The following is a 288,358-nucleotide window of genomic DNA, read 5'->3' as shown; positions in this document are numbered from 1 at the left end:
GTAGTCACCTCACCTTCCTTCTAGAAGCCAAGTCTCTCTCTCCTGTATCTTTTAATGGCTGTCAGCATAATCTGTTTAGATCTTGCTATGAAGTCAAGCCCTAAATTGTTTTATTTATGAAGACCAATGGACCTCATCACTTGCTCTCACTGTCTGACTAACAATCTTAGAGAAGGAATTCTAAGTCTTTCAGCAAGCATGCTCAAAAGCTTCACTGAATTCAGTGGGAGTAACTCCACAGACTTTTGACTTCACATTAGGCCAAGAGCAAACACTGCTGACTGCACTGAATTTGTACATTTTTCTTCAGTGAATAAAGCGCTGCACTTCCTACCTCTTGGACCTTATCATTGGGAAGACAGAACTGCTACAACAGGTTAGAGTGCCAGTACATTGAAATCCTTTCTTAAAAAACAGCTACTTTCTTTGAAAGAGATTTCATTTGCCAGTCTCCGCAAGAAACATACTAGTTTCCAGGACAAAAGTCAGATGCTCAGCTACTTAAAAAAAAAAAGAAGAGAAAAGAAAAACAAAACAAAAAAAAAAGGGAAGGAAGAAAGGATAAAAGACAAAATTCAATTTCTTTATTTTACAGAAGACAGCTTTTAGATTTAACCATATAAGCCTAATCAAGCAAAAATATATCAGACCAGTAAAATGTCAGAATCTCAATGCTAAAATGGTACATTACTCCAGTGATGCTTCAACACTATTTCAGTAACCAAGTTTAAGTTCTAGCAGACACCAGAATGTCTTACCTCAGTTTTCTTGACTGAGGACTAAGAACTCTCAACAGACAAAGATGGCAGAAATGGTCCGACTTTTACTATAGTGATTTTAACTCATTTGAAACCACTGCTTTGCAAAATGGTGCTCTTAACTGGATATTTGGGTAGTGAGTTCAGTAACTTATTTGAAGGAAAGGTCTAGTTGCTCCACAAAAGAGAATAATTCCAACATAAAAGTGAGATAATACAGAGTTTGTAAAGGACTAGGAAAGGGGAAAGAAGCTTTTTAACTCAAGACAATGGATTCCACATGAATTCACATCTAGAAAACACATCAATAACTTGATTTTTTTTTCTCCAACCTCATCTCAGATAAGAGATTTTAAGATATTTACAAGGTCTTACAACTCTTAGAAATGTGTTTATTTTAAGAAAGCCTATCACATACTAAGAAATTTACTCAAAAAAAAATTGGAGGGAAATAAAACCTTTCCAGAACAATTAACATTTTATGCTGCTGGGTTTGGTATTGAACAAAACTCAGTAACAGTTTATTTTGATATTTATAAGTTACAATGTTAATATTTGATGGTTCTTGACTTGCACATACTGCTTTATTATCAACGTCCCATGTTTATGCATGTCAAGTATCAAAACTATGCCTTTAAGGAAAAAAGGCAAGTCTTATTTGTCTATCAAACCGAAGAATTTATCAAACGACTCTGAGTTGGTATGACAAAAACCACACTTGTGTGACCTGCAAATCTCAAGTACTTAAACAAGAAGAAATGGATAGTAAAGGCAAAAGTTTTATACTATCTCCGTAATAAACACATTTGCCACAAGTAGAAACCATAATGCCACTAATTGGCTTTATGCACTTTTAATATTTGACCTAATTAAAAAGTCATATGCATCTGAAAAGTTATGTCACTGTTCTGCATGTGTCTAATTTAATGTAAGAAAAAAGTTCTGGCTCTTTTTGAATAGAAGAGCTGTTTTTATGTTGAGACCGTAAAGACCCTGGTAAAACATCAGTCTATTGAATATTTAAATAATGCCTATATAACCTTAAAACTTTTTTTCTAACTTTATGAAAGTATCACTCTCATAAGATGCAAGCATTCTTATGCTTACAGTTATTTCCATTATCTAAGTAAAATTCCTGGCAGAATAGTATCACCTGATACAGCATTGTCTTTTTAGTAGACGACTGTCTTTTCACACTCAAACCCTAGGTATGAATCAGATAGCTACCTTCTGGTAGATGTGCAAATCTCACCATTCATGCAAACATCTTCCATCAAGTTTAATGTTATGATTAAGTGGTATCCCACTTCGATAAAAAACATGCATTTAACACAAAATTACCACAGGATGGACTCTTAACTCCTGATTTATTCAGTAAATCTCTAGTCAGGTCTGAAAATCTATGGGCAATGTCAAAAGTGTCCAAGAAAGATAAGAAAAAAAGAAACCCATCATCAATAAATTTGAATTCACTACAGAACAGCTGGTACTTGAAATAGCAAAGCCCTGCAAATGGAAAAAGTGAAAACCAGTGGCAGATACATCAGACAAGTGGGAAATAAACCCCATCTTTCCTCTAGTCAGACAGAAGTTTCTTTTGGGACAAGTGTTAAAAGGTGTTTTAACAGATCTTCTTACCTAACATTTCAACAGGATTTGCTTTGATTAAAACAGACTATTATAGGCATAATCTGGAGAAGTATTTACCATTGCTACTTGACTGTATTTCTGCCCTAGAGGAAGATAAAAATTCAAGTTTTCAAGTATGCAGCAAATAGCCAAAACCTCAATTCTCCGTATCACTCAAGTATATATCCAACTTTCTACCTGCACTTACAGACAAGTCCTTTGGTAAAGCTCAACAGAAGCATGCACTTAAAATACTTTGAATGATAATGATTTAAGATAGAGATACCTTTATTTACAGTATCTATATTACATGTGCTGAAATTGCAAATTAAAGGGATATTGCTCATCTACTTTATGCACTGACTGCAACAGGATTATTTGCATTAAAAGGAATGAAGAATTGCCTTTTGATGCCTAATACTGTAAATTGACAAATGTTGCCTGTTGCATACCTCCCACTGTCAATAACTATCAGAGAATATTACTAGAAGATAAAGAACCTGTATCCACTGGAAGCCATGCAGCTGTGTCTGTCCCTCATTTCATATAAGCATATTCCACTTGAGTAACACCTTTTTACATGAGCATCCCATAAACAAATGAACTAGCACAGTAACCTGAGCTTTTGCAGTACTCCAAACATGCTGAGGACCTACTTCCCGTTTGTGTAATATACTATGTAAGCAGTGTCTCAAACCACTCTTGGAAAGAAAAACTAGAGCAGAGGATGTGGTATAAATTCCAGAAACCCATGGTGCAAAGATACTGTTTGAGACCAAATTCTGACCTCATTTTTGTGCATGCAGCAATCAAAGTTAATAAATGGCATGTCAGAAGTTAGTCTCATGTTGAATATATTACAGTACCCATGCACAAAGCCCGAATATTCTAAGGAAAGAATGAGGAAGAAGGGAAATTAGGATACAAGCACGCAGAAGCCAGAATTTCATAATTTCACTGCCAGACAAACCTCAGACTGCAGAAACAGTTAGGGGGCTCAGCTTTGGTCCATTTTTTTTTTTTTCCAAAGCAAGAAAATCCCCTTCTATTCCACTTCCTGGACCACTGCGTATTCTTTTAAATTCCCAACAGATTCCCCATTCATACTGATTTATACCAGATAGCATAGAGCTTCCTTAAGCCACAAGTTTTTCTTATATGCTGAGACAAACTGCAAAGCACCAAAACTTTACTTGTCATTTAACTATGTGTTCCAGAAACAGCAGAACTATCAAAGCTTTTTTTTATGCACTCGTGTCCTTTGTTCTTAACTCTTCTATTGAAGTAATTCCAGCCCTTCCTACCCACTGCATCCTCTGTGAACCAGACCAGGACAGAGACAGCACATGCTGGCTCCAGTACACAGAGCCAACACATACTGGATTTTCAGCCTATTGCTCTCAAACATGTTTTGCAAAGACTGAATTCTCCCCAACTTTCCTTCAGTAGGGGCATTCATTTCAGTCATCCTAACCCATTCATTGAGCAGTTTTCCCAGTACTCCCAGATTATTTGCTCTGCAACTCCTACTCTTCATTTAAAGCAGTCAATAGGGACACCGGAACACTGACAGGTAGACAGACTGCAAACAAAAGCAGCTTCCACAGAAAAAGAGCACAAGAGAAAAAGGTGTTTTAAACTGTAACAGTAATTTTGAATTCTTTATATACCCTATTCTTTTCAGCAATGAGAAAACCAGAAATAAGATCATATATCCTGTTATTTTAGTAGCTTCTCTGCACAGCTGACAGAAAAAGAACATGGATTTATTTTTCATGCTGAAAAGCTTTTATTCTCACTTTCATACAACTCAGTAAATTGCCCAGAGAGTACTTTATTCTCCCCTATGCTCTCCTGAATATCCATACACACACAAAAGATGGATGCTGGCAGGCAGAGCTGTCAGTAGGAATTTCAGCAGAAGTAAATTGTTTAGTACTTATAATGGAGCATAATAGCTGTAATTTCACTTGAACTGTTGCCACTAATAAGCTAATAAAACTATGAGTCAAGACCTAGCCATTCATCACTTTGTAGCCGCTGGGAATTTCTCTGTGCATGCTTCACCAGAGACAGGTAGCTCAGTCCTTTAAGTGTTACTATACCTGAAAGAATGATGAGCCAGGCCTGGCACTTTCTCTCAACAGTGAAAGACACAGCTGCATATCAACTGCAAAGGAGTCTCGTATCAGGATTTAAGAGGTGTTTTCACAGCTATTCCAATCCTCTGTCAAAATGCAAACTAGCAATTTGAATGCATATGCAGCTGAAAAAATGTTTAAAAGGATACCAAATATAAAATATAATACTACACAGATATGCAAATACGTATATATGCACACCGCACATTATTTGAGCAGAAAGCATGTTTTCCTGAAGATCACTGTAAGTACCATGAAATACTACAGTTGCTACATATGAACAGACAGAAATTCACATATATAAGAAACTTGGCAAAAGATGTTATTGTCACATCACCAGTTATTCTCCACCTAGAATGTTGGTGAAGCATCTATCAAAATTCTTTAAATAGTATGATTAAAACAAACTATAATATATTTTCTTGGTCTGAAAATACATACAACCAGAATTATATTCTGTGTTGTTTGTGTGCACTGTGAGTGAAAGCATGGGATTAGCATGCAAGCTATAAAGGCAATGAAACACAGTCAATTCCAGAAAAAGAAGTGCTTTGATTGTAATAAAGATTACTTTGCAGTGGTACCCTTTCTACTTGGAAGCTGCAGAGATAGTTGCCTCTGATAGATAAAACTACTTAACCACTCTGCAAGCAGCCACAAAGGCCTATACAGGAACTCAGAGGGACTGAAGTGGCGAATAAGCCATTAGTTCTCACCAGAGGAATTAATTTTGATATGCGTGTCTTTCACCACTGCTAATCAACCATGATACATATTCCTCCTGCCAGACTCCCTAAGATACATGAGTAGACTTCTGCAGAGTCATGAAAAAACACTGTGCACTCCACCTCCCTGACCAACAGAGTAGCCAGCAAAAGTGAGCAGCAGACTGCACGGTACAGGCACGCAGGACAGGCAGCTGGCTTACAACTGATGCAGTATATGAAAACGGCGAGGGCTGATGCAGGGGATGGAGAGTAGATGTGGTAAGAGCAGAATGTAAAAAGAAAAGGTCTTTCCTTTTACAATGACAGCACAGCAAGCAAGAACTTGTAAATAATAATAGAAGAATGGAGAAATGAGGCTTCACAGAGAACAGGACAAACATGAAGGCTAACAAAGGCCCCTCAAAATACCATATTTCATGCCTACATCGGGTGATATTTGTAAAGACTGAATCAGACAGGTTTACTGAATCTGCTTACATATTGCAAGAGCCACATGACAAAGATTAGAAGCAGAGCAATCACTCTACCATTAAAGATCATAGTGTGCCATGGAAGATTTATCTTCATCTTCTTGAAAGTAAGGATGGGTTGGTGCTTTATTTTAATTGGAAAAACCACATTATATATACCATAGGAAGTTCCTATAACCAAAAGACAGCCCACTTCATTATTTTGGTAATTGTGTGTATCTGAACTCTGGCTAAGATATGGACTAATTTTCATGCTCTCCCAGAAGGCTCCTGTAGCATTTGGGATGAAGATGAAAGCCTGTACACTACCTTAATATACTAGCTTTAATTAACTGGGGACAGTGGCATCATGAACACACTGTATAAGGATTTCTGGGCAGAAGTACCAGCATCACCTTTGGTTACGACAAATAACTCTCACTACAATGTTAATAATGTCTGTAAACCCTCGTGGGCAAGCTAATCTCTCATGTGGAGAAGGAGAGGGGGGAAAAAAAAAAAAAAAAAGAGGAGGGAATATAGGCAACAAGAAGATAAGAGCACTGATTTTTTTTTTTTTTTTATTCTACTGATAGTGATTATTCACTTTCTCAAAAATAATTACTAAAATGGAAACTTTCATTCTAAACACTTCTTAGATGGATCCTTACTACCTTCATCAGGTATCATTAATCATAACAGAGTGTGCTCTGTGTGTGTAAGCAAATCTTATCAAGGTGCAAGTAACTAGATTTTCAGGGCATAGGCATTAAATTGTTCCACACTTTTGTGGGCAATTTTTTTCAATTATCCACTTCATATGAGGAAAGCAGACCAGTTGTGTTTTTTCTTATGTTTATATATTTAGCAGGTCCTACCCAGTATTTCTTTAGCACAGTACCTAATAGGGAACAGAAGTGACAAAGTTTCATTAGCCCTTCTAATTAAAAGTTTTAGTGTCAGCATGGACCAAAACTGCTGAAAATTGGATTAAGAAAGTCTGCTTGCATGAACTGAAATGAACAGTTGTATGCAAAAGCTAGAGGGTTTTTTTTCCCTTAATAGTTTTGCTTCATTAGCAGAGGCATTGTGAAAGTTTCCACTAAGATTATAGCCTTAGGGCACGGTCACAGATTAAAATCTAGACAACATTCTGTGACTATACCCCAAAAACCTCAAACTAGGAGAACAAGCATTTGCTTGGGGAAATTCCAAAGTGAACACCTGAACATTTGTAGCTGGCCCCAGGCACAGAAAGTTGCACTCCCAACAAAAAGAGTCCCACACTAGCAAACGTTTACTTGGTGTCTTTATTATCTACCTTTACTACTGCTCCTCCAGACACTCAAGCGAAGTATCTTTCTGAGTATGTGACAGACAGATCTGGACATTCATAGTGTGATTTCTAATACATATAGTTAGCATGTTAAATTATTTTAATTTTTTTTTCAGAAAAATCAAACTACTAGTTTATGCACCTAGCTTTAAGTGCTTATTCGGGCATCCCTTTTTACCCTTTTTCATCAAACACAGCCTGAAGTTTCATGAGAAAGTATTGTAAGTTCTTATACCCAACTTATTCTGTGGTTCTTCTAAGCAGGTATTTGGAATCAGTTATCTGCAGGAGGGGGCCTGGAAATCAGGACCATAAGTAACAATCAGTTAGCTGAAAGGAATGTGCTCGAGCTTGTAGGCCACAAACCCTGGGAGAACAAGGAATGTGAACAGATAACAATCAACAGGATGAGTCATGCCGAGATAAGATAAGGGAATGAGGAACAGATGGCACCAAGGATAAGTAACACGTTGCTGTTAATTGATGACTGTAAAAACTTATTTAAAGTGTCCTTTGTTTGTAGTTCACCACCAATCAGGGATTGCCTAGTATGCAATGCTTAGCTTAAAGAACCAATCTGTTTAAAGTGCGCAGCTTCTGAAAACATATATAAACTCGTGATTGTGTACAATAAATCGACATTTGCTTGCATCAAGCTACGTCCTGTCTCTTCATTCACACAGTTATCTTGATGGCTGTGCAAACAGATTAAATGTTGAGATTTCCTAGATGATGCATGCTACAGGAAAGGGATAACCGTAAGTGATAAACAAACATACAAGACAGCATGCAATGTGTCCTTGTCGCAAAGGCAGCCAACAGCATCCTGGGCTGTGTTTAGAAAAAGCTTTACCAGCAAGCAGTTCAAGGGAGGTGGTGCTTCCCCTCTACTCATGTGGCATCACCAGTGCTGTAGTGCCACATCCGGTGCTGCGCTTTCCACTACAAGGGACATGGACATACTGGAACAAGCCCAGTGACAAGCTGGCAATGCAATTAAACAGGAGCATCTGTTATACAAGGAGACATTGGAAGCTGGGACTGTTTAGCCTAGAGAAGAGAAAGCTCATGGGGCCTAATCAATGTATATGAACACCTGATGAGGTAAGTAAGGATGACAGAGCTCAACTATTCTCAGTGGTGTCCAGCAACAGGACATGAAGCAATGGGGACAAGCTGAAATACAGGGAAGTGTTTAACCATCAATAAAGCACCTTTCTTCCTGTGAGGGTGATGGAGCACTGGAACAGGCTAATCAAAAGCCCAGCTAGACATGTTCCTGAGCAACCTACCCCAGCTGACCCTGTTTTGAGCAGATGGGTTGGTCCGGAGGCATCTTCCGGCCTCAGCCACTCCATGGTTCCAAATTGCTCAGTTTTACACTCCTGGGAGCACAGGCAGGAATTCCCAGAGGAACTGCAGTTCCAAAGATTTGGAAGTGACCACTAGCTCTACTGTAAATGGATTAGAAATGCTGCCTATATTAATCAGCTGCTAAACACAAGAACGCATTGCTGAAATGCACTTCTAATGTCACATTCCCAAGACAGCAATTATGATCAGATGGCTTTTCTGATAAGCATTTTTCAAAGCATACTGCACAGCACCATCTTCTGGTCACCAAAAGCTGGATTATGTATTTTCTTCAGTCTTTCAGAAAAAAGCTTTAACCATATCAAAGATATTTTTTCATACAAGAAAGAGTAATGTTAAGCTTAAACCCCAGCAACTTAAACATTGTCTATGACAGACAGAAATCACTGAGAATTTTTCATTAACTCCCGTTATCCCTAAAAACACACAAAGTGGAAAAAATACCCTTTAAAACATCTTACCCTCCTCATCGGGAAGACCAGGCATCAACCTTGTCCCAGTTTCTGCAAGAAAAAAATACATGTTGTTCACATAATAAAAAAAAATCTCAAAGTATGTAACACAACACACGAATCTTCTGAGCTCTTATCTTGACCCTCAATGACAAGGTGCAGGTCTGCTTTCTGGAAGAGCCTTTGTATAAGCTTTAGAATAGGGAAGTAACAACTGTTGTGCTTGCTCTGGCTCGAGCCCAAAGACAGACCCATGAAAAATACAAGTGTGCTAAGCAGACTGTGAACACATCATTGCTCAAATAATCTCCATAAGCAGGCTGCACAGGCACACACAGGTTAGAATTTGTACTTAGAAGATAAGCCACTCTACTCCGCGTGTTACTAGCTTGCTACACTGCTAATCTTAAAATGACCATATTGCCTTTTCATTGGTTGCATTGACCAACAAGAATCCATTCAATGCTTTGACACACATGACTGGATTACACAATCCCTGTTCAGTTAACTCTGCTTTCTTGCACAACCGACTCAACTAGCGAGAATCAGATTTGATATCTGGCAATTTTCCAAGTTTGCATACAAGCATTTTGTACTGGACTATGAAAATAGAACAAAGGGATGAATAAATGAAAAGTTTTCAACAAACCCACCAGGAACACTTAAGAATGAAGGAAAGGCTCTGCTTCCTCACTTTGCTTGCCATGCAGTTTCTCACAATGGCACAGGTGAAAGCTTTCCTTCAAGTGCAGTAGCACTAGTAGAACCAAAGCGGAAAAAGTATATCTAACTTTTTTTAAAATACACCCAACACCTCCAGGAAATAAATGAACCCACAGAACTCTTCCATCTGAGATTGCAAGGCAGCCCACGGCACTGCGATTGTGCTCCAGCTGAAGGCGGCGGGGCTGTGCCCCGCGGTGGGAGGCCCCCTGCGGCCACCGCCGAGCTCAGAGGCACCTACCCCGGCGCCGGCTTCGCCTCCTTCGGGGCGGGTCGGCCCAGCATTGCTCTCCCGGCGGGGCAGGACACCGGCCGGGCACCGGCCACCCCAGCTTTATCCCGGCAGGGTAGGCCGGGGGGGCAGGGCGGGCGGCGGCGCGGGCTCACCGAGGCACCACACGGCCTGAGGGGAGCAGGGCCCACCGGCACCAGGAGCCGCCCAGCACCGGCCGGCAGGACGCCGGTACCCGAGCAGGGGGTGGGAGGCAACGACAGGGGCTCCAGGGGCGTCAAGGAAAGCGACGACAGAGGCTCCGGAGGGGTGTAAGCGGTCCCGCCCGCCTAAGCCCAGCGCCCCGAGAACCGCCTCACAGCTCTGCGCTTCCCGCCACGCTCCTTTTGAAGGCTTCGGTGACGTCACCGCCGCGTTCGGCGCGTGTGGCCCCGCCCGCGAGAGCCCGGCGGCGGCGGCGGGGGCGGGGTGGGGGCGCGCAGGCGCGGTGCCGCGGCCGGGCCGGGCGGGAGGCCGGGCTGAGGCGGCCGCCGGGGCTGCGGACACGGCGCTCCCATGAGCGGGCGCTGCTCGCCGGCCGCCGCCTTGCTGCTGCGGGGGCTCGCCGGCCCTGCCGCGCGCTGCCTGGGCAGGAGCATGAGCCTCTGCGGGGCGCCGGCCGCCTGCGCCGCGGGGCCTGCGGGCGGTGGCGGCGCGGGCTTCTCCTCAGCGCGGCTGAGCCCGCCGTGGCTGCGGCTGCCGGAGGTACCGGGCGCGGAGCCGCACCGCGCCAACGAGCTCCTGCTGCTGCTGCCGCCGGCCCTGCACGACGCGGCCCCGCCGCAGCATCACGTCGTCTACTTCCCGGGGGACGTGCAGGTGCGGCGGCGGGCGGCCGAGGGCGACGAGCAATGGCGGGTGGGAGCGGCTGAGGGAGCGGGCTGGCCGCGGGCCGAGCCGCAGCCCCCTGCCCGGGGGAGGCATCGCCGGCCGCCCGGGGCTGCCGAGCGGTCGCGGCGGGAGCGGGGCAGCCCACTGCCGGGGCCGAGGTGCCGGGCGGCGGCGGGACTCGAACCGGGGGCGAGCGGCCGCTCCTGGGGCCCGTCGGCGCGGCCGGGCGGGTGGGAGGCGGCTCCGGAGCGCGGGCCCGGGTTTTGCGGTGGGGCGCGGGGCACCGTGCGCTGTCACCGGGGGCGCCGGGGCGGGCCGAGCAGCCCCTGAGTGCCCGTCCCGGGCGCGGCTCGGTCCAGCCGTAGCCGGGTGGCGGGGCTGCGGCGGTCTCGGCCGCTCTGGATCCGGGGTGCGGGTCGGCCCGGCTTGCGGTACCTCCCCCATCTGCGCTCCCTGGGGGCCCGAACAAGGGGCGCGAAGGCTCCCGGCGGCCGAGTGGGAGGGAATGCGGGTTTTTTCTGCATAAAAGACAGAAAACTTATTACAGAGTTTTCAGTTTGTTGTTGGTTTGTAATAATAAGTAAAAATAAAATTTAAAAATCAGTATCTGCAGTAAAATTAAGCGTTCTTTGCCATACTAAGTTGAACAATACTTTTGGAGTGAGAAGCCAACAAAAATCATGAATACTTCTGTGTGTTTACTTTTATTGTGTTAATTTTGGAGGTATTAAAAGTGTGTGATAAAAATATTAACGTAGGATAAGTAAATAAAAATATGCCAGTTTCTTCAATGTCTTGTTCTGGAAGCCTCTTAGTTACAGCCCATCCTTATAAGTACAGTAGACAGAGCTGAAGCCTTTTCACAATGTAGTAATGCACCTTTTCTATGTTGTGTTTTTTTTTTAATTATTATTTTTCAGAACTATCACGACATCATGTCTTGCCACCCAGAAAACTTTCAGTGGGAGCACTGGAGTTTTGAAAATGTTGCTACCATACTTGCTCGCAGGTTCCCTAATAGCTTTATTTGGGTTGTAAAGTGTTCTCGAATGCACCTGCACAAATTCAGTTGTTACGACAACTTTGTGGCGAGCAACATGTTTGGAGCGCCAGAGCACAGCACTCACTTTGGAGCTTTCAAGCATCTCCATGCATTGCTAGTTAATGCATTCAGACTCTCTCAGAATATTCTGCTGTCCCAGAAAAGCGTGCATGGTGTCAGCAAGGATGCAAAAATAGCTGCTTGTAAATCACAGCCACGTTCTGTTCCTACAACAAATGGCTGCTCATCCACAGAGAGAGAGAGTGATTGTGAATGCTCTAATAATTCTGCTATGAACTTCATTATACCGTCTGCTGTAGCTGCAGTGTCGTTTACTTTGATCGGCTTCAGTAAAGGTTGTGTGGTTTTGAACCAGCTGCTTTATGAGCTGAAGGAAGCTAAAAAAGACAAGAATACAGATGCCTTCTTAAAAACCATAAAAGCGATTTACTGGCTGGATGGTGGTCACTCAGGAGGAAGCAATACTTGGGTTACTTACCCTGAAGTGCTGAAAGAACTTGCAGAGACAGGAATTGAAGTTCACGCTCATGTCACCCCGTACCAAGTGTTTGACACAATGAGGTCCTGGATTGGGAGAGAGCATGAGAAATTTGTACAGATACTTGAAGAATTTGGTGTGGAAATAAATGATCAACTACATTTTGCTGATGACGTTCCCTCCTTAGATAACCATTTCAGAGTTCATGAAGTATTTTGAGACTGTATGCATCCGAACAGTATATTCACTGTAAAAGCACTTATAATACTGTAAATGTTGTCTTCTAGATTTACAGCTTTGAGCAGCTGCTTTCTGAAGAGAATACTAAGTCAGTCCTGCATTGCTAATAGATACTATATATACATTTCCATAGCCTAAAATGGGAGGATTGTGGACCCCATACCTACAAGAGATGTTGCCATTTTATTCCTGGAAAAAAAGTGTTACGAAGAACTATCCTATACGTGATTCTTTGTTAAATGTGAACATTTGTTCTCAAGTGGTTGGCAAAATTTTTAGTCCTGGATGTCTGATGTCATATACTACCTTTAACGGGAGTTCAGAGTACTCAGGACTTTTAGATGTCTGGATACTTCAATTTAGTAGCTTCCAGGGCTAAAAGCTTTGGAATTTGTCAGTAACAGACATAAGGTTAGGAGGTTATTTTGGCTTATGGAAACTGATGATTGTTAGAACAATCTTAGTTATCTATTTTGGTGAAAACTGTTTTAGTTAGTTAGTTGAATCTTCCAGTTTTGTAACATGTCTCCTAATTGAAACAAAGTCACAAATATTTACCTTTGGTATAATAGTGCCAATCCATTTTTCTTCCTTATGTGCACCTTGCCTTTTTTGTTGCTATAGGGTTTCATTGATTCATTATGTAGTATCTGCTAGTGAATACTATTTCACCTGTGGGCTTGAAAACTTTGACATAGCTATCTTAAGTGACCAAGAATGTTGATGAGGGTGTAGCTTATTGCTGTTTCAACATATTTTGCTATTGCTTTGATAAACTTCTATAAGGAGGACCAGCGGTAATACCTGGATTTTCCAGTTAAGAAGTGTCTTTTATCCCTGCCTTGGACTGGTGAGGTTTTTCTAGCTAATTGCTGCATTGATGTTGATCTAAGTCAAGCCATAAGTATGTAATGTATTGCAAGTTGCGTAAAAAACTTTAGACTGTGTTGACTGTAGCTGTTTCAAAATGCTTCTGTTTTAATTTAAAACTATTGTTTCCTTTAAATGTATTGCAGTAGTTGCTTCTAGAGCCACCCAAAAATCTATTTTCCGAGGCTAATGTTTCATACAGACATACACCCCCCCAATTAAATGCGAAAGATGTAATCAACTTCAGGCCCCAAACCTGAATGTTCTTTAGAATTACTGAAAAGTGGACAGATAAGGGTATTAGTGGAACTTTTCTACTGTTGTAAGTAACTTTTCATTTATCTACAAATACACCTTAGAATAACTCTTAAAAAGACAACTGCAGCTATTAACAGTGAACCAGTAGCTTACAATGGTTCTGGATTTCCTGGAAGTATAGGCATACAAAAACAAGCTAGCAAAACGCTGCAAAGATTACATATGGCTCAGTTCTGAAAAAAGGCATTTTATTCAACTTTGTTCCTATGTTTGATGTCTTAGCAACATCTTCCCCCTGCTTCTTGCTTCCTGTGACACTTACACTGTGGAAGGGAAGTCCTAGATCATCTTTCTTCCATTGGCATCATTAAAACCTAGAAGTTTCACTGGAGATGGTGTTTTCACAACTCTTGCAGAGGTTGCGCACATGGTGGTGATCACTGAAGAATGAGAAAAGTGTGTTGAACTGTTAAAATTTTCCTAATACTCAGAATGTTAAGGGTAGTAGAAAGGATTATGCATACCGTGTGTACCTTACAATGTGAAGGTGAACTCTTATCACTAATAACAATTAATGTACCTAGTTAAGCAAAAGGGGGAAGTAACTTATTTTAATAGATGGAGAAAAGTGCAACATGCAAGCCAACTCTTTATCATTTTATAAAATAATCTAGTTCCATCTGCTTTTATTTTTTCTTTAAGGTCTTTCTTGGAGATGTTGTTTAACCCTATTTATTGATTGCCTTTTTAATGGGCTTATAACAGCTTGTGTGTGTGTTCCAAGAAGGCTATTTCCCTTTTTTGGTCCTTTCGATATGTGAGGACTTTTTTTCTGTAAAGGAAATATGGGTCACCTAACAAAGTGGCTTTAATAGAAAGCCTGCATATTGCTTGAAGTATCTTTAATTATCCACTTACAAAGTAATTAAAAAACCCCAAACAAAACACCAACAAAAAACCCAGAACACACCACTGGTCTTGCTCCCTCTCAGTTTCAGACTGACTGGGCTAACTTGGGTATGCTGAAACTCCCCAATAACTGCGCAGATCATAGACCCAGTTTCTAAACAATTTTGTGCCAGCCAAAACAGCAGCAGTAGGTTGTTGTAAGCTTTTGGAAACAGCTATTAAAATATTGACATTGTCTTCAGAAGTTTCTGGGTGGCTACCATATGAAAATAATATTAATCTGTTTGATGGAGGCTGCTTACAATAACTGTTAAATTAAATAGGCTCAGGTGTTGCTATATAAGCACTTTGTTGCAAAACTAATCTTGTGAGACCTCGTGTCGTGGAGGGAAAACTGACTGGTTGTTTTTCAGTCTCTAAACAGTTGTAGTAGTCTGGTGGAATGTGCCTCTGTTATTCGCTGCAATGCATGCTAAAAATAACTTGCAAACAATGTAGAAAATAAACCATTTCTAATGGGTGAAACCATTCCAATGTGAATGTAAAACCATTAAATTAGGAATGTGCAGTTAAGTTTTATGGATTAAGCTTTATCAGGTGTTTGTGGAGGCCTAGTTTAAAAAAAAACCAACAGATTTATTTGAAAGCTTTTCTTCAATGAGGCTTTGTATTTGTGTCAGCATCAGTTTACTGCCATCTCGCATGCCTGGGAGAGCTGGCGTGAAGTACCCACAGGTGTGAATGTTTCTATATTAGGATTAAATGGGTCACAGTTTGTATACACCTGTTTTTCAACTGTAAAGGCAGCTTTTAATAAGCTTGGATGTAAATGCCTAAAAGTTAAGTGATTCTCATGCTTACGGTGGTTTAGTTCAAGACGTGTCTGGTTTTGGAGAGAGCAACATTGCAGAGTCCTTAGCACGACCTAGTACGTAATAGCTGGTATTCTTTATATCACATGCTTGTTCCTTGTACAGTAGGCAAGGCGTTCATCAGATTTGAGAAGCTGTGCCTGTTAAATTCCTTTAAGACAAGGCTGGATTCTGTGAAATTGTCCAGATTCCGTGTGACTTAAATGATTTTATTTTGTGTGCATCTGAAATGTTAGAAACTTTGGCAGCCTTCTCCCTCTAGATCTAATTTATTTGCATCTCTGTAAATGCCACTGCATAAATCCTCGTTGGCCCTTAATTTTGAAAGGTGATTAAGGATCCAAGTCTTAACATGTTGCAGGAAGGAGCAATCTCTTCTGTCCTCCCGTCGATAACATCCTGCCACCTGCCTTATGTTAGCATGAACGCTTTGTGGTGAGCTGATCTGTCTTTCTAAATTAACATTATTGCTGATAGAGATAGCTCATGGGAGTACTGTGTATTTAAATAGTCATAGAAATTATTTTAATGACTGTTAAATCAGTTCAGGAGTTAGGATGTCACAACTGTGGATATTCATGGGTAAAAGTGATTGTGAACAATGATGCGTTCACGTTTTCCCAACAGGTTCTTTTTGAGCTATTTGCAGAAAGAAAAGGTCACCTGTTTTTTCTTACCTCTTACAACGCTGTCTTTCCTAAGCCAACAATGACTTCATCGCTGCAGGTAAACAGTGTTTGTTGTTCTCAAGTTGAAGCACTGAGGTCAAAGTATACCCATCCATTTACCCTGAATGCTTATTTTAAATGACACAGGGTCTTAATCAGTTAATGTAAGAGAGAAGTTAAAGAAAAGTAAAAATTTTGGGATGTGTGTGCTCTGTTGTCAGCCACATTTTTAGGTATATCCCTGCCTACTAGAATCCACAAAGAGGAATTGCGTGTCTGTATTCCTGTGCAATACAGAAGCAAAGGCAGATGTCTCGGACTGCAATCTCAGGAGACAGCCCCATCAAATCACCTTTGGAGTTACTTCTTCACAATCTTTTCAGTCTTGTATTGAAATCTCATTTCATTTTTGTGAGGATGGTAAAGAACAAAACGTGTACTTACATTCATAACCTGATGAAAATTTAGACGTGTTTAAATATTGCTGATGGAGACCCTAAGACCAAAGCTGGCACTCTGTTGGTCTTACTGATCTCTTTACTCTGTTCAGATGCAAGGTGACTGTTTTTAACTCCAATAAAATAACATGAAGTCATAAAGCCAGTAATGCAAGGTCGTAAAACACCTATGTGTCAGAGACTGCTTCTCCCAGTGCCAGACATACTCTTCCTGACTAAATTCATTTCGTCAATATTAACAGCATAATTCACTCCTCTTGCTGACAAAAAACACTTGCATGGGATTAACTGTTCCACATCACTGTGGAAACCATGGAAAACTGATTCAAGGAGTCATTTTGCATATAGTGTAGTGTGGATTGTAAGGTAGTGATGGTTTTGTCATCGTTTCCTGTCTTTAGGGCTTCATTGCATGTTTCCAAGTGACTTGAGAAGTGCCAAATTCTACTCAAGCAAATGACCAGGAAAGCATCTGGTAGAACAAAAGGGCGAAAATAAATTATCTGGGTTTTCTTCATGTGTATAAACATCTCATGTACTTGAAAAGGGGCAGAATGCCACTACTTCAGGGTTCAGAATAAATTTTCCTTCTCTCAGTGAGCTTTCAGAGAGCGCTTTCAGTCATAGATGTTAATTTCCTTTGTTGTACTTGGCACTGACGGAGCTGAGCTGTTTCTAAAGAAAGCACTGCTGCAAGACAGAAGAAAGGGAAGACGCAGCTGTGCTGAAGTGCGAAACAGGGCTCCGCGCATCTCCCACGACAGTTTACCCCTCGGCAATGCTCTGCGCCTGGGTGCTGGATGAAGCCGTTGCGTCCCTTGCAGGCTTGCTGCGTGGCCCTGCTTCCCTGTTCCCCAGTGTAAGGAATACATTGATCTGTGTGATGGAAGTTAAGCGATTAATGTACTGCTTGACAGCTGAAGTATAAGCGTTTTCACAGCAAAAATCATCGGTTACTGTGATCTGCATTATTATTGCAAGCAATTGCTTCGGAGCTTTTGTGTGTGAACATAGCCTCGCACGCGGCACTGCGCCTTTTACATGGTTGAGCAGTTCTTTTAATGTTTTCAATCTGCTCTTAAAAATGTTGACTAGGAACAGATCTGAACAATTGGAAAGGAAGTAATCTGCTTCTGTTGCTCTTGGGAATCGCCACTTAAAAGGGACCATTGCTCTCAGCAGTTACCACATGCAGAGTCAGAATCTATCCCCACTCCCAGGGTCTGACCCAAAGCAAAATGGGAAATCTTACTGTGCCGCCTTTACTGCACACTTGGCTAACTGTCCAAAAAAATAAAATTTCATCTGCCCTTCTTTGGCCATCTTTGGTTGTTGAGTCATACTAACTTACGAAAAATCCTTTGTAAAACTCGGTGTCTCAGAACATGTATCTTCAACACCTGCCTTGTCTACATGGAAACATCTACATTTCTCAGGTTTGGGAAGATATATTTTGGCTAGAGGAAAGAAGAATGAAACCTGTACAGCGATTTTTTTTGAAGCCGTGAACTCATGCATGCTGGGACCACATCGTATGTACTATAACCTCTGCCATGGTAAAATCATCCTCATCTTAAGTCAGTAGTGCTGTTGTGGGACTAACAGCCTGAACAAGACAAGTAAGTTTCTCCCTACAGATTTAAAAAGGATCACAGACATGTTTCTGATCCTTCATGATCAAGCCAAACCCTTTTGTATTAGGCACTGAACTTGACACTTGTATTAGGAACCCAGACCCCATGTAGCTCCTGGAGAGAAACATGTTCCCAAGTTGGCTACATCACATCTTGAGCACATACATGCTAGGCAAAGTTTTTAATGACCTGTTTAAGAGCTTGACAAGGCAATATTTCGGCATCAGTTTTTTCATTTGATTCTTTCCACAGCAACCACATTAAGAAAAATGTATAAAACATTTGTCTTCCAAAATTATTTGTTGTCCTTTATATTTCATATGACCAAGAAGAAATAATTCTTTCCAGGTGTTGATGTGCAATGGACTTATATTTTAAAAGCCTCAGTCACCAAATTTTTAGTGCAATTCAAATTTTGGTGTAGGCCAGGTTTAAACTGCTGATTTCAGTACTGCCTGTATTTAAGTAGCTTAAGTCATCTTTCAGTCCTGGGCAGTCTGCATCACCTAACTCCTCTGTTGAATGTGCTGTTTGAACAGGCTGTTTTGAATGCTTAAGATGGTCAGTGTTTATTTTTCTAATATCTGTTACCACAACTTCATCTGTTCATTGTGGCATGATCCCATTTGGCTTTAGGTCTCCAAAGGCCAAAGTTCCACCAATTGTCAGTGGCTCTAATTCTTTGCATTAGGTCAGTAATAGGTTTTTAAATGTGGCTACATGTATTCTTGTGCTATGTTAGCTGGAACTTCTTTAATGCTTTCACCAGTCACTCATCACTTTATTGCATGTAGCATAGTGGTTAGAAAGCACCGAGTTAGTTTAGTTGGTTGTTTTTGTTGGTTTGTGGTTTTTTTTTTTTAATGCAGTAGCATCAAGATTTTTATCACTAGTCACATTATGCTCACATTAAGAAAAGACATTTTTAAACTGCTCGGTTCCTTCTTTTATTGCATTTCAGAACAGCTGTTTTATAGAAGCTATTAAATAAGAAATTGAAGAAACTGGTTCAAAGTGAAAACAGGGTGGCGCAGACAGAACAGCTACTGTGCTGGTCTTCCCACTGATCCACACAAGAGTAGTTTTTGTTGATCTTCCTTGGATGTGCACTTATGTTGCAGCTGGTGGGGTCTGCTGACAGTCTGAGAAGGGGAAAACCAGAGGGGTCATGGGGAGGGGAGAACCCCAACCGCTCTCGATCCAGAGATTTCTCACAGAGCACTGGGAGGGAAGCACGAGCAGGGCTGGGTTATCCACCAGCGGACCAGGGTGAGATACAGCTCATTTGCTGGCACATAAAAAATAAAATAAAGGCTTCAATTTAAAGTTGGTAGAGTGAAGAGGAAATAGCTACACTTGCTGTAGCACTTGGCTCAGGTTTAGCTCGGCATGACTCTTCCCAACCAGGTACATGCTTCCCAGCCAGCCTTCATGCCAGCCTAAACCAGTGAACGGCTGCAGCTTTCCTGCTGGGCTGCCTCAGCACCAGTGACTGCACCAGAGGGATGCAAGGGTCTCCTTTGCCCTAAGGTCTTTAGGTTAATAGTTTAAAAGCCTCCCTTACAAAATATTCAAAATGGCATTCTGAATACTCATGGCTTGACAGATCTTGTTTATGCTTTTCACACACATACTGTGAAACAAGTACTATTGAAAATCTTAGTAGCACCATTGGGTGGCACAGCAGTGCACGTCTTTGGCCCACAGGATTTTCCTCCTTTTACTTTGCCCTCCCTCTGAAGCACAGCAGGCAGCACAGCAGGCACCTCTTACTGGCTGAGGCACAGCTGGGTCACTCAGACACCAACTGTGCTCCACCGAGTTTCCCATGCATAGTGTGGAGAGGGCCTGAGAGCACCAAGCTGGCACTTCTCCTGGGGACAGAGCATCGAGAAACAGCAGAATGAGGGATGAGCACAGCACTGCTCTGCACTAGCGTGCTGGGAAGCTGCTGGTGGCTGGTTAAAAGCGACAGCCGTGCAGGCACAACGCTGGAGGCAGCTCTGGCTAACCCTGCAGGCGCCCCAAGCCTCTCCATTCAGTCCCCGCTCCCACAGCGCACAACTGTGCGCCTCCAAGTTCAGTTGGGGCCTCAGTGTGGCCAGGCCAACAAAGCCAAGAGGCTTCCCCAGCCGAACAGAGACCGGGAGCCTGCCTCAGGAGCATGCACAAGCAATCCTTGTTCGTTTTTGAACAAAAATTTTGGGAGACCTATTTGTGATCCCAAATTTAAATTCTGCCCTCGGAACGTACAATGATGCCCATCAGAATCGCTTGGCTGGCTCCATTCATCCCTATTCACTGAGGTGGCCGGGTGCCCACTCACATGGTAGCAGACTATTTTTACTGCGATGAACTGCCAAGAAGAACAGGTTTAGAAGAATAATCTGCACAGTATTGCAATCGTCTGCTCTTCTGGAGAAGGATTTTCCAGCACTCTAATAACACCACATATCTATTTAGTCTAAGAACTTTCAACAAGTTACAGGCCTCAAAAGATACCACTAGAAGTAACAGACTGACCTAAGTCAGATAAACACTGCATTCCCCAAGCAGCACAAGTAGTAACATTGGAGGGATTTCCAAGGGACAGGGACCACCTGTCTTTCCTGCAAGGTGCCCGTCTTTATTTCACAAGGCCTCTGTAAGCACTGCAACCTGCTGAAAGGTGACCACCTACAACACCTGTACAAAAGGCTCCAGCCCAAAAGGCACAATGCAACCCCCTTTCACGCAGTAGCATTAGCACTCAAAATCATAAAGCCTCAAACACTGCTCCAAACAGAGCCTACATCTACTCCCGAAGGATGAACTTCAGCATCTGGGACTGTAGCTGGATGGATTTGTGGGCACGAGTTGCAAGCATTTCACAGCTGCAGGAACAGCAGCGCTGCCCTGGCACAAGGTTTGCTTTTGCTGCCTCACATGTTACGCAGCCCAGGCAGGGGTACATCTGCTGCATGGCTCTAAGCTCCGCCTTGCCCACCCTCCGTGTCACCACCACAGGGAGCAGACACACCCCACCCCCCCATTACCAGGCTATTACTTACTCCAGGAGAAACCACCACCACCATAGTGGCTTTCTGGGGCCTCCTCAGAGACTGCTGTGGCTTCCTGAAACTTCAGTAAACGAGGCAGTGTTCAGGAAGATGTGCAGTAAGCGTACATGTTGTCAGCCCAGCCCAGATACCGAAACTTCTGTTCGGAACAGTGAAGTAGAACACTCCAAAGAGGAGAGTTGTATGTACAGGCACTGCAAATGCACACCTTGGCGTGGGAGAGACCATCCCTGCATCAACGCAGATGGCACACTCACTGCACAGGAAGAACAACAAGAACAAAACCTACAAGATAAAAGCTATATTGATAAACATTGATCTGTAACAAAGTTTACAAGTCTTACAGAAAGCATATGTATGTACATATGGACAGTTTCCATATTCACATACAACTTTCTACTTTCACAGGAGCCTGCCGAATTACAATGTGTTACTTTATCCGCAGTCACTCCTGTAGGCTTTTTCTTGGATGCGTAACACCATTCTCCGAGCATAAAAATCCCTATATTCTTCAGGTAGCTCTTCAAGCGTTTTCAAGGCCCTGTCCAAGATCTGTAAAGCTCTAGAGGCTGCCATGGGATCTTTATTTCCGTAAGCGTCACTCTTATCATAGGACTCAGCAGGAAGGTGCTTCCAAAAGACATTCACTGCCACTCCAAATTCTTCAGAAATTACACTGTGGAACCACAGAGCTGTAGAAATAAGTAATTTTCATTTTAGACATTCTATCTGAAACGTCCACGTGACTCCTAACAAGTGTCAGAATCGCCCAAACCAAATCTAGTTGAGGAAGAGCCACAACTACTGTATGTTTTGTTTAGTTATAAATATTCTCCCCCAAACATATTGCACTGTGCCAGACTTCAGAAGTTCTTCAAGATGTTTACGTCAATCCGTAACTTCACAGAAAAGTAACAACTGCTGAAGTTTAAAGAGATACTGAAACATAAGCAAACGATAGGCACATGCAGACATCCTCCCCATTCACCTCACTCATCTCTACTCTGAACACAGAGATCTGTTTTCACAGATTTAGTCCCTAACCTTGCACGCATTGTCCAAGCGTTGATGTAAATCACCAGCAACAGACAATCCAAGTTGCCAATCTTTTCATAGTGAAGTCATGAGGCTTTTCAATTGAATCATCATAGTTGTGGTAAGGGAGCAAAGACATTTCTGCCTCCTCAAGTACATGTAAAAAGTAAGTTTAATATGGTGTATTTACCCTATTTCAATTTTAAGCTAAAAGACCAAATGCCGTGTTTATAGCAGCTTATTTGCTTGTATGTGCTGAAGATATAGAAAAGCTTTTTCTAAGAAACAAACAAGATGTTTCCTTCAGGTTAGGAAAAGGGGCTGCTTCTACCTTCTCCAGAATAACCACACACATTTCTCAAAGAACATCTCCTTTTTTCAGTGTTATGCATTCCAGAAGGCTGACAAAGCTAGCACATTCTCTACTCTCAAAAATCCCTACACTCCCCAGTCATTCTTAAGAAGAGAGTGCTGAGTCTGGACCAGCACACCTACTGGCAAAGGCAAACTAGTACCTGTACTGCACAGAACAAACCAGAAATTAGGTGTGCTGCCATTAGCAAGTGTGACACGCCTTTCACTAACTGTGACCAAAAGGCTGTTCTATAGAAAACAACACAAATGGCAAGTGCAAAATTAAGTAATGCATCCAAGGCTAAGAATCTATTTCAAAACTTCCTAAAAACCAACTGCCCTCTTGTTCACTGGCCTATTTATACTGCCCAGGTAATATGAAAAGCTGCAGAATAAGTATCTGCCACAAGCTCATGACAACTTAAAATAAAAAATTAGTAACAAGTAGGATTAGTTAAAAACAGGAGTAATTCACATGCCTTTCCCTGATCACCAAAATTTTGTCATCTCAGCCTAGGAAGCAGCTTTAATATTTTCTGCTTGTGCAAAAAAATTATTAGGATTTGTCTTTCCATTCCCCAAAGGCAATTATAAAGTTCTAGAAGGTCCAATAACTCCACCATCCATAACTCTCATCAAATCTCATGCCTCAGTTCTTAAGTGCCAGAGCTACAGAAGAACAGAAACAGTGCTTCGCTCAAATTCTGTCATTAGGAAACTCAGGTCACTGAAGTAATTTCAGATTTCATGAGATGAGTTTAAAATGCTGATCTATTAAGACACAAATTCAGAAGCACAAGGTATAATCTTGAGGGAAGTAAAGATTTGTAGACATAACACCTTTTATTAGGCTAATTAGTACAGTTGGAAGAAGCACACAAGTTTTGCCAATGTCTTTAGATGCTCCTACTTTTAACACAGAAATGCTTTAGTCACCTCTTACCATCCCCGGAAATGATAAATTTGCAAAGAAAACTTTAAAAACACAAGGTGGTCAGGAACTGTTACTTACCTGGAATAAACAACACGTCTCCTGCTTCCAGAACACATTCATAGCGCCTGGCCTTCACAAAAAGTGGGTATTTCTGTAAGTCTGGGTTATCCACATCCAGCACCTCTGACTTAGTACCTAGGAAGGTTTTCAATAGTAATGAATAAAACGTCCCTACGCTTCCAACAGTAACAAAGCATTATCACATTGCTGGAAATGGCAGTTACCGAATCAAATTTAATACTGGTTTATTGTTCTGTAATTCTTCTAAAAGCTGGCACTCCTCACTTACTGAAAAGACATGCTCTCTCCTGTTGCCTGTACTGCTTCTGTAACCACAGCCTTAATAACATTAAAAGACACTTCCCCTGACATCGAAAACACCATTCTGAGTCCAGAGAGAATGCTACTCCTACACAGTTAGGTGCTGCAAACAGAACCAGGCAAAGCTGCTGTGCTCCTTGGCACACCTCCTAACCTGCCCCGCTAAAATGATTAGCTGTGGCTAAGGCAAAACAGAACCAGTTAAGGGACCAAATGACTTCTCTTACATCAAGCTGTCTGTCAAGTGATTTTGTGAGCTGGGAAGGCAACCACGATCATCCAGCTCTGAACTACACATATATGACATGCATACCTGATAAATATAAATAGGGTGCATCTCGAGGACTATACAAAACAACTCGTTTTTTCCCTGTTACTTGGATTAAGAAGTTATCCATTACCTGGAATAAGCACAGTGAGAGAAGTGTCAGCCAAGAGTTAAGAATTAATACATAGGCTGCAACCAATCTAAAATATCATCAGATTAAAGAGGGCATTATTAAAACCTTCACATGTTAAGAATTAGCTAAAAGAGCTTCCACACCTAGTTAATCTATAAAACTCAAGAACATGAGCTACTTTACCCCCTTAGCTGCACATTCTTGACAAACAGTATAGCTGGAAATATAGCACATACTGCTTTCCAACAACTTTATTGTTTTCCTGAAAAAGGAATCAAGTTCTTCCATGTTAAAACACAAAGACATACCACACTTCAGACACATAAACCAGCAAAATATAATACAAAATACATTTGGCATTACTTTTCTTTTTCAGTGTTACCCTGGCCTCATTTTGCTGACTTTCTATTCATGAAGGATTCTTTTTCCTCATTATAATGCAAAAACCTATTTTTCTTAAAAATAAATTTATTCAGAATTACACCATACAATGTTAGAAGACAATCTTATTTGGAATCTACCACACTGCAGCAACAGACCATCATGATCATTGTACAATTACCAAAAATACGGCCATCAGAATAAAAAAATGCAAGTAATGTTGAAGATGAAAGTGTTGAAAGTTACCGTATTTCAGATTTTTAACTGGAACGCAAATCAGTAAAAAAAACCAAAAGGGGTTTGTGTGAGAGAATCAAACATCATTTAATCTTACAAGCATGGAACTAGACACAAAACCAGTAAGATATTATGCCCACACAACACATCTATTTAACATTCACTGTACCAGCAAATGTGATTCATTTCACTATTCCAAAGTATATGAAGTCTGTCATTAACTGATCTTTGTCAGATATTGGCATCTTAATATCTCAATAATAAGCAACATTTTATGCTAAACATGTTACCTACATCGTAATGTGTCCATAACTGTAATCCAGCTGAGCTGATGCGGAAGATGCTAGAGAAAAATTGTTCCTTCTCAAAATACTCTGGAATGTGAATATCTTCTGCCAAAACAGGAAACTGCTTTCTGATATCTGCAATATCCTGAAACAAAAAGGATGTAACTCTCAGAGAGAACCATATATGCACATTCAATAAAGGGAGTACTTCACTATCATTTCCCACCACTCATGGTGGGAATTTCACAGGGCCAGAATTTCAGCATTGGTGAACAGCTGAAAATAGCAATGCTTTTTGGTCATTACCCTTTCAGCACTGACTTTGTCAACGATATTAATAAGAACAGCCAGAGCTGCTTTGAAGCAGAGCAGCTACATATCCCACTGAAGGAGCAAGAGATCATCATCATTAGTTTACAATGAAAGCTAAAGAATGGGAGCTGAGTAATGTACTCTTCAGTGATCAGCCAAGCCCTCGTGTAACAGCAACTACTTTAGACACTTAGTTTTAAATATGCTGACCTAAATCTAGTCAGATGCACAGGCTAAATGACCATAAACAAGTTGTATGCCTGTAGTACACCGCCAGCAGATGATGACAGGCTTTTAAAAATATTCCTGAACTGCAACTTGACAATGTTAGAACATTTGCAATCTCAAGTAACTCACCTTCCTAGCATCTTCACCCACTGATCGCAAGTAGTACTTCTCATCCTGAGGGCGGCACAAAACGAGAACTGTTTTGATTGGTTTGTTTGGGTTTTTTTAAGAAGAATTAAAAACACACTTAAACAAAGAGCCTGTATTTTCTCCTTCATCTAATGCAGGGCTTCATTAAAATACATACGAATAGATGGCATTTACAGAATCAGCTGCTGTTACACTGCCTTTACTCTACTGCTCCCTGCTGTTCATCTCCAGAACCGAGAGAAGTATGTTAAACTAACACTACGGAGCGAGGCTTGTCAGCTGCTTCACCGTTGCTGTTACGGAACAGATTGAAAGCAAATGCGGATTGTCATTTAAGTTCTTCACAAAACTGATGCAGGAAGCTATTTCAATTGTCTTCAAAACTTACAGCACCCTACGTAGCATTAAAGGTAAAAAGCAGGTCTGCATTCAAAACCATTTACTTCCTAATCATGATAACCTGAAAAATCCCTGGTTTGAACACTGATTCATAAAGATAGCCACATGTTTGCTACTCACAAATTGTATCACAATAAATCTGTGTTGTATTTCGATAGCAGGTGTAACCAAACCCTGAAATAGCTTCATGACACTTTCTTGCAAAACACATTAATGATCACAGATAAAACCGTCGAGCCATTTGGGTCAGAAGGGACCTTGAAGACCACCTAGTCCCACCCCCCTGCCCTGGGCAGGGAGACCTTCCACTAGAGCAGGGTGCTCCCAGCCCCGTCCAGCCTGGCCTTGAACCCTCCCAGGGACGGGGCACCCACAGCTGCTCCTGGCAGCCTGTGCCAGCGCCTCGCCGCCCTCACCGTGAATAATTTCTTCCTTATGTCTAACCTAAATCTACCCACTTTTAGTTTAAAACCACTACCTCTTGTCCTATTGCTACAGGCCCTACTAAAAAGTCCATCCCCATCTTTCTTATAACCCCCTTTAAGTATTCTAAAGCAAGGTTTGATTTCTAAATTTTATGCTGAAATTTTTGCTCATGTAGGCAGTTTTGGTTAACAGAAACAGGATGACTAAAGTGAACCACACCATGCACACAAAAAACCAACTTCCAAGAACAATTACTTCTCCCCACTTTTTTCCCCTCAGCTCCAAAGCTACACAAAACAGCTAAGCCTCAGATCAAGTGCTTTACCAGAGCAAAATTTTAAATTACAAATCATCATCTTCCCCTCCATATACTGGCAAAATAACCAACAGAAGAAACCTTAACACTAAGGAAGCTACCTCAGAAAGGAAGTACTCCTTGTGTTTGACTTCAGCTGCTCTTCGTACAAATACATCAAAAGGCAGAGTTCTGAAATACAAATATTTAAATTTATAGAGTGAATCAATGTAACGACACATGGTCTAAACGGCAGGTTTAAAATCATAAGCTCCCTTACTATGCTAGTATAACTGAAGATGCAATACACTGCTCTATTATTTTTTTTTTAATATTCATTTAACATGGTGACTAATCAGTGTTTGCGGTAGATGTTTGAAGAGTTCTACAGAGATAGAAATCCTACACTTACAAACCTCTCTGCTTTCATAAATTGTTCCAGTGTATACCCAAACAGAATCATATAATTGCTGAGGCTGGTAGGCACCTTTGGAGATCCTCCAGTCCAACCCCCTTGCCAAGAGCAGCGTCAACTAGGACAGCATCCAGCTGGGCTTTGTATGGATGGAGACTCCATCCTCTCTGGGCAACCTGTTCCATTGTTTGACCACCCTCACGGTAGAGGTGTGTGTGTGGATTAAACAGTTAGAATTTCCTGTATTTAAGCTTGTGCCCGTTGCTTCTTGTCCTGTCACTGTGAACCACCAAATAGAGTGTGGCTCCATCTTCTTTACCCCTCTGTTAGCTCTTCATGCACTTTGATAAGATTCCTTCTTGAGCTTAAGAGGTCTGAATGGTTTGAGTCACAGTGCGAGAAATTACTTCACGGTCAAGTTAAGACTCAAACTGCAGCCAATGCCCAACAATACTTGCTTAGACTATTTCTCTAACAGTGTGTCATTTTTAGGCTTGTTTACAGTACATATTTATAAATGTGCAGAAAGCTCAGCAGCCAGAAAATTATTGCAGGTGATATACGTATGTTTACGCCTATGCATTTTTTGCTATAAATTTGTGCATGAACACAGATACCTATCTTCATTTGTAGATCTGTAAAATTTATTTGTTACCTGATTTTATATCTTTTAAAATATATTCTACCTCAGCTGAGAAAAACACGGGAATCTTGGTGTTTTCAAGTGTTATTTTATAGTTTTCCTTGAATTTGTTAAACAACTTCAGAAGATTCAAAAAGAATCACTGGGCATTATAGCCTGGACCTCTGAAGTCAATGAAAGTGTGGCACATTTATTTAAGTAATGGGAGCTTTCTGTAAAGATTACAGATTTTGGCATCAGTTGATGGCTGAATGGAAAACCAAGCACAAGTGTAACAGGACATGTATTCGTTGTTAAAAATATTATGTTATGGAGTCAATGTCATGTTCATTCAATTCACCATCTCAAATGAAGTATCACCAGATAACAAATATATTGCAAGTAAACATCAAATTTCAGAGCAACCACCACATATCCAGGGTTAAGAAGAAGCTATCCTCAAGCAAGATTTTTCATGATCCTGTTATCCCTTATACCAGAACGTGACCTACATCTGACAGTACTTAGACCACTTCTCTAAACATTTTAGGCTTGCTTGTAACAGTCAAACACCACCACCTGTGAAGCCAATCTAAAACCAACGAAGCAAAACCCAGCCCTTTAATTGAGTCCAACTTCAATAAGATGAACTGTTGTATCATGCTTATTTACATTTGCTACTGAGGAGAAAGTGAGGGCACAGCTCCTCGAGAGCTTAAACTGACACATGCTGGCGCTGCCACAGCTCTGCCCCTGCTGCCTACCCTAATCATCCCATCTCCTCCCTTATGCTAGCACTGGCGCTCATCTGACCTCACGGTGAACCTGCTTGCAAAGCTAAAACAGCAGAAAAACATTCAGATTTCTGCAGCACATCACCACACAGCTGAATGAGTTCCAGAACCAACATAAAGGCAAGGGTAGGAGCATGCAACTTACAACAGGACTGCAGTACTACTCAGAGGCACCAGTTGAAACTCATGGGACTTCTTGTCAAGTCCTCAGTGTTTCTATTTTTTCAGTTCTACTTATTCTCCCTTCATGTTAGAATAAGGGGCTTGCTGTGGAGAGGGTCAAAGCTTCCTGAATTTCAAGCAAAGTAGGTGAACGTCCTAACACCTGCTCTAATGAAGTGCCACCAGAGCACCTCCACATGACTGTCTACAAACCTGCTAAAACTAGCACGCTGGATCAGCTCTATGGGAACTCACATATTAAAGAGATATTATGAAAAGAAACAAAATAGAGCAGGAAAAAGAAAACATGGAGATAAGACAAAGTCATTCAAGTATGACCTCAAAAGTTCATTATGCAACAAGTGGAATATAATATGATTATAAGGTGGATTTTCCCATGAACAACAGGCTCCACTTAGAGACTTGTAGCTTGTTTACACATAAGAGCATATGCTTCTGCCTGCTTAGAAGTTTAACAGACTGAACACATCATGCTTCCACTTAGGGAAAGCAAACTGTAACTAAAATAAAGGCATTTACCTTTGAAGAACACTACGACTGAGATTAGATGAACTCTCAAGAAACATTCTGGCAGCTACACGAAAGGAACTTCAGAAAGAGATCAAGAGTTTATGTGACCCACATCAAGATTAAAGACCTGGTGAAACGTGCAGTATCCAGTAGTTTGAACATTTTGAGAACTGCACATGCTAACTTAGGAAGGAGCCTTGTTTTAATTAGTAACATCCCTCCTAGAGAGGAGTAGCATGCTGGCCACAGGCCATCATACAGAGGTTCACACACATGGTCAGAAATTAGCATTGTTCAATAACATGGAACAGAACAGCACTAGAACAAAACAACGTATCAACTAGTATAAAGGGGGTTTGGACTGCTTTTTTTAATTAATGCCAGCAAATGCCACGCTCCGGATTCCTACAAGAGTGCTCGGTGAAAATATCTCTGTAACGCTTCTTCACGCTGTCTCACTTTTGAGGCCCTGTTTGGCCCCTCCTTTCACCCTTGGAGTGTTTATTCAGGGTGTTGAGATATTTGTGGAATGCAAAGAGGGGGAAATCAAGCACAGTGCTTTGCTACGTAATCTACATTTTTCACATAGCATCTTCATATTCCCACCCTCAGCTTCAAACAGATGCACTGTACGTCTGAAAGTTATAAGCAGGTGCCTTTAAAATAGAATAAGCCTTGGCATGAAGTACCTATACACAAAGTTCTTACTGAGGAAATCCATCTGGGGCACTGCAGAAACATGAATCTTTACTTGTTTAGATCCTTCGGCTTGGCTCAAGTAATCTACTGTCCATTTCGTTGTGCAAGCACCCAGGTCCACGCCTTTCAGCACTGTCGGCTTTCTCTAGGCAGAAAAAAAACCAACCCCAAAATATGTAATTAAACTGTGAAATGATCACAGCATCCAGTGGAAGAAAACCCCATAGTTAGTTTTTCAGACCAAGTACATGCAAACAAGTCAGCAGAGTGCCGGGGCCCGCTACACAGTCACACCGGCTGCGCCGGCCACCAACCGCAGTGCGAACCGCAAGTCCGGCCCGTGGGACGGCGGCCGGCGGCGCCCGTGGGCGGTGGCCGGGGGACGGCGGGGCCCGTGGGGAGCAGGCTCCGGGCCGGGGCCGAGGGCGGGGTGCGGGCATGCGGCGGGGGGTGCGGGCATGCGGCCCGGCCCCGCCGCCAGCCGGCCCGGGGGCAGTCGGCGCCCCACGGCAGGACCTCCCTGCGCCTGCACTGAGGCCGCTCCACGTACGCGGCCGCCATCGGGTCGGACCCAGCGCCCGCCCGCCCAGAGCAGCGTAAAGGCGCTTCTGCTCCGGACCGGAGCCGCGAATGAAAAGGGGAGCCGCGGCGGCAGCCACAGCCAGGCCCCTCAGCCCAGCCGCGGGCCAGGGCCTGCCGGCAGCGCGGGGCGCGTTCGCGGGCAGCTGGCACTCGCTCCCGCGCGCAGGGGAGGCCCGAGCCCGCCCGGCACGGCCCGGGGGCCCGGCCTTCCCCTGCAGCCCCGCTCCAGCCGGGACCCGCTCGCACCGCCGCCCCCCCGGCCCTACCCGGGGATAGAGGTCCCGCAGGAACTGCTCCCGCGCCGCCTCGGCCAGCCGCGCCACCGGCACCGCCACGGCCGCCCCCCGCGCCTCCATGGCCGCCACGGCGCCCCCGCCCGCCGGAAAGCGCAGCTGGTGCAGCAGCGTTCCCGCTCCCCCTGCCGAGCGCGGCCCCGGGCTGGCGGCTCCCCCCACCGCCAGGACGCTGCCCCCGCGCTCCTCTGGGCCGGCGCGCCCGCCGCCGCAGGCCGCCGAGCTCCCGCGCCCGCCCCGCCGTGAGGGAACGAGCGGCGTAGGCCCCGTTTCCCGCGGGACCGTAGCCGCGGCGGGACGGGGCGGGCGCCAGTGGCCGCCATGGCGCTACGCGCGGCTCTGGGCTGCGGCCGCTGGCTCGCCCGCGCTCTGGCAGCGCCGGGGGCGGCCCGGGTCCCGCCGCCGCTGCCCGCCGCCGCCTCGGTGCTGCTGCCGGTCGGGCCCCGCCCGCTCCGACCCGCCGCCCGCTTCGCCAGCACCGCCGGGCCGGGCCCGGGGCCCGAGGGCCCAGCGCGGCGGGTGGTGGTGGTGAGGATCACCAGCCCCTTCGCCTGGCTCCGCACCCGCTTCTACTACCTGCTCATCCGCCTGTACTTCGACCAGGAGTTCAGCATCGAGGAGTTCACGCGGGGGGCCAAGCAGGTGAGAGCCGAGCGGCCGGCGGCGCTTGACCCGCCGGGCCTTGGGGCGCGAGGGGGGTCGGCGCGGCGGGCGAGCTGGCTGCGGAACGGCTCCCCGCGCCCTGAGGGGTCCGCGCTTCCCGCCCCCAGCCCCGCGGCGGGCCAGCCACCTGCCCTGCGCCGACCGGGGGAGGACCGCGGGCTCCGGCCCCCTGCCGAGCGGGCCGGGAGAGCAGCCAGGGGTGCGCGTTCCTCGGCTGCTTTTCCCCGGTTCCCGAGTTAAGGTGGGCTGGTGCCGCCATCCCCGCCGGGGCGGGGGAGGTGCCCCAAGTGCGTTGGCGGGAAAACGCGCCTCCCCGCAGCTGGTTTTCCTGAGGTGAAAGCTGGGCGGGCGGGGGGCTGGCGCGTACGATCTATGAATCCCGACAGGCCGGAGTGTGTCAAAGAAGGGGTGAGCTCACAGCTGATCGCAGAAAAATTACAGGGTTACCTGCTCTGAAACTGCAGTTACCGAATTTAACGTTAAAAACCAAACAAGTCTGAAGGACGCACCAGGTGGTAGCGGGCAGAATGTTAAACCGCTTCAGATCAGCTCAAGAGATAAAACCCCTACACCGAGTGGGTCGCCATGCGTGCAGAACCGTCCGTTTTGCTTTGCCGTGTTATTTTGGTTCGCTGTCGAGCCCTGAACACTCCCCATTTCACAGGCACGCTATTTGAACACCTAGAGGCATTATTATATAAATGCACTTGCAAAATTGAGGGGAGAAGGGGAGCCGAGTTTCCTGAAGTTTAGAAACTAAGCCAGATTTAGAAAGAAATTTTGTAAAACTAGAGCTTCTGCTTTGCCTGAAAACAGGAGATGAGCTGGGAAAAGGAGCAGTAGAACAAAATATTTATGTGGAAAAATATAAACTGAATTATCAAAAACAGTAAAAGAAACAGCTCGTATAGCAGTAATTTTTTTTTTTTAGGTAAGCTATGCATTCAATTGCTTGTTATCAAAAGGTTTGATGCTTTAAATGAGAGACTGAAAAGAAACCTTACATTCTTATCAGTGCATGGATGTTTTTAATGCTGGAGAGTTTCCATTCCAATGGTGATACACTCTGAAAACATTGAAATCTTAAATCATGGAATATTTCAGTAGCTTGTCACACCATGATGGATTCGTCTGAAAAAAAAAAAAGCTGATTTAGTGTTATTTGTTCATGTATTTCTCTCTCTCTTTTTTTTTTAGGCCTTTTCTGTTGTTTCAAAACTGTTGTCTCAGCGTAAACTTGACCTGCTGGATGAACTTGTATCAGCAGAGGTAAATGGTTTCCATCCTTATTCTAGCAATTGATTTTCCATTATGATGTAAAATACATTCATCCTGTCATTATCTACATATACTGCCAGTTTGGCTTAGTGGGAAAAACAGCATAACACCGAACAGGGCAGCTGCTCATCCTGCAGCTTTTTTGTTTTTCATTTCAAAGCATGAAACTTAATTTAAAGTTCCTGTATTAAAAAAAAAACATAAAATCATATTCTTGCCATTGGGCATAAGGACCAGTTGCTAAAAAGGTAGCTGGTGTACCAGAAATGATCGAAAGGCAGTGGGTTCTGGATGGCAGGCAGAATTGCATGCCTCTCTTGGTGTGGGCACTAGCTGACACATTTTGATCTGTGCACCAGAATTCAGATGAAAAAAGGAACTGGTTTGTGCTCATCCCTGATGCTCTAATACATTCCCACCCCTGAGCAGATCATACAGCCAGTTACTGGTTTCAGCTGGAAGGTCTCAGTCCTGTGTCATGGTCTCAGGGATATGGCTGACCTGGCTAGTTAAACATCGGTGCTGTGTGTTCTGGTTTTTATGAATTTTTAATTGCTGAAGTTGTATTGGCATTCCCAGGGGATGGAGGTAGCAGGTCCATCAGAGTCAAGATGAGGAGATACTTCAGGTCTATGTCTGCATTGTTACTGGATGTCAGCTTGGCCAGCTCTATTGCCACCCATGCCTTTGCAGCAAAAATTTTGCTGCTGTTCTAGTGCATCCCCACTGGACAATCTTGGCTTCTCTCTCTGAGTGGAGATAGCAATAAAATGTGAGTTTGTTTCTTGTAGTTGTTTTGAAAGAGCGTCTCCTCCTCCTCTGCTCATCTTAAAATTCTTCAGGTGATGGGGTTAACATTGGTCCAGAGACCTCATGTAGCCAGAGCATGTATTGGATGAGGCTGTGATACCACATGGCTTTCTTGTTGCTTTGGCTAGTGAATTTTATACCTGCAAGATGTACTAGAAACCAGTGTGTTCTAGTGAAGATTGCCTCTTGCTTCCATGTGACCTCTGGGTCTGTTTGTTACTTAAAAATGGCAATCCAAGTTAGGCTAAAAACTGAGTGTGTCCTAAAAATCAGTGCTGCACAGCTTCATCCTTGCTTGTGATGTGTCTTTTCTCATGTGGTGTTGAGGTGGCGCTTCCTGTTCAGTTCACGCACCATACCCTTCTTGACAGAGCTGTGTATGTCTTAGGATGCTCAAATGCTATGGATGTGGATGCAGTACAGAACCTAAGTCCCAGAGCAATGATTTTTTCGGTCTTTTCTGATTTGCAAATGTTTAAACTTTTTCAAATGGGAATGTGGATCACAAAATGGCAAAGATAAACTTAGTGGTAATGGAACTGATTTTCAAGAAATGTGTGAAAGGTAACTAAGAAACAGTTGAATCAAAAGCTAAGGAATATACAGGTAGCAAGACATCAGCAGTGAGAAGGCAGGGTAAGTACGACTGTAGAAGCAAGCTTAACTTGTGCTTTCTGGGCTTACATGCCTTGCTTTGTAACTATTGTTTTGACAGTACCTTTTCTAAACATTTTTTAAAATACTTGGTTTTCATTGGTTTGAACAGTAAATGGATCTTCTTTAATATTGCTGAATTGAGGTTTGGGAGTGCCCAAGCTTCCCAATGCTTTTTCACTCCTGCTGTTGTATATGTTATACAAATGTTTTAGCTATATAGCTGATTTTGTTAATGCAGTAGAAAAGATTGTTACTTCAGTTTCCTAATGAGAAACTAAGTGACTGTTTCTGAATTTAGGTACTTCAGGTGCTGAAGGAAAAGATTTCTTTGCTCCCAGACAACCACAGGGATGCTTTAGCAGCTGACATTGATGCAATCATGTACACAACAGAAGGAGATGTTCGCATTTACTATGATGATGATGGTATGTTTAGAATCCTAAAACGTTTCAGCAATGGGCAGTCTTATTTCCTGATTTTGCTACTAAACAGGCATTCTCCATACAGATGTGTTTTTGAGTACTGTTTCTCATTCCTTGTTTTTCTGCTAATAGTTCATCTATATGTAATTCCTTGACTTCCTTTTAAACCAGAAATTGAGATATTATTGTTAATAAGTCAAGGTACAGTTTTGACTTTTGTTTAGGTTTTGCTCAGTCCTTCTCTTCTGTAGTTTCGGATTTTTACGTTGTTAGTCCTTAGCAATCTCAGACCACTCAACAACAATTATTTGACTGTACGGAGAAAGCTGTTTGCTTCAGCAATGAAAATACATCTTCTGAGATGAATAACAAAGGCTGGATAATGAAATCAGTTTTACTATCTTCACTTCTATTCTGTTTTCATGGAGTATACTTTGTTACTTGATTATTATTTTTTTAAGCTGGTGGTGAGCTTAAACAGGTTTTTCTTTTGGTTGAATACCAGCATTACATGCTCAGTTCACTGTCATACACAGTTGAGATGGTTTGTAGTCTAATCATGGGTCTTCTAGTGAGCATTTCAAATTGTTAGACCCGGTGAGCTTTTTTGCTGTTTTGGGAGATAGGGATTTATTATTTTTTTCTCTTAGATTGCTCCTGAGTTTCAGCTACTCTGCATACTTTTGTAGTATCAGTAGTTGGCTTTGGACCTTGTGGTAACCAGCTTTTTTTCATACGGTTTGACTACATACAGTGTCACGCAACACTCACGATAAAATACATAGCTTTCTACAGAGTGTATTTTTATTGTCGCTAAACAGCATGGATATGGCTTTAAATAGCTTTATCACTCATTATTCTATCATGCATTCTTTATGGTTGAAGTCAGCTGCTCTTCCAGGGTCTCACTAGAAGACACACTAGGTAGCAAATAGGAGTATTTGACCAATGAGAAAAATGAGATCTGCCTTAAGCTTTGATTTATTTCCAACAGGAAGAAAGTTCGTCAGCATCCTGATGTGTTTCTGGTATCTGAATGGTGCTAACCTACCTGAGCAATTACCGGGTGAAGCAAAAGTTTTCCAGATTGTGTTTGGAGATGAAAGCACAAAAGAAAAAAGACATCTTCTAACAGCAAACTATGAGTGAGTTTCTTGTCCCTTTTATTTTTCCTGCACATACGTGGGCTAGCTGTGTGGAAAGCGATTTGGGGAACTGAAAGTTTTCACACTGTGACAGTGCAGAACTGTGTATGTTTTAATTTACCTTATTCTAAATTAGTTCTCTTCTAGCTTTCCAGTTTTGATACTAGGGCCACATTTTTTTAAATACCCCTTAAAGACATTATGTTATTGCCTTGCTTCTGTGTTGACATTAATGGGAATTCTTTCTCTATCAGGAAGAGCAATAGTTGGAGCACTGAATGAGGTTTCTGACCCCTCCCTATACTGCTCCTGCAGCTTTAAGGAAAAAGGCCAATATCAGTTCTTGTTTCCCATTTTTTTGTAGGACAGCTGGCAGCAATGCAGTGAAGCCAAGCAGTTAAGTGTGGTGATGTCACTGCCTGCACAAAAGCCAGTTAGCTGAAAAAGTAGCTCATGAAAGAGGAAATCATTTAGCCAAATGCTTTCTGCAGAAGGGCAGAACAAAGCAAGCATCACCTGGTGTTTGGATAATTTGCGCCACTCTGATCCAAGCCCTCAAAGCATATGTTAGGTAGATAGATTTCCATAGGGATTCTTGTAAATAATGTCTGTGTTAGTGTATGGATGTCAGAGCAGTGCAGAAATACCTGCACATTTGACAAAATGTACTGAAAATAACATTCTCAGAAGTTAGGAGAAGTGAGGATTTTTGTGTGAGAAATACAATATAATCAATGATTTCTACATCCACATTTGAAATGGAGAAGTTATGGGGTCTAGTTGAAGAGGAGCTCTGAAACAAAGGAAGAACTCTGAGGACACGAGTGCTTTTTGCCTGGATGAATTTTTGTGGATCCGTCCATTAGCTGAATTCAGCATTTTCCTTAGAGTTGGAGGCTTCTGAGGCTCCGTTAACTTCAGGAGCCTCCCTTTAAAGCCCTAAGTATCTTCCTAATCCCCAGCAGAGAGATCTTTGCAAGTATACATCCCTTCTGCTATTTACTGTGCTAACCTAAATGCAAATGGGCAGAGATACTATGGGCCTTGGAAGCCTCATCACAAGTATTTGGGTATCTGGAGAAGACAGTTTCCAGGAGTGGATCTGCATGTAATTCCAAAGCCATGAGATTATACTGGTCTTGTCCGCAACATGCAGGTTACTTGTGAGCATGAATATCCAGCCTGAAGCTTAAACTTACCTTTGGATGACAAGCAATCAAAACTGACTTGCTCAGGGAGGAAGGCATTAATGACTACAAAAGGAAGAGGAAGACCCTTTGAAATTGAGGGTGGATGTTTTCATTTTCTTACCAACAACTGTAGAATTTTCTTTCAGGGAGGTTCAGTACTACTGTTAGCTTTATGTTTGATGTATTTCTGAAGATATGTTCAGTTTGAAAGTATAGTTCAGTAAAACTGAAAATGTTCCGGTAGAATGCATAGCATGTGATTTCCCTTTACAATGCAGTTACCGTGCCATTAAATGAAACCCTTTATTTAGAGATGAAGATCTGCCACAAAGCTATATTCATAGTTAATGCTATGAAAACCGAGTGCAGTGAGGGTCTTCACTGTTGCTGCTTGATCCTGTCTGTGGGATCTGAACCGGAAGAGTGTGAAGTCAGTGCACTGTGTTTCTCACTACACTATAGAATTAATTTTGATCCTCCATTTGGGGGCATAAGCATCAGAGTATAAGGAGCCTTTACAGGAATAGCTTTGAACTGAAAAAATTTCTCCATGATTTCTTGTTGGTATTAGTAGCTCTTTAAAGATCAAGTAAATTTTAACAACTCTTCACTTGCTTTCTTTTTTCAGGTTCCAAAGGGAATTTACAGAAGGAGCAAAACCAGACTGGACAATTACACGGATTGAACATCCAAGGCTATTAGAATAAATACCTTTTACAGTCTTTTTATGTGTCATTGTAAATGTTCCGATGTAACAAATACCAGGTGCTTTTTTGGTCTTCCCCTGCCCCCCCCCCTTCTGCCTTCTCCAAAAGAGGGATGAATTTTATATATTTGATTTCCCAAAATTGTTTTTGAAACTTACAGTATGCTGCAGCATTACAATAAAGCCTTTCCCCTGGAACAGGCTAGTACAAGTTTAATTGTTACTAATGCTCATCCAAGGCATTTACACAGCACAGTTTCATGCAGGCCAGTATTATGGGTATGTTGACTTCTTAAATTCTGAGAAGGAATGGTACTACTTGAGGATAAACAACACTTTCATGGCTGGTGGCCCTTCTGAGGTATTTTCCTGTGTTTCTTTTTTCCCTGGGGACTATACAATGTATAACTGAATAATATGCAAGATGAAATAGAGGTAGATGGACTTCTTAGATTGTCTAGCCTCAGCAGTTCATTTTGAGGTAATCTTGCTTTCGAATATATTTGAGATTAAGAAAGTTAGAGCCATTATCAGTGTTTGGTACAGAATTGGAGTAAGAAAAAACTTTTAGCATTGCACTGGGAAAATGGATCAAAGATATAGATATATTTTGAAAAATAAACCCAACATTCCTTTAAATTTAATAACATACAGGCAATTCCAAGTTTAGAGGTTTGTGAAAGAAAGATCGGTCAAAAACATAAATTTAAAAGAGGACCTGACAGTGAAGCTAAATCAAGTCCTCTGTTTGGAATGCTTGCTGAAGAAATGAGTAAGCCATTAAAATTAGATCTTGCAACTGACCAATTTCCCAATTTTCAGGTTACCTCTGTTTCTGGAACATGGGAGTCCTGGTGTAAGTAGCTTAAGGTTTTTTATATGCAGATCTGCAGGAAGTTGGTTTTTTTATCCCCTATCTCAACTTTAAAGATAAAGCTAACTTCCTATGTGGGCATGTTACAGAGATCTGTGCAGTGTTTTGAAAGTGTATAGTATAATTACTGTGGTTCACAGTAGTTGTTATTGAAAGGTATAAATTAAATTTTCTGTAGTTCAGCTCTTTTGATGCAGTGATTTAATGAGACGAATGTTTAAAGTTTATCAAGTTTTTTATGACAAAAATTGTCAGAATAATTACGGGGGTTTTTTCTGCCTTAACAGCAGCAGCAACCTGGCCTTATAATGGGGAGTTTGTCCAGACGACAAATCACAAAGTTTAGCGATGACAGAGCACCTTGTCTTCAAAAGAGAAACAAAATTCTGTATTTAAAATTATATGTAGCCATTTTGTGTACAGTCAATCTGGAAAACTTTGAGGCAAAGCAAAAAAATGTTTATTATTCTGTGGGCCATTTGCTGGAGCGATGCTAAATGGTAGCATGTCCGGTTTGGCCACTGAATGATGTGCTGCAAGAAACTGCAGTCAGATGTATTTGACATAGTAACAGGAGAAACAAGCAGAACACTAGTGAAGTGTGCAGATGCATACTTCTAAAAGAAGGCATTATTATGGAGCAAAAGAAGACAAAAGCCAGTGAAGCCATCTTTATATTCAGGAGTGTCTGCTTTCACATTTAAGTAACAGAGGTCTGTCTAGAAATGCTGGTATATCTTAATCTTTAATTTGGGTTACTTTATTAGTGTCTTTTTACATTTGATTTGATATATCAAAATGGGAGTCTGTCACGACTGGTGAGGGATTACCTTTTTACTAGTTAGTGCTCCACTTCTGGAAGCAAAGGCAGAGTAGACCCTTATGACTAGTAATGAATAAAAAAAAATTTTTTTTGTTCACTGTAAAATTATGATCTGATATGAACCTGCTCCAAATTGATAACAGTTTTGCTGGGGAAAAAGATGTAATTGGAAATTTACATCCACTATTCTATTCTTTCAAAGTTGTGTTTGACTTGTGGTTGAAGGGAGGGCAGCTGTTGGATGTTTGGGGTTTTTACCCCTCTGTTCTTCATCTTTAAAATGATCCTGGAGACTACAAGTCTCCATCAGATGCAAAACTACCCATTGCCTTATTGCACCATAAATAAATTGGAAAAGCACATAAATTACTAAGCTTACTGTACTGGAATGTGGTTTGCTTCCGCAGTGAATAAAACTGGTGTAATTGAACTGGATTTACAGTCTAATATTAGCTTCAGAAAAAAACCACCACCACCACCAAAAAAAAAGACCCACAAAACAACCCCAAACCCAACATGGAAGGAAAATGGACAAATGTACATCTTAAAGAAGAGGATGCTGAAGTTTACAGGATGCTTTGACTCCTTTTTACCTACCATCCATAAATTTTGTGTCACAATTCTGTTCATCATAGCAATTAATCAGGCTGAAGTGAGTGTCGGTGAAGGACATTTGCCATCTTACGGCGTCCAAGTTTTCTGTTGTGGAAATGCTTTTCTTCATGTCACTTGTTCAGGCAAAACAGGAACTTCTGGTTTCTACGTTGCCAGCCAGAAGTATGTACCCAAACCTCTTATTACCTAAGATAAATGTATTTAGTGTCTTCAGGCCAGCTCCTAGGGAATAAATTTCTATATACTGTCAAGGTTGTCCCAAATTCTCGTGGCAAAAAGGATGAATAAAGGGTTACAGTTGCTTCATCTTGATCTAAGACAAAGATGGAGGAGAATATCGTCTTGCAATTCAGGGATTTCCAGTGCTGCCGTTGACACACCTTACCCTAAAAATCATAATACTAACTTGAGTGTTACAGAATGTTAAAAAAGAACTAAAAGTGTTTCATTAGAAACATCTTCATGATTTTGGAATAATGATGCTGAACAGGGAACAGTGGAATGATGCGAGGAACTCTGTGTCACAGCATGCTGGTGCTCCCAAATTCTCTTGCTGGTTTGTCTCGACCACCTTAGAAATCACAGTGTCTAAGGATTTAGGTGTTCTTTATTTCCCTTCCATCTCCTTGCCTGGTTTTCATTTCTGTTGCTTTAAGCTAGGGGGGCAAGTACAATAGTAATCATGGTGTACAGCCTGCAAATCACCATGCGTACCCATCTGAAATATTTGCAGTTTTAGCCTGCAGACTTCTTAATTCAGGCCCTGGTAATTCTTGAAAACAATGTTAGCAAGTTTGGTAGTGGTTTTTAGGGTAAAACTCATACCTCTATTAGCAACGCCGACATTTCTGATTCATTTTACACAGAACACTGAGATCACAGAGTGTCCGGACTATGTGTGAACAGGGGGTGGAGATTCAAAGTACCGCATCCTTCTCGCATGAAATCATGTTTCTGTAGGTTCATGTGGAGTTTGGGAAGCCTTATTTGTTCATCCGAAGCTGTGGTCATGTTTACGCATTACTGACAGCTGCTTGGCACAATGTCAATGCCCGCGTCTAAATCTTGACAAGCACTAATTAAAGCTGGCCAACAAAAACTCCATTAATTTGCACACCCCACTCACCAGTAGATGGCCTCGGTCACAAAGCTATTGTGGCTGTCAATAAGAGCGTATGAGGGATAAAGAATAACATGGTAGAAGCATTGATTCTCGTTCAAGTGCTCTTCAAGTCGTTTAGACTTGTCTTACTAAAAAGTCTTGATATTCTTACTGTCTTTCATCCTGAGTCAATGATGGTGTCTTGTGTTCTCTTTTTGGTGCCTACCCATGTTAAAGTGGCAATTTAACAGCATTCTTAATATGGGAAAGGTGAGTTGTACAAGTGAATTCACACAGGCACCTTCATGTCTGACAGTAGCAAACCTTAGTTTTATATCACATTTTTGAAGTATGTTTATCATGTTGATGGTGGTTCCTTTCCCTCCTGTCCCAGCATTGTCTGATTAATTCGGGAGCCGAGTTCAACTTTCTCCAGTTTTTAAGGCATGTTCAAGCTTGACCTTACCTTTACTTCAGGTTATATTTAGTTAACTATTTTCAGATCTTACGGCTGGAAAGCTGTTTAGTAGTAAAAGTCATATTGTTTGTCACAGTAACGATTGTACTTCTTCAAAACTTCACAGTTGTGGTTAAAGCTTATTTTCTGCCCCATGTGCTTCATTGGCTGCAGGTGGGGAGCCTTTGAGATGCCTTGCTGGCTGTAGTCACATGATGGCTCCTAGCTTATATGAGATGGAATGCAAGTGTGTGTAGTGGGAAGTTTTTCAGTTTCATTTCTCCCTCATACATGGATGTGATTGTTGATCTCTAAGCATTGGAGCATGTGTGGGCATAGGAAGAGGTACTTAGCTGTTAAAAAAAGCAGGCACTGCCCGCACAGCTGGGAAAGGCAGCTGGGCCAAATGGAGTTGCACAGTGAATACTGACAGCAGTAAGTCACAAGGGTTTCCTTCCTTGTCTTTTACCTTTTCCGCCCCCCCCCCCCCCCCCCCATTTCTGATGTGCTGTTCTTTTGGGTTTTTACAGTCCTGCCAAATAGGATGGAGGTTAAGGAAATCGCTATGTACATGTACAGCACTGTTGAAAACACCCCTTTGTCACAGCTTTGTCTCTTACATGTATTTTGTCTGAATTCAGTGATGTGTGCTTTTCCTAATACAAGGTACCTGCTATTAAAGTTGATGGGGAAACTTTAATGGGAGCAGACTGCAACTTTTTTGCTGCCTTTGAAGTTATTCTGTCAGGAATAGAGGCAAGCTAAAATTAGACATGCTGAAGTTTCTCTTGTGTGCCATTTTCTCCCTCTGCTGTCAGAGAACAAGGCTTTTGATAGTGAGCTCAGTACTGTAGTGCTCAGGATCTATGAGGGAAAGGAGCAGGACAGGCCAAGTAAAGTGCATGTGTAGGCAAGGTCAGATCACTGCAGTGTCAGGCTGTCAGGACGAGATTGTCCACATGGACAAACCTGCCTTTTTCGCACTGGAAATCTATCCCCAGTTTGCTACTGTCACACCTGGCAGAGGAGATGGCATCTCACCAATGATGCAGCCCTTTGCCTTAAGGACATGGGAGATTTGGCATGCTTAGGGAAACAAGCGGTGACTTGAATGTTCCTCTAAATTATGTTTAGCGTTGACAGTAACCTTTTACATAGCAAGCTGTACTTTGACTGATTCATGTATGAGGGAAGGATCTGAGTTTCCAAGGTTAGAGCTGAAGTCCAGCCTTAAGTTTGCAGAGGTTTCACTGTCTGATTGGGGCAGTATGGAAGAGGCTGCCCAGATAAAGCTGTGGAAAATCAGAGCACCTACAGGCTATATCTGCCTTACACTAATTAGCAGCTGGCACATCCCTAGAAATCTAGAATGAAAAAAGGGGAGAAGAAGAAATGCCTTGATAATCTCTCTCTTCTGAACTTTCTGGAACCACTTGGCAAGTGCAGCATCCATAACTCGAGTACCAGCTGCCACGTCTGGAAACTGAAGTTTCAGTGGCGCAATTAGATTAAGTGAGTGGCCTTGTGAAAGTTCAGGGGTCTGTCAGAACATTGGTTCTGTGCTTGGTGGCGTTACACTGAGGACCTTCGTGCTTCTTATCTGCAGAACAACAAACAAGGTTGTTACTTGTGGTGTTACTCTTTTATAATGTGTTTATTGTTGTGTAAACTGAGAGCTGATGAATATAAATAATGATGTGGGGGATTTTTTAATATACTTTCAGAGGGAACAGGGTTGAGGGACTGCGATATAAAGTGAAGAGCAAGTTAATGACAATGAATTTGTGTAGTCCATAACTCATGTCATGCAAGGCACTGACCATTAAACAGATGAACATCTAATCACTGCTGGCTAGATTGGGGTGGAAATTAAATCATGAAGTGATCTACTCTGGATTGGCAGCTGCCTGAAATCTCTCATTTCTTGTATGTTCAAAGTACATATATTATTAAAATCTGTCATGAGCTTAGTTAGGCACTTTGTCATTTTTAATTACAAATGGGGTGACTGTCCCTTAGGTCTACCTCAGGCTCAGCCCCCTATAGCACAGCCTTCTGAGCTGGTAGCCTGTTCCCTATGTTTTTGTAATTAATGTCATTAAGTCACCTTTCTTTTTCTCTGAGATAAGAGGTATTTTGCATAAGGTAGAACAAGAGAGAAATTACTGATCCTCTGGGTGCAGTGTGCACTGGTTGTTGGTATAGGTTAGGATTTTGTATGGACTTCTGCTGAGAAGTGCTTTCATAAGGCATCATTCCTGCTGTTGTGGTTCAATCTCTGCCTAGGAAAGCATGGTGCAACCCACTGGTGACAATTAAATTGTGTGACTTCACTCTTGCTATAAGGTTCCAGCCCTCTGTCTAAGAGGATAGTAAAATATTTGTACAAGTACTTGTAAAGATGGTGCACTCACTGTGGCTTGGATTATAGATTTTTATCTACTTTAAAGTTTCAGAAGCAAATTGACAGATCATATTTTGAGTCTGAATTTATATCAACCTTCAGTTACATTAAAACAGTAATGACAATAAAAATCTTAGGTAGCCTTGAGTAGTGAGTAAAGGAGGGCTTTTTCTGTTATCATTTACATTATTCTGTGATGGCTTTGGTTTGTTTGTATTTTGTTTTTTATTCTCTCCTAGACACCAGCCGTTCATCAGAGCTGAAGAAAGCGTTTGATTGCTGAGAGAGAGCATAGACGTCTAAGGGAAAAGTGGATTCTTTATCTGGCCAGTCATTCTTATGTGTTTCATATTCTACTTTCAGATTCAGGGTTGGAAAAAATGTTTTTTTGAATGCTATTTTGGTAAGGTTTACTGTCTTTCTCTGCAGTGGAGGCTGTCATTTCCTGATGGAATCATATGCGTGTTTTTTGCCCAGTTTTCTGCTAGTACAGTGTCCCTGGGTACAGCTCATGCTGCAGGGTCTCCTGCAGTATACAGTTGAATGTCTTGCTTTTGTTTCACCGAGGTATATGGGTTTCAGCAGGGGTAGCTGGGTGGAAGTTAGTGCCTGCGTCATACTGGAGATCTGCTTAAGTGATCTAGTGGCTCCTTCTGGCAAAATCTGTGAAATTATAATAGCAGAAGTAGAGAGAGGAAGGGGATCAAAGGTGGATGGTAGTGCAAGATTCATATAGAAGAGGAAGCTGTATGTATTGTGACTCTAGAGCAGCAGCTGTAACTGCCCTGAAATGGAAGTAAGTTTCAAAAAACTCAGTAAAATAAAAACATTGTGAGAAAATCAGTGTTCTGACTGGATGTATTCTCTACTGACTGGATGTTGCTCATCTCTGCAAAAAGATAGATGAGTATTCATTTTTCTCAGAAATTTCAGTGTTATAGTTGCTCTTGTCAGGAGCCCACCTCAGAATCCTACAAGAAATTCTCCTTTCCGCTAGCCTGTTGGTAGCCTAAATAGGCAATAGATTTTTTATTGAATTTGTATTAAAAAAGTAGGATAATCTGTATTATCAGTAAGAAACTAAATCTAGAGCATTTATTGATTTGCCTCAGTTGTGAGGGAAGTCTTGAGAAAGCTTTAAAATGTGAAGGCACATCTGCTGAAGCCTTAATTTGCAAGACCTCAGGTTACTTGTCTGCAGTCAGTGCCTTCTCATGAGACTGATAGATTAAGTCTGCAGTCAAATAGTCATCTTGCTTTTCTAATTATTTACTTTCACACAACCCCTTTCTTTCCTAACCTTGCATCTGTACAGCGGCTAATTCAGGAAGTTAACTGGTGGTACTCATTCGCGGATGCATTAATCTCATTGCAGTCATAGAGTCATTTGCTTGCCTTTTCTTTAATACCTTGGTGTCTCTAATACCCTAACCAGAGCCAAGCACACCGCTGCAGGTAAGCCTTCTGTATTTACTTGGTGTTGGAATAATTTCCTCTAATTTCATACTTCTATTTATGTACTCTCAAGCTTGGTTTGCAGGATCTCGTTTCCACTGTTAAGCATCGGAGCAAGGAGTACTTGAGATTTCTCCCTAGCATTATTTCTGACCCTGTGTGTGACCAGTAAGGATTTATTTCAGTGTTTGGTTGGGATTTTTTGGGGTTTTGGGTTGCTTTTATTGGTTTTGTTTTTTGTTGTCCAATGACACATTGCCTATAGTAATATATAGTAATATATATTATTAAGTATATAATATATAATATATATAATACTATATATAATATAGTAATATATACCTATAGTAGTATATATATCTTTATATATATATACTACTATATATACATATAGTATATAGTATCTTTTCACTTGGTTTTTCACCCTATGTGTTCCTGGTCTTTCTGCTATATTCAGTATGCTCTTCCGTTTTTTCTCTTTGCTTATGCTTTCTTTATGTTTATTCCTTTCATCCTATGTCCAGAAAAAAAAAAAAACCTGGAAAAAAATCTGTTTCAAAGATTATGCCCAAAGCTACTTTAAAAAAAAAAAAAAAAAGTTTGCTGATTCAGACATTCAAAAAATGCCAGAGGAAGGCCAAGGCCAGCAATAGCTTCCTGTCCTCAGATTTTCATGAGCTCTTATCTTGCTGCTTGTCTGCATGTTTCTGCTGGGACAGGCGTATCTGTGTCACTGGAATTCAAGGCCTGTCTGGATGCAAGTGATTCTGAAAATTGAGTAGAGTCCAACATCACAGTGCATGCCCACTTCTGCACAGGTCTCTAGTCATATTCTTATGTAAATGGATATCCTAACTCTCAATAGGGTTTATTTGATATGCAAAATTTCTGTGTTCATTCAAGCAGTAATCCAGCCAATTGTTTGAGCACAAAAGTCCTAATTGTTTTCTTTTGCTTCTGTGTAGTTTTACTAAGTCAGTGCTCCTGTAACTTACATTTACGTGATCTTTCTTTATTGCTAAAATTTTTCTTGAACTTTCACTAGACATCTACTTAAAGAATTCTCCCTGTACAATTTAGGTGTAGAATGAGCTGCAAAGCAAAGAGGATTCAGTTAGATATCTAGTGTTGCTTGCTTGCTCCTTAGCTGGTTTGCTGGGCTTTGTGGATTGTAAGAGCCGTTGTGGGGGAGTTTTGAATTGCTTTCTCATCTGTTAATTTCTTGTTTGCATTCACAACAGGCTGCCTGTTTTAGTAGTCTTCTGTATTTCTCTCTAGTGAACTATATTTCCTGTTTTCTTTGTGAACAGCACCATATGTAATTGTTTTACCATTCTTGCTTTCTTCCTGCATGATTTGGGAACTATTTTGGAGCTTTTATGCAGATACACATCCCTCTCCCACATGCGTCAGTTCTCCATGTTCCCAAGTTAGTCCTGAAAAAAAGTGTTTTGAAATCCATATACACACTTTCACATATTTCCATTTTCCTTGCCTGCATTTCTGTTGCACTTCTTTGTGTAGTCTTGACAGCACTATTGCAGCATGCCTTTACTGACTCCACAGCGATTTGGAGCGCACGGGTATCTGAAGGAAGTGGCTTGGTGCTGTCACTTCAGGTGTTCTTAAACTGGTAGGGCTGATTATTGATGAAGAGCACATCTTGATATGCTGGTCTCTGTGGGTTTTGTTTGGGTTATTTTTTGTTTGTTTGTTGGGTTTTGTGTGTTGTGGGGTTTTTGGTTTGTTTTTTTTGCCAAGTGCTGCATCCAGCATAATCTTGCATAAAGTAAATCACTGAATAAATTTGTAATTCTGTCATCAGGGCCCTAAATGCCTGAGGTGCTTTCTGCTTCATATTCACAGGGCTGAAGTTGCACATCATTAAAATCCCGTCATTTCAGCGTGAATTATTTTATTGAGTCATATTTTATTCACATGCCTTTTCTTATTCAAGGTTCTCTGGTATGCATCAAACATTTGCGCGTTAGTCCTGCAGTCTGCTGTAACAGCTTAATTTAGATGAGTTTCTTATGCTCCTTTGTGAAACAGCTCTGTTTTTGAGTTTCAGTGTCTGTTTTCCATGCTTTCTCCTCTTCTGTTTTTTTTCTTCCCCCTAGAAATCGTCCAGAAAGATTGTATTTTCAGTGGATATTTGAATGTGTGGCCCTAAATGTGGATCAGAGGTCCTTAATAGGAAACACTGTATGTGTTCAGGGGATTTAAATGTAGCACAGTTATTAATCACTTGTTTAAATAGCTTTTTAGAATTCCCATCCCATTACTCTCAACACCTTATACCATCCTAGTATTCTTAGTGGTGATTTCCACCAATGCAGATGAGAGCAACACCAAGTAAATGTGGAAGGAAGGTCACTTTGGGAATAGAGGAGTATTGTCCCTGAGAAGAGAGTACTGAGGAGCGATATGGATTTGTAATTCTTCATATTTTGAATTTGTCGTCCCAGGCAAGAGTGGACTGTGCTGCATGGAACTTCTTCAGACAGTGTGCAAGCTGCTGCGTGACTACTACTGTTGTACTGGGATGGGTCTTCCAGAATTTTTAAACCATGCACTGTGGAGCTGTGTGTGGGCACCTTTAAGCAATTTTTTTAAATAAAAGCACCAAAGGAAGTCCCCACGTGGCATAAAGCATAAACACTTCAGAGGGGTCAGAAGGCATATATAAATATATGACACACTGGGAAAATAATCCTGCTGTTTATTGTTTCCATTTTGCTCACCTTCCTCATGTTTAGTTCTCAGGTGTAATGAAATCCTGAGTAACAACTGTTGTTTATGCTTGCTACACTGCTTGATATTTTCCTGAATATATGTCTGTTTAACCAGCTCACGACCAGTGATATAACAGCATATGTAAGGCACTAATCCCTCAGTGCATTTGTAATGAGGATAAGGTACAGAAACCTAAGTTATATATCACCCTTAAAAAGGTGTTGTACACATACAGAAATGTTAATGTATGTGTGCTCTATAAGCCAACCATTGTAACCGGTCTTTCTAAATCGCTGAGAAATGAAAAACCCATTTTACATGCAGCTTTCAGAGCATTTTATTTAATATGTTCATTTACAGATGGAAATGGGGAGGGGGTGGAGGAGGTCTTGAGTACCCAGGTTCCCTTGCTGAGCCAGCAAGGGAGCACTGTTCTCCAGGCTTAGCCTAGTGCAGTTTCTGTCGAGTCACAGTCTGTCTCCAGTATCTGTGCTGCCGTTAGCATGTGCTTTTAAAGCCTGACGGCTCTGTCTTTCCAAAGGCCTGAGTACCTAGGGATTTTCAATGACTCAGTGCATGGTATTAGGCAGTTGCATTGCTGAAGTCAGCTCACATAAGACATGACTCAAAACCTATTCAGTCCTATAAATGACTCCCTTTGATTTCAGCGTGCTTCAGAATAGGCTGCCGTTCACCAAGGGGCCTGGGCACTCAGCAATGTAAGGTGCTGCTGAGTGTGCTAGCCCCAGTCCTACCAAATATTCTGTATAAGTACCATGGATTGCATAGTTTTACTCTTGCCTTTTATATTTTGTGAATTTCTAGAAATTTTGGTTTGTTGGTTGGTTGGGGTTTTTTTGTTTGGTTTCATTTTTTTATTTTGGGTTTTGTTTTGGGGTGGTTTTTTCTTTTTTTCCCCAGAATTTTGACCAGAGTGCCTGGTCACATTGCAGACTTTATAATTCCAGTTTTAGATTCCTTTTATAAATCTGATCCTCAGTTTCCCAGTTTGGTAAGTCTTCTAAAGAACTACTTGGAACGTGTTCTTGAATCTTACTGTGCATGTTGCTTTTGTCACAGAGCAGGAACAATGACTTTCCTCTCTTCACTGTGAGTGCAGTCCAAAGCTGCGTGAAACCAGACCTGTTCTACCCTAGCATGGTCTTGGAGCAGAAAAATAGCCTCTGTGGTGTTACGTGGTGGACAGCCTGGCTGCCCAGAGCAGCTGTATGCTGTTTTCCTGAGAGCAGCAGTGCTCTCTGAGCCAGCCCTCTCCATGAATCAAATTGCCCAGTGTTTGTGCTTCAAATACTTCCCTGACCCATATACCAGACGAAAGCTTCCTGTTCTAATATTGATTTAAGACTTAAGTATCAGTGGCTTATTTTTTTACATTATAATTCTCTTTCCTATTTAATAGTCCTCTGGGATAGGCAGAGGGCCAAAAGTTAGACCTTCCTGGCAGTCAGGATGGGAGGCTGGGGGGAAGGCATGTGCCGGACATTGATGAAAAGAGGCAGAGCTTGAATTACAGTGCAACACAGAGTATTTTGGTTCAGCAATCAAATTGTGAACTGCACTACTTGCCAAAATAGAAGAAACAGTGCTCATTCTCTTGCAAGCTCTCTCCTGTGTTTGTTAGCTTACCTTAAAGCTTCATCTTATTTATAAGCTCCTGACCCAGTCTCATTTACTGTTCCTGAAACACTAGAAAAGGAAAGTGGAAGGTACTTCCTGCTTTATGTAGTTCTCTGGTTAACAGCTGTGCTTCTTAGGGAAAAGAGACAATAGCCAGTGGTGATTAAAAACTCATCATGCGCACCTTCATGAATTGAGTACTGCTGCAGCATGTGCTGCTTCTCCCCAGGATCCTCATGTGGCAGCAGTCAGCGTAATGCTCTGAAGTGCTCCACACTGCAAACAATTTAATTGCAGGCAAAGGAAGGTTTACTCCTCTCCTTTCCCCTCCTTGGCTACCTGTTCTCTCTGTTACTTCTTTGCCATTTTTAATTAAAAAAAACAAACAAACAAAACTGTGCAAGACTGGGCTCCCAAAGGAGTACAGACTGCTCAGAAGTCATTGGGTTCTTTGCTCAGATATTGGACTGGTCCAGCAGTCAAGTGCCTTGTGGAAGCATGAGAAATCATTTGTATTCCATCTGCGCATGTAATCTGCCCTGCAGTGCTGGGTTGCAGGGTTGTGCCACCTTTTAGCAGCAGTTCTTCCTGGTGCAGCCTGGTCTCTGCAGCTGAACCGGTGCTTGGGCAGCCCACTGTCCCTGAGTGAATCTTGTTACATCAGACCATCACCTGCATAGTTGTTGGCATCCTGGTATAACATACTGATCTTCCCCTTAATTTTTTGTTATTGTTGTTCTGATCCAGTATTGCTGATCACAAGCAGTCCTAAATGATGGTAGTGGCTTAATATTTGTAAAATTTATTTGTAAAACAAACTAAGCTCTGAGATCTGACTGCTTTTGGTTTGTTTTATTCTGGCTTTCTAAACTTGTACGCTCATTAAAGGCTTTTTTTTTTTGAAGCTTTTCTCTGACATTGAAGTCTAGGACTGTGTATCCTCCAGATCCAGTGTCCCCAGTTCTATGCTAGGAGGTGGAGGTTTAGGATCTATGTGAGACAGGAGCTGATAACAGCGCTTACTCATGTTTGCAGGTGGAGATGATATACAAGCATGAGCTAGTTCACCAGCCCTGCCTGTGAAAATAAAAAAAGGGCTTTAGATCTTGTTATCTGTGTGGTGGCATTTGAGATTCTCTTTTCCTTTCCCTAAGTGGCATATACCTTACTTTAAGGAGGTGGTGGCATTCTTGCCCAAACTCTGCTTTGTAAGTCAAAGCCACCTAAATGCAATTCTGTTAGCTGTTGTCGCCGGAGGCTTAAGCTTTTCCACTTTTTCTGGTTAAGGGGGATTTAAAGTACCAGAAGTTTACTCTGTGTGCTTTCTTCAGTCCTCTTTAGGAAGGGAAAGCATTTCTAATCCTCCCAGCCCAGGAGAATTTGAATGCACTGGGCACAGACAGTCTCTCAGTATTCCCCTTCAAAATAAATACATAAATAATAATATATATATATATAAAACTGTTAACAAAACTCCCTACTACTTTCTAAAACTACATTTTCCATGAGGCCAGAATTCATAATAATCCCTTGGCTATATGCAAGATCAGCACCTGACAATTACTTTTTCTGGTAGAAAGCTCAGAGTGCAGAAGGATTTTCTTGTATGGCATACTGTTCCTCAGAATGTTTGATGTATGTGCAAATGAAAAAAAAGGATGCCTTTGTACTTAAATTACCTGGTTTGTATTCCCCTATCTAGAAGATTACAGACCATTTTTGCAGCCGTTCTGGAATTTATTTCTCACTAGATGAAAAAGTAGGCTACACAATGAAACTGGATGGCTTTTTTTTCAATGAACAGAAAAACCTCTTGACTGTTTTAGTTCCTGCCCTAGAATTAAAATCTGTGTGGGTCACCTCGAGTCATGTGTGTATATACATTTATGCATATCTGTGGAAGGTGGGAGGAATTAACAAGGATTCTGAAGTAATACAGGAAATTTTTGAGAATAAAATCCTAACCCTCAGCTTGCCTGTTACCTGGCTGGAAGGGGCTTGCTTGATGACTGTAAAGCATGCCTGAGTAAGTAAACAATCCTATGCAGAGGTCTGTGTGTCACTGTTTTAGTTACAATTGAACTTCCCGTTGGTAAGTCTGTTGTTTCTCTTCAAAAGCCATCTTACTGTCTTATCTTTATTCCTTTAAAAGCAATAAAAGCTACTCTCTTTTTTTATACAAGAGAGAGACAATTTTTTTCTGGATGCTAATTTTAGCATTAGCCGTTTAAGATGCTTAGGGGAAGAATGTTGCAGAGAAACAGTGGATGGGAGTGTTGATTTGAAGCTATCGGTCAGTTGCAGTCCTGGGGTTTGAGATGCAAAGTTTCAAGCTACGCAAGACCCAGACTCTCTTCTGACCCCTTCCAGGCAGGCCACCCGTTTGTCTAGTTTGTAATAAAGGGAGTCAGAACAGATGTAGTGTATCTCTTCTCACTGAAGTGATGGTATTTCACGTGGAGAGGCAGCAGAGACAAGGAATGGAGCAACAGTCTTTCAGACAAACTCGCTTGTGTTAGGGAACCTTCGCTGGAAAAATAAATGGAGCGCAGGATGTACTGAGCGTAACTTGCTGAAAAGGAAACTGCTTCAGAATGCTGCAAGGAACAATGCAGCATCAGTTGAGGCAGACATTTTTGCATGATTCTCCCAAATGACTCCCTGTGGTTAGACTGCATTGGCTCAGGCTGAAGAAGAAAGAGAATCTTGAAAGACAGTTTTGGAAAGTTTTTATTGTTTCTGTATAGAAAGCATATGTTTTTCCTTGGCATCGCAGTTGCATTCTCTGAGTCTGCATGCGCTGACTTGAATTGACTGTTTATGAAGAATATTAAATGCTCCCTGGTGGTAGCATTTATCCACTCCCTGTTTTCTTCCAGGGAAACGAATTGCCTTTCTAGTAAACATTGTTCCTGGAGCTGGAAGTAGCAGGGAAAAGGAGTTTGTGTGTGGGCTCCTTGATATTCCCTGAATTGGCAAAATACATTGTGCCACATGTCTAAAAGGTTCTACTTGCATTCTTGCTCAGAAGGGAAAAGGGAAGTTTTACTGAGGGGCAAGGAAGAGCTCTCACAAGGATGAGGAAAATATCACAGTGTAAAAATACCTCTAAAATGGCAAGACCTGTCAGTAAGACACTGAGGTATTTGCCCTTTGTAATGTCATGATCTATTACATAGGATTATGATGTAAAGCTGAAGTCCGTCCTTCTGCCAAGGTTTTTGCCTAAACTAATGCTTTTCATTTTACCAGTACAAGCTAATGCTATGAATGCTGTATGAAGTCACCCGTTGCTTAAAAGACTGAGGAGCACAATTGTCTCTAATATAGATGTCAACAATGATACTAACATTATGAACTGTCCAATGCTAAGTTGTTTTGTTCATTTACTTATTTGCATTACGAGCTCAGTGAAGTTAACTTCCATAATAAAACATTTCTTTGAATCAGGCAGAAGGCACCAATACTGTCTTGAAATTTCAAAAATATTGAACTTTGGATGAATGGATGTACACATGACTTTTTCATTAGTTTGCATTAAAATTCAGGTGGTTTTAATTTAGATCAAAATAATCTTTGCTGTACCTTAGAGATAACTTTGGCCTTGTGTATTTATGGAATTAGCCTGTAGTTAATTCAAGCTGATGCTAGGAAAAAGTATGCAAGCTCTGAAGTAGTTTAACCAAAACCAGGTAACAGTTTGCAATTTTGATAACCACCATCTTTCTCCATCATCTTCTGATGGAGAATCATCTTCTGAACCTCTGATGTTTGTTGATGACAGCAAAAGCCTTGTGGGGTAAGTAAAGCTGATGAAAACACTTGTTTTCTCACTTATCAGCATACACTTACATGGAGGAAAAATTTTACTCTGATAATACTTTAAAGTTTAATTCTTTGTATGCATATATCTGCTGATCGTTATGTGACAATTAAGAACCTGATCTATGGTTGAAGGAAGGTAAGTTGTTCCATTGTTCCCTTCCCACACCAGCCGCTTTAAAGTCCTTTATATTGCTCCCATTACACAAAACTTTATACTCAGAAAACAGGAACAGAAACACTCATCTGCTTTCTCAAGTGACTTGTCACAGATGACAGATAATTTTTAGTGCTCTTGTTACCATGAACAAATGGTTTTGTACATGAACAATGTTGATAATATATTGATAGAAAACGCAGTGAATTCAGAGGGAATTCATAAGAAAAAGAGCCCCACCTTCTGCATGTTTTTTTTGTTTTGTTCCAAGTGACTTGTCAGAGCTGTAGACATTTAGAAAAACATTTATGAATGGCTACTAACTAATACTTATTTTCTTACAGAATTTGATAAGGATAATCTTACTTTTATCTTGGAAATTTTTGTAATCACTAAAGTTGATGGGGATTATTTCACCCTTCTGTGAATAATCAGAAACAGTTTTATAAAGCAATGTAACTGTTTAGAAAAGGAAATGCTGTGTAATTGTGGAAATCGTAGGCAAAATTTAAGCTGGCAAACTGCTATCAATGCAGGTTCAAGTGTTGCAAGGTCACTGTGTCCTTCCTGCCTGTTATTTGCTGAAAGAATAATTCCTGGAATCCTTGATAATGGTCAGAAATACGAACTTCTTATCTGAAAGCCAACATGTATGATTATGTTTGGATGACAATGTGCTCTAATGTTATGTTTTGCGATTAGATCTTGATGAAAAGGGAGAAAGACCTGAAGACTCATCTTAATAAAAAGTTTTCATGCACTTTCTTTTCCCTGATATTTGGTCAAATACATTTCAAAACATCTCCTTAACTAAAACTCGTATTTCCTTGTAATAATGTATGATAATCAAATTTTAAAAAGTCAGAACACTAGGGAGGAGAGTAGGCTTGAACCATAACCAAGTGTCTTTTCCCTTTCTTTGAATTTATGTGGAAGATGCATTCATCTATTGCTCTGGATCCATGTACCTGACAACAGTGTACAAATGTTTTCTAGGAATCCTTCTGAATTGCGTGTTACATGCCAGTCCTGCCATATTCTTAAAACCTCACAAGCGTAGGAAATAAAATGTACTTCCACCACTCTTTTGAGTGTTAGTAAGGGTTATGGTGGACTAGTATGTTTCCATCACAGGCCAGGGAGCAGTTCCAGAGGCAGGCTCTAAGATGGGGTTCGACGTGTTGCCAGCAAGTTTAGAGCACATGATGGCTCTTTAAAATGCCTTTTCAGAGAAGAAGGACACTTAAAATAGACTCCTTTTCTGTAACACCATATGTAAGCTATTATCAATCAAAACTTTTCCAAACTCATTGTTCAGCATTCTGTAAAGGGAACCTTCTCAAGCAGCAGGAAGCCCTCACCTCATGAAATCCAGAGGAAATGTGCTCAAAACAAGGAAGAAGTCCTCCATTTTAAAACCCAGAGAAGGGTTTAGAGGTACAAGCAAACTAGTTTCTTATGACTGTGTTTATGTATTTTATAGCTCTGCCAGTGTGCCTCTTTAATCTAAAAATACAGAATCATGCAATGTTATTCTGAAGAAGAGGGCTTTCTTGTTCTTGTTTGGTTTGGGTTTTTTTTCTGTGTTTTAGAAGAAGCTAGAAAATAGTTTGCTATTGAAAGCGTAGTTAACTCTAGTAAGTTAATAACATCAAAATTTTCCTGTTTCTTTAAGTGCAAAGGAAGCTCTTCCTTTGCCCGTTTGACACAAAAGCATACAGTTTATGAAGCTCTAATTCCCTTGTCATACACCGCTTGTCTGTGTGTAGTGTAGTGCAGAGAAGCTAGGCTGTCTGTAGGCGGTACCTGGTGGCCACCACCATTCCGTCTGAAGAGCAGTGCTGGCTCACCAAGTGGGTCTGGGCATGGGGCAGTGCTGGTGATGGCAGCTGTGCTGCCAGCTGCGTTGTGAGGAGTTCGGGACCTTCGAAGGGATCTTCAAGCCTCTATAACTACTGCTGCTGTAGTTTTTCTTTATGGTTGTGGTAACTCTTTGTTTCTGTCTTGGAGGCAGAGGAATTTTGACGGCATCAGGTAGATCAGAACAGTCTCTCACACTACATAATCGTCTTATCTCATCTTGACAAAACTTGCAGTGCAAACATAGTATTTATTACCCTCCTCGTGGGAATGGTAGCTGAGCTGCAGCGAGCGATGCCTTTGAGACGGGTCTGATTTATGAAGTGATCTGTGAATATCAACTAGCTTAATTCTTTCATTTCTCAATAGGTGGTGACTGAGATTAGTTATATGTGCCTAATGATCATTCAGGAAATATGCCTAATCCAAGAGGGAGAGGGACAGGGAGGCGTGAGATGCACTGTCTGCAATAGCATACTAAAAAGCTTCTGGCTGAAATCTGCATACTTCTAATGCAATGTCCTGTAACACATTAAAAACTGCATGCATTGCAGCTGGGAACAGCATTTAAAAAATAAAATTCTGAGGTTTCCAGGTTCACATGAGTGGTTGATTGACTTAGTCATATCTGCAAATTTCCACACTCTACTTGCAGAATTTGATCAGTTGCAAATGAAAAATAAATTCAGTATTGTGAGGAGTCATGCTTTAAAGTTGCCACTCCACCCCTCAAATGAGTAACAATTCATTACTTTTGGAAATGGTGAATAACCCAAACAAAAAATGTGGTCAGCAGAGTCCATTTCCAGAAAGCTAAAATGGGAAAATAAATGTGAATCAAGGAAGTTCTTTAATATATTGCTTTGGACAGCAGCCTAGTTAAAAAAAAATAAATTGGATTAGATTCACAAGTCAGAACATTGCATTTTTCCACAGAGCTGGATCCCTGCAAAGGGCAGTGACAGCTTGGGAGTACCTGTTTTCTCTCAAACCTTGCTAGTCCTTTGAAAACTCCAGGTCATGCTTTATTTTATGGCAGATTTTTTTTTTTTTTTTTTGTCCGTGCAGGCTTTCACTAAATTACTAATCCTCCCTACAAGGAATTTTTCCTTTCTGATCTCTGTTATAAGCAGTTAAACAAAACAGGGGTTAGTAGTGGGAGCTCGAGACTAGTGGTGGAGCACATTATGAAGATGGAAACACCTGCACCCCTGCAAGGGGGAAGTACAGATGTTCTAGATATGGTTCTGGCCATCCTGTTTGTAGTGCCTGTACTCTCAAGAACGCTGCAAGTTAGGCGGGCTGGCTGGCATGGTTGTGGCAGCTGCAGGAAGCCTGGCTGGCTCCAGTCATGCTGCAGAGCACTGGACAGTGCTGCATGGGCATATCCCAGTGTCACTGCCAAAACTTTGTTCAGAGAGCAGCTATGGTACAACCTGTGCCAAGTGATTTGGCAAATGTGCTCCCAGAACTAATCATCTTGGTCCCAGAGGCATTCAGGACACTGAGGGGATGGCTTTGAATGTTGAGCTGAAAGTTACCTGAGTAATCACATGTATTCCCTGGCACTGCTTAAGGGTTCGTCTCCTAACCTTATAGGACTCTCTTAAACTAGGTTTGGTTTTTTTCAGTAATACCAACAAGACATTGTTCCAGATCTTTAACGTGTGCCTAACTTCAGCATAAACATTGCTTGGTTGGTACTTCCGTGATATCGTTGTCTTTTCACTGCTTGCTGCAATTTGATGGTAGTGCGAGAGTGAGCCTGTCTTCTTGAGATATATTTGTGTGCCTTCATGGAAGCACAGATGTTTTGGTCATGGTGTCAGTAGACTGGGTATGATTGGGACACTTGTTCGATGTGTCCCATCAAACAAAGAGTTGTTCAAAAAATCAAGATCCTGTCTTTTCCTTTTTGTCTTCCAACCCTGTTCTCATTGGAGTTGCCAGACAAAAGCATGTACTTGGCTGAATCTCGATAGACTACACAGCACATAAAACCAGACAAAGATGGGTAGCTACTGTAGCAGAAGTCATAGATTCTGACTAACTAGCCAGTTACAAAGTCGATTTCCTGACTTTGGAATGTCAACGCAAGTGGCAAACACACACACACTCCCAAGGCATAATTTTCTGTACTGGACAAAATTATGATTTTGGAGCCCAGAAACACACTTTTAAAAGCAGGCAATAACTTGCTGGTTGAGCTTTTTTCAACTGAAGCCTGTATTTTGCTGCAATACTCTCTATACCAGGCATGGGTGATAATGATGATCGGGTTTTGCCACTTCAGTTGCTGTACCCTTTTCTTTTTCTCAGCCAAGGCATTTAGATTCCTACCAAACCTGCAATTACAGAGGAGTGAACAGAATAAAAAGTATTTCTATCAGAAGTCCTACAAAGATAACACAGTTATAGATGATTTTTGGGTGTGTTTCTCAGTGTTCGCTAACATGTGAACTCTTCGGTTGTTTAGTTCACTGAGCACCTCTAGGTTTATGATTGACTCATCCCTGTATTCTGTTACATGGGCATGTGCCCAAAACTTTGTTGTTTTGCAGAATAAGTGGTTTGACAGTACTGCTTCAACATTGTGTGGGCTAAGTATGTACAAAGCCAGCTGTTTGCAAACTTCTTTGTCACACGTCATGTTTTAAGGACTCTCAAAACTCTCTCTCTTCCACTCATGGCCACCTCTTTTTCAAGATGGATCATAGCTCCTCCCAGTGGTGCTGGTCCACGTTTATTTTTTTCACTCCTCACCAGACTGTTGCCAGGCAATCTGCACCTTTTTCTACTCCTGCTTATACCTGCAAAAATCACAAGTAGCACCGTGGGAAGCAATGAAGTCATACGAGAGTAAGCTAGGAAGAATGAGACTAAGGTCTGTGCTGTGATGTGTCCTCTTCTTGCCAAAGCAACCTGTGTTGGCATTGCTTTCTCCCTGCACCTTTCACTCCAATCCTACAAAGTGCTTTTGCTGCGTGGTAGTAAATAAAATTCTTTGAATGTGCATTTAGGTTATGTCAGGGCCCTGCATATCAGAAATACAAATTAAACCAGCGTGTGCCTAGCCTATCACAAATGCAAAGTAAAACGGCTTAGGTTAATCCACCATGAAGGCACTTGAGCAGAAAGTGATAGTACCCAATGTATGGGCTGTAATTAATTTACCATCGTGGAGGCATACATTTACTTTGCACAAAACATAAATACTTCATTTTTCAGAATATAAACCATGGAGATAACATGGCTTGAGCTACAGAGCTGATGTTTGCTGTTTGTTATTGATCAGGTTTTTAACATGCAGAACAATGAGGAGGACATTAACTCAGATCACATACCCTTGCTCACCTGTGCAGCTTCAGCCTTCTTTATTGCTGTTGATTTTGCTCTTTTTTTGTTGTTGTTGTTTCAGACATCCTTTTTCCCATCAGCATTTCAGCAAGCTCTGCCCAGATAGGTTTAGATCTGCTCTAAGGAGATAAACGTCCATAGCTGGACATATATTCACACTCACTGTGGCATCGTATTTATAGTGAAATATGGCCATTGATGAAGTGAGAGAGCAGACAAAACAAAAAGGATGCCTTCTCTTTTCCAGTCTCTTGAAAGAAGGCAGTACAGCCCACCCATCATGGTTGTACTGGGACTTTATACCCAGGCCTCCGGGCTGTGATTGCAGAAGAACTTGTGGCAAGAAGTCACAGCTAATTTTGCTCACATAATTCTCAAGCCAGTCAGTTTTTTTAACTAGCTTTGCCCCATTCCTACTTCTTCCACTGTAAATTAGAGCAGGTCTGAGGCTGGTTTGAAGGTACATTTGCTGCCCACCTATGGGCTGCATGTCTGGCTATGGTTGACTGGAACATTTCTCCTCTGGACTTGATAGGAAATGCTTTGAGCTGAATAGAGTAGGCTGTGTAAATCCAGACCTAAAAGTATGTTGATAACTATTGACTAAGTAGAAACTATACAGCGATCACATGACTTTCCTGACAAGACGTCACCCATGAGGAGTTAGCTTATGGTCCCTGTTGATGTGGAAGTTGGAAGCCATATAACTTATAGCCTGCCAAATTAAAATTTTCCATCCAAGTATACGCATTTTTCCATGTTTCAGAGGGGGCTGTTACTGGCTTTTGATAAACGCTGAATATCTAGAGCAATTTTTCTGGTCATAAAAAAAAAAAAAAAGAAAGAAAAAATGTAAAGAGGCTGACAGCAATAGTGAAGAAGTGCATAATTCCGACTGTCCAAACACATTCCTTCTAAGTATGAGTTTCAGGTCCTTCTTTAGAGCTTGTATGACTGGATAAAGCAGGTTAGAGGTCACTGGCACCCTAAGACCTTATACTGCAATTCTACCACCAGGACTGTTCATTGGATTTGGCCATAGTGAGAGTATGAATGCAGATCCAGCTTTGGACGGTTTTCTTTCTCCTTGAAGGAGATCCAAAGCAAGAGAAAGAGATGCTTAACTTCAAAACAAAACAGACAATAAGGACTCCCTTGGGTAAGTCTAAACAATACCTACTCTGAGGTGATTGTTTTAGGATTGCTAGTGAGGCTAATTCTTGTGATTAAAATTAACATCTGAGAAGGAGTCCTGTCCATGTGCGAGAGGGTATAAGCCTGTAGCTCAGGCTTGAGTCAGAAGTTTGGTCATGAGTAGATGAGATCTATGCTGGAATGAATGTCTACCCAAAATGAGCTTTCCCTTGGAGAATTGTGAGAAGACAGTGATGGCAGCTGTGTGATCAACAAACTCATTTCCATTTCCCATCCGCCTGAATGTGTTTCCATGGGCAGGCAGCTATGCCTGCACAATATAAATGAAGCATATCACCAGTAAGCAAATGGCAGGAGTAATTTCCTATAGGATAAGGAGAGCAAAAAACAAGTTCCACTCAAGTCCTTAGAAGTGTATTTTAAACATCTTCCTCTTCTCTCCATTCTCAGCATTCCCCAAATTCAGTCTAAGCAGTTCCATCTTGGTTTCATAAATAGTCTTACTCCTTTTGGAATGCTTTCTCTTCATTCATTTTCAGACGTAACTCTCAGATTGTCACAAAACTGTATGTATTTATCATTGTGGCATTTGAAAGTACATAAATGAGTTGCAGATGCTCTACCGGACTGTAACCAAACTTGGCTGTGTCAGTTTTAACATACACAACAAAACCACATTGGTTCCAAACAGGACTCTGCATAATAAACTCTCTAGATTCTCCTTCTACATAAACACTTTTATGTCCTTACTAATTAGAAACAGGAGCCTGCTTTTTTCAAAGTTCATGTGATAGCAATCAGGCCAAAGAATGAGGTATGTGCAGTATCTGAATGGTTTTATGATAATACTGCCACGGCTCTGAAGTTTCTTTTTGGGGAAATGTGTGTGTGTGTGTGTATGTGTGTGTGTGTATGTATGTTTATATGCACACATATATATAAAAGTTAAACAAGCATAACCAGTAAATCTTCCTGGAATATTTAATGTAGTGCATTTACAGCTTATGCATTTTGGTATATATTTCACATGGCATATCATTGAACTTAAACTTCAGTGAATATTTTCTTGCCCTTATGTCTTAATGTCTTTCAGCATGAACAGACATTGAAGCTTCTTTATGAATTGGCAACAGCACCGAGGCTTACAGAAATAAAAATACGAGAACAATCTGTTATTAGTTATATAAATCTCCACACAAAAAGTCCTTCGGATTGGCGTATTTAGGACTATAGATCAGTAACTTCTATCTTGCAGCACTACATCATAATATTTCAACACTTGAACATAAAGTACTTAAAATAGCTGTGGCCAGTTTAGCTCTGGACAAATGGGGAATAACTTCATTATTGAACATTTATTGACAGATAAACTGTCACAAGTAAGTGAGGACATGGTTTAACTACAGCAGTCCAATTACTTAAGAATTTCTTGACAAAAAACTGTTCATCTGCTGCGCCAATTGACAAAAATTGACAAAAAATATAATTTTCAAAATTTCCTGTGATTATAAATCACTACAAACTGTAACTTTCTGCACACTGATATCATATGAGTTGCAGACTGGTAGGTGGTACAGAAGCCAGGAAAGAAGATGGAGAGAAGGCAGATGGTAATGAAGAAAGCTCTGTCTTGCATGAAAGGGTGTGTTTACAAGTAGCAGTGGCAATGGGAGTAATGAACAAGCAGAGATCTCATCTCCTTGGTAGACCCATTTCTTGAGGCCGTAATGTTACTGGAGAATAGTGGAAAATTGAGAGACATTTTGAGAAAAATTCCCTAAGCTGATCGAAGAAGGCAGAAATCTTGATGAACTGTGCACTAGTATATGTGGACTGCTTCATGAAGATAAAGGTGCAGCCTGGTTTAGTACATGTAGTCAAATCTGAACCCCTTCAGTAACTCATCAGCATCTGTTTCAGTCCTGATCACTTTCCATCTCTGATTTATACTGCTCTAAACTCCCCCAAAAGACCAGATTAATATTTCCTTGTTTGAGTTTCACTTCCCACCAGAATCCCGCTCCAGTGGAAACAAATCCTGCTGCTTTTGTCCTGCTTTGTGTGAATGGGGCAGTAGATTTATCCCAGATGAGCTTTTCCATTTAATTTTTTGAATGACTTTATACATGAAAGGTTTGTGTTATTTTTCCTCAAAGTCCTTAAAATGCAAGCTTTTTTGATTTTCAGGAAGGTTATTCCTTGTGCTTTGTAATTCACCTCTGTGCTTCTTCAGGAAGATGTGAAAATAGCTGTTTCAAGTAGTTGCTTCAATACACCCATGGGAGCTTCTTTCAGAATCTTGGTTTACTGCACTGTGTGCACCACTGATGTGAAAGGGATGATTCAGTTACTTGCCTCTCTGTAATCATATACGCAAAAAGGCTGTATATAAAGGCAGCAGGTTCTTACCAGGTTGTTATTTGCAGCTTGTCGGTCTTCCCCATCTTTTAATTTCTCTAGAGAGAAAGTATTTAAATTGTATTCTGGAAACTAGGACTGTATTTTTCTCTCCCTTTTTTGACTGTGCAATTAAGAAACCCTACCTCTGTTATCACAACTCCATTTAAGGTTTTCTTAGTCTGGATTGTGGTGTGTATGTAATATAACAGCGTGAAAGTGAGCTAGTTGTGAATCAGAAGCTTCTGAATTCAGTTTCTGCTCCTTCTCCTAAAATTTTACATGATCTTGGATAAAATGGTTTCATCTTTATGCCCCTCTTGCCTCTAACAATAAGGACTGACTCTACTGCTTCTCGTTCAATACTTTGTGTGGATGTGTGTGTACATGTGCTTAGTTCTAAGCAACAGAGCACTTAAACGTGAACATGGCTTTGTTGATACTGAACTGCTAAGATAACTGTGTTCATACAGCACCTAGCAGATGAAAAGCAGAGCATTGTTTGGGACGTCTAAACTCTATGATGAGGCAAATAATGATGGTGCAGTTTACCATATAACAGAAGGAACATGTGTACTCTGGTGGTGAAATCTGTTTTAGATAATTATCTGCATAGCAGGCAAGGAAGAATTTCAATTAACTGCAACCCATAAATGAAAAAGCATGGTGCTTTGACCAGGAAACATTAATTTAAGAGATTAATCTGCAGGTTGGATGTTGATTGTAGTTTCTGAAGGAAGCAAAAAGGTTAATACTTATAATAGAGTTTGTATGATGCTAAGATAATTAGGTTGAGGTATCTTATTTTTAAAAAATCTTTTAATAGGATGATAATGTTATTTCTACAAAAACTCTTACACTGAGGCTAAAATATCATAATTAGTGGTGTCAGTTAAACTCATGCTGGATAGAAATCATTTGACAGGAAGCTTTATATATTTTACTGTTGAGACAGTGAACTATAACTACTGTCAAATTTGTAATTTTTCTCATCTTTAAAAATATCAAGCTTTCTTTCCCAGTTAGCTTCTAACTGTTGCTCCACTGTTATTTAAGTAAACATCCGTTCTGTGCAAACTAATGAAATCCCTGGTTAAAGCAGAATAATGGCTGCATTTTTTTCTTTAATTGATTCTGTTTGCCATTTGTCCGTAGCTGTAATGGAGAACTGGAGATAGAGGCTCATGTGTCTAATGCTAGTCAGCAAAATAAAGCCTGTGTGTCATGAGGGTTTTTTTAAATTTTATTTTATTCTACCTTCATAGATGGAGCCAAAGAAATTGTATTGTGCAAATAGAACCTAGAATAACGTGTATCCTTTTCAGTCTGTACTGTTTCTTTCTAAATTAAAATATTATCTTTTTTTTTGTTAGTATCTGTCACTTGAGCAATACAAAATGAACCTAGATTTTCTAAAACTAAACCAAGTGTTATTTACCACTTTCTTGGCATTTACAGTGGAAGTAGTATCATCATTGCTTCAGGGTTGAAGCTGGAATACAGTTAAGGCTCAGACACACGACTGAGACACTCTGTACCAGCTTAGCCACAGCAAATAAAACTGGGCACAGACACCAGGTAAAAAGCATGGGCCTAAAAATCAGTAAAAGCATTTTAAAATGTTGTTTTCCTTTGTGTTTGTTGATCTGCTTATGACTCCTGCTCCCTTCAGCATGTGCCTGGCTATATCAGCTGTGGACACAACAGGGTTACACTTAGCTGCCTCCTCAGCATGACTCTTTCCTATGCTGGGCTGTTGTTGTCCAGGGCAGGTGTTTTCTCCCCAGTGCGGACACTTGGTATGCCAGAGTGAGTTCTACGACAGAGTGTCCTAATGCAGCATTGATAGGTTACTTGCTCTTGACCTAGCAGTGCACCTTGCTAGTATTAGATGCTCATGATATCTTGTCTCTCTTTTGAACTGTCTCTGAAGAGAGAGCTCTTGTGTGAGCTTCAATAATAGTTTGATTGGTACTTGCTGTAGTGCTTTCAAGGATCCATTCACCTTTCTCTCCACTTCCTTTTTGTTAGTCAGACTGAAAGTCCTCACTCAGGTAGGCGCTTGTCTCTTGTTTGTACAGGTAGCAGTTGGGTTAGCAGTGCAACTAAGAGGTACTGTTTCAGGTCTGGTGTATTCAGAAGCATGGGCGTCTTTGCACAGACTCACCGAATGGTACTCGTGGACATCCACCTAACCTTGTAAATTCCTCTTCCTCGGTGACAATGGTTTGTATTCTGTGGAGGAGGTTTCTGCTCTGACTTGGCCCTCGTATATGCTTCTCCTCCCTGATGCTAGACACCGGTCAGGTGATATAAACGCCTTTCAGTGCAGGGTAGTCTTTCATGTTACTTGACGTAATTTTGGTACCCACAGCAAAAAAGCCCTGTAGCCTGATTCCCTTTGCAATTCTGTATCCTTTTCATTCCAATAAGCAAAACCAAGTACTTTGAGTATGTTTATGTTAGTGCAGAATACAGTATCTTACCTGAAAGCCGCATCTATTCAATCCTGTGCTAAGGTGCTAGTAATGGAAAGAGTTCCCAGAGCCATGGATGGCTGGATTTACAGGTGAGGTTTTCCATTCACGTTAGATCAGACCAATTTTGCTTATGTGGCTGCATTTGTAACATAGCATGGTCTAGCCATAGGTCAGGTAGCAGAAAAAGTATATAAACATACCATTGTTTATATTTATAAGGATGAGTAGTTTCAAAGGAAAACAGAGCTGATTCCCTATGCTTCCTTCTACAGTTTGTAAAAATACTCCTCTTGTGTAGTGATTAGATAGCTCAGTTTTCAGATAAGCAATAAAAATGACAAAAAAATCCTACTGTTTTTTGAAATTTACTTTCCACATTAACAGTTCAGATAGGCAAAGGGAAATAAACATTTTGGTAAACAACAGAGGGCATTAAGTATTTTTAGTCGCAGCTGAGCCATTGCATGAACAGCTACCTATCTGTGCTCCGTCCTTTATCAGCATCAAAGCAGTCTTTTTGACAAAGCAGCTGATTCATGAGATAACCTTACAGGAGTTTAATTGGCAAAGTGTGCAATATGTGGTCACGTTGGATTCGTCAGGTGTTTGGAAAAGGAAAGCTAACATGTTTGATTCAAATCTGCCCAGTGGAAACACGTAACAGCTCACATCCTTTCTCAAGCTGGCATAAACTTGGGTGAAAAAAGCCTTTTTGTTTAGTGACCTGCATTACTGCATGTCCTGTTTCATCTTGTTAAGTACGGAACACAGATTCTGCAAAGGCAATATCTTTGTATTCAGTCAGGACCCACCAAGGCAGGCACCCTTTCCTCACAGGAAATTCTCCAGGGTGGCTTTGCAGGCCCGGGGTTGTGGCTGGCACCTTCTGACTTAGAGGAGAATGGCGATGTACAAGTACCAGGAGAAAGCACAATATTTTTGCTTTTCTGCATCATCTGTAAGCTTTACCCCTGACACGAGAAGAATGACAGTGAAGTGTGCATCAGATCCATAAACTATAGCTTGAGACTTGAAAGCCCTTCCTCAAGATCTTTTTATAACCCTGAAATCAAATGAAAAATGTTATGTAAATAAGACTGTAGAATAACGACTCCGCCCTTGTGCTTCAAGGGGCAGATTGCTTGTTCCACAGCACCCTGAGCACCTCAGTCGGGCAGAAGGCCGGCAGGGCTCTGACATGTTCTCAGCCAGGCTTGAGGCGCCTAATGCCAGTCTGAAGGGTGCATGGCACTTTCAGCACTGAAAATGCACAGTATCAGGTGAAACTTAGCAAAATAACCTCTACCCAGCCCTTCATCAAATGCTGCTGTTTTCCTCTTGCCTGTAGAGTTTTATTATTTCTATAAAACACACAGCCCTCTGTTATAATTAGATGTCTTTATATGATCTCAGGGTCACACGTTTATGGAACATGATTCTAGTTACACCAACAGTGGTACCAACTGTCATGCTGGCAGCAAGCTCTTCTGTTAGTGATTCACCCATATCTCAGAGCAAGCAAAGGCAATGTGTTTCATTGCCACGGACAGCAAAGAAAATACTTCCTCCTATATTAATTCAATGAAATTCTATAAAGGTGAAGGGCATGGTTAAAGTGAAAACCGAATTAAAATAAGAATTCAAGGGAGAAAGGAAGCTGGCGCCAAGAATGCTTAAATAATCTTTTATCTGCCCCATTGTTTATACCGAAGTAACCTCTTAGCTTCTTAAGCAAAAGGCTGGGTTTGTTGCTTACCATTCAGTCACTTACAGAAGCATTTAGTCCCATGTTTTACATGTGATGTGGTACAGTAATAGGATTTGTGTTTTGCTGGTAAATCGGTGTGGAAATAGTATCCCATTGAGTAAAGCTTTGAAGTTCTCTCTTTCTTCAGGACAAAATGAGCAAATGAATTAACAAATCTGGTTTCTATAGATTTCTGCTTCATGACTTACGCAAACTTTGACTTTTTTACAGTTGCAAAATTTATAGGAGTAACCTTCCAACTATGTTCTCTGATGTCTAACAAAAGCCATTCCCTCAACCAGATGCTGGAGATAGTGTCCTCTTTCTAACTATCTGTTTTCTCTTAATTATTTCTGAACTGCCCATTCCTCTGACAACTTTGTTGGAAATTTGCTAATAAGCGTATAAGTCGCACAGGACATGAGCCTACATGCACAGAAAATTACTCCCGTATTGTGACTGTTACAGTCCCATTTCCTTTGGGAACCAGCTGATTAACCCAAACCAGAAAGAACTCGTTGAGCTGTCAGGAGATGCTTTGTAGCCGAGGGCTAAGCTTTGTCACCCAGCTTGTCAAATTAGCGCGCTCATACCAATTCAGTGACTGAGTCAGGTCAATCTCTTTGTCCGTCTGAAGCCTGCATTCTGGGATACATGTGGTGGTATATAGAAGAGACCTGTGTGTTTGTTGTGTAAATAGGTCCGTATCCTGTTACACAGACTCGGTGGAAAACAGGGCTCCAAGAGAACTTTGGAATATGACAGGCCATGCCTCCCACCTCATGGTGGGCTGCTACATGCTTATATCATGGTTTGTAGTCATTTGCCTTTTTTATTCTCACATAACTCCATTGCCTCCCCAGCCAAGATATTTTCAGAACTTCCCTACTGTTACCAGAAGTTGCAGGCTTTGCTATCGGTTATATACAAGTGACAGTCTGTTGGTCTCAGCATCATAGAGGAAGATGTAAAGTATTAACTTATCAGCTGTGTTTAATCCACTAATATACACCATCCTAGCAGGGCACATATGGATTTCTTCCCTATAGTGAGGCCTGTAAAGTATCATCCAGTTTCTGTTCTGCACTTCTGGTCCCTCTGGAGGGAACAGACTCTGACGGACTCAGGCTTTTCTGCCCTCTTCTCTCTTGAGGTGAATTCTCTTCCCATTTGTGTGTCCCACTAATGTACTCATCTCCTTTTTCTCTTGGCCGTACCAACACTGACATTCCTAGAGCTCTGTTGCTGTAACAAAACAAGTGGGCTAATGATTGAGGTATAACTGCATGCTGTTTTAAAGATACCTGCAGTGAGTACAATCACTTGTGAAAATGGTACAAGGAAGATCTCGATGGTTTTTCTCATAGATGAGGTTATTCTGCTTCTTCTACAAACGCAGCTATGACCTTGGATAGGAAAGCTGAAAGAGTAAACCCCTGCTACAAACTCCACACAAATGTTTAAACCTTCTGGGCTGTTCCTCATGCCAGCTCTGAACTTCAGACCTGTTTAATATGAGAATAACCTGATTCACAAGGCAAGGCAGAAACATGTGAGAAAAATTTCCCTGCTAACACTGACAGGAGTATCCATCCTGCTGGTGGAGGGGCATTGTTTTCAGTGGTCAGTGACAGCCTCTCCCCAAGAGCTGGTGGCTCATAGTCTTCTCTAAAGCTCAGATCGCTAGCCTGTGGAGCCAAGGAGTTGTTTGCTGCCTGCTGATGTGTCTGTGTGTGCCCAGTAACTAGCTGATCTGCCGAAATTCATAAAATTGAAGACCTTTCCAAGTTGCCTGCCTATATCGTTCTCTGGGAGTCCATCTGGATGTTATTCAGTAGTCTTTTCCATGTCTCTGTATATGGGGGTTGTCAGGGTTCTTACACTCAAGGTGTATAGCTGCTGCTGTGACCTGCTGTGTCTCTGCGCCGTTGCACTGACCGCCCCACATACAGATGTGGAGCCTCCTTTGTTAAGAGCTGCACGTTAAGAAAGGGATTGTGCATAGCAGTTGCTAGTATTTCTTGTCTTGCATTATCAATCATAGTGACTTAGTTGTTTCTGTCTCATGTATGGTTTAAATCTTACCGTGGAATGCCCTTTTTTAGCACTGGGTAGATGCTTCTAGAAAATCTTAACATTCCTGCCTGTCTGTAGTATACGTTCTGGAGAAAAACACGGATTCACGTGGCAGAACAGGAACAGAAAACCAAAATAAATACCTAGGTGCTGTTACAAACTCTGCAATGGACTTACCATGGATGGATCATTGTGCTTCTTGAATGCTGTTCCCTTTTACCTTTTGTATGTTTAGATCCTCCCTTCTATGAGGAGTGTGGACTCATATTATATATGTTACCTGACTTAATGCCTCTGCCATACTGCAATTAAATAATACTTTTCAGTGTCTGTAAATAAGCCGAAGACCATAAGTGTTTAATGGCACTCCTTCGGTGATAAATCTGCAGTGGTCACAGAAAAGCAAAGTTAACTTCAGCTACGAGACTAGCCGTGAGTATCGTTGCCTGCTCATCAGTCCATCATTCTTGCCTACATAGTTACAAATGGTATAAAGCATTCTTAGCACTGTGTCATCCTTCAGGGTGAGCAAACACATGCCTTGGAAGAATAATTATGGCCATTTATTGTCATTGGAGGCCAGCTCACTGTAAGGTCATTTATTAAAAAGAGAGGGTTCTGGTACAGGTCCGTCCTACCTTGGCACCTCAGAAAATGGGACAAGTGAGAATGGGACAGTGGCTTCTGGGCCAAATCTAGGACTGCTAGAAATGAGTGCGATTCTGCTGCAACAAGTGGAGTCATAGTTACTTGTTACCATTTTTAATTAAACAAGCAGAATTCATTATTATAGTGCGGTGGGGAGAAATATGGAAATGAAATAGGCTCATAGTTGTTAACAGGTTAATGGCTTTTAAAAATAAAAGTGCTATGTCATTCATATTTTACCTCAAGGTTATTGTGTTTTGATGCAGGTGTACTTCAGAGCAAGAGACTTGTCCTTTGCAATAACCTAGTTATGTCACTTAGCACTGAAAAATGAGATGACAGTGATATCTGATGTCTGAACAATATGCTAGAGAACAAGTGTGTAGAAAGCTGATACAAAGTGTGAAAATGTAAATCAGGTGCCTGCCAAGCCAGGACATGTGTGAAACAAATGTTATCACAGTGGTGCTGGCAGGTGTTAGCAGCAGCCAGCACATGGGTTTTCTGGTAGTGCTTTTTATTTACATCTTTCTATTAAGTGAATCCCAGCTCTCATTTTTCCACGTGGAAGGCTTCTGTCCTTTTATTATTTTTTGGGGGGGTAACAGCAGGTAGGTAATGTGGTTGTGCGGCTGGTTCTCGGCTAGTCCAGGTCCTTCAGCCCTTGGAAAGGGGTGGAGGGTCCTGCTTTCCTGCCTGCCTCCAGCTCCCCGTGTAAACCCTGAGAGTTCACCCACCCGCACTAGCACAGATAGAAAGGGGTGAAGGTGACTGCTGAAATGAAGTACAAGTTGTGTTAGATCTGCAGATCTTGAGTTGACCCTCTTGAAATGCACAGCTTCTCTATCAAGAAGCAAAAAGCTATGTGGTGAGGCAGGTGGGAATGAGTTCTCTGAAATTTTGGGGAGGGGTTGGGGAAAAGAAAGACATTGAGATATTTAAAACCTCAGTCCAGCACATACATTTAGAGCAATGCGGAAGGAGCCCTGGAAGCTAGACTGGGAGCAGGACATAGGGACAAGAAAGATGATGGAGGGATCTGAATGTAGCCTGCTGGTTCCCACAGAAGTGAAACACCAGGTTTCTGCTTTTTGTGCATGAGCAGGAATGTGTCCCCAAAGGCCACCTCTGTATAGACAATACTGTGAGCCCGTTGCCGTGTCATCTGACTCAGTACGGGATAACTGAATTGTTGCTGGAAGACAAGAGGCACTTTGGCATTGCCCATTACAAGTGAAATCTAAGGTAAAGACAATTAGATACAGTGGTACCAGAGTGTCTTGGGCCCTCCATATCTCGAGGAAAAAAAAAGACCTGTGGCAGTTTAAAATGAGAAATGAAAGCCATTCATACGCTCTGTGGTCAGGCTTTAACAGCGCACTCCCAGGGCACTAGCTCTGGAGACCCCTTCAGGAAGAGCTGGGGCTGAAATGCTCTTTTCCAATGCTAAGCTGGAACATCTTTGTTGTCCATGTTTTTTCTGCCAGCTGGTTCATGATAAGGGATTTCTGACATCAAGTGCTGGGACCTGAAAGGCATACAAGGATCTTCCCTGCCTGAGCATCTGCCCAGAGCATACTGAACCTGCCCAGAGCTGGTACAGTACACACAGGACACGCCTGGCATCAAGGCTGAGATGGGCTCTTTGGGCCACCTGGTTAGGAAAAAGATTCTAGGTAGGAAAAGAGATCATTGATGCTGCACAGTCTCTAGGGAGGATATATCTGCAAATGGATCTCTTAATTTACCTTTCTTTCTGTGACTCTCACCTTCTCATTAGCAACTTGGTAGCTAGTGGGAGTAGACTGTAGGTGTGGTGGGAGTGTTGTGGGTGATACCGGATGTCTGTGGTGCAAATGGCGGAGCAGCTGCCCGGAACCTGTACATTTACAGTAGAAGCTGTGGTGAAAGTCTGTCCAACTGGTGGAGCAAATAGGGAGCTGATTACACCAGCCCCTGACAAGTACCTTCACAGAGACCACAGGAGGCTGGACTGGATAATCTCAGCACAGAGGTAACAAATCCTGCTCATGCACTTTGTTCCACTGTGTTGGCAACAGGATTTTAGGAGCAGTTAAATTTTGTCTGTGCAAAAGAAAGGTGATCTGCAAGATCTGGAGAGTTTTCCTGTGTACCAAGCAGCTGTGTGTTCCACTCAGTGGCTTGACAGAAAAGGCCTAGTTGTGCTTTGTGGTCTTCTGAATATAGGACTAGAGCTTTTCAGTTATCATGTGTAAGCATTGCAAGGAAGGGCTTGGAAGTCATTCTTCTGTCTCAAAACTTACCTGTTGTAGTCAAAGGTGAAAATAGGAAGTTTTTGAAAAATACTTATCTAGAATAATTTTATGGTTGAGTTTTCTTGCATTTGGCAAGGATCAGGATAGTACTGGACAGGTGTTATCCTGTCCTGTATGGTTTACTCGGGGAGAAGGAGATCATACAGTGGAATGCAGGGTCTGTTACGCTGGCCGAAGTGCCCAGGTAGAGCCTGCGTGAAGTAACGCTGGAAGGGACTGAGGGGCTGTCTAAATGGGCAACTGTGTATGCATTCCCAGTGTGATTCTGCAGCTTGGTGAAGTAGAGTGATTGTTGTACATGTGAGCAAGGAACATCATGTTTGTTGTAGGAAACCTGTAACTTGTCTGGGTCTTTGGTTTACATGTGTTCAAAAGTCTGTTGGACATCTGGAACACATGTAGAAAGAAAAAATTACTGAAGAACTAGGAAGAGCTTTTGGGTGAGGGGTTTACAACTTCATTTCAGTCTTGGTTTAGAAAGAACTTGCCTTGTACTAACAAATATGTAATTGGGGAAAATACTTCTAGTAGTTCTCAGTTGAGCAGAGGGTGATATGTAGGATCTACCATTCGGAAGCTAAAGCCGGACAGTTTCAGATGAGGACTGTATCACAGGATTTAGCTGTGAAAGACCAATTTGTGGAGCATGTGATGGTCTTCAGGTGAGAAGTGTCTGTAATCCCAAGCTAGATTTCCCAAATACCTACTCTAGCTCACATGAAAGTTAGCTATATAGATGGAGAAAAGAAAGTAGAGAAGAAAAAGATGAAAAAACCAAGCAGGAGAGCTGAGGCTTTCTCAGCACGAGAGGAACATTCATGCCATGTGTCACACAGACTGTTGCCCGTTGTGTGTGTCTTCAGTGGCTTCGTCTTGTCTGACCCATGTGGGCCTGAGGTCCCTAACCAGCCTCTGGCTGAGGATAATCCTTTAGGGTCTTCCTCAGGAGCATTTGCTGGCAACTTAACTCCCTGTTTTTCCAGCAGGACCTTTCAGTAGGTTCAGTGTGATTTTCACCTCTAGGATCTTGCTCTGTGAAATGCAGGTGGTACAGCTGTGTAACTCGCAGCTAGCGGCTGAGCTACGCTCTTTTGTTGTTTGCTGGGTTGTTATTAGGCTGTTACCTGCCTTTTCTGCTTGTTGCCTTCCAGTTCCCCTGTTCAACTGAGCAAAAACATGCCCTCATTTCAGGAATTGGGTATAGCTCTAATAGACAGTTCACTTGTTCATACTCACAGTGCTGCCTCTTCACTCATTTTAATTATTTATCATAGCAGGCTGCAACCTTGTCATACTCCCATAAATTGCCAAAAATACAATATCAAAGCTGATTGACTCTTTTGGAATCCTTGTAACTCATCTTAAATTGCATTAACATTACCTAGAGAGTCAACAGCATAAAGGAACATCTTACAAGCTCTTCTGATAAAGAGCTGCACCAATTTTTGCCCTGTGAGAATCTAACCCATTGTTCGGGAATCTGTTATATTTTTTTCTAGGTGTAACGTAAGGTCTGGGTCGTGCAGACATGTACATGTGCATAATTTTACTTGCTGGTTGGTGCCATAGCTTTGTGATTTTCTGTCCCCTTATGCAAACAGAATAACATGACAAAAAGTATTGCTGAATAAAGAGCTGTAAAAGAAGGGATAGCCAAGCTCTATTTCCCCCCAAATTATAGGACCCATACAAGTCATGTAGAAATGCCCGTGATCATTGTTAAGTCTGTTGAGTGATCTGATGGGTAAACACACACACAGAGCTCTGTATTCTGTGCCTTTAAATAGTCTCAGTTTACCAAAGCTTTTGTCAACAGGCATCAAACATTGTCTCAAGAGACAGTTTACATTGGAGTAGTTAAAAAAGGTGACAGCGTTGAAATAGAGTTGATTATGTGGTAGCATGAACCAGATTTTTCTCCTTGCGGCAAGACCCTTCCAGCTTCAGATTTAAAACCCTTAGACCCTGATCCAGTCTTTCCAATGCTTTTGCTGACAGCTGCTCACATACTGGCCCACTACCTGCAAAGTCCTTGGTTCCTCCGTTTTCTGGCATCTTCTGCAATAGATTAGATGAAAAAAAAATGCCTTGGCTTCTAGTTGCAATTTCACATATGGTAAGGTGAGCTCAGCACTGAGTTATGCTTTTTTTTTTCCTCGATCCTCCCTTCTGGTGAAAATTCCAAGAGCGTATTTGGAAACTGGAAGTGGAAAATAGGAAAAATTGAAGCGGGTAGTGGAGATCTTAAAGTCTTGATACAAACATGCCATGTCAAACAGGAAAAACCTCTTCAAACTACCTCTGCAAGCTCACAGAAGAAAATACCATGCATGGGTTTTGTGCAAAAGATGAAGATTCTGGAATGTTAATGCTCTGAGCTAATTTGGAAGGATCTGTGCTGGCCTGATACAGGGGCAATGGCGCGAATGAGAAGGAGTAAAACCTATAAGCCAACACTTGCTGGAAACAGAGAAATCGAGTGAAGCACTAGCAGAGCCAATAGGACAGGAAGCATCGGTTGTACTGGCACAGTCAGCATTGTAACTGAAAAGGACCTTAACCTTGCAGTCATTGCTAGGGCAGGCTGAAGAGTTTTAAGTTTAACTATATAGTTAACATTTTAGAGAGCACTTTCCAACTTTTTGCATCAATGACAACTATTTGTTATTTTAAGCTTATCTTTGATGAACTAAAATTTATTTATTCGATCCTGAATATTTGGTGGGATATTTTTAAGCTATCCCCTTGATAGGCCACTACTAAATGTCTTCCTCACTCATATATGAACATTTGCAGTTCGGCCACTAAACTGAAAAGAATTTAAAAATTCATCTGCAGTCATGACCATTATGTCTAAACATTTATTTCTTTAAATGCAGTATTCCTAAAGTCAGTAAGTGTGGGTCTTTTTAAGTGGCAGAAGAAGCAGAATTGCTGCTAGAAGTCAGGCAATTAATTTACAGAGACGCATCAAAGTACAGTAACCACAGTGAGTCCAAGTCCATTATCCGTTCCTCTCTGTAGGGTAGTAATAGAAAGGAAGTTGCTTGTTAAGACCTTGTGCAATTGGGATCACCAGGTCACTTCACACAGGCTTACTGAGCAATTATCTCAGCTCAATATGTAATTACCACTCCACTCACAGCATCTGTCAAGACATGCGTCTTTTTGACAAAGCTTGTAACAGATTTATATCTGCCTTTGAACCTGCTCTTAATTTCCTTCTGTTGCATAACCACCGCTGCTGCTTTACACTACAAGATCATATAGCTGGAGCCGAACGTAGCAAAACTATCACCAAGATAGGATTTGGAAGAATAAAAGAACTTTTCAGATGACAAACATTCAAGAGCTGATAAATGTTCCCTAAGAAACATCTGTGCTATGAAGCTTTGTTTACATGTTTCATTTAATGAGCAAATGATTAACCAGTGGTCTGTATCAAAAACCTCTTTTAGCTTGGCTTGCTCCTACTGGTTTTCTAGTAATTTAGGAAAGTGTTCCTAGTCATTCTGCAAGGCTGATAGAAGAACAGACCCGTGAGATTTCAGAGATACAAACAAGTTCCTGGGAGCTGTAAATAAGAAATGTATTATAATGTCTTCACATTAGATTGTATTTAGAGTTCCAGATACACACTGCTGCGGGCCCTGTGGGAGGTGTGCTCCTGCTGTGTGTCTCCCCAGGGACTCTAGGCTCTTCCAGGGTCACGCAGTGCTTTCAGTCTCACTCTGCAGTGCGTTTTCCCCACCGATGCACAGCGTCAGCACTCTGTCTGCAGCAGGGCTCTGCATGTACCCCGGGAAGAGGCTTTGCTTCTGTGCTGCACTGCGTGGAGTTGATTGCTTTAACACACCCTGGCACGCTGGCGTAATTCAGACTTGTCCCTGAGACCATTACCAGCTGGGCAGCTCTTTTGAAGAGGAGGGTGCTTGGCTCCTGATGAGACTTGAGCCAGGTGAATCTGATTGCAGATACTCACAGTCTCCTCGGGGAGGGAAGGAACTGGGTATCTTGCAGCTGTGGTGGGCCCACTACCACAGGGCTCCAACCAGCAGATGGCTTCCCTGGTGTAACTGCACTGGTTGACACGGATCCAGGCACAAAAGAGCTGTGTATTGCCATTGTAGCATGTCCCCCAAATGTCCTAGCAGTATGTGTCCCGTGTGACAGGAGCCGAGAGGGAAGGGACAGCCTTCCTTACTTAAAGCCTGCCCCTGGTATGGGACTCTGGCTAGATACCGTGGCTGCAGTGGATTTGCGCTTAGGTTGAAATTACCCAATTAGTTTGTAAAAGTTAATGGTTAAAGGAAGCAAAATCCTTTTGATCCATAAACTCAGTTATCATGAAATCAATACTGACATTTCCTGAAACTCCTTGGCAATGATGACCGGGGATTTCTTGAAATTAAATCTCATCAGCCTCAGTGTTGGCTTTTTCTGGAGAGTATTACGCAGGTGCATCCTGGGACCATGACATCTTACTTATGAATGCAAAAATTAAATCAGACTGATGCTTTTTGAACCAACATTTTTATCTGCACGTTCCCAGTTCTTAGTATAGCATTGGTGTATGCAGTGTGGGTTTTATTAATTTTCATGAGAAGGGTGAGCTGAAGTCCAGTGATTTGTGAGATCTTAGCATGACATTTGCATACAAATGTCTTAAATTCAGGAACTGTTGTTCTTGAAGCTTAAGATAGGTGGAACTGCCTGAGATTGCCTTAGTACTAAGTTTGTGCCCCACTTCCGCAGCAGCACGATGAACTGTGTTGTCTCTGTTACCTGGCAAATGTTGGTTGTTTTAAACAGGTGACATTAGCATCTAAAAAATTATTAAAGTTTTAGTAATTATTGTTGAGTCAGATGGAAAAGCAAAATTTTGCCCTTGCAAACTGTTCTTTGAAATGAGTGATGTAATGGTTGATGGGACTTAATCAAGTAGTTAAAAGAAGTTCTGGTAGTGGTAATGGTAGAGTTCAACAATTTTTATTATGGCTAAAGTGATTCAGGTTTAAGTGCTGTTTATTTTCCTGTTGTGAACTGTTGGTATGTGTGATGTATCTGACACCCTATTGAAACCAACGGTATTGTTAGGGTACAAGATGCGTTTAACGGGTCACCCAACAAGTTGCTGTTTCCTGCAAGAACTTGATGACAGGAGAAAATTTTTTGTTTCATGGGCTTACGCAAGTTATCTGAAATTTTGCAGTGTACTGTGGTACGACTTTGTGAAATGAGCCACTAGTGAAATGGATACTGAGAATCTATATAATTAAACTGCTGAGAGCTGTAAAACCACTATGTTAAAGGACGATGTGTACTTATTCTAAAGGAGAATCTGTAAAGTTTCTGTAATAGAATCTGGCTACAAATTGCCAGTAGTTTTTCAAACTCTTATGCAAAGTAGTTTCATATTTGGAGATTTTCATAGTTTTGGGGTTGATGGAAACTTCCTTTAAAAAATTATGGGTCTGTCCTCTCTTGATACAACTTCTTCACATTTATCCAGTGGAAGTTAAAACTGTTAAGCAAGATATGGTTCTGAGATTGCTATTCTTGCCTCTAATGTACAGTATGTTTTTGGTACAACTAAACAACAATGTGTTAGATTATGGTGTGATACATCACAAAGTATTTAAAGCTTTGTGGAGGATCACTTTATATATGGACTATGACTGATCTTCCATGCTGCAGGTCTCTTGACATGGAAAGAGGTGGGGGGGGGAATGAGGTAGGCCTTTCCTGAGCTGTGAGTGTGGATCTGTAGGGGAAGGCTGTTGAGATTACTGGAGCCATGAGTACTCAAATGCATAGCAAGCAGGGGAGAGGAAGATTCCCTATTCCAACATATCCAATATATATCCAATATTCCTGATATAAAGTCATTCAAAGCTCCTTCAGGTTTTTATACAGGGAGAAGAAACTGAGTCATCAGTACCCATACAGCAATATTTTATTGCCTTTAGGAACTGGATTTTGCCACTTTCACCTGCCACCAAACAGAATAATAAATCCCAGGTTTCCAGTAAGTCAGCTCATAGACCAGGACATAATCAAATATGTGTGCGTTGTTCTAAATGTTTAACAGAGGGTTTAGATAAAAGGTAACATATATGTAGTGAGGCTGCCTTGGTTTTATTGAGTCACGGAACTGGAATAACAGGATGTTTTTGTCACCATTCACTGAGCTGCTCATTTGCATGTGGAATTCATTTGCATGCTATTGACATTTTGGGGGAGAGCACTGGGAGGTGTCTGGGAGGATCTGCACTCAATGCAGAACAGCTCTCAGCTGCAGTTGGATGGGAACAAAATTAGCTTGGCCTGTAGGAAAAATTGACAAATCAAGCTTGGCTTCACGAAAATGTCTCTCAGTTGAACATTCTTGTTTGGAAAGATGCAGCAGTGCCATGTATGTAAGACACAGATGTTAGGTGTTTGTAAGGAGAATTTCATTGCAAATCACCTTCTGGGCTGCATAGCTACCTTCTCTGTTTGGGAAGTTCTTGAGAATTCACTTTTTTCCATCTTCGAAGCACTTTTCTGGTTTATTGAAAGACTGTGTAGAGTCCAAAGTTCTGTACCTTACTGTGCCGACCTGGTTTGTGATCTTATACAAAAGAGATTTTTTCAAAGATAGCCTGTGAATGCTTTCTGGGGTTCTGTAATACAGCAGCTACATGCTTGTCAACAAGCAGTCAAGCAGTGCTTACCAGGACCAAACAATCTGGTGGAATAAGTACTCAAGGTAGTGAACTGTGACTGGAGCGACGCAAATGTGTGTGGACACTCAAAGCTGCTCTTTTGCTTGGGCTGAATGTTAATGACACGTTTTTGTCTCATGAGGGATTCATTCAGACATTAAATCACTGGAAAAAATACTCCCTGAGAAATACGCACATGTTGCTGCTGACTCAAAATCTTGTAATAGCAGCATGCTTACCAAAAAAACCCCAAACAACAAAAAAAAAAACCCCACCAAAAAAAAAGTTTCAGTTATTTTGTGATCTTAAAAATTTCCAGAAAATGTCCTGGATTCTGACTGAACACATGGTCATTTCAGCTTGTTCAGGACACTTAGCTTCCCTGTGACTCAGTTAAAGACTAGGAGCTGGGATGTCTGTGAGTGAAGGAGTCATCCCCTGTTGCATGTAACCAATGAGGACTTGGAGCAACTGGTGAAGCTGGACTGGAGAGAAGATATTTGTGTTAAGTTACTGTATTTGGTAAATCATTCTTTTTAAGAAAATATTTTCCAAAGATGGTAAGAGGGTGATGGTGGTGGTTTAATTTATTTACTTATTTCTATATTTGCTTTGATTTCTAGACTGGCACTGAAATTTTATCTGATCTTAATTAGTGAGAGACTACTGTTTGAGCGAACAGAGCAGCACCTTTTGGGACTTCTTATATATTCACCTTGAGGTGAATATATTAGGGCATTTTCAACACAGCCAAGCAGCACAAGTAATTGCTCAGCTTGTGCGGTTGTGATGTGAGCATTCTTGGCAAGGAATAGCCAGTTCTGGTTTTGATAAACCTTCCTGTGTGATTTTGGCTAACTTTTACTTCATCTTTCTGAGCCTCAGATACATCTAGGTGTTCAGGAGGCCGATCATTTTCGTAGATTTGTTGTTTTGGTGGTTTTGTAAGGATTATCCATTTTTCCAGGCAAAGCTGTCTCCTTGTTATGTGTATAGCAGCTGGCACAGTATGTCCTCATATGTGCTATTGTAATATAGAGCTCACTCCTATTAATAGTTGTAAGGAATCTCCATTTATGTGAGCAGGAACTGAGCCTCAGTAAAACCGGGGGAAAGGCTTGATCGGGTGAGGTGGAGGGTGCACTGGCCCGGTGCTAGTGTCGCCCAGAGAAACATTAACTCTCTGCAGCATGAAGCAGGGCTGGGCATTGTGTAAGCCTTCAGGGTGGTTTTTTTCATGTGAGAAAGTTTCAGATTCAGGGTGAGCTTTAAATTCTATAGTTAGTTCAGGCACCTGAAATGTTTTATTTACATTGCATATAGTAGCTGTACAATGAGGGTTTAAGGCAGTTCAGTTTAGGGTGGGAGTAGGAGAGGAAGAAATACATCTATGGGAAAATTCCTTTTGATTTCTACAAAGGTGCTGGCCATATGACCAATGGCTGGCATCTCCTACATAGGGAATACTTGCATATATGCTTATATACAAGCGCCCGCACACATACGCAAAGATACTCTTTGCTAAGAGCAATATGCTCAAGTAAGGAACTGATAAATCCATCACAAAGTAGTGGCTTGCTGTTTTCTCCTTGAAATTTTTTTGGTTTTAACATGTATGCATCTTCTTTATATGCAGGAATACATAAGCTACGTGCTGTTTTAAGCATGTGGACAATACACAGCAGCCTACAAATCAGTTCAAAGCCAAGTGCTTAGGGTAGTATCAAGCTTGAAGATTAATTTGCAGCAGAAGCTGTTGCTGGCTGAACACTGAGAGGAACAGTAGTTTCTACTTTCTCCTTCAGTAGGTACTAAGAGGAATGTGGATCCCTCAAGCCTGACATTACATAAAATCATTATTAGGATGTGGATTCTAAATTGTGTGCCTTTTGGGTTCCATTCTTTTAGATTTACACATTTAAAACCAGACCTTGGAAAGGTCCAATTGGTGCTAATTTACATCAGCTAAGGATCTGGTTCAGGGGACATGTCGGCATCCTAACTTGTCCAAGTCCCACTGTGAAGCAGTTATCATCAGTTCCTCTATCCCTGTGGTGACTAACTTCAGTTTTCACAGCGCACTGTAACTGAGAAGTACTTCGCCATTCACCCAAAGTCACTTCTGAAAAACTGTTTCACAAGGGAGTTTACTGAAGCTTGAAAGATAAAGAGGCACTTTGAAATGATAGGCAAGTTCCCTCATTGCGTTTGAAAATCCCATTTGGTGCTTACTCCCTGTGGACTTCCATGGGGATTGAGCTTGTTTGTGTTTTTGAAAAATCCCATGCATACTTATATGCCTCTTTATCGACTTAAAATTCTGGCTGTTGACAGTTTTGAAAGTATTGTCTGGTGGCTAGTGAACTGGAGCGTTGGTTTGTGTTCCTGTCCTGGATTTCAGTGATTGCTAACATGGTCATGTCTACAGGGTGTAACTTACTCCTTTGTTTAGCATGAAGATTACCTTCTCGCAAATGCCAATTGATTGCTTTGTTATTTATTTTGCATTTGTGATATTTCTTCTGCTGTGTTTTGAGGTGTGTCAGTTGCATGGGACAGAAAGGATTTCTGCACCCGGAAGTTAAAGGCGTACAACAGAAAACAGTGTTTCCATATGCAGTCCCTATTGCGTTGAGGAAATTCTCACAAAACTAGAGTCTGACCTTTAAAGTTGACAGCACTGTATTTAACGTGCTTGTAACTTATTTGAAAGCTTTACTTTTTTTTCTTTTTAATTTTAGCTTTTCATATCTGACACATTCACATTATTAAGGGATTCTGCCAAAAGCAATCCAAATAACAATTGAAAAGGAAAAGATGCAGAGTCAAATGCCTCACCCCCTGTTCACTGTTCATAGAAAATCTGTATGAATGGGGATATCAGATATCTGCCCAGGCTGAGAGATTAGTGATTTTTAGAAAGAGTATCAGCCAGCTTGCACATCTGAAAAGTGTCTCTCTTCTAAAGGTCAAGTAAATAACTACAAATGCAGGGTGAATTTTACCTTAAGTGAAAAAAACTGACAGAGCATGAAAGCAAAACTGAGATGGATTTGAGTAATTAATGAAAGTTACGGAGTAATTTGTTCATGAAGTGTTGGCAAGAAGCAGTAGGCTTTTTGTCTTGCTGCAGTGATACTCTGCAAGAATAGGGAGTCAAGAGAGGATGGACAACTGCAGCTGACACTGGCTGCTTGGCGAAAGAGCTGGGGTGGGTTTTAGCCCTCTGGATAAAATTTACTTGCTGCAGTTCCAGACCCAGAACTGCTTTGAGACAGCAAAGCTTCAGTAGGAAACAAAGTCACAAACACTGCAAATAGAAAGGAATACGTCACCTAATCTGCTAGCTAACAGGGAAGGTCCAAAGGCCTTGGAGTAAAACCAAAGAGTTTTTGTGTTAGTGCTGGGTCTTACCAAATGTTCATCCAGCCCATTATTCTTACTGGCCTCTTGGCTAAGGTTGTCATGTCTGTTCTTGCCTGTTTCATATCCGATAGGTCTTTGCTTGAGGACTTGCTATTGAACAGCACTGTGGAGCTGGGCTGCAGCCCGTGGGTTGCTCACTCTTCCCCTTCCAGTGAAACCCTTCAGTGACCCATCACAGTAGAGTACAGTAGGAGAACAAGGTGAACGAGGCAGGGCAAACACAGCTTCCCTGTGTATTCTCCCAACCTTCATCAGTTTGCAGCTCAGAGATTTCTTAAGCCAATGGTGTTATCCTTGTGGTAAGCTCTTGATGGAATCTAATGACATCTTAACAGACTCTTCATCTCTTCGAGAAGGTAGGGATATGTGTGGTAATTAAGAACAGTATACTGTTTTTTTCTGTGGACCTCAGTGGATTGCTGAGCTGCAGTGCACAGGTGCAGCTGAGTTTTAGAGCTGACAGGAGCAAGCTTGATGGCAAATTGTACAAAGTGTCTGTCAGAGGCTGCCCAGGTCCAGAGCCATCTGTGGGAGCTGCCTCTAAAACAAAGGCTGATGTGCCAAGCGGTGCTGTGAAGACTGCGGTCACAAGGATTGCTTGCAGCAGAGCTGCTACTTTATAGATCTACATGTGGCACTGGGCAAGAAGTGAGCCAGTGGTACATGAGACAGGAGGAGCCTGTGGGGACTTACACTGTAGGCAAGCCAGAAGGCAGAAACTGGAGGATGGAATGCCTGTTACCTGGGTGGAAAACTTAAAAATGTGGCAGAAGCTGGAGCCGTCCTGCGAGCTGGCGTCTGCAGTGCCATTGCAAGAACTGTGGATCTCCACTGATTCTCCACGTTTGCAAGAAAAGCATGAAGGCAAAAGGAGGAGCGATATAATTTTGCTTCCAGGACAGTCCTTTTGCTCATGGCTGTTGACAGTGTTCTTGGTCCAATGAACACTGTAGAAATCCATGTTAGCAGCTGTTTTCTCTATCAAAGCATTTTCCTTGGATGAGAGTGTCAGCTGGCTGAAAACTGGCTCCAACCATTTGACTTTCTGTGGCGGGGGTGGGGGTGTTACTTTTATCACCAATGAAGTATGAGAACCTTTGGATGTGGTATTACCTGGCTTGCTTACACATCCTGGCAAAATTTCCAACAGCTTTTTTTTTTTTTTTGTGACTGTCAGCTTAATTTAAACCTAATTTTTCTGTGCAGAGAAATGAGCAATACAAGCTGAAGGGTGGATTTTCAATGTGCTTTTTCCCCAGAAGGGCATGTACTTTGTGTGCTTAGTGGGAGGGAGATGGAATGGGATGGGACAGGCAGGGACACAAGCTTACTCCTCTGTAGTTTCAAAGGAAATGTGAAAATTTGTTCTCAGTTTATGTGCAACTTCCTTATGCAGGCAGCTAGACCCTTGGCAAGGGCTTAGCATCCTTCTTCACTTCAGGAGTCTTGAGAATTTTACTTGTTGACTGTCTGGTTTCGTTCCACTTTAGAAATATATGGAAGAGGAAAAAGTTAACAACCTCCTTCAAGGAAAGAAAAAGGCAGGCTGGAGAGGACAGTGTTTTGGGAGGCCAGAGACATAGATCCTATCCCCATGTCTGTCGTTTGATGCCTAACTGAAGGCAAATCGCTTTAGGGGTCTCGTATGTTTTCTTCTCATGCTTTTTTCATCCTTGCCCATTGAGCCCTTGAAAGCACAGCACCCAACACAACAGAAACCAGAGGTCTGGACGGGGCTGCCGTTATTGCTAGCCATGATGACAGTGTCCCTGCAGTGCCTTGGCTGCGTAACATCTGCCATTCCTTATCCATTCCTATTTGGCAGTGGCAGCTTGGTTTTCTTACACATATTGTCTGATGAAAACAGTAAATTTCAGTGGTCTGGTAGGTTCTACAACAGCAAATAGCTTGGCCAGTGTCCTGGATTCACATGTCATGGTTTAACCGCAGCTGTCAACCAAGCCCCACGCAGCCGCTCGCTCACTCCCCCTCACCCAGAGGGATGGGGAGGAGAATCGGAAAGAAATGTAAAACTCCAGGGTTGAGATAAGAACAGTTTAATAGGTAAAGCAAAAGCCGCGCATGCAAGCAAAGCAGAACAAGGAATTCATTCGCTACTCCCCATGGGCAGGCAGGTGTTCAGCCACCCCCAGGACAGCAGGGCTCCATCGCATAACGGTTACTCGGGAAGACAAACGCCGTAATGCCAAATGTCCCCCCCTTCCTCCTTCTTCCCCCAGTTTATATACTCAGCGTGCCACCATACGGTATGGAATACCCCTTTGGCTAGCTTGGGTCACCCGTGCTGGCTGTGCCCCCTCACAATTTCCCGTGCCCCCCCAGCCCTCTCGCTGGCAGGGCCCAAGAAGCTGGAAAGTCCTTGACTTAGTATAAACATCGCCCAGCAAGAACTGAAACCAGCAGTGTGTTACCAGCATCGTTCCCACATCGGAGCCAGAACACAGCACTGTGCTAGCTACTAAGGAGAAAACTGACTCTGTTCCAGCTGAAACCAGGACACTCTGTTTAGCCTTTCTGTGCTAGTTAAACTGTCCTCATACTTAACCTGTCATTCACGTGGCTTTTGACGTTTTAGTTTTCTCCTGGATAAAAGGGGTTACAAAGATCTCGTAGACGCAGAGGTGTTACTGAATGTATGCCCAGATAACCTCTCTGTTACAAGTACTACATTGCTGTGGAGTATATGGAGATCAAGTGGTATGCTATAAAATACGTAATCTTTCTGAAGCCTCTTTATGAAAAAATAATAAAGTAACTCATAATGTTCCTTTTTTTTGGTGGGCATTGAGACAAAATGGTGGAATTAACATTTGATAAATATATTCATTCCTCTTGATGGGTGAAGTTGTAACTCCAGGCAAGACAGCAGAAGACTTCACTGGCAAAGACTTCACTGAGAGATCACTCACCTTCTCATTTAAATCTTGTTGCAGAAAGAAATTTGGATTTGAGGCTGCAAGCTACTGTCTGCAGCTGTTGCTTATTCTGCTTATTTGATGCTCTAATATCTTGCAGGGACTGGGAGATAGTTACATATTTTTCAACATACAGGTACTCAAAGCCTGTCTTCATTTCATGCTGGCGTTCTCTCATCCGTAGGCAGAGGTGCTGTTTGCCTAGCACTGTCTGCACCTGCCCGCAGAACCAACATCCTCCGTCTGTGCCGTCAGACCACTCTGCTTAGTTGGCTCTGACAGTTTCAGAGGCCTCCAGCGAGTTACATCAGAGATGGACTTTGTCCAGGGATTCAGCCTTAATTTGAATTTACCACCTACACTCACAGAAGCTAAGCACTCAGATTATTTTAGGAGCGTAAATGTATGTGTGATAATTCTCATGTGTTTGCCTCAGCAGGGTCTGATAGGCTGCTGTGCTCTTTTCTTTATTTTCCATCTTTGATATAATGAATTGTAGCTACAATTGCATAAAGCCATCTACTAATTTTTTCCAATGGTGATTTTTTTTTTTTACCAAAAGGTCACTGACTACACAGCTGCTCACTGTTTACTTAAAGAGAAAGAATGCGGTCACGTATGTTCACATATATAAACCACAACGGGTCTGATACTGTACTGTGTACAATGGGGTTTTTTAAATAACTGAAAACAGACCAGCACACTTAGCTTCAAAAGTTGAGTATACAAGGAAAAAGGAAGAAAAAAACCTGAGGGTTTTTTATTTTTAAATGTTTTACCAAGTTTTGTGGGTGTCAAGCAAATAAATGGGTAACTTGTTTGAAGTTTCTGCCCAGTCAGGACTTGGCTAACTGATAAAACTGAAACCCTGTTGTAAACATTTGAAAAGACAGATAGATTGACATGAGCTCCCCTGGTACAGCCTAACTGAAGCACATCTAGCACCAGTGTTTCTGAACAGGGTAGGAATGACTTTGTAAAATCCTGCTTAGTTGGTGGTTTTTGAAGAAAAAGTCAGAGACTTTTGATGGTCTTCTTGTTAAGAAGTCTTTAGTGCCTTAAGATAACCTCAGTACTTAGCTGAATGGGCTTTGTGTCTTCCTGCCAAAGGAGGCATGACTTTCAAATCAGAGTGAGTCACGCCGGTAAGTGGCTTCTGAGGTCCAGTTGACAGCTCTGTTCCAAAGGCTGAGGAGCACATGACATTTCCAGCTATCCAGCTGTCACTCTAGTGTGGTTCCAGGGACCTGGCAGAAGTTTCTTTTCTGTAAAAATTTGCTAGAGTGATTGCTGCAGCTTTTAGTTTAAATTGCAGGATGTGTGAGGGACTGTGCAGAAAAACATCAGGTTATGGATAAGATGCTGAGCAGAGATGTGGAGGAAAATAAGCTGTGAAACACTGCAAAGGAGTAACATGGACTAAACATGGGCAGAAAATAGCCCGTCATGATCTTTGCCTGCATTCAACAAAAATTTGGTGTTGATTTCTCAGAGCCTGACCTGCATCCCAACACTGGCGTGCTCCATGCATTATGTAACGCTCACGGGACACAAACCGTGCGACTCCAGGATCCCTGTGCTTCTTGGGAAAGCTTCTGAAATGTCTGGTTCCTCTTCTAGTAATTCACAAATGGTCTGCACATGCAGACCTTGCTGCTTACATCACAGTAGTGCCATGTGAACTCTTCTTGTTTTGTTATCAACAGTCCATGATTTCATCTTTAAGGATAAGGAATGAGGGTTACAGGAGCGAATAGGAGACCTAGTACATGTCAGTAATTAATTTTCTATTTCTGGTTTTCCAAGGCTTGTAAAAGATATATATATGTTGAGATATGCCAAGTATATGGATGTTGTTGCAAGGGTATATACAGCATCTCAATGACCACGTAAGTGTGCAAAAAATTATCCATACACATTTGGCAATGCGCCTCACTAGGACCATGTACCCTGGCAGTAATGTACATTTCCTGCTAAATGTTTATCGTATCATATCTGTATTTACTTAGATGGCTTTATGTGTGCTTTGAAGCTATGGGGCTGCATTTGTCATGGTTTCCCTGACCAGGTATTGTGTGGTAGACAGGCAAACTAGCTCACTGATGGAACGTACTGAAGAGAAATTAACACACTGATGTCCTTTGAGTACTAATCTTCCTCTGGATTGAAGGGTTGTGCTGTTGATGGTGAAATGACATGTAAGGACAGAGGATGATCAGTTAAAATAGAGTTGGAGTAACTGGTAAGACTTAAGAATGCTGCCTTTGATTGACAATCTCCTTTAACAATAAGCACAGAGGAGCCCATTGCTGAACTGAAAACTGTTCAAAGATTGGTAGGTGGTGTGCACTGTCTGTCCTCTGTTGGGGTAGCTGTGAACAGACTGAACTAAGACTATCTTTGCTTCTTCTAAAGAACTGAGAACAGGATGTGTAACTAGCATAGGATTCTTAAAAATAGCAGAGAAGAATGTGTCCTTCAGATAACCCTCAAAACTTGCTGAAGGACAAAGGGCTCTTTTACATACCAAGGCCCAAAGTATTGAATTCCAAGGTGAATAATCTCTACCAAAGCTGCTGCTGCAGGTCTGTGCTGTAGGACTCTGTAAGATACTTGGTTATTTTGCCCTTCTGATATATGCATTGTGCTTTTCTCTGGTGCGTTTATTTTAAGTTGTCCATCACACAGAATTCCTTGTGACTAAGTAAGATAGGTTGATGGTCCTTCAGAGCTCTTGGCTCTTGCTCTGGCCATAAGGGTATTCATTGAAAAATTAGGCCCATCAAGCCTGAACCGTTCTTCCTCTGACCCCAAGACTTTTCTTCTGCTCGGGATATGGTGCTTGGGAGAAGTGTTCCTTCGCTGTTTTTTAGGGAATTTCAAGGAGGATTTCAAACCAAATACTAAAAAAACCCAAAACACTTCCCTCACTCTGCTGTGAATATTATGACAGTGAGTGTAGCAAGAAAAATATGTGCCCATTTAGGGAAGTAAAAGAGGAAGGCATTTAGCAGGAATCCATTTGAGGTTATAAGAACATAGAAGGAATTTATGCTTTGAAATGGGAATAATTGTGCTGACAGAGAGAGGCTGACTTAACTAGTTATCATGTGATTGCATTACTCTATAAAATCTCCTTCACAACTGTATGCAGTATGATGCTGCAATCAATCCTTTTAGTTTCTGTACGCAATATACTCAAAGGCATTTAAAAATGCAGAAGATTTTGTGTGAACTAGAAAATAACTTTAAGTCAGTAGAAAACTAAAGAAAGCTTACGGTGTGATCCAAAGTCCACTCAGTTCAGTAGCATGATTTGTATGAGGCCCAAAGTAACTAACTTAAATTTATAGATGATCAACACATTAATTTTCTTACTGACATGCTAATGGAGTAGTAGATTTTTCCAATAAAGCTGAAAGCTGACTTCGTTGTTTTACACATGAGGGGGAAAAGGAAGAACCTCAGGTTACACATTGATTTCTGATGCATAATGCTACATAGTCATTTGAAATTACTGAACATTTTCTATAGGAAAAGTGCGATTCATGTGCTTGGAAAGTATGGCAATTTTAAAGATAATTTATCTGCTGTCAAATTTAAAGAAGAAATTCACAAATGTTGTTAGTGAAAAAGAATAAAAATGGATGAAGAACACTTCAGAAGTGTAACATTCCAATTCCACATCATGACCTATAGTTGGAAAAGGCTGTTAAGACAAATCTGATTTCTGTAAATGTAAACCAGCCATCTCATGACACATTTTTCAACTGCAGTTTGTAATCTAATCTTAGACCCAGCTAAAAGGCTGATTTAGCAGTAATGTAACCAAGGTTACACCGTATGTGTGTACATAGTCACTAGACTCGTAATAATCTGTGCTACATAATACAATGTAGATTACTGTGAGTTTAGCAGCTATGAGGAATGTAGCTCAAAACAGAGGTGCAGGCATTGTTTGGTACTGGTTTTGATATGTTTATCTGTGACCTTTGCAACAGTTTTGCTGGAGGCTAGTCAATTGTTCAGCTGCTGTAAATCTACCACATTCCAAAACCATCAGTGCATCTGCATTCTTTTGCACAAGTTGACACTCTCTCTCAGAGGATATTGTATTTTTTTCTCCTAATACTAATAGCAAAAGCATGTAATTCAGTTTATTAAGGGGAGTAGGCTCGTGAAAAAAATGTTGGATCACATCCTGTAAAATTAATTTCAGCTTCACTGGAAAAAAATAGATCCTTGTCTTCTAGAATGGGTACTTAGCAATAGATTATGGTATTCATATCTGGGCTACTCTGTGAAGGAAGGTGCTGAGAACTGAACTCTCCTACTTGTGTTAGTAGGATTTCTACATACCCAGCATACTAATCTGCCAGGCCATGCAGAAAAATGAGTGCTTAACTTTCAGAGAAAACAGGAGCTGGGCCCTTTTAGTCAGTGTAACTCCCTAAGTTCAGTTCAGTTCACTCCTCTCACATCGTAGGACAGCTGCTTAATACTTCCACTTGCTCAAACTTGAGGTTTATAGAAAAGAGGTGATAGGAGTAAAGAATCTGCATAGGATTCACAGAGGTGGATTGTCCAGAACGTGGACAGATGGACAGATGGACAGATGGACAGAACGATGCTGGGAGTGGTGGTGTTAGCAGCAGTCCATCCCTGCACTGGCTTTCATTTGTAAGCTGGAGGTCAGTGGTACATTTCCTGGCATCTCCCTTGACTGTGTAGGGATCCTGCACTATTTGTGTGTTTATGCTGTAGAGAGATCATAAGCTTTCCTACGTGCTTCTCCATACTAATGCAATCCGTCAATGCAGTGTAGGATCTGGCCAGTAGCATCAGAGCTGCAGTTTGGTGATGTTTTACATAGCCATTTGGGCTTTGGTGTTACTAATTTTAAGAATAATAAGAAAATACATTTTTCTAATTGAAGAGACCCTGCTTTTATCTTGTGTATGTATGTTCTTCTGTCACCCCCCTCCTTCTTAGCAGTTTTACTGCGCTGGCATTACACTGTGAATAGCTTCAGTCTGTGCTGTGGGAATTATGGAGCAGCAAGTCATTCAGGTATTGTGTATTCTTGTTTTACCAGCATTACTCATGGTGTAAAGTCATTTCACATTCACATGAAATAACATGTAATGCCACAAGAAGTACCAAGCATCTTACACTACTGTAAATTGCACCCTGCGAATCTGAGTCTGATACCTGAAGCAAGAGTGGGGTGGGAATTTGAGAAACAGTGAGCAATGGATAGTTTGTTCGGCAGTCAAAGAAAGGTACTTCTGATTCTGTCATCAAAGGAAGCAGCTCTGCGTAGGCAAAGGGATTCTGCTCTTGGCTGTAATGACGTAGCAGCAATATTGGGCCTTCCAGCAGTAGTCCTCAGCCAGGTGAAGAGTCCTATGACTTCTTCCAAAGCTGATTCCTTCCTTGCAATTGTTCATGGACAAATTTCACTGGGGTTTAGTCTGTCTTGCCCAAGGAATATTTTTGAACTACTTACTTTTGCTGAATCACTTGGAAGTAATCTAGAGCAATTTCATGGTGTCGGGCTGAAAGTAAGTTGGTGCTTTTTTTCCACCTGCGCATTACATGCCATGTTGCAGCAGAGGCAGAACCAACATCCCACAAATACAAATTGAAGTACTGCAATACAGTCAAAACCTTGCTGAAAAGGCACTAAAATCATTTGCTATGACTCTGTTTTTCTGTTCCAAAGTCTCATTACCCAATAGGACTTGCAGAAAATATCCCACTGAGCTATGGTTAGCCCACCCATTGTGCCCTGGCCTGCAAGCACCAGTGGTTCAGTGAGCATAGCAGCCAGATATGGAATGCAAAATTTTCTGGTTTGAGTTTGGTCTGCATTGACATGCACGGTGTGCATGCCATAAATTAGCCTACCGGTAAGCAGTTCTGCCAAAGTGTTCACAAACATTATGGTGTTCTCCCATCAGCCAGGTACACAGTGAGTTCATCACTAGGAGCTGGAGTGTGCGGGAGGAGGGAGGGACCCTTTGTGACACAAAGTTGCTGTACCAGGAAATAGAAAGATATACTAGTTATGAAATTATGTGAGTTGCTTGGATATGAGAGTAACATAATCTTTCATATCTATATTCATCCATAATCTTTCTATCTATAATAGACTGCAATTATGAAGTATTCTCATTTTGAATTATATATATATTTATATATTAAATTAATTTGGTTCATATCATAAGTACCTCTCCAAGCTTATCTGCACATTCCATTATAATTCATAATTTTCTACTAAAACAGCCCCAAACTAATCAATGCTTCACAAGCTAATCATCTTACACTGTCAGAAGTGGCATAATGCAAGTAATTATGCTTTAATTCAACAAGGAGGAGAAAAAATCTGACTGAACAAAAAGACGCTTATCATGAACTCATGAATTTATAATCATGATTAGTGGAGGATCTCTGGGAGAAGATGTGGTTAAATCTCATGCCTGTGACCCTTTCATTGGTCATGGTGGAAAAGTAAGCACACACACTCCTGTGGTATGTTGACCCAGCCAGAAGCCAAGAAACCATTATCTCTAGCGTCCTCTCCTAATCAAATCTGTTACCACTCCTATGTATTTAAAAATAAAATAAAATCTTTTCTCTTACACAATCTCACTATTAAATATATATGTCCTGGATTTCGATGTAACACATATGCATTCAAGTGAAAGGACTGACTCCATTCTCTAAAAATGTCTAATTTTGACAGCAAGCAAGGATTCCCAGGTCCTGTTCTTCACTGTGTTCTTGAATCACAGTAAACATATGGACAGTAATTGTCTCTGTCTAATATTTATATAGAGGTTTGCAAGGAAAGATGATATAAGCACAAATGAGTTTTGCTAGAGAAGCTAACTTTTAGTAGAGCTTTGTTTTAGAAAAATGCTTCTGCAGTTTGGCTGATAATTCAACAAAACCAGAAGAGAAAACCTCTATAACATTGCCAGGCAAGCCAGGTGAGGGGAAACTTTGAAAGTAAGGGGTAGTAGTTCGAGTTCCACCATTGTGTCAAAAATGGACAGTGTAGCGCCTGCTCTGTATCAGAAATCACAAACCAAATAAACCTTGTTTCCCTGGAAAATTCATCAATGCCAAGCTAGAAGCTCGGTTTTATTTAGCACAAGTATGAGTTATTTCTAACTTGTGCCCATTAGGCTACTTAGGCGGCCATCACTAATTCAATTAGAACTTCTGTTGCATTGAAATTGGTGTTTGAGGAATGGATGGATTAGACTTCACTTGTATATTTGCCTTTGCATTCTGCAGAAATAATGAACGGCTTAAAAAGGGTAAATCAGGATAAGACTCAGGCACAGACAGTCTGTCAGCTCTGCAGTTTAACTTTCTTGGAAATGAAACTCAGATCCAGTGTGCCAGAACAGAGCACGGAGTTGCAAATGCAAACACTTTCCTATTTCTCTGGACAGAGTCTAGTGTAATACCCAGGATTTCTTCCTGTGCCAAGGAATTCAGCATGATATTGGGTTTTTAAATATTATTTTTAGAATTTGCCTATTCTCTAAAATAAAAGAATAGAACTATAGTTATCTGAGGAGACTGAAATACAGATATTTTAAACTGGTTGAAATAAATATGCTTTTGTGTAATATATAGTGACCTTTGGCAGTGAGGTCCATCACTTTAAGTCCCAGAGATTAACGGGATTTAAAAATCATTAGAATGTAGATGGCAAAATCAATCGTTACATAAGCTTTTTAAGATTAGGTTATATACTCCTAAACCCTCCAGCTGCAGGATGTAAGAAATTGCATTTTTATCAGGTCTCCGGTGCAACCAGCTGCTCAGCTAACCAAAGTAGGAATGGGAGAACTCTTGTTTGTTCTTCAGGAGCTGGCGACGTACGATCTGAGTGTGAAATGGGCTTTCTGATGCACTGCAGAACTGACCACCAGCCTCCGTCCGCTGCATTCAGCAAGCAGCTGGAGGCTGGCCCAGGGTGCCCAGCGTATGGGACCTGCATTACTGGCTTGAAGTCAGTTGCTGAAATGAAATCTATGATGTTATATCTTTTCACTTGGATTTTTTGGAAAGTATTGTATACAAAAAAATGGTGAAACAGATGCATTGCTTCTCAGCCCCCTACCATTTAAAGGGTTTATCTGAGGTACCTTTTCCCCCCTTCTTAATTCTTCCACACCGGCTTGCTTGCTTTCCCTTTTTATAGCCAAATATTTATCTGTTTAAAGAATAAACACTCTTCTTTCTTCCTTCTGAGCACTAAATAAAATGCCCCTGATGGCTGCGGCCCATGTCACGCTATAAATGTTATTCCTCCGACTGGGTCATGGTAAAGAACTCTATTGCTTGCATTTCAAGGACATGAGCTTAGTTGATGAGATATTTTATTAGTCTTTCCATATTTGTAATTTCCTTCGACATGGGTGATATTTTCATTAATTTTCTGGAGAATTAAATAACCGGAGAATAATTTGGTTTGTTCATTTATGTCTTAGGGTTTTATAATAGGCATATGTGTAGGTAAAGTGCTCCAAAAACTCTGCAGTATTGAATGTTAAAAGATTCTTGAACTGGGTGAGGAAAATACAGGCAGGTTCTGTTCCGCCTGTGATAGTGGTTGCAAGTCTGAGTAGTTGGAGTAAATGCAAACACTGCAATAGACTTATTTATTTATTTATGTTTAATGCCAGGTGAGCTCTCTTAAAGCACAATACCAAATAAAGTGCCTTATCTTATAACCAGCATCTGACCCCAGTCAGCAGCCAGGCACCCACACAGCTGCTCGCTCGCTCCCCTCACCAGCTCCCCGCAGCAGGGGGAAAACAGGAAGGGCCGAATGAAGAGAAGTCATGAGTTTTGATAGAACAGTTTACTGGGAGAGGAAAAGGCAGGGCCCAGGAGAGAAAAAAAAGAGCGAAGCAAAGGAGATGGCACACCACCTCCCACAGGCAAACCGATGCTCAGCCAGTCTCCAAACCGCCACCCTGGCAACAAAAAACGTCGTCTCTGTCTTCCTCTAGCCCAGTGTTTATTGCTGAGCGTGAGCGTATGTGTCATGGAATATCCCTTGGCCCGCCTGGGTCAGGTCTCCCAGCTGTGCCCCCCCCAGCCTCTCGCCCCCCCCTCGGCCACCGGGCTGCGGGTGCAGTGGGAAGCAGGCAGCCTTGGCACTGTGCAGGTGCCGTGCAGCAGCAGCCAAAACACCCGCCTGTTATCAGCGCTGCAGTTGCCACAGATCTGAAACACAGCACCGTATGTGCTGCCATGAAGAAAGTTAACTCCATCCCAGCCAGGCCCAGCACAACCGCAACTCGTACTACATTTTTTCAGTTGACCTTTGTATAATCTAGTTTACATACTCCGATTTTGTTTTTGCTTTGGGATCATTTTCTCACTGTGGAGATATTGAATACTTAGTTTTCCTTAGGTGATCACCACATTTCGTTGCTGCTGCAGCTCCTTGGCCTATTCACTTGTCATGTTGTTATTTCTATTCTGTTTACCAATAGCACACTGGGACCTATATTTTCTTACGTTACCAGAAAATCTGTTTTCCTTAGCCTGGCTTTGTTCTTGGTACATATGTTAGCTCTTCACTGGTTCTTTAAGACTATTCATTTATGGCCATGTAACTAGAAAAACTAGTAACCTAGCCTTCTTTGTTTTATTTGGTCCCTAAATGTCTTTTAAATCTTATTTATGATTGCTTGTGCACCCAATAGCTCCAGTTGATCTCCATTAAGACAGACATCTGCCCCTGTCTTGGCACATCATGGACTTGCAGGTCCAGAGAACGTGTTCACTCCATGCCAACGGTCAAGACCATTATTATGAGATTCTGGGGCAGTGCTGTATCCCCATTACAGTTTACTAGCAGACAAGGTGTGTCTGGTTTTTAATCAAATTGCTGTATATAGTATCTAGCTCTAGACCTTGTGTCACTGTGTGTTTGCATATACTTTTGTGTTTTTCTTGGGGTGTTTGTGAGAAACTTTAGCCTTTGCTGTCATATTTCCCCACGACTGGAACACCCTTAACTCCTTCGGTTTCCCAATGTCTTTATTAAAATTGAAAGCCCACATCCATTGTCATCTTTGCACAGCAATTAATTCAGGTTCTTTGTTTGAGCAGCCGGACACCAATTTCACTCGCTAAGTCGCCGTGCTAAGGAACCTTTCTAACCCTTATTTGCCTGTGGGAACAACCCCGACCTTGCATTGACCCACTCATACCTATTATGGTGCCAAGGTCTCCTTGGCCAGCTTCAGATGTTCCTCCTGGCCCCCGAATAAATGGCTGATTCTTGCTTCTCAGTCAGTTACAATCTCCCCTACAGCTTTTCTGCCTTTCTTTTCATGTCTTAAGGTTAAAAACCTTTGTTTTCACAGGGACTGAAGTGAGTCATACAATTCACCCCCTTCACCTGCATTAGTTGGAAGATATTGCAAATACTTGTTGGATCTGTGGAAAGGAAGTCTTTTGATCTCTTTTCCTTTCCTTGGCATCCGTGGCTCAGGACTTCTCTCTGAGGAGAACACGTTTACATTTGTTCCAAATTTCATCACCTTTATAGGAAAATAAAACATTCCAGTAACTCTGAAATGTTTAAAATTCAAAGCTGCTAGTGATATTATGAGTGGGTTTTTCTATCTTGTCTTAGATGTGGAAGATGCATTACAGAATAGACATCAATAAAGTGCCTATGCCAAATGTAATTGGAAAAAATACCACAGGACGAGGCAACGATCATTGTGGAGGGATCGTGCACCTCTTGGCAGTGATGAGACTGTTGACTGACAATTTAATATAAATATATTGAACTGTAATGTATTCTTTTTTGATTGATTTGCTGTGTGGTACTGTTTATACACATACTTTTGGGGGTGTATATAAAGTAGGTGACCAGGTTTTGTGAGAACTGTACAAAGAACCTGAGCCTGGGGAAGCTGGGATAACAATGAAAGCTAAGAAAATACAGCTTATGAGACAAAGTGAGGGAAAGGGACTCCAGTATAAAAAAGAAAAAGCTAAGTGAGGATAGAAACTAAAATACAAAACTTGTTATCAGAAGAACAGTGATAAGTCGTACTTCTACCAGACATGGGGAAATTAGTTTAATTTACAGCAAGGAAAACAAGTTTGATACAAGGAAACATCTTCTGACTATACAGGCTTTGAAATGCCAAAGTATTCAAAGAGGCTGAGGAACTCTCCTCAGCAGTGTTGAACAGATACAGCTGCCAGGATAGACTGGGACTGTTGTGGGAGTCCCTTCTGCCTCCCATCTCTTTCGTCATACTGCTGTGGCTTTTAACGCTACGGTACAGGCGAGATTATTCCCATCTTTGCTCTTGTGGAAAGCTGAATCTTAAGCTTGTCAATGTTCAAGTAATAACAAGAATATGAAACTTCTAGTTTTCTAATTTTCTTAATGTTCTGGATGCTAAGGTTAGGGAAGCTTCCCCCCCCCCGCCCCAGCCCCGTTCAGTTGAGTTTTTCCTGAAATGAATGACTGTTCACTCTCATGATTTTATTTTGATTTTTGCAATGTAGTATGTTTTTCTTCAGGTTCTAGCTCCTTGGCAGCATATGATCTGGTGAAATGTTGCTCCTGAGTTTTCTAAACTAGTAGAAAAAATTATTCATCATGGGAGTGTTTGAATCACAGCAAAGACTCAAAAAACCTGAAAGGTTTTTAAAGATGTTACGGTTCAAAGACAATCTCATGCTTTTGGATGTGCCTGGATCACAGTGTTTGAGGTAGACAGTGCTGAGCTTGTCTAGACTGTGCTGAGTTATTGTAATATATTTTCCCAGTGTTTCAGATAGGAGAGCTGACTGGCACTTACATGATTTCTTGCTTCCGTTCCTATGCAGCAAACAGGAAATGTTCCTACTTTGTGCAAATGGCAAAACTGTCAGCTTTTGTAAAGCAAAAGAAAAGATTGTCAGGACAAGGATTTTGTAAATGGAGGTAACTTTACACTGGTACAAGTTGCTTTCACTGAAATCTGTGGGTAACAGTGAGCTTGCTGAGAGCAGCTCTGTATTTGATTTACATAATTTGGCTTTATAAGTTGTCTATTTTTTGTATATATTGCAAATAATTATGAAATATTTCTGCTCTGTCTATGAGGAAAAGCCAAACCTGCTACATTTGGCTCTTTCCCTGGAATTTGAGTATGTAATAGTCGTAACTTCTTTTTTTTTCTCTTTCATTCTGTGTTTACATATTTTACGTTAATATAGAAAAGTATAGAAAAGTATTTCTCCCCTTCTTTTATCTCACACTCTGGGCAATATTTTTCTGATTCATTTCACTGATAGCTTTAAAAACATGTATTTTCTTGTTTGCAGAAAGCTCTGAATCGCAGACTTCTTTTGGTCTCTCAAACCTGCATACCAAGAAACAATGCAAGAGATAATTATTCAGAAATTATTATATTTTTAGTGTGTTCAGGAACTGGGGATAAAATTCTCCCTTACTGAAGTCAGTTGCCTTCACAGGGGTTAGGTTCCATCTAAGAAGCTGGGTTATTTCCTTTCCTACAATCGAACAGAAAGTAAGTTTTCCTTGTGAGCTTCAGTTACCTTAGGCTGAAATATTATAATGCTTGCATAAAATCTTGTTAAAGTTCTTTGAAGTCTGCAGAAGTAGAATGAGTAAGATCTCTGGAGTCTGGCCCAATGTTACTCCAGAATATACCTTGGAGTAAAGACGGCTTTTGTAAACACTGAGAACATAACACAATTTAGGCTTGCCTTCTTTCAAACTGTGGCAGCCTCAGCGCAAAACCAGCCAAGACTGAGAAAATGACCTCCTCCTCCTCCTCCCAGTGTCTGTCAAACTGTAATCTTTCAATTCTGCAAAGGGCTGAGGAGCCTGGCCTTGATCCAGGCAACTATTTGGACTTTGGGAGTCGTCACCCATCAAAGGTGACACACTCCAGTGCTGCTCAGCATTTCCTGTGTTCAAACCCTGCAAGATTGAGTTCTTGATCCTGATAACTCCCACCATGCCAGAAGAAAGGTGCCCGAGATGCATCTTTCTGGAAGCTGGGAAAGTTCAGTGGAGAAGCCACACTGTGCACTTTCTGTCTTGTCATGCTCTTTCTTAAGCATCAGCTGCTGACTGACTCTGAGAGATGCAACGCTGAGATCAGACCTGTGATCTGACCCTGTAGTACTGATGCTGAGAAGTTCAAGTGCTCTTTGGCTGAAATATCACTTCCTCAACTGACAGGAGGTGAGTCTCTTCATCTTTAAATTCTAGAAATTAGCATGCTTTACTTTACCAAGCAAATAATATCTGAAAACTATGAGGCTGACAAATATACTTTTAGTTCTGGTGTTGCGAACTGCCAGGTTGCCAGTGCACAGAAGATGAAATCCTGGTGGCCCATGGGTTTTCCTGTATTGTTTTCATGTTTTAGATGATAGGTTCAAAATTTTACTGCCCTGCTTACCTCTTAACTCTCCTTTTCCAAATATCAAGTGGGAAACAAATGCTTTAACAAAACATATTTTGCAGGAGATGTGAAATTCTGAGAGAACTGCTCTTACCAGTATGAAGAGATCTCCCACTGCTCTGAACCACTTGCAAGTATATTGAATTTCGGTACCATATGTCTGATACGATGGGAAAAAAACTTGATGTCTTAAAAAAAGTTGCTGGTTTATGTGCAGTTAATATTCTTGGGATACGTGTTTTTCCAGACCTCATTTCTTGAGTGATCATTCAAATTATTATTAAATACAAGCAGTCAGAAACTGGCAATAAATATAACTGTAATGAAAGATTGTTTCAAGAGCCCTCATGGAAACTTCTTGGTTCATTCAACTGTCAGATGAGCAGGTCGGCCAGGAAGAAATCACATTTTTTAAGTGACAGTTGAATGTCTTTTATATGGAATGACATTTATTCAGGCAAAAGTAAAAAATGTCAGAGAACATTACATTTAATGGATACATCAAATGATTAATAATGGGCAAAATTTGGAGATCCTTTACTGAGTTTTTGATTCAGTATTCTACTTTAATGGAAGTCTGCCTGAATAAACTTTAAGTAACAACTGATTCTGAACCTCAAAATGTGACCTGGTTATACTTACCACTTACACTGTGCTCTAAACTTTCAGAGCTCTTCTGTGGGTCAGATCTTGAACACAAAGGGACTATTGAAGTGAGCATGATTTGGTCAATTAACCTGTTAATTCTTTGCATGCAAGGCAGTCAGAGGCCCACTGTGGTTTTGGAGAGGAGTTGCTCAATCCAGCAATTTACAATATGTTGAGAATCCCGTAGAGGTTGTATCCAAGTAGGGGCCTTGTCGGACTCCTGTTCCTCATCAAATAATAAATCACGTGGTGCTTTTTCAATTGGAAAAACATTATTAACACGTCTGCTGCTCCAGCTGGAGAGAATAAAATCATAGTGGTTTATGATAAATCACATATATTCCTTGTATCCATACTATTTGGGAAATATATTTTTCCCTCAAGTTGAAACCACAATGACATGTAGAAAGGGTTCTTCATAATGCAGCATCCACACAGGCTGGAGGAATATTAAGGACTAATTAAAAGCATAAGTCACCAAAGTTGATTAGAATGCAAACTAGGCCTAATTTCATGCAGGATCCATTAAAGGCAGCCAAGGTTATAGTAGAGAGACAAAACGGCTGAAGAGATGCTATATTTAGATGAAAAAAAATGCACACTAAAGCCAAGAATCCCATGGACGGGAGGTGAAGGGTCAGAGTGACAAAGGCAGTAGGAAGCACGAACCCAAGCAGGGGACACTGTTGCTGAATTTTGGTCACATTGGAGGCTTCTCTGAGGTGACATACCAGAGCAAGCTGAGCAGGGTTTGGTTGGTCTCCCTGAATGTCAGCTTGATCCTGCTGTCATGGAGGCAGAAGTGACAGCCTGCTTTTGCATAGACAGCCGGCACAGCTCGCTCACACCCTGTCTGATAGGCAGGACACGGCCAAAGTGCTAGCGATGGCCCCAGGCAGAGGCAGTTTTGCGTGACAGTGGTATTCTTCCTGCCCACCTGCTAAGGCCATTTCAGGTTAGTTAGACTTGCCCAGCACGCTGATTCCTTCTGCCGACGCTCCCACCCTGCACATCCCCTGGCACTGTGGCTGCGGGAGGCTGGTTCCCATGAAGGCACCAGGGGCAGAGACAGGAAAGGCACGCACATTGCTCAGTGTGGACCTGGACTGATGTCAGCTGGGAAGAGAGCCGAGTTTTTCTGCCCATACCAGGTAAAAAGACGTGTGGGCACGCCTCATTTAAATTGTGAGCAACAGGCGTCAACATTTCTGCTTCAGAAATCAGCACGACATGACTGGGTTTGTTTTTGATGACCCTTTAGATACCATTCCTGTGTTGTGTTTGTTAGCAGTTACCATGCTGCTTTTCCCTTTGTCTAAAGCTTTCTACATGCTGATAGCAGGTTCACATACTAATTCCTAGCACCATCCCTGCAGCCGGCTGTGTCATCACAATTGCTCAGCCATTCGACTCGCTGTAGTTATTGGTTTGATGGATTAGAATCAGGATTTTGATCTCAGAGCAGCTTTGCGACAGCAATGAATGCTGAGCATGACAAATGATATCTTCCTGAACCCACTTTTGGCTGAGTGCCAGCATTTCATCTTACTTGACCACCATGTAACTTTCTGTCTTGTTAATAGCAACACTTTGATAAGGGGATTGTAGCCAGTTGTTGGTATCCTTGGAACGAGTACCAGAACTGCATTTTACTGTACCTTTAAGTCCTACCTTAGATTTTATTCTAAATCTGGTGGTTTCTTCCCTTCATAGAGCCATTTTAGAGGAAACATGTATAGGCTTGTCTTTTCTTCATCGCCTTTTGTTGCTTGGGGCTTTGCTCCTGGAAGTGCAGCTGTTCCTTTACATAAAATTAACAACTGCTTCCTAGCCTGTTCTGTTACAGCTCAGTACTTCTGGGACTTAGGGTTTGGTATTACATGTAGTCAAGTTTTCAGTCCTTAATTTACAGCTGTTACTTACAGAAACACAAATACACAGCAGGCATTCAGTGAGGTCCCCTTCATCATCCATTGATGTATACAGTAAACACAGACCTTTTTATTTCTCATGGGGAAGATAAAACTTGGGGAATTCTGTCATAGATTTAAGTGCTGTCAAATCTACAAAGTCCTGGAGATCCCACAGGTGGCAAGGGTGAACCCTTTAAATACTGAAACAAGATCCGCACAGTGGAAAATAACAATGAGGTTCTCCCATTGTTCTCTGTAGACGTTACCCACCATGTTGACAGCTCCGTTAGGCACACCTCCTCTTCTTCAACTTCCTGTTTTTAACAAATAAATAGATTAAGTGAATTTGATTGGCCAAGTTGCCAGACTTCCTCAGGTAAGTGCAAACTTACTCTCAGTTTAGAAAGTCATTTGCACTTCTGCTTGATATTTACAGTGTAATTTCATGAGGTGCAGGGTGACAGAAGAGAAGAGAGTGCTTTGAAACCTGGCTCAGCATCTACAGTGTTTATTTGTTCACATGGTATATTCCCTTATGCGGCTCCTGAAGACCTTTCTGACAAGTGAAGTTCACAAAGATGGTACATTATTTTTTTCTGTAGTTAATTCAGACTTTCCAATTGTGGAGCTATGCCATTCAGCTCGTGGTTTGTAGGGATCAAGGTAATGTTTCTGAACTGTGCCTGCAAAAAACAATGTCAGCTGTTCATGTAACACTTATTACTGCTGCAGCTAGTAAGTGTTGGGTGGGCATGGGAGCTGTGAGAATGGTGGGGTATGCACAGGAATGTTCCACTATTTCTTTCAATGCTGAATATCAAGTTCAGAGTTCAAGTGGAGTAATTTTTGAAGCCATAAACAATGATGCATACTGAAAAGCAGCTTTTATGACATAAAAAAAATCCATTCTACTTCAAAGAGTTTATTTAAAGCTGGGAATCAAATGGCATAACTGTTGCAGCCTCACTCTCTCTCCTTTACCCCTTTCTTTCTCAGACTCTCTCTGTCTGCCTCTGTTGCTGTGGGGAAATTAACTCTTACTTTGCTGTAGACAAAATACAGCTTATATAGTGGTCATGACATAATGGGGGGAACAGTTAGGTACATTGTTGTTTTGTGGTCAGCTCAGCAGGATAGACTCGCATGACATAACAAGTTTTACAAGAGGGAACAGGTTGTCCAGGTGACTGTGTCCTCCAAGCTATAGAAGCAAACTACACTGTTGAGTAGACACCATCTGGATCTTTCATGATACTCACACCCCCAGAGTGAACCTCTTTTCCAGGACAGGCCTGCTGCATTCTGCTTCCCCTGCATCCTCTCTGTCTTCTCATCCTTCCCTTCCAGTTTTTTCCAGCCTGTTTGTGCTGGAGTTCTGTTTCATGAGCCTTGCTCTCCTGACTTCTCTTCCCCCTCCTATCTTTTTCTATCCAGGAATGGTGGGAGAACTTGTGTCAGTAGTTTTACTCATGCAGCTTTGGTAGAGCCAGGTAGAGCCTGAACGAGCTAGGAGGTGGTTGTACTCCTTACGTTATTTGTCTGTAGCGTTCTCTCTCTCTGCTCTTTATTTGTTAGACATGAACCCTGTGCAGAGTGTCAGAGTATAATCAGAAAATGCAATCCTGATGCCCTAGCAGCCGCCTCCTGCACCAGTTGTCATATTAATATTTATAATCTATTGGATATGCGGATCAGAAGTATAATGACAGCTGGCATGTTACGTGTTCCTCACTACTCCTTCGGTGCACTCCACTTACTGTTTTACACACTTCCCTGCTGAACCTACTGTCATTTCACAGTACCATGCTCTTTCTTGTCAGACAGACAGACACGTCCTGTGGGCAGCAGCAAAACACGCTGATCCCTGCGCTTGTCTGTGAGCAACAGGAGAAGTTACAGGTAGTTTTTTGGCATATTTCACCCCAGCAAATGTTTGCTCTGAGTTTTGTTTATCTTTTTATACATGTTGTGCTGGGAACAGTGTAATCAGCCACTTAGCATTCCATTAGCCTTATGAGAAGGACAGCCTTTTGTTCCGCCTTTCCTTTTCATCAGATTTCGTATCAGATTGAGCCTTTAGGACCAATGCAAAATCTGGCCTCAAACATTATCTTCTGTTAAGATTCTGAATTTGGAAGTCAACTGGCAGTTCTACTGAGGGAGGAATGGGGCAGAACAAAATGGTCTTTGCCTTGCTGTCATGGTAATGGCAGTGAAGTGCTGGTAAGTAACAATATGCATCTATGTGAGTTAACTCCTTACATATCCTTCAGGGAGAAGTGCTCTGGCGTAGAATAATGATATCTTTCACAGAAAATTTTGAAGCCAGTCTAAGCATTTTAATTACTAATGATATTCTTATATAATAAAATAGGTCACAAATGGGCCATGTTCATTACATCCTGGAAGATTTGGGGACTGTGACTACAGAACTGTTGTCTGAATCCTGTTACATGGAGTAGGGCACTTGTATAAAGGATGACCCCAAAGCTGGGTTTTTTTTCTTTTAGTAGTATATGTGTGTATATATATACATATATATGTATATATTTCCCTTTTTCACTTTTGTCTTCTGTTCTTTTAATGTCAGCTCTGTTTTCTCTTATCTGTCCTCACTGGTCTTTGAAAGTAGCAAGCTCTGTTTGTTCATTAAATTAAGTAATTGCACCTAGACAGATTTTGTTCTTGTTTTAACCAGAGTGCTATTGGAAGCAGGTTTAATTTTAGGGTAACTTTCAGCAGCTACCATAAGGTAGGGTCCTGCTGGAGGGCTCTGTTCAGTTGTCAGTTCTCACACAGCCCTCCTGTGCAGCCATGGGTGAAGCACTTTCTCTGCCTGTTAAAAAGAGGTGGCATGGGGACACTCTCCTTTTGCTTTTGAGGAATTTGGATTCTACCACACTAAGCTTTACTTGAGTCTTTTCATAGACAAACCAAATCTGTGCTTGGCATCATTCCGAATTAAACCTTAAGTTACCTTGGTGATTTCTGAATCACACTGCTGGCATATTTTCTGTTACCATCATTGTACTTCTAAAGCACACTGCTGATTGATCAAACCTTGTTACCCCTTGGTTTTTTGATGCCTTTTAGTTTTTCCTGTCATTATTACCTATTTTTGACTACTTTCCTTTAATTCCCTGTGTGCTGGTAACAACACTAAAGCTGTAATCATTGTGTTTATTGTTTTTTCCAACTTGATTACATGTTTCTGCCTGTTGGCCAGCCATTTCTTCAAATACTGTCAGATATGTCACTGTATCAAGAACACTAAACTCAACTGCCAAACTCCTGACTCCGGTAGTTAAATCATAACTTAAATGTGCCAATTCCACTATTTACATTACTTCCCAGAGAAGTTTCATGCTGAATTCCAGATTTTGAAAGCACACTCCAGAGCACTGAATCTTTGTGCTCTTCTGTTTTTCCTTCTGGCTGTGACCTTCTTATGCAGGCAACTTTTTTTGATGTGAAGGAGACCAGAGAAATGTCCATATGCAAAGCCAGCCCTTGAGCGTAGTCCTTACTTTGCATTGTTCCCAGTTACACACATTTGTTCTTTACACCAGTGTGTTAGTTAAACTCTGATACATTTCCAAATGGCAGTGGAATACTTTGGTATCAGATTCAGTGTTTAAGGGAAATTGCCTTGATTTGTATGATTAGTAAAGGGTATGGTGCTTTTTACCTCAAGACTATTGTTTGAATTGAGCCTGGCTTACTAGTAACATAAAACTAGATTACCATCTATAAACTCACCCAGCCCCTGTGGAAAAAACTTCAAACTGTTGTAAATTATTCTTGTTAGTAGAAAGGAGAAGAGGGCAAGGGCTGAAGTATGAGTTTTGTCACTGCCTAGGACAGAACTCTTATGTAGAAACTGGAATTGCCACACTTTTTGTGGAACTTTTTTTTTTTTTTGTCCAGCGATGTTGGAGAAAGGGTTGTAAATAGTTTCTACTATGGATCATCTTGCACTGAAAAACTTGGAAGCAGATCTGCATCTTTTAGATGTCAAGTTTTGTCATCTGCATCTGTCCTTAGCTCCCACATGAGATTAATCAGGCACTAGGACTGAATCCACTTGAGAGAAGTGGGACAAGATTTAGTAAGTTAATTAAAAAATCATGGTGCACAAATTAGATTCTTACAGACTTGCAGCATTTTTATGCCATATCTGCAAAGCTGGAGTAGTTTGCTCACTGGACTATGATGCAGTACTGTGTTTGCATGTTTTAGAGCTGCAGTAATGTGAAAGAGAAGGGCCTTTTCACTATACTTTGTTCAGTCAGCGCCTTTGCTTTACCATCAACACTCTGAGTTGGCTGTACATCTTGTAAAGCCGAAAGGGGAGAAGTGACCTCTGTGTCAAAAGAGCCAGCTCTTACAGCACCTCACTTGTGTGTGCCTGGAAAGATTGGACTGTTGGTTATAAAATGGAGACTAATGTCCAAAAGTTCTTATCTAGCTTATGGTCCAAAAGCTCTTATCTAGCTTATGGACCATCATATTTTCTGCTCACAGTATTGAGTCCAGACCGAGGACAGCAATCTGCTAGTGCTAGCAGCTAATGGATGTTCCCTGTTCTTTCGTTGCTGGAATTTTGGGGGTGGACACAAAGCAGTAAGCTGCTGGAGGCGGACAGTGGCAGAGTGTCTCCGGGCTGCTGAGCGCAGTTTTCCTTATGGGCAGGTGCTGCAGTAAAGTAACAAGTACCACTGTGACTGTCACCCCTGCAACGGGGTTTTTCACAGTCTAATTTCAGGCGCATAACTCCGGTGATGATGGGGCTAAAGGCTCCCGTAGAGTCAGAGGGACACCAACAGCTTCCCTGACAACCTAGGGACCCAGGCTGCTGGCTTAGGCACCCGGGCTGGATGCCTAAAGCTAAACAGTGAGACTACCCTCTTCAGCCCAAGGTCTAGTCCAGCTACAGAGCAGAAGTCTGCCACTGCTGCTGACTACGGGAGGTACCTCTGCAGCGGTTTCTTTAGCGCAGAGCACACACCAGCACCCTGAATGCATAGTGAGAGTCGTCAAAAGACGAGCACTAACACAGCTTCAACAGCCCTGGACATTAAATTAAAACAGCTTCAGCAGCCTGGACCTGCAAGTCATTGTCAGAAACTCTTCCAGCCAACTACAGCCTTTTTTGGGGGTTGGCTGGTGTCTCTGTATCTTTCTCCTCCTTTTTGGATGCCCCCACAGGAGCAGGAAGGCTGTGGTCTCAAACCATCCCATGTAGAAGTATAGAATATTTTTTCTTCCTATGCCTTTCTGCGTATTGATGAATTAATGGCTTGTGCAAAAAGAAACACCTAAGATGGGAGGACCAAAGATATTAGGCCTCATTTGTTCACCCGCTGTGCTACAGCCCAGAATGTGCTGCTGCACAGAGTGCCCCTCTGGAGCCCTGGGAACCACAGTGAGGAACAGGATGAGGTTGCTCACCCTGTATGTTGCTTGGGCAAGAATAGTTGCCAAAGTCAGCGTCAGAATCCCAGGACCTGATATATCGCGGTGTATTGTTAGCTGTGTTTGTTTTGGGGGCTTTTGGTAATTTTTCTTCTAGGTTTTTGTCTCTCTATATAATTATCCTTTTCATTAGTGATTTCCTGACTTAATGTGAATGTGCATAAATCTCCACCATAGATTTATCATCTCTATAGAAAGTGCTTTCAGAGTGGTTGTGCAGCTTCCCAGAAAAGGGACACTGCTGGAAAATGAAGCTTTCAGATTCAACAATAAGCCTACTATTATGCTGATTTTTGCCAAGCTTTCCCTCACTTCTTTCCCATTACTACAAGAGCGAGCTCAAGGTTTCTTTTTGTTTTTGAACTTCAGTCATTCTTAAGTGTTTACCACTCTCTGCGCAAGTCCACTCACTTTGAAATGTTAGACAGCACAAGATACAGCTGCATTGCTTCTGGAATCAGAAAATGCTCATGCTCTTCTTTCAACTGTGTGTTTCTGTGAAGGTTTTAACCGTCCTGTTTGCCAATCTTAAAAAAAGTAAAAATAAAAATATTTCTTAGAATATTGTACTTTGACTATCACAGTCATGTGAGGACATTGTATTTTTAACCAAATGTGAGATCTCAGAGCAGCAGTTGAAATTGTCTTTGATATAAATAATTTCATTGCAAAACAGTTTTTTATATATATAGAGAGAGTATATAGGCTCATGCTCGTAACCGTTTAATCAAATTCAGACCTTGTCTGAGCAAACATAATGGCCATTAAATTATGTGTGGGTTGTGAATTATCCTTTCTGAATTTGACCTGTAGCTTTGAAAGCCAAAAAAAGCTGTCTTCCTTGGGTTTTTTTGCTTGGGATCACACATGCAAATGCAGGAGCTTTTCTATTTCTAAAAGTTTTCTGAATGTTGAATGCAACTTCCTGCTGATAATATGCAGGTTGTAACATGTAGCCTCTCTAGGTGTCTGCTCCATTGTGACTGACTGTCAGAATTTTTTATAGTTATCATGAATCTTCTTTTTCATCTTTCCATGTTGATACTCTATATAATGCTCATTATGACTCCACACAGGTCCCCTGGAAGGACCTTCTGTCTTTTCCGTGCTTGGCAGCATTCTCCTAAGCCGAGCATGTAAACATCTGTCTCCTGAAGACATATCCCTGTTAATCACTTCTGGTGCCTCTCTTTGAACTTCTTTCCATTAACATTGCAGTTTTTGACTGTCCTTAACAAAAGCCAGGATAAAATGTTATTATTAGTCCTTCTCCTGGCTCAAAAGAGCTGTGTTCCGTTTATGCCCCAGATTAGCAACTGCTGTACAATGTGAGCTATGTAATTTGCCTTTTTCTGTATCTTCATCCTCAGATCTGTTGCCAGCCCACTGTGACTGTACCAGTTTATTTCCAGATTTCTGTGTTGAGTCAATTTCTCCCTGTTGCTAGCCAGAAACAGTTCTGTGCCAGGGTTGCCAATTAACAAACTTTCAATCACTGATCCTGGTATTGAAACCAACAAACAAATAACATGCTTAGAGAGACACACCTCAGCTCCCCTCCAGACCCCTCTCCTCCCTGCTCCGTTGTCTCCAGTCCCCTTGCTGTACATGGCACCCAATCCCTCTGGTGGGGCAATGGCCCTCACCAAATAGCAGGAGGTGAGACTTTGTAGCTAGTCTTGGGCAGGACTCAGAAAACTGTCTTATTTCTGCAGCTGGGAAGTTCTCTGCACTATTTCTTTCTGTGCTGCTGTCTCTTATCTGTAAGCCAGGAAAAATGGCAGTGATCTGCTTCGGGTAGTCTGTGAAGCTGACTGCTGAGAAGCAGCCCAGGACATGGTGTTGCTGATGCAACTGAAGCTCTAGAGCCTGTCAGTCTCATGGGAGCAGCAGGTGTTTGAAGAAGCAAGGAGACAGAGCAGTTACAGGGGCATATATTTTATTACCTTTGCGTTCGGTTGGTTCTTGTTCCATCCCTAGCCCTCACAGTAATCAAGTGGCACAAGATACAAACCCCTATTGCATGTGACAGCGTGCTCTTCCCCTCCAGAAACAATGAATTTACAAAGGTTGTGTTGCAACATCGCTCTGGATTACTGCAGCTCGTTATCTGATGTCAGAGTATAACACGTCACTTTTCAAGGTCCTTTTCGTGACAGGTCACCCAGCTGCCAGAGCTTCAATATATCAACTGGATCTCAGTTTAAAAATCTGTAAAGAAAAGGAGGGCAGTATTTTTAGTCCAGACCATTTCAGGGGTCTGGTCTGCAGGGAAGCTTCACAAACTGAGTAGAGTAACAGATTAAGAGTGCCAGGATGGAGACAAGGAGGCTCCAAGAGAGCAGGAAATCATTAAGGCACCTTTACTGCCTAAGTTACTACATAGTCCAGGTGTAACTGTACAGTCTCATAATTTTTGTCATATACACTGAGATTTGGAGATTCCTTTCTTCCTTTGCAAATGGGAAACTGAGGCCCAGAGAAATTAAATGAGCTGTCTGGGCCACATCAGAAATATGACCACAGTTGTATAGGAAATACTGCGAACTGAGGATTTAATGCAAAATCCAAAGTCAGTGCTCTGACCAGACCATCTCACTTCTAATATAATCCAAAGGTTCCAGCTGGGATGTTTAATTGCTGTTGGTTATCCTGTTACCTTTATCAAAGAATAACCTCTACAGAGGAACAAAACAGTGCAACGTGTGTTCGTAAGATTCATACTGCTATTTGGCATAAACAGGGGATGGGAACTAAACTCAGGGCAGCTACTGTCCTCTTTTGAACATGTAGACTCAGCATACAGCCAAATATACTGCAAGTCAATGCAGATTTGCACATTTGTTGCAAAAATTAAAAAGCTGGTGAAGTAATGCTAGAACTCCTTCAACACTGATGTAGAATCTGTGGCACCTTGACTGGAGATCAGCTTCTGGGTATTGGCCCTTTATTCCACAGAAAAAAGTTGGCAGATGTTGCATTAGTGTCTGTATGAGAGGCTCCTGTTTCCCGACGGTTAGCCTGAGGCAGCCATTCACGGTCCCTGCTGCAGAACGCGGGCGATCCCGCCTGCGCTCCCATTCCAGCTTCTGCCTTTCAGTTGCTGTGGATGGCAGTTTCCTTGTGTTGGCTTTTGCGTCCACCTGCAGGCTTCCCAAAACTGCTAGGCCTTCTCTGTTCGCAGCTCAGCCCAGTACTCTGTGTATTCCTCACTTGTGTTTAGTACCCAGCCAGTTCACCCTCAAGACTGTCCAAATACACCGTTTCTTGCCAACAGTGGTGGGTGAAAAAAACCCCAGGAATTAACTTCAGTGTACACAGGGTGCAAAACCTATATTAGAAAGTATGTAACGCGTAGACCACTTAATTTTTGTTTAACTTTTCTAAGTAAGTTTACCATGCATCTTAATTAACTTTCTCCAAGTCACTACTTTTTAAAAAGACACCAAATGAAGTTGCAGCTCAGGCTTTTCTTCCCACTACACTGTCACACAAAAACCTAATCTATTTCTGGCCATTCTTATTTTTAGATTGTTCTTCATATACCGTCTACCGCCACTGAAATTAAAGAGAAAATATAAGGAGTGACCTTTGGCTGAGCACATACAGTTCGTGCGTGAGCTAACCAGCAGGATCCTTCTTCATTCTTCTTTTCCCCACGTTCTCGTTCTCCCTGCCCTCCCCCACCCGAATACAATTTGTAAGGCCGTCAGAGCCTTTCACCCCACGTGTTTCCACGTGTTCCTTCGATGGGTCTCAGGCCCACGGCTCACACCGGCACCCTTGTTCCGTGACCGTATGGCGCCGCTGCCGTGGGCTCCAGCCCGCCCGCCGGGGGTGCAGGGCGGCGCACAAGCCCGGGCACGCCGAGCGTACTGCCGACGCGGGCAGCTCTGCGGGCACGCCGCCAGCTGCAGCGCCGGTTCCGAGCCCGCGGCCCGGCCGTAAGGCTGCGTATCCCACCGGCGCCCCCGGCTTTGGTGGCGGCGGGCACGGCGGTGGCTGCGGCCGCCCCGCCGCCGGCCCGGGGCGCGGCCCGCCCGGTCGCTGCCGTGCGTACGGGCCCGCCGCAGGTCGGAGCGGGGAGCGTTGCCACGCCGCGGCGCGGGCAGCCGTGGCTGGCGGCGGAGAGGACCGCGCGCCGCCTCCCCGTCGTGCCTGACGGGGTGGGGGGGGGCTGCTCTGGGAGCCGAGGCGCGGGCGTCCGGGGGGCGGCGGTGGGTCCCAGGCCCCCGCGCCAGCGGCTGGTGCGGCCGGCGGAGAGGCGAGGCGTGGGGCGACGGGCGGTGCGCTAGCTGCCGCAGCTCGCTCCGCGGCTCGGGAGGGCCCGGCCGGGCGGCGCCCCGGGGCGGGCAGGTGCCCGGTAAAGGCGGCGGCCGCCGGAGCGCGCAGGCCGCGATGCCCCGGCCCGGCCCCGGCCCCGCCGCGGGGGGGAGGCCCGCGCGCAGGTGAGCCCCGTGCCGCCCGTCGCCGCGGCACCCCCGGCGCGGGGCACCCTCTCGCCTGCCGCGGGCGGGGCGCGGGCGGCCGCTGCCGACGCGGGCCCGGGGCGGCGCGCGCGTGCAGGGGAGGAGCGCGAGGCGTGTCCCCGCTCGCGGGCGGCGCCGCTACAAGCCGCGCCCTCGGCGCCGGCCGCCGCGCCCCGGAGCCTCCTCCCGGCCTCTGCCGTGGCGCGGCTCGGCTCGCTGCGGCCACCAGGTGAGGCGCCGCCGTGCCCGGGGCCGGGGGCGGCCCGCCGCGACTTTCCCGCCCGCGGGCGGCGGGGAGCGGGGCAGGCTCCTGTGGTGGCGCGCGGCGCCTCGCCTCGCCGCTGCTCCCGCGGCTTGGGTCCCGGCGCCGGCCCCCGTCTGCGGGCGGAGGCAGGCGCCCCCCTGCCCCGCGGCGGTGCGCGGGCGGCGGGCGGCCCAGCGTGCGCCGGGACCGGCTCTGCCAGCAGCGGGAGCCGCTGGCCGCGGCTCGCCCTATTCCCGCCGCCCCGGCAGCGCGCGGGCGCCGCCGGAGCCGGAGCGGGGCTGCGCTGGGCTAGCCGGTAACAGCCCGGGCCGCCAACGCGGAGCGGCCGGCGGGCGGGGAGCGAGCGGCGCGTAGGGAGCGGGCGGGCAGGCGGGGAGTGGCCGGCGGGCGGGGAGCGAGCGGGCTCCCCCCTCCCCCCCCCCCGTCCCCGGGCGCGCGGCGGTGGCGGGACGGCGGCCGTGGCCCCTGCCGTGCCGCGAAGCGCGGTGACCGGCGCGAGCGTACTGCTGCGCGGCGGGGCGGGGGCGCCGTGCCCCGGCTGCCCTCTCCGCACGAACACAGCCGGCTGAGGCTGGGCTTTTATCTGCACCAAGGTAAAAGACCGCCCGGGAGGTAGGCTTGGTTTGGGTTTGGTGCGGTTTTTGGTTGCTTTGGTGGTTTTTTTAACGTTTGTCGTCCTTTTTTCTGCTGTGGATGAAAAACTTAATCATTAGGTGTGGAATTCGTTGATAAGCAGTGGCAGCTGGCAATTTTCTTTTATTCTCTGTCAGAATGCAATGCTTCCTTTGTTGGCCTGTAAATGAATAGTGCAAGCTTCTTCCCCACCCTTAGCCTTATCATCCTGAGATGTGAATCGCTTGCGCTACCAGATTTATTTTCTTTAGGAGAGCCAAGAGGCACCACAGGTAAACCCATCTGCTTCATTCCAGGTCACATTCCCCTGGACCGATTTGGTTGTTTCCAGCTTGAAATTGTGCTACAAGGCGACTAACGATTTTCCACAGGAATTCTTTTCCGTTAACTTATAAACTTGAATTACCAGTCTAAAGCGTCTGTCTTCTGTTTCTTTGAGTTCCTGATGTGTTCTTAACACATTTTCCAGAATGTGATCATTCAAGAAAGGTAAACTAAAAGCTTTCTACTCGGAAAGTAGAAAAGACTGCTGCATGCAGAATGTCAGGGTTAACTAGGAGTGTATTTGCACTGGCCATGAAAGAAATGCAGGGCAGTAACGTGTTGAATGCCGCTAACTAGAGTCTGCTGGGAGCAGGACACTGTGCCCTTGCCACAGTTGTTTCTGGGAATGCAGTCAAACCCTGTAAATGCAGAACGATTTCCAGGTCAGAACAAGTTGATGAATTTTATGAGGCACCATCACAGCCTGCTGGAGCTGAATGCTGCCACTAGACTGCGAGTGTTCTCCAACTAGCTGTGTTGTGGGAGCTGAAGGAGTTTGGCCCTTTAGGAACACAGCAGGATCTGTTAAATGTAATGAGACACCAATCAAGATAAGCCTTGTACTGTGTCAGGTGCTGTATAAATACCTATGGAGGTAAGGTCACAGCTCTGGGAAATGTACTGTGTAAGAAAAAAGTATTATGATTAAGATTAAATAAATTGAGTACCCTTCAAAATGTTCTGAGGGTTATCCTTAAGTGAAGGGTCTGTTTCCACAGTCCTTATGCCCAGGCAGAGGCCTGAGAAGCAACATGTGCTTGAGAGTTGCTTTTTTTGTCTGACATAACAGTAACGAGCCTAAAAATTGAACACAGGCATTTCTGAGTACTTTCTGTCTTGAGGGAGGTTTGGTTCTGAATCTAGATCAATTATTCTTATCCAGTGCTTGCTCAAAGAAGTGGAAATGAGGCAATGTCAGGTCACCTTCGTGCCGTTTCCCAGGTTTTAAGGAAATAACCTGTCTGGAACTGAAATCAGTTTGGGCCTATTTTTAATAGAAAGCACAACAAGATCCTAATGCCCTGCGGTCTCTTTTGTATTTTCTTTGACTTCTAGCAATGGTGGAAGTGCTAAAGCTGTGCCCATCTGCAGTTGTAGTTGACCTGTATTTGGTATTAATTACCCCAAGCTGTTATATATGAGTTTCTTTTTGACTACACACATTGCCTATGTTGTCATTCTAGGGCCTGTATTTCCTAGTATTTTTTCAGGGCCCATGTCTTGGAGGCCTTTGGACACTGTTAAGTAATGCTAGTCATGCAGATGACAAAAAAAAAAAAATCCTCATTTATTTTTTTTTCCTCAAAACAATCTGGTGTGGTGCTTTACAAATCTGAAGGAAAGGTCGAACTCCGCTTTTCACTGTGCACCAGAGGATAAAAGTAAAGCTGCGTACAATTTGGAGCAGAAGACCCAGGGGCAGTGAGGCTTTGCTCAAAGATCAAGGGAAGAAAAATAACTTACTGTTAATTGTAGTTGACTCTTATTTAATATTAAGGATTTTGTTGTCCATGTTATTCTGGGAAAATATGGCTGGTGCTACTGTCTCCTCTGTCCTCCATGTTTTCTTTCCTCCTTAGATGCTTCACTAGCTTTCTTGCCGTTTTCGCCTTTGTGTAAAAAAAAATGAACTGTAGTGAAATAGTTAACTTTGATAGTGGAGTGCCTTTTATTTTAGACTGGGCAGGTTCCTCTGCTAATAGTTGTTTGAAAGGAACACTCTGTAGCATTATTATACCAAAGTATTTGGCCCTGAACTTCCCTGGCATCAGCAGGGGGCTGTGCGGTTCGCATCTCGTTGCCCCGTTTGCTTCTAAGCATCTTGAACGTCAAGAAGATGGTGCAGCGTTGCTTTGCCTCTGCTTCGCATTTGGAAGTTCCTCTTTGCAGTCCTGAGGACTATAAACCCATGTTTTACAGAGTGTGAGATGATGGGCTCTGTAGTTACCTTGGGGTTATATTTGGCATGGCAGGACTTTTACTTCCAATATATGTCTGCAGGTGATGCCATGCATGATTCCAGCAGCAGAGATTTTGGACCCCGTAGAGCTGTCTTGTAACATGCCGAAGGCCAGCTCCTTGCCTGGTACAATTTCATAGGGCGGTTGGAAGAGCTAAATCCAACTGACACCTTGACCAATGGTGTGTGCAAAATATGTTGCTTGATTTCAGGAGGGGTTGTGGGCGCACAAGGAATATAAATTCTGGGATGCAGCAAGAATCTGGAAGGTGAAAACTGACATTTTTTGACTGTTAAGTTTCACAGTACCTGGTGAAGAAGGGAAATCTGATGGCCATGACTTTTGTTTCTGAGTGGACGTGCAGTAATTCCTTAGTTCTGGATATGGATTAGAAGAAATCTGGTTTTGCTTATTAGCTCCCACTGTCTTTCCTGCTGAAAATTTGTCCGTGTGAAGATTGCTTAGAAACTCTGTAATGAAATCATGTGTGTAAATCCCATTTGGGGTGTGCACGCTGCCTGTATGTAAAATCTGAGAACTGAAAATTCGATTGGGGTGGATGGAGAAGTAAAGCATTTCTTACTTTTGAGAAGTTATCAGCAGATGTAATCGGCCCTTTTTTTTTTTTTTTTTTGAGATACTTCAGAAACAGACCTCAAACTTTAAAGAGTCAGTTGCTGGTTTCTCAGTATATAAAAAAAAAAGTCTTTGTGGAATAGGCCATCATATACTTTATGGGTGATGGCAAATTTGCTCAATCGGTGATTATTAAGCACCAGTGACAATGCTTTCACTTCTTGTCCCAGTACAATTATACTTTTACTAGATCTTGTACCAAAAAAGCTTCAGATGATTTTCTGTTTGGACAAGACAAATAGTGCTGCAGACCCTAATTAAGGTTTTGGAATAAAGTCAAAACTCTGCATGTGTTTTAAACTTCTCTTGTAAAACAACAATAATACAGAATGCCTGCCCATCTTTTTGTAATACAAAAGAGACTAATCTAAAAATATGCTCTGTGTGTACATAGTGGGAAAGGGTTGTGGCATAACATTTTTCAAAGCCTGCTGTCTTCTTGGTTTGCTCTTAGCTGAAGCTATACAATTTCTTCAAAAAACATGAGTTAGAAATGAATCTGCAATACTTTGTGACTCCTTGTCCTTTTCCTTCAGACAAAAGGCTCTTTCAATCCATTGTGCAACAGTCCCAGATTTTCATGTGGTCATTCAAGAAGAGGATAGTGACTGGCCTTCATAATAGACTTTTCAGTACTCTGTCTAGGGGTTTGCTGACTGAAAAAAATGCCTATGGCTGTGTACTGTGTTCAGTGTTTAAAGTATTCATGAATCTGATCTCCTGAGCCTTGAAAAGGTAAAGAGTTCAAATGGCAAAGAAGCCTCACCTGTTTGTAAATACCAGTGTGCTGCTGCTCAGAGTTGGGGACAGATTTTGGCCTGTGTAAACCCCGCTGCGGTGGTATTTGATGTTCACTGACTGAAGGTCTGTTCTATTTTATTTTTTTTTTAAAGTGGTTACTTAAGGCTGGCGTTTCCATGAACTGTGCTTCCAAGAGGGTTGATGCTGTTTTACGTTCTGAGTGGCGTTGAGCAATGTTACCTGTTTGTGCTGTGCATGGCTGAGTGGGCTTGTGAGTATGACTTCCTGGGAGATGACTATCCTCGAAAGTTGTGGGTGTGTTTTGAGTCAGTTTTGAAGAAGCTGCTACCATTCTTGTGTTGACAGTAGAGCCTTGCTGAGTTGTTACCCCTTCGTGCTGCTAAGGCCAACCTGCCCGGCAGCATTTCAAAACAAACACCTGACATGCAGGGCAGGTAGCCTGGTGTTTGTTGTCCCAGCCTTACACAAAATCCATGCAAAGATTAATGGTGTTTGCCTGAATCTTATTGGAATAGCACCGAAAGATGGTGTTTGTGCTATGACATGTTTCAGGATGATGGTAGCTCTTCAGGATCCTGATTGGTGGTGTTAGAAACCTGTGCGGAGCTTGCCCTGAGGGTTCAGCACTGGAGTGTCCATCTGAGTGCTCTCCATGGCGCGGGGCATTTACTGTTGCTGAAGGCTGATGCATGCTGACAGCTAGTGGGGTGACAGGTCAGGACTTCAGGCTCTCTTACTGGTTGAAGTGCCACTGCCAAGAAAGAATATTTGGGCTCCAGACGACTTCAAGCTCAAGCATGTACTTAAATGGTCGTTTCAGACTGAATTGCTTTCTTAGTAATGTTTAAAACCAGCATTGAGTATGTGCTGTCCTACACACATCCAGGTTGAGGTTTCCACTGCTGCACTACGCTTAAACTGTCCGCTTTTAGTATTAAAATTACGGTACTGGGTCTGGTTCTCTGTGTAAAATTAAATGCAATAAAAGCCTTGCATGTGCAGCCTGGGGGTGGTGGTGCTTCTGAGTGGGAATGTATTCAGAGACTGTGGTTTATACTAGTGGTGGAAAAACCTATAAGTCCCAAGATGTCATTGCTGTGGGACTTCTTGCTGTGTTGATAGAGGGAATAACAGTCTTGTGCAGTAATACTAGCCTATGAAGCATTTGATTTAGTGATCTTTAGGACTCAGTCTGAATGAAATGTTGCCTAATTTTGTAAGTCTGTTTTCCAATAATAACTTAGTGCTGTCTAGAAACTGTTTTGAGTTGGCTGGTTTGTTAAGCTGCTGGCATGAAGTTGTGTTTTGGTGTTAGGATTGGAGCTTGTGCTCCTCGCTCTGGAGCTGATGAAGAGAGGGGTGGTGCGGAGATGGGCTGCTTGCACAGTGCTTGGGTGGAGAGAGGCTTCTCCATCCATTCCTGCAGCTCCTGAGGCTTCCCGTGTACTGCAGCCACTTTGTTACTAGAGTGAAAGGAGGAAACTTACTTCTCATTAAAAATCTTGAAGAACTTGAGGGTTTCTTCCTCCCAAGACAGCGAAATTACGTTGTGTACAAACACAGTGGGAGCCAGAAAGGATTGGATGATTGATCTGGCCAACAGAGGCAGCCGGGTCTGAGACACAAGGAAAGACCAGCAGAAGGGAGTTGGAAGATCAGGTGTACTATCAAACGCACACAGCTGTAGCACGAGTAGGGCAAGAGGTGTACCTGCCAGCGGTGCCCCAGAGAGGTCTGCAGCGAGGCAAATGTGGATTAACCAGAGCGGCTGCTGTGTAGGAGTGCCTGGAGGCTTGTAGTGGTGACAAGAGCAGGGAAGGTGGCTGGAGGAAGCCCTGGTGAGGGGGTGAGGGAGGAAGGCTGGGGAAGATCCCGGGGCCAGGAGGAGCTCTGGCAGTCAGAAGGCACAAAGTTTTTGGCCATGTCTGTTTAGATACTCAGATGGGAATGGAAGCTTGTGAGCTGAGGGCAAAAGGGAGGAACTACAGGGAATATTTTTTCTGTGTGATGGTAGTACGAGACCAGGGCTTCCCTGGCCCTGATGGGTTTTCCTCCAGTTTGGCCATTTGGTTAAGGATCTGATGGAAACGGTGGGCTTGCAGCAGTTCCTGCATTACTGATTTAGAGCCACATTCTCTTGGGGCTTATGCTCACTGAAATCCACAAGTACAGAGTTTGGCCCTTTATCGTTGTTTCCTTCTCACTCAGTAAAAACAGTTCTCCCTTTATTATCTGTTGCTAAAACCACACACCTGTCTTTAATATCTGTGCTCTTGTGTCTTGTTGACCTACACAGGCTGATTCTTTACCGAGTTGCTGGTAGATTGGAAAGTTTTGTGGAAGACTAGAGAATGTGGTTGGCATAGAGTCAATTGCAGTAGCTGCACTGACTTTTTAAAATGTGATTATTATCATTTTATCTCAAAAGAAGACAAATATCCAGACAGTGATGTATTGGGGAAACCTTGAGCTGAGCAGGCAATCAGCTTTACATCAGAAGATCTCTGGCTCTCTAGTGTTTACCTGTGAGTGAAAGGGAACTATGGAAAATGTCACAATGTTTCTGGTGCATGCTGAAGACAGGAAATCCTCAACATCAGTGGAGCTGTCCTTCTGGATGCCGATGTAAAATCGGTATCTTGCCTTATGATCTTTATATAGCCTCCTTTTTTTTTTTTTTTGTCTAGTTATTGTTTACGTTGTTTACTGGGCTTTTTGATATGAGATGGTTCTAATGGTGTGCTATTGGGTCTGGATCACAGCATGGCCAGTAAACTCACAATTTTTTCCTGTCATGAGGGACACAAGCTCTTTGCATGTCTGAAATAGGTGCGGTCTAGGTCCTTTGCGGATTATTTTCTGTGGAGGAGGTATTTCAAGCCAAGGTCTTGTCGGAGCTCTAAGTGTATTGGAAGTTTTGCAGCACTTGCAATGTGAATAGGAGTTTGGTTCCATGTCCTTAGCCAAGAACATGGCGTGATAAGCAACTGTGGAGCAGGCTGCAGCAGTGGGCTGCCTTTGGCTCCCATGGCCCTGTGTTTAAGCAGTGCTCAGTCTCAAAACTTCTGGCAGTTCTGTGGGAGGGCTCACAGTCCACAGTGTTTTAGGATGAAGGGGACTCTATAATGTGTTCTGGTTTGTAGTAGAGAGAGTAAGCCTACAAACCCAGGGAAGTTCTGAAAAAGAACAGGCATTTGGCAGACTGGAAAGTTGTCTAATCTGGCAACAGATGGTCATGTGCGTAAATTCATCCGCTGTGCTGCCATCACTTGACAAAGAATGATGGTTGCCTTTCTCTACACTAATGGGGTGAGTTGAGGTTCCCATGTTAGTAGCATTTTAATATGCAGTTCCCTTTTCTAAAGTTACACTGTACCTGACTGATTATTTTGCCCCTTACCCTGTAGATGAGAAAGGTTGAAAACTTCCAGTTGCCTTCTGGTGTTGGATTCTCAGAGGTATTGAGTGCAGAAAGTTTTGATTGGAATTTTGTGCAGTCAGGTCCTCTGAAAATCAGGCTGTAGGTGAATGGTGGTACCTTCCAAAGCACTTTAAAAAGAATTGCTGAAGAGCAAAACTAGATTTATTAAACTGTAACAAGGGGCTTGTTAAATGGAAAAGGGATTATCTTGTAGTTGGAAGGTCTATTAAACTGCAAAAAGGTTAGTCATTACCCTTGTTGCATCATATTAAAGGAATGAAGCAATGTAAATGTAATCATTAATTAAACTGACTAGCACAACTTTAAACTGTCACTCCCTATTTTAAGTGAATATCTTCTTCTTTCGGAGAGTGGCTTAATCTGATACTAAAGGTTCCTTTTCTGTAAATTAAGAAAAAAAAAAGGAAAAAAAGAAAAACCTGAAGATTGCTGTTACTTATGACAAAAAATGACACTTTGTGTGATGCTACAGTGCTTGTTCTGGGCTGAACTCGGCCTACCAGGCTCTGCACCCTCGCTGAGCTGCCTGTGGAGTCAGAGCCCAGCTCTTTAGAAGTGGTTTAATAGAGCAAAATGGCCAAGCAGCGTGATAGCAGGGGCTGTTTTTCTGCAGTGCCAAATGACCTGGGCGAGGACAATTCATTCTGAAATGCTGGGCTGTAAGGTGGGCGTGTGGTGAAGGCCCTTTGCCAGATGTCTGTGGGAGCCAGGCTCCTGTAAAGCTGCGGCAGGCACTGGGCACTGCTGGGGCTGGCGGCAGCTGCCCTGCTGTGGGGGGAGCGGTGCTGGGAGTGCTTGTTTTGATGGATTTTGTCTTTGAACAAATTTGGTACCAGACTCTGTGAAAGGGTTTGCCTTTTTCTAAGTTAGAATTTTTCTGGGAGGAAACTCAGGGGCTGTTGTGTGACATTTTTGGACATGTTCAGATTGCGGTACCAGCCGCAGAAAAGAGCTTTGGGAAGGAATCTGTGTTAATTGAAGTGGAAAATACAGGGATACACAGGCTTTTGAACAGCAGATGGACTCCTTAAGAGACAGGCCATAAATTGGTATCCCTCTGTGTTAATGCAAATATAGAAATGTACCTGTGTTTTGTGTTTTTTTTAAAAAAACAACACAAAAAACCCCTCACCCTAAAACATTCCCCCCTCCCCCAAAAAAACACAAAAACAAAAAAATCCCCCCACAACACACAGAATATACAAATAAACTGCATGTAGTTAAAAGTAATGTCCAAAGAGCAGTCAGATGGCAGTAATGGGATGGGATAGTATCAGCCACTCATAGTCAGCGCAATCTGAACTACGTAAGATTTTCAGCATGTATGATACAAGGAAGTCTGTGTGTGTGATCTGTCTTGTCATACATAAAGAGATAAAGATAGCACACTTTGCTCTGGTCTGACCATATACTTTTTTTATGTGACTGTTTTAAATATTTAAATGTTTTCATGTAGCTTCTTCCTGGAAGGAGTCTACCAGACTTACCTTCTTACAGCTTGATCCTGCATGAGGATCAGCTGAGGAGGAGGAGTGGGGCCCAACCTTTGCCTGTTTCTAGCTCTCTGCCCAGATTGTTTGGAATGCTATTTCCATTTTCAGAGTATAAGATGAAACCTGGAGCCATCTAGGAGTTTTATTTGCTTTTGATGGGAATGTAGGACTTTGTTGTTCTTTAAAATAAAATATGAGAAAAATTAGAGGCTGTTAACTTTTGCCTCCAAGTGGCTAATGAATCAAGGCCGATAATTTGTATAAAAGATTTGGCTTGAAGTCGTGTGGAGTAAATTGAGTTCTCATAATTCCTTGAAAGGAGAAGCAGAGAGATCTGCTAATAAGGTCCTAACCATTATGTATTAACAGCCATGTGATGATATTCATGTGATTGCTGACAGGTGTGAGTGTTCCTCTGTGAGAAATATAATGAACTGAGGTGTGTTGAACCTCTCTTCACAGAAATGACAGGCCACTGAAAGAAAAACGCTCATACAGAGAGTGCATCTATCAGAGCTGTTACAAAAATGGCTCTGCGATTCCATTTCACATGCAATATGTACATAGAGAGTAGGGCCAAAGCAACACCTCTACCTCTGGGAACTTGTCTGTCTTGCTGATAAATGTTAGTTTCATAATTTCTCTTGTGGCATTAATTCTGTGGGATTCCCGTTCTAGTTGTGCAGGAATTGATTTGCCAGTTTCTAAATTTGTCTCTTACATGAAACAATGCATGACTGAACAGTGCTCTTCTCTACTGCTTTAAATAATACTTCTTAAGCATCTTGGATTGCAGGTCCTGCCCAGCTCTGACTCCATGACCTCCCTCATCCCAGCTCCTTTGCTGGGGCTTTGCCTTGGTCAGATTTTGAATTATTATTTGATTCATTGTTTGGAGTTCTGTTTGCCTCTTCCGCTCTCCCTCCTCCAACGGCTCTATCCCTTACCCTCCCATGATAGTAGTAGTCAAATTTAGGTCAAAGTAGTATCTGCAGGAGAGGCTGTTTCCAGAATTCTTCCCTTTCTTAAATGCCAGGCGTCCGAGAAGGACCAGCTAATGGTATTTCTGGTAAACTACTGGACTTTGTATTCTGGTACCAGTCTTCATCATCTAGTTCTGTCTTCAGGCTTTTAAAGTATTTTTTTAAATGTTACTTTTATTTTATGTAATAATATAAAATATTGATATAAAATAAAAAATAAAATATATATTGATATATTTAGACATACCTAAGGTTTGAAGGTTTTCCTTAAATTTCTGTGATCTTACTTAATTAACGCTGAAGGGAGGCAGTTTCAGTGGGTTTGTGTTTGTTCCTTAGCAGGCTGATGTTACATACTGTGTTCTATGGTAGTTCACATCTCTTTTTTGCATTTGCAGCATGTTTATTTTTGGGCGTGTGGATGGACAGATCAGTTGTGTCAGAAGACTGTTTATGCTATAAGTTCTGATGGTGATTGTAGGGAAATGGGTAAAAAATTGGCCTCTGATATGGAGTGGCTGTTTTGGTTTTATCTGCTACCATTTTTAAAATAAGAAAGATTAAAATAATTATTGCCCACCTGACACCCCGACATACAAAATGTTTTAACCATATAAAAAGTGTTTGTAATGCATTTAAAAAAAAAAATCTTAGAAAAACCCCCCAACATGTTTCTATTCATCTCCTTTTACTTTCTCTTTGGGGGAGATGTGACTGCCAGAGTAATTACAGCATATAATGTTTTGAAAGTCTAAATAGAAATTTAGATTAAAATTTTAAAAGTCTTCATTTTTTATTTCCTTTTTACTTTTTTTTTCCTTCTAAGCTTATTCCTGGAAATCATGTCATGCCTCCAGTCAATTCTGCATGCATAGTGGTATGCGTCTAACACACCATTTCTGATTTAGGGGGTCTCAGCCCTTTGGGTTTGTCAGCTCCCTCATTGGATCCTGCTGGCAGGAAATGCTCATGAGTAGTGACAGCAGTGGATTTTTGGCCGTGCTTCAGGCTGGTTTGAATACTGATAATTCAGTTAGAATGATTTGTGTTAAGTGGGGCATTTCATTATATACAAGACATGAAAAGATGTAATAGTTCCACTTGTATTTTGTAACTTCGTAATTCTGCTTTTAACAGCCAGCTTTTACAATGTGCTGTAATCCTGAACGTGCACCAGGAGTTGCTTGTATGGCTTCCCAAGTTCACAGACTTCAGTAATTCACTAGGAGAAGAGGTGTACTGATGCACTGAGGTGGCTGAAATGAATTTTAATTTTTAACATATTGATGATGAAGGTGAACACAAGGTGGTCAGGCAGCGTGTGTGTTTGAAATCTGCAGATGTGGATTTTAAGGTATTTGCTGACATGTGAAATCTGCAGTTCATACTGAGGACTGGAGTTAAAAGGATGATGTTGATTTCATTGGTGATGTGAGCAAAGCCTATACCATGAAGGTCCATCTGTGAAAGTCATGAGACCTTGCAAATGAGATGGGTAGGTTGTAGCCATATCTATTTTTGTGTCCCTTGTCCCTTCTACGTAAGTAGCAAAAATCTTAGGAAATAAAATGGAAAAATAAATAACATCAATGTACTGTGAGGTTTGCAAAACTAAACCAAACAGAAGTCTCAAAGCAAAGGTTGGGTTGGAGATGGTAGCTTGGCTGCCTTGTGTGTGAGTAATGTTTTCCATGCAACTTTGTCACTGAAATGTAACATGTTCCTTTTTTTAGTGTACCATAAACTATGCAGACTATGTCTTGTGGGTGAGCGGATATTACTGGAACAAACTTTACTTTTGGTGTATCAAAGGACTTGGAGCAGAGAGGCCAAGTCGTAAGTCAGTTGCTGAGGCTCAGTGGCAGCAGTAAATACGTTTGTTCCTATGAAAGTAAATACAGACAGGAATTCTGAATAAAAGATCCATACAGAGGGTGCTGTGCCAACAAACTGAGGCAAACTCTGGTTTCCTTTAGCATAGAGTGTATCTGGGTTCAGTGAAGGCATTCCAGACTTGCACCAGAACACACTTTTATTCAACCTCATTAGCATAAAAGAAAACCAAACCGTATTTTGGCTTTATTTTTGCCACATTGCTTCATAACTCAGAGACTGGCACAAGCATTTCAGCTGAAGCCTGGACCAAAATATTTTAAATGGTCAGAGCAGCAGTAAGTTCCAGCATGAGAAGTTTGCTTCACTTCAAAACTTTGGGAGTTGTTTTATTACTTGTATGTTATTCCCATGAAGAGGCTGCTTTGACATACAAATTAGTGTTTCATGGAACCTTCTGTCTCAGGGCTGTGAGAGCTCTGCATGCTTTCCTTTGTGATGTGAAATACCACATGGGAATGAGATCTCATTTACACTCATGACTAAGTCTGACCAAGATCCCCTGAGTAATTTTGCTCCTCCTTCCTATTAAAACTTCAAAGGAGGATGGAGTTATATTTACATTTGTAAATTGATTCCATTATTCATTTTTGTTCATTATGATACCACGGCTGTCAACCAAGCCCCACGCAGCTGCTCGCTCACTCCCCCTCACCCAGAGGGATGGGGAGGAGAATCGGAAAGAAATGTAAAACTCCAGGGTTGAGATAAGAACAGTTTAATAGGTAAAGCAAAAGCCGCGCATGCAAGCAAAGCAGAACAAGGAATTCATTCGCTACTCCCCATGGGCAGGCAGGTGTTCAGCCACCCCCAGGACAGCAGGGCTCCATCGCATAACGGTTACTCGGGAAGACAAACGCCGTAATGCCAAATGTCCCCCCCTTCCTCCTTCTTCCCCCAGTTTATATACTCAGCGTGCCACCATACGGTATGGAATACCCCTTTGGCTAGCTTGGGTCACCCGTGCTGGCTGTGCCCCCTCCCAATTTCCCGTGCCCCCCCAGCCCTCTCGCTGGCAGGGCCCAAGAAGCTGGAAAGTCCTTGACTTAGTATAAACATCGCCCAGCAAGAACTGAAACCAGCAGTGTGTTACCAGCATCGTTCCCACATCGGAGCCAGAACACAGCACTGTGCTAGCTACTAAGGAGAAAACTGACTCTGTTCCAGCTGAAACCAGGACAATCCCATTCTTAGAATTTGTATGCAACAAGAAAAGAGGGTATTTCCCCATTCTAAATGGAGAGAAATAAAGATTGGAGTTTTATATATAAAGGAATATATTTAATTGCAGGAGCTCTATATTATAAAACATGCTTCGTAGTTGTGTTCAGCTCTTGTAAGAGTGCCAGGAAGGACAGAAGAGTGTGAAACTGCTTAAAGGATAGCTAGCTGGGAGTTCTCAGTCCTCTTCCTTTCTAGAGATCAGGCCAGCTAAGATGGAGCGAGGTGGAATCGGACTTGAGGATCCCATTGCTGCTGCAGTACTAGATTCTGAGCAGAGTGGTTGCGCTCTGAGCAGGATGTACTCCCTGCTCCAATGGGTGAGCAGAGTGTACATTCCTCTGCTGGGCTACTTTCCAGTAAGGATCCCCAGGAGGTGCTGGTGTCGTCTTTGGACTTCATGTCCACTTACGTTGTTATAAAGGCAGGCTCAACCCGGTTGTTATGATGTGACCTAGTGCTGAGGAAAAGTTTTGCTTTTCACATTTAGGGTGTGATGTTTTTTCATAAGCACAGTGAGGCTGGCAGTAGACTTAAGTCCCCTGAAGCCCCCTTTTCTCTGTGTCCCAGTGTAACTAGGAGGGGACATCTTTAGAGGTGGTCTCTAGTTGGTGCTTCTTGGAGATTTTAATTCTTATTTGTTGTTGTCTCTGATACTGGGTAATGCACAGTAAAACCCAGTATCAGCTGGGTATTGGTATCAGGAAAAGTTGTAAACCTGTTCCTGGATTGAGCTGCTCAGTGCACCCCGTAGGTTTCAGTGTCTGTGTTCTGTGTTAACTGCATGTCTGCTACAGCTATAGTATGTTGCTTTTGGTACTGACCTCGCTGTCTTACCTGTGATATTAAGCCACTGTAGGGTTGTCTGCTAAACTGCAGCATAAACCTGCGTCTGCAGCCTTGATGCATTATCTACCACGCATTGATTGTTCAGCAGATACCCTTTGTCTCCTAAAATAATCCCTCATTCAGTTAAAACCATATGCGTTCAGACATATTTTCTCTGCCTACTGCTTGTTCGGATAAGCAAATAATTTAAACTTTTTTTAAAAGCATCATTTACATATTTCTTTCTCAGAAGATGATTATATCTTGAAATGCATATATACATATTGGCTTTGTTACTAAGAAAATGTCTGTTTTGGTTTTGGAGCAGTTTAAAAAATTGCTGTACAAGGCTGAAGAAGAACCATTTGACAGTGAGGGCACAAACTGATTTTGCTTAAGTTTGCAAAATACCAAGTACTGCTTCCTTCAGAAGCTTCTGTCCTTCTGTTGGGAGGCTGAAGACAGATTACATGGAGGATGTGCCAGTTTGAAAATAGTGGTGATTGCACTTGAATTTAAAATAAGGTATTTCGGCTGTCATTAATTATAGCAGCTGTACGATGCTTCATTGTTCTGATTTGCTATAGGTGAATGGGAGGATAGGTTTTGCCCAGAAAATGACACTGGATATTTTTTGGAACTTAGTTGTACTTTCTATGATCGTCTTTTAGAATAATTATAAAGTAATGTTCTGTGCAAACTGACATACTCAAATTCGCATGGGTCTGCAGTGAATTTTCTAATAAAACTGTGGAGGTTATTTTGACTTGTTAACATGCTGTCTGAGACACAGTATTTTTGCATTTCCCAACCTCAGTAAGAGGAAGCTTTCCTGGTAGATTGACCTTTCAGTGTGCAAAAATGGTGAGTAAAACTCACAGTGGACTCCAGCTGGCAGGAGAATTCAGTTCAGTGAGGAGGCAGTTTTCACAAAAAGGCATGGAGAGTCCACAGATCATACAGAATCTTTTTCTTGTTCTTTTTAGAATCTTGTAGCCCCTGAAGTGTACAAAGTTGGAGATCCCATAGCTCCTCTAGGCACTGCATGTATCCTGGCTCATCGGGGTATGGGCAGTTGCCTTAAGCAGGGCTTTCCAGCTTTGTGGTGTTGCTTGGTTACCATCATTCCCACAACTCTCTAAAGCAAAGCAAATGTAAAAAACCCTGGTTTCTATTTATGGGCTAGGCTACTGTACAGATCCAAACAAAACAGAATTGTAAATCCTCTACAGCTTCTCTAATGATCATTTTTTTCCTCAAGTATTCCACTTGGCTACTCACAAAGGCTTTCTATTTTAGGTATGTTTGTTCAGTATATTGGGGTACTTCTAGGATTCTGCACAGACTCTGGAAGTTCAGAAGCTGGATTCCTGACTGGAACAAGGAAAAACAAATAATGGCTTGTGTTGTCGGGCAGTCTTGCTAACTTGAGCTGGGATATTGCCGCTTCAGATATACTTCATGTGCATCCTCAGTTCAGGGCAGGGCAAAGTGCGCAAAGCTTAGCTTGGAATGTGGTAGGGAATATTTTCTTTAGTAATGAAAATAATGGAGAACTCTCATAACCATTTGGCTGAGCATCTCATGTAATTTTGTGAATATTTCCGAATGTAGCTTCACAAGTCCTTTCGTGCCCTTGGGAGAATACTTTTGGCATGCAGGCTTATGTGTTTCGGGGAAAATTCTCATCTTAAATCAAATTAGCTAATCTTGGCGAAGTATACAGACCCTCTGAGAACTGAGTGTAGCATGGGTGCATAAGTTTCTTTTAATGAAGTTAATTCCCAAAAGAAGGCTTCTCAGGGAACATGAGTGAACACTGGTGAACAGAGAGCTCTCCATAAATCCACTAGGGTCACTAACAGTGTACCTAGAGTTGGTTACAGAAACCTGCTTGCTGTTTCTGAGAGTGCAGAAAGCTAAAATAAATGGAGGTATCTGTGAGTCAGCCAGAGGTTGAGGAAAAATAAACGTATCCAAGTAAAACATTCCCAGCTGTGGAAAAAACTATCCCCCATCTATCAAAAGCATGGAAAGTGTAGGTAGCAGACAGCAATTCTTGTAGGAAGTAGAACTTCTAAGCATTGCCTTGTGCTCATTGTCTGAGAGCTAGTGCATTAGTGGGGCCCACAACTCAGTCCTCTAACCATTTTGGGTTTCCAGTAGGTCCAGTTCTTCTGATGGTGGACTTGTAAGAGGGATTTCTCATCCAGTGAGGTACCATATGGCTCACGTGTGTCTGTGTTACAGGTCTGTTCCAGCTCTGTCAGTAGGAATTGGATTAGGCCCTTAAAGCTTTGAGAGAAGAACGTCAGCTGTCACTAAGTTAGGGGGAATAACAGGCTTAAATAATGGCAGATCACTGTTAGAATAAAGGTGCTTGCAGACTCTGCATGTGGACTTGTTTAAAAAAAAACGTGTCAATGAAGAGTCTGAGGCCCATGTTGGTACTCTAGCTCACACCAAAGTTCCCACAACCAGGGAGAGCTTCGTAGGCTAGAAGGACTGGATATTCCAGTCCTATAAGACACGTAGATCATAGTAAACACCAGAGTTGGTTGGTTTTTTAAACCGTGCTATTTCATGCTGGCTGAAACTGAAGTGGTGCCAGTTGTATGTCTGATTGCAATGCTGGCTCTCTGCTATGAAAGCCTTAAAGGACAATTTTTCTCTTTGACAAGACCACACGGCATGTACATGTTTTCTTCCTCATTGCTGCTGCTGTTCATTTACTGTAATTCCCTCCTGTACCAGTGTTGAACATGGATTCTCTCCTTTGCCCTACTGTAGTATTACTATCCCACTTGTGTCACCAGACAGAAATCTGGCATAGGATGAGAGGTGATCCAGTCCTGAAGCTTTTATTTAGTTTTTTCTCAATCCTAAAGTTAACAGATCCTTTTTGCTATAAAATCTTTGGCAAATATCAGATTGAGGATGGTTTCAGTCAGGGAGCTTATGCTGCTTTATAATCATATGCATCTTTTGTTGTAATAAGCAGTGCGTGTTGTAAATGTCAATATGAATTGTCCTCTGAAGGCTGGATTCCTGCTGAGTATGCTTAACACTGCATTCCCTGGCTGAAGTTAGAAACTGCAGTTCACAGAAAGGAACATCATGGTGTTGTAAAGGCAGGTAAAGATCAGCTTTGGAGGATGCTGTTATTAATTGGCTGAATATTGAGATGCAAAACAGGAACCTTGCGACTGTTGGTGTAGCAGTGACAGACAGGGAGCACCCCTTACTTTTACTACATTGGAGCTTACGTCTGTGTTAGGCGTAAGGTTGAGGCTAAATGTCTTAAGGCTTGGCTAAATGTTAAAGATACGGAGGTTTACTTTCCATGTGCTAAATAACTTCATTGGCAGGTAGGGAAATGTGATTGACTCAGTAGCTAGGCCAAAATAATAATAATAATAATAAAGTCCAAAAAAAAAGTGCCAAAACTCTCAATAAAGTCTCGCTTTTGTGTGCTTACCAGCAGACTCCAAATAGCCTTTGCACTTGGTCATGTCAGCGTTTGACAGAAGATTCCCTGCCTTCTCTCAGCTTGCTTCTCGCACTAGATGTTCTCAGTGGCTTCATCGGAGAAATATCTGTGCATGAAAACAAACCATAGTCCATTGTATCCTTGTGTTACCAGCATTCATCCCAACTTGACGTGCCTCTGGTTCCAGCAATAAACCTAGCTTTTAATTTTTGAAGAAAAAAACCCCCAAAACTCCCAAAACAACAACAACAAAAACCCTACAACCCCAGACAAAACTATTCTTAACATTAAATGTAGAAGTGACAGGTAGAGTCATTAAGAGTTAAACGTGAGCATTGGACCCTGCAAGCTAGCAGAACTGTAGGCAGCAGTGGAAGACTTCAGAAGTCTTTTGTTGAGCTTGTGAATATATAGGGTTGAGTTCAGTTTAATGCTCAGCCCTGCAATATTTCTCTGCTTGTATACAGGCTACTGCAGGCAGGATCTCATGGGTTCTGCTTAAATTTGGAGTTGTGTTGGAGATAGCTGGGTTTTACATTGGGGTTTTGATTTGGGACTAGGGGGATTTATTTTACTGCTGGCTCCCACAAAGGTAAGAGCCGATTTAGACACAGTCAAATAACTTTCAGTTAATTTCAGTGCTAATCTTTGTTGCTGGGCTATACTTAAACACAGTCCAAAATACAGTTTTAGGATACATACTCGGGAACAGAGGGATTGAAGGGTATGTTTACCGTCAGGATCCAGAAGGCTTATAGGTCTACAGTGGAATTAGCAGAGTGCAGTGTTTAGGTTTTTGAGCCCTTCTGCATGACAGATATATTGTGGAACCTCAGGTTTAAGGTTGGGGATGGGGCTAGGCATCAGAAGAGAATTGGTCAAAGAGTTTGCTTTACTCTTTGAAAGAGTAAAGAAGATTCACATAGGATGAGGACTCCTGTCCAGTGTTCTACAGCTCATGGTATGCTTTGATTCTTCATTAAGGCCTTGTCCTGGTCTAACCCCGGCCACAGCCAAGCCCCACGCAGCCGCTCGCTCATCCCCCCTTGGTGGGGCGGGGGAGAGGATCGGAGGGGTCAGAGCGAGGGAACTCCTGCGCTGAGATGAAGACAGTTTAACAGGTAAAGCGAAAGCCGCGCGCGCCAGCAAAGCAAAACGCGGAATTCGTTGCCCACTCCCCACGGGCAGGCAGGTGCTCAGCCATCCCCAGCACAGCAGGGCTCCGTCACGCCCGTGGCTTGGGAAGACAAACGCCGTCACTCGGAGCGTCCCCCCTTCCTCCTCCTTCCCCCAGCTCCTGTGCTGAGCATGGCGTTCTGTGGTCTGGAATATCCCTTTGGCCAGTTGGGGCCAGCTGTCCTGGCAGTGTCCGCCCACCCCCCAACTAACTCCCTGTGCCCCCCCACCCCCCCAACTAACTCCCTGTGCCCCCCAGCCCTCTCGCTGGCAGGGCCTGAGAAGCTGAGGAGCCCTTGGCTTAGTGTAAACATCGCCCAGCAACAACTGAAACCAGCAGTGTGTTACCAGCATTCTCACACAAATCCAAACGCAGCAGGGCAGCAGCTGAGAAGAAAATTAACTCTATCCCAGCCAAAACCAGAACAGGCCCATATCTCTATGAATAGCTGTTGTGATCTGGATTTAATCTTAGTATGTGGTTCTGGTGCATGTATGCATTGTGTGTCATTAATACTAGGATTAGGGAACTGTTAAAAAGATCAGAGTTCAAGATGGGGAGGGATTTAAGTGCTTGGTTTATTTGTATGTTCTCCAAGGCTGTAGAGCTGTGATGAGCACTGATTCCTGCTGCTTTTTTTGGCTTACGTTAGTTTTGGTGTGGTTGTTTGTCACTGAGCTCTGTTTGATGTGAGGTTTGATGATGTGCTATCTGAAGCCCTGCTTCTTTTCTCTTTGTACCCTGCAGTGGGGGACAATGGGTTGAAGGTTCCGAGAGGGTGTTTCATGTCATCTCCACACACATGGCCTTCATTGGCCATAGATCTACCACAGAGGGTTACGGGCCACTGTTTTTAAAGTCTATACTACCTGCAGAGTCACAGCGTGCTTTCCTATTTCAGGGTCTTTTTTGTTTGAAAGTAAAAATCACTTTTAAGAATTGACCTTTCATTATGATGTGAAATTACCTTAAACATTTGTGGACAGTAAGCAACAGTATTCTTTGATAATACAGAAATGAAAAACACTTCCTTTTAAGTGTTGTACCTTCACTCTTAATTTCCTTTCTCCTCCCTTGGGTCACTGTTTCCTGCATAATGTTTTCTTTGATATGCCATGGACCATTGACTAAGGACAAAATGTTGAGTTAGGAAGGTAATCAAATTATGGAGAGATGTCCCATAAGAATCTACTTATATTTTTTTCAAGGTATTACATCTCATTTGATCAGACTTGACAGAAGTGGTATCGTTTGGAAAGAAGAAACCTTTACAACATCCAATAAAACTTTTTTCTTTCCTTTACATATGGTACATAGCTGTCTTGGTTGTCTGCTTTTTTACTTTACAGTGATGCAAACCAAAAACTTTTTACTTTAATTTTTTGCTTGTGTTCCTTTGTCTTTTAAAATAGACTTTAATAGTAGTAGCCCTTAAAGTACAAGAATTACAATTTGAACTTTAATAATTTCATACCAGTGACTGCATTTCATACCTGAGACCACATCGAGGTGTGGGATTCTGAGATTACTTGTCACTTTGGTCTTCAATATTTCATGAAGTTCAAAAGGGCAAGGATTGTCAAAAGAACTCACTGAGCAGGGGAAAGAAAAAATTAAGTTGTAAAAGTCTTACCATTTGATTCTTCAGATTTTAATTTTCCACTGAAGTTGAAGAGGAATCTCCCCCACAACTCGGGTTGAAGGTGATCAAAACTGGGGTTTAGCAGGTGGCATGTTACACAGGAGAAAAGCAGAATCACTAGGATGCCTCAGTACAATAATGTGCATGATCTGATTTGTTCTGTTTAAATCCTAAAACCACCACCTACAGAAAATGCACTATCACAAATGTTGCTGTCTGTCTTGGTCTCAGTTCAGGTGCTCGCTAGACAAAAGGGATGTGCAGTAGCTCCCTCACTCTCATCCCTTGCTTGTGTCTCCTTGAAGGGAGCAAATAGCCAAGTTGTGCCCTTGCTTGCACAGAAGAACAGAATACTGGTAGGACCGTAGCGCAGGCCTGTTCCTGAACTCTTGGTTAGAGCATTATGCCCAAAGGCAAGGAAGTGGGTGCGCTTCCCTCACTGGGTTTCTGGCCCCTCTATTCATCTCGCAGATCTGTGCCTGTTATGTCGATTCCAACACCCAGAAATGCTCTTTAACACTGTGACATGTATAAGTAATTGTATTTCTTCATTGAAGCATCACATTTTACATTGCTTCAGTCTTTTGATTTTGAACATAACTGTGACTCAGCAAGCCATGCAGAAGCGTGTTCAGATTGCAATGGACTTTGGGACCTAATCTGTGAGAGCCTTTGTTTTGGGAGCCTTTGCTAGGTGAAGTGCTTCAGGGAACATCTGGCAGGTTCAGATGCAGAAGCATTTAAGAGCTTTCTGCTTTGCTTTAAAATAAAACCTGTGACTCTGACAGGGCTTTTGCACTTCAGAACTTCACTTTGGCTTTGGCAAAATCTGTAGTTTCAAGGGTAAGATGGATGAAATGGGGCAGCAGTCACGCACTTCTAGTCTATTACAGTGTGAGTATTTTGTAATGCAGAAGGAAAAATAAGTCTGCAAAGACAGTGAAGTCATAGTGGCTTGGTGGAGGCTGGTTTCAGCAGTCAGGGTGTTCAGAAATGTCACATTGTACTTCTAGGGTTAGCTGAGGGACTGCTGAACAGATCTTACTCCAAGGCAAACAGGGACCAGCATGTAACTCACTTAAGTAGCAACTAGAAAGGGTTAATTCCTGTCTGGCATGCGTGGTTAAATCGTAGACCAGTTCATGACTGCCTTCTCCTTGCAACTACAGAAGAGAGTGCAAAACTTAACTATTTCTGGTTTTGTTCCCTCCTGTTAATGAAATCGGGAAATCAGTCTCCATTCATCTGTCTATGGGCATAAACAGGCACTCAGCTATCCATGTGGTTGTATGTCTTCAACTTTGGGGATAATTCCCCTGAAATTTATAGGCACGTCAGCAAAGGCCTTGTATTGTGGGCAGAGTGCTGGTGTCACTCTTTGGGCTTGCCTCTGTTTCAGCTGAGTTGGTATTCTTGAGATAATAATGTTGCTTGTTGGAGAATGACCACACTGAAACTGTGCTGGTGTGGCTCAGGGGGATTTGTTTAGTAACTGGTGACTTACTGTAACTTGCACCTATGGCCCTCTTGCATTAATGGATAGAACGGTTTGCATCACTTAGGTTTATCTTTCTGCACATCGCGATGTGCTGGCTGGTTTGAGTTTAAAATACATGTTGGTTTTAAAAATGGGTTTGTTATAGCTGGAAGAATTGTATGTGTGGTCAGGAATGGTGCTAACAACAAGGTTTAGGTAATTGCCTAAGCTTGCATGGCAGTGAAGGTAAGTCCTGTAAAAACTGGTAAGAGCATCTGTCAGCACCCCCCATGTGTTGAGCAGGGTAAGTAAGGGAATGAGGGGTGTTTTTTCGCAAAAGTCTCCTGTAAGGAGAAAGCAGTATAGTAAATCAAGAGTAAATTAACTAATCATGTTCTAACTTACAGCTGTTTTTTGCGGGAGATACAGTCTTTTGGAGAAGATAGAAAAACAAGAACAGAAGCTGGAGTCATTCACGGTGGTAAGATACCTTTTATGTCTCTCCTTGCTAACCATTGTGACTGGGTAAGTTCAGAAACTTGTAGGTTACGCTTTCAGCCTATACTTTACAAGTGAGTTCATCAGGTTTCTTGAGCTTATCCTGCTAAAGCTGATCATAGTGACACATACCACAATGATCACAGGGGAAGGAAGGGGGGAAAAAAAAAAAAAAGACAAATGTAACAATTGGCAAAATGGTACTTTATAAATTCCTTACTATGTAGCTTTGACTTTTTACAAAAACACAGGTTGGTGGGTAAGTAAGCCTACTTTCACATGGCACGTGTGTATGACAGATAACAAATAGGAAGGTACTTCATTTATAGGTCTGTCAGTGCAGGAACAAGAAGCCAGGAACTTTAGGGGCTGCTTTCACCAGGACAGTGCAGCCTGTTTGAACATCTCTGAAGCTGTTTGGTTCCTGTTTCGTCTACAGTCTTATCTTTCACTACTCCAGGTTAATTTCTTCCCTTCATCTACTTTCTTTGTCATTCAAGTTGGTAATCTCATCTTACATTGTCCTACTGCTTCTTCTCATCTGTTTTTTTAGTAGTTTGAACCACTATATTGTGGTTTGCAACTGAAAGTTCTGCTGAACCGGTGTTCTGAAATCATCTCACACTATATAGTCCAAGGTGATGTTCAGAGGATGGTGGGAAAGGGCAGCTTCATAGTGAAAAAAAATAAATAAAATATTAGCTAAAACTAGAGACTACAGAACTGGGAAATGGGGTCTCTGCAGTTGCCTCAGTTCAGAGGTGTGTGAACCTGGTGGGTTTTGTCACTTGTTTTGAAGAAAATACTTGTTTAAATATATCAAATAATTCCTTGTGCTGTTGTGTCTGACAGTAGGCTGTTTCTTTCTGTCCAGCATGTTATGAAATCATAAACTCAGTCTGTTCTAAGCATAAGAAGTGCGCTAATAACCCTGTCATTGTGTGTAATTCTAACAGGGATGACAGTTTTTTAAAAATGTCTTAAGGTTCTCCAGTTTACTTGCAGTTTAGGAGGTCTGGACTGTGTTCCCTATGAATAGCTTGCTGAGAAATCTTCAATGAATCACTTAATGCCTCAAATGGAAATCTCTAAAATGAGATAATACTTCTGCACTTGAACATGGGTGTCGGGACGATAACTAGATTATGTATTGAGGCTTGTGAAATGCTCAGGGTCATTTGCGTGTTATTTTGCTGCCCACGCCCCATTTCTTTAGTGGAGGGCTGTTACGCTTTTTCTTAAGGATTTTCTTTTTGCTTGTAACTTGTTTTACAGAGTTGCTGTATGGCAAAATTCCAAAGCTTTTGGTGGTGGAGGGCTTACAAGGAGCAGCTGAACAAAATCAATCTGTTACTTGATAGTTTAGCATGCTAAACTCAGTAGTGATGAGCTGTGTGACTTAAAGGAAAGAAGAAAAAAAAATATGGATGCCCAGAGTGGTTCTTGCACATCTACTGATCTCAAGTGTGGCCAAATACATGATGAAATATGACTTGTCTGGCTACAAGCTCTTATTTACTACAACTAAGCGAATTATTGGGTCAGTTCCTGACCAGACCTTGAGCTGTCAGAAGCAGATGGCCTGCCTGGAGAGCAAGATACCTTGGAAGCACCTCCACCCTTGTCAGCAATGTTACACAGACAGGGATTTCTCAGAAGAGCAGTGCTGGCATTCAGTGATTTCAGGGAAAAGGTGGTAGGTTTTCAGCTATACTTGCTCTTCCACATCAGAATGTCTTGTGTACACTAGTCTGGAATGGGTTTTCTGTATGACTTGCTGTGGTGGGTTTACCTGGCCCAGCAGCCAGGCACCCACACAGCTGCTCGCTCGCTCCCCTCACCAGCTCCCCGCAGCAGGGGGAAAACAGGAAGGGCCGAATGAAGAGAAGTCATGAGTTTTGATAGAACAGTTTACTGGGAGAAGAAAAGGCAGGGCCCAGGAGAGAAAAAAAAGAGCGAAGCAAAGGAGATGGCACACCACCTCCCACAGGCAAACCGATGCTCAGCCAGTCTCCAAACCGCCACCCTGGCAACAAAAAACGTCGTCTCTGTCTTCCTCTAGCCCAGTGTTTATTGCTGAGCGTGAGCGTATGTGTCATGGAATATCCCTTGGCCCGCCTGGGTCAGGTCTCCCAGCTGTGCCCCCCCCAGCCTCTCGCCCCCCCTCGGCCACCGGGCTGCGGGTGCAGTGGGAAGCAGGCAGCCTTGGCACTGTGCAGGTGCCGTGCAGCAGCAGCCAAAACACCCGCCTGTTATCAGCGCTGCAGTTGCCACAGATCTGAAACACAGCACCGTATGTGCTGCCATCCCAGCCAGACCCAGTACGTTTGCTTACTTCTTAATGTTGTACTAAAAAAAGAATTTTTAGGACAACAAAATCCCTTTGTAAGGTCTTAAGAATGGCATTGTCTTGATTGAAAATGTTTTCTTTTATGTGCAGATGTGATGTCTTCATTATCAGTTCATGTCTTCAGTAACATGGGCACATCTGAAGCAGTTCCAAAAGACCCTATGTATGTGCTGTAGCTCATTTTTCTCTGATAAATGTCTCAAAACATTTCTTTCATGGAATTCAGTAGCGCTTAAGTGCTTTTCTGACTAGGGGCTGCATGTTCAAGCTGACTGTCCTACAAGACCAATTCTGAAGAAAGGTCTGATGTTCACACTGGGCAGATTATCTCAAAATGGGTAGTTCTGTAATTACCTGTAGATACATCTTGTTACTCCCTGTATAAATACGTAGTTTTGTCCTTAAAATGCTCAGCTCTGCAAGTCTTCTGAGACAGAATTGCCTGGATTTATCATGAGACTGGACAGATAAAATGCTTTCAAAATTAAAACACGAAGAATTAAAATTATGTGATTACCCTAGGAAATTGAAAAATAAAAAGAAAATATCTGAAGTAGGAATGAAATTTTAGTTCACTTCTGGAAAAAAAAAGTTAGTGCATTACTTTAGTGTCCCTGTTCCCTCCTCTTCCCTGCAGTGCGTTATCATTGATCATATATACTTTCAATGAAAAATAACTGGCAGCTGAGTGACACAAAGAGCTCAAAAAATAATTTGGATTAGATTTCACTGATCATTTTGATCAATATCGAAGTCTGAAATGAAGGCAGGTTGAGCTTTCACAGAATTTCCTGCGGAGATAATCAAGGTTAAAGGAGACTCTTGAGTTCTTGAAGAGATTCTTTAAAATGTTTAGGATGTTCTGACTGCTCTGTTACTGTTGGCCCTTCTTTATTCCACTTCTGTTAACATGAAGATGGATGAGTATTTGTTCCTGGTGGTGAAAAGCATCACAAAGGCTTTGGTGAATGTGTAGCAGTGGGATCGGTCTGAATATAAGAGTTTGAGATGGCCATCTTCAAACCTTTTACTGTGTTTGTCAGTTTATGCTATCCAGTTCCATGAAGAGAGAGGACTTGGGGTCTGGTTGTTTACATGGTAAGCACAGCAAAACTGAAACTTCAGTGTCTTCATAAAAGACACTGAATGCAATTTCTCATGGCTTTTCAATACTGAAGCACTACTTTGAATGATGGGGAAGAGCGAATGTATTAATAAAAAAGCAACCTAAAGTGAAGGCAGGACGGAATTGCCTCCCTCCAGTATGTTCTGAAATGGTTCGTGCTGTAAAGGTTCATGGTCCGAGCAAGTTTTTCTTTACCAGCGATAGCTTGTGCTTTTGTTCTTTGTGGAGTGTGCACTTGGAGTAGGTTGGAGCAATTCAGATATCTTTATCCTTAGCAGCAAATGAACAAACACCTTCTCCGAGGGCAGTAGGATGGAGTGTATGTTCTGCTAGAATGGAGGGCCAAGGCAGTAATTTGCGCCCAGTCCAAAAGCAGGGTATATCTGGGGAAAAAACAATGAAAGTGCTCTTGTATTTTGTCTTCCAACTACACAGTTCGGGCAGTTTAAAAAGACCCAAAGCATTCCCTGTGTGCTGTGCTCTGATTGTGAGCAAGGTGGCTAGACTGTCTGGTTTCAGTTAATGAGTGGAACCCCTGAAAAAATAATGATGGATAATGTTCAGCTCTTGGAACAACTTATCAGTGTCAATATTGTTGAGAACTTTGCATATTGAAGGAAGACAGCCAGTTGAGCTCAATCTCACCCTGTGTAAATTGCTTCTCATATATGGGTCTCTTCCCTGCTCCCTGCACCCACCCTCCCTACCCCCCACCCCCATTTGTTGGAGAGGACAGTCCAAATATTGAACAACTGTAGAGCTAGCTCTCTTCAGCCAAAATCCTTGCTTCTGTGGATGTCAGTGATAGAGCTTTTGTTAACCACAGAATCTCGTTGCAGCTCACATCCGTTACCTGCAGACCCAGCCCTGTGTGTGCGGTATGTGGTGAAATTGGAGATGTGAATTAGTGGCAGTTCTGACTGCATGGTTTTGTCTGCAATAAGAAATTGGTATGAGTGGTTGCCAGAACTGCTCTTTGTGTGTGAAGATAACAATTTTGTGTGTGGTTTCATGAAAATATAGTCAGACGCTTAAAAAAAGACTGGCTGCTCAGGGATCACCTTTGCCTTTGCTTGGCGTGGCTCTGGAGGAGTGAAGGAAAGGCATGACGGATGCAGGACCTTAGGGACAGTAAATACTGTGGTCAGCTCTTCTGTCACTGCACAGTCCACAGCAACTTCCTGTTTGGTAAGTTGAACTTTGCTCATCCCAAGTTTTGCTGTGATTTGGGCTCTCTGGGGAAGGATAACTGGCTCGCAGGGAATTAAATTAGTTTTTTTGGAGAAGCTTTGTTCAGCAGATGTGTGAGAAGTTTCAGTTACAATGAGGTAACTCCACCTACCCCAACAAAACCCTTGTTTGATTGGAAAATTGCTAGCCAGCACGGTTTATTCTCTGCCAGTTCTTAATGCATACAGGATGGTTAGAGCAAATTAAGATACTGAGAATTTGGCTTGCTTACTGTGGTAACTGTTAACTGGCACCGTTCCTTCGATAGTGCGTGCATGCAATATATAGGGATTTGTAAGTGCTATTGTAATGTTGCTACTTAACAGCAGTGGGAAGAGAGATTTAGCAGTTGGGACAATTTTAAAGTTCCCATAAAAACATGCTTTTCTGTGTACTTGTGGGCTGACCCTGGCTGGATGCCAGGTGCCCGCTCTGTCACTGCCCTCATCAGGGGGAGACAAAACACAGTGAAAGGCTCATGGGTGAAGATGAGGATGAGGAGGTCACCCAGCAATTAGCATCACAGGCAAAGCAGACTCAGCTTGGTGAAATTGGCTTAATTTATTACCAATCAAATCGGAGTAGGATAATGACAAATAAACACTAGATTTTAAAACACCTTCCTCCCGTCTCCCCCTTCTTCCCAGGCTTCACTTTGTTCCCGATCTTCTCTACCTCCTCCCGCTGGGTGGCACAGGGGGATGGGGAACGGGGGCTGTGGTCAGCTCCTCACACGGTGTCTCAGTCGCTCCTTCCTCCTCAGTGGGAGGACTCCTCGCACTCTCCCCCGGCTCCAGCGTGGGATCCCTCCCACGGGACACAGTCCTCCACGAACTGCTCCGATGTGAGCCCTCCCCGTGGGCTACAGTTCTTCACTAACTGCTCCAGCGTGGGTCCCTTCCACGGGGCCACAGGCCCTGCCAGGAGCCGGCTCCAGCGACCTCCTTTGGGCATCCCCCTGCTCCGATGTGGGGTCCTCCACCGGCTGCGGGTGGGGATCTGCTCCACTGGTAACCTCCATGGGCTGCGGGGCACAGCATGCCTTGCCATGGTCTTCACCATGGGCTGCCAGGGAATCTCTGGTCCAGTGCCTGGAGCCCCTCCTGCCCTCCTTCTGCACTGGCCTGGGGGTCTGCAGGGCTGTTCCTCTCACATATTCTCACTCCTCTCTCCCAGCTGCAATTGCTGTTGCTCAGCTTTTTTCCCCCTTCTTAAATTATCCCAAAGGTGCTGCCACCGTTGCTGATGAGCTCGGCCTGGGCCAGTGGCAGGTCCATCTTGGAGCCAGCTGGCATTGGCTCTGTTGGACATGGGGGAAGCTTCTGGCAGCTTCTCATGGAAGTCACCCCTGTAGCTGCCCAGCTGCCAAATCCTTGCCGTGCAAACCCAATACAGCACTTAATCTGAAACACATAGGTATCCGTGCTTGCTCAAGAAAAGTGGGTATGGCGTCCTTTAGGACACTGACAATTTCAACAGGTAGAGCCTTGCTGGTAACTGCAAATGAGATCTTAATTTGATGCTCTTGAACACTAGGTTCCATGGAGCGGATGGTATGTTACTTTATCCTACAAAGCTGTGTTAAATATCCCTTTGCAGAAATTCCAGACAGGTGCAAAGTAAAGGTCTGTCGTGTGCTGTAGTTTTTATCAGTTCATGGATTCTGGGATGCCAAAGGTTGCCTCTAGTGAACAGGCAAAAAGAGATGAGCTGAGAAATGCTCGAGTATATATATGTGCTGCACAGTGTAACTGATTATACCTGTTTCTGAGAAAAGTACCTTCAAAATAAAGCATACATGTATTTTTTTCAAAATGTTCCTCAACAGTTGAACAAAATACCTGATTTTTATTCTGTTGATAAAATTACTCTATGTGCTGTCCACATGTTGTGTTCATTTCCATGGCTAGTCAGACAGCTTGCTTTATCAGGGTTCCCCTTGTCAAGTAAAGAAATCTGTAGTTTTTTTAAAAAGCCCCTTATATGCCTGGCTAAACAAGGACCTCAGTTTGTGCATGTCAGCCAAAACTTCATATGCTATTGATCTTCAGAAGCAGCAAAGTTCTCTGGCATTTGCTCTTGACTGTTGGGGTGGGCGTGGGAGGGGAGGCTGCTTAAGGTGCCTTTCCATATTTTTAGCAGTACTCAATCTGCACTGATTGACTGTACTTTTACAATTAATTTTGATGTACCTGGGTAGCGTGGGTTTCAGCTGAGAAGAATAACCTGTTTCTTGGGGTTTTTTTCTCTAAAAAAAGTGCATTTCTAAGTCCAGTAAATACTGTAACAGCCACTTATTTTAAAGAGTAATAGCAATTGGGCTGAAGGACTGTATGAACAATAAGTAATTACAGGTAAGTTATTCATATGCTTTTGTTGTTGTTTCCAAGAATACCTTTTGTTGACATAGAAAATCAACATTTTCCATGGGGGAGGAGAGGAAGGCTAGCGTTTGTTGTATATCTGGGAATACCAAAATGTCAGTGGTATTGCTTCTAGTGTAGTGTGTGACTCTCTGGGTACTGTTAGCATGGGAGTACTGCTGGGCCTGTGTCTGTTTATAGTGGGTATACATTAGGTCATTTTAATAGAGGAACTTGTAAGCATTTTTTAGAGTTTTGTACATAACATTTTTTCTCTGTGTGTGTACAAATATATGTAAAAATAATTTAAAATACTGTTCAGGGAAAAGCTTGTATCTCCTTCAAAAGACCTAGGTGTGGTGACTTGGTCTTAGAAAATGAAAGGCTGCATTTAATTTCAGTGTTCAGTTTTGGAAGGTTCAGACTACTGTGGCACATTTAAATCAAGTACTTCAAATGCCACTGCCCAGAGGCTCCTTCTCTAGGTCTGCAGCCAGTGGCGGGGGGGCTCTGCTGTATGGCCTATGGGACCAGCAAGCAGCTGGTTCAAGTCTGCATAGCTCCTTGAATTCAAAGGAGTTGCTGCAGCTTGTATTTGCTGAGAATGAGCCCTGCACATCTAGCAAAAGAAAACTGGTTCTTCCAAGATGTTTGAGCAAGAAGGAAAGGCGGTGTGGAGTTAGAACACTCAATAGAAAGAAGGCTGAAATGTGAGTAGCTCTGGGACTTTCTTTGAAATTGAAATTTATTCCATGATTGTGAGAATTTACTATTAACAAATTACACTGTACCAGTCTTCTGGTAGAAGCTTGATTCCTTGTGAAAATCTTGTTTCTTAACAACTGAAACAAGTGTGAACTTAAATACCTTCTGACATTCACTTTTGTGCCTCTGCTCTTACGGTTCAGAGAAACTACTGCGATTGGGGTACACTGCTACATTACATACGTTGCTCTTTGTATTCCCATGCTGTGCTCTTCTGGCAGTTCACATCTGGGCAACCTCAAAGCAAATCAACTGACACTGACTCTTGGCATGCCATTCTGAGCAGAAGTAGGAGCCAATGTAAATGACTTTTAAAGACTCAAGCCCTTGGCAAGAATGACTTAGAGGATTAATACCTAGTTTGTAAAAACTGAAAGTTAACCTTTTTTTTGTTTTGCAGGGAGGTCATGCAAATGCAGAATTTGAGTAGGTTGTATTTTATATTTCACGGTTCTCTATCAGTATGTTTTGGCAAGATTCCTTCAGGTGCTTGAGGAGGAGCAAGATGCTAATGTTTATTTTGGCAGGCATTGCTGTGAAAAACGAGTTTTCTCCATCTAGACTTTTATTTCCAGATCCCTCATCCCTTCCTCCTGCATATCAGAGAGGACTGCATTACTGGCCGTGTAGCTGAATCCAGCTATTCTGAATTGGGCTCAGATCTACTAGTGAGATATATGTAGTAAACCCAGGAATTTCGGAGATCTTCAGTTTATGCGGACTCAGTGATGCTCTTCAGCTGTTCCTCTAGGATGCCAGCCAGCAGAACATAGGCTCTAGGTTCTGAGCAGTGATTCTGTGGCAGAATGGGAAGGTTATGGAGCCCCTGGGTGCAGTCCCTAAAGTGGAGAGCACTGGGAGCCAAGCAAGCTGCTACTTCATCCTGAGCAGCCACTGGCAGTTGTAATATTCATGGAGTGGTGCTGGGATTCTTGCCTTTGGACCTTTGGAGTGGGGAAATGCCTTTGCTGGCTCTTAACTGATTCTCTCATCTCTCATCATTCTTAACTGATCACTCATCCTAAGCTCCTTGCCACCCTAGAGTAGTTAACTACCATCCTGGACTCAGTAAACGGGTCATAATAGGCCATATGAAATTAGTCTGGATATTTGTACTGTGTGTATTTTTAATGCACAGGTGCAGAATGTGAGGTAGTGAATCCAAGATCTTTTTATGGATGGAAGCCCGGTAGCCATCAAAGGAAGGAGTAGTGATCATATTTCATGGAAGTAAATAATTGTTTACTAACTGTGTTAAGTACAGAAGGTGACTGCTGGTGTAAGAATGTATGTGTATTGCTGTGGAATACATGTATATATCATTAGAAGTAAACAAACTTTATTCCAATAAGAGCGTTGCTGGACAGGGGAAGTTAATGTGTTTTCTAGTGAAACCTAATGATGCTGTGATGAATCTTTAACAGGCAGTAAAAAAATGGGTGCATATTTATACCTTGGCTCGCAGGTTGTTGCAGAACAACTTAGTGGAAGTAGCGTTTCTGGATATGTGTATGTGCCTGCCTATATATGTGTGTATATGTATATATAAATCAGCAGTTACAGAATATCTACTTTGTACTGGTACCCATCTGTTGCAACATGCATACATTGCTCTACAGAGGACTCGCATGTGTCCCCTTCCATGGCCTGATTCTTCATTCCAGTAATTTGCTGTAATTAATGCAGAGCTGGCCTTTCTCTGTACTTTCTTAGGGCATTTTTAAAATTGGTCTCCATTGCTCACATGCAGGGTGGTGTTAATGACCTAAATACAAGCAACTGTTTGGGATTCTTCTCAGCCCAAGGTATATTCTACAAAGTTAGCAGATTCTTGAACTCACACGTCTGGGATGGGAACTCTGGCAGGAACTATCACATGGTGTCAGTCACTTGGCATGAGTGAACATCAGCTAGTACAGTGACGCTCACTGATCTCTTGGGGAAGCCACACTGAACCATGTGTTAAAGAAGAGCTTAGCCTGGATAGGGCAGACCCAGCGTTTAAAGGCTACAGCAAGAGGGTTTGCAAGGAGCATTTGCTGTAATAGCAAGGGTGTGGTGTTGTCTGTGGACCAGTGATAGGAGGTACAGCCAGAATCTTTTGTGATGTCCATATCAAAAGATATGGTTATATTGTTGAATGCTTGTAAACTGGATAAAATATTAATGGAGTTTGGGAAAGGTGCTGGTCAAGTAGCTTTCTTCTGACCTGCTCTCAAACTGACCTTGATAAAGCTGGAACGTACTTCTGCAGGACTGTCTTATAGCGGGGGCTGCAGCACCAGCTGCCTGGAGGATCTGAGGATCTATTACACGCCACAGTGTGCTCTTCCCAGCGTGAAAGCACAGATGCCTGTGGAGCCTACAGGTCTGGCTTCGCTCATGCCCTGGGACTGGGAGGGAAGTGAGCTAGCTGACAGGCGAGCAGCACAGGCTGTCTCTGGGTTATATTAATAGCACCATCTGTGCTTAGGAAGAGGAGAGCACTGGATCAAAGAGCAAATCAGAATGAGGAACAGGACTTACTGGTGCCTAACCATCTTGTTGTGATATGCTTGGACGTAGCAGTGTTCCTGTGATACCTGCTCAGAACCACTCCTACACATGGCAGATATCTGAGGACGGGAGACAGGCTTCAAGGTATGGTGACCCAGGTGCTAGGGGCTGTCCTTCCTCTCATGTCCCACTCTCACCTCTGTCCCTTTTCTCTTTGTAGCGGATGGGTCCATGGTGTCTCAGGTATGGACTTTATAGCGTTAAATAACATGACTAAGTTCCTGATTTGCCATTGTGTGTTTTCTGAACTTCTATGCCTTACTGCCTGTTTTCAAGCAAGCAGCCTGCAAGGCTGTAGATCTCCAAGACATCTGCTTCTTTCTCAGATTGTTGTTTCAGTCATTTCAGAAATCCTCAGGGAGGAGGTGATAAACAATGGGGAAGCATAAGCCTCTTTTCTATAGGAATCCAGACCCACATGTGGAATCAGTGAGACGTTTTATTTCCTGCATCCTGTGACAGGCGCTGCAGCCAGTAGCTTTTCAGACTGAGCGTGGTGACCGTCGGGGAACCAGACTGCATGAGCTGAGCAGAAGGGGAACGCAGAGGCAACAGCCACGTTCTGTGGTTGAGACAGGCGTGACCAGGGGATGGCAGTGGGACTTGGCTCTGCAAATGAGGAATATTCGGGAATGTGTGTGCACTCACTTAATGTATGTTTGTTGCATGCATTTAAAGAAAAGGATAATAAAGGCCTCAGATCATCAAACTTGCCCAGAGGTACTTGACTAGCTGAAGGGACTAATCTCAAACTTCTGAAAACCAGGGGATACAAAATGATGGTGTGTACCCTTTCTGGATACGATCTTTAGAAAGGCATAAAGCAGTACTGGAAAAATAGTGGTTCTATATTAATCACACTTTACGTTGTTTTTACTAAGATGACACAGAAGGCTAAAAGGACAGCTGGGATAACACTGGTTAATGGCTTAGATGCTCTTGATAATGACTGTGCTTATGCATTTATTTTTTAAGTATTATATTATCTTTAGACACTAGGCTACAGCAAATAGAAAATCATACCTGTTGCTAATTTCAAAGTAGTCAAGACAAGTGTCTAAATCTTACACTATCTCTAGTAGTTTTGCAACCACACTGGCAGGGCTTTGTGCTTGATTTTTGTAACTAATAATGAAATACACACTAATGTTTGGCCTTTGACCTAATGAGGTAATTTTTTCTTCTGCTATTTAAATAAAACCTGAGTAAAGACCAGAAGAATTCCTTTCTGAAATACCTGAATTTTGGAATTGCATTCTTGCAGTTCTGTCAGTCTTTCTGATACAGTAATGTTAACTTAAAACTGCATCACAAAAGGTGTGTTCATCCTAGCCTTTATCTGCAGTTCTCTGGTAGCATCTCTTCATAATGAAAGTTAAGGTCAAATGCGAAACAAAGGCCATGTGTCTCTGATTCTGCTGGTTTTGTCATTACCTAGGGCCTGTGGAAGTCTGCAGGCAAGACAGTGTAATATAATACATGTGGATAGATAGGAGTCCCATTTAAAAATGAGATGTGATTCTGTAGAGGAAGCAGAAGTGTAGAAGATGAAAGCATAGTGCAGGCTGCTACAATCTCAGTAGATTCTGTCCTGGTCTAACCCCGGCCACAGCCAAGCCCCACGCAGCCGCTCGCTCATCCCCCCTTGGTGGGGCGGGGGAGAGGATCGGAGGGGTCAGAGCGAGGGAACTCCTGCGCTGAGATGAAGACAGTTTAACAGGTAAAGCGAAAGCCGCGCGCGCCAGCAAAGCAAAACGCGGAATTCGTTGCCCACTCCCCACGGGCAGGCAGGTGCTCAGCCATCCCCAGCACAGCAGGGCTCCGTCACGCCCGTGGCTTGGGAAGACAAACGCCGTCACTCGGAGCGTCCCCCCTTCCTCCTCCTTCCCCCAGCTCCTGTGCTGAGCATGGCGTTCTGTGGTCTGGAATATCCCTTTGGCCAGTTGGGGCCAGCTGTCCTGGCAGTGTCCGCCCACCCCCCGACTAACTCCCTGTGCCCCCCCCACCCCCCCCCAACTAACTCCCTGTGCCCCCCAGCATGCTCACTGGTGGGATGGGGTGAGAAGCAGAAAAGCCCTTGGCTCTCTGCAAGCACTACGCGGCAGTAACTAAAACATCCCTGTGTTACCAATACTGTTTTTAACCCAAATCCAAAACTTAGCCCATGCTAGCTGCTACAAAGAAAAAGAACTGTGTCCCAGCCAAAACCAGCATAGATGCTTAGCATTTACATCATATTTTGTGAAGTTGGCTCTAAAATTGTGATTGCTTTGTTCAGCCCTTAGCTTGCATGCTCGCTTTTTGGAGCTGGGGTATTTTGACTGAACTGCTTGGAAATGAGTAAATGGTCCTTCATTTAAATAAAATAACCTGCATTTCAGCATTGATCTACTTTATGAATATATTCAAAGGGATGAAATCATAAACTCCAGTTGCTCTGTTAACAGTGAAAGCTTACTCAGTGACTGATTATGTACAACCCAAAAGTACCTTGGTAGATGGCTTTTTGGGGTTGCTGTGTGAAACTTTTTCAAAGTTACCGATGGGATATTTGAAAGAAATTAGCATGGTGAAAGGAAGGGCTGGGTGGTTAGCACAAGGAGCAGCAGCAGATGACTGCAGAAGCAGACAGGGATAAGAGAGGCATTGGCAAGGGTCAAGTCAGTTAGACCTGGGATTGCTGTTGTGCTGAGGTGGGGGCTGGGGGGAGCATTATAAAAGGAAGCAGCTGCAGTGGGCAGACGAGGAAATAAATGATTTTTGGAGTGTAGGAAACTACTCATCCTTAAACCTACAGATGGATAGGAAACCCTTCCAACACTGGATTACTCTGCTGTTTTGTGGGCAATTTTCTATTCCCCATTGCCAAAGGTAAGTTGTTTCTTTAGGTGTCAGAAGTGGTGGAACGGGTGTCACACACCATCGTCTTTGCTCTGACAGAGCTTATCACCACCGCATTTTCACAGATTGTGTCTTTCTGGCAACATTTATGTTCTCTTCCCCTCTCTGTGTATTTGCAAGGAGATTTTTGTTTTGTTGGAGGGGAGCTTGTTTCTTCTTTTTCTGATATTGTCTCTATGCCTGAAATTTGAGTGTGCCAGGTGGTAATTGCCAGGTTTTGCAGTAGGGGCAGGGCATAGGCTTGGTCTTGTGCTCTGATGCTTGAGATGAGGGCAGTCCCACCCATGCAAGGTGTTGTATAAAATGGAGTGTTTGTCAGCTTTACTTGAAGGCATGTGTAGCTGGAAGCTGTGAGCTGAACACTTCCCAAAGTGCTACTAGTGGAAAGACGGCAGGTTGTCCTTGGAAGCTGAATACAGCAGCAGTGGTTTTTCAGAGCTGCTGGAAGGCAGAAAGGAAACTTCTGTAAAGGCTGGGCAAGCAGCCACTTACTTAAGGCTGTGACAGGTGAGCTCTGTCATATTTTGCTGTGGTGGTTAAAGGCTGTTCCTAACTGTCCGCCCTGCAGGAGCTGGCTGCTTGCAAGTGAGGTCAGTAGGACAGCATGCGCCAGCACCTTAGCTGCCTGTGTTCAGTTTCATGTTGGCTTAAACCTGTGCAGGGCAATAGGAATTGCTTCGTTTTGTAGGGAGGAAAAGTAAGGCTCTGCCAAACTTAATCCAGTCTTCTCTGCAGTATTCCTTTGAATGCTTCGTTTCACAGGGCAAGTAAAATGTCTCATTTGGACGTGTGTAATACGTATAGAAGTAACAGCCTTCTGTCAGTATTTGAGGTCAGGATGTAACAAGCAATGGAGAGTGATCTATTCAGGTAATGCATTTGGAAATTGCTATCAGAAATTGATGACCTGTTTATATAAGGGATTCTGTAGGAGGTGGGTTTTTTCTTCCATTCCGTTTTTGTGGAACTTTTGTTATTATAACATGCAGTGACATTTCAAGAGCACACATTACAAGCAAGAGATGTGGAGAAAGACAAAGCATGTAAGCTGACATTCAAGCTGAGAACCTCTGATACGCAGTATGTTTTGTTCATTGTAAGTTTAGTGTGTATGTTAACCTTAGCCACTGCAGAAAATCTTCTGCAGAAGATCTTTCTCCAAACTTTCTTTTGTGGGCAAGCTGGTAGTGACATGCAAAGCACTGTTCTCCCCTGGATTTAGGGGGCTTTAGGGCTCAGTTGTGGGCTGTACTCTGATATTCCACAGCTCAGGCAGAAAGAAGCTTCCCTGAAGAGTTCAGGATGAGAACACAATAGCTAATTGAGATTCAAGCCTGGAGCTAAAGCTTCTAAACTTTCATGGGACTATTTCATTCATAAAATTATTCGTGTGCTATAATCCTTTGTCACAGGATTAGAAATGAAGTAATTGTTCAATATAGAGATTAAAAGATCATCAGAGGAAAAATACCAGCAAATTCAATAAATCAGTCTGTGCTAAAATGAGAAAATTGAATTGATTAGCTATTAAGTATAGCCATAAAAGATATTTTTTAATATTAGTGCTACACTGACATTTTCCTTTTAACATATCATTTGTATTTTATGTAACAAGCAGTGCTGGATGGAGTTATATAAATGAGCACGTGTTTTATGCAGGTTATTTCAATTATCTGTCCTTGGAGAAAGTGAATAAAAAAGGCTTCAGCTCTGTTTCTAGCATCTTCATTTTGACAGGTGTAATATTCATATTAATGAAGATTTTGAAGTGTAGAGGAATGAGTCCATTTATAAAAGTTGGTGTCCTCTTAGATCTTGATCTTAAAAAGGGGGGGGGGGGGGAGATGAAAGAGAGAAACTGAGGGTATGTTTTGTGTGGCTTGCCAAGTCTTCTTGAAATGGCTTGCAGTTGCAAGTTAGCTGAATCAGCACCACAGTCATCAGTGGAAGGCTGTAATCATAGCAATACCTGGAGCGTGCAGCAAAGAAGAGGCAAGTCAAATCTGGCAAGGTGTTGTATGAAGTTTTTATGTCTGGTTTTTAATGGAGTCAGGGTGTTGCTACAAAGAGTAAATTTTGTGAAGTGCTGTAGTAGGATTTAATCAGCAAATTTAATTTAAATTTGAAGAATTATTTAGCTATGAAGCAGCATAAATTGGGAGGTGTAGGGCTTTCACAAAGTACAATTATTGGGATTAATTTGCTTCATACAAGATGCAGTTTTTTGGGCACAAAATTAGTAGAATACATGCTGAAAAAGCAGAACCTGAAGATTTCAGGTTACAGATATTTTCCCATTATTTCTTGGTTTTATAGATTAATAGACTTCTAAGGCTAGAAGGGTTTGTTAGCTATAATCCTTATTGTACTTGTTTCTGTGCTGTGTGTTGGTTCCTCTAGAACAGATTTTTTCCTATTTTTTTGTTAATGTTGTTTTAAGATGTTGGATCAGATTAAGCATGTTTAAATTGGCATGTGAGAGGGCAGGCTTCCGTCAGTTGTCTGTAACATAACAAAAGCTGCTAGATAGTAGATATAAGGGTGAACTAGTGAAATTATTCCTTAATGTATTTTTAAGTAGACAATAGTATCAATCCAGAATGGTTTTTATGTCACTGGGTAGGGTAGAAGGCATGCTTTTCTGAAAAGCAGTAAGAGAGATGAAGACTTAAAGAGTAATTTTAGAGCCAAGTTTTCCAGTCTGCATGGGAAATTTGATGACCTATATCTCATGTTCTGTGCCTGTTCGGCATGAGAAATAGCTGACAGCAAAAGACAAGAAGTACATTAAAAAAATGTTATACAGGGACTACAGTCATTTCTCAGTGTTTTCCTTTAGCTGTTGGAACACACTAAATACTGGAAATGGATTTGCCCCGAGCTTATGTTCTGTATGATCTTGCTGCCTGCTCTGTCCAGACATTTTTTACTCTGCTTTTAGCACTTGGGTGGGTTTGACAGAAACTAATTTGATTGATCTCTTTCATCCTTATTTAAGGAGGGGCAGGGAAGGGAACCTTCTGCTCTGAGATACCAGCAGACAGTAAGGCATTCAGAGTGACAGTGGCCCCATTGCCAGGAAGAAGTTTTACTGGACCTGGTGAGGCTCTAGCTCAGTGTCTTGGCAAAGTGGTCGAACCACTGACTAATGACAGATACAAGGTATGAGTTTTAATAGCGAGTATCTGTTCATGTATAGTAAAATAGAGGTGGCGGGGGAACCTTACTCATGTCAAGTGTTGCGGTTTGTTTTTTTATTTTTTTAATGACTGATAATGGAATGGGTTACTTTTTTCTTCTGGCACCTTATTGTTGAGGGTTTCCATCATTCAGTGTCAGGTCTTCATCAGATCAAAACTCATTCATTCCTTTTTCTTCCTCCTACCGTCTCTTCCCCGTTTACCATAAACAAAGTCACATTATTTTTAAAAACGTGCTTCCTTGAATGTTGTCTCTTTAATTAGAAAATGGATGCATATGAAAATTAATAACAAGATTTAAATGCTGTCAGTGGATACTGTAATAAAGCGCTTAGTTTCTGGAGTTTGGACTCCAGTGAAGTGCTATGTTTCAAAGTAGGAGTTAAGGGAGGATTGTTTAAGTGCATTAAAAGAGATTTAGAAGGATTATGAGAACTCTTGTATCAGTCCACATAACAAAGGCTCTAATGGGGAAAAGGAGGAAGTGTTTCAACTTGAGACTTGGACAGAATTAAGATCTCATTCTCATTTATGTACATCTATACCTTCTCATCAGTTAAAATTAACTAATAGAGTTAAATTTGGGGACAAACCAAGGTTTTATTCCATTTCACTTAGTCTTTGCTGTAATTCTTTGTGTGACTTAATTTTAAAATTAAGCCCTGATCCTTACTGAAATCTTAAGGCAGTAGGATTAGGCAACTAGACTCCCTCCATTGTGTTAACTCTTCATCATGTGGTACAGTGTCTCTCACTTACCCAGCCATGTACTGGAAATAGAAAGCATATTGCAGGTTTCTTAATCACATGCAAATTCCATTCATGTGCACAAGTTTTCAGAGCAGACTTGGGAGATTTAGCCGTACGGACCCCACTAGTTTCAGTAGGAGCTTTGTGCTAAATCCTCTGAATTAGTTTTGAAAAAAAAGCCCAAAACAAACAAAAAAACAAGCCATGCAGCACTTGTCAGCCTAACTTCCTGTCACATCTAGCTACTTTTTAAGACACAATCTCCAGCCAAATTTTCTGGAAAAAATTGATGTCACTGGAATGAGAAAACAGGACCTGCTGAGTTCATCTCGGGTATTTCTCTGCTTTAAAGCCTCAGAGTTACCAAGCAGTAATGAATAGGGTCCAAGAGGCATGGCTGGAAGAAGCATTGATACCCCTTGTATCCAGATTTGTAACTATCAGGCATTTTTTAAATGTGTTTGCAGAACCAATCATGGGACAGTATGGAATTTGAACTAGCTTTGCTTTTTGGCAAGATTGAGCACTGCTGTGCAAGGCATTAAGTGTTCTCACATTTCTTTAATGCTTATACGTAAGCACATGCAATTAGTGTTTATAGATCTAGCTGTGCCAGCTTGGGATTAAAACCTCCAAATGAATCTCTTTTGTGTTTTTTCTTCTCCTTTCACAGACAATATTCTTGCCTGAAGAGAGATGGCAGAAATCAATTCTCCTGTAAATATCAAGGAAAAGGTAGGTCCGAGTAACAGTACAGTGCAAACCAAAATGATATTTGCATACGTATTTCATCCCTGCTCCTTCAAACACTGTTTACGTACTTAACTTTAATATCCATTGACTCTGTGCATAAAGTACACAGGCAGGTATTGATAGGATTAGTGTATTAATCTTGGTTTATGAGAAAACGTTTTTGCTTTTCTGCCAAGAGACAATGTTTTGTCAGATAGGCTTCTCTTACTCCTTTGTGATTCTGGTATGCACTGACGCTGTGGGGAATAGCACTTTGTGATGTTTGCTGCTGTACAAAACACAACCTTTGAAGAACACACCCTTTAGAAGATAGTTTTTCTGACCAAAAAGTCATACTTTTACTACTTAAAGGCAATTCCTAAAATTACAGATCCTGAAAAGAGTAGATTTCCCCGCCCACACACCCCACCCCACCCTATGTAAGTAGTTCTGGTTTTAACTGCATTCTATGTGCTTCAGTATGTCCTCTCCATATTCTGGCTAGTGCTAGAGCCTCATCACTCTTTCAGGAGCAGTAAAGGACCTAAAGCTAATTAGTGTACAAATACGAGGTAGGCCAGGAGATGTTTTGTGACTCCCAGCAGGCAGGTTGTGAGAAGACAGTCTAACCCATAGATAGTCCCCACCAACATAAGTAGGAAACCAGGACATCTGTCAAAGAATAGGAAAAAAGGAGAGGGAGGTGGGAAGACTAGGGGTATAACATTATAGGGTTGTATTTTAAAAGAAGCCAAGATTTTGAGAATTCACCTGAATTGTCGTCTTTTATAAAATCAGCTTTTGTTCTATTTCATGTCTGGAAAGAAAGATGGAGCTTTGCATCTAGGAAGTTCAGAAGAGGCTAATAGGTTTCTTGATTTACAGCTTTATTAAGCCCAATGTGTCTCTCTAATACAGATTTTAAGACTGTGTGTAAATGTTCCAGGCCAGAATCCAGTTCTGTCAGTGAGCCCAGATTTGTCCAGGTATTGGTGAAAAGTTTATTACGCCCATTCACTTCTTGAAAGATATGCAAGGAGAAAGATTAAATATCAAGGGTAATACAGAACAGCGAGGGTATTGTGAAACCAAGAAATGTAGTCATCTGCCGTTGTATCATAAGACCTACCTGTGGCATGTGACACGTCCTGCAGGGCAGCAGGCATGTGAAATACTCTCTTCTCTAAGCTCTCTTAAGTCACTAGAAAGGAAAAGAATAAAAATGTGTGTATGATTCCATGGATTAACTCTTTTCCTGAGCTGACGGAAAAATATATTCATTGGAAAAACATTTGCCTAATTTCAGTTTTGCAATTAGATTGACTGATAACAAGGAAAAAAAAATCCTTTGGCCTGAGGAATATGTGCAAGATACTGTAAATACAACTTCGCAATTCAGCAAAGTCCCAAGAAATGATAGAGAATTAAGATGTAATGTAACATACCACAGCGTGACAGAGAAAAGAAATAGAAGTCCATCAGATTTTTAGTTAACTTGCTGTTCTGCTTCTGAGTTCACAAATAATGAACTTTTCAGTCAGGTAATATATTTTTTAGAACTGATCATGACTACTTGTTAAAGGCTTAGACATCGCCTTTGGTTTATAAAGGACTTGATGAACTACTGAACCTGAAACTGGGCTTCCTCAAGTTTCAGTTTGCTAATGATGTTTCCTGAAAGAACAAAGATTACCTGTCCACCAATACATGAATGAAGCTGCTGAGGAAGCACCATAGCAAGTGATGGTTATACTTAGGAGTTCAAGTGGCAGCGAGTTCCTGTTCAGACTGTTGTGTCCGTCTTTTGCTGCTTACTCTGTCTTCGCTTTCAACAGCATGTAGAATTTTTTGCTTTATATCCACTGGCCACCTGCTCTTTGAGTATGTTTTCCTCATATTTGTTTTAACTCCTGAATCACTCGTTGATCTTTAGGACTTGGCGTGTGTCAACACAAATCGGTATTTCAGTGATGAGTGTCTTCCTTAGTCTGTAATAACAGCACAGGGTTTAACTATTGAGTAGCATGAAGGATTTTGCAATAGAAAGGAGTGTCATCAAATTGTAACCCCTCATGCCGGAGCGCTGGAAGGTAAATTACAGTAACTCTCAAAATGCAGCTCAGTAAACCAGTTAAAGTTTTATTTACTGAGTAGCGTGATTTTTTTTTATTATTAATTTAATCAGTTTTAGAAGTGCAGGACTTTATGAATCATCTGTTTGTGTTTCGCTGCTTCAGAAATGAAGAATGGCAACAGGACATTTAATCACAGTAGATATCTGCTTTTCCAAGTCTGGTATCTGCTGGGAGTATCTAAAGTCAGACGTTTATGATCATATGCATTTTAAGGCAGGAAAATAATTAGATCAATACACTCCATTTTAAATGATTCCTCTCTTTATTCCTGTATCTTCCATCAGTACTCAGTGCCACTAAATCCCTATGCCAAAGAGAAAAATTAGGTTAACAGCAATTAACACTTTATTGCAAAATTACTGGCTTTTATTCTGGAAAACACAGACTAATAACCTACTAAATAAAGACTTAGTGACCGAACAGCATAAGCTTATTGAACTCTGCATACATCAGCCGAGAAGCTAGCATGCTCAGTTTGCCATTTCACCTGGACAAGTCTGTCTGGTTTTAAGAGGAGATTGCGGTGGCAAGAACTTCCATTTGACACCTTGTATTTGGTTTACCGTATGGTGGCTCTTTCTGTCAGCAGCAAACTGAATAATTCCAAAGCAACTGTAGCTTTAGAACCCTTTGGGTCATGCACTAGAAATCTGAGGAAAGGGTGGAACAGATACGTCCTGCTGAGTTGGCTTTAATTATATTTGCACATAGACTGCTAAAAAGTAAGGACTTCATTTGCATGTTTGAAAAATCAGACTTATTTACAGTGCCCTGGTAAGAGAGTCAAAATCAAATCCCTTCCTTGCTTAGAAAACTCAGAGAGCAAGACATGGCCATGCTACAAAGCATTGAATCACTGAGTTTATTGTTTACTTTTACCCACCTTGGGGGGGGGGGAGTGTTTCTGGGAAACAAAACAAAGATTTATATAACTAATTACTTTTGCTGAGCTCCACAAATCCATTGCTATCAACACAAATATAAGTAGACCTTGTTAAAAAGAACAGAACAGAATACAGCTCCTTCCCAGCTCTCCCTTTCTTCTACCTCAGTGCTTGCAGATCATAATATATTTAAGACTTTGATCCTGCTAGGACTTGAACAAAGCCAAAGCGAGCTGTACATCTGCACAGAAACACTTTGCTAAGCTTCTGCAAAAGTAGAACACAAGTTTCTCCTTAAATTGAGCATTATTTCCCTGTGCCAAAAATATGCTACGGAGCCCGTGAAGTGTTAGCATAATGTTGTGTTGGGTGGGTTGGTTGCTTGCTTGGTTTGTTTTTAATGGGGCCTTTTCCCATGTGCTCTCTATGATCGGCTTCTAGTTCACGGAAATAAGACCTCTACCACTGTTTTAAAGGTGATGTGAGGCTGAGGCAGACAATTTGAGCATTATGCTCACACACGGGCTCTGTAAGACCCTACCCCTAATTTGAGTCATGAGAGAATGCTACTGTAGTACTGATACTTGTGTAATTCATTCTTGGCATTTCAGCTAAAATAGTTCATAAAGTCAATAGGTTAAACATTCTGTTTTATGCCTCCCTCCACCCCTCCAAGAGATTTATATAAATGTTAGCCTGTGATGTCAGGAAGGCTAATGGAAGTTTCCATAGTTGGCAGAGGCTCCTGCAGCTGTGATACTCTTGTGGGGAGCCAGGGCTGTTCTGATTACCATATTTTCATGCATATATCCCACAGATTTTCTGGAATAACACAAGTTCTCCATTTCAGCAGCCACAAGGGTCGTTCCATACCTGCACAGCTGAAGATCACCATCAGGACCTCTCTCCCGATAACGCTTTCTGCCCTGACTCTTACTATAGTCGTCCTCCACAATGCCATTCACCCTCTTGCCTCTGCTGATACTCATCTCTGTGCCTGGAAATACAGTATAGCCAAGAACTTGTTTTCTAGTATCAGGATTTTCAGAGATTTGAGAGTTACACATAGTTCAGATCATAAACACAGTGGACTAAGGAACAAAATGTGCCAAATTCCTTGGCTTAAATCCAAAATAATTCTGTAAAATTAAAGGAAGTATTCAAGCATTAACCTAGTACATCACCAGAAGAAGCGCTGAGATTCTGAATGACAAGGCCTCCAAAGAAAAAGCAATTGGAGTGAGAAATACAAGCGATATATTGTCTCCTGCAACGATTAGACCCTCTTAGTTTAACAAGAGAAGGGTGAATATCAGGCACTCCCCAGGATAACCATTCAGCGCTGGCATGTGATTTTGATTTTGATCCAAAGAAATACCGGGAATTGTTCAGGCTTCAGGACTTGCTTGCCTGTCTTTTTTCTTTTTTCTTTTTCTTTTTTTTTTAAGATGTGTGTCTAAACGTGTTTGAACAAGTAAGATCTGGTATCAGGTGGAATTAGCAAAGTACTTAATTCAGATTAAAATCCTTCTCTTGGGATTCTGTTAGGAGTGAAGTTCTGTTGAACTTGTCCTGAAAGGCTTGCTTTTTGATTTGTTGTTTCAGACATCAGAGCTGTAGGAGCAGATGGGCAGGTTTGTTCCATAAACTGCAAGAAGGAAATTTTATTCAGATGTGTTTTGGGGAGTTCACCATAACAGTGGTTTTCATAAGTGATAGTCAGAATGCAAGGAAAAAGAGTAGGATTCATAGTGGAAGGAATGGTAGTAGTATATAAATTTAAAATCTTACGTTACAAAAGCAGATAATTTCCAATTGATGATTTCACTAGGTCTCCTTAAAGTTGACCTTTGTAGCTGTTCCTTGCCTGTGTGCTGAAATAGGTGGACTTAGTCCGAAGAGCAGCAGAGTTGATCAGAATGCACTTGTGTCACTTGATGAACCATTTAACTTGTACTGAAGATATTGTAGGTTCAGATCTGTAAATAGTACTGTCATTACTCAAGCAGAACAGTTCTTACTGAGCCAAACCTTTTAATATGTTCTTCCAGGATTTCTGAAATATCTGATTTTTCCATGTAATTAGTTTGCAGATTTGGGGGACAGGGGTGATGTAGTAAGTCCATGATGATTGCCTAAAGTAGTTTACTGCAGCAGGTAGAATTTGTTTTGTGTTTATTGGGGATAAATGATCTGAAGGTATCGGTGTGACAGACAGGTCATGTAGTGGAAAGAGAGGTGAAGACATGATAAAAGGTGGTGTTACGCTCAAACAGGGTGTTAACAGCATTTGTTCAGTGTGTTGTGATGAACTCCGTTAGTAAAGCTTCTGGAAAAATGTCTGCAACTTAAGAAATTGGCTCTTAATGCAGCAAAGCCAAACTGTATTTATGAAATATGTTTGCGTAGGAGTTTTCAAACCCTTAAAAAAATTCTGTCGTGAAGTGTTTTTAAAATGCTTTTTCCTGATTAATGTAGCCAGGATGTCTGCTAATGCTAAATTCCTAGATACAGAAACCAGCAGAGTTCTGCAGACAGCCCTCCTTCCCTTGCTTCTCCTGCAGGATCTGGGTCAGCCCCAGCTGGAGGTGTACTCTAGCTGAATGTGGCCTGCACTGCCACCTGGCCTCAGCTGCAGGGGTATGTATGGTCTATATGTGTACATAAAGATATACTACTGAGTACAAATGAAGTAGGAAAATGTCCATGTATTCATTGATAACCATTCTTCTGAATTAATTTAATTCCTAACTTAAAGCAAATCTGTTGACCCTAGTCTTTAGTACAAAGTGAAGGTGGATCTGCGTTAGTGTTCCTATCCAAGCATAAGGAAGACTATTTCTGAGTAAGTGACCGTAATAGTAATTTACTTACTTATAGGAGACTAGAGCAGCTGAGTTCAGGGGTTTCAGAACAGCTGTGAGCTTTCAGCAAAGAAGTTTAATTTGTCACTGTGTCAAAATACATAAACAAATTTTCTGAGCCCCAGATATGTTACTTACTCACCAGAAACATCCTCTTTGAGATGATGCCAAGGGGTAGCAGATGGAGTAGAGCAGCAAACAGGCAGCAATTGATTCCATGTTGTTAACAGTTGCCTGGGAACCACTTGAAGCTTGACAGAGAACCTAAAAGACTCAAAGGAACACGGAGCAGCGTTGGCTTGGTTCTGGGTGTGGAGTAGGTAGTCTTCTGTCGCAACTTCCAGGCAGGTTCTATTTCTTTTTGAGTTTGATTTATCAGGAAAGTCTAATGAAATGGGTGTTCCGTGAGGACTTAAGTAAGGTACCATGAGAGGTTAGACTCTCGGTGTCCTCTCCTGTAAATTTGCCCCAAGTGAGCTTGCCCGTAGTTTAACAGTAATCCTCAAAAAAATAGTAGATCTGATCAGACCTTGGGGATTTTATTTTGAGGTAGAAACAGCTTATCTGAGGGGGCTTGGAACCTTTTTCAATTTTGATATCACTTCTGGTCAGTCCTCAGCAATTTGTGTAAGAGACTGATAAAAACAACCTCATAACTGTGGAATTCTCGTCCCGAGACACAACCTGGCTCACATTGCAGCAACTTTAACAGGGTTTGAGCAAGCGTTTCAGGTTGAGTATGTACTTAAGACTTCAGCTCAGAAAAGTGATTAAAAGTCTTAAACTTTGAACTAACTGTAGCCTTATCCAAAAGAGTAGCTAGGTCCACAGGAATTAAATGCATACTTGCAAGGCAGGTCTCTGGATTGTGGGTTTAAATGGAGGTGGACGTGGATTCTGCCTTCCATGTTTTTGAGCATACGCAGCTTTTTTTCAAGATCACAGCTTTATATTTTAGATCCGTGACCGCTTTAAAGTAGCTTTTGTAAGCTGAAAGTCTAAGCAAGTCATCTTGGTAGTAAACAAAGGAATGTGCTTTCCGGTGAGGCTACCAGGAATTTCACTGCTGTCAGTGACAGCTTCTCAGCCAATGCTGACATTAACACCAGTTATCTATGGTTTAGAAGGTATGTTACTGAATTCTCTTAGTGTCCCAGAATGCTTGTCTAGCATCCAGATGATGACAGAAGTTCACTGGGAATCTACACAAGATAAAGACAGGGTGAATCACAAAATCGTTAAAATAGTTGACTTCCCTGCAGTCTGTCTGGTAATGTTATTCCCATGATCAGGTTTCAGTGAGTAGGAAAAGAGCTGGTTTCTCCCACATACATGGGAATAAATCTAATACAGTAGACTGCCATGAGTTTGTTCTTGCACACTGTTGGGTATTAATGCAGTAGCACTGCATGTTAGGAGATTCTTTGGCTCTTGGACTTTTTTTTTTTTTTCATCCTTTAGCGTCTTAAATGTTTTTTAGAAGGAATTTGTTAATGTGAAGTCCTACTATATTGGATTATTCTAGTTTTGTAATCTGATGTTTACATATTGAGAAGATGGATGTTCTTGTAAGTTTGAGGACTTCTAAGTTTAGGGATGAAGTTGGGAATTGCCTCTTGCCCTGGAATCACCCTATCACACCTTTAATCAAAATGTGCTCTGTATATTTTTTTGGACTGGGAAGTGATTGACTTCTCTCAAGCAACTGGAGACTTGTAAGCAGTTGAGATGTATAGTTGTACTAGCAAAAGGGCTGGTTTATCACCTGAACTAGCAGGTGAACCAGAGAGGTGCCAGTATACCTGGGCTGCCTAGATCCAGCTTTCATCCACCCCTTTAAGATATCTCCCACTTTTCATCTTGTATTTGTCAGGCGTTTCTGGAGCTTTGCTGTGCCTCTGTTCATCACAGTCTATGATAAGTCTCTTATGACCTTCATCTGTAGAAGTGCATTTTTGCTAGACTTCGACTGTCAGGAAGGTTATCTACCCCTCCATTTGGCTTTTTTTTTTTTTTTGTATTGCTATGCCCCCTTCCAGAAATATATAGGACGCATTTTGCACGTGGGGACAGACCTGAGCTTCGAACATGGAAATATACACGTATTTTTGAAACCAGGGTGAAAGGGCTAAGAGATGGGATATTGGGGACTATGAAATCTGCATTTCTATGCTGAGGCTGTCACATGGCATAGTCTCCCTCAACAACGCCTTGTCCTCCTCCCAGATATATTGCCAGGTCACAATTTAAGACCTGTAGCCTTTTGTCAATAATTTCTGGATGTCCAGAAATGACTGATTTTTCTCATTGCCTGTGTACAAGATTTCCAGTGTATTCTGGATGAAAAAGGCAAACGGCACATATGTTGGAGACACAATGTTTGGCACACAGATCAGTCTGTCTTTGAAATTCCAGAAGAAATATGGTAACGTTATTCCATTGTATTCCTAAATGGAATATTCCATTTTTAAGACTAAATATTTTACCTCAGTACAGAACCTTCTGGGATTTCTGCTCTGATGGAATTCTGGGTTTATATCTGCTTTTGTTGTTTCTGAACAGAGCAGTACCTATATTATTAATTTTTTTCTTAGTAGTGACTTATCCTAGTGGTTGCAAATTTTAGTTTTCATCTGTCTTATCCCACCTAAGTCACTGCAGAAATCTGGAAAGGAGAAACACTAATAGCTTGTGGGTATCCTGGGTGTCATAACATACATATACAAGTGAGGCAGATTAAGAAAGTGTAAGCAACTTCTGATTTGGAATTTCCTAAGTCCTGGATGTTTTACTTAGCAATCTGATGTTCTTTTCCTGAAGGACTTTTTTTTTTTATGAGACTTCTTAATTTTTCTATTTTCTAAATGGAAAAATAAAAAAAAAATGTATGTTTTGTATAACATGCAACAAAGGATATTGTTGGGGTTTGGCGGCAGGACTGTTGAGCTCTGCAGTACGTTGATGTTCTCTAAATTGTACTTTCTTATCTAGTCCAACTAAAATGGGACTGTGTCCATAGTGTTGGTCATATGCTTAATTTCTTTTCTCTGTATTGGCGAGCATTCTTCTTAAGATCATCATCTTGCTTTTTTTGGGTTATCGCCACAACTAGAATGTTTCCATAACCTTTTTGTATTTAATCATAGTACTGGTTGTATGAAGCACAGTTTGGCTTTTAACTCTGGTTTTTCTATTAATCAAAAATTTCTTAACAAAGACCACACAGTGCAGACAAAATCTTCAGTAGATCCTGTAGTCTAAAATATTGTCTGTCTGGTCGAGTTCTTGTGTGTCAGTGTTCTCCACCGCACAGATGTCGTTCTTAATGTCTTTAAGAAGTTTCCAAATTGCAGTGTGTGGCAAGTTGCCTGAATCCATCCTGTGGTCTTGGCCTCACTTTGTTGTTTCCAGATGCTTCTTGAGGCTTCCAGACCTTTCATAGCAAAGAAGGACCTAGAAGCTATGTGAAATTCCCGTGCTTGTATTTAAAGATGGTTAGAATACACTAGGTGTTGCCTGTTACTGTTTTTCCTGTGAGCACTTGCCACAAGGACATTACACAATCTTGAGTAGGCAGAGAGATGATCCGTGTGACTGTGAAAGAAGAGGGGAGATTTTGGTGAGAATTTGAAGTTGTAATCCACACGGTGGAAATGTTTGGCAGCTCCGGCCTGAATGTGGAACGGACTGCAGCTTGTGGCCTCCTCTGCCCTCGTTTCTTTGCCAACTGCTATCACTGCAGACCCCGTTCAGTTCACACTTGCTGCAGCTTTATCAGTAAATAGCATGCCAGTGCCCGCAGTCAGAAGATGAAAAAGCCCCTTTCCCCAGGGCTTTCTCTGCGCCCTGCCGGTGGGCCGGTTCTCCTGGAGCGCCTGCAGAGCCCGAGGGCTGTCCGGCCGCCCCCTCCCACACGTGCACGCCGGCTGGGGGGGCGCCGAGCGGCTGGGCAGGCGGAGGTTTTCTGGACAGCCTCTGGCCTGCCCGGGCCTCTGACAGAGAGGCACCTGTGCTGGTGGGCGAGCCTTGCCCGGGCGTAGGGCGGCCATGTTAGATGCGTGATTATGCAGGCCTTTGGAAAGGGTCCGTGGGAAGCAGACGAGGAGTTCGACTCAGTGCTCTCTAAACAACGGTTGTGGCCTAAGCTGTCCAAGGGTAGACTTGCTACTGGAGATGTGTTGGGGGAAACGTGATGCTGCAGAGATGTGTGATAGGGTGATGTAGAGGAGCAGAGTAAATCGTACTAAGGGGGTGTCCTCAAGTGGCGTGCTGAAGTCAGAAAGTGGCCTTCCTTACACAGTGGAAGAGATGAGCTCATCTGGAAAGCATCCTCCTGGAGGTCCGATCCCATGCGCGTTTAGCTGAAGCAAGTGTCAGCCTTCCGTGGTGCAGAAGCTGAGGCTGGCAGGCATGGTGAGTTGGAGCCCGCAGTCGCTGTGCACTGACAGACCCTGAAGCGAGCCATGGCTTATGTTAGTATCTGGGACAGGGAAATGCAGTGGTCAAGGGGTCGGGTGAACGTACTACAGCAAAATAAGATGTTTGATCATAAATCTGAGCACTTAAGTGTTCTCATTCAACTTCCGTTTTCTCCACTGACGAGGACTCCATAGAGGGAACCTAGAAAGATTGGTTTTCAGCATCTAAATGAACAGCTAAGACAAGTAAATGCTCTCACCATGTAAGCCAGCCTGGTTCCCTTAAATAGATCTATCCTCACCTATTATTTTTTCACAATTTTATTCCACGGTACAATAAAAAGACCAGTAGTGCTTCACAGTCAGAAATTAGCATGATGGCATTGTGATGCAATAAATAAAGTACACTCTAAGCAAGGATGTATTCCTACAGAAAGAGGGCAAAGAAGGATGCCGGATAAACATTTGCAGTGCCATAACAAGTTTTTAATAGCAGATTCATGCTGGATAGCTTGACGCAGAAGCTCAAAAAGCTGATTTGGAACAACTAGTCTGGGAACAGATTCTTTTGGTTTTTTCAGACTACTATGATAGGTTTTTGTTAGGTTTGCTAATTATGTTTAAATATTTTTATTTTGATACTACCTACTACCTTGTCAGCATTAAAACAATACAGTAATTAAGTTTCATGTAACTATTTACTTTCAGCTATATTACGTGGGCATGAGAAAGTAAATCATCAACATGATTCCAGTAGGAATATTTTACTGAAAACATAGTGGATTGAATTACTGTTTGGTATGAATGGGTGCTGAAGACAATGTGGCAGTAGCAAATGCTATTTTTGCATTGAAGCATGGCATGCCAGGAGCATCTGTGGGTGTAACACCTCATCCATCAGGAGAGTTTCCTGAAGGAAGCATTTGGCTTCACAAGTCCTTTGTTCAGGATTTTGTTACATGAGCTTCCTGGTCACATATATATGGAAGAGCAAGCTGAAATTATGCTGAGCAACCACTAAAGCTTTTAAAAAGGATACTGTTTTCTTTTAGCCTGCGACTGCTTTCATGCGTATGACTGTTTTCCAGATGTCAAAAAAAACCCCACCACTCATAACTGATATAACAAGGTCATGCAACAGCCTTGTTGAAGTAGTGTACTCCCAAAGTTTGTATAGGTGATGTGTCTTATTGAGTTGCTTGGCAGCAAATAGAACATTTGGGGAAGAAGCATAAGGCCAATTTCTGTCAGTTTAGTTAAGCGAGTTCTCCTTCTGTGACTGAGGGTAGGATTTGGTTCCAGGCTTGCTGACTACCAGTTCCATGATTTAGTCTCTTGAAGCAATTCTTTTTGTTATTTCTATGGGCTGGGTGAGGAGTGGATGGGTATTTCTTCATACAGATACATTGTTATATACTTGTGAGCATGTCAGGTATAACGTGCATTTATATAGCAAACATGCATTGGCACAGGGGTACCTTGTTGTGTAAAGGAGTATGGTAAACCCATACATTATTGTCTGGGTTGTTTGTTTTTTTCCTTCCAGATCAATGCAATCCGATCAATTGTTCCAAACAAAAGCAATAATGAGATAGTTCTGGTGTTGCAGCAGTTTGATAACAACGTAGACAAGGCTGTTCAAGCTTTCATGGATGGTGAGTACAGTGTACCTTTTCCACTAAGGCACGAGGGATTCAATTGCATGCTAAATTATTCATTGTCTCTAGTGGCTCAAAATATATTCTGTTGTTCTGCTGAATTTGAGATGATTGTGACACTTAGAAAGTACATTGGTTTTTGTGGTGTTTTTTTATAATTGATCCTTCTGTCTGCATCTTTACTTCTTCACAGTGTGAGTTTGACGTGGCTGTTTATCTGTTCTACCCAACTTTGCCAATTTTTGGTGTCATTCTTGTTGCAGACCTTCTTTATTCTGCATGAGAGTTAATGCTCTTTAAAGTAAATAATTCAGAACACGATTCAATATTGAAGATACTAGTAAGAATTTGAGATAATTCTAAAGCAGCAGATAACCAGGCCCCTAAAACCCCAAACTTGATGCATACATTGACATTAAAACCTCCATCTGAATTCTGCAAATAGCCTTGATATTTAGAATGGCTGAACCAAGACTCCATTGAAAGTTCAAACCATTCTAAATCTGGACCTGAGTTTTTATCTTGCATCATGAGACTACCTCTAATGAAAGGTCACTTTTATTTAAATAACACTTTTCTGATAAATACATAATGGCAAGTATTTTGAGCTTTCACCAAAGTCTGTGAGAAACCCTTTGCAAGAACAAGAGCATACCTTGATCAACTCCTCTCAAAACCTTTGTAGCTCAGGGCTGCTTAAAAGATACCAGAAGTTCAGTGGTCTCAAAAGCCCTGGATATCTTAAAAATGCCTTGTAGCGTTGATTGGCCATCTCACCAGGTTGCTTTTTTCATATCTATTCTACTTCAGAATAGTTTCGGGTTTTGTTTGGATTAATTTAGTAAAATGTATCAGCCAAAAAATATCATGATGTACTAGGAATTACCAATATGCAAAAAGCAGATGCAAGCAAACTGGACTGTTTATAAGTGCATCAGAATTCTTCCATCAGATCTGTAAGGTGCCTCTTGATTCAGGCCTCTGCACAGTCAAGTTCTGATAGGCGTGTGGAAATCGAAGTTTGCACACACACACACAGAGAAAGGAAAATATGATATATTTAACAAAAATTCTGTTTTCCTGTGTTATATGTTCTGGGGAAAGTAGTGGAGGGTTGCTCCGTGATTATTCAGTCAGTTATTTTCATTCAGTCTATTTTGTCTTGAGTTACCATTGCTCGTTTGTGGTCTATGAGTTGTTTCCAGTGGCTCCTCAAAAGAGAAAGTGCTCCATAGCCATGTGCTGGCCATCATCTGCTGTGAGGAAGAAACAGGGCAAAAGCAAGCCTTGCAGGAGTGCAACAAAGTCTTGAAGAAAAGTAGGCTGTTGTGACCTGAGTTCAGATGATCTTTGTTTGAATGTCATCCATTTATGATCATTGTGCCTTTAGCTCAGAAGGTCTCTGCAAGTGAGCATTTGAAAAAGCAAACGTTTGTTGCTGTCTGGAAACAGCTTAAGACGACAAGTCTGTTCAGCTGCCACTGTGGATAGAATGAATCTAGCACTTTGAGTATCTTGTCATGTGAATGGCAAAAATTGCTAAGATGGCAATACCACAATCACAGAGAATGCATTGCTGCATGCAACGAAGAACACAGGGAGGGCCATACTGAGTGAAAAGGCTGAGCACCTCCACTCAGTGCTTTTCTCAGAGGTGCTGCACACTGAAGCAGGAAACATCTAAATTTAGTTTCCTGAAATCATTTCCTATCTTCCTTCATATCTGGAGTGGCATATAGGCGATGTCTCTATTGTGAATTTACTTCTATGTGTGAAATTTGAGTTAAATAAAATAGTGGTTCAGATGTTCTATTTGCTGTGTTAGTGTTTACATAATTAAGCATAATCAGAAGGTCTGTTTAGCTGCTTTGTAGATGTGTTCAAGAAAATATACTGGTGGATTTGAAAGAGGGCTTTGGGACTTGCACAGTTAGTACATTTCCAGCAGGAGGAAGTGGGGGTTGGTTGGGTGAATCCCTAAAACAACCCTTAACCACGCATAGTATTCACAGGGAAGCTGAGGGAAGCGAAGCTAAGACAACACCAGCCAACACAAAAAGTGTTGGACGATACTGTGAAAGCCGTTAACGAAGCTGTCAAATGAAAGCGTTTATTTTCAGCAGCATGGAGTAAAATGGGCAGTAAGATGTCTGGGTTTATTTCTTCATACCGAAACATGGTGTCTGTCAAAAGATGGCATACCTTTAGGAGAGGCTATTGTATTTATATGTACCTAAATGTGTATATGTGTAACTAAATGTAGATACATGTACAGTTATACACGTAAGTTTTCTTAGCCTTCTGTCTGCATTGTCATGCCATCTAGGAAATAATACAGCTTGGGATTCCGTACACGTGTTTTCACAATTTAACAAATTAGGTTGAGGACTGCTAGCAAGTCATGTAATCTCTTCTAATGTGTGTGACACCAGATAATCTTGGGTCTGGATTATTGTGATAGAAAAATAATTCTGGTACATTTGAAAACCTCACACATCTTTGGCTGAATGCAATTTAACAACTCACGGTGGTCTGAAAACAGCATTTCTTCTTAATACTAATATTGTCAAGAGTTCACTGAAATATGTGGGAAGAATGGCTGAGTATGAAACCCATTTGGAAAGGATAAGAAGTGAACGTTTACTAGAATTATGCAGTGATGGTAATGTGATTCTTTAATTCAAGCAGGAAGACCTTTCACGTGGTCGCAATTAAAAGGGTTATTGTGGTGGGTACTGCCATAGTAGTTTGGATGATGATGTAGACTGCATGCTTACCACGAGCATCTATTTTCAGCTTTAGGGTCCAGGAGAACAAAATAATGATGTTAACTAGATGCAGGAGAGTTAGTTTTCTTCTCACATGGCAGCTGGCACTGGTCTGACCAATGCTCTGCTTGCTGTGTTCCATAAATTTATCTAACCAACTCGTTAGGGCTGGCAGACAGAATTTCAAGTATACAAAACTGTAGTAATTTTTCAGTATAAATTTGAAACTTTTTTTTTTTTTTTTTCCTGCCAGGCCTTGGTTTACTCTGTATGTGTGATAGAGAATTTCTTCAGGAGTCCACAAAATTACTCTTTTGGGTGCTAATTAAGTCTTCATTTGTATGTTCTTACATCTTCTGAGTATGACAGACAATGCATAGGAAGTATATGATAAAAATGCCAACAAAAGATTAAAAAACATTCAGAAGCCCTAGAGTCAGGGGGGATTATCTAGTTTACCCAGTGTTTATACTGGGGTGCTGAGATGCTTCCCTTTTCGGACAAGAGATTTGAGTGCTGAGTTTTTTTCTGGGACTTAGACTAGTACTACAAGTTAGGCACCCACTTCATCACTGTGGGATGAAGGCCATAAAAAGCAGTAGTGCCAAGCAGTGTAATCAAATAAAACAGGTAACTAAAAAGGAGAAAGACAACAGTACCCATCTTGTTCTTCCACACCAGAGAATTCACAAGAGACAGAAATGCTGCTCAGCTAGGAAACTAGAAACTGTTCTTGAACACACTTGTTCTTTCTCGTAGCTGAACTTTTGCTGAAATGTTTTTATCTTTCCTTTCTTTAGGCAGCGCAGCTCAGGTTCTAAAGGAATGGAATATGACAGGGAAAAAGAAGGTAAGAACATGGTCTTGAGGACCAAAGCATTCAGCCCATTTATTAGCCGTCTGTAGCTGAATGTAGAACTTCTCTTTTGGCCAGTCCTTTGTCTGCCTTTGTTAACACAGGTGGTTTCATTCACACCTGTAGTCAGAATACGTGAAAGCAAATGTGTATTATTTTTAATCCTGTTCATCTGTTGCTATCTCTCTAGCCCAGTGTTGTGAGAGAATTTCTGGGACGGCACATGTGCATACACGTGTGTGAGAGCCAGACCCTGGACAAGTACAGAACAAATCCCGAAACAGCTCATGTGCAGAAACACTTTTAATAACCGTTTGCATCCTGGATACTGATAGCCACTTTACAGTGCTGAGAGTTTTTGCTGCCAGGTGTAAAAAAGCCCGCCTAGGAGTCATGCATTAGTGACACTATCAAGTCTGATACTTCAAGTATGTGTTTGGGATATGATCTCCATGCTTATGTATCTCCAAGCCAGAGCTATACCAGGAGGCTGCCCTGTGAGTCGCTTGTCGTGGAGGCTCCTCTTTATGGCTGGGAGAGCTACAGTGGCAGTGACCAGCCAGTGTCCTCTGTGATCACTTTCTGCCTGATTAGTGTGATGCCTTACGGGTTTGTCCGTGTTGCTGTGTGGATGTCCCCTGGGTGGTTAGGAACTGATTATCCTAAGTGACTGGAAACATTTTGAGCAGTATCTTAGCAGAGGCTCTGTTACCATTTTCCAACACAAGTGTTTTGTGTGGAAGGAAGGGGAAAACCAGTTTGGGGCTTTGGGGTTTGCTGGAAACTAGTTATATATATTCAGCTGAACAGGTGCAATGTGCAGTATAGCACAGCATGGCCTGTAAATGGCATTATGCTGATGCCACTTGTATGGCATTTTAAGAGCATGGAGGATTTACTGATTATATTTTGAGTTTCTGAGTTGCACTGAGTGATGTCTCTGTTCTTGCAATATTTCTCCATTTAGAACAATAGGAGAAAAAGAAGCAAATCTAAACAGCACCAGGGCAATAAAGATCCTAAAAACAAGAATGGTGGACCAGAGAAGGCGTCTCAAGAGCCCCAGGGAATATATGACTGCCATCTGAATGGATGCTCAAAGGACAACTCTTGCAGTGGTTCTGCCAATCTGAAACTGAAAGCCATTCCTCTTGAGAGCAAAGGCTCAGGATTTGTAGAGTCCACGCTGGTCTGTCCAGAAATCACAGGTCAGTTAATCTCACACAAGACACCTTTTTAACTGGCGATAGTCAAGCCCCCAGTTACATAAAGATTGTGATATTCTACTTCATGGCAATAAAAATATAATAAAGAGAAGCTGGAGAGAGGTGTTTGTGCAAAATGGTGCACATAGCTATTAAAGTCATGCAAGTAGATCTGTATCTGGGCACAATTTGCCTTGCAGTAGGTTTCCTTGCAAATTTTTTTTTTTTCCCCTAGAGGATCAAACTACAATTAGGGGCCCAGCTGATAAAACAGCATTACAGATGGAAGTAGAGAAGAATGCAGGGTTAGAGAATGGCTTGAGTGTAAAATGGTGACAAAGGGATGAAGTCCCTCATCTGGAGCACAGCCATCTGAGCAGTTGTGAGCTTGTGGCATATTACAGGAATTTCTTTATTGCCTAGTCCAGACTAGGCTAGTCACAGTAGATCTCCACTGGCTTTCCCTGACAGGGAAGGCAGTCTGGTAGCTGTTTAGTATACGCACGTTTCTGCTGGGTTCTACATACTGATTCTGAAACTCGGGGCCGGGGGGCAATAATGCAAAAAAGCTCTTCCCCACTGGGTTGTAGTACATACATAGTTATGGTTGTAGCAACATCCATGAAAACAAACCTTCTCCTCTGGGGGAGAAGCTCTGTGAAAGCTTTTGTCTTAAAGTATGCTCTCATAAAGCTCATATTTAATTGCTGTCAGTACTGGTAATCTTGTTTCAGCTCTTCACAAGTCAGGCTTCTGACAGCCCTAGATCATTGCTGCTGTTAGTGTATTCTTCCTGTGTCTTAAGTAGTAGGTAAGACTGCATTAAAAGAACTTCCCTTGAAATCCCTTTTTCCATGGTTGAAAATACAGCTTTCAAACCACCTTTTAAAGCAATGTGCCAAATGGATAACTGTCCTGAAATGAGTTTTGTGCTGCTTCCAGATGATTTTGGTGATGCCAACCTCTGGTCAAATAAATGGAAACTGAAATCTATAGCAGCCAAATAGCAAACTATTTATCAAGAAATACTGTCTTGAGAATTCGGTGCCTCACAAAGAATCAGAGATACTTTTCTCACCCTTGCTAAAGACTCCCGCTTACGTTGGATAGAATGTGCCATAAGCCAGAAAATTCTGTTTTTCCATTATACTATAAGCATTCTTGCCACTTACTGTGCAAGATGTAAACATTTGTGGTATAAATATTTCAAGCTCCCATGTCAAACTTCTTAAAGTTGCTTTTTTTGAAACAATACGTGCATGAATAATGATACATAAACTGAATTGTCCGTGCATGGGGTGTTTTCTAGGGGTTACAGACCTGAGTGCAAGAAGAGTACCCATGCTCTTAGTGATCTTTTTCTGTGGTATTGGTATTGACCTTTTTTTTTTTTTTTTTTTTTCCCTCTCTGACATGATACAGTGTAGAGTTGTACATAACCAAGGGCAAAAAGTTTATGCAAAAATAATTTTTCTTTGGTTTTATAAGTGACAAAGGAGATACTACCATAGCTTTACAATTTTTAATGAGCTTTGACATATTTTCCCTGTTTCAAAAGCAGGGAGAGAAAGGGAGAAAATAAAAGAACAAGGCAGAAAAGGAAAGGAAATGGAGCAAAAGGAAGACCTGCAACTTTCATATTAAAGTTTCCCTTGCATAGTAAAATAAGTTCCTGGAAATTTCTTCAATACAGAGAAGGAAGGAGTTTCTTCACTTTTCAGTTGCACTAGAATCCTTGTATTTGCAGCCAGTATAATAGCTACTTTCTTAAGGTCAAAAGCCACCTCTGTATATGTTGTTAAATTTGTGCTGAAGTGCATGGAGCTGAGTAGAAGAGAAGGGTGATCAGGGTCCCTCAAGTTCCTCAGCGAGTCACACAGGCTGTTCTAAAGCAGCCTGAAATGCTGAAGTGGGTCCAAAGGCACCTGTTCCATTTTCCTCCCTCTTGTGTTGTAATCTCCTTTGTGTTGTCCTTCTCTGGCTTGTTTGTTTTGGTTCCTTTCCTAGCAAGTTAATGTTACTGTAGTCATTTCACCATCACCTTCAGACAGCTCACCGCTTAGAAGCATCCTAGTCAGGTGTCTGCAGACAGTCCTTTACACTTACCTCCCCATGAGGAACATGGGGTTGAAGCTTTGCTTATGCCAGCTCGCAGTCTGGGATTTTGGAGCAGTAAAATCCTGGCTGCCTGGACGGGCTTTCAGGGACCAGAAGGGACAATGCAGTGTAGCTGGTGTTTCTGCATGACGTGTCCCATGCTAGAAGGTGATAGGGGAGAACATATGTGGCTATTACCTTTAGTTCAGGTCTGCTTATTTCTTGCCACTATTTCCATCTTTCTTTTTGTGGGAAGTCTGTGCTTGCTGCTCTGATGGTTTCCTATAGGAAGTCAGGACCTGCTAGAGAAAATGGAGCGCAGAATTTAAGGCCCTGGAAAGCTAAACTGCCTCATCCCGGGGGGCCTTGAGGAGTGTTTCACTTAACTACGCATGAGTTCAGGGGCTCTCCCTCTCGATATCTTGAAGGGGAAAGGCCACCAATAAACCAGACTACTTGAAAATGATAACCAGAACAAACTCTCCAACTCTCCTCCTCAGAGACCTTGGCAACAGAGGGTCAGAAGGACTTAAGAGCTACCCTTTCTGTGCGTGCCCTTGTAAAGAAGGGACGTGAATGCACTGAAATGATACCTCATGTTGCCTTGCCATGCTATTACTTCTGCAAGGTCTTGGGTAAAACTAGATACAAGTCAGATACTGATCTCTTTCCTACTTTTCAGAACTGTTTTTCATGCAGGACAATTTTTAGTGAATCCATCAAACTTCCTGTTTAGATCTCAAGGGAGGTGGGGTTTTTTTTTTCTTCTTTCAGCCAAAGAATCCATGAGGTTCACTTTGTTTAAAAGGTTTTGAATGATGAGCCATTTCAAAAAGATAAACTGCTCATTTCAAAGATGGCAGCTCAGCAGATTTCAAAGCAAGTTTTTTTGGTGCTGCTGCTATTACTGCCAGATCTGGTGCTACTTGACAGTAAATATAGTGGAGGTCACACATTAGACTGGTGCTTAAGTTCCAAGCCACCACAACTGCACCCTGCAACGGTTTACCTGTAGCTACCCAAACCTTTGACTTCTCTTTCAAGTACTTGAGAGAGACTTTGTCCCTAGATTTTGTTATACATGTTTCTTAGCTGGCCCAGGTCTTCAGAGATTTGATGCAGACTTTCTGAAGTCTATTTTTAATTGTGTTGATTGTCTTCAATCAGATTTGAAAGTTCAGTTGTAGCATGCTAAGGTATTGCTCACTAGGCTGCGCTGGTCATCTTGCTGCTGGGTTTCAAAATAGCTCATGTGTCGTTTTGGAGGAAACGGCGTCAAAGTATATAGCAGATACAAGATGACTTAAAAGTTTTTAGAGTATAACCATTGTTCTAGATAACTTTCTTCAGGCAAGAAGCTGTCAGGGTTTTTTGTCTTGTCAAGTATACTAAAGCTGCTAATTAAATCCAGTAAATAAATTTGCACTTTAACAACAAATTTCAAAAGATCCAATCTTGGGGACAGAACCAAATAGGCATGGCCATTCTCTGTATCTTAGCTGATAAACCGCTTCTTTCTAACTATCTGTTGGAGTTATTTAGCAAGGCCAGCCTCAAATGACAGTAGAAAGAACATTCTTTATAAATCAAAGCTATCTGCATTAGCATGAGATGCAGCCAGGGTTGCACAGGGTTAATGGCAGTTATGTCAGAACAGTTCCTGGCTATGTGTGACTGTATCTGCATTAAACCTTTGATCTGGTCAGAGTGCTGTGTACCTGGTGTTTCTTGCTTTCACAGATACACAAGTTTCTTTAACTTTTTTAGCTATTTTCTTACATACTGTTTTAGGTAAGTTATTTTTCTGTTTGCAGGCTCACCATAAACAAAAGCTGTTTTAGAAACATGGGCACTAATGGTCCCCCTTGTTCCTCTGGCATTATGCGATTGCCATAGAAACTAAGATGTACTTTACACCCACCCTAGTGCCCAGCCAGGGCACAGAGAAACCACTAGCTGGTATCCTAGAGCTGTCCAGCTGTGGTACCCTTCAATCCCAGCAGAGTTAATCCCACTCCGTGGGCTGCATAATCCAGATGCTAATCTGGTAAACCCCTTTTCTCCAGGCGCCACACAACATCAGCTGAATAAAGTGATACATAAAAAGAACCTTCAGAACAAACTGTCATTCATTGGTTAAAGCAAGTACCAAGATTAGACAAATGATTTAACACAATACATTATTTTCTATGCAGGTTTCCTTAACTAAAATTCACGGTGGCAGTAATGGCTAGCTGGCCTTACCTGTCAATTTTCACAGCCATTCTTTAGCTGCTTGTCCCTCTGTCCTGATGCTGGTATCTTGAATCCCTTTGGAGTCTTGGAAAGAGAAAACCAGGTCATCTTGTGGCAGCCAAACAGGCTCAGGCATTGTTGTTACCTTATCCTTCTAAGCTGTTGAACCCAGGAGCCTAATTTTGACATTGTTTCGTTTCCTGTTTGGTCTGTTGAAGCAGCTGCTTTTGATAGAAATCTGTAGTCAGGCAAGGTAAGTATTTCGGGTTTAATGTTTAATAAGTGCTTTTAAAATGCTGATTAAATGATGAATGGTTTTTGTGTGTGAGACTATAAATGTATATATATATTGACATTAAAGTCTCACACTTTCCTTAGCAGACTTCCTTTGTTGAAACATAGATGTATTTAGATTAGCGTTTAATAACCAAAACCATTTTGTTTCTGTTCTGTCATTGCTTTCCGGGGTTCTGTAGAATGTGTGTCGGTGGAAAAAAAGACTTGATTTTTCCCATGTATAAACACAAAAGTAATTCAGACTCAGTAATCTAAGGATTCATATCTTTCTTAATCTTAGAGCTCACTGTTTTCCACCTTAATGTTTTCTTGCAGACAAAGAACGAGAACACCAGAGAGTATCTGTGGAATTAAACCCAAAGAATATGAATGGAGTAGAACAGCGTGAGTCTCTTCAGTTATCGGTTCAGCTCCAGTGTAACCTAGGCAGGCCAAAGTCAAAATCTTCCTCAGTTAAATCATCCAGTACTACAACTCAGCTTGAAACAAAGACAGAAGATTTGGTCAAAAAAAGAGGTAAATTGGATTGCTGATTGCTGTGTGCCGGGGTGATCAGACAGCTAAGGCCTCTAGGAAAAAAAAAAAAAGCACATACATGAAAAAGTGCTGTAAAGTGAGAGCAGAATTGTCGTCAGCATAACAAAATGAGTAGAACAATCTATGGTCTATTTAACATTATATTAAATGAAATTTTAAATAGCTAATTTGAAATAATAGTGCTGGTCTAACATTTATTGGATTTGGGGAATGGATTTGAGTAAACATGTCTAGAAACTGAGGAGTACCATGGAAGGACTATGGAAAAGCATGAAATAACCACTTCATGCTAATCTGGGCAAATAGCATGTTGAGTTATTCCTGCTCCCTCATTCAGAAAAGCCAAAACCAGCTTTCTGACTCCTATGCAATTTTTGTTTTATATTTTAGGGCCGAACATTGAAAAATCAGTAAAAGACTTGCAGCGTTGCACTGTTTCTCTAACCAGATACCGTATGATGATCAAAGAAGAAGTGGATAATTCAGTGAAGAAGATCAAAGCTGCTTTTGCAGAATTACACAGCTGGTAGGTATTGCAGCCTGAGAGATCTGTTAGCACCACCTGAGAACAGAGGGGCTAATTAGGCCACTGACATTGGTGGGGAGGGGTCACTTACACTCTAATTTGTTTGCATCATTTGGATTAATCAGAAAAAAAATGTGGTGCCATTAAGTAACTCCTCACCAGCCAGGAAGTAATATATGCGTAACTGTATGTTTACATACATAAAGGGGGCAAGACTACAGTTCTTTGAAAAAAATCTCACTATGTTTTCCCACACACCCCCTGCCCAAAGTGATCCATCTTGACCTAATTCTTTTGTATCCAGTTCAGTGGCAGCATATCTGAGCAAATGAAAGCTCTTCTAAATATCCCATCTAGGGGGTTTTCTGAAGTCTCTTTAAATCTTACCTTCTTTAAATCTCTTCTTTGATCTTATCTTCTTTGGCAGCCAGTCCTTTACTGTCTCTTCATTTTCCATCATCTTTGCTTCTTAGCCCACCATTTATTTTTTTCTTGCCTTCATAGTTTCTTCCAACTTTTCAGTCTATCACTTCATTTCTGGTTCTCATCTCTAGTTCATTCTTTTATCTCTCCCTTTTTTCTAATTTTTTTTCCATTCTAATTTTGGTTATTTCTGATCTTCAGAATATGCCCTCTGAAAATTTGTAGCAGAAATAATTGCTGTAGTAGTAAGTTGCATATTTTGTGTATACTTATCATTAAAAAATATTTTCTAGGTTTGAGTTTTACTTGGCCTTTGTTAAGCACAGGTGCTGTATAAAACCTGTGTATTATACACTGTTGCAGTAAAGAGAAGAAATTGTTTTAAAATGTACAAGATTTGGTTACAAATCACAGAAGAGTACAAAAACCTTTCACCCTTAATTTGTCCACAATATTTGGTAGTATTTTTATGAGCATATCTTGCGAAAGTGCTGTACTACTGGCAGAAGTTTATGTTAACTCTGGACTTCATTGTCTTCTGTGACGTGTCTAAAGTGACTTCAGTGCCACTGGGGCTCTGCTTGTGTACAGGCGGAAGGTCCAAGCAGTAGTGAGCTGATTTTGTGGTAGATTCTGTTGCTCTGAGCTGCCGGAGTACCTTACTGTCTAGCTGGGAGAACTTCTGTCTCTGCACCGCGGTGAACATGGGCTGCGATCACCGGTTGTGCTAAACTGCACATTGTTGTCAGGAGTGCTCTGGAGCCAGTGCAGTGCTGTTTGGTTACGAACTAAAATGCAGTAATTCTATGCAGTTGGCATAGAAAAATCAAGTAAAGTTCATCAACCTCTTGCACCTTTTTTTGGTAATTGTGGGAGGTGTTTTCATATGACTTTTTATAAGTTTTCTAATGTTTATGCTTTCTGCTAAGAAGGCTCTGACCTTTTCTCTGAGTAAATTCACAGTTGGGTCTCATTTGCTGTGTAGTTCTCACTCGGGTTTTTTCTTTCTATTTTTTTTTTCTGTAACACTTTTAACAATACATAATGATTGCAGGCAGTCACAGTCAGTTCAGTCTTTAAATGGTAGCCCCTCTGGTCGTGGAACAGCCTTAGGACTCTATCGTGATCTAGAATGCAGGGGGAGGTGCTATATTAAGGAATTCAGAAATTAAATTCTTAATTTTTCAAGTATTCATGATTTAGCTTGAAAAACACTAAAATATTTTTGCCTAAAGCTAAAATGTGTTACTTAATAGGTGAAAATGACCCCAAAAGGTTATGTAAATCCAAGTAGACTTAAAATAATGAAAAATAGCCTGTAAGACTCTTGAATAGGCTTAATTTAATTTTATCTCCTACCAGCTTCGGTGGCTGATTTATTGGAGTAGAGTCTGCCAGAAGCTCTAGAATGTAGCAGATCTGTACTCTGAACATTCAGGCCTCACAGAAGCAATTTAACGCATGCAGCATAACATTGCAACAAGGACAGTATAACATCAGGACATGTTTACGAAAATCTCAGTCTGGGCTACTTTGCTTTTGGCAGCCCATATGCCTAATACTTAAGTTTTTCTTCAAATGAATGGAGGGTAAATTTGGTTTAAACAGTAAAATGCATGACTTAACACCTTCTTTGCTGAACTTAAAAACAGTTTTGGGATATTTCATATGACCTTGTGGCTTAAACTCTGGAAAAGATGATAAGAGCTGTCTTTAGTGCCTCATTTACAAAAAAAAACCTTGCTACCAACTGCTGTAGCTTCATTGGATTTGAGTAGAAATCACCAGTACCAGCGATACATACAGCTTCAGACCTCATACAGTCACCACGTCTTATTCCTGGGCTGAATGATTTACTTTGTGTTGTTTACATGGCAGTTTCCTTGTTTGAGTCGAACAAAGCATTACTACTGGTAGCAAGAGGATAAGGTAATTAAGTGAGCACACAGCCTTTTGCATATTTATCACCCTCCTTGGGCATAGGAATTTCACTGCGGCACAGTCAACTTGCCTGTCAAGGGAGAACGAAGCAATTGAGCTAAACTGTTGCCCCAGAAGGCGGTGTGGTAACCAAAAGCAAGGGCGTGACAATGATATCTGCTGCTCTCCTTTGTAATAGTGATGCCAGAGCTTTTTGCAAGTTCTTCTCCCAGTTGCTGCTGGAGTGTGGATGGGTTGAGAAGTACATGGGAGAAACATGCAACACCAACTAAGTGCTCTTTGTGGTCAGAACTGCAGGGAATGCTTGAATGGGCTTGGTGCTGTAACCTAGATGGGAGCTTAACCGGTTCCTGTTACACAGGGCTGTCAGCACCTGAGGGGTTTTACTGAAGCTGAATGAAGTCAGAAGCTTTAATCTTGCCTTGCAGCTGAATGCTGAAACACATACTACTTTCTGTTGTCTCTCTTGGGGTTCTTTTTCTTCCTTTGGCAATAGGATAAAAGACCCTTTTTATGTCCTTTTGCATTTACTGCCAAGGTCAGAATCGAAGCTGCATATCAAGAGTCGGTAATTTTTTGGACTTTCTAACTTTTGTATTCTTTTAATGGTTTTACCAGTCGCAGAAAGGATGAGTAAGTGCAAAGATAACATAATCTATCTTTCTCCCACCTCCAGATAGGATGTGAAACCATTATTGCGGAGGTAAATGAGTAGCACATGTGGCCTAAGATATCCTGAAAGCTTCAGCAGGAATATTCACAAGAACTTTTCTGTTTAGCGGCAGAAACTGTTGAGTGATAGTTGCCAGTGTTTCTGGCTCAGTATTTCATGGCTTCACCTAACCGATGAAGGGAAGTCACTGCTAAACACGCTCCGTCAGTACTGTGCTGCCGTTCAGAGTCATCTATCTGGCCGAACAGTGCATACCACCCTCCCACAATATAAAAAAAGGTGGCATGGAGCAGGTGTGCTGTGAACACCTGTAAATGCTTGGAAGAGAAAATTCAATGCTTGCTTCCAGTTGCAGCTTTTTAACGAAATGGGGTCAAAAACCGATCCCAGAAAGATGCTTATTTAAAAGCACTGCAGTGGGCTCACTGTCTCTTTCTTAAAGCCTCCCAGGAGTTCCTGCCAACTAGAGTAATTCTCAGCATGCTCAGAACAAGTGATAACTACTTGCTTTTTTATACAGTGCTTGTCAAGCCAGAAGGCACCAGAGCATTTTATAGGCCAGGGGCTGAACCGGGCAGGACACTTGGCCCCACTCTGCAGGAAGTCTTTTGCAGTCTCATGTGGACTGTGGCTCTGCTGAGACCTAGCGCTCTTGTCACCCCTGCTTTTGCAGGGCTTTCTGTGACATTGCTTTCCTCAAGGCTGTGAGAGCACTGGGCAGAGCTAGCTGAAGGGCACCATTTCTCAGACTCGCATGTGCACCTGAAAGTTAATGAAGAAGATCCTTGTAACAGTACTCCTTGAGGCAGTATTTCTCTTCATTGCATCCAGCTTTGGTGTATGGTTTTTAGGAATACCTTTGTCTGAGTGAGAATATAACCTGCTCCACTTACTGCTTTACTGCTTGGATGTAAAACATGTCAGAGCATAGCTGGGTCTCACAGTAGTGTAGGGCAAGGAAAAGAATACCAAATAGCGTTTAAGTGTTTAAGGTCAGAAAAGCTAGGTGAACTCCAGTCTCACTAGAATGTGCTTCAAATGTGTGTTGCCAAGTTTAAAACCTTTGTGCTATAATTGTGTTCTCACTTTTTCACCAAGAGACTGAATAATGATCTTTAGGGATAAAAAGAGAGCCCCAGGAAGTCTTGAGTGAAATGCGTAGAGCACAAAAGGAGTCACAGTGCCCCATAACACTTCTTGCCAAAAAATAATTTTCACATATTGGGCATCCACAGTCATACGGAGAACTAAAAGGAAACATCTGCTACTTGCCCATACGGTCTGCTTCCAACCACAAATGGAAAATAGGCTGTAGAAAATCGGAAGGGTCAGGTTTAATTACACCACATGCAGGACTGGACCAAAGAAAGACAAGCTTCCTCTGCTCTTTGCATCCCAAACACATTGGTGTGTCCAATGCTTTATAGAGACCACAAAAACCAGCACAGGCAATAGTTTTTGAGTGAACAAAAAGCACTTGAAAGCTCCACCATGGGCTGGATAAAAAAAAATTACGCTGACATAATGCTGGAAAAAACAGAGTTTGGCAATACTAACAGTTCAAAAATATATTAAAATACACTCCGGCAGCAACTAGAAAGCGTGTACTGTATGTTTGGGGAAGTAAAGCAGTTTTTCTATTGTTTTCGAAGTTAGAATCAAAGCAGAGCAGTGGTTGGATGAGGGAAGAAGTCATTTAAAAGAACATAGTTGTGTCCGTACTAGCAGCGCTGGGTGATGAGTAATGCTGCCAGTGCTCACAGTTGCGGAGCAGTCACGGTCATCCCCTTTCTGGGACCCCTACATGGCAAACCTTAAAGATGATGGTTTCTGTTGCCTGTAGCCCAGAATCAGTGGCACCGGCTGAAGAGCTGCTGGTTTGTGTTAGTGATGTAGTTTAGAGCGTGGGCAGATGGCTGGAAAGGACTGGTATTGCTTTACACTGAACGGAGTTCCTGTGCCATTTCTCATTGCATTTCCAGGCAGTCCTCATTAGCTTTCTGTCTGTCTGTCCGCCAGCTGACCTTCAGTAGTCCTTATGCCTCTGAAGCACAGATTTTCACATCCTATTGCAGTTTGTTCTGGTATTTGTTTGCCCATCAGTTCACACAATCCAGTCCCATCACCTTGCCAGGGCAGAGAAAGAAAAAACGGTCTCCTGAGTTTTTAGGTTTCTTTGGGCTTGTCTGGGTTTTCGGGTACCTTCAAAGACCAGTGCTTTTACTGGGGCCCCTGGGCCGTGCCCTTGCTGCCTGGGGAGTGTGGCCTCATGCTGGCTGCTTGCCTGCAGAGCTGCAGCACTGGGACAGGGGCTTGTGTGTACATTCTTCTTGCAGCCTCCAGCAGTCTGGGATTAACCTCGCCATGTATTAGTGGAGGGAATTGATGGAGCCTATGAAATTGGGAGTGCGGGTTAGGTTTCAGTGAGATACGTAATTCTGACCCCTTTGTCTTCTACAGATACTTGCTTCATCCTGGTATCTTATTAACTAAGTTTGCGAAGACAGATTACGGAGGTGAAATGCAAAGGTGGATTACACTGTCTCTTAGCCTGTTGTTTGTACTTTATGGCCTTGTCTCCCCTGTTCCCTCCCAGCCATTCATAGGTGTGTTTGTCATCCTCAGTAAAACACAAGCACATGCTTTTTGGGGCCATGCGGGTAGATCGTTGCTTTTGTACATGTCACTGTGGACACAAAGCGAATATATTCTTTCTGATCTCATTGTTGTCAGACTAAGGAGAAATCTAACTTATTAAACACATACAGGGAATAATTATCTCAAAAAATGTCAATAGATGTTAGACCTAAGAGCCAGAGTCTTCTCCTTTCTTTGTGTCCACTTTCCAGGGTGCTTTCGGGAAAGTTACCTCTCTTTTGTACCAGGAGCCCAACAACAGAGACCACAGTCTGCTGCCTTGTCAGAGTGTGCTTAGTCTAAAATACATAACCAGTAAGATGTTAAGGTGCGTCAGTAGTTGGATCAGAACTGGGACTCAAAGAGGAATGAAAAACTTTACAAAATTATGTAAAAATGCAGAGATGCTAACAAGACATGGTGCAACTCATACTCACAATTGTTAAAACTCTGCTAAATCCTGAGGTGATGCCTTCATCTCTAAATAAGTACAATTCAGAAGTGTTCTGTCAGAAAAAAGCTTTCCATGTCAGTTTTCAGTTTGAACAAGTTTTTATGATCAGGCAATAAATTTCTAATTATTTGTAAAGGCATTTTAAGAGAAAAATGCAAATAGACCTTTAATTATGATGGCTTTACCAGACCCCGATGTGCTAGCTGACTGCTAAAGAGAACAGTATTAGTGGAGGTAGATGAGGAATAACTCAAAATAAACTTGACTAACTAAAAGCCTTTGGGCATTTTTACTTTTACCAGCTGGTACACGGTGCACTGCAGAGGGAAGGATTTCAGTGAAATTGGTTTGTTCTGTCTTTCATTTATCTCCTTATTGTCAGACTGTATTCCTGGTCAGAATGACAGTTCATGTAATCTGGTTTGCTATGTAAACATTGTGCATGTGCTAATACAGTGATGAAATAACAACCTTCAAGCAACATGAACATTTAAATACTATTGAACTAATACTGGAAGGATATGGTTTACTGAGACATTACAGAATATGTAATGTAACAACAGCTTTTCCTACAGGCATACTAGCACAAAGAAAACTTGGAACTATCATTTCTCCAATTAAAATATAGCATGGCTATTCAGTAATCCTATAAAGCTTGTAATCAGGTAACTGGGCTTTACATTTATATTCTCATCGCATTATTCTAGTTCCTTGTGCTGAAAGTTTGACAGGGACAATTCTGGTTTTGGGACTGAGGTAGGGGACTCTTGTGAAATATGCAGTTGCCTTAGAGGTTCTTACCAGTTGTCTTTTCACCCCACCTGTGGGTCAAGTGTGTTTGTGTGAGGAGGGAAACGTGTACAGGAAATAAGGCATAATACTTTTAAAAGACCAGGGCTGACCTTAACAGGACTGTCGCGTGAATTTGCATGTAATCTCAGCTCAGATATAGCAGAGACAGTGACAGTACTAAAGTCCCTAAAACTTGCTTGAGTTTGTCAGCAGGTTGTTAACCAGCACAGCTTCAAGGGGCTATTCAAAGCCTGCTGACAGAACAAAGTTACTGGAGAATGGTGCACTGTGTATTTTTGGAGCCTAAGCTGTCAAATGCCAGCAGTGTCCCACAATTAACTTCCTTATGAAGAGAGGAATTGAATCGTACCACAGTGTTCCACCATCTCACCTGCTGAACCAGACCCCAGAGGATGCCCGTGAAAAAATAGCTCCTTCCCCCTTCCAGATGTAGAGCCCTGCTGCGTCATTCAGAATGCCACAGCTGACTGTCCTCCTTGGTCTCCAAAACGACATTCATTCTCCAACCATGCATAAAGCTGGTTCAGGGGAGGGTAAAGCTTATTAAACACCTCCAAGAAAAAAGCTGGCGTTTTGGGGGGGTTAACAGGGTTTTTGAAAGAACTCAGTTTGAATTACACTCTTAACAGTAATCTCTGTGCCATGCAGCTGCAGCTTACCTTTGTGAGTTGCATCAGCAGGTTTGCCTCCCTGTCGGTCTGGTCTTTTTATTTCCTTTATTCCCCTATCTCTTCAGGCACAGTAGGTTTATCATAATGCCTAGGAGAGGCAGAAGGAAAGAGAAGGTTCTGGTCATCTGGAACCCTTCTGATTCTCACCAGTAAAGCTATATATCAGCCCACCTGGCGATCTGAAGCAGCTTTTCCAAAAAGGCACTAATAACTTTAAGCATTTTGGTGGGATTTTAAGGTATTGCAGCTGACTTGAGAATATCTTTTCTTTTTCACTGTGCAAGCACTAAATTTTGTGCAGTAAACTAGAGGAAGATTAATTTGTTTCTGTTAATGACAGAACAAATTCAGAATTTGTTCTGAGTATGAAACTGTGAAATGAGGCAGCTGTCAGCATAATTTACCCCGTCATTGCTGTGCCAGCAGGTCGTTGCAGTCTGGCGTCTGCAGTGCTTTTGCCATTGTACGCCAGCGTGAATTCTGGCAGCCTGCGTAAGTCCAAGGCACCAGTACTGTCCATTTGACCAGGAGCAGGACACTTATGCTCTTGCCTTCAGAATCGCTTCAGCAAAATTAATCATAGAGAGCTCCTCTTGCCCTTGCTGGATCTCATATATTTACAGCACAAGCACTGGCTGCGTCCTGGCCCCATTTCCATGTTCTCTGCATTGAGCCTCTGGCTTGCTGTGTTCCTTCAACAAAATTGTTTCCTTCCTGAACCCCACCTCAAAATGTCATCTGGATATTAAAATCAAATGGTGCCGAATCCTGTGCTCCAAACTGTAGGCACTCACCTGTGGTGAACAATGTTACGTTGCCGATAGCTAGAGTTTGGTACCCCAGTCCTGATCCTGAAAAAGTGAGGGATAAGGGAAGAATAAATCAGTCCTTTCAGAAGAGAGGTGTGGCAAAGGGATGCAGAAAAGAATGAGGTCGTAGTGTTACTCTTTTGGCCTCAGCATCAGTCATGGAGTGTGAGACTCACTTGACTGAGATCTGTCTTTGAGCCTGGTCAATGGGAGAGGGGCTCTGAGTCTCAGTATTTGCTCCAGTGAGTATCATAAATGTATCATAAAAAACTGAACACCTGTGGCAGAACTGACAAATACTACTACAGCAGGGGATCCTACAGGCTGGTGATCGGGGCATGGTTTCAGGTACATTCGGAGAGGGAAGTGGTGGTGCCTGGTTGTGTGTTTGTCACAGGAGTCTCAAAAGGTATATGGAATGTACTCAAGTGCTGATGTTGGAGGGAAGGAGAAGGGATGGCTGAAGCCTGATAGAATGTTAGTGCTGGGAGTAATCAGAAAAAATTGACAAGGGTATGACCTCTCCAGAACCTCAGCTAAAGTAGCATGGTTATGGTTTTAACCGTGGGTCCTAACGTCCACAGAAGATCCAAGAGAAAGGGCATAACTAGAGAGGAATTAGCAGACTTTTCCCTGAGGTGTCTTTAGATGTGAAATGCATTTTGTTGCTTGCTCTGCTAGAGCCCAAATCTGGTGATACATGTGTGGAAAGTACCTAAAGCACCCGGTGTCCAGTTCCCCATGGCACACCAATGGCTGCAGGCTGCACGCTGGAGTGTGCCAGCTCGGTGTAACGTTTTGGTGTCCAGTGGACGCTAAGAAGCATTGAAAGAAAATGTATTCCCAGGAGGTACTGCTGAGCCGAGCTGTGAGCGGTTCTCAGTAATGCTAGTGCTGTGGTCTGATCGTGATTGTCCTATTGAGGCTGAGTAGGGCTTTATTCCAGAAAATATGTTAAAACCAATTAAACTTCTCATGAGTTAAGAAGCTGTTCGGCTTAAGTGGCTCTCTGAGCTTTGCGTAAAAACAGTGGGGTCTTAGCAGGAACAAGAGATGAGATTTGATCCATTGATTTTTCTATAGTCGTCTTGTCCTTTCTCCTTCTGTATCTGTTAGCATTTAGTTTTCTCTTTGTATTTTTTTTCTTTTCCAATCCAGTTTTCCAGCTTTCTCTGCTATTTTCAAATGTTTATAACTTTGCCAAGTTCTTGATGGAGGAGGAACGGGTCAGTTTTGCACTGAAGTGCTGCGTGTGACTAGAAAGGAGTCAAATTGTTCCCTACCGTTTCTTTAATAATTGACCCTTAATGCAAACTAAGTATCAAAAATACAGTATTTCCTAGTGCTGCTTGGCCTATGACATTTCTAAAGAAACATTAACTTGCTCCATTGTGCCACGACATACGGTAGCTCATGAATTCCAGGCTGAGAAATGTGGCTGTAACTTCCAGGTGAGAATTAGTATGTTCCTTGCCTTTTGTCGAGAACCAGTCCGTGTCCTCAGCTGATGTAAGTACATTGTCTTCTGGGAAGGGCAACCTTGTGAAGATCTGTTAAAGAACCTTAGCATACCACATTAACTAGTCTCATATTGACAAAGGCACCAAACACCACTTCTCTTGTTTTATTCTTTAGTTTTCCCAATGTTAGTTTGTAGCTACAAGGGAGGTACTCAGGTGATTGTTCTGCATCAAATTCAGCAGAGGTCCTGGCCTCTGCTACTACAATATGCAAACACTTTCCTGAAAAATTCATCAGAGACCACACTAAAACATTAGGAGTGGAAAACTGTTCAGTAACAGATGAGCTATAACTAAAATATGATAGGACTGTTACGGCCTTGTTCTCATTCTGGTATTAAAAGTGTTTTTCTTTGGCATCAAAATGAAATGTTAGGGGATGAGCAGTTTTAGCAAGGATCAGTTGTTGGCGTGGGGTGAGGACAGTCGTGTAGTGAACCAGGCCAGAACATGGTTCTGATGAGCTTTGGCGGTGGCAGCTTGTTGCTTGAATGGTTTTTTCGGCCGAAAGTTTATGTTTGTATAACCCGTCTAGTACACGAGGGAGGGCAGCAGAGACAGCAAAAGCAAAAACATGCAGGCCTTTTAAATTCAGGGGAAAAAACTAAAGACCATTAAAATCTCATTTTTTTTTTCTGGAGGGTAGATATAGGGGAGAACTTACAAGATTCATTTCAGCTACCTGCTGTGAAAGCCAAGGAAGTTTATTGTGCGATGTAGTTACAAAAGCAAATTGAAAGTAGACTAATTCTGAGAAGCTGTGGCTATTTAGATTAGCAAACTGGAATCATCACCTGCCTATTTGGAGTCCGAACTTAATGCTTATGCCTGGAGAACATTGAGGGCCAACTGGAACAAGGGCGTCCTGTCACTGTGAGTGTGTGCTTCTAAAGTGACTTGCTCCAGCATAAGCAGCCCTGCTATTTCATTTCCTCTTGCACATAAGTCACACTAAATTGATCTGGCAGGCCAGGCCAACATTTTTAGTCTTGTTTACATGTATGAAACAGAAAAATGTGTTACACTGCAATTTTATTGTCTCGCTGCATCCTTTGCCATCAGCCAGCCTGCTTCTGTCCCTCTTGTTGGCAGCGTAAAGGTAGTAGTAGCCTCTTCTTCTTGAAAGGTGGCATGGTTGATGGGTAAAACCCAAGGGTGGGACTCCGCAGAGCTTCTGTTGTAAACTTCTGTGTGAGCTTGGTTAATTTATGGGAAGATGTCAAGGAAGGCCGTGTGGCACTTGAACGCATTCTAGCTGGTGCATCTCTGGCTGACTCAGCTGTGTCCCTGCCACGTGTCCCCTGTGCTGCCCGCTGCCTCGTCTTGCAGTTTCAGCTGACAGCCTGTCGGCCCTCCTCTCCTCTGTAAGTCTGCTGTGTGTGACTGCTGCCCACGGAACGCTGCAGGACCTTTCCATTCTTGCTGAGGGTGTTCTAGACAAGTGAGTTGGTTTTCAGTTCTCTGTAACGTCTTCCTTCTGGTGGAAGCTGGTTCACATATAACCTGGTGTCTTCACTGGGTACAAAAGCTTATGTTCAAGGGTGATTTTACTGACAGGGTTGAGAACTCTACTCTTCCCTTGAGTGCATGCCTGGATTTACTCCAGGTGTTTGACCTACTTCCTGCAATTTGCTTCCCCCAGCTGCTTGAGTTTACTCACTTATGAGTTCACTTCCTTACCGCTTAACATCGGTGGTGTTTATTAAACGTGAGCGTGACTTAAGAATAATCTAGTGAGGGGAAAATGGAGTGGTACGCCAGAGCACTGTCCCCTGGAGAGCATCCTGCCGTGGTGTGATTTCACTGAACGGTGTCGCTGGGTCGATGTGAACAACGTAGCAGACCCGCTGCCCGCTCTCAGGAGACCCACCTGATCGGTTTACACTTTGACAGCTTAAAAGCACCGTCAGGGATTGCGCACCAGAGATTTGTGAAAGGAGAGGCATACAAGACCTTTAGGAAGGCAGATAAAAGTGGAACCACACCTTCCCAGTCCTGGAGAGAACAGGGAGGGGGGCAAGGAAGCTGACCTCCATTATGGAGATACATTAATGCTCATTTACATCACAAACCATTTTCTTGTTTACCCTGACAAATTTTGCAGGAATATCTCTATTTAAGGAAGAGAAGGATCTCTTTCTACGTGGCTTTAATTTGGTGTTATTCTTAAAATTGCACTGAGAGCTAAGCTGTATTAACCTGGGTAGCAGCAATGGTGATATGGCTTAATTAGGAAACGGGCTGTTTAGTCATGCCCAGGCAGTGCTAAAGAGGCAAATCAGAGTGACTTCCACGTCTGTGCGGGCACACGGGCAGGGCTGTGAGAGGTGTTTGCATGGATCAGCATACACTGATTATCACCAAGTTTTTGTGGTCAGTTTGCCTAGCTGTTTCTTCAGTCTAGGTTTTTAAAGTCTTATTAATTTCAAAACTGTTTGTAACTAAGGTCTGAAGTCTTTGTGTAGTTATATCCTTTGATTTTGATGGAGTTCTAGCATGGATTAAACTATGGTTTTTTTCTTTCTTTTTTTTCCTTTTTTAGCATCGTAGACAAAGAAGTGTCATTAATGGCAGAAATTGATAAAGTTAAAGAAGAAGCCAGTAAGTAAAAAAAAAAAAACCAAGCACACAGGGAACTTTTGGAATAGTCATGGAAACATTTGTTTTGTTTGGCAGAAGATTACATGGTACATCAACTTGGTTATCAGCATTCCAGCATCTTTTGTTGTAGGTGTATACAATGAGATAAGTCTTTGATGTTCTGGGATAGTTTCTATGTAGTTTCTGTCTATAAAGATTGTGCTTCAAAATTGAAGTGTTATGAAATTAAGGTAAACCAAAAGTTCATATGAAGTTAGATTTAAGTTATTTATTTGTTCTGCTTACTTATCAGAGGTTTTTGACCACTCTTCTCCCCACCCCCCCACCCCCCCACCCCCTCCCACCCCCCACCCCCGGTCTGTTGATCACTTCGTTTCCATTTCTTAATCACTGTTTGCTTGCTTCTATTACATACACAACTTAGAATACTGGAGGTTATTAGAGGAATAGGTTATTGGGTGGCCTTGCATAGCTTTAAGGGATAGTGATTAAGCATATGAATTGGAACAATAAAAACATAAAAACCCAGGTGTTTACTGGAATCTAGTTTCCTACCAATCTGTGGGAGCTGATCTGATTTGAGGCTCTCATGGTGTCTCTGTTTATTGCATAGGTAAGGGGTGGGGGTGTGTATATGTACATGTTCTGGTTTGAGAGGAAAAAACAAGATGAGCCATGTATTAAGATACCATAACATTGTCCTATACCCCGTCTGAGATACGGTATTCATGGCCCAGTAATCAAGGGGGATGTGTTTCAATAGAGAGCGCTAAGCAAAAAACTGAAGAGTAACCAAAGTATTGTTAGAGTGGTACTTTGCCTGGCAGATGAAAATACCACTGCTATGTATGCATACAATCCTTTCATCGATTTGTGAATTTAAGGCCCTTCCAAGGAGGGTCACAGATACTTGTAATGTTCTTGAACGCTTCATTTGCATTTAGAACTCTCACTTAGCTCACAAATGTATACCAGTTAAATTTGTATTAAAAAAACCCACAACCTAATTCCATTATCTAAATCCATTCCTAGCTAAGTCACTTGCAGTTATGTATGTGTGGAAACAAAAAGGTATGAGTTGTTACAGCAAAGATTGGCATTAGTTTGTGTTTGGCGTTTTGTATGTGAACTTTTCTAGTACTATCATGAAACGTGGATTTGGAGTTCTGTGTTATTCTGCAGAGGGGCTGTGCATGGGAGCATATCAGCAGCTTTTTGGTTACCTGCAGACACCAGGTAGCCATAATCAGCTACCGGGCCTGCGCTCGCTCCCATGAAAACCAATGGTTAAATTCCCATTGATATCAGCAGACCTGGATCTAAGCCCTCACTGCATAAACAAAAACGAATTTTGGAAATCTGCCATCCAGGGCTGATGGTATCATAGGGCCCCTTCATTAATCTTGGCCAGGTATAGTGGTAACTTTTGTGGAAAGTAAACCTGATTCTTATCTACAGGCCTGCAAAGTGCTTAATTTGCACATGGCAGGTCCTGCTTCCCTGCCTTCATGCCAGCTCCACGTGTGATGCTGGATGCCCCCGTAGCGCGCTCTAACTGCGGTTTCTGCTGTCTCTCAAGGCTGTTGCAGGCTTGTAAAGTGCTTTCAGAACTTTAGGCAGGAAGTTGTTACAGGACTGTAACATGCTAACCAAGATTTACATTATTATTTATTTTCACATCTTTTTGCTGCACTGGAGGACTATTTTACAGTGGGTAATCATACTCTTACTGTCAGTACTAGGAAAACTTCCAAATATGATAATTTCAGTGTTTAAAAAAATCTCATGCAGAGATAAGTGCCAGTATGATATGAGCTCATACGGTTTGAGCAGTCACTTCAGCAAAGGGGAGTCACTTAACTGACTTTGGGGAGAAACAATGTTAGCATTGCCTAGAATAAGCAAGAAGGCAGAACTATTGGACAGAGGAAAGCTGGTAGTAAACTGTTCATTTAATCTGATAAGTTTCTCAGACTTGTAGACCGTATTCCACAGAAATTAAATTAAAATATCAGCTAGAGAAATAAATGCTGGCTCTTAGCATAAGTAATGATGTAGGCACAGATTTACCAACAGGGCTAAAGGAGCTGTAGCCACCCTCTGCCTTCCCTGCCGTGTGTGACATACTTCTCTGCCATGTGGCTTGGTTGCTGCCACACAGCTGTACAGCCACAGCTCTGTCTCCCTGTGCCTTTGTGCTTGGTGAAACGCTGGCACGGGTTGCCCAGAGAGGTGATCGATGCGCCATCCCTGGAAACATTGACGGCCAGGTTGGACGGGGCTCTGCACGGCATGGTCTAGTTGAAGGTGTCCCTGCTCATTGCAGGGGGGCTGGACTAGGGGGCCTTTAGAGGCCCCTTCCAACACAGACTGTCCTATGATACTTTCAAAGGAAGGTGCCATCTGGTTAAATGGTAATGGGTTGAGAAACAAACTCTCTGTTGAAATACTGTTAATTCTCACCTAAAACATGCCCTTACAAAGTATGAGCTGGTTAGGTGACTTACCAACCTGCTCTGGGAATTTGTGGCAAAAGAAGGCAGAGAAGCCAAAGTCTTTGAGGCTGTCGTGGAGCCTGTGGCCTTAGGGTAGTTTACAACAGCTACCACTCACCACCAGACTGCAGGCATAAGCTCTAGACAAAAGACTACAATTGTTACCATTTTACATTTAGATGCTATCTTTCCTCTCTGCCCTAAGTGCCAGTCCCATCAGCCAGTTAATCAGTTGCTGCTTTTACACTGAGTCACCATGTAGGTTGCGTACTTTTAATTTTCCACCAAAATTGTAATGTCTTATTATCCTGCATGCAAATGGACCGTTGCTTTGTGGTTCGTGATTAATCTTTTCCTATAAGAACATGACTATTCACCCCTTCCTTATATAAAATACACCGGACAGGCAGTGGTGAATATGTAGTATTTTCATAAAGGTTGTTGGCCTTTGTAATACTGCTTTGCTAGAGAAGTGGCAGCTGTGTATATATCCCTTGAAAGCAAAACTGCAATGCCAGTGACTTTAACGTAAACTAAATATGAACAGACTTTTTTTCAGAGCAACTGAAATGTCCCTGTGTAAATAAACTACAGCACGTCTTCAGAAATAGGTTGTTGACTCAATGTAATGCTTCTTTCCATGTCTTCATGGAAGGCTCCCTGATTTTGTGCTTGAAGATAAAGCGCTGGAAGACTCAAAACAACATGTCTCTGCCCCCCTTTGTCTAAATGATGAAAAACTGGTTTAACTTTGAGTTTCTGACAGCTATCCCATTTCCAGATCTTTTTCAACATCAGGCAGTTCAGTTAAATACGCTGTTCAAGCAGCATATTGGAAGTCCAGTTGAGGTCAGGGGTCTGAGGTGTGTGTGTCTGTCTCTCATGTGATGTACACTGTTAATGCCCAAAGAGTAATAAATTACAGAGCAATCTACCTTCCTACTGTTAATTGTTGACTGTTGGTATTTGGCAGTGGAAATCCTGACTGCTCGGCAGAAGAAAGCAGAGGAGCTGAAGAGACTGACAGACCTAGCCAGTCAGATGGCTGAAGCACAACTGTCTGAACTCAGGGCTGAAATTAAGGTCAGGCGTTCATGGCTGCTTGGGTATTTTAGCTGTTTGCATAAATGCCAAGAGCGAGCTGTCAGGTTAACATGCCCAGGCTGTTCATTCCTGCCTGTGGGCCAAGGGGTAACTAGCTTTCCATGGGGAAAGCATACCTCCTTAAAGTATTACAGCACCTCTGAGCAGTGTACAGACGCTAGCAGAGAAGTGTGAGTTATCCCTTCGTAAGTGTAGAGTTCTAGCGGTTTGTGTGCCATTTATCAGACTCGGTTAACAAGTAAAGCCGATAGCTTCAGGTTCGGTGATCAAATGTGTATACTCTGATGAAATGACCCCCTTCCCAGGCGCGGGCACGATTCACCCATCACTGGGCTGAGAGACCTGTAATTTGGTCAGGATGGGCAAATACTTGGTTCTGCATAGAGATCCTGTGTGCAGGGCAGGGTCAAAAGTTTGGCAAGCCTTAAAGCACATCTAAGGTAAGTATTGATTGGTTGCTGTACCATCCATATAGTCTTTTTCTTAGAATGCAAATCACTGTTAACGTGTCTGTATTTTGCAGCACTTTGTGAGTGAACGGAAATATGATGAAGAGCTGGGCAGGTCTGCCCGATTTTCCTGTGATACAGAACAGCTGAAGACCCAAATTCAGCTCTGCGGAGAAAGTAAGTGCTGGTGATTTCTCACACTGAAGTTTTGGGAACATACTGTTCCATATACCTGTCCAGGATACACCAGCAGAAATAATGGCATTTGTGCTGCCAGTGTGTGTGTGGAGGCCTGACACAACCGGTAGAGCCGGGTGCAGCAGGCTGGCTGAACACACGCAGGTCAGCCTTACAGTATGCAGCACATTAGGCTTGCCGTACATATGCTGTACAGTCCATCTGCGTGTGCACAGTGCCCTCTTTGTCAGAGATTTCCAGGTATTACTCAGATCAGTTGGAGTTTTCTGGTCTAAACAGGATTTCCAAGTGGAAGTAGAAGGTAGCTCTGGGGAACACTCAAATTCAGTAATTTGTGAATAAATAGTAAATCAGAAGCTTCCCCGCATGAGCAGAATACAAGACCAATTCACATCTCTCCTGCTAGGAAGTAACTCCCAAGCTTTACAACAGTATTCACTGGGCTTTTCAGGAACTAATGGTAGTCCCAAATATTCCTGTTTCCAAATAATCTGCCCTTCTGCTTGGAAATTAAAGTTCATTTTCTGCTCCAAGTATCACATCCCTGTTGCAGAATACAAGATAGCTTATTCCTCATCTTTGTCATGCGTTTTTTTCCCCCCAGAAAAGTAAATGTTACAATGCTTTGCCCCAAAGGTTATCTGTCCCGTGATATCCCATCAGTACCATCACTTTAGGATAAGAACTGTTAACACAATTCTGAACTAGTGCATCTTGGTGGAAAGAAAACAATTTTGGGAAGAAAAATAATTAATGTTTTCAAGGAGTTCCTAGAAAGAGAAAAAATACCACACAGTCTGCCAGCGCAGTCTTCTGACTGCACAGCTAAAGAGCTTTTAAACACTACTTTGAGGTGTAACCAGTTTAATTCATTAGACCATAAGACTTGCTTTTGTAGAACACTTTATCCTGTCTCTTATTGAAACCAACCCAGGATATTTCGAAGGAAGGTGTAAGCTTGCCAGTAACGCATCTGATTGTTCGCAGTCACCTCACAGACCCTGACGCTTAAGAGAGAAAAATTTCTGTAAAGATGGTCCTGACTAATATAACCACAGCTGCTCTTGATACAGCCATAGACTGTCTTTCTAAACTCATTGAACTACTTTCCTAAATTACATCCCGCTGCAGTTAATTCCGCACTCTAATTATTGATGCCTCATTTCAGTAAAATCTTATGTAAGCATAGTTTCGTGCAGACCTGTTGAAATCGGGTCAGTGAAGTCAAAGGAACAGCTACTGGCAGGGAAGCAGTGCCATCTCACAAATGACTGAGTGCACTGGCCAGCTGAAGAATTCAGCTCTGGTCAGCCCTCAGTGACCTTAGGTGAGCAACGCATGCTGTGGGCATGGCTTGGATAAGAGCTCTTCAGTGCAAAGTACGTTTCTGTTTGGAGCCTCCCCCAGTGAGGCCCATACCCTGCTAGGAGCTGCAAATACCCCTCACAGCTGGATTATGCCGGGCCTTGAGGCCTTTAACAAAAGCAATAGCCAAAACCCCAGAGCTTGTGCCGAGGAAGGCACGTTCCAGCATGAGAGAGGGTCGGCAGCATACACTTACAGTGAAGGACAGGAAGAAACAGAAATAATTGGACTGACATATGTCTAGCATGGGCTACACCCCTTCCTTGTACATCTTCTTTGTTAAAAATGTGTTTTTCTATGACAAGCACGTGGATTTTTATATGGGCTTCCATGTGCAGCAGTCTACTTTAGACAAGAGAGAGCAGTAGAATTCAGTGGCAGCTGGCCTCACTGAACTTAGGACTGAAAATTCAGTTAATTGTGCAGATCGCTCCATTGCTTTTCTGAAGAGGATACCTAGTGGGAGAAATAGCTGATATTGGTGTAAGTAAATAAAAGCATCAAAAAACCTAACAGATGATGTTCAGTTGCTAAAATTATTCTGCATCTTCTTTCTCTGTACTAAAAGTGGGAAAATAGAAACACCTCTTAGATAAAACAGGTGTCTCACTGAAGTGAGCCTCTGGTTTGTCATCTGCACCAGAAAGAAACAGGAAAACTCCATAATCAGAAAAATCGGAACAGCAAATTAAGATCAAGAACATTACTTCAGTAGCCTCAGAGTCTTCTTTGAGGCTGCTTAGGGGCCGTTGCACAGAGGCAGGCAGCTCAAAGCATTTGTGGAAATGCAGAGAGGTAGGAAATCAAGGATTTGTTTGGTGCACTTCACATCCAGACATGGAAGTGGTTAAGAAATCAGGTGGTTGCAAAATACAAAGTTGGGAGCAGGAATGTACTGAGGGGGGCAGTAGCAGTTCCTAATGGTGCTGACTACCATGATCCACATGAAGTGGATTAGTGCATTGCACGCAGTTCCATTTTTTGTAGATATCCATGGTACAGAAGAACCTTTGTTCCTTAGAAAGGAATGAGCAACAGGCACGCACTAGACTAGTGGGTTTTTTTTCCTTTCTTCCTTTTCTTAAAAAATATTTAGACATACTAAGGAAGCTTTCATGGCTCTTACCTGTGTTGTAGCGAGTACATATATAGACAGCAAGCATCAGCTTCTGCAGCCTACCATGATCAAAGAATAATTTGAATTTAATTTAGTCTATGGTGTCTGCAGGCACGGCATCCTTTGACCTCAAGCAGCCAAGAGAGTTAGGGGCTTACCACTCATTTCCTTCCCATGTTTCTTCCTTTATTGTTTGAGGACTTAGGAATATAAATGCTTAGGAGCATTACTGATAGGACAGCAGCGCGCAGGGCAGTCCTGACAGCGAATGTGTTCAGCTCGACTCGTTAAAACCCCACAAGCCAGCCAATAGGTGCCACAAATTTTGAAAAGTTTTCTTGGACAGCCAAAGCCCATCCACCTGCCAGGCTTCTTCCAGTTTCAGCGCAGCTCCACCACACTGGCTCTTCTGCCTCCAGAAGCGCTTCACGACGAGGCAGTTCCACAGAAGTAAGAGGCGATGGCCTAATTCCAACCCTAGTTACCTAGCTTACTTCGTTATTTCAAGTAGGCCTGGAATGATGCTACCAAAATTAACTGTAAGCAGGCTGAGAATACAGCCTTATGTTTAGATGCTGATCATTTCACTGGTAACACAGAATACTCTTTTTATAGTTTCTCACCCAAAGAACAACTATTCCTCAAGAACACCATGTAGTTTGGTGCTGTCTTCAATGACTTCACATGCAACAACTGGCAGACAAAATACACACATGCAGAAGTCCGCTAGTCACGTCAAGAACTCAGATAGTAGAACAGCCAGCGCTAAAGTACAAAGTCATCTTTCTTCCAATCCTACAGAACCTTCTTCCCAAGGAATCCCAACAAATAAGCAGGTAAGAAATCAGTTCTGAACAAAACTAAATTATTTCAGAAATTTCAGAAGAATACGAAGCATTGGAAATTGTTAATGCAAAATCAAATACTAGTTTGCAGTCCACAGATTTAATAAATAACTCTTGAAAATATGCAAGTATGTGTTTTGCAGCTTCATTTTCAAAGCAGTGTGAACATACAAGGTGGAAATAGCAGAAATGCCATACCAGCAAAGACCGCTGTCTGGTGTTCAGAAATGACTAGCGGCAGTTAACAGGCTGCCTAATAGCTAATTAGCTAATAGCTAGTTACCCTGCATGCTGCAACAGAGAAGCATGTATTCCTGCTCCTTGACAAATGTCAGTTGATGTGCTGTTGAAGCATGATTATTAGATAGACTTTGAAAGTGGAATTGTGCCAGATCTAAAAGCATAATATTTCAGAAGCGGTATAATACAGCTTACAGTACTGTGCGATATTGGCAGCTGCCTCATTATGAGACCTCCTTAGAATGGCCTTGCACGGTTGTGTTCAGGTAAAGCTGCCACCGAAGTCGGTCTGAAGTTTGTCCCGGCGGGGATTTTGGGCTGAAGTAGGTGCCCGAAGGGAAACGTAGGAGCAGTACATAGTCAGTGCGTGTATGGAACCAGCTGCCTTGGCAGTCATGCAAATAAAGCAATTCAGCCACTTCCCACTAAGGATCAAAGCTTCCTCTGTGCAAGGTAGCGTAATAGACATCTCTCCCACCATGTGGATTCTTAACGTGATAACGTGGATTCTTGAATTTACATGTGAATTTCTGTTCTTCCTGCTTAGTCTTACTGTAGTATTTACACAATACTTTACTAGGAAAGATACTTTCTTGATTTTCGAAAAAATTGGTCAGTATCAAGTTCTTCAGTGCTTCTTAACTACTGCTGTTGAGATAGTCTAGTATTTCATCCCCTTTTCTGTGTTCTCTTGAATCATGGTAGACTTTTAATTTGGTGCCAGTGGTGAACCTGCCATCTATATTTCCAGGCTACTTAGCTGTAGCATGTTACTCATAGTTCAGAGAGCTCCAGCAACAGTCAAAACTCTAGTGTTTTTGTGTTTTCCCTCTCCTCGTTACACTGAAAAACTTACTCTGCAATTTTTGTTCCTTCGGACAGCTGTGTTTCTTGTCCTGTTGGAAGGATTCAGATAACCTAACAGTTTTCCAATTCCTTTCTGGGTAGAACGGGCCTTCTAGCCAGAGACGAAGATTCAACCCACAGCACCAAAACATCCGGCTCAATGGATCCCTGAAGTCACAAGGTGCCAGTCATGAGGCAGATCAAAATAATGTGAAGGGTGGTTCCAGGTCTGAACACAGAAGACAGCAGCATAGCAGCTTCAGATCTAAAAACAAAGGAGCTATGAAAAATCAAGAGCAGTCTACAGCTACAAGGACCACAGAGAATCCAATACATTCAGAGAAGACCCGACGAAAGCATCATACGCCAGACACTGCAGATCACAGGCCTTTCCAAGGCAGTGTTGGCAGGGTGTCACAATGCAATTTATGTCCTGCAAGGATGGAGGTCTCTGCTGATGCCACTGTTCTTTCAGTGCCAGCTGTGACTTTGGTGGCTTAAAGTGTCATGGTGATGGCAGGCAGAGAAATTTAATCTCTTCATTTTAGTTTCTTGCTCGAGATGCTTGTTGGTGAAGAAAATAAGTCAGAACATAGTCATTTTAAATCTGTTGCTGCTTAAAACTTGTTGGTATCTTTATTACTTGCTAATTATCAAAATTAATTCATACTCTCAAGGCTTCTTCCCCAGTATGTTCACAGTTATTTTGCCATGACAGTACAGAATCTTACTAAGGCAGCATTTACTACTTAGAAAAATGAAATCTAGATTGGAAAATTAAATTGGCAATTAAATTCATAATAGCAAAAACCTGTTGTAGATACGTGGTTACACCTGTCAACAGTATTGTTTTTTTAGAGCAGCCTGTGTTAGAAGGATCCCAGGAAGTCTGTATGCTCTGGTCTGCAATGAAATCAGATAATCTTGTAGAATTCTTCAGCAATCTCTATACAGCTCTTTACTTCTGTGCGTGTATACGCGTAGATGCATGGACACTGTATACACAGAAAGTATTGTTATATACAAGAACACTTGAAAAAGTAGTACATTTGATTTTAGCTTATTATTCCATAATCTGAGATCTTTACATTCAAGTATAAATTGTATTAAATGTATTACATACTGGTATTTTTCATTGACAAAGTATTTTTATGAGGCTGAGGAAAAATGCTCATTTTTTAATTTGGAATGTATATAGTCATGGCTATTCAGATACACAGCCCTATTCTCCGTCCTTATCAGTCACTTTTCTATGACTATATGGATCTATTTCATTTTTTTCATACGAAAAGTTGCAGGTCTTCTAGACTTGAATTCAAATTCTTTTTCTGTATTTTTTCTGTAGGAACCACCTGTCCATAATGAGAGCTATGACTAATAAATTTGTTACAGCGACATGCAGCAAAATGTGGAGGTACATATTTGAGCAGATATACTACATCCTTCTCAATTTTCTATTAAAAATCTTACTTTGTCTTAATGTTCTGATTCTGTATTTCAGAAAACCCGTTTCTTCCAAAATAATTAAAAATTTATTTCTCAAATACTCTGGTGTTTGCGGCCTTGCAGTGCCTAACCTTTGTGATCTTATTCAAATTGTATTTGCTTGTTTCAGTTGGTATCAGTGGGAGGCTTTCAGCTGAGTATGGATTGAACTAGGTTTTTGCTTTTAGCTAGATTCTTACGCCACAAGTGCACAGAACAGAACCTTCCCACAAGGGCCGCCTCCGTCCTGGGCGTACTTTTAAAGTAAGTTATTACTTAACATAGGACGGTGTAAGAATCCAGACCTAGCATCAAGTGAGCTAGTGGCCTTAGTGTTGGCATCAGAAATGTGTGAAAGGTCAGTAAGGCTGACCTCTGACCGAGGTCAGCAAGAGCAGGACACTTTAAAAGTGTCTTCAAAAGTTTATTCCTAGGTTATTGTTTGGTTTGCTGTTGCTTTTTACCACTTTCCTCTGCCTAATTTCTCTCATCTGACTGTGTGCTTCCTTAGTACTGACTGGTTTACTTTTCTTCTGTGGCCCTTGAAAAATAATCCCAAAGTGTAGAGTGAGGCACATTCCTTATGGGTGATTTTGATTATTTTTATTCGTCTTGATATCTGTATACATTTTTCCACATGTGAATATTGGTAAAACCTGCTTCTAAAAGACAAGTAAATCATCTTCATCTGGAAGAGTGGTGCAAGACAAGTCAATATGCATAGGTAAACATTGTCTTCCTTAGCATTACAAGCACTGTTTCTATCATCGTTAATTATCCATCACGCTTTTAAGCTGAATATTTTGAGAAAATGGAACCGAAATTCCAGAATTTGTGTTCTGCACGCCCATCAGCTGGGTACCTTCTCAACATTTATCTCCTGCTTTACAGTTTGACCTGTAACCCCACCGTAAGAGACATAATGATAATTTCCATGCAGATATTACACAGGAATCTTACTATATTTTCCTTGCGTAATTTGTGAAATTTGTCTCCTGTAATCCCTCCTAAAAAGAAGAAAATCTAATTTACCTGTGATGACGTTTACCCCTTCCTTATAGCTTCTCCACTTGACAGGATAACTGAAGGTTATTCTGTAAGTCAGCTTCTCGCAAGGAGGCTTCTGCAAATAAATAAAATCTGCAACGTAAGTTGTCGCTCAGCACCACAGGACCACCTCGCGCCCTTCAGTACCAGCTCACCTTCGATGTGCTGGAGGCTCAGTACGTGACAGACCTCAGAGCAGCAGGTGAGAGGCACCATGTCTCTGAATTCAGACTGTGCTACAAACACGTTTTTGACGAGAGATGCCAGCATGGATGTGGTTGGGCTGGGGAGCAGGCTGCCTCTGGGGCCACTGCAGTCTTGGCACGCCCAGCCTGGGTTAGTGCTAACTACGTTATGTGGCTGTGCTCTGGCGTGTGCCTGTCGGAACGGTACCTCTTCACCTTTCACTTCTTGTGTCTCTGTGTGCTTGGAACTGTATTTGCCTCTTCGCAATAGAGTTTTACTCTTCGCAAAACTTATAAGTAATTGGATGCTCTTGGGCCCATCTTCAGCAGAACTTTTTTTTTTTTTTTTTTTTTAAATCTTCTAGTTACAGAGCTAGCTATGTGTGATACTGCTTTTCATGTAAGGGATTTGTACAGGGGTCAGTGAGGGAATTAAGGGCCGGCCAAGGCTTGACTTTCAGGCCAGCTGTCTTTTATAAAAAAGCACCCTCAATTTGCAAAGCAAATACATCTGTTTGGCATCGCTCAAACACAAACATGGAATTCCCACTGCACTTTGTATGCTCTTTCAAAAGTGGAAACACACCTTAATGGGCAGTATTTTAAAGCAGGTTGGAGCAGTTTATCTTCTGTGTAAAATGAAACAAAGGTAGGGGCAGAACTCGGCAAAATAAAGGACCAAATATGGAGCCAGAAAACTAGAAAGAGAAGGTAACTTAACTCAGCCAAGCTATTTGCAAAAGCTACATCATTTAGGCATGTTTGGGGGAAAAAAATTTAAAAGTAAATCACTTGATGTATTTGAAAATGTAACTCCAGAAGAAAAACCAGTAATTCTGGAAGGGAAACACTGATCTTGAAACGCTTTCCTGGACCCTGTTGTTGTTGGGGAGCACCTGGCCCGAGCCTGTAGGAATGGCAGTTCTTGGTGCGAGTCTGTTCCCCACCGTAGTCACTGCCTGGGCTGCATCACGGCGTTATAAACCAGCTGTGTGCGTCCTGGTAATGTACTTGTGACTGAAGCAGAGGCACTGCGGATCCATTCCTCTCAAGTTCCAGTCCCGCTGCCAGCTACTCACGTGAGGATATAATAGAAATTTGTGACAATACAGCTGTTTTATTGTGGCAAACTACTAAAACAAACTGCACTGAACTGTTCACATGCAAATTTGAAAAGGGTCAGATCCTTGATACAAACTCTGGGCACGCTACATGGCTGATCACGTGATGACATGAATTTGCAAAGTAATTTTCAGCCAAGAGTGATCAATTCTGTTATAAACGGCCAGATTTTTTTATTTAGCAAGAAGAAAATTCTCTAAGAAGAGATACCCAAAAAGCTCAGAAAGCAGCAAAGGTCTGTAACATCATCCTTACCTGTTCCTGCTGCTTAACATCTTTTAATAAAAGCTGTTGCCCAAAATGAATTTAGATTTTTTTAATTTTTTTTTTTTTAAGGGGGTGGGGTGGTGGCATTACCACAGCGCATTTACAGACTTATTTCAAACGACAATTTGTAACCACAGCTAAGGGACAGCAGCTTCACTCCACTTTTTGATGGTGCAGCTGGCCTCCTGTTCTTACCATGTGAGGAATTTATCCTTCATGGATTGGGAAGAATCAAGAAGAGGAAATCTGCTTGCTCCTGGGTAATGATAGTATTTCTTTTTAGCCATAGTAAGATGTGAACTACATAATGTTTATTATCTAAGTGATTTAATGTTAGCCAGTTTAAATGTTAGCCAGTTAGCCAAGGGTACTTTTCTTTCAAACTGTTCCAGTTATTTCCCTACCAGCTCTTCCAGAGCAGAACAAAAGAGGTAATTTTGATATTTCCATGGCTCTTCAGCTAAAAACAAGCCCAATGAAAACTCCGAGGATCAGCAGTAGTATGTGCCCATCACATGAAATAACATCTGCTCGCTGACATCATACAGATAGAATTATATCTCTCTGAATCACACCTTGGTGATAACAGACCCTCTGTATCACAAGCCCATGTGTGATCACAGAGGAGTAATTTTCTAGAAATTGGAATCACATTTTTCTTGTCTCCTTAACCTGTATCATTGAGGGTTTGGAAAGGCAGCGGTGAGAAAGTGAGAAGAAACAACTGGAAAATTGACAGCATTTGTGACAAAAAATTTAATGCATCAAACTACACTGGTGATACACGTCAGCCTTTAGAGTGCAGCTGCTAGTTACTCGTAATCCATCAGATTTCTAAATTGGAGTAACCTTCTGAACATGGTCTTTTCTGAACGTGATCTATGATGAATGGTAATTTTACCAAGATTCACAGTAAACCGTTGTCAACACCACTTGACCACGTGTCTACTCCCAGCTATAAAACTGTAGCTCACCTTTAGTAGTTTCCCCAGACAAACTATCTAGTGTGTACATACAGTGTATCCAGTTCATCGGTACAAAAGCAGTGCCAGCTGGTACTTCGTTCATTGAGTTAGACAATGGAAATGTTGAGAAAATTGCAGACTTTCAAGAAACTTGGGAACACAGAGTTTTGAGGAAGTTTCAATCTGCAGGAAGCTCAGACTTGCAGAATTTCTGCTCCTTGTTCCATGCATCAGAAAACAAACAGCCTGTTAGCCAGGTTAAGGGGTGACATCCTTGGACTGGCAAGTTTCATTTGTTTGGCTTCCTAGAGAGAAGATGAAATTCTATTTTACGTCCACATTTTAAAAAGCTTTGGGTAGATAGGGGCAAAGCTATTTTTATAGTGAAAGTCACCATGAAGGTTAATGCTATTCAGCTATCGTAAAACTGCTTAGTATGAGTCCATCAGTTAAGAGAAACACAGCAAGATTCACAGGCAGGAAAAAAAAAGCAAAAATGCCTACTTGGTTAAGTTCAAAGGACATCTCTGCACCTCATCCAATTAAAAATAAATAAATAAAACCAAGTCCCTCAAAAAATAATCTTGCTCTACCTCTCCACCACAGACACTTTACTGTTTCATCCATTGAAATTCAAAGGAGTTTTTTTCCCATTTAACCCCAAGCATGTACATCTAGGACAAAGAGAAGACGCACTAAAGCCACTGTAATGCAAATGACGTGGATGTTACTGGAAAAATTCTGTACTACCAGAATAATTAAACACTGAGCTAGTACAAACTCTGAAAGTCCTGTAGGACTGTTTTCAAAGCTTTTTTTCTTGTGTGCATACAAAGTGTGATGCTCAACTCTATGATCTTCGTGAGCTTCAGTGCCGGCTGGACTTGATCTTAAGGGTCTTGTCCAACTTAAATGATTCTATGATTCTGCATTTATAGAAGCCTTCTAAAATCATCAAAAGTTGAAGAGGAAGGAAATCTGCTTTAAGACGCATTGTAAAAAGATTTCAAGGTGCACAGTGGAGTGCTCAGCTATTCAATAAATAGTGAAGTAGAAGGCACACAAGGTAAGTATTAAAAACCGCTTTCCAGTTAGATTATTATGAAAAACAAATCTCACAAACTTAGTGCCAATGATGAATTGCATGCTCGCATGCTCAAATAGGAAATTAGATTATGTTAGCATCTTCCTGTAATTTTTGCCTTGTCCTTTCCTCAGTGAAACATTGCGGGGGGGGGGGGGGGTGGGGGGGGGGGGGGGCGGGGATAGGAAGAGCCTTGGGATTGTCGCTCTTTAGGGGTTTTTTTAAGAAAAAACAATGGCTTAGAGATTCTAAAGTTAAGATGCTTTTCAACGTACACACCAATAGCAGAAAATTACAGTACTGCACACTTTTACAGTGACTACTGTTCATAACAAAGTGTCTCCTTAAAAATAAGTTAGTACATTTGGGGTTTTTTTACTTGTGCAAATTATGTTTAAAGTCCTTGTGGTTAGGAGAAAACCCTGAAAATGTGATCGCCCCTAAATGACCTAGAAAATAAAACATCTGAACCCTTCTGTAATTCCAATAGTCTCAGGAATTTTAAGAACATTGCATTTTGGCAATGTGATAGGACCTCTCGGTGTTTAAGAACAGGTGTATTTACTGTGCTGGAAAAGCAAAAGCAGTAGCCAAACCAACAAAAAAAACCAACACCCAACTGTAAGCAACCAAGGGCACAAACCAAAGCCAGATTTCATTCACTAATATGAACAACTAAAAGGGCTTTTTAAAATCAGTGGAGCCAAATTCGGCTTTCCTCTGCTGATAGAAACACAGCAGCTCTTCAGTACCATTATGCAAAATTTACTGTGGTACAAGAAGGTGTCCTCTATCCTGCTCTGGGGGAAGGCAGGGTTCTTTCATCTTTCCTCAAACCAGGGCACCTCTGTTAGCACTGCTTTCCTGCAAGGAAGTTGAGGTTGTCCCCTCCTCGTTTGAAAGGACTTGCAGAAGGACACAGGGGGGCCAGGTGTAACTCAGACCCACGGGGCTCCCTGCAGCTGGAGAAGACACCCCTGAGGTGCGATACAAAATGCCAAGGCTGCACCGGCTGCCTGCAGCAGCCCCACCCCTGTGGCAGATCACACCATGTTAGGAAAGCAGTATATGTGTGTCTCAGGTCTATGAAAAAAAATGCCGTGTTACTCCCTAGGCATACTTCTTCCCTTCCTGTATTTCTGAATTTTCTTGCTGTGTGCAAGCAAAGGCGGTCCCTTTCATTGCCATTCGTAACAAAATGGTGGTTTATCCTCACCAGAAGCCCCAAAAAGTGCTTTCAACTTCCAGAATCTTCACAGGACTGGCTATGTTGACACTTGCCGCAAACTTGTATCTAATAAAAAACACTTCTTGTTACCTATTTTTTCCCACTTCAAAGATACAAAGTAAGAAATTAACATTAACTAGAGTTAATTAAAGTTGATGAAGTGGTTGTCTTTTATGCTGTGCAAGTACTCCCTTTAAAAAGGGTCAGGCGTACTAGTACATCCTAACAGAAGTGCAAACATGAGATACTGGAACATTAGACTGCACGTGCTCTGTGTTTGGGGTTTTTTTAAACCCATTTTTCTTCCTCTCCAACATCTAAAAAGTATTTAGAAATAAAGCAGAAAACACACTTGGTTTAAGTGCTCTCTCTTCTCCCTGTGCTTTTTATGAACTTTTTCATCATCATTTTCTACCAAATCTTCGAGTGAACAGCCACACGAGATGACGATCTCTTCTTTGACCAGATGATACAAAGCTATCCGGTCTGTGAGGCAGAGTCCAACGTTATCCATCCACTTTATCATTCTTAAGCTCAATACTCTCTGCTAATACAGCTGGTTCTTTCTTGTTTAGTGCCATAGAAGGAGTAGGAATTTCAACAGCAGCACTGTCCTTTTCGCTTGTTTTACCAGATACAGAAGATGGAGGCTGAGATGGTGTTGCAAGAAAAAGGGGAGTTCGCTTCAGCTTTACTATGTGGTGGCTTACGGGCTTCCTAGACACTGCAATCTTGAACATCATTTGACATGGTGTCCCATTGCCAGCACTCTGCCTTCCACAGGGCACCTGGAAATTGCTGGACGCCCTTGTGCATGTCGTAGATAGAGTTTCAGAAGCTACTTTGTGCGGTGTCAGACTTTCACTATGGGGTCGTTTAAGAGTCACTGCAGAACGTGAAGCATTGCAAGCAGCTACCTTTAACGAAGCTGAATTCTTGACTTTGATGTGGGTACTTGTTGAGGGACCCGAGTATGTAATCGGCTTGGGAGCTGCTTTACATGGTAAGTAGTCGTCGTCTTCAGTAAAGTCGATTAATCGTCTGTAAAACAAAGAACTTCAATTGAAGAAACAAACTATGTACATAAAGGATTCTTTTTATAACATTAAAAAATAGACAATCTGCAACAGCCATCCACAAATCCAAAGTTCTTTTAATTTTTGCTTGTTACACTATCATTTGTGGTTGTCAACTGTTCATCACTGCAATCTGGTTTGCCTTTATGGAAATAGTACCATCAGTCTCTTCTACCTGTGTAAGCAATATTACACATTGAAAATTGTAAGAGAGATGGTGCACAAACTGCTAAGGGAAAATCAATGAGAAGAGGCTTGAGGAGTTACAGAAAGAAAGTATTAAAATGCTAAAAATTCCGTCAGATACAAAATCCACCAAATACTAGTCTGATGTGTTTTGCCTACAAAAATGTAGGACCAAACTGCACGTAAAGACAAAAGTTCCACACTATGTAATCTGAGAAGAGAAGAAAGATATCGCCGCTTTCTCCCTCTAGTTCTTTTCAATACAAATGATTATGGATAATCTTTCAAGAGAAAACTTGTAAAAAATAGCCAAAAAAAAGAACCTATGTAAGAGCGCCTATGGAGTCCCCTGGCAACTCCAGGGATCAAACAATCACAGTCCTTCCTACTTCAGCTATGAAAAGCAAAGAATGCAGTATCAAAAAAAAAAAAAAAAAAGGCAGGGGGAGGATGGGGAGATAGGAGTTTTCAGTTGGATCATTGTGCTGATATCACTCTGTGGCTGCTGCTGAAATGACAAGTATGGCCAGGGACACTGAAGGTCAGCAGGAACCTCTCCTGAATAGCAGCAAAGTGGCTGTAGGGTGGCTCAGATCAGCGGTGTAGTTTCTTCACCTGCAAAGGCTTCTTTTAGGTAATGGAGGTATAGCCAAAAGTACCACTGTAGAACTGCAAAGAAGAAATTCTAGAAATTCCTTCTACAAAGAAGGCATCTCACGTGAAAATTAGTTAACCTTTTAAAGTTTTCATTTATATTTATTTATTAGCAATCCATTTATCTAATACTGCTCTCTACTTCTTGAAATTACTCCTTCACAGTCTAAAATGATGTTTTAAAGGCTGAAGAAGTAAAACAGAATAGCTTCAGCAGCCTAAAAAAGGTAATTTGTTTCTATCAAGTTCAGTTCTGCTAATAAGTTCTCTGCTTATAACACATATTATAAAATTGTAAATAGCAAAAAGAAAAAACATTCATAGCTATTCAAATAACGTGAAATCATAGGGAAAAGAATGATTGTACTGTATTTCAGCTTTATTTTAAGCCACATATGCAAATCAGCATACCTTTTATGAACTGGAGGCATATGACGCAAACTGCCTTTCAAAGGGCGTTCCTCAAGAGTCCAACATTCAATCAGCTCCTGAGGCACTCTCCAGTAGCTGACACCTGCATTTCAAAGGGAAATTGTATTGATGAGCTAAGAGAACATAGTCAATATTATGTTTATACACACATCTATTTTATTATGTAGAATTTCAGCTTTGAAACTACACTGACATGAACACTGGTTACAGCCAGCTTGTTTCTAGGGCTTCCACCAGACTGCCCAGTGCTAGCAGGGTGTCACCCCCTGCAAGTGGTGGCTCTCTCTACATATATTCATTCATACCAACTCATGTCACCTTGTTGAATCCGTTAAGATTTTTTTTCCCTCCCAAACAGCCACTACTATAGGGTATTTTACATGTTACTTACTGAATGAGTGAGAATGTATGCAGTTTTTATTACAAGTAATTGGCAAATATTTTTCTCATTTTTCTGTAAAAAAGTAGCCTTACTGAAATAAAAGAAAAAAATACTCTACCTCTCCCTTCCCAGGCATCGAAAGCATCCATCATCTTTTTCAACTCAGCTACTGAGTAATAGCTCCAGATGTATTGGAGGTTATTTCCAGCTTCTCTAGAAATGTGGTTTTAAAGGTAACAGTTACATGGTAAATCCAGCTAAGTCCTTAAAAATGTAACACTGGTGATATGTTACCATTCTTTTTACCAAATCCTAACTACAAGGACTTCACAGTATATGTTTCAAAAATTAAAGAGGAAAATGTTACTTAGTTTTCATTTTTGTTTGTGTAAGAGGTTCTAAATATTCATTCTCCTATGATCTGCATGCATGTGAACACCTATTGCTAAAAATGGGTATCCATGAAAGAACAAATGTTCCTGAAAGAGTAATTACAGGTTTAATGGTGTAATATTTACTCTTCTAAATCTCAATCATTTATTCAAGGGGAAAATGCAGTGGGAGGATAGATAACTGATACTATGTGTCCAAATACTCTTGGAATAAACGGTAATGTTCCCAGCTTAACTTCAGTAAAATAAGCCTCTTAATTATAAAGATAATGAAACACTGAAAGCTGTATCCTGATCATGTTTCAGAAGGTACACTGTGAACCGCACTTCTGACACTGTACTGTGGGACCAAGAGAAAGGCAAATTGCTTCCAGACATTCATAAGTACAGGTCTACCAGTTACTTGTAATTACTGTCATAAAAATACATCAATAGTGTAGTAGAGATCTACATGTTCTTTAAAGAATTAAAACCATTTATGTTCATCTTCAGTTCTTTTCAGCGTTAAATATTTCTTTCAGCTGTTTTAAGAAACTGCAAAAACAACTGCATGAATCACAACCAACATGAATATTTCTGGAACTTTTTCTGTATTTAGTGTAAATATCATCTTACATTAGAAAGTAATTCTAAATGATTGAGATATTTTTAAAATAGCAAGTAAAACCTAATGAGAACTTACAGCAACTGCATGCTAGGCCACTTTTTATGGACTCTCAAGTTCTTGTTCTTCATGCTTAGTTTTTATCATTTGTTTAATGTGACCACTGTATTAGCCAGCTGTTTTCAAAGCTGGAAAGAATCTGATTCCTTCCAACGATGTATAGTACAATAATACTATGTTACACTACGTATAATAATATTTAGGTAATACTATAATATGTGAGTGTTCATTCTCACTTCATAGTGCTTTCATGTGTTTGACAGTCATCTTACCTTTTGTAAACACTTCTACTATGAATTTTCATTCCTAGCTCCTTATAAATTGCATCAGTCCCATCAGCTCTCGTGGCATACACACCAATAATTTTACTTTCACAGCTTGCTCCAGAAGTGTTGAGATAGTGCAGGACCCAAACTGTAGGCTTGGTGCAAACTAAATCATAAGAATCACAGAAATCCAACAAAGCCTAGAAAAAACATAAACAAAAAAATAGAGAACATTAATAAGAATACAATATTTTTAGTTGAATAAGCTTTCATATTTAAGTTTACTGGTGAGCTCTTTTAAGTAAATCAAGGATACAGTTTATAGGATATAAATACAAAAAATAATATGTGTAGTATTTCTTATCTGATGTTAACAGAGAATACTGTAAAACTAAGAGAAGTTCAAAGAAAGGCAACAAATACTCAAAAGCATGGCAAATCCTTAATATGAAGAGAAACTGAAAGACCTAGAAATGTTTTATGCTTTCCAAAAGGAAATTAGTAAGGGAGAATGTGAAATGTATGGAACAATAGCTTACTAAGAGAATATAGATGACTGTCAGCACTAACACAGCCAAAACTGTTAATAAAAGTTAGTTTCCAATCAGTTAATTAGAATCAGCTTTTTAAGTTACAATACTCTACAACAGACAAACCTTAGGATTTTAAATATTAATTTTTTTCTCCTTTCTTGTTCTAAAAAAATGGCAAAGTACATTTTGTCTTTAAAGTTTTAGGATGAATGTATAAAACTGAACAAAAAACCCAAACATCCTGAAGGGATCAAATCTAATCTCAAGTAAAAGCTGAAACCAAACACAATGTAGTTCCAACTATGAAAGCTTTACAGCAAATCTGCATGTGAAACAGACTCAAATTTAAACTGCTGCTGTATTACAATTATGGGAGAAGCTGATGACCTTAACTACTATGACTGTATTATCAACTCTAGGATTTCTTAACCTAAAATTCTGAATTTAGTGATAGTTTAGCGTGGTGATTAGAAAGTCCTAGCTTGCATATGCTGTAGTTTTAGTATATGATGCTAATGAATGGTGTGGATTAGAAAGCACATCTTTAAAAATTTAAAAAATGTCAAGACCTTTTTAAGCTCTATATTTGACCTTAAAGAATATGTCTCCATTTCATTGGCCAAATGTTCAGACAGACTGTATGGATAAGGGATGCCAAAATAATCCGCTTCCTCCTGCAGCGCAATTCGAATTTTTTCATCTCCAGGAATCCGAACTTCTCCATGAAGATAATCCAAAAGATATTTAAACAGGCTTCCATCTCTATCAATTAGACATGCTCCTGAAAACATAAATAAAATTACTTAAAATACTACTTCCAGCAAGTGAAGACAGACTTCTTACGTTCTACCAAATCATCAAGTAAAGCCTTTATAAAACTTCTGTACTAGTTTTACCTACTTAGGAGGAGTAAGTATACTGTCTCTATTTAAGATCTATGTCTTCTTTTAAAACTAGTATTTTATTTCCCTGGAATACTTGTTATTTGAAGATAACTTTCTTTTTATTTCAAGATAAATTACTAGTGCAGTAAACATTTCTTTGTAATTTCAGTGAAATCCCTAATCTGCATAGGACTGTGCCAGCATACAACCTCAGCTGTACTGCACTCACTTAAAATGCTAAAGTCTAATTCTAGATGCATTTCTAATTCTACCTGCAGATACATCTTTTCTTGCTATTGCAGACATTTTTTTAAATTTTAAATCTAGGCAATTTAAAAGGAGTTGGAAGTAGCATCAGCTCCAATACATACCTAGCCTAACCCTCCCTGAATATTGCTCAAGTTTGGCAGTATTTTTTTGTTTCTTTGTCTCTCCTTTGCCTGCTGGGCTTAAGGACCGCTGTAGAAACTGACCAAATGATACACAGCTGTATACAATAGGCTGTTCACTACTACTGATAAGACAGTAGCAAGTTTCATTTCAGGAATTTTAAACATTTCAGATATTTTAAACAGTCAAAATGTACAACAAGGAATTACTATTCTCCATCCATCGTGTCTTTAAACTGGCCACACTTTGACAGGATTTCCAAGTCACAAACAAATGTGAAATTTGACACATGAATAGTTTTATTCAAGCTTTCACATCTAGCCATGGTGGTGAAAAATGCAGTCTTTACCGGGTAATGAGTATTCTGAAACAAAGATTAGACTCTCATCTCCTTATGTGATGAGCCATAGAGAGCGAGGTGCCTTTGGAGAACACAGGGGTTCATAAACAGGATCCCAGTTAAAATATCAAATATTCTGCCAACTTCATTTTTACCTATTTTCATATTCATACTGAAGCAGTACATTCCAAAGCCACAGTTTGGACTGGGACAAGGCAGGTGGTAAGCACTGTAAAAACATGTATGTTTGCAAACATGAGTAGTCTGTGGAATTCAAATGAATTACTCGTAAATATAAAGTCATGCATGCGTAATTGGTTTACATCCCGGAATTAAAGCAGCCAACTGATGCTCAGCAGACTGGGAAAAGAGATATACTATAAAATGCATAACTATATATAAAAGCATGTATTTGCCACAGAGCTCCCTGAGCAGTGTTGTATTTACAGCTTGAATGTATTTACCTGATTCATCCACTTTTAGAGGAAAGCGTCCACTAAACATAGACGCTAGCATTGAATCCTTAAAGCGGCATAAAGACTCACGCCTGGCTGTGTATAAACATCCTCGCACATTAAGTCGTAGAATACCCTGCACGTCTTCAATTTTGCCCTCTTCCATTGCATTTGCAAATGATGATGTTAATTACGAGCTATTCAAACCTGAAACAGACACAATAGTAAATCTGACACCAGTTAAGACTGAACACACTGTATACAAGACCTAAGCGTTGGCTCAGTTCTTACATGTTTGTCACAGGACGCTGTAAATCAGCTTTGAAAATAGTTCTGGAGTTGTACTAGTGCAAACAGCCAAATATTCTACACCTCTACTACAAAAATCTACAGCATTTTACTTTGCTAGGAAATACAGAGGTTCCTCTTTCAAGACAAATGGGTGAGCAGAATTACACTGTCAGTACATGCGAGCAGAGCACTGAAGGACGTTCTGGGAAATCTTGGTTGGAGTATAGTTCCCAGCACTAAAAATGCACAGATTTTGTACCGGTAACTTGGCTTCTTTAATATCCAGTCCTAACTAGGGCTGCTTTAAGGAGTCGTTGAAGCTGTCACGTCAATACCCTCACTTTGCCAATACATACTCATACTTGGGCCTGCCTCCAGTGCCCGACGGGGGCGGGGGCAGTGTCTGGGCAGGAAAAAATGGCACGAGAAGCTATAGAAAAACTTCAAAACTTTTTTTTTTTTAGGTTGGGTTGGGTTGGGGTTTGGGTTGTTTTATTTTGAGCACGCCCTGTGAGGGTTATTAACTCCTACTGCGCGCCCTTCGCCCGGGCAGCTGCTGCCGTTCGCTGCACCGAGCCGAGGAACTGGCCGCCTGCTGAGGGAGGGGAGGGCCGGGCCGGGCAACAACCCTCGCCGCGCCCCCCCCCCCCCCCCCCGTGGGGCGCTGCCCCGCCGCCCCTCCAGGAGCCGGCCGGGGAAGGGGGCTCAGCTCCCCGCTCGGGGGTCCCGCTGGGAGCGCGGGCGGCCGCCATCCCGCGTTACCTGCGCCGCCGGGGCCGCCTCGCCGCGCCTGGACCGGACAGGGCTTCTTGGGGCGCCGCCGCGGCTCCACAAAATGGCGGCCGGGCGGCGGGAGGCGCGGACAAGGACAGCCCCTCGTGGCCGTGCGGCGCCGCGCCATCGCCGCCTCCGGAGGCACTGCCGGCCGCCCGGGCTTCACCCCCGCGGGTCCGGCGGTCAGCCGGGTGCAGGGACCCCCGCGGCTCTGCCGCAGCCTCCCCCGGAGCGGGTCCTTCAGGCATGGCTTCGATGTCCGCGGCCTCTGAAGTAAGGCTGACCCGCGTAAACGCGGCAACGCTGTAAGGCAGAAACATTTCCCGATACTAGTTTTTTTGAATGATTATTTTACTATAAAGGTTTGCTCAGAGTGGGTTTGATTTAGCAGCTTTTTCTGTAGGCTCAGCAATGCCGCAGCTGGAGCCACTGCAACCCGCCGCGGCCCCGCGTTACCTGGTGGCGGTGTCGGGCCTCCTGCTCAGCGCGGGCCCGGCAGGGGGGGAACCAAGCGACAGCGACAGGCCCCCTGACACGGGACATGTGGTGCTGGTACACGCTCCGGGCCTGAAGACGCAAAGGCCTGCTTTGGTTAAAATGGGGGGCAAAGGCAGGAAAAAGTAGCCTGGGGTCATCTGGTGTTCTCTGGCCGGCTTGGTGGTGCCTGCTTGTCCCTTCGAGCAGACCAGCTTGCGTGTCAGCAGCAGCCTGCAGTTCCAGCCAATACATATGAATGCAGGCATCTTAGGTTTTAATTTGCTTTCCTGTTGCTTGTCAGTGAAATACAGCTTTTTTTAAGCTTCAGATGTGCTCTCCCTTACTCAGAGCAAATTATTAATGCATTAAAATAGCATGGATGAACGTGGGCAAGGGGCTTCACCCTTATGCAGCCATTTTGCAAAGACTTGCAGACACAGTATTCTGTTAAATTGTTTATGTCTGACAGATAGTACCTTGCTTACTAAAATGCGTGCATAATCAATGGAAATAAATTAGCTTCTCATTATGCTTTTGACTCAGCCTCATTACAAAGTTTCTGTACTCGTGACAAATGGTTCTAAGATCCAGCTGTATTCTCTAAAAAAGGTTGTAACATCATGTCTAGTTCCCACTTTGTAAGCTAATAAAGTAGTATTTTTTGCCATAACATACATAAAAACCTATCGCTGTGATACAACAAATAACCAGTAGCTGCATGCAAAAATTAGTAGGGCAGAACTCAGGATATCTGCAAACTTTCTGGAAGGCATAAACCGATTATATGGTTAGAAAATAAAGTAAGAGGTAACTAAAACACAAATATTAACCATATGTTTTGATTGCTATCTGAAGCCTAGTAAAGATCCAGTTACTTAATTGCACGCTGCACACTAAGAAATGTGCCTAGATTGTATTTAAAGAGTTTATCTGTATTTACCTAACAAATTAACTCAGTTATATCTTTCAAGCTGCATGTTTCCAAGCTCAATGAACAAAGACATTTTTTTTGTTTTTCACTAGTTTCCAAACGAAGCCAGGCTTATACACTCATCCTCTCTATTTTTGTGTTTAAATTTACTAATCTCAGTTAGATTTGACAAAGGGGGTCTAGGCATCGAGAAATTAATTTTTTTAAGCTTGTGCAAGAAAGGGTGTCATTAGAGGAAGATGTGTTCTTTATACTATAATTTCAGGAAAAACTATACTATGAGCTCCAGTCTTGTTGGACATCACAGAATCCACAGTGGCAGAAGCTGGCCTACATGATCTACCCACCAGAAGTGCTTTAGTCACAGCTCGTGGCTTACTAGATCCTGTGGGATTAATTCCTCAACCAAGATCTTCCCAGAGATGGATTTGCAGGTATCTAGTAAGATACAAATTCAATACAACTCTTGCCGTATGGTGAGGGCTTTTACAGCAGGTCTGTCTGTCTTTCCCTCCCTCACTGTCACTTCTATTCAGTTTAAAGACCAGTCATAGGATTCCAGTAACTGAAAACCAGAATTCTGCTCTTAATATATATTTAAGATATACAGGCTGTGAAACTTGGCAGTGCTTTGAGCTCTTCCCCACTTTCACTGGCTGGCAATTAACTGGAGATTTTTGCATGTGAAACGTTACAGAGTGGGAGCTCCTCAGTGGAGTGTAAAGGAAAGCAGGACCACAGATGGGAAGACAATATACTTAGTGTTTTGTTTTAAACTTATTGCCCACAGTAGCAACAAACATTAAATGGAAACACATTGGTGACTGCCCTTTCAGGACTCAGGACTGTTGTAAAACTGGAGGAAATGAAAACTCATGATTGGATCTGGAGGAAAACAGTGCTTTCTGGAAAGGATAAGGAGGTAAGTTTTATTGGATTGGTATTCTATTTTTTTAAAGTTATATAAGGTTATTTTCTCCTTTATTTGGGCAGTTTTCCAGTGGGTACAGTCACTTCCAAGTTGCCTTGTAAGAGGGAATTTACCAAAGGTTGTGCTGGATCAAGTCTGTATTTTAAGGGGATTGCATAGAATCATAGGGTTTTGCAGCTTCAGGGCCATGCTGAGAAACTCTGCTATGTATCATGGAATCATTTAAGTTGGAAAAGACCTTTGAGATCATAAAGTCCAACCGTCAGTATACACATCACACACAAATTAAGAAAAGGTAGGAAAGAGAGACCCTCCAGGTGCTTTTTGCAGCAGATGATTAAAATAGTAAGTTCATAAAGGTACATTTTCAAAGAATGCCACTGATACTGTGTGATTCCTTTGATTTACTCTGTAGCATATTGTAATGTCAGCACACAGAAAGGTAAGATTTGCATGATGATTACTGCATTATGGACCCTAATGCTGGTTTTTATTTCAACCTTCCACATCTCTGTAAGTCTTCAAATAAATTAAAACATTAACTCTCTTAAGATTTTCACAAAGCTCTTTGCCATAAACATACTGATTCCTGCATCAAGTTTAGGAATCAATGTCCACCTGAACTAATGGTAGGACGGAGCACACACAGCCAGTGAAAAAGAATGTCTGTGAAGGGAGTGTTAAAGAGCAAGGGCTTTTGGGATCAGAACAGATTTTGGGGAAAAGCATTTTATTAGACTAAAACACTTCCTTGCAATTCCCAGTCCTAATGTTAACTGAACCAAACTAGAAGTGGGCTTGCTCAAATTCTGATGTCAGAGACTTCTACCCTTACAAGTCCTAAGTATGTGGGCAGCATACATACCTGCTATAATCTATTGGGTTTTAAATTTATACAGTTTTCATAACTGTCCCGATGACTGCCTATTCGTTGTTTATCATTTCATCCATTACTAACAGCTAAAGATCAGCCAGAAAGGCATGTAGCTTTCCACTGAGAAGGAATTACATGGATTTCTGCTTTTAACCTGAAGGAGCTCTTCAAACTGAAAGCCGAATACCTCAAACCCTTCCCTGGCAGCCAAGCAGAGTATCTTGTAGTTCCTTACTCCCTCCCTCACAGTGTACTGAGACTGATGCTAAGTGGTTATATAATTCGGTTTTGGTTTTTTGGGTTTGGGGTTGTTTTTTTTTTTTTAATTTTAGCATTATTAACGGGTGGCATTTGAAATGGTTTTGCAAAGACACGTAGTTGAGATGCTATGTGCATCCCACTCTTCGTAGAACACCCGGGAACGCCACTGAAGAACCGGAGCCGTGGACTGAAGGTGAACAATGACGCGTATCCCGCTTTTGAAGGAAATGCCCGCCACGGGCTGTGGGAGCGCACGAGAACCACTGTAACGCGGGTGGCTCCGCACGGCCCTGAGAACGGCCGGGCCCCGCGCGCCTTCCTACCGGCCGGGCCCCGAGCGGCCAGGCGCCCGCTGCAGGGCGGGGCGGGTGGCCCCGCTGCCGCAGCCCGGCTGCGCAGTTACCTCTGAGTGACGACGCGCGGCCCGTCGCCGAGTCCCCGCCGAGATGGCTGTCTCCTCTTGCTTGCGTGAACCCTTGGGTTAAGGTGTCATCCCGCCGCTTAATTCTAAACGGCAATTCTACACGCAGGGCATGCGAGTGGGCACGGCCAGCCGGCGCCGCGCTTCCCGCCCGCCGCCGGGCCAGCCCGCCACACCCCCTCCCGCCCCCCGCCCACGCGGGGCGCGCGAGCTGCCTGCCGCCGGCGCGCGGGGGCGCCCTGAGGCGGGGCGCGGGCGGGCACCGCCCCTTGCCGGCGTGAGGAGAGCGGGAGAGGCGCGGCGGCCCGAAGCGGCTTGCGGGGACGCAGCTCCCTTTTGTGCCTGTGGGCCAGTCTCGCGGTTTATTTAAATGCTTCGATTTACAGTGTGCCCTGAGAAGGCAAAAGCTGGCCTGGTCATGTTGTGAAGCGATAACGCCTTGGGGTTCTTCCTCCCTTTTAACTGTAAACTTGGATAGATAACTTGAGGGAGGGGACAAGAGCAAATATCTGATCCTTTCAGTCTTCGTGATAATTAGTTAAACGTTTTGACACTCTGTGATAATATGACTTGTTAACCTGTTTGAGTCAGTTGAAAAAAGGTAAAGACTTAAGCAATTTTCTCAACTACAAATCCTGAAAAGCAATAATGAAACATAATTTTACCAAGTGTGAGAAAGATTATGTATTATTTCCTCATTCCCCTCGACAAGGTGCAGGTTCATTTTGATGATGGATAAAGAAGCAACTGGTAAATCATTGACCATTTTTGCCTCAAATGCTGTTAAAGGGCATATGAAGAGGAGGGATGGAACATCACAAGCTGCAAAATGGAATGCTTCTTTAGCAACTAAAATAAAAACTAAATTACTGAGTAAGTCCTGTTAAAAGTGAAGCCATCTACTGCACTTAGCAAAAGGAATAGTAATTGTACGTAATGTGATTTGCTACATTGTTGCCTGTTAAAAATATTAATGTGAAACGTTGACATTTTTAGGAGAGTCAGTAAGTTAAAACACAAAAAAGTAAGTTATTTATCTAATTCTCTGAATATTTTCAGTGCTTGCTTTTTGGCATGCCAGTGTTTTTTAAAAGAGTGTACTCAGGTGCATTTCTAACATCCATGTCCATGCCCATTTGGGGCATCGAAAAACTGAGGTATCAAAATGAGTAAAATCAATTACCTTTAAAGAGTACAGTTGCCATAGTAAAATATCTAGTAGTCTCATTTGCAAAATAGGATTTATATAAGATTCTTCATGGACTTATTCACTGAAACAAGGAAAACTGCAGATATTATTCTGCTGATTTAATCATTTGCCAGAAGGTACTTTGTTTTCTCGGTAAGTCAGGATTAATTTCAAACATAATTTGTCATGGTAGATGGTTGGGGTTTGTTTCTGCCTCTGACAGAAACAACACTATGGAACATCTCAGATCCTCTTCTGCAAAAGGTACTATAAATGCAGCAAATCACCGCTATTTCAGACTTTCCCAATTCAGGCGGCATGGTTAAGGGAATGTTGACTTCTGCTTCTCTTTCTCTCATCAGTGAGGCAAGAATTTTTTGTTGTTTGTATATATGTATTTTGTGTGTGTGTGTGTATATATATACTTGAACTTACTGTGGCTTTATGTCAAAAATACTAATTTTCAGTGAAAAATAAACAGTACAGGTGAATAATGGTGCCCTTTAGAAACCTCTGCACTGCAATAATACAAATAATTCACTTTAATTTTAAATCACGTTTGGATTAACAAAGTTCCGCTGTTGTTGCCTGTTTCCTAAACCAAAGAAATAAGGCCTTGCAAATTTTGCATTACAGAACATGAAAGTAATAACATAAGACAATGAAGAGATGTAATTGGAGCTAACCTTGCTTCTTTTTGTACTATAAAAGAATATAGTCAGACTTGTCTCTACCTGGAGTTCAAGTTAACTCTGTGGATACTATGAATGTGAGGCATAAAAAATCATCCTGGTAATATGCAGTGTCACTGGCAGGGCGGGGAGGGGGGAAGAAAAAAGTTCCTAAAACATTCTGTAACAGATACTAGTAGGCAGGTTTACGTTAGGACGGTGGAGGGTATATTTCTAATTTAAAACTGTTTTCTTTCTGTTGTCAAATCTCACATTTATTCTCAACATTTTTGAACTTTTAAATTTGTAAAACCTGTATTTGTATGTTATAAATTTGATAGCATTTTTATGCCTGTGATACTATCAGTTTTTAAATGCTTTCTTCTTAAAATAACCTTATTTTAAAAAATCCAGACTAGAGCAGAATCTGTGCATAAAATTAACTTGAACATGAAACCAACCAAGTAGTCATCAGAATGATAGCCAACAGAAACAGTATTATATCAGAAAGTGTTAGGCTTCGATATTGTTCCACCAAAACCTACAGATAAAAATGTTATATAGTGATAGTTCATGCAGAGAGGGCCTGGATTTAAAGCTATTGAAAATAATATAATTTTGTCTCCTTTAGATAACTCATCTATGTTTAAAGTATCTTTAAAACAAAATAATAAAGCATTAGCTGTGGCTTTGAGTGTGGAGAAAGAAAAATCTCAGAAGCTGAAGAATGAGAAGATTTTTCTTCAGAGGGAAGTAGAAGAGCTGCAGCTTCATAATATCTTGCTTCGTCGAAAACTGAACTGTTTGGTATGCTGCAAATAACATTCAAACTTAGATCAACTCAACCAAGCTTTTATGTATTTTGGAAACTTAATATTGCATCTTAAAATGGTGATTCAAAATATACAACTCAGATTGTGAGTTATATCGTCTGATAGCATATTATTTATGTTTGATTTTTCTTTCATAGGGTTTTTCTGTGCTTACCATTTTGTCCATCAGTGTATATGTCTATCCACAGCTATTTTAGTGTCAGCATCTCTATTATAGTGAGATGGTATTAAAAATCAGTTTGTGCTCAGTAGAGTGTAAAAAAAAAATAAATTTAAAGCATGGATTCACCTTTATATTTTGTCTTTTCTTCAGGCAGAAGCCACATAAAATATATTTTGTTAATTACTTTTTCTTTTGCATGCAGAATACAATTCTTATAGAAATAGAAACGTTTTTGAATGCTAACCTCTTAACTGCAATAGAAATAAGCAGTCTTTCTGAGGTAAGACTTTTTTTGAACTATTAACATATTGAACTCATTTTCCAGGGTTATATTTTCAAGGCATCTAAATGAGTACAATGTTGCAATCATTTATGCATTTTAAAACATTTACCCCAAGTCTTTTAAACTTGGGATGAAACCCTAGTGAAATCAATTAAATTTTGCTGTTCCTTGCACTAAAAATTTATGATTTAATCTTGTTTAGGAAGTATCTAAAAGTTAAATATCTGATAGCCCTGATGACTTCATGTGGTTAAAAAAAAAAAAAGTACAATATGTCAGTATGTGGTATTCTTCGCCAATGAGCAAGCTGCTTGCCTTCCTTACTTAGTGCTACAATAAATATCTTGCATGTGGAAACTATACCAGAAAACGTAGTCCATGTTAGTCCTTGTGTCATGGCAAAATTACAGTTAATTTTTAAAAACAGTATTATTTTTATTGTCCATTCTAAACAGTTGCTTAGTGTTGCTCTGTGCTTCTATGTGTATAATGCAGTTTACATTAGTTATAGCTACATTTTAAAAGTCTGTATGTTACACTTCGATGCATTATGTTACAGATTTTGATAAGTTTTGCTACAGAATATTTTGTATGTGTTTGAATATCATGCACCTTTCATCAGTACTTCTGGTTTTTGCCCATTTATGATTTTTTTCCTGTGGATATTTACACTACTTAAAACATAAGAGAATATTCAGCTGTTTCTACTTCCCCACTGTTCTTTTGAAAGAATCTTCAGAGTCCTTTTCCTCTGTCAGCTGGTTCAAGTAGCTCTACTGATGACCAGTTCAAGAGTACATATCAGTCTGCTAGGTAGGTGGTTATATGAAATGTGGAAGTTGGTAAGTGTCTGTGAATTTTTTTACAACTAATCTTGATATATTGTCCTAAGTATATTTTGAGGGAATGAGAAACAATTTCCTGCCTAAATCAGAAATTATCTATTTGCAACTTGGAATTTATATACATAGAGAGTGGTAGACAAAACTTGTGTTTGAGTAGCTTGCTTCCTTCTCCATGGGATCTCACCAGCACAAAGCAGGATTCTCTATTGTAAAAAATACATTTGCCCCTAAGACAGAACCAGATTTCATACCTGAGTTCTCATTTTCTGCTTTTATACATTATTAAGGGAATGTTTTCAACAATTGAATGTTATGGCATAAAATGTAATAAATTTCACAATAAAATTTCCTCTTCTCAGATCTACAGAATTGCCAGTAAAGCTTCCTTTAATTGCAACAGCTAATGCAAAGCAGCAAGATAGCTCTTCTGTGTGTGAAATACCAAATTCTTATAAGTGTACCACTATTTTGTCCAAGGAAATGTATTCAGATCAAGTCAAGTTTGCATTATCATTGCCTTCTGGTGCAAATAATCAAAAGTTAATTGAAATAGACCCGGTGGAAGCAACCATTGACAAAAATCTATTTTTAAAAGGTAGGATGTATTTCTGTACAGGTGATGTATTTTTCAGAGCTAATGAAAAATAGTAATTTTTCTAATTATTAGTATTTAATATTTCATTATTTGATGTGCGATACAGAAAGTATATCAATACTTCTAAACTAATAAACTAATAAGGAATAGAATGCTCATGCATAAGTATAGGTGTCATGACAATCACTTGTAGAATAATAGTCATTGAAATAACACAGCTGAAATGTAACAAAATTAATTTGAACAGAATAAAGCTTTGATAAGATAACCAAATAATAACTGAAGTCGTTATAGAAAAATACATTTTTTAGTTATACCCAATTTCAAAAGTCCAGCTTTGGTAAAATACGATATTAATTCTAGTTAACTATATTTTTAAGGACCAACCACAGAATGTGTGTATTCACAAAAAGAAAAGCAGCTTGAAATTTTCCGTGTTTCTGGTCCAGCCTTCAGTAATGTTATTCTGATAACTGTGCTCCATTGTTTCTTTCCCTGAGCTGCTGAAATTTTTCTCTTTACAGAAAATCAATTATGCACAGAACTAACTTGCAATAATGCCTTCCTGACTCGTGTCAAAAATACACAATCTCTAAGACAGTCTGAGGAGCTTACAAAACAATGTAATAATAGTTCATTGCCATTCTGTGGAAAAGTGACTGAAAGAAAGAAACATGCAGTACTTCCTAAGTCAAAAACTCAACCTAATATAAAAGATTTTGATGAAAAATGTAGCTCAAATAATTTGCCTCATCATGGTGTCAACAGTGTCAACACCAACGACATGGTTTTGCAGAAAAGTTCAAGTGACTTCGCTCACGTTATTCCTTCACCTGTTAAATTCAGCAATGAAAGTATCATAGATTTTAAGAAGCTGCTTTTTACTGACAAGATGAAGCCTGAAGAAACTGTTTATGATGCTGATATGGAGCTGACTGCCAGTGATGCAGGCGAACTACTCACAGTTACAGCAAAACACACAGGTAAATTACACCAAAATAAAAAGAGTAATGCCAATTCAGATAAAATATTAGCAAATTTTAGAAAAGTAAAATGTTCAAAGAAGGATAAAGAGAAAACTAAAAGTAAGACTGAAGTCAGTTCAATTTTCTATGCAGAAGAAAGGCAAAGTAGGGCTGACAATAGTGAAGTTTCAAAAACTACTGACTCACAAACTGAACTTTTCCATAGTCAGACAGAACAGCTGCCTACCAGAAATTCTGTAGGGAAGCAGATTTTGCTAAATACCAGCAAATATTATCAACCACAACACTGTCCACATAAAGCTAAAGATACTCGGAGGACATACAAGGTTACCTTCATAAGTACAGGAAAACAGAAGACAAATAAAGAAACCTTCTCAGAAACATTTGAAGACACGGAAAGCAAAGCACAAAAAGCAGACTCAAACTCATCTATCCACAAGATCCCACCAGAAGTTTATTATGGTGAAAATGTACCATTCCAACATAATACTCCTAATATATTGCCTTCACAGTGGGACTTTCTGCATACAAATGAGAAACATAGACGAAAAATAAACAGGAAAACCTTAAAAAACCCTTCTAAAATGAACACAGCAAAGTACTGTAGAAAGGAAAATGGGCAGTGTGGAAAATATATTTCCAAAAGGTCTCAAACAGAGATACACCAACATAACAACAAGAGAAAACAAGACCAGAAGAATATTACAAAGATAAAATACAACAAAAAAGGTAGTTACAAACAAAGTGGAGAAACTGAACATGACAGCATTCATAAAATTACTTGCAAAGCAGACAAAAAGAGTAGCCATCTTTCACCAGGCAGATTAAAACATACATTGGCAAAGGCTAGCCAGAAAACATATGTAATACCAAAAGAAAATTTTACACAGTTCTCACCTTGTAAAAGTGAAGAATTAAAAAATAAGGATACATTTCATGCAGAGACTATTCATGGAAATAAAATAACTGAAACTTGGCAAATGCAGGTAGCTTTAGTGACTCAGAATGTTATAGCTATGAATACACCACAAGCTAAAGAACAAGTCAGTGATAATGGTAGTATGTTAAAGAAAATAGATTCCTCATCAGTGGCACATAAACCCCTTAACTTCAGTAATTCTCCTGATAATCAGGTAAAGCACAAACAGAAATTTGGTTCTGATATTACTGAGACCACACCAGAAAAAAATCATTTCAGGCATATTGATCAGGGTGGGCAGACTATTTTGGATAACGAGGAAGTCCCTCATGAAACAGATTCCCTTATGAGCAAGTTAAAGTCTACAGTTCAAAAATCAGAAAATTTAAAATTCTTACCAGTCCAGTGTTCCAAGCGTATGCCACTAAATGTAGATAGCTTTTCCCAAGAAGGTCTTTCCAATGTGAAGCTCCCAGATCTTGATAACCATGATGCTTCCATGAACTTCTCTATACTGAAAAACTCTGAAATATGTGAGGGAAATGATCATCGTAAAGCACTGGATTCTGGAAAAGCAGAACAAAAACTGGATCATATTTCTAAAGAGACTAACAAAAAGACTCTGACACCTTGTCATGGTAAGTGTACGGGTGTGCCTGAAACAGTGGTAAGGTATCTTCTTTTAATACTATCCTACTATTATTGCTTGCTTAGAGTGATGAAACAGGAGTGGAAAAAGGTAAGACTGAAAATGACTAAGATTATTCATATTCTATATCATATATCAGTCACTGTATCATTTTTAATTGTAACTAATATCGTTGTTACTTTCCAGTACATTTCAAGTTGACATTTATTTGGACAGATGTAAATAGTCTACATTCTGAGGAGCAATTATAGTTGTAGCGTTTATTTGTTTTTCAAAGAATGTGATGGAATTCATGAAGTTGGGGATAGAAAAGATACAATAGCTTGAGCTTTTATAGCAGAAAAAAAAGAGCAAACTACACTGATCTTTCATAAATGGAGAACATAGCTGGACTTAAAGATTTCATTTGTATTTCTTTAGAAACACTGCAATTCAACAGGAATCCTGAGATCTAAAAAAAGTACTTTGAGCAGGTTTTCTCTAGAATCTGTCCATGAGCAAACTTTCATGTGACAACCTCTTTTTTGGAGGAAGATACATTAAATTAAGAAAATAATCAAACTTTAGTGTAGTCTGGAAGATAAGTTTAGAGTCTTCTATCATACAATGAAATTACTGTAAAGGAGCTAAAGGAATATATGACTAACACATCTATGCAACAGTTTAAATATGCTTTAGAATGTAACTTTGAAGTTTTGTAGCATGAGAAATCTATTTTGTAAACACGTTTATTCTCAACAAGTTCCTATTTACTTCATTGTCTCTGTCCCAACACCTAGACTAGTTTTCTAGTTCAAGTTAATACTTTGAATCACAAACTATCAAGCAAATACTGCCTTGGCTTAATTTGAATCTAGGACACAATGGCCAAAAAAATCTCCTCTTTTACATGACAACGGAATAGACATGCTGGCAGAATTAGACCATTGTGTGAGGTATCACTCCTGGTAATTTGCATTTGCATCTTTTAATTTTCAGTTTCTTCTTTGGAAGATAGTAAAAGGATCCCATAGTTTTATTGGCTTTAATGATAAATCAGTAAACCCTTATGATCAGTATCGAAGATTACTGACATAAAAAGCAAGCTAATCATTTGATCTTCATCCATTTAGTTCAAAAAGCTGTTCAGTTTTGTATCCTACATCCAAATCTGTACCTTGAATTAAAAGAAAGCAAGGAAATGACATCTTTTCTGATAATACCAGCTCCTCTGATCACTACCTTGAGCTGTACTAAGAAATACACCTGAAAGTCTACTGTAATTAAAGTCTCTATATAGTTAGATCTATGTGAACATAAATATTCACACTCAAAGGCATCCAACTTTCCTAAATAATGCGGTGTCATAGATGTCTCAAAACTCTTACTGCTTAAAGGGAAGCTGACCTGATCTCTAACCTTAAGCTTTAGGGAAAGCTCAGAATAACAGTTTACTTTCACTTTAAAATTAGTACAAATCAAGATTGATTTGTGAGGCAGCCAGACTTAGGAGGTTTTTTGTGATTGGAGAGCCCTCTCGTTTAAAGCAAATTAGGTCTTCCAAGGGACTTGTTGCAAGCAGCCCAAAGTCACCTTAATATGTCTCTTGTAAGTAAAGTTAGCAGAAATCCAGTGAAGAACCTCTGACTTTATGTCTCTGCCAACACATTTCAGAAGACGATGAAACTGAGTCCTACCGACTGAGACATTTCACTTGATCTCAGCACAGAATTCTACTGCAGGGCAATAGTAACTCAGCACTATCAGCTTGACTATGATTTAAGAGTGTGTATGCTAGACTGTGCAAATTGACAGGTATGTAAAGTGATATAATTTATTAGTCTCAAGACAGACACAACAAAAAATTCATCATTTATCCCATATGCCTGTGAATTTCCTTCATGAGATCAATAGCTTCCTTTTGCTGCCACAGAGGACCTAAGGTAAAGCATTCAAACTCAAAAAGTAAAGGTAAGAGTTTTAAATTCAGTTCCTTTGTAAAATTACATTTTACATGTTCTCATGTTCTCATCTGGATGCAGTAGTTCTAAAACTTGACCTGTATCAGTGAGGAATGTACATTCTTGGAAGAATATACAAGGAATACAGATTAAGATTATGTATTTCATCTTGGATTGCTGTCTGCATTAAATTATAGTGCTTTTCAGAAAGACTATGATCTATTAACGGTTTAGAACTTTTTGAAATGTGTGTTAAATAATAATTTCAGTATTTCTCCCAAGTTATCAAAATATTTGTCTACAAATTAAATATTGATTGTTTGGTCTGGCATTCAGAATTTGTTTTAAAGGATTATAGAAAGCTGACATAAACAGTACTTCTGCCAAGGCTGGTTACTTTTTTTTATGGAGTATTCTGCTTGGACACAGTCAGTGGTTCAAAACACAAGGCACTGTAAATACTTTGGTGGTATGCAGTTTTGAAGAGAGGGAAGCTCACTGAATCACCTTGCTATGCTCAGTTTATGCACATATGCCCAAAGAGGAGGCATAAAGTTGGAAAATGCAGTACTTGAGAACTGTTATACAGGTTGAATATTCAGATTATATATGTATGCCCTTCCCCTGCATCCCATTTTTTATTGAGCATCTTTAGAGTAGGAGCAGAAAGAAAGTACCTGAATAAAGAAATACTGATTATGAATTGAAAGTTCACTTAATGATTCAGAAGATATTTTAAATAAGGCATATAAACTACTGTGTTCACAGGGAGAAAGGCTTTGCAAGATCTGAGAAATACTAGTACAGGATCTCACACTTCCCTACCTAAATACCCCAAAGCTTTAGAAGAAAACTTGGCAGCACCAACTAGACGAGGAAAAGCCACTGTTTGCTACAAAGAACCCAATCTAAACCGGTAGGTATACATAAATCAGGGCTTTTGTTTGTTTGTTGGAGTACATAACTATCTATCCTCAGTAAAGATTTGCTATTAAAACACCCACCCAAATAAACAGTTCAACTATCTCTTTTGCAAAGATACTTCAGTGTTGATATAAAACATTTCCTGTTAGCGTGGCAGGCTTTCCAAGTGCCAAAAACACAAACAGTACTCAAGTCTCAAAATTCAAATATAGCATATAATATAACATTTCATACTAGTAGTGAATAATAGTGAATTCTTAATGTTTAACATGATATAAACCCCTTTAGAGGTGGATAATTGTACATGTTACATTTAAATGTAAACTTCTACCACATTAATTTCCTTGTAATATTGTCGAGTGGCAAGATAATTTGTGCACTAATATTATAGAATTCAGTTGTTTTGCTTTAACTAGCTGTATCTAATAAAGGAAATAATTTCAGTTTAAGATATATTAATTTAATAATTAGTTATTTACCTCTCAGTGTTTCTTGCTAATTTAGTGGCACGGGATTTCCAAGATTGTTAAAAGACAAGACATAAATTTGTGTAATAATTATTAAAATTTAAAATACAATTTTAAAGCCAAGCTACTATTAAGAAAACTAATACATTTGCATTTAGGTGAATAGTTCTAAATCCCAATGGACCTTTAAGTTGGTAACTTCTGAAAATATTCTGAGAGGTTTTTGCCACAAAGTTGTTTGGGTTTTTTTTGTTTGGGTGTTGGGTTTTTGTTAAGTATAATATTAATCTAAAGAAAATTTATGCTGTGTTGTGTGTATTAGTAGAATGCATATTAATGAGTTAAAGATGGTATAAAGATTTCCCCCTAATAGTGTTGAGAGTGAAAGGATTATAGCAACTTAATTTATGACAAAAGTGTAAAAGGAGTGTCTTCCTTTTCTGATAAAACTGTGAGAGGAAAAGAAAATAAATCCACAGACTGAAAAATTTAGCAGTGTTCTCATATACCCTCAAAACATTTTTGTGTACCTCTGTAAGTAAGCAAACAATTAATTGAAGCAATGCAACTGAAAATAAATAGGAGCTAAAAGTAATGTAGGAAGTGGATTTTCACATTACCACTGTTTTTTCAGAACTATTTATGCTAGATAGCTTGTAAAAGAAATGCAAAGAGATCAGAATTACATTTTTCTTATACAAATTGAATTGGATGCCAAAATGCTGTATTACTATGATATAGACACATTCTCCTCTTACCCCACAATGATTGTGCATTTCTGGAGAGAGACAGTAACTAATAACAGAAAAAAAGGTGGCTGTCACTCAAAATTTTAGATTATTGTCTCCTATTTATATTTTATTTTCAAGTATACTGTCCTAAATTAATGCTGTTAAGCTTTTGGTTTAAATAATTTTTGAGTTTTGTCTTACAGGAATCAGTTACGATTACTCAGATATTAATATGATACAGGCCACATAAAAAGACTACTTTTAACATTATTTTGGAAAACGGTAGTTATCTATGTCTTGCTATTTCAGACATTTATTTTCTGTAACTTTAATTCCTTTAGTGTATCAAACTTCCATTGAGTGTATTTACCATTTGGAATTATTATAATTACATCATTATTACAATTATAGTTACATAGGTGCTTGGTGATTTTCACACATGATGTCTTTTATTTCTTTTGTTTACAGCAAATTAAGGCGTGGGGATCCATTTACAGATACACAATTTCTGGATTCACCAGTCTATAAAGTAAAAAATAAAATAAGTTTTAAAAGTAAACACAAATTTATTTGAAGAAGACAAGGCTATTGTCTGTACAAACAATACTTCTAAAATGGGTACAATCTTAAATATATTTTTATATATATGTGTTTAGCAGTATAGAGTAGTTACTGTTCTTTGATTAGTAAAGGCCTTCCAAAGTGGAATTTCCTGGAAAGGAGCCCCTACATAAGGGACACAGAAACCTTTACTGAGGAAGGCAGATACAGGTTAGGCTCTATTCTTGTGGTTTGCATTTCTGGTCAGTAATTTATAAATGTTCAAAGGGTTTGCAGCACTTTTTAATTTGTTAGAAAATTGTACAGTTTAATAAGAATTAAAAATAAATCACCTTTGGGAATTTTATTGTGAGTTTTTCATAATTACCATGAGTAGAACCATTTCTCTGTGCTGCTTGGAACAGACACAAGCATCCCAAATTTTGATAACTCTACTGAAATAGATACAGTCTCTTTTTCTTTTATTTTCTTTTTTTTTTTCTTTGATAGTTGACTTTTGGATTTTACAGAATCGTACTAAAATTTGAGGAACAGTAGAGAGAAGTCTAGTGTCCAGAGCATGTGCTAGAGGCAACCAGAAAGAAAATAGCACTGCAATAGAAATTCAATAGCAGATAGGATCCATACAAAGCACCACCTTGAGATTCCAGTTTAGAGAGTGCTAGTGTGGTAGCTAATACAACCACATCGTACCATTTGGCTATCGGGTTTTTGTACTGCTTCCCCTCTGGATTCACATGAATCACTTCTGCATTCCATAATGCGCTGTCAGCTGACAGTTTTCTGGCATTTTCTGAATCATAGCTGCTGCTAGCTGCAGGCTATAGCTCACAGTCAACATAACTTTAGGTTATATTGGATAAGGTTTAGGTTCATTTTGCAACCAATATAGCCATAGCTCATTTTTAATGAGATACAAATAAGATGACTTCTTTCGGTTATAGAAGGTGGTCCTCCACACAGTGTGCAGTTATGCTGAGGAATTCCTTACTACAAGAGTAGATGTTATGAGTTTGCATGGGCTTAAAAATTGGACAAATTAATGGGAAAAAAATTATGAGGAATTACCAGAAACACCATTTCTGGCACAGGATGTCCCGAAACTGCAAATTGTTGAAGGGTGGAAGGGTGTTCTGGAGAAGCCTTACTACGCCTTTTGTTAATTTTTTAAATACATTTTCCAAGGGCATTCACTGCTGAAATGTTCTGAGACCAGTTCTTTGGTTAGCCAGACCTTTGGTCTGATATCTTACATGTTTTTTAACAAGTGTAACTGATACTTTTTCAATTTATAATGTATTCTAAAAAATACAAAGCTGTACTCTTTGTACTTCATTGTAGTTTCCATTGTAACTTGGGAAGTTGATGGAGAAAATAGTCCTGGAAACTGTTTCCACACATGTTGAAGTCAAAACAGCGATTGGAAGTAGTTAGCGTTGATTTAGAAAGGGAAAATCATGCTTTACTAACTGATAGCCATCTACAATGAGACGTTTAGCTTGGTGGGTGAGGGGAGAGCAGTGGATGTTGTTTATCTCAACTTTGGTGAGGCTTTTTGCATTATGTTTGATAACATCCCACGGGGAAGCTGGCCAAGTATGTGTTAGTTAAGTGCATGGTGAGGCGGGTTGAAAACTGGCTGAATGGCCAGTCCCAGAGGGTTGTGATCAGCGGCATACAGCCCAGTTGAAGGCAAAACACTAGAGCTCCATAGGGTTTCCTGCTGGGGCCAGTACTGTTTAACATCTTCATTAACAACCTGTATGATGAGACAGAGTGCAGTCTACAGAAATCTGCAGTCATTACAAAACTGGGAGGAGTGGCTAAAACACTGGATGGTTGTGCTGCTGTTCAGAGGGACCTAGACAGACTGGAGAAGGGCCAAGAGGAATCTCATGGAGTTCAACTAGGGGAACCGATGTCCTTCTGTGAGCTGCCAGAATTTTGGCTGCGTGTTTTAACAGAAAAATGAGTTACAAATATCACAGTGTATTCCTGGATATAGCTTTCAGGTGTGTCCATTCTACATGTAAGTCTTGAACTATAACCATAAACAGTAAAGAGGCTCAAAAGCTTTATTTACAAATGTTTAAGTAATACAACAACTATTTTCTGTTGGGTTTTTGACAGTCTGTACCTCCAAGGAAGCTTCCTCAAGATCCTGTATGACATTCTATGGAGTTAAATATGCCACAAGCAAGGTAGTTTACATAGGGGACCTTTATCCCCTAAACAGAGAGCTTGTCTAGCTGTGGTCACCAGTTCCAGAGACCATGCAAAGACTGTAGAAGTACAGCAATAAGGAGAGCAAGATGTTTTCATATAAAACCTCACAGGAAAAACAAATATTCCATCAGCATGAAAATTCATCCAATACGAAACTTAGGTTATCACCCAGGTAATGTCATCTGTATTGCAAAACAAAGCTGTTAAAATTATTATCTGAGACATTTTGGCAAACAGATTTTTTTCTTTCCGAAACATGCTGTTTATGTCACTACATTAGCAAGACCATTATGAAGAGGTGCAGAAAAGGTTGGGAAGATAGATTCTGTCCTGATTAATTATTTTTTAAATAATATTGACACATAGAATATTTTTATAGTTTTTTCTTGTATTTTTTTACCAAGTGTAATTAATTGTTTGGGTTTTTTTTAATTTAAATGTTCTTGCTAGCTTTTACTGTTTGTCGACATCACCAGCTGTGTCATTAGAAATCCAAAAGAAGTATCTGTTACAACTTGTATTCCCTGTGTTGGCACTGCAGCAGCAAAACACAGTGTTTTTTTTAAATGGTTGTTTCTCTCTGTTGCCTGAGGTTTGAAAGCAAGAAACAGAAGCAAGAAACATGCTTCATTTTCTCAGAAAAAAAATAATTTCTTTGGAGGTGGTCTTCACTGTTTTTTAGTGTTGTTCCACACAGCCTCAGGTGTTACCAGCTTGACTGCTAGGGTGTTCAAAAAAAAAAAAGCATGTAGTTTTCAATAAAAGTATAAGGCCTCCGGCTTTATGCCTTAGTTTCTTCCAAGCCTTTTAGTGTATGTATTTTTCAAAGTAACAGAGGATAAAGAAAATGACCTGAAGATGTGCAGAAGTCACTTTAAGTAACTCTGAAATCATGTTATTGTTGCTACTGCCCTTCTTTCCTTGTTTTCTCCATCCTTAACTGTTTTTGTTGCTCAAATCGGTGTTCTGTACAGAGAGGAAATATACTTTGTTATTTTCTAGGATGCACTTCTTTTAACTGTTCTGCAGAATGATCAACTGCTTTAGGTACTGCATAAATAATGTTACATTGCCTGTTGAATCTTCACTAACTATGCTTGTTTTACCAGGTCAGTTGGTATGTTTTAAGTTCTTGCCAGAAAAAAGCTCATGATATTTGAGATAAAAATTAATCTGTGGCTGTCACAGGGATCGAGGTTATTTTGCTGAGCATCAGGTAATTTGAACTTATTTTTATAGCTTCAAAGCTGCTTTTCTCATGTTTATTCAATCTAATTATTTTTACATTTTAATATTTTAGTATTTTAGTTTACCTCTAATAACGATTTTTATTGGTTTTGAAGTAGGAAAACTACTTCTGCATATTTAGGTAAACCAGGAAGAGGAAAATATTTATTAGTCTATAAACCCTCGCTTGCACAAGTAGCCCTTACAAATGCTTCTAACACCTCAAAATTACAGCCGGTTATTTTGCGAGTGCAAATTTATGCACAGTTCCCATTTGGCTCACGATCACTACATTGCGGATTTGATCACAGTTCAAAACTGCCTTTGGAGATTTTATTGCTAGTAGCAACAGCGCTCATTGCTAATGTGGCCGTTTTGCTCTGGAGGAACGTGCATGTCCTTTGAGAAGGCGTGAGGTCTGAATATACCTTACAGGGATCCAGTAACTAAATGGTGCGGTTAGCTCTAAACGTGAAGAACTAATGACGTGTAACTCCCCGGCGCACCGCAGCTGCGATACTCCTCCGCTCCGTCGGCGGCTGCCCGGCCCCCCCCAGCCCCGCCCGCGGCCGCCGTGCCCGCCCCGCTGCGGCGCGGCCCCGCCCTGCCTGCCAAGGGGTCTCCAGCGGCAGCTGCTGCAGCTGCTCGGGAGCTCCTGCTGGTTCCGGGGCAGGGGTGCAATGTCTCTGCAAGGGGCGGCTGGGGCTGACGACCTGATTTTCTATGTAAATGGGAGGAAGGTAAGTGCTCCCTGAAAGGAGCGTGAAGAAAGGGGGGCTGCAGCTCCAGAAGTAGCCCCAAAGGGTGCAGGCATAGATTTGGTTTCCTCGGACTTCCTCATGGGACTATAACCAAATCCTCACACAGGCCTCCAGAAGCATTTCTTCCCATCTCCTCCTTGCTGAGTAAGAAGCGAGACAGCGTCTGAGTATTGCGTTACTTAGCTAATGATCTTCTGCATACAGCAAATGCTGTTAGAAGGCGAGAAGAAGCAGAGGACAGGTGTGATTACAACATTCCATTTTAGCCAGCTCTGTTGCATTTGGGGGGAAAAAATACATAAAAGGGAAATGAACTTCCAACTGGGTATCAAATCTGGTAGGTAAGCAAACTAGTTTTTCATTTGTACGTGCCTGGCTTCTCATCTTTGATGGTATCAGAGAAGAGGTACCAGGTTTTCAGAGGCACAACAGAGAGACTGCAAGACTTGGGTGCCAAAATATGGACTATTGGCCAGTGTAAAGATAATACTGAAAGATCAAAATTAAACTGGTTGTTGATTCAGTGAACTGGAAGGAACCAGCTGATTCTAGAATAAGAAATACTGTAATCAATCAAGAATTTAGGCATTTCTGTTGCACTCTGTTGTTGGTTAAAGTTTATATAAATAAGGCTGGAAGAAAACTGGTTCCTGCTGACAGCCTTACAGGCTTCCTGTTGTGTTCATCCCAGTGTGTTAAAGTGCCAGGGAGACTCTGAAAGCTGCAATTAATTAATTCTTTGTGCTATGCTGCCTCTATTTTAGCAAAGGCCTTCATTTTTATTTCTAGTGTGGCTGAAGGTAACTTCCCTCAGTATGACCTTCCACTGAGCAGCAGTTATTTTTAGTGGTTGCGAGGTGCCCTGGCACTTCTTTCCTGGAAATGTTTGTCTGAGACAGAATTTCCAGAACAGCCCAAACTCTCCCGTGGTCTTTGGCAATTAGTCTAGTTCTATGAGAGGGAACCAGAGAAGGATTTTCTTCTGGCTTTGTAGGAATGTAGTATGAGCCCTGACTTTTGAAAAGCCTTGATTCCATGGTTAAACCTTGTTTTTAATTTCTTCCTGCAGATAATAGAGAAAAATGCTGATCCTGAACAAATGCTGTTGTCTTACCTGAGAAAGAGACGTATCCTTTTCTTGTCTGTTCCCTTAAATCACTCATTTGAAAGTCTTATTTGAGCAGAATTCTCATAAATGCTAATTAAAATGTGATTTACCAGGTTAGGGAAGTTGTGACTCCCTTAAGATAAAGCAATCATATTAAACTATGTGTATTTCTTAAGTCAAATACTCCTCAGTGAGCTGCTGTATTTTTAGTGTAGTTCCCTAAACAAACAAAGTTATGTCATCAGGTGTGCTGTGTATCTGTGTTCCTCCCCTCTCCGCCCATAAAGAAACCTAAGAACCTTTTGGCCAGTATACATAAAGCTTGACAGAATAGTAGTCTCCAAGTTTTGTAAGTGTCTCTCTCCCACGAAAGGGGAGATCTTGTCATGAGACCCTGAGTCTGCTGGAATTTTGAGGTAATCTCTCTTTTCTCATGATAAGAACTCCAGACAGATTTCTAAAATCAAAACCCAGGTTTAATACTAAGTAAATATGAACAAGTGTGTTTTTTAAAGAGAAAAAAAATAAATTAAGTAGACAGAACAGAAGTAGGGAGAGCTAGAGCTCTCACCCTGCCAGTTTTGGCTTTGCAAACAAGGTTCTTTCCTCCTGTTTTGGTTTCAGTCCACAGCTCAGTGCCTTTTGGTTTACTACAAATTGTGCAGCACTTCCTCTGATCTTTTCTCTCCTTCACTTCACCATTTCAGAGGCCTGACCGTGTGTCTGCTCTCAGCTGTTCTTAGGCTACCAAAATCTGCTGTGCCACAAATTTATTCCCAGTGCTCATGAGGCTATTCTGTAATGTTCTGGATACTTGTAGGGACTGAGCCAGGAGCAGGGCAGAATCTCTCCTTTTTGCAGCTTCCCATACTGTCTTGTGAAACATACCCCCACAGGACAAGTGATATACTGTATACTATAGAATTCACACCAGAGACAGTTTTTAGACTTGTCTCAGAAGAAAAAGTTAAGTCAAAACATGTTTGTTACTGGTCAGTCATAAGGAGTCTGTAGCAGAATAGCTTGCTTGCTGTAGTTCTGGTGCTGATGAAATTATTCTTCGGTAATTTGAACAACTTCAGACTCCATTGGACTATAAAAAGTGGAATTGTAGAGTCATGGAGTCATTTATGACGGAAAAGACCCTTAAGATTGAGTCCAACCATTACCCTAGCACTGCCAAGTCCACCACTAAACCATGTGCATAAGTGCCACATCTACATGTCTTTTAAATACCTCCAGGGATGGTGATTCCACCACTTCCCTGGGCAGGCTCTTCCAATGATTGATAACCCTGTTGGTGAAGAAATTTTTTGTAATATCCAATCTAAACATCCCCTGTCATCTTTTTTGAGGCTAAATGTCATAGGAATTGGCACATTAGACCACTGTTAATAACTGAAAGGCCTGTTGTAAATTAACAAGTAAACAGGAGTGCAAGAAGGAAAGAAACTATCTTAAAATGTATTTGGTTTATCTGACAGCTTAGGATGTCTGTGAAAGGGCTCAGTAAAGCACTTTACAGTGGAAAAAGTGGTAGAGCTTAGATAAGGCTTTAAAGCCATACGTGCATCTCAAAGCTTTATTGCAAGTGAAGAATGCTAACTCTCACATTGACAAAATTTTTTTTTCTTTTGACAATGTGGGGTGAAAAGAAGGTGGCCTGTTTCTCTTCCCCTATTCCCAGCTCCTGGTAGACAATTCTCTTCCTGCACGTTGTGCCAGCTGTGTTGTTGCTCAGACCTCTCTGTGTACTAATTACATTCCTTAGGCCATCAGGAAACTAACCCAGGAAAAAGGCTTTCAGCTGGATTAGGGACTAGGTCACTAATCAGTCAGCTTGTCTTTAGTCCAGGGGTCTTCAAACTACGGCCCACAGGCTGGATACGGCCCCCCAGGGTGCTCAATCCGGCCCCTGGTATTTACGGACACCCCCCTGCTCCCCCCGCCGGGGCTTGAGGGGGAAACCAAACAGCCACAGATGACTGCCTGCCACTTCATCCGCGCGCTAGCCTCCTAGTTAAAAAGTTTGAGGACCCCTGCTTTAGTCTGTTCATGGAAGGGACTGGTGAGAAAACCATTTGATGCACAAGGTCTTGGGTTATGAAGCAGATAACGTCAGGAAGAAGAGGGACAGCAGAGGAGGAAGAAATGAGGAGTGAGGCATCTTCCCTTTGGTGTGGCTCTATAACATTAAATCAGCTTTGTCAATTCACAGCTTCAGGTTGGCCACTGTTCCAGATTCATAGAAGTGAGCACTTCTCTCAGAAGTATGATCTTTCAGATGAGATGCAAGGTTAATATAAATGGGCCTTCTGAGAAAAACTGGGATATTGGTTTTAGTGTTCCACTGGAACTTCATATATATAGCTATTTACATGTCTTGGCTATTAAAACATAGCTATTTATATATAGCCCATTATACATCTTCCTTGCATATTTTCACTTGGAAGACTGTTTTTCATTTCCTCTCTCTGTCCTAACTTGCTCCTCTTCCAAAAGAAGTCAGGATCAAGTTTTCTGTTTTCTTGAGAACAAAATTTTGGTCATATCATTCCTTAGCTTCAGTCTTAATTTTCACTGAAAATTTTAATCCAGCATAAAAAGGACTGTGATACGTATGCTATCATACCAAAACAATTCTATGTTCCTTAGCAGTTCAGGAAAAAAAGATGGCCTCGAGCTTTTGAGCAGAATAAAGACCAAAATGAAACTTGATACTTTTTTTTTCCCTAACGGCAGCATTTTCAGTCCGTCTTACAGGAACTAAGTATGGCTGTGGAGGAGGTGGCTGTGGTGCCTGCACGGTGATGATCTCAACTTATGAGCCAGCTTCAAAGAAGATACGGTATCCTTAACAGAAAATTTTGGAAACCATACAGAATTTTATGACTGTAGATACCATTTCCAGACATGAAACTGTAAAAACAAAGTTGCAGAATCTGTACATAGTAATAAAATAATCCAAAGGAAGTGTGACTTTATCCAAAAGAGAACACTGTAAAATACTGTGATTCGACTATGTTGTAAATTTGCTGAATTTTCATGCTTAAATGCCTAATTTGCTCATATATGCTGGCAGCTCCAAGAATTTCAGAGACCTACATTTAACACCCTTTGTATTGACCACTGGAATGTGTCTCCTACCTGCAGCTTTGTCATATGACTGGTGGGAAGACAGGGCAGGCAGAAGTTTGGGTCTTACCAGCCCTTTAATACTGAACTCCTTCTGTACACCCCACCCACAAAAGGAAAGACTTTGAAACTCAAAACCAGAGTTCCATTAAGCTAAAACCTGGAATAAATTACTTATAAATTCATAAAACTCCAGTCAAATTGTTAAACAGTAACATGTCATTGTCATCTGAGTATTTTTTTTTTGGGGGGGGGGGGGGGGGGGTGAAGTCAAAACATTCCAGGTGTTCCTTTTGACAATTGCGTTACATTGGAATGCAAGGGAAATGAAAATGTTTAAAGTTACGAGAGTCAAAATTAAAACAGTCAGAATGACACTTGAGATGAAACATTTCAGCAATTGTAAAGCAAACAGTTTCAATTATTAATGATTAAAAGTGTTGAAGAAGTTTTATTTTGGTATGTCATTCCTATTTAGAGTGGTATTTATTTTACGTCAGAATTTCCTTTGGTTGAGAAATTTGATTATAAATTTGCAGCCATAATTCTTTACTTCCTTCAAGTGACCACACCAACCCTCCCTTCCCCATTTTCCTCTTCCAAAGCATACTTGACAGATTGCTTGTGGGTGGGAGGGACAAGAGGGCAATTAGAAAAGACTGAAGTATTACAGAAGATATAAATTCTACAGAACTGTCCTCATAGATATGGTTTTTTATACTAGGGGACAAGAGACACAGCTAGTAAGTGATCCCTTCTATAAAGCTTATTCTCTCGTAATTCCAAATTATATAATAATGACTGCTTTGTAAGTACAAACTATGTCTTGATTGATCACAAAATTATATTAATGCATCTTTGTTATAATACAATAATATTCATGTTCTTTATTCTCCTTTATGTCTCCAAAGACATTATTCAGCAAATGCATGTTTGCTTCCCATTTGCTCCTTGTATGGTGCAGCAGTGACCACAGTGGAAGGTGTTGGAAGTACGAAAACCAGGATTCATCCCGTTCAGGTGAGAGTACGGTGTAACTGTGTAAGAGGATTACTGATTTCTTCTTTTTTATGGGGTGGCTTGAGTGGCAGTGCTTCTAGGGCACAGGAATTTCATATGATGATTATTCTCCCTGCTAAACCATAACAGAAGACAACACAAGTTTCTGATGGTTGGTTGATCAAGGCTGATGAGATATGGCTCACAGTAGATGCTTTGATACTGACAGCCTGATTAGATGTACAAATTATTGGAATGGATCAGGCTTGTGCTCTGTTTTAGCTAATGTTGCATTTTAGACAATGCCTCTTTAGCTGATGTTTTAGTATGAATGCGGAAAAGTCAGAAGTCCACTAAAGGTTAATAAGTTACCTTAGTAAGATGTGCCTGGGCATCACACCCAAAATAATTATTCTTATTTGAGATTGCATAAATAGTTTTACTCTAAAAGTCTGATTTACTATGAAGACAGTGTTTGGCATGGCATCTCCTGTTTAAGACAGTGTTCATTAGAATGGTGATGTACACTGGAAGGAGTGCTATTTGTGGTGTTTCATTTCAGGAAAGGCTGGCCAAGTGCCATGGCTCCCAGTGTGGTTTCTGTACCCCTGGAATGGTGATGTCCATATACACTTTGCTAAGAAACCACCCAGAACCAACTGCAGAGCAGATGATTGCAGCTCTGGCTGGTAAATATTGCCACTTTTTACTTTGTAGGTATGTCCTTTAATACTTTTCTTCAAATACTTTGTGAGTGCATGTCTGTGTGAGAACACACACATGCATCCATGTGTGTATGCACTTTATACAAATTGTGCTTCCCAGCAGATTTGCTACTGAATACAGAACTTGTATTCTCTGTCATTCTTTTCTCCTGGAAAATGAAGCATGGAACTGGGGATTGTTTCAGGGACAGCGTTCAAAACATCCCCATATATGTCTTTTGAAGTGCTTTAAATCAGACATGAAAAAATGTTGTCATGTTGGAGAAGTAGTTGTGTCTGAACATCTCAGAGATCCGTGCATTTGGAGTTGAGAAATGTCCTAAGACTCACAGGAGAGCCCATTTGTGGTAGGAATAAAACAGTCAAATAAAGTGGAGAGATACAGACCATCTTCACTAAGGGGAAGTGTGAGCATTTATTGCAGGTAAAATAGCATTCTGTCGTCTGTTGTGCTCCAGAGTCACAGTGGAGCCAAAGACATTCCCAGTTACTATGAGGTGGACTTAGACAGAAGTGTAGTGCTAACAGTCTTCAGTATTAGAAATAAGTCAGGGGGAAGGAGAAAAACATTTTGAGGGTGTTAAAGAATATTGTACCATCTCCTGCATACTAAGCCATAGCCAGCATTCCCTCTAGTGCAGCTCTCAAGTAATTTGTACTGTCCTTGAAACAAGAGCCTTTTTCCTCAGAAGCTGGCAGGGTCCTAAGTCTTGTGATGCTGATCTTTTTTGTCTTTCAGAGAGCTAACACTTCTCCTTAAGCTTCAAAAATACAAACCTCATATAAAGACATGATATTTTAAAGCCACATGCTTTTTTTTACCCATTTCCTTTTTCAGGGAACTTGTGCCGCTGTACCGGATATAGGCCAATCCTAGATGCCTGTAAAACCTTCTGTAAGGTAAGTAGTGATGACAGGAATGCTGGATTGTGCCCATTAGTGTATATATGTGCACAAACCGTCAAGATTTTCATTGAGATCATCTCTTTCCTCTGTTAAGAGATGTAGGTCTGACTAAGGTGTATAGTGGCCTAACCCATCAGGAAAATTTATTAACAGAAATGAACTTGGAGTCTAGCTTGTATTACGAAGAGTAATCTGAAGTAACTCCATGTGTTTTACTGTGGGTCAGTACTGGCATAAATAAAAGCAAAACTTGGATTGATGTTTTTAATAATTTATCATGTAATGCAACATGTCAGAAACCTACAGTGAAAGAACTGAGAGTGAACAGTGGGTAAAAGAAATGATAGAGACCATCTATGTGTGCTCTCACAAGGTCAACTGAATTTCACATAGTATGAATTATTTTGTATTGAGGGCTTCAACATCTAATGATTTTGTTGTTTTTTAATACCACTTCTTTAAGAGACAATCCTTCCAATTTAGCTTATTATTAAACTTCCATCTAGAACCTTATTAAAATATAAAGAGACACTCTTACCAGCTTCAGCAGTGTTTAACTCATTGCCATACTGGGCAGTATTTCACTAATGGAATATTCCTCTTTAGGACTCTGTTTGTTGTCAAAGGAAAGCAAATGGAAAGTGTTGCTTGGATCAGGAAGATGACTTGTTTGACAAGGAAGAGAAGGTGAGGGTTTAAGTATTTTACCTGTGATATTTAGGTGTAAGATTTACAGAAATAATATTGCATGGCTTTTTTCTTGTAATTAAAGTAAATGCAGTCTACTGTCGTTTTTATGCTCCACCTTATTCACCTTACATATTAATTACTGAATAAGGTATTTTATTATTACTCTCTAGAAATTTGGAAACATTCCTAAAAATTAAAGATTCTTTGTGTAGATTTGTATGATGAGATGATGATGTGGTGGCAGATAGTTGGTATAAGGTAGTTTGGAGCTCCAGAGCTGAGATTTGAGCAGTTCTTCAAGTTCAGAAATATTAATACTCTCAGCTCTACTCACACAGTGATCATCATATTGTGCAAGGAATCAGGGCATATGTGAAACTGTCTTAAATCAGTGATCCGTGATGATCTGAATGTAACCACTGATCTCTTCAGAATCTGTCTTGAGTCTGTAGAACTGATATGCTCTTCAAAAATCAGTCATGGTTGTAATTTTATATGAAACCTCTTATCCATACGAGTATTTGACTTTGTTCTCAATTTTCTTTCAGTAATGTCTGATCTACTTCTCCATTTTTTGAGTACTGCAGGTTGGCATGAAACCAGCTACTTTCTTACAGTAGAACTACAGGAAGCCTGTACTTAGTCTTTTAGTTGCTTACCTCCACATTGTCATTTCTGTTAGCAGTGAACTTTGGGAAACTGTTATGCACACTTCCTTAGGTGAAATGCAGCAGCTTCAAATGATGCATGGTAGTTTAGCACCAAATCCAAATGATAATGGAATTACTAATTTTCTGCTGACTTCAGTGGGGACCCTCATGGTTTGGTTTTGGGTTTGCCTTTTTTTTTTTTTTTTAATGGAATTAATGATGAGAGAAAATTCTTGGCCTTTGCTTGTTTTCTTTCCTCTTAAGGTTTCCACTAGACTGTTTTCAACAGATGAATTCCAGCCCTTAGATCCCACACAAGAGCTTATATTTCCTCCAGAACTAATGGTAATTTTTGCTGCTTATAGACTGTTCTTTAGCTCTGTCTTTTCCTTAGTAGTCTATAGTTCAGAACTCATTCTGAAGTCCTGATTAGCAGTAATTCATCAGAAGAAATGTCATAATACTTCAATATAAATCCAAAATTATATTCCTTTTTTTCCCAGTGATCTTATTGAATTTTCACATACAAAAATAATTATATTGGGAAAATGAAGTTGCAGAGTTTGGTATTAAGTGAGAGGGAAAAGTAGTAACCCAAACTGAGTTTTCAGTGCAGCATCCAAAAATAAAAATGCTTCTCTGCAAACTGAATGGCAAACACTTTCTAACATTGGCAAAACAATGCATTTTCCCCATTTTGGCTCTTAATAGTTTGGTCTTCTCTGTCAAAACATCAGCCTCAGAGAGCCACCCAAACCAAGGAGTGCTTAGCTGCAGTGATTAAAATATGACAAAGATATAAGCAGCTGAAATAAGAGCACTGGAATGGAAACTGTCAGGCATCCTTAGTGACAGCAGTGTTTGCCCCAGAAAAACTGAAAGCTGTTTGCTTTATGTTATTATCAATCTACAGATTCAAAGCCAAAATCTCTGTCACTCGTTGGCTAATTACAGAGAAAGATTGATAACTGTGGTACAGGACTTCTTGGCTGTGGATTTGTACCACCACTAGTTCTCAAGCTATTTCCAAGTGAGCAGTGTTAGAACAGCCAGAGACATCCACATGCATGCTTAATCTAGAGAGGGATGCTGCTGCCAAGTGTCACTGGTGACCTCCAAGCAAGCTAAGTGTGCAGACACCTCCCTAAGTAATTTTTATCACTTTTCTAATAATTTCAGCAATTTCAGGATCTATTCTTACCTTTTTTTGCTTGGGGGCTATTTATTATCAATCTTATTAGCCCATTGGAATTAATTGCAGATGTTTCACCCACGCAGTCTAGAAGTTCACCACTGTGCAAAAAGCCAACATAACAGTCCCATTTCTGCCCAATTTTGAGGGATTAAGTAGAACTGCCATTAAGAACTTCTTTTGACTTTGTCTAGTGTCTCTTAGACCTGGCACTTGTCTGTATGTCCAGATATTTAAATCTGCCATATTTGCCCATCAGAGAATGGCTGAAAGTCAACAGAAGAGAGCTCTGTTTTTTCATGGGGAGCAGATGACATGGATTTCTCCTGTAAACTTAGATGAATTACTGGATCTGAAAGCTGCCTACCCCAAAGCACCTCTTGTGGTTGGGAACACCAGTGTGGGTATGTATACAATCAGAATGGCTCCTGTTGCCATCGTTCCAGTGTGCATGGGAGGAGTGGGGCTACATTTATCATTCCTTTTGCATTTTCGTCCTTAAGGTTACTCTCCACTATGTTGGAGTTGTTATTATGGAAGATGTCTTTTGTCTAAATCTGTTCCTATCTGGTAGGACCTGAGATGAAGTTTAGAGGCGTGGTCCATCCAATTGTTATTGCTCCTGCAAGGATCCTGGATCTGAATGTGGTGAAATTCACGGATGATGGTCAGTAGCCTTTACTTTGTTCAGATGTAGGAAATTCCTCTGCAGTAAGGGATGCTGCTCCATTCCGTAGTGCTGAAGATGTGAAGTGCTGTGCAGCTGGTTCTTAAGCATGCTTGGTTCTTTCCCAGGCCAGGGTGGCTGTGGTGACTGTCCTAGTGCATGATACAGTTTTGTTTTCATGACACAGTGCAGTACTGACCAGCAATATTGTCTTGGGCTCCATTAGTTGTAATAGTGCAAGGGTAATTATTCTGCTAATACTGGTTCTGGTGCTAAGTCATGAAATACTGGCTTTGTGATCTCTGTACTGTGCTATGCTGTATAGCAGAGACACACACATACAGAACCACAGAGGAAGTTAGCAACACTGCATGCTTGTCTACATTAGAAAAAAAGGCTGTGATTAAACAGGCATAGCTAATATGCATTAGACAATCTTGTTCTCAGTCATAACAGCATTCGTTATTGTGTATTAAAGATCTCATACTCAATTCATATATATATATAAGATGAGCGTGGAGATTTTTTTAAAGTTAGACTAGGTTTTAGTTTTTAAATAAATTCTGTTGAAATTAGAAATAACTAGAAATACATTTAAACTTGCCATAATAGCCTAAATTAATTAAATATAAATTAAGTTGTTCAAGTTTACTGCCAAAGTTTTAAGGAAAGTCAAGCTCTATATCTGATGAAGATTACTTGCTGTATGCCTGAAGCCGCTTTCTTGAAGTGGTAAACTGTGTTTGACAGTTCTGTCATTGCATTTAGAATACCTCTTTCTTTTCAGATCAGTTATCCAGTTCTAGTCAATGAGTGGTTTGTTCTTAGTTGAAAAGTAGCTGGGAATTGAGAAGCAGGGAGAATCTTTACTGCTTTTTTTTTAAATCTATAGATAAAACTTCGTTATGACTAGGTGAGACTAACTAGGTCTAAAATGAGAGATCTGCAGTTTAGTTTGCCAGCCAGAAATAGTATTTCCTCTCTTTATCAGATTTAAATGTAAAACGTGTTTTGATTAAGTTTTTGTTTTAAATACAAAAAATTTAGTACTGCTTTACTTGATTAATAAAAAGCCATTTAAAAAAATACGTCTTTTATTTTATATTTTTGATGGAATTCCAGTGTTCATTCAGAACATTCATACATCACATAAATGAAGTCTATTAATAATTTTGAATAGAAAGGCACTGTTTACTGTTTTATAATATTGAAAATTGTAAAAAGAATTTAAAAAGATAAAATGTATAACTACTCAAATAAATACATATGGTTATAGGTTGTCTTTCTAGTGGGAAAAATGATACTATATTCAGTGTTAGGACTGTTTGGGTTTTTTTGCAAATACTACCTACCCATACTGTAGGAGAATAACTGGAATGTACATATGCAAAGCAAGATCAAATTATGATGAAAATCATGTTTAAAAATAGGAAATGCCTGTTGAAAACATTTTGAAGCTGACTTACCTTTCGGTTACTCAGTAAAAGTTGGTGCAAGGGAAGCAGCTAGAACAGGCAGCTGGAAGCAGAGAAGGGATTTCCCTTCTGGTAGAAGTAGTGAGCTGTTAGCTAAATTTCATAATTACATGAGATTTTACCCTCGGTCTCCTGAAATGAAAGGTCACAGTCTCTTTACTATGCAAAAGCCCCTCCCTTTATATCTGCCTGTATTTCACATAAGCAGTCGTAGCTCAACAGTATGAACATAGTTTAAAACCCAGGCAATATAGCAGTGCACACATTACATTCACAATCTTTTGGTTACAGGATTAACTCTGGGAGCTGTCTGCAGCCTCTCTCTAGTGACAGACGTTTTGACAAATGCAATATCAGAGCTCCCTGAAGAGAAGACAAAGGTTTTCTGTGCTGTCCTGAAGCAACTGAGAACTCTGGGCAGCGAACAGATAAGGAACGTTGCTGTATGTTGTGCCTTCCTTGCTATAACAATTGTAACAACTTGTAAAAAATGCGAAATTGCTCCTGACCACATGTAAAACTTGCATTTTTAATTCTGTTTTTAGCATGAGTTTTCTATCAATGCATCTTTTCTGAGCTTTCAATATATATAAATTCATATGTAGTCTGCATGTTATATTGTCACCTAACATAAAAACAGGAAGGTGATAGGAAAAGGTAACATAAATTTCTTTTTTTCAAGTCATTAGGTGGAAACATCATAAGTAGAAAATCAACCTCAGACTTGAATCCTATTCTGGCAGCCAGTGGCTGTATGCTCAATCTGGCTTCAAGAGGTAAGAGGTATCCTGTCCCTGTAGTAGTGCCAGAGGTACAGGATCCTATTGTATGGGGAGAGGGGAAATAACAATAGGTGAACTTTTGTTAAGGAACGCTTTCCCCATTCTCATACAAGATTACATCTGCAAGGGAAGCAGCTTCCAAATGAACATGTCACAAGATTCTCATGTCAAGGGTAAATAAACATTCAGACCAATCAGATTACATGTACTTCTGTGCACAGTGAATTGCTATAAGCACTCATAAAACCTCACAATTTGAGTGGCTGTATACTACCTCCCCACATCCCTGGTATTTTTTTTCTGTAACTGATGCTTTGCCATAGTTTAAAATCACCCTCTTGGCCTGAGGAGGACTCTGGCTTCTTGTTCTTCACAGTTACTCACTTCTGATACATGAGCCACTAGTCTAGCACGTTTTTCATGGCCATTTCCTTAGTTTCCTTCCATCACTGTATATATACTCCCCTCTACCCGCTCCTTTGTTTGTGCGCTACCTTACCGTTGGAAGGTTGATGGAATTATTGGTAAACATGAGCTATCTGGTGGCCTAGAGTTGCATGTTCTCCCTTCTAGATGGCTTATGTCCTTTTTGCTCTTGACCCAGACAGAGTGAGTGTTGCCATTTCAGACCATGTAATACTCCACTCAACACCCTGAAATACACATTCTTTAAGGGGATGTTTCTGAGCCAGTATTTCCTGGAACAGATACACAAAAACTTAACACTGTGTGATTTCCATGACTTCTTCCTGCATGGTTTGGTACTGAAAGGAAAAATACCTGTCAGAATGTTGTTCTGACAAGTGCAAGTACAAGCATTTCCATCTTCTTGCTCAACAGTTCTAACGATGAGCCTACTTATTTGAGTGATGAATAAGATCATTGAATGATACCTGTTTCTGCTACCCTGGCAGAACTTTAGTGCTGGGAGAGGGTTTATAAGCATTTTTCACAGGTTTTTAACTTACTTTACCAAACGGTGGTCAGTAAAACATAGAAAAAATAGATTGTTCAAGAAAAGGAGGTTGCAGAAGCACTGTTAGTTATTATTATTTATCTTAGATCCCAGTGTAAGGGAAAATGCACCTAAATCCTTGCAGACTCAAAGGTGAGGTTAGACAATGATCTTTATGTATGTAAACCAGGGGTATTCTGGAAGGAATTGCAAAGGCAAAAATCCAGAAACACAAGTGCTGCTATTCTTAAGAGTTTTATTTTTCAGATTCACAGTTCAGCAAAGTAAAATTCCTTTAATGAGGTTTTGCTGTCACAGTAGTTATATCTGAGGAATGCAATTGTAATGCTAAATGATATTCTACAATGAACAGGTTACAGTGACATCGTCACATGTAACATGAAAAACATGAAGAAAATAATCATGCTGTAAAGCAGCCAGTCTTGAGGAATCACAATCATTGAATGTGATGGGAGTATTGTAATATATAAATCTTTTTAAAATGGCACAGGAGATTATCTGGTTATAGAAAGTCTTGGGGTAGATCAGGGCTACTGTAAGATAAATAGTGTCTAGTGATAAGAAATCATTTATTTAAAAATGCATTGGACCTCTTAGGTAGCATGTGAAAAGTACAAAGAAGTGAAAAGTACAAAAAAGTACAGAAGACTAGTGAAAAATCCACTTTGACTTCACCTGTCTAGCACATGTGGATAAATTCCACACTGGTGAACCACTGTGGATTTCCATCTGTACAATGCTTGTGCCTCTGTGTTCTTGCAGAACAACAATGCTGCTTGACAGTTGTGTTACTGGCACAGTTGCAGTCCTACCAACAAAATGTCTTGAGCCAATGGACCTTGCTTAATTAATAGAACCAACTATATGTGTTAAAATACTGCATTTCCAGAAGTCTTGCTGGCTTTACTGTGTAGCAATATTGGCAAACCCAGTGTAGCATAGATGAAGTTTAAGTGTTCAAGGGGCTTTTAGAAGTTTAGGTTCCTTGCCAAATTTTGCCCTACTTCCCTTTTGAAAATTCCATCTTTAATAGTATTTATTGTAGAATGACAAACATAGTGCTGTTAGAATAATTGATCAAAAAGAGAGAAGAAAAGGCTGTAGCATTTATTCCCTTCTGAATTCCCAGAAGTATTCAGAATCTCAGAACAAAGCAAATAAACAAAAAAAGCCAATGAAAACCCAACCACCCAATTTTTTTTTTTTACTTTTGCAGCAGTTCTTCCCCATTCAGTTTTCTTCCTCATTCTTGATGTTTTGGAAGGGAAGGTAGTGATGATGGCAGCTGCTAAGATTTGGAACAGATGGACAGAAGTGAGGATGGGATGGGATCATCAGTATCAGAAGGGAGGATTACAGAATGGAGATTAATCTCTGAGCACTTTCTTAGGACTCTGGTGTTATGATGCTATGGAAGATGGAGCGGTCATTTATATTTATAGAGCATACCACTGTTCATTTGTTATGTAAACTCTGCAGTTATTTACGCAGGAAGGCAGCAGGTATTTCTTGACAAAATATGATTGATGTATGTTGATTGCACAATTGTACAGAAGTTTCTGGATTTGGGATTTTTTTTAGGAGGAAAGCGACAGATTCCTTTGAATGGTATTTTTGTAGATGGAGTTGGTAACAATGCCATTACACCAGAGGAGATCTTAGTCTCTGTCCATATTCCCCATTCTAGGAAGGTAAGTTACTAGTTTGTTTAGGTTTGCTTTAAGCAGAGTTAAAGACTATTAAACAAAGAGCAGGAGGGGGCATAATCCCAATGTTTAAAGTCACACTACTACTGCTCTCTTTCTGTATTCCTTGCATTTGATCCTGTCAGTGCCATGCTATGTCCCAATTTCAGCCAAAAACCACAACTCTGCAAAACAGCTGGTGATACATAGTGATATTCAGACAGAAGTTTACCCTGAAATGATGAGGGCAGTAGCAGTTATCTAGATGCCCTACAGAAAGGGTCTTGGACAAGCTGCCATAGTCCTCACCAAAGCAGGCTGCTCACCAGTGTTATGGTTGGCATCAAGTAGGTAAAGCATTATTACCTCTTGAGGATTTTTCTTAAAATGAGGTAAGATTGGACATGTGCGTGGTGCTTCCAGAAATGTGGCTGAACTGAGTAATAGTCTTTAACTGGTATTGTGTTTGCAAGAGTGGGTATGAGATCTTGTAAGAGAATTACAGGTCATGTTATCTGAGTACTAAACTTTGGCAGTACTTTGAAGCCTCTAAGCTTTTGGTCTTGTTGTAAATGCAACTCCACAAGATCCTTGCCTTCCAGCTATCTACCAGGAACAATTCTAGGCCATCTGAACTGTGTAGCTGATGGAAGACTGGGTATGGGCAGCTAGAAAATCAAAGGTGGTGAAGCTACTGAAAGGTCAAGAGAAGGAAGCGTATGGTCTTGAATGCTCAGGAAGTTGGATTTGTGCTCTTTGGGTTTTTATTCTCATTTCATGCAGTGCAATAATAAGTTCTACTTCCAGATACTTTCATGTCTGCACTTCTGTCTGATTTTGCTCAGGGGGAGTATGTCTCTGCATTTCGGCAAGCACCAAGACGGGAAAATGCTCTCCCAATAACCAATGCAGGAATGAGAGTCCTTTTTGAGGAAGGTGCAGACATAATAAAGGATTTAAGCATTTTTTATGGAGGTGCTGTCTCTACCACGGTCTGTGCAAAACAAACCTGTTGGACACTTATTGGAAGGTACAATTTTTCTCTCTTCTCTGTATTTCTGAATAAAGGGACTTCGAGAGCTTGGGTGTACTTCCTTGGAGCCTGAAAGTACAGAAAGATTTCACTTGCCTGGCCAATGCCATGTCTGTTCAAGTGAATGACCTGGTCAAGCCTTAGTGATGACTTTTCAGGACTGTTACATTTTACAGTCTGCACATGGATGCAACTGGGTGTGAAGTATGCAGAGAGATACGAGATGTGAGATAGGTGGATGAGATATATGTAGTCAGTTGTGCATCTGAATGCAGGCATTTGTGAATGATGCTGGATCCTGTAGGTTTGATAATCCCCTAGTACTGGTGTTCTTCGGTCCTTCAGTTTGGCTCTAACAGAAAGTTTAAGAACTTCAGATGTGCCCAATATACTTAGGAGCACAAGTCAAGCCTTAACCAATCTCTTCATCTACAAGATCCTAATAATCTCTGAAATTAATCCCTGACATTCCCTCCCACTTTGCAGCATCTTTCCAAGTTCTGGAGGAAAAAAAAATACAAATAATTCAAGCAGTATAAAGCTATTTATGTAAACACTCACACAGGACTGTTTTACCATTTAATTTACAACTGTTTCACTAGTTGAATTACTCATTATTTTTTGCTGCTCTACATGATTGAATTTATTCTAACAGATTTGTGTTTTGACATCTAGGCTTGTGTAACTGTGGAGAGCTAACTGTGTTGAGATACTTCAAGGAGACAGCCTTTTCAGAAAATATACAAACAACTATACAGCACTAATCAGATCCCTTGAAAGCATCTACAGTTTGCATCCAATAGTTATCCACTTTTCTTTAAATACAGAACAGTATCTGCAGAATAGTGATGCTCTATAAGACTGTTAAATCAGCTTTAAAACTGTAATAGGGTTTATTTATTTATTTTGATTTTTAATGTTGGCATAGCACTCGATTCCCCTGACTCAAGGGACCTCACTTCTGTGAGCAGCATTGACCTACACTGTTTTCCAAATTGCAGATCATTACTAGAATCAATATTTTCTCTTCATTGTGAGCAGGATTATGCCTGTGGTCCATGGTACAAATGTATTACTGCTTTTTTTTTTTTTTCTTTTTTTTTGAGTCCTGGCCTGATTGTATGTATTATTCTTCCTGATAGACACTGGAATGAACAAATGTTGGATGAAGTTTGCAGACTACTTCTTGGAGAGATTGCTCTTCCAGGCTCAGACAGTGGTGAAAAAGTAGACTATAAGAAAACTTTGATGGTCAGTTTCTTCTACAGATTTTTCCTGGAAGTATTGCAGTCATTAAAGACAACGGTAAATTAGTTCTCCATGTCTGCTTTTCTGTAAGCAAATGAAAGGGTTTCTTCCTATCTGCTGATGCTTGCAATTTATACAACACGCTAAATATTGTCTTCGGTGTTCAGATCTACAGAAGCAGATAAGCACTTAACTCGCAAAGAAATTGATGGAGACATGCCTGTTTAACTTTAGGTGCTGAGGTATCTTTACCTTGAACATTAGGTTTTAAAAACAAATGAGCAATGTTAATGCAACAGTGTATCAGTATTGAGCTCCCAGGCCCAAAGAAAACATGCATGAGGTCTTACTCTGTACCTGTTCAAAACATAAACAGACGGAACAGAAATAAAGGTTTTGGAAAGCAACTGTAGGTGTTAAACCAAACCTCCTTCTTGTATGAGTTGTTGACTGGGAGAGGACTCCTCCAAATTTTAATGTACCTGTTTTTGTTTAAAACTTGTTCTTATGAGGAAAAATACCCCTTTTGACTTTTTTTTCTGTGTTACCTTGAGCTCTTTCCTCTGAATTACCATTACTAGGTAATTCATTATTACCAGGAGTGATTCTGTGCCAGGTTTGATCAGATCCCAGAACAAAACTCTTCTGACTATCCCTGCTTTATGTTGCTTACTTTAAACAAGCGTATTTGTTGAATCCAATATATTTTTAAATACTATTTAGTGAAATCTCAAAACTCTGTGTTGTTTTAAAATTGTTGTTTTAGAGCCTTTCTAGCTTGCGAGAGTCTGGAAGGATTTTGTGGTATAAAGAGTTTGTATTTGGTTATTTTGGTGGTTAGCTTTTTTTATTTGGAATGTTCAAAATGTGAGTTTTAGTAGTAATTCCCTTCCTTTTCAGGATCCTTGCTGCTATCATGGCATACCTATGGAATATAGGAGTGGCCTACAAGATTTCAAAACCAAAATGCCGCAGAGTATCCAGTTATACCAGGCAAGTGATTTTATTCTAAGGTTGTTCTGTGATATGTAAGACTTGGTAGAAGGTCACGGTTCAAACATGACCCTTGCCATGAGGCTCAGTTACAAATTTTGCAAAGGTTTGAAGGCAACAGTGTCTTAGCGGATGATTTTAGTTGTATCTCAGTTAGAAAAAACTTGTCTGTAAAAACAGACTTATACAGTTATGCTGATATTTTCTAAACAGTTCTTAAAAGATAAATATGCTTAACAAACTCCACTGTCAGACTGCTTATAACTTGGTATATTGCAGTGTGCAAACCAATTGGAAAAAAATTAGAAGAAAGTAAAAAAGATTGAAAAACCCGTCTATAGCTATCACTGTAATATTCTTGTCACGAGATACATGTTTCTTAAGATCTGAGAGAGCTCTTAGGTGTTGCTGTAGATGTAGGAATCGAGATGGGAGTTTGTGATGGCTGATCAAATTAGCAAGCCTATTCGAGAAGTGAGCAGTAGAGGGCAGCAAAGAACAAACACCTTTTGGATTTTCTGAGCTCACCCATCTGACTAGGCCTTGGTGGGAATGCCTGCAAGGATTTTTGATATTTAGATACCCTCGTCACAGAAGTAAAATTCTCAAGTTTTTGAAACATAAAGAAAATTCAAATTAAATCTAAATAAACATCTTTTTTCAGTTTCAGATACTCTTTAACATTTTAGCTTTAAATACTTCGAATTTGTTCATCATTGTGTTCAGCTTTCTTCAATTATTGTCAGGAAAAAAAAGAAGAAGACATACTACAGATTACTACAGATGTATAAAAGGGGCCAAGATCAAAAGAACTGGTTCTTTATAACTTTCAGCAATGTATTCCCTAGTTGCAAGAAAGTGACTAAATAACAGAAATTGAAACAATATCTTATACATATCAGTTGTCATTGAGCAACAGAAATTTAAAAACCCGGAATTTTTTTTTTTTTTCACTTTGAATTTCTATCTAACTTCTGCAAGTCCCTATCTTTTGTCTGAACTTCTTCCTCTGAACATTATTAAGCTTTTAAAATTAAAGGGAAAAAAGAATGCATATCCAAAGATAAGCACTTGGTTATTCTGTTAGAGGAAAAGTTGAGACGGCTGAGACAGCCATTCGAGGAACTCTGGGCACTCAAGTGAAAAATGTCTGTTCCTGGCCTTGAGTTAATAGCAGATCACAGTGTGCCAGAAAGTGCAGGAGGCAGAACTATGTACCCAGAACACTTGTGTGCTGGAAACTATAGAAGAAAAAAGATTTTGAGCAGTTAACCAGTTCTAAATGTAGACAAGGAAGAAGTTAGTGTGAACACTGACCCAGAAATTGGAAAAGTGTACTGGAAGTTGGCAACAATTAATTGGTGTGGCAGAATTAACAGGCAACACTGAATTAACTTTCAGGACAGACTTAGCAAAATAAGGTTAATAAGGCAGCACAATTGATACACAGGTGCAAGGAAATAAAATTGGGAAGGAAATACTTAAACAACTTTTTCTCAAGGATTTACATTGATCAGTTGCAGTCTTTCAGCAAGTAGGACAAATCCTCAGAATCACTGCAAATACCTCAAAATACAACACCAGACACTGGTAAAATACAGAACAGAATCTTGTGAGAGTAATTCAGAAAATTATCAAAGCTTTGTGACACCAGTCAGTAAGGGAGGAAACTGTCCTCCTGAAAAAGAAGTGCTGTTTGTATCACTTTGATATGAATGATTAAGGGAAAAAATCCAAGTAGACAAACCTGTGCAAGTCTCTCAGAAGGCTCCTTAAGAGAAGAAAGTGAAGAAATCCCCAGGAGCAGCAGTCAGGTCCTGCATCCACACCTGTTTTCAGTATTGAACCAGAAGATGGTAATATGAGCGGTTGTTCCTTCATCTGATTTTCTCATTGGTATAAGAATAATATGACTGTTCTCTTTTAAACTTATTTTGAGTGAGGTATGTGTATTTTTGACTGTACAGGACATAGAGCCGAGTCAGTCTCCTCAGGATCCTGTAGGACGGCCCATTATGCACCAGTCTGGAATTAAGCATGCCACTGGTGAAGCAGTGTACATTGATGACCTTCCTTCTGTGGATGGGGAGCTCTCCCTGGCTGTCGTCACTAGTTCCAGAGCTCATGCTAAAATTGTGTAAGTGTTCAGGGTGTATCTGAAGAAAGTGTTATTATGTTATTATGTGTTATTATGAATTGCTGTCTGAGATTTTGAGAGCAGACGAATGAGTTATGTCTATACAGAACAGCATGCCCGATACCTGCACTGGCTCAGGTGCTGGAAGTACTAGTTGTTCTAATAGAAAGCTCTGTTTGGATTTAAGTGTCTCATTCCATATTACTGTGCTAATAAGGATGAACTGTTTCTGGTCCATGAGCTAGCCTAGAGCCAGCCTAGGTACCCCCACAAAGGGCTGAGCTGGGCAGTGCAAGCAGGCACTGAAACTCAGCTTTACCAACACAGCTTTGAAATCTCAATTCTATTATGAAAAAAGAGAATTGTTCAAAATGTAGGAAGTAGCATTGCAACATTGCAGCAACAAGGTAACAAAACTCATAGGAGGCCTTACAGGAGAAGATGGGAAGAGGATTTTATTTTGAAAGAAAACTGTTCTCGCTTATGCTTTTATACTCCCAAGATACACCTATTCCAGCAGTTTGTTCAGCATTCAGGCACCAAAGTGCACATGCCCAAGTTGTCTGCCCAGCATTCAGGCACCAAGACATGTATCCAGGTGGTCTGGTTAGGATTAATTGTGATGACAGAGAGGACTGGGGCTTCTAGCTATAGAGTCCTTGTCATATTTCCTGGCTTATTCTTAAGTTGGTGATAGCGTGATGGGTTTGGATGTGCTCTTTTTGGTACCATCAAGGAGCTGACATCAACCCCACCTCTGTGAGTCAGTAGGATTTATTAATTTGCCTTTGTCTTCTGATCTGGGTGTCCAGAGAAGAAGCCTGTAGATGTGCTGAGATTTTGATGACCTGCTAAACTAGGTGGTATCAAAACACGCCATTCTTTTAGACCTTCTACTGTTCTTTCTGATCCTTCTACACCCATACATTCCCATGAACTGGGAATTTTAATTTGCCTTTAGCCTGCACTACTACCTATGCCAGAGATAGAAGGAAGAGACATGTCTGAACCCATGAGCAGATCCCAGCAGTACAAGAAACATACCTCTGTATTGTGTTCCCTTCCTGTGTGCAATGCTTTGTAAAACTAGTGAATTACACTTCTCTCTTCTCATATCCCAATCAGATCTATAGATACCTCAGAGGCTCTAAACGGACCTGGTGTGTTTGATATCATAACAGCTCATGATGTACCAGCTACAAACGAGTTTTACTATTCTGATGATCCAGAGATTATATTTGCAAGAAACAAGGTATAAGTAATATCTTTTTTAAACTATTTTCTTCATTTTTACTGTTTTCTTCAGCCTTTTATAATGAAATTTTACTTAGGCATATGACACAGAAAAGTCTTAGAATTTTTTCCTGCTCCCTTTTCAGTTTCAGAATAGCTGATACGTATTGTATTCTGCCTCGAGAAGAATGGAAGAATACAGAGTAAACCTCACAAAACCATCTAAGCTGTTGGGAGAGTATATTTCATTGAAAGTTAGGTTCCCATTATCCATTTTTGAATATTGTATTTTCCCTGATCCCCCAGTTATGTTGATGTTTCTAATAATTTGTTAGCTTCATGGATGATCTAAAAAATACGGAAGTCCTAAGTCAAAACAAAATTCTAAAACTAAAACATGAATAGTGGCTATGTGAAAGAAGAATATCAGCAGCACATATGGGAATCATTTGAATCCACTGTTCTATCAAGTGATGTGTATATTACAGGTCATTTGTGTGGGTCAGATTGTCTGTGCTGTGGTTGCCGATTCAGATGTTCATGCCAAACAAGCAGCTGCAAAAGTCAAGATAGAGTATGAAGTGCTGGAACCGGTGATCTTAACAATTGAGGTACTAATAATTTCTTTTCTCTTGCTTTTTTTGTTATTTTATCTATTTAATTAATGGAAGCAGCAGTTTACACTCTTCACTTGCTTTTTAAGCATGATTTTCTAAGGAAACAAGGTGAATATGAACATCCATTTAACCAGTCTGTCAGTCTCTCTTTAAATCAGTTTTCAGCCTTTCAGCTAATTTTGACCACTTGTGATAGATAGGCAACAGTCTCAGAAGTATTAAAGATTCCCAAAAGTTTCGTAATAATGAACGTAAGAGGACAAAAGAAGAACTCTTTAAATATTCCCAGTGAGGCAAAGGCAATGAGCATGCTAGTTGTTTATAATTCTTTTGGTAGCTAAGAGCTGGTCGGTCAGCATATGTATATTGGCTGGACAATCAGCTCCTGATTATCTGTGCTGGACAATCAGCTCCTGATTATCTGTAGCAGTTTTATCTGTTGTCCAGCTAGCAAGCCAGCAAAGTTAGGCTGGAGACATAGGAAGTGTTGGGAGAATGTGAGGAGAAAGATGTTAGGGATACAGAACATTTTGGAAATGTGATATAGGAGTCATAGGGGAAATTGACTTACGCTGGATTAAAGAGATGAGTGGAACAAAGGACACATTTGCAGGGAAACAGCATAAATTCTGGTAGTCACTTCATAGCTTTGTTCCATAATGCGTGTGCGGTGTAATGTAACAGTCCTTCTGATATAAGAATAGAAGCTGTCTCTTTTTGAAGTCTTACTAGAAATAAAGAAAATCATACCTAATAGATTGCACTTTTACTTAGTCCTTGTGATTTCTTCTCTTAATGGTGTCACTCTGGATGATGTGATTGCATTCTTATTCGTTGCTGTCTTGGTCATTTGCTAGATGTATGAGAGGGAAGAGCAGGTTCTATACAGTGAATGCATTTCCATCAGGAACACCAGGTACATCAGGAAAGGATTGCTGGAACTGAATACACAAACTCATTAGCAATGACAGTAAAGTGATGAATACTGTTGTTCATTGACTTTGGTTGCTGGTGGTTCAAATCTCTGAAAAGAATGGTGTTTCTTCTGAGAGTGAAATGCCACAACAAGCTGAGAACCTTTAAAATACTTAAATAAACTCTTTCTCTTTTTCTCCACTGCAGGAAGCTATAAAGCACAACTCGTTCTTTGAGCCAAAAAGAAAATTAGAACAAGGAAATGTTGATCAGGCATTTGAAGCTGTTGATAGTATAATTGAAGGTAAACTGCAGAATACATTTGGTGAGAAGTTGTTGTCAGAATTTGGGTTTGTCTGTCTGTTCTTCAAGTCCCAGTTCTACCTTTTTTCTATATAGCGATTAGGCCTGAGAAAGCTCTTGGTCACCTGGAAGAAAGTGTGATTAAACCTAGTGGTCTTATGGTCCTGCTTCTACATTCAAGCTTTCTGCATCCTCTGTCCTTGAAACAGATTCACAGAATAATTAGGTTAGAATCTAGTCCAACCTCCTGCTTAAAGCAGATCCAGTTAAAGCAGGTTACTAAGGGCCATGCCCAGTCAGGTTTTGGATATCTCCAAAGATGCAGATTCCACAACCTCTATAGGCACGTTTTCCAGTATTTGAGCCCTTTAGTGGTGATTTTTTTTTTCTTATATTGAGTTGAGATGGCTTATGTTCATTGCCTCTTACGCTTCCACTGTGCATCTCTGAGAACAGTCTGGCTCACTCTTCTCTACATCCTCCCATCAGGTAGTTGTAGACAGCAATAAGATCTTCTCTTAACCCTTTTCTTCTTGTGGATGAATAAATCCAGTTCTCTCAGCCTCTTCTGATATATTCTGTGGTCCAGCCCCATGACCATCTTGGTGGCCGCCGCCATGACCTGGTCTAGTGTGTCCATGCTTTGTTGAACTTATCTCTTTTATTTAACATTGTCACCGCTTGTAGGCAATATTATTCTGCTTTTGATCAAGTTCTGTCGATGGCACTGGAACAGGACCAATTTAATCCTGCAAGGATTTTTGCTTTTATTTTAGGTGTTACTTCTTCATACAAGAAGTGTCGGAAGATCAGAAGACAATTACCGTGATTGGTAATTGTCATAATTATCATAATAACCATGATGATGATGGACCATTAGTTCTTTCCTGGTTCATTTCTTGTGTCCTTTTCCATTAGGAAAAGGATTGTAACATTTGTGGTTTTCTCTTTGGATCAGGGGAGCTTTACATTGGGGGACAGGAACACTTCTACATGGAGACTCAGAGTGTGCTTGCTGTTCCAAAAGGAGAGGATAAAGAGATGGATTTGTATGTATCAACACAGCATCCAGCAATTATTCAGGTAATACAGAGCATTCTCGGAGAAAGTGGTTGAACCTGTGACATAAGTTTGGTTTACAAATCCATCTTAACAATTTAGAAGCAGTAGGAGCATGAAATTGCACATCTGGATTATCCAACAGCAGCAGCTTTGTAGAACTGCTATACCCTGATAAACACCAACAGCTACCCTGCAAGGATAAGGAGGAAGTAAAAGTATTTTATTTCCCTTTGAACAAAGTACCACATGCCTTGCTATTGCACTGTGGAGTGCTGAGGCTTCTCCATCCCTGTTAGCTTTCTGTTGAGATGAGGAGCAATCAGCACCCTGCAGAATCAGTCTGCTGATGGTTTGATCAACTCTCAGTAGCTGTAGGTGAGACTGCTGCTCCATGCCATAGTCATCATCGTAGAATGGTGTGGGTTTGAAGGAACCTTTAAAGATCATCTAATCCAACCCCCCTGCCATGGACAGGGTTATCTTTCACTAGATCAAGTTTCTCAAAGCTCCTTCTCAAACCTGATCTTGAACACTTCCAATGATAGGGAGCCCACAACTTCTCTGAGGAACCTGTTCCAGTGTCTCAGCACCCTTATTGTAAAAGATCTAACCCTGTCCTCTTTTCAGCTTAAAGTCATTGCCCCTTGTTCTGTCAGCAGGCCTTCGTAACAAGGCCTTGTTTCTTATAAGCCCCATTTATATATTGAAAGGCCACAATTAGGTCTCTCTGGAGCCTTCTCTTCTCCGGGCTGAACAGTTCCAACTCTCTGTCTTTCGTCATAGGAGAGGTATTCATTCCTCTGACCATTTTCACAATGATAAATGGTAAAGCAAAGCTGACAGTGTATGGTCTGCATAGCAATAGCAATGGTGCATGAAACTGATAGTATTTTGGACTCAACACTGACATTTTGTGTTCAAAGCCCAGTTCAGCTCCTTTTATCATTTCCATTATTATTATACTGCCAATAGCCAAGAAGCATGAAGGTTTGAGAAAATTATTTGAAGCAAGAACGTTCCTAACACTAGCAAGACCTAAGATTATTAAAAATCAAATGGTTTTATTTGAATTAAAAATAAAAATCACATTTATGATCTTAGTAATAAAAATAATAAAAAATACATTCTAATCCCTTTTCCTTATACCTGAAGCTTCTTACTGTTTAGATAATGAAATCCAAGGGTATTATTTTTCACTTCTGCTCATGACCCTTCCTTAGTCTCTGTGACAGAGATTTTAAAAGTCAACATTGCTGAGTGTTTGTTGTCATCTTTTTCTTGCTTTTTAACCTAGGGTGAAGGAAAAATTATTTTAATCGGATTAAAACATAAACCCTAGAAACATCTATAGAACCCTTTTCTAGAAAAGGTTTTCCTTTCACAACTTAATTTTTAGGCTTGATTTGAGTTGACATAAAAGATTTAAACTCATTTTACAGGAGATGGTAGCTGCAAGTTTAGGTGTTCCAGCCAACAGGATCATGTGCCATGTTAAACGAGTTGGTGGAGCTTTTGGTGGGAAACTCCTGAAAGCTGGCTTACTGGCATCAGTTGCTGCAGTGGCAGCAAACAAGTAAGTGCAGTATATGTGTATTGGGATATGAAGAGAAAATGAGGTAAACAAGTTTTGCATTTTGACTAAAATGCTTTCTACTGTCCCAAAGTTGCTAGCCAAAAAGTCATGAAATCCTGACTGTTCCCATTTTGTAGGACTGTTCAGTGCATTTCTTTATTTTGTTTTGTTAGACTACTTATGTTAAGCAGCTCTAGTCTAAACTAAATTAATGGGACTTGAAGATAATGGTATTAGTATGAGCTAGAAATATTCTTGAAGTGATTAAACATTTCAAAAGGACCAGTCCCTAACTACTGAGGCTCTGTGTGGATGTTCAAAACATGACATTAACCATCTAGATGTGAAACTCACTGGCACAGCAGCCTGCAGAAGGAATAGTTCACAAGTGGAACTGCTTTTAAGGACAAGTTGTCCCCAGCATCTTTCAGTCAAAATTAGCTTAAATCTATAAAGTATTATGTTTTTGCTAATACTAGTTGAATTAGCTTAGGAACCTTAATACATAAAGCTCCATCTTTGGCAGGACAATATGGGCATTTAGCTGTCAGGGTGTAGTAACCTCTTTTAAAAGCATAACTGATACGCTGCAGAATGTATATTGGGCTGCATCTTGTCTTAGCCAAAATGATCTTGTAATCTGAGTGGTTAGCTCAACATGTTTCTCTTGTTACAACTGTCACTGTTACAACTCTTGAATATTTTTGTCCATGTTAGCTGTGTTTTGGATTAACCAGGCCATGCTAAATACTTTTTTATAGTTCAAACAATCTTTTTTTTATTGTTAGGACCTTATTTTACATCTTAAGTCCATTTTTTCAAAAGTAACTATTTTAAATGGTATATGCATTTGTAGACTAATTTTCATATTTTTATCATTATGCATTTTTTATTTCATTCCAAGGCACCCTATTTCAGTACAGTTCTGAATAGCTAAGAGGCGACTGTTGATTAAAGTTGAATTCTAACTGCTGTTAGTTTGCTTAACACATTTCTGTCTTAACACTGAAATAACAATTTCTTCAGAAAGTTTGCAGTGAGTTATCTTGTTGGCTTTCAAGAGATGAAAAAATTCTGAAATTACTGTAAATTCAAAAAAATACAAACATAGCTTTAAGCATATATTTTAGCCTATTAAAATTAAGTTTAATCTAACTGCATGTTTATATGTATGGCTAGATCTGGATACATGATGAATAGCCACCTTGTTAATAACATCCCTCATTTTGACTGAAATTTGACTTTTCTTTTTTTCATTTAGAACCGGCAGAGCAGTCCGTCTTATTCTGAGCCGAGGGGATGATATGTTAATCACTGGTGGCCGACATCCTTTTATTGGTAAATATAAAGTGAGTGCCACAAGAATTCAGTGAAAAAATACCTACCCATATTCTGTGAATAAGTATTTCAGTGTTACTGGTTAATACGTGTTCTAGTAATGAAAATGAGTATAATACATTTGATTTTAAAAAAAAACCTACTAGCCAGGAAACAAAGAGATAAAGTTGCTGTACAGCCCTTTCTCTGCTTCTGCCTCTGTCTCTGCAGGATTTTGTTTTGTTTTTTTCTAGCCCCTTTATGTCCTTTTTCTTTCATAGCTCGCTCTGTCTTTCTGGGATGAGAAAGCGAAACAAGCTCAGACTTCTCCTGCAGGAGTTTATTTTAAACCATCCATATGGGGTTCACACAAAGGAACAGCTAGTTTTTCACAGAAACAGTGTCATACAGGAAAACTCACCCTATGGAGGAAATTAATCTCTTCCCTACTCATGCAATAGTCATAACTATTTGTTAGGACAATTTCTGCTGCCTCTCCTGTCTCTGCTTGTCACGGAAATTACACTTGCCAGCCACCGTAACAGGGTTCGACCCCAGGTTTCTGCTGAATCAATAAGATGAAAGACAGATTCCTCTATAAAAGTACTTTTTATTAATAGCGCTACAGCTTGAGCTGGGTGCCTCTGAAGAGGGACTCCAAAAAATGAAATCCCTGGGCAATTATACCCTTACAATCCTAAGTTTCCCACCATTCATGTGATAGTTCAGATCAGCAGTAATATTGGGGTCTGGGGTCTTCCCATTCTTCATTGGGTCCTTTCATGTCTCTAGGCAGGCCATTTTTTTTTCATATCTCTAAGGGTGCAGCTTCTGGTGATTGTAGCTTGCTTATCTTCTGGCTTGAGCCAGCTCTGAGGCCTTCTTTTTCTTAACTAGATGAAAGTTCAACATAACTAGGTGAAAGCTCACAGTTGCACCCTAAGGCTTCAGCAAATTTAGCTACTAATGCTAAGCAAGTAATGCTAAGCAAGTTCTATATAAGTAGTATATCAAATCACACAACATACTACATAGGTAAAGTAAGGTATGTTTTATAACATGTTTGCATAAAGTTGAAAATTAGCTGTAGCTCATGTTGAGAATCAGGGAATATTAGTGGCAATGTGTGAAAAGTAAGATATAAGATAAAGATAACGTTTCCTTGTTAAGAAAAACAGATGTCATACTCCATCCACCAGACACTATGCTTACAGTCAGAGTGGGATTTGACTTTGCTACAGTGAACATTCCAAGATGACTCACCAGCCATCTCAGATAGTACACAGGAAGCCACTGGGCTTCCCTGCTTCTTTCTTTCCCAATGGAAACATCAGTATGTTGCTTATTGTATGCTGTACATATACAGATCACAGATGCCAGGTAGGAAAGCTGGTATCTTAGGAACATGCTTTCTTTCTCTCTTGCTCTTATGTAGTTTCAGTGGATGCTGGCCAAAAATTAATAGTGCAGTATAACTTTATTTGTCAAAATATACAAACATTGAAGAAATGAATGAATGCCAAAATCTAAATAGGCTATTGTTGATTCTTCTAGGTTGGCTTCATGAATGATGGTAGGATCAGAGCTGTGGATGCCAAATATTACATTAATGGAGGATGTACCCCTGATGAGTCTGTCCTGGTAAGGATTTTATAAGCTGATGAATCTTATAACAAGGAGGAATCATTAGCTGCGAAATGACGAAGGCCAAATTCCTTTGCCCATGTATTGTTAATCGTACAGCATTTTGATATAGAAACTGTGGGCTGTTGGAAAATCTACACGTGCTAGTTTAGCCTTTTCTTATTCAGTTCAGTGTAGCACTGAAATACTTTTTGATCTTTTTCTATGCATTCACTTCATGAACAGTTTCTCAGGCTTGTTTTTGCCACTATAAACATGTCAACTAACAAAATATTCCTTTTAAAATACATAGTACTTGCATTTGTGCCTGCCTAAAGCGTTATGTCTACAATTCTGGGAAGACCTTTCTTAACCTTCAGGAAATTCATAGTGGTAGTTGTCCTGTTACTGTCTCTGTGTGTTTCTGTACTGGGTCTGCATTTACTGTGCTGTATACCTCAGTTCCTCACTTACAGGTCTGCAAAGTATAAAATATTGCTTGCTTTAATATCAGTCACCAGAAATTCATGTTTGCATAGCTATTCTAGCTGTAACTGAAATGTTTGTTGAGGTTGCTACCCCTCATCGGCTTGTCATTTGCCCCACCTATGGCTATTTTCTGCACTCTGAAATCTGTCAGTGTAACTGCCCATGCTATTGCTGCCTACCCTGGTTCAGAAAAACAACCTGGGTTTGAAAAAAATCCATTAAAATCATGTACATTGATGCAGATCACATGTCAGAACCATATTAAGTTGAAGTTCTACAATGGTATAGTGAAGCAGATGGACTTAGAATTATTCCAGCTGCAGCTGGAATAGTACATATGATAACATCTTAACTCTCTAACATCACTCCCTAATTAATTAGATTGACAGCCAATGGTCTAGCTGTGTGATTCCATTTGATTCTATCAGTATAGCATTAATAATCAACACTTTTGGGAGGAGGAAAAGGTTTATTTGAAATAAAACTATAAGCTTTGGTAAACAAAAACTCCAGGTTTTTCTTCTGTTGCAGTGTGACTTATCTGTGTTTTCCCAAATCAGTATTCTGAGATTTATTCTTTCTTTAGTGGGGACCTTATTCTGTGGGAGCCTAGCCCCAGAAAGAGCCAAGATGCTTGATGCTTATCGTCATAAAGACTGGTCTTCCAGCATGGGAGTTGAATACCAGTAATCTATGCTTAACTTAGTTATTGTTCAGTCAACAATTAATAATGTGTTTTAATTCTGTATGATTGCATCAAGATTAGAACAGACATTTCTGGGAAGAAATTTTGGCATAGGTAAGAGTTGTATTATAATAATATATTGTGTTCATTCTGTTTTATCAATAACTTGTCTTAAGACAGATCAGTTTCATACACACACTTTCTCTGAAGTCCATAAAAGTTGTGTTCATAATTAAAAAAACCCAGAATACAAAACTTTTTTTTTCTCCATTCCACAATAACACCTCAATTTATATTTCCTAAGTGGAAAGGTAGCATAGTGTGACATTATTCACATGCACAGTTATTACACCAAAACTATCTTCAGTTGTTTCTATGCAGAAAAGTTTTGAAGTTTATTGTTTAAAGCTCAGTGGGAACAGTAGGAATACAGGCTTAGATTTTCCATTCTGAGAAATCTACTTAACACTGAAGAGAGCCAGTGGACTCTTCCTCTTCATGAGGCATCAAAACATTTTTAAACTTACTTATTTTGATACTGACTCCTAGAGCCTAATTTGAAGTCTTTAATACGGGATTTTCCTTTTCTTATGTTTTTGTGTTTGTCATGTGAAATCTCTAAAAGGGAAATGAAGGACCAGAGGACTGCAGTACATATGCTTCCTGGTGGAACTAAACCTTAACTGTGAATTTCCATAGGACGTGATAATTCAGAATGCTTTCATCAGTTCCTTTCATAGCTCCTATTGCTTTAAATCTAATCTGCCAATTTTTAATTGGGTGGCTTTTGATGTTGAAGTAGGAGCAAAATCAATTGTGAAATGGAGTATCTATTACATCCTTAACTACTGACCAGCACTCAACTACTAGTAACATCAGCTGTGTTCTGAGAATACCAAAATATAAATGAAAACTAATATGCTGCATGAGAAATGTATGAGTAAAGTCTGTGTATGTGCACAAGATTATTCTTACTACCAGCAATTGACAGAAACCCAATTTTAAAGCTAATTGTCTCAAGTTAAGCTCTTTATATGAGATGAAGTAGATTTAAATGTGAATTTGAAAGAAGCAGTGTTCTGACATTTAACTAGACCTGTTTTTTCCCTACCTCAGGTAGCAGAAGTATCTTTATTAAAAATGGACAATGCATACAAGATTCCCAACTTGAGATGCTGTGCTTATGCCTGCAAAACAAACCTGCCATCAAATACAGCATTCCGAGGCTTTGGCTTTCCCCAGTCAGCACTGGTGACAGAAACTTGGATAACAGGAGTTGCAGATAAAACTGGTTTATCACCAGAAAAGGTGACAGAAATGAACACATCTTCTCTCCTGAAATGAAGTCTGTGCAATTGGGAAGTTAAAACCCTTTAGATTAGCTCAACTGTTTGAACAAGTATTTTCTAAGTCAATGACATAATTTGTGCTAAAATTCATATATTTTTTTTAATCACCGTCTAGTTGTTGCATGATTAGCATGCTCTTGCAAACTGCACCGAACTGGAAATTGTTCCAAGAATATAAAGCAACCTTCTTGTTGTCTACTAGTCCCTCCAAATGGTCAATCTGCCTTTAACAAGATTGTGATAGCTGTTAATTTTATTATTTCAGATTAGGGAAATAAATATGTATAAGGAAATTGAGCAGACACACTTCAAACAAAAGCTTGATCCACAAAACTTAATACGGTGTTGGAATGAATGTATGGAGAAATCTGCATACTACAGCAGGAAAACAACTATCGAAGAATTTAACAAACAAAATTACTGGAAGAAAAAAGGGATTGCCATTGTACCAATGAAGTATCCATTTGGACTAGGCACACGTTATCTTACTCAGGTTAGTTTCTTTAAAAAATAAGTGAGCTAAGCTTTTTATCCATAGAAGATCACAGTTACTCTGCCTTAGGATACAAACCCAATGTGTTATCGTCCACCTTCTGGAAACCTATCATCCTCATAATAGTTGTTCCCTGAAGGCTACACTAGCTTCTAGATCTCTTCAAGCTGAGATCAAAGTTGTCTGGTTTTCAGGGCCCAGGCAGCTTGGACACTGCCTGCTTCAAAGGCCAGTCCCATCTCTTGCAATGTGGTATTGGTGTAGATGAGTTGAACACGTTTATTAAAAGTGTTTGAGGACTGATGGCAAAGTATTCATGGGCTAGGTTATCCATTCCAGAAAACAGCTCTGAGCTTATTCTTTCTGACCATGGGGGCACTATGGGATGCTGTTCTTAAAGACTTAACCCTTTGATGTCATCAAAGACTAAGTTTAAGGAAGAAAAGGAGGACAGTAGTGGTTTTGGTCTTTGTATTTTGTTTAGTGTAGGTGTCCAGTGCTTATGGAATATACAGCGTTTTATCAACTGAAAATTGAGTAGCTTGTGTCATATCAAACTGGCTGTCTCTGTTCAAGACTAAAATCACAGGGGCTTTGTAGTCTACAGTGCTACTCCCAGCTAGCCCAGGAGGAGAATTTCATTCAGAACCTTACTGCTGTGTCTAATGCTGACAGCCTGCCCAGCCTATGCTGTTGAAAAACCTGTGTCCAAAGGCTCTCAAAACATCAGTGGGAGAGAGAATGGAACTTGGAGGAATTGGCATGTACAGCCACTAGTGAGGAAGATCCACCATCTTCTTTTGGAACCATTAAGATACTGTTGCCAGATGTAGATTTATTTCAGGATCCAGCAACAGAAAAAGCAGACCTCCAAGTGTTTATATCTTTTTATTTTGAAGTCATTATAGAGGAAGAGCAGGGACTAGCATTCCATATTTTGCATTCTGTTCAAAAGCACTAAACAGATAAATTGAAATACACTTCAAAACTGTGTCTTTTTCGATTCATCAGTTCGTCGCAACATACAATACATTTCTCGCTAATCTTGATCTTGGTTTTCTTTTTTAGGCTGCAGCTTTGGTTCATATTTATACTGATGGGTCTGTGCTTCTGACACATGGTGGAATTGAAATGGGGCAAGGTATTCATACAAAAATGATCCAGGTAACGGATGACCCAAACAAATATTTCCTTGTGCTTTATCTGTCATGCAGATAAACAGTGTGAAGGTTTTCTTCTTAGTTAATTAATGTACCAGTAGGACAATTTCTTTATCAGCATAGCTGCTGCTTCTTTGCATTGATAGAGTTAGAAAGCAAAAATACCTTCATTAAGAGTCATAGAGGTAGCAGGAAGAAAAACAAATTGATTGGGTTTTATTCTTCCAGTGGTATGTGAAGAGGTTTATTTAGAAATAAGAACCTTTTGGGGCTGATCCCATAAAGCCCATGATAAAAAAAGACAGTATTCAGATTAGTATACAGTTCAGATATTATTGTTGTTGTTGTTGTTATTATTATATTTGTTTAATGCAGAACTGAGAGACAGATAAATATCTGTAAAGATATTAACCAAGTCAATGAAAGCTTGGGATCTGGGCCTGCATAATTTTCACTAAGTCATACAGGACATAAGCAGCAAAATGCAGAACCACATGTTGCACTCCAGTCCCATTGCAGAATTTGAATACAGCTAAAACATTGCCATTACGTTCTGTTTCTTTGTACTGACAAACTGGGCAGAATGATTTCAGCTGGAGGTTGGAAGGGGACTTGCTGAAACTTTATTCTTTCTTGTATTGCTGACTTCTAGCAAGTACTGGAGAACTGTTGGAGTGTTTAAAATGTTTCTAAACCAGAGAATAACGTGGTGTTCTTCCTGAAACAGGTTGCTAGTCGGGAATTGAACATCCCCATGTCATATATTCACTTCTGTGAAACCAGCACAACAACTATTCCCAATGCATGTGCCTCAGCAGGATCTGCAGGGACAGATGTCAATGGGATGGCTGTGAAGGTAAAGGGTAGTGTTTAGTTTAGCAAAACACCCTACCCTTCATGGTACTTAATGCCTGCCAAACTTTAAGCATTAGTGATCCCATAGAAATAAAGTTTGAGATTACCAATAATACCACTGGAGGTTGCTAAGAAGAAACACCACTTGTTGACAGTTTCTCAGTAATGGTGCTTACAAATTTTCAGAATATGATCTGAGCTTTCCCTCAGAGGCTTATGTTTGACAAAATCTTTGTTTTGCCTAACAAAATAATTAGTCCTGTACAAATTTGGTACCCTGTTCCTGTTCTAAATCTACTGATTCATGCAGATTCCAGCCCTTGTAACTTAACCCTTTATAAGGTTTGTGTCTACGCAATTTAAATGACACCTCCTATGATACCTTTTCAAACCAAGATGATGGTAAAGCAAATACTAATTACTAACTAGAACATATCTTGAATAGTACCAAATGTATCTGTGTTAATTCTGTGATATGTTCTCCTGACTTCTCACCAGGATGCTTGCCAAACTCTTCTCAAACGCCTGCAGCCTATCATCAGCAAGAACCCAAAAGGGACCTGGAATGATTGGGTAAGACAGATCAATCCTACTAAGTGTGTTTGCAGAAGCTGTGGTATATGCCTTGTAGTCTATCAGTCTGTTCAGCCTAATAATCCTAAAGTTATAAACTGTAGAAACAGGTTATTTCACAGAAAGATGGGAGTGTAGGTGCTTGGTTTAGATAATGGGGCACAATCCCCTGATCATATCTAGTTATAAAGGGTCTGTGAAGTCACATTTGGAGGCATGGAAGTTTTTAATATGCAAAAAATACCAGGTTCTGCAATAATGACCCACCCCATCTTACCCTCAGACAAGCTGTTGCCAGAAGATTGTCATATGGATACAGTGTATGTGTTGATTTTCTTACATGGCTGTTCTTTATTTTTACCAAATCGATGAAGAGAAGCCTCCTAAACTTCTTCCTTCCATCTCTCTCCCATATGCAGTGTCTCAGAGAATTGCACAGAAAGTAGCAGGAATCCTTGCTCCCATTGCTCTAATATGTAATTAGTTATACTATTAGTTACATTTGCAGCAGAGTAGTGCAAAAGTAATGCTAAAGCTGTTTATAGAAATGGCCCCTGTCTGGTGCCCACTTGAAACTGGAATAGAATTTTAGGGCTAGAAACTGAGGTTTTTTTAACTGAAATATTTCTGCTGTAATATAAACTATGAAGATATGGCTAAGAATCTATCCCTATGTATCAAGATGTTATAAGAAAACCTGTTTGTTATGTTTTCGTATCCAGTATTGCTTGTTATCTATGGCCTAATGAAAAGGACATTTACAGATCCAATACGCTAGGGTGTTTCTTTTCAAGTGATTAAATACTAAAATAACTATGAAAATTTAAACGCTTTCTTGACAGTAATAATTCCTAGCAATAGCAAATAATGTTGGAATACATGTGGTAGCTTAATAACTGACAGCTGTGTATGCAAAGATAATCTCTAATAGATGCCAAATTAATTTGGATAATTCAGACATACACAAAACATAGCAGAAATGGCTGACCTAAAAAAGAATATATGCAGAGAAGTAATTTTATATCTTGCAAATTCAGTAAATTGCAATTAATTAAAAATTCAAAAAAAGACCCAAACTTCTTGACTTGTAAACTGAGTAAATCTAACATGAGAATCACTGAAAGGGAATAGATTTGGGACCTCATACCGTTATTTTTACCACTGGTAGAAGAACACTGCAGAGAGTATTTCTCTTGTCAGCTGCCATTTTTGTGCAAGTAAATCATACAGATCTTCTATGACAGGGGGCCCCATTTCTGTTAAACTTGAGCAGAAAAATTGAGCAGGGCCCTTTCTGACTACAACATTACCAATGATAAAGATTCTGCAAGACCACCACTGTTGACAGGTCTTTTCCTTACTGTAGTGCCAAAAGAATTCAGATTGCTCATCCAAAGGGGTTTTAGTTCTACAGTATTAGGCACCATGGGGTTTTTTTAGCACTAAGTAAACACACTTAGCTGGTCATCTTTTCTTTACAGTTTCGTTTTTAAGTAAATACAGGAAAATAAGTAAATATATGTATGCTGTGTTCCTTCCTGACTCCTTCCTTGGTTTACCACAAATGCTGCTATATTTTACAGATTAAAGAAGCTTTTGAACAGAGTGTGAGTCTTTCAGCTACTGGCTACTTTAGGTAATATATTTTTGTTCCTTAAAAGTGCATAGGTTAGACCAGGGCTGATTTCCGAAATTAACCAATGCCATGAATAGAAGATCCTGTCCAGTAGTTCTTTCTAATGGCTCAGCTTATGTTTTATGCAATTCTTTTATATATGGGGAGTTGGAGTTTAACGTTTAAGTGCTGCTAATTTATGCCTGGCCCTATGTGGGCTCTCTAGAAAGTATCAAAAGACTATTTAGTCCCATCTTTACTCCATGATTTGGTTATTAGCAAACCAGTGAGCATCAAAAAAGTGACCGCTGCCCATAACAGTAGGTGTGCAATGTGGGATATAGTTCATTTACTGGAAGCTGTATTGCTATAAACCATAAATATTGTTGTACTACAGGTTGTTTACACTTTTACCCACAAACATAATCACACCAAGTTGCATGACAGGAAGAACAAGTGGCAGCATTGGAGTATTTATCCAGCACACACCTGTAATTAGCAATTAGGTGCATTTGTGGAAAATTAGGCTCATTTAATTCTAGATCTGAACCTTAAGGTTATTTCTCTTTAGAGGAAGGAGAATTTAAAATGTCTGGTTGAGTTTAAGAGAAAGCTCATGGTAATTTTATTTTTTTTTAAACTCACTCAGGAATCAGATGCTATAATTCAGCACTAATTAAAAACTACAGAGGGACTTGGTGCTCACGTGAGAAGTAGGGTTGGTCACTGACTCTAGTTTTGGAGTTATTGTTTTGACAATTTTAACAATATTGTTTTGCATCTGGAGCCTCAGAAGGTTCCCACCATTTATACTCTTAGATAGGGATTTAGTCACAACAGCAATGCTATTGTGAGACACAGTAATCATAAACACAATTCCCTCTGCTGTCTCTCAGTGCAGTCTTGTGGTCCTTTTTCTCTGAATTCTTTCACGGTATTTATAAAGAACTAGAAAGGAAAAAATTCTGTGCTATAACTCAGGTGGGATTCAAAGAAAAGTTTCTCTCAGCCTGCTGTGCCTTATATCTTCTCTCCCTCCACCTGTATTTACCTGCTGATCAATAGCAACTTTTCAGGTATTCAGGCAGCCTGGAGTAAATTGGAGAGGCACGTCACAAAGCCATACTTACTTAAAACACCTAGAAAAGCCCAAACAAAATGTCCCTTCCTTCTGTTAAGTCTGTTCAAGTCTGTATTCTGCTTATGCAGCCCTTTAGGAAGTTGATATCTTGAATGCAGTGAACGACAGCCATACTTTGCTATTGACATTTAATGGTGTGCAAACCCATCTGCAGATCCCTGAGCCTCAAATCCTGTATTGATCTAGTTCTTATCCAGTCATGTTCTCCACATCCAAGAATCTCAAAGCCAGCTGAGATAGATGGAATGTGAGAAGCTGAATACGTGGATTTTGTGTAACGCTTTTTAAATGCATGGTTCAATGCTCTGAATTATACCACAATTGTTTTATGGAGTATAATTCTAAATGTGCTCAACAAAAACATTTCGCTCATATATGGTCAGAGAGTATGCCTTGGTCACATAGCTGACATGGTTGGGGGATGCTGCATTTCACATCTTCTTGTGTTTGTTGAATTTACCCCATCAGTCCTGACTACTATAGTCTCCTCAGTTAGTCCCACTGCTTTCTAAGGAATTACACCTTTATTTTAATACTCCTGACTCTCTCACTCATTGTGTAGGCAGCTTCTGTAATTTTTACTCTTTCATGTCTTGTAAATTGTTCTTTCATAGATCCTGACCAGTTTTCCTCCCTTTTTCTGAATTCCCTTATGTGCTATTACCTCAGCAACCATTACCCTAAATTTGTATTCTGTACCTGATTACCCTGTCTTTATTAATATGTTTCTGGGATTATGCTGGTTGTAGACTCTCCTGATCTGAAATAGCTTGCTTGCCTGCTAAATTTTATATAAATACAGATCCATCAAACCTAAACTACTAGTGCTCTGTAGGATTTCATGGAACTTAACTGCTGGGGTTCTGACCTGTTGTTTAAGATTTCACTTGAAGTCGTTTCAAACTTTCATTTGCTCATCTGCTTTGTTATGGTGCAAACATTCACTGATTTTTTTTCTTGTGGATGTCATTTCTTCCATCAGAGGCTACAATGAAAAAATGGATTGGGAGAAAGGGGAAGGACAGCCATTCACATATTTTCTTTATGGAGCTGCTTGTTCAGAGGTTGAAATTAACTGTCTAACAGGAGATCACAAGGTAATAATGGAGTGTCATGGAAGTTTTGTAAGTAATGTGAATGAGGTTTGTTTGTATCACTGGGTGCTGCAACAAACATTCAGATTTTGCATTAGTAAGTCACCTGTCTTCAGATGATAGTAAATATATCAACAGTGTAAATGCAAAGTACAGGTGGAGCAGAATGAAAGCCGTGTACTGTTAACCAGCTTTTTGCACATCTGTGTTAATGTCATACATTAGTGTCATAAATCTTTTGGGTTATGACAGACATCTGACATGTTCTTCACTTGTTCCTTCCCTGTTTGCCAGCAAATTACAGCAGAGCTAAATATTCTGTTTCCAGAATCTAGACCATCTAGACAGCTAAATCATAGACTGCTGATCATATGCCCTCTATCTGTACTTAGTTATGTGGGGATTTCATTGTGTGATGGGAAAAATCTTGCAAGGCTGCCTCTGGTGAAACTTCTGTAAAAGCTGAGACAAGCCCATTTTGCTTGTATCGGGGTATTGGAAATTACTTTGAAATCGTGTACGTGGCGGGGGCCTCTACCTTAATATATATTATGCCACTGAATACCAGCTCTAACCTGAATTATGTTCTAATGCCTCCACGCCATGCATTTCTCTCAGTAATATGCATTTGAATTTTATTGACAGAACCTTAGAACAGACATTGTTATGGACATTGGATGCAGCATAAACCCAGCTGTGGATATAGGACAGGTATGTGCCAAGAATTTCCTGCTATCCTTATCTGAAATAAAGATTACCTCATTAATTCAGAAAACATTATTGTTAGATAATGTTATAATTCATAGATTAGAAGGCCCTTTACTTGTAGACTTGCCCCATTTGAGTCAGTGTCAGAGCTTCATAAATGTCAATGAAGCTTGAATTTTACCCACAGTGTCAACCTGTAATACTTCCTGTATGTATATATGCCCACTGTCTGCTGGACTTTAGTACTGTTTGTGATCTACAGTCTCTAAATTCTCCTATTGTTCAATCTGCCTTCCCCACACGATCGCAGGGAAACGCCTTTATTCATTGCAGGCTATTCCACAGATCTCATCATTTCATCATGAAAGCATTTGTCTCTGCCTGGTATGAGAGAGGGGTGTGAAAGCTTTTTCCATCCCAGTAGCCCAAAATGTTGAAGAATCCCATTAGGCAAACAGGACAGAAAATGGTCTAACATACAGTAATACAAATCAGTTCTTGCCCAAGTTTTACCCATTTTAATACATGAGAATGTAAATGCTATTTCTTTTCTTTCTTAAAGATTGAAGGTGCCTTTGTTCAAGGCATTGGACTGTACACAATGGAGGAATTAAAGTACTCTCCAGAAGGAGTCCTCTGTACTAAGGGTCCAGATCAGTATAAGATCCCTGCTGTTTGTGATATTCCAGAACAATTTAATGTTTCCCTGCTGTCATCTTCCCCAAATCCTTATGCCATCTATGCATCCAAGGTAAGCAAACAGTCACAGGGCCTAATTCTTAGATCCCAGGACAAACAGAGGAATTACTTTGATATACAACATACAAAGTTTTCAGTTCTTCTTCTTAAGCATTTCAAAGAAGTGTCCATGAAATAGTTTTATTTATGACATCAGGGGAGCTAATATGAAAAGACATAATGTGTGATGTTGCTGCATATCTTTCATGATTGGCAAGTAGTAATTTTAGGGATTTGTTAACAGACCATACACAGAAGCTGCAAGCTGAATTTCAAACCATACTTTTAAAATGTTGTGATAATCTGAAGGGTTAGAATAAAAATACCAAAGAAATTGATGGAGAAATAATGAGAGTGTGCAGATTACTTATGTGTGTTACACAATAAGAAATAGGACTGTATGCGTGTATTTATATGAGAGATTGGCTCAAGTATTCAGCTGGTGTAATCATTGCTTGAATTTACACCAACAAATATTCTGGCCAGTTGTATATAGGTAGTAATGGTAAGTCGAGATGAAGGTACTTCTGCAAATTTCCAGCTGTTTCAAGTATTAGATACACTTTTAGAATACAGTAAAATAAAACAGCATGACATAAGGAAAAAGCATTTTTACAGCAAAAGTTATTAAAGAACAGATAGGTCCTTTAAAATTATTTAAAGCTGTCTCAGTAATACATAATTAGAAAAGTGTTTGAAAAAGCATCATTTAGGTGAAGTAGTTACATAGTTGATTGGGAGTTGATCGAGAGAGCTGATACTAATATCCCTCTTCAAACAGCTCTTTTCCTTTTCTGTGAATTTACCTCCTATAATTACCCTTAAAATTCACTGTAACATGATGTGATTCTGTCTTCATGCAGCATATTTGGGGAAGACATTTGGTTAGCAGATTTTAGCAAGGAGGTAAGATTCAGTTGCAGTATCCCGGTCCAGATTAAAACATTCAATACCACAGTACTGAGAGGACTATGGAATAAGGGTAGATTTTGACCTATCTTTGCACTAAGGAGCAAATGTGAATCTAATGTCAGAAGCAGTGAGAGGATGTCAAGCCCACTGAGGTCAGTGGTGTCAGGTCAGGTGCAGGGAATTATCAGGAGTTCAGGCTTTGTTTCTTAGTTGTATCTGTACCTGGTTTTGGATTGTTTTAATTTTGTCTGCTAATTATTCTAAATTTCAGTTTTGCAATGAGACAAAAAGGTTCTAAAATCAATAGCCAATATTTGAAATCAACCTTTTTAGCTCCATCAGAAGACTTGGTGTGATCTAGGCTTGCTTCCACTGAATCTAAAATAAACTTCCTTACAGAAAGACAGAACACTTTTTGAGTCACTGACTTTATAGCTTTTTAGTTGATATTGACATGGCATGTACTTATTTCATTTGCTCAAAACCTACACCTATTTGACTTTTTTTTTTCTTTTTTCAGGGGTTAGGTGAGGCAGGATTTTTCTTGGGATGCTCTGTGTTCTTCGCTTTGAGAGATGCAGTAACTAGTGTGAGGAGTGAAAGAGGGCTGACAAAGACTTTCGTACTGAACAGCCCTCTGACTGCTGAACAACTACGGGCAAGCTGTGCAGATGCCTTTACTGAGATGGTAATAGGAAGGTGGGGGAAAGGTCAAAGTATCTCTGGGTAGAAGTGCATGCTGCTTTTGCACCCCTGAATGGTGGGATGCCTAATGATGTTTCCAATTGGAGATGCTTTGTATACAGCCATATCACATGGCTCCTTGTAATTGAAACATCTGATAACAGGTCTCACTCACACAAGTTATTCCAACAAATGCCATTGAAACATTGTACTGGCATTTCCCTGGTTTTGTATAACCTTTTTTCTATTCTTTGAAATGTACGTAATTGTTACAATCTCCTCTTTCTCTTAAGTCTCCTCCTTTCTTCTGTATGTCAAATCCTATAGAGGACTAAATAGCTCCTCTTATTGACAGCAGTGGATCAGCCTCTGAGGATCTTCAGACTCCTTCCAGGTGCTTTCCCCCAGTGACTTGCAGTCTGGTACTGTCATCTCATTCTGGTACTTGTTGCTATGCCCGGTACTCTTTGGGAGAAAAATAATTAACTCAGAGCTAACAAAAGGGTACAGAAGAAAAACAAATGAGACAATACACTTCTTACCATGCTGATCTTTTATATTCTGTGTTTTCGGCCACTGTTCGCTGTAGTCATGTTCCCACTGCTATTACAATTCTTTTTCTGTGTAAGTTTTTACTTAGCATACAACATCTGTTGTAGGCAAGGTCCTTGTCAGCATGTAAATCCATACTGTGCCCTGAACTTCTCTGAGGCTCTTCCATGGAAGCTTGAACTTTCACTCACAGATTATTCCCATGGTATCTCTGTGGTCATGGTGGGATATCATTGGAACCCGGATCAATAGGTTTGTGGGCTTACTCTCATCAACCTTGCAGGAGGTCAGGTCCACCAGTGCAGAGATTGTGCTTCTCCACCCCTGTTTGGCCCTGAGCCCAGTTATCACTGATCTTCCTTCCAGCCACCTTCTGTAGGTATCTCCTGTAGGGCACCCTGCTGGGTGACTTGGAGACACCTGATAAGGGCAATATTGGGGGCTTGCCAATCAAATAATATTAACAAGTATTTTCATTTCTCGCTTGTTTTCTTAGATCACAGAAAATGAATCTGCTTCCTCCACTCCTCGGGCCCTATCTGTGTGAATGACAAACCAGACTGCTTAAGACCTGAAAGGAATGGAATGGAAAACTGATTTACTGCCCCAATACACACTAATCAACACACAGATAAATATATTTCCTCATTTTCAGAATAGAACTAGCTACCCAAAATAGGCACACTACATCTTCCATTCATTCTCCATCCAGTGTATTCATTACAGTACTTTCCTTAAATTACTGCATTTAATTGCTAGAATACATGTCCTGCATTTGAAGCATATATATTCAAATAGATCTGCTGAACAGCTTAGCTCAAGTGCTGCAGGAGAAGAAAGGTAGGGTGAAGTATAAAGGTATGTTAGATAACTTACTGCCACTTACTACACTTAACAACTTCATATGATAAATGATTTTTTAATGGCTTCAGCTAATTTTCTAATTCAGATTTGAGTCTTGCAGTGGAGTGTGAGTCCAGAGGTCTTAGCTGAAGAATCAGAACCTTGTTTGTTGGATTCAGTCCCTTTTTGATGAGAAGCGATGCTCTGATCTGTAGTAAAGCTGGTTTAGTTTCTTTTGACATGGGCATCTTTGTGTTAAAAACATGGAAGAAACAAGTGTTATGATTTTCTTTTGCTATGCCAGGCAAATTGCTATGGCTGACCTACAGATATATGGGAGATTAATTTTATCACAAAAGTTGGAAGAGTCACTTTGTAGAGGGATGAAGCTGGGTTAATTAACATTGATAATATACAGCTGTGGGCTGGCTTCAGGGCCTGGGGTGTTGGCTGATGTAGATAAGATGCAGCTGTGGCTGTGGCTGTTTCTGTTAAGAGGTTGGGCAGCCAGTGAAGAGGGAGCAGCCAAGGAAGAAAGGAGGAAGTAGCAGAGAGAATACGCACCCTGGGTGAGGAGGGATGAGGAGAAGGCAGCAGAGGGACTGGCATGAAGAGTATGTTGGTACGAGATGGTAAAAGACCTTGCTGCAGCTTGATAGTTTGGAGAGTGCTGTGACATCACTTAGTTGTAGTTTCCACTGGAAGCTTTCTTTTTTCTCATGGAGCAAGCCAAAAGCCTCTGAACTTAATGGGAAGACTCACATGGAGTTCAGTGTGCTTTGAATGGGAGACTGGATGAACCTGTCTCTGGAAAGGATTTGTAAGCAGTGCTTAATCCTGTGCTCGGGACTACACTGAGCCATGAAAGTACAGTTGAGAGTTCTCTCTCACTCTTGGCTACTCCTCTGATAAAGAAGATAAAAAGCTGTAATGAGATCAAAAGATGATCTGCGAAGATCAGTCATCTGATGCTGCCTACAGTGCAGTGGGATTAGACCACATCCAAGTAGTAGCAGCTGGAGAAAACAGGAAAATATAAAGCAGCGCTGTATTAAATGGTAACAAATTCTGGTGTTATTAAATTTCAGGTATGTATGTATTTGTAACCTAAGATGAGACCCAAGAAATTACATAGGCTGTATCAAAATTAATGTATTATGAAAGTTCTAACCACAATATTCAGATTTCAGCGTCAGAATCCACAATATTGAACTGACTGAGAACTTCAGCCTTTCTTTCTCTTGAGGTGCAAACCTGAGATTTCAGTTCTGAATGCACACACACACAAATACATGAATCTCCATGGTATTTGAATTTGGGGCTTACATCTGAGGTACATCCTAACACAGAGAAAACACTTCACTTTTTTTAGTGAGTCCACAGAAGTTATGCAAAGTAGCACCTGAAAAATTGCAGCAAGTTTTGCAAGTAGAACTGGGAAAATAGCTAGTTTGTACATTCAGTGTGTGGTTTCGGTGAACCTCTGCATCAGTTTTTCCTTGCTGAGCATGGGGATTGCTCTTCCAGTTGCTCACAGGTCAGATTGCTCCAGAGCCATGAAGATCTGTAATGAAAATAAATGGCTCTAATTTGTTTGAAGAGCCTGAAGGCTCTTGTTGTTTCACTGCTCCTCAGTCTTCCATAAACTGTTTTCTCTCCTTGCCTTCCATCCCTTTTATGAGTTGATACTGTATCTGTGACAGAAATCAAGTTAGTAGGTTAAACTGCTTTTGCATTGACTATTAAGAAATTAAATCTTTATTGTTTTGATTTGTCTGTCTCTCTGTAACCACTATGAGTAGATGAAATTCAGCTGCTTAAACGTGGGGGTCTAGACATTTTATATGTCATAAGACAGCAGATACATAGGAGAGCACAGGACTGGGAGATGCAGCATAGCAACTGGAGGCCCAGCAGGTTATAGTGGCACTAGAAGTGTGGTTTAGACAGCTGAAGCCGCACTGATTTTTACTTATTTTTCCTCACTTTCTTTGTGTTAACTTTGGCTTTTATATAGTGTGAGAAAGTCAATAAATCAAATGAAATGTGAATGCTGCTGCCATTAGTTTTTCTGATTTGAAACACCTTAGTTTCACTGCGTGGGCTTACTGATGACAGCTCCCAATCCCAAGTGTTAATAGCAGCCCCAAAATACGGATAAATCCTGGGATCTGCTGAAGCAGGCAGCGTGTAGCTCTACTGAACTGGAGGGAAGGTGCATTGTCTGTTGTTCTGTGTACCAATGCATCAGCTGGTTAGTTCCAGACAAGTCAAATCTTGGAAAAATCATGGCCCAGCCCTTGCAGGCAATGATGTTTCCCCACCTGCAGTGCTGAGGTGTTTGACCTCTAGGGATTCATCATGTTCTAGACCTGCACTTTGTTTTCTGCAGTGCAGATCACATGTCTGCTTGTCAGTATTTCTCAGTTATTATTAACAAAGATTCCTACCTGCCACTTGTAAAGTGGCACTGTTGTCTAGTTGTGTCAGTAAAAGCTATACATGTAGCAAACATGGGTTGTTGGGGGTTTTTTTGGGGGTGAAACATTAAGCTGACTTCTGGCCTTTAGGTGTCTGAAGAACTGCATGGAAGCTAGAAATACTAGCAATTAGACATCCTGACAGATGACACTATGGCTACTTGGGATATTATGAAATAAATTTTCTTAGACTATACAGGTGTTAGAGGGTATTTTGTTACATTTTTAATATTTATTAAAATGTGCAGACTCAGAGGGCTAGGTAAGCAGAAAGGTTAGGGCTCCAAAGGCACTGACATAGGCTTGGCTACTTGCGGCAAATGAAGAGACAGGACACTGCTTGATGCAAGATGTCGATTTATTGTACACAATCACGAGTTTATATATGTTTTCAGAAGCTGCGCACTTTAAACAGATTGGTTCTTTAAGCTAAGCATTGCATACTAGGCAATCCCTGATTGGTGGTTAACTACAAACAAAGGACACTTTAAGTAAGTGTTTATATCATCAATTAACAGCAAGGTGTTACCTCTCCTTGGCCCCTCTGTTCCTCATTCCCTTATCTTCTCTCAGCATGACTCATCCTGTTGATTGTTATCTGTTCACATTCCTTGTTCTCCCAGGGTTTGTGGCCTACAAGCTCGAGCACATTCCTTTCAGCTAACATGGTCCTGATTTCCAGGCCCCCTCCTGCATCTCCCCCTTCTTGTTTTTGAGCGTTCTCGTTGTAAGCATTGAAATAAACAAGGAACACATAATACTAAAACCAACAATACTGTCAATACCATCAATGCTCCTTTGATCACATTTTGTAACCAGCCCCCTAATCCAAGGTTTGAAAGCCAGTCTGTTAACCCGTTCTCAATCTTTATGGCCTGTACATTTTTTCTTAACTCAGCGAGCTGCTCATGAATAGAGTTAGAGTGATCAGTCAAATTCATGCAACACTTCCCTTGGTGCTGTTCACTCTAGGCTACTCTCTACTGTTCATGCCATTTCCTTATCTTCTAGAGGCGAGATCACATTCCTCCTTTGTTTCTGTCTCATCCTAGTTTCTTCTCATACTTCCTCAAAATTACTTACCTCTTTGCTGCAGGATCACAGCTGCACTTCGTCAAAGCAAGGCCAAAACTGCACATCAATGTCAAAACAACCCACTGTCTCTATTCTGTACAATTTTACAATTCCCCCTTTTTGTTTTTGAACAGCTAGTACCAGGTTTGCCATGTTCTGCAGGGCCCTTGCAAACATGACAGCAACCAAGGTAATAGCAAACAAACAATACTGCCAATTGAGTGAATGGATGCCAAAAAGGCTGACATTTCCTCAGATTTTGGTAACATGTTGCTGCAATGGGGCGCCTAAAATCCACGCAGCACATACCATCAAAATCCTCACAGCCGTGTCCTTGAACCAACAACAAAAAGCAGTGGCAAATTTGACTCACACTCTTAACTGCCTACCAAACAAGGTGATTTAACTCTTTAATGCTTTCCCTGCTGTCAGTCCGGATAAGAGTAAGAGAAGAAGCGCTGCAATACGTTCCCATCATAGCCTCCTACTACATTAGCAGCTACATAAAGATAATTATCGACATTCAAATTGCAAACGATATCAACTTCTTTTGGATTAACATTATACAGAGGTAATCAGTTATCCCAAATATCAAGGCTTTTAGTAAGATTCTTCATTCCCCACATACATTCACTTTCTTGCAACAATTTCTGCAAGTCAGTTTCAAGGAAGGGCACACCAAACAAGGACTGGTTCAGTCAAAAAGTTCAAAACATAGCATGCCTTCTCTGAACATACCTCTGGGGTCATTCCCTTCGTTCCCTCTTTTTTTTATGCAACCAGAGACACTTACCATAACAGAGAAGCCCCTATTTACATCTCTGAGCCCGGACACAAACCTCAGCTGTATGCTCCACCAGGCTCAGGGCAGAAATCATTCATGCAGTTACATAGCTATATATCTCTACAAGCATGCAGACACCTATTAAACACTAGATAACCATGTTTATCTTTCCTATTCTCCTTCACAATACCTAGCTGTTCTCTCATCTCCTGTTAGGTCAAATATTCTCCAGCTTCCTCTCCTATATCTCTCTTCAGACATTCTCTATCCTCCTCTTTTTTGCTTGTTAATTGCAACAAGGCAAAGGTTGTGTGTGGCTGGGTGACCATGACCTGATTTATGTTACAATCAACTGAACACTGAATACAGGAAAAAAGGCATGGGAGACATAAGGCAAACATCACTAAGGTGGTTGAAGATAATTATAATAAATCCTGTAATACTTTTGAGTCATGGCCCAAAGTTTCCCAGCCGTGAGAAGAGACCAAAGGCATCCCGCCCCTGGCTCTGCTGCAGACCTTTGTTTAAGGCTTTTGAGTTTTGTATACTTTTGTGAATTAATTCACAGTGGTCACTCAGATTCACGTAACACATCCTATCAAAGTCTTCACACTTGTGTCCCTGTGCTAATAATGAAAATCAATAGCAACTCGGTTCTGTAGCAACATATGATGGACAGAATCAACATCTGTTAATAAGCCAGGAAAAAAAATAGTATTTGTAGTATTACTTTGTTTAGCAAGCTATCAGCCTAATTTACTAAGCAAGTTAAGAGCGTGTACTATTCTTACAGAAGAGATTAGAGAAGCAAAAATCTGTTATGCTGCATTCCAGAACTCAGCCTGAGAATTACAGTCTGCTGTGAGTTCTGCGTTACAATCATTTGACACATGTTGGGGTTGCGATTGTGAAAGTTGCCCGTTTACAATTTTCATTGGCATTATCACAGCTAGTTGTTTTAAAAGCAACCCTTGAGCTTCCTGATGTTCGACTTGTTGCAAAATATTCTGAAGCCAATCAATCAAGTTAGTATTACAGTTAGTGACTCTCTAGGACCCTGCAAGACTGTGGCAAGACTCCCGCATCCTGACTGCCTTAATAGCCATCTCATTCATTTGCAAACAGTTGTCCCTGGCATACCTTGCCTGAGTCACAGAATCAGCACAGTTAATTGCTCCAGCCAACTGCTCATAGTTAACAGCAATTCCCCGATTAAGGTTTTCAGTCAAGGCCACTGCACTTAGCTCGCAAAAATCAGATAACCACATCATGCACTGTGTCGGAGTTAGTACCACACAAAGCAAAGACTTCCAATAGTCATGCAGTGTGAGTGTACAAGGCTCTGCCATCACTTCAAGAAGGGACATAGCAAATGTGCTATGAATCCTCCCTTCCCGCACTGCTTTGTTTAACTCTTTAACAGCCTCGTATTGCACGGGCTGCCACTCTGCAGGTTGATTTGTCTGACAAAATACTGAACATGCCCTAGCGACTCCCAAAACCCATCACTTAAGTGTTTCCCACTTGCATTCCTGCCACCAATCCCTCAGACCCCCTTTCACCCTCCCCAAAATACAATCAATGCATCAGGAGAGACAAGGGGGTGGGGGAAAGGTCTAGCTCCTTTTCCAGATCTACAGGACCTGGATCAAAAGGTTTATCAGTGTCAATAAAATCATTGTCCGAGTTGTCCTGTTCCCGTGCTTGGTCCTGTGTTGTGAGGGTCGCTGCAATCAGTGGCAGAAGCTTTGGGGGCAGAGGAGGTGTGGACGGAATCGCCATCGCTGACGGTGTCTTGAGAAGAGTCGCGCTGTCGGTGGAATTTACAGCCTCCTCTAGTTCAGTGCTTACACTGTTGGCAGAATTTACAGCTTCCTCTGGTTTAGCACCGTTAGTAGAATTAGTCCACGCTTGGCAAAGAGTAGTCAGAATTTGCCACCAAGGTGCTAAATGCATTCCCGACGCAGAGTCCCCCTCCGCGGCAGCATCATACAGTTGTCTGCTGACCGCTTTAATTTCTTTCAAAGTCTCTAAAGTTTCTTGACTGCTCGCCTGTCTCAATGAGTACAGGTTTCTAAAGCTTCTTAAAATTTCTTCAAATATTTAAAATCTCTAAGGTTTCTTGGCTGCTCACCTGTCTCGATGAATACAGGTGTTATCCGCGGGGTTTAGGTTGTTCGCCTGGTCCAGACAGCAAGACGATCGTTCAGCCAAGCCATCTCCTCCGGAACGCAGCCCTCTTCCACGAGCTGTCTTTTTTGTCGACCAGTTCCGTCCTTATTCTTCCAAGGCTTCGGAACACCACCATAGGGGTCACCATTTGAGGAGATTGAGGCACAGACTCCTGCATCTGATTAGAAGACCCTTTATGAGTCCATATACGTCTCTTTCTGGGGACGAAGCCTGATTCCCCGTTACGGATTTCCCACAGCTCACCTCTCAACTCCGGAGGGATTTCAGGCCGGCTCCTGCTTCCTTTCAGCAGATCATTCAAAGTTCTGTGGGATTCGCTGCAAGTCGCTCAGATAGGCGATTCGAGAGCCCTTCACGTCAGATCCTTAAACGCATCACGTCGGGGTCACCAATTTGCGGCGAATGAAGAGATGGGACGCTGCTTGATGCAAGCAAATGTTGATTATATTATATAAATATATATAGTTATATATTTTTATATATATTTATATATATATTATATATAAAACATTATATACGTTTCTACCTTCTACATGTTAGACACTGATTGGTTAAGTCTTAAGCGTGAACTACACAGATTGGTTATCTTCTAAGAGCATCATTTAAACAATAGGTACTGATTAGTCTATCTTATCTTAGCATCAATCTTTATTCTAAGATTAGGGGGTTTCTTTCTACTTGACTTTCGTGAATAACAAAGTTCCTTATCAGCACTATCCGTTCCCTTATCTTGCTGTAAGTCCCTCTTTTGTCCTTCGGGTTGGCATCTCCACTGCTATGGCTCAAGAGTCTGCTGTTAACTTGTTCCTTTGTTCCCAGGGCTTATGCCCTACAAGTCCTAACACGTCTCAGTTCATCAGGCTAACAGTGCTCAGACTCTCGTCCTTGAGGCCTTGCCCTACAGCTACTGACACATTAATGTGCACTGTACAGAAACACCTGAACTAGCGATGGTTGAGAACTTTCTACTCATTTTCTTCATGAAACAAGTGTTTCTATAACTATCCACCCTCGGCACTCCCATTCTGTGTGTGTGTAAGCTTAAACACCTAAAATAAATACCAGGTTCTGTTTGGAGGCCTAGTACTCTGAAAACTAGATCTTGGACTGCCCAAATCTCATATTGCATCTGGTTCTTTCTCTTCTTAGTCCTTTGAACCTGTATCGTACGTATAACATGTGAAATACTACAGAAGTGCTGTGGTTGGCAGGACCTATTCGGGATTTTGCCTGTGGGACCTAGAGACTGGCATCACTTCAGTGCTTGCATTGTGGTAGCTCTCAGGCATACATTAGGGGCTAAACCATGAAATAAGTAGCATATCTGCTTAGAATCATTTTCTTTCCTTCTAATGGGGATTGGTAGAAGATCGGGGACTGATTATGCCCTGCAGGCCTACACTGGCACTAAATGAAACACAGAGACCTTTGCTGTGAAAACAGCAAATGAAACAAAAGACATGCATATACAAAAATTGAGACTTTTGAAAGACATATACACATAAATTAAGTCTCCTTTTAAAAAAAAAAAAAGGCTGGCTGTAATAAAGCATTTAAAGGTTAATGATCTTGTTTCTTGGATGTGCATCCACAGAAATAGATAAGAATCTAGAATCCCAAATCAAGATTTGGCATTTCTCTCTCTAAGAACATTGTAAATCTAGAGTGTGGTCATCTTCTAATGGCACCCACACAGGTCAGGGTTTAGAGCTGTCATGGCACGGGGATAATCAGAAGGAAATTTTAAATGTGAGTGTAGTAATAATCTTGATGCTGTTAAAACTTCATCACTCAGCAGGAAAAAAAATATAGAGAGTTTAGGTAAGTGCCAAGCTAAAATGAGAAGCACTGCTCCACAGCTTAGCATTTGATACCCCACAGAAGTAGATAATGTTGCATGCCCTGGGTTTTAGCTTCAGGAATGCCTATGTATTCTAAATTCATCAGTTACTGGATAATATAAAAAGCCCAGGCCTGGCAGTTGTTGCTCAAACCCAGAAGTCCCCCTCGCAGTTAAGTGCCTTATTTGTTAGGTTACAGCAGGGGTCCTCAGACTTTTTATCCAGGGCGCCGGCGCGGATGCAGTGGCAGGCAGTCATCTGCGGCTGCTTGGTTCCCCGCCCCCAGCCCCCGGCGGGGGGGCACGGGGGGGTTCTGTAAATACCGGGGGGCGGATCTCAATCCGTATCCAGCCCGCGGGCCGTAGTTTGAGGACCCCTGGGTTACAGGGTTAAAATCAGAGGGGTTCAAATTGTTTCCATATGATTTCTGCTCACCAGAGAAGAGTTGGGGTGGGGAGCAGGAGTAGAAAGTTTGGTGCATTAGCATCTCAACATGCATTAATAGCTGAGAAACAGCATACATCATGCTGGCTCCTCCCCATCTACTTAATTTGATGCTCAGTCTGAAAACAAATACTGTGGAGCAAAGCAAATTCAGTTGACCTTCAGGAACATACAGGGTTTCACTAATTTCTCTTGATGTGTAAAGCTTTATTTTTCAGACCTTAATGCAACAGCATGGCTTGTCCCCAACAATCAGATGAACTTGTCTTTTTTGATTGGCAGCAAGGTAAGTTTTTCAATGCCTGCCTTTTTTTTTTTTTTTATTTTATTTCTCCCCCCTCCCCCCGAACAGCAGTGCTTAGATGTTTTCTGTTCATATTCAGAAAAGCTGTTATTCTGGAACAACAGTTAATTAATGGATAATCACTTCTTGTCTTTGATCGTCCTTATAGCATCCTGCTTTTCTACCACAGTTTTTACATAGTCGTATCTATGATATTTATATATCACAGAACTTTTAGAATTATAATTAGTTATCTGTATATACTATATATACATATATATATACTATCTGTATATACTATACTAGTATACTTCTAAAGTTGATGTAGTTGGAGTAAATACTTCACTAGTAAAAGAATATGCTGCTTGCAAGTACAATTTCAGTAATTCACCAGAAGTAGTAGTTAATTTTTTTCTGTTCTTGATGCCAAAAGCTCACATTTCATACTCTTCATGGTCCAAGTGCAGGGGTTTGTATGCTTGCATATCCTTCTCCCCATATCTTTATGCTTAATCTGAGCATTTCCAGATTAGCTGGAGTAAATATCCTTTGTTTCCTCCTCCACGGACCTTTATGACAAAGCTATTTAACACCACAGTTCTTCACACCTCAAAGACATCGTCCTGCCAGCTCCTGCCTTCTCCCTATATGCTCACTGCATGGTGCTGCTGTCACCACTGTGGAAGGGGTTGGTAGCATAAAACCCAGGGTTCATCCAGTTCATGTGAGAGTAAAGTGGACTGTGTAGGGCTGTAAGATAATGAGGTTTTCCTGTCCTATGTCTGTAATGAAGCTGGGATCTGTAAGAAGGTGCTGTGTGTCTATGCAATGTAGAGTCTCTGAAGGGATTCTAGAAACTCTGAATTTTGTCTGATCTTTTTAGATGAACAGGTGTTTTTAGGAATTAATACAGCAATTGCTGGGTGGTAATTGGCTGAGTATGGAGCATAGAAGATACTCCTTCTAATGTACTACCATGTAGGGAGCACATCACAATCTCCACAGCACAGGGCTACCCAACCATATGCCGTGTAGGATGTCAGCTTTCAGAAGGGGATGAGGAAGAACAAAATGCATCAGTTTCATTTAGTCACCAGCATGGCATCTGGACGTCTCATTGAGGACAACATACTGCATAGGTTGTAGTAAGGGATGAGTGACTCCAGGTGGCAACCAGACTTGAGGTATCAAATTAGACTAGTTTTCTCTGTATGCCAGAGATTTTCCTTGGACTAGGTCAGCTCTTTACTTCCTCCCTTCTGGCTTGTCCATGAAAAGCACAGTCTGACCACATAGATTTAAGAATGTTTTCTGAACGTCCTCTTTTTTTTTCCCCTCAATATTATTTTGCAATAATATTCTGGTCTGTGCTGAAGCCCTGGTTAGGGAGACGTTCTTTGTTCTGTCCTTTGTGGTTAGAAATATTTAACATATGACTGATGTCTAAACTGAAAGTCTTGGGCCTTATTCTGTTCTCATATCAAAGAATTAGGATCATGAGGCTCTAAACTGGAGTGAGTATTATGCTTTAACTACGTGATTGCTCTGAGCATGTTCCTCATGAATGGTCATAGTGGGATAGTTAAAAATATTGCTACTGGCCTACAGCTGGTAGGTGACATACCTGAAGATGTTCATTCAGAAAGCCAGTGGAGCCATACCCTGGATTCAGGGCCTGTTGTTCTGTTTTGTTCTAGGAAAGGCTGGACAAGTGCATGGCTCCCAGCGTGGCTTCTGCACCCCTGGAATGGTGATGTTCATATATGCTTTACTGAGAAACCATCTGGAACCTTCCACGGAGCAGATAATTTCTGCTCTGGATGGCAGGTTTCAGACAGTAGATTGTAAAAGGTATAATAAAGGGATACATGTTCGATTGCCAAGGTCATAAGTATGATTTGACTTAAAAGAGCAGTAGATGATGTTCCAAAGTGGTATTTTGTCATAGCTGTAGTGGTTTAAAGACATCCTAAAATCACAGAAAGGTCATTCACACTGGAGACTTCGTATGGTTTATATCAGGTAATTTGTGCCGTTGCACAGGATACAGGCCAATTATAGACAGCTGCACATCTTTTGCTAGGGTAGGCCAGTATTTTCAAGTGCATTTCTTGTTTTGGGACAGTTGGTAGTATCTGAAAAGGCTGAGCCTGCTTGAAGTACCTACCGGCAATCTAGCTTCATTTGGAAATTCTTTTTGGTTAAGCCTTCAGAAGATTTGGCTTTTTTAGTTTTAAGTGTGCTGTTGCGACGGAGGGAAGACACAGTCGCTCAATATGAGTGATCAGCAGACTTCCTTTATTGTGCCTTACAGTCACCTTTTATGCCTTGTTATAATTAGCTCATACACATTACAAAAGTTAAGCTCATTATTGGTTAGTTGCCTAAATGCCAAGCCCGCCCCTAGTGTCTCTTCTGTAGTTTTCTGTTCCCACCTGCAACATTCTTTTCCCACCGCGATCTTCCTGTTACTGTGTAACAAGGACAGCCAAAGACAGTGTATTTTTGCTTTACTTCAGATAAGCTGAGAGCGATGTGCATTTTTGTCCAGCCAGCTGGACTATGTCTATGAGACCTTTTTCAGCTAGCCAGTTATCCACAGTGTGCTGGGCACTTACAACTGCCACTAGCTTTAGGGTTACACGTACCCTTGCAATGCACTTAAGAATCCTTTGCATCACTTCCAAAGACTTGATCCATACACTACTGAAGTAATTTTGTGTTTCTGTCCTTGGATTCTTTAGTATGCAAAGGGAGCTCACTCCTAGGGGCCCTATGGTTTAAGAGGCCTCCTGGAGCAACTTGAAATGACTGAACAAATCTGCTTTTGAACAGGAAGAATCAAAACATTAATTTACAAATAAATCGCAAAGCTGCCTTATTGCTCTTATAAAGTAGAATATGACTTCTTTAGAAGCCAACATGTTGCCAGCTCAGAGGAATTGGACAGTGTTGCTTCCATCAGGAAGAATGTGTGTGTTCATCTTCTACAGGAGGTCAGGTAAGTTATGTTAGTGGGGTGGGTGGGTGGGTGGTGTCCATTATCTCCTGTTTGCATTATAACATTTGTAGAAAAGGATCATCTTGAACTATGGCAGCAGCTGCTTTCCTGTGCTTGGGCATTTAGCCCAGACTGAACTCCATGCTCTGTGCTCTTGATGCTGCAGAAAGGTAGCACAAGTGTATCTGCATTGTTGTGTAGTCAGAATGCAGAGAGGTTTGACCTATTTATTGACATTTTCCAGTGAGAGTGTGAATCTCAGTATTGAACATTTAAGTCTACTTTGTATTCTAAAATCGTAAGTCTGGCAAAGCTTCCACAGTTATTATGTATAAGGGTATACATGGCAACTCCAGTACACATAAGGACTTCAGAAAGGTCCTCCATTCCCTGTGTACATCTCAGAACTTGTTGTCTTCATCCACCTGCAAGAAGAGGCCATAGTGCCCCAATATGACTCCCATCTTGCTTCATGATGAGGAATCGAACTCCTTGGACAAATTTGCTCTGACTGAAAAACTTCAAGGAGCCTCTAAACTGGAGGAAAACTTGTTTGACAGTAAGTAACCTTAGAGCCCCAAGGAGGGTAACTGGATGTGTGTGTACATGTGTATTATCTCAGCCCCTTTAAGAACTGGAAATTACTGGCCACTTGATGCCAAAGTTGTTTGAAGCATGGATCTGGCAATGCAGCAGTTGCCAGTTACAGAACAGCACTTACTTTGGATGCTTTCTTATTTCACTTTCACGGATTTGCATTTCTCATAGTTGCTTTCATCCAATAGCTGGTGCCTAAATATTGTGAAGATCTAGGGAGACCCAGAATTTTTTGCCATTTCATCAACAGAGTCAGTCAGCAGACTAGGTCATTCAGAGCCAGATCTTACCATTACCATGCCATGATCTGTTCAGGGAGACCAGAGATAATGACTGTTTGGGGAAGGGATAAGAGACTTCAAACTAGGATAGGTCAGTCTCTTTTCCTAGTCTATATACTTGAGACCTTTGCTATCTGGTCTGATATGTTTTTGATTCTGAAAATAAATCAGTAAGGCAGAAAAAACTAACCAGTACTGGTAACACAGAATATCCAGTCTCCTTTCATGTAAGCTCCTGAAAGCTCAGAAGATGCATAGCCTCACAAGAGGCCTCAGCAGAAAAAAGACATCTGTAAACAAGTAGAAAAAGCTAATTTTTATGTTGCACTGTCACCATTCAGTTCTTGCAGTGCTTATGCAAGGGTAGAGAGGCTCTCCTTAAGCAGAAAAGAAGTCTTTCTGATCAGCTGGACTGCTAAGTTCTTTGTTGTCATGTTAAACTCTCTGTCAGAAAGCTCCTTAACAGGCAGAGTTTATGAAAAGAACATAACTATAGCATCCAGCACTGCATTTTGACACAGTATACATTTTACCCGATGTGGCTGCTACACATTTGCTATGACCAGTTTCAGGAAATACTGCAAGATCTTTCTTCAGGCTTGATGCATTTCAAGCAAAGGCTTGACAGTCATTAGTATGACTGTCTGTTGTCTTTAGAGTAGTTTGTGGATAGGTATAACAGAACTAAATATGAAAAATCAATTTGGGCAAGTTGAATTTTCTAATGCAACTCGGCCTATGCTGTCTAAACTCAATGTCACCTGATGAAAGAATCTCATCTGTTGACGAAGACTTGCAACTTAATTCTGAAAATGTGTTCTCCTTCCTGCCCCCCCCCCCCCCCCCCCCCCCCTTTTTTTTGCGGATTCTTTCAGGTCTTTACAATCCAGAAGAATTCCCACCTGCGGATCCAACACTGGAATTTACATTTCCTCCTGAACTAATGCATGACTGAGTTTCTGCAGATGTTTAAAATATGTCTTTGTTAAGCTGAAAGATAAGCCGAAAAGATTAGTTTTAGTCAAACATAATGAGGCATTTCAATGTGGATAAACTATATGTTGTCAATGAGGCATTTCAACGTGGATAAACTGTATGTTGTCATTACAACAAATAGCTCATATTTTCAAAAAAAAAAATGGTTTGCCTATCCAGAACCAAAACTGTTTCCAGACTTCTCCCAAAAGAAATTCTTACTCAGAACCATTTCATTTTGGACCATATTTTTTGTGAAATACAGTATTTTCTTTGAAAGTTCCCCAATGAGCTTCTCCGTCTTTTCTGTCTTGTAATTCTCTGCTGGATTCAAGTGACCACAGGACCCATTGTTTCCTTCCAACTGGTACATAGACCCTGGCAACCTGGGAATGGACTTACACATGGGAAATGCTGCAGGTCCACAGGAAAGGCAAATGACTTGAAGAGGAAGGAAGAAGAGGGTTTATTGCAGTAGTTACTGGAGAGTCACAGAAGGACAGATGGTAACTTGAAAGGAAGACGCTGGCAGTGCCCATGATCTGCAGAGAGGCAAGAGAAGAGACCTGTGAAAATGGTAGTGCAGGATTTACCCAGAACAGACTGAGCAGAATCCAAGCAGGCAGGCCAGGCTGTTTTTTTTCAACAGCTTCTTGCAAAATTGTTTGCACTCCTTTTGCAAATGCTCGTAGGCACTTCTTGCTGCTATTACACAATCATCCCAGAGGCACAAAAGTTAATTTGAGTTCTGGGAAAGCATGGCATGGTTCTTTGATTTGTTACTGCATTACAGAATGCTGTTTGCAGCAAGGCAGTTGGCTTTGTAAACATTTGTCATAGAGTACAGTTTACTTGTATAATGATTGCATCTCGGTGCAGAACACACATAGTAAGGCATAAGCTCCTTTATGAAATCACAAAGTGGAATGCAGATTTGCCTTTCTGCTACTTGACCTGCCTTTGAGAAACTCAT

General features: G+C 41.0%; 7 protein-coding genes across 24 annotated transcripts; 5 read left to right on the top strand and 2 right to left on the bottom strand.

Moving 5' to 3' along the window:
* Window positions 1-10,311: 10,311 nt before the first annotated feature.
* On the top strand, window positions 10,312-17,830 carry C8H2orf69 (chromosome 8 C2orf69 homolog). Its single transcript, XM_055811526.1, has 2 exons — window positions 10,312-10,680; window positions 11,613-17,830. The coding sequence occupies exons 1-2, from the start codon at window positions 10,378-10,380 to the stop codon at window positions 12,450-12,452; spliced, it is 1,143 nt and encodes a 380-aa protein (XP_055667501.1). The 5' UTR covers window positions 10,312-10,377; the 3' UTR covers window positions 12,453-17,830.
* A 3,657-nt stretch (window positions 17,831-21,487) lies between these two features.
* Window positions 21,488-31,442, bottom strand: TYW5 (tRNA-yW synthesizing protein 5). Of its 2 annotated transcripts, XM_055811528.1 has the most exons (8): window positions 31,093-31,242; window positions 30,235-30,389; window positions 27,144-27,213; window positions 25,881-25,925; window positions 25,219-25,356; window positions 24,219-24,306; window positions 23,603-23,719; window positions 21,488-21,893 (listed from the first exon to the last, which is right to left on the bottom strand). In XM_055811528.1, the coding sequence occupies exons 1-8, from the start codon at window positions 31,180-31,182 to the stop codon at window positions 21,637-21,639; spliced, it is 960 nt and encodes a 319-aa protein (XP_055667503.1). In that variant the 5' UTR covers window positions 31,183-31,242; the 3' UTR covers window positions 21,488-21,636. The 2 variants fall into 2 exon arrangements, with proteins under 2 accessions (XP_055667503.1, XP_055667502.1); XM_055811527.1 differs by lacking the exon at window positions 30,235-30,389 and having other exon boundaries at window positions 31,093-31,442.
* On the top strand, window positions 31,441-38,006 carry MAIP1 (matrix AAA peptidase interacting protein 1). The gene is made up of 5 exons (XM_055811529.1): window positions 31,441-31,761; window positions 32,980-33,051; window positions 34,826-34,952; window positions 35,944-36,094; window positions 37,913-38,006. Exons 1-5 carry the CDS (start codon window positions 31,441-31,443, stop codon window positions 37,989-37,991), a joined length of 750 nt encoding a protein of 249 aa, XP_055667504.1. The 3' UTR covers window positions 37,992-38,006.
* A 7,691-nt stretch (window positions 38,007-45,697) lies between these two features.
* SPATS2L (spermatogenesis associated serine rich 2 like) lies at window positions 45,698-197,076 on the top strand. Of its 11 annotated transcripts, none has more exons than XM_055811507.1 (14): window positions 111,285-111,380; window positions 133,786-133,859; window positions 150,166-150,329; window positions 151,791-151,852; window positions 163,697-163,805; window positions 167,377-167,426; window positions 168,400-168,640; window positions 173,582-173,782; window positions 174,194-174,329; window positions 186,813-186,871; window positions 190,340-190,449; window positions 190,994-191,096; window positions 194,215-194,435; window positions 195,633-197,076. In XM_055811507.1, exons 4-14 carry the CDS (start codon window positions 151,814-151,816, stop codon window positions 196,029-196,031), a joined length of 1,668 nt encoding a protein of 555 aa, XP_055667482.1. In that variant the 5' UTR covers window positions 111,285-111,380; window positions 133,786-133,859; window positions 150,166-150,329; window positions 151,791-151,813; the 3' UTR covers window positions 196,032-197,076. The 11 variants fall into 11 exon arrangements, with proteins under 11 accessions (XP_055667481.1, XP_055667482.1, XP_055667480.1 ...); XM_027777538.2 differs by lacking the exon at window positions 111,285-111,380 and adding an exon at window positions 111,875-112,028; XM_055811506.1 differs by lacking the exons at window positions 111,285-111,380; window positions 150,166-150,329 and adding an exon at window positions 45,698-45,720.
* Window positions 197,077-200,372: 3,296 nt separating this feature from the next.
* Window positions 200,373-215,093, bottom strand: KCTD18 (potassium channel tetramerization domain containing 18). 5 transcript variants are annotated; one of them, XM_055811522.1, is made up of 8 exons: window positions 214,510-215,093; window positions 211,089-211,199; window positions 209,577-209,774; window positions 208,068-208,279; window positions 206,972-207,165; window positions 205,762-205,856; window positions 205,241-205,343; window positions 200,373-203,954 (listed from the first exon to the last, which is right to left on the bottom strand). In XM_055811522.1, exons 3-8 carry the CDS (start codon window positions 209,731-209,733, stop codon window positions 203,420-203,422), a joined length of 1,296 nt encoding a protein of 431 aa, XP_055667497.1. In that variant the 5' UTR covers window positions 209,734-209,774; window positions 211,089-211,199; window positions 214,510-215,093; the 3' UTR covers window positions 200,373-203,419. The 5 variants fall into 5 exon arrangements, with proteins under 5 accessions (XP_055667497.1, XP_055667496.1, XP_027633345.1 ...); XM_055811521.1 differs by lacking the exon at window positions 211,089-211,199 and having other exon boundaries at window positions 214,510-215,092; XM_027777544.2 differs by lacking the exon at window positions 214,510-215,093 and having other exon boundaries at window positions 211,089-212,310.
* SGO2 (shugoshin 2) lies at window positions 210,779-228,788 on the top strand. 3 transcript variants are annotated; one of them, XM_027777547.2, is made up of 7 exons: window positions 212,441-212,474; window positions 212,877-212,962; window positions 215,240-215,400; window positions 217,019-217,194; window positions 217,586-217,663; window positions 218,397-218,479; window positions 218,871-219,624. In XM_027777547.2, exons 2-7 carry the CDS (start codon window positions 212,916-212,918, stop codon window positions 219,157-219,159), a joined length of 834 nt encoding a protein of 277 aa, XP_027633348.2. In that variant the 5' UTR covers window positions 212,441-212,474; window positions 212,877-212,915; the 3' UTR covers window positions 219,160-219,624. The 3 variants fall into 3 exon arrangements, 2 of the variants coding, with proteins under 2 accessions (XP_027633348.2, XP_055667476.1); XR_008748313.1 differs by lacking the exons at window positions 215,240-215,400; window positions 217,019-217,194; window positions 217,586-217,663; window positions 218,397-218,479; window positions 218,871-219,624 and adding exons at window positions 210,779-210,905; window positions 214,256-214,362 and having other exon boundaries at window positions 212,306-212,962; XM_055811501.1 differs by lacking the exons at window positions 212,441-212,474; window positions 212,877-212,962; window positions 218,871-219,624 and adding exons at window positions 214,179-214,299; window positions 219,631-228,788 and having other exon boundaries at window positions 215,240-218,479.
* A 980-nt stretch (window positions 228,789-229,768) lies between these two features.
* Window positions 229,769-272,314, top strand: AOX1 (aldehyde oxidase 1). The gene is made up of 34 exons (XM_055811533.1): window positions 229,769-230,476; window positions 231,567-231,624; window positions 234,357-234,453; window positions 235,652-235,760; window positions 236,302-236,428; window positions 237,303-237,364; window positions 237,977-238,057; window positions 238,975-239,055; window positions 240,162-240,306; window positions 240,477-240,569; window positions 242,336-242,487; window positions 242,727-242,820; window positions 245,384-245,493; window positions 246,333-246,517; window positions 247,663-247,825; window positions 248,669-248,763; window positions 250,728-250,898; window positions 252,024-252,150; window positions 252,620-252,742; window positions 253,871-253,967; window positions 254,925-255,049; window positions 256,468-256,601; window positions 257,863-257,950; window positions 259,473-259,559; window positions 261,832-262,023; window positions 262,330-262,557; window positions 263,626-263,721; window positions 264,445-264,573; window positions 265,071-265,145; window positions 266,729-266,781; window positions 268,884-268,998; window positions 269,641-269,706; window positions 270,266-270,454; window positions 271,874-272,314. The coding sequence occupies exons 1-34, from the start codon at window positions 230,219-230,221 to the stop codon at window positions 272,081-272,083; spliced, it is 4,215 nt and encodes a 1,404-aa protein (XP_055667508.1). The 5' UTR covers window positions 229,769-230,218; the 3' UTR covers window positions 272,084-272,314.
* Window positions 272,315-288,358: the final 16,044 nt, after the last annotated feature.

The sequence above is a fragment of the Falco peregrinus genome, chromosome 8 (genome assembly GCF_023634155.1).
Source record: "Falco peregrinus isolate bFalPer1 chromosome 8, bFalPer1.pri, whole genome shotgun sequence".
In the NCBI taxonomy this organism is placed as follows: Eukaryota; Metazoa; Chordata; class Aves; order Falconiformes; family Falconidae; genus Falco; species Falco peregrinus.
Note: the sequence above shows the minus strand (reverse complement) of the source record. Positions and strands in the feature narration are given on the sequence as shown.

Bases quoted from the DNA above. Each gene is read 5' to 3' on its own strand.
- SPATS2L (XM_055811506.1), top strand. From the start codon at position 151,814: ATGGCAGAAATCAATTCTCCTGTAAATATCAAGGAAAAG. The intron at 191,097-194,214 runs GTAAGTGCTGGT...CTCTTTTTATAG, and splicing joins AATTCAGCTCTGCGGAGAAA to TTTCTCACCCAAAGAACAAC. The intron at 194,436-195,632 runs GTAAGAAATCAG...CTTTCTGGGTAG, and splicing joins GAATCCCAACAAATAAGCAG to AACGGGCCTTCTAGCCAGAG.
- SGO2 (XM_055811501.1), top strand. From the start codon at position 218,446: ATGACCAGTTCAAGAGTACATATCAGTCTGCTAG. The intron at 218,480-219,630 runs GTAGGTGGTTAT...TTCTCTTTACAG, and splicing joins AGTACATATCAGTCTGCTAG to AAAATCAATTATGCACAGAA.
- C8H2orf69 (XM_055811526.1), top strand. From the start codon at position 10,378: ATGAGCGGGCGCTGCTCGCCGGCCGCCGCCTTGCTGCTGCGGGGGCTC. The intron at 10,681-11,612 runs GTGCGGCGGCGG...ATTATTTTTCAG, and splicing joins ACTTCCCGGGGGACGTGCAG to AACTATCACGACATCATGTC.
- KCTD18 (XM_055811522.1), bottom strand. From the start codon at position 209,733: ATGGAAGAGGGCAAAATTGAAGACGTGCAGGGTATTCTACGACTTAAT. The intron at 208,280-209,576 runs GTAAATACATTC...TTATGTTTTCAG, and splicing joins TCTAAAAGTGGATGAATCAG to GAGCATGTCTAATTGATAGA. The intron at 205,344-205,761 runs GTAGAGTATTTT...TTTGAAATGCAG, and splicing joins CGATGCCTGGGAAGGGAGAG to GTGTCAGCTACTGGAGAGTG.
- MAIP1 (XM_055811529.1), top strand. From the start codon at position 31,441: ATGGCGCTACGCGCGGCTCTGGGCTGCGGCCGCTGGCTCGCCCGCGCT. The intron at 33,052-34,825 runs GTAAATGGTTTC...TTCTGAATTTAG, and splicing joins ATGAACTTGTATCAGCAGAG to GTACTTCAGGTGCTGAAGGA. The intron at 36,095-37,912 runs GTGAGTTTCTTG...TTCTTTTTTCAG, and splicing joins CTTCTAACAGCAAACTATGA to GTTCCAAAGGGAATTTACAG.
- AOX1 (XM_055811533.1), top strand. From the start codon at position 230,219: ATGACGTGTAACTCCCCGGCGCACCGCAGCTGCGATACTCCTCCGCTC. The intron at 238,058-238,974 runs GTGAGGGTTTAA...TTTCCTCTTAAG, and splicing joins TGTTTGACAAGGAAGAGAAG to GTTTCCACTAGACTGTTTTC. The intron at 270,455-271,873 runs GTAAGCAAACAG...TTCTTTTTTCAG, and splicing joins ATGCCATCTATGCATCCAAG to GGGTTAGGTGAGGCAGGATT.
- TYW5 (XM_055811527.1), bottom strand. From the start codon at position 31,442: ATGGCGGCCACTGGCGCCCGCCCCGTCCCGCCGCGGCTACGGTCCCGC. The intron at 25,926-27,143 runs GTAGCTTCCTTA...TGCCGCCCTCAG, and splicing joins AGGAGTACTTCCTTTCTGAG to GATGAGAAGTACTACTTGCG. The intron at 23,720-24,218 runs GTATGCATGTCA...AAACCTTCCTAG, and splicing joins ACCCTATTTATATTTATCAG to GTACTAAGTCAGAGGTGCTG.